The 275,321-nt window shown below is 40.1% G+C and overlaps 10 protein-coding genes across 13 annotated transcripts; 5 read left to right on the top strand and 5 right to left on the bottom strand.

Moving 5' to 3' along the window:
• Nucleotides 1–93,027: 93,027 nt before the first annotated feature.
• On the bottom strand, nt 93,028–94,994 carry phax (phosphorylated adaptor for RNA export). Of its 2 annotated transcripts, none has more exons than XM_053344148.1 (2): nt 94,904–94,994; nt 93,028–94,672 (listed from the first exon to the last, which is right to left on the bottom strand). In XM_053344148.1, exon 2 carries the CDS (start codon nt 94,661–94,663, stop codon nt 93,446–93,448), a length of 1,218 nt encoding a protein of 405 aa, XP_053200123.1. In that variant the 5' UTR covers nt 94,664–94,672; nt 94,904–94,994; the 3' UTR covers nt 93,028–93,445. The 2 variants fall into 2 exon arrangements, with proteins under 2 accessions (XP_053200123.1, XP_053200124.1); XM_053344149.1 differs by having other exon boundaries at nt 93,028–94,700; nt 94,904–94,980.
• An 832-nt stretch (nt 94,995–95,826) lies between these two features.
• pmpcb (peptidase, mitochondrial processing subunit beta) lies at nt 95,827–101,453 on the top strand. The gene is made up of 13 exons (XM_053344145.1): nt 95,827–95,927; nt 96,434–96,571; nt 97,219–97,305; nt 97,587–97,716; nt 98,221–98,419; nt 98,540–98,619; nt 98,804–98,916; nt 99,013–99,156; nt 99,273–99,433; nt 99,521–99,606; nt 99,710–99,798; nt 100,343–100,418; nt 101,244–101,453. The coding sequence occupies exons 1-13, from the start codon at nt 95,841–95,843 to the stop codon at nt 101,306–101,308; spliced, it is 1,455 nt and encodes a 484-aa protein (XP_053200120.1). The 5' UTR covers nt 95,827–95,840; the 3' UTR covers nt 101,309–101,453.
• On the bottom strand, nt 101,401–108,199 carry dnajc2 (DnaJ (Hsp40) homolog, subfamily C, member 2). The gene is made up of 16 exons (XM_053344140.1): nt 108,033–108,199; nt 106,825–107,015; nt 106,636–106,711; nt 106,454–106,552; nt 106,141–106,363; nt 104,027–104,092; nt 103,844–103,935; nt 103,629–103,750; nt 103,354–103,503; nt 103,167–103,255; nt 103,023–103,092; nt 102,750–102,931; nt 102,508–102,608; nt 102,052–102,162; nt 101,782–101,942; nt 101,401–101,552 (listed from the first exon to the last, which is right to left on the bottom strand). Exons 1-16 carry the CDS (start codon nt 108,085–108,087, stop codon nt 101,490–101,492), a joined length of 1,851 nt encoding a protein of 616 aa, XP_053200115.1. The 5' UTR covers nt 108,088–108,199; the 3' UTR covers nt 101,401–101,489.
• Nucleotides 108,200–108,684: 485 nt separating this feature from the next.
• Nucleotides 108,685–113,210, top strand: psmc2 (proteasome 26S subunit, ATPase 2). The gene is made up of 12 exons (XM_053344147.1): nt 108,685–108,824; nt 109,126–109,163; nt 109,278–109,359; nt 109,458–109,557; nt 110,496–110,627; nt 110,726–110,798; nt 110,942–111,037; nt 111,132–111,296; nt 111,385–111,472; nt 111,859–112,061; nt 112,147–112,243; nt 112,910–113,210. Exons 1-12 carry the CDS (start codon nt 108,755–108,757, stop codon nt 113,065–113,067), a joined length of 1,302 nt encoding a protein of 433 aa, XP_053200122.1. The 5' UTR covers nt 108,685–108,754; the 3' UTR covers nt 113,068–113,210.
• Nucleotides 113,211–114,507: 1,297 nt separating this feature from the next.
• slc26a5 (solute carrier family 26 member 5) lies at nt 114,508–130,458 on the bottom strand. Its single transcript, XM_053344158.1, has 17 exons — nt 130,201–130,458; nt 127,483–127,613; nt 127,108–127,218; nt 122,621–122,799; nt 122,232–122,396; nt 121,900–122,135; nt 121,534–121,681; nt 120,012–120,125; nt 119,783–119,860; nt 119,551–119,646; nt 117,679–117,785; nt 117,498–117,567; nt 117,303–117,395; nt 116,466–116,570; nt 115,751–115,948; nt 115,578–115,632; nt 114,508–114,666 (listed from the first exon to the last, which is right to left on the bottom strand). Exons 1-17 carry the CDS (start codon nt 130,395–130,397, stop codon nt 114,533–114,535), a joined length of 2,217 nt encoding a protein of 738 aa, XP_053200133.1. The 5' UTR covers nt 130,398–130,458; the 3' UTR covers nt 114,508–114,532.
• Nucleotides 130,459–145,900: 15,442 nt separating this feature from the next.
• LOC128385279 (chloride anion exchanger-like) lies at nt 145,901–164,394 on the top strand. The gene is made up of 21 exons (XM_053344138.1): nt 145,901–146,150; nt 152,445–152,621; nt 153,311–153,450; nt 154,765–154,875; nt 154,975–155,135; nt 156,425–156,589; nt 156,694–156,846; nt 157,159–157,241; nt 158,662–158,809; nt 158,903–159,016; nt 159,422–159,499; nt 159,586–159,681; nt 159,795–159,901; nt 160,542–160,611; nt 160,923–161,015; nt 161,260–161,355; nt 162,145–162,372; nt 162,456–162,510; nt 163,124–163,269; nt 163,428–163,487; nt 164,061–164,394. Exons 2-21 carry the CDS (start codon nt 152,491–152,493, stop codon nt 164,085–164,087), a joined length of 2,262 nt encoding a protein of 753 aa, XP_053200113.1. The 5' UTR covers nt 145,901–146,150; nt 152,445–152,490; the 3' UTR covers nt 164,088–164,394.
• A 793-nt stretch (nt 164,395–165,187) lies between these two features.
• Nucleotides 165,188–172,783, top strand: LOC128385281 (chloride anion exchanger-like). The gene is made up of 20 exons (XM_053344139.1): nt 165,188–165,315; nt 165,398–165,537; nt 166,660–166,770; nt 167,188–167,348; nt 167,437–167,601; nt 167,859–168,011; nt 168,131–168,213; nt 168,301–168,448; nt 168,693–168,806; nt 168,978–169,055; nt 169,308–169,403; nt 169,516–169,622; nt 170,953–171,022; nt 171,182–171,274; nt 171,377–171,472; nt 171,556–171,615; nt 171,673–171,777; nt 172,114–172,168; nt 172,334–172,470; nt 172,726–172,783. Exons 1-20 carry the CDS (start codon nt 165,188–165,190, stop codon nt 172,744–172,746), a joined length of 2,121 nt encoding a protein of 706 aa, XP_053200114.1. The 3' UTR covers nt 172,747–172,783.
• Nucleotides 172,784–173,546: 763 nt separating this feature from the next.
• Nucleotides 173,547–180,648, bottom strand: cbll1 (Cbl proto-oncogene-like 1, E3 ubiquitin protein ligase). 3 transcript variants are annotated; one of them, XM_053344142.1, is made up of 7 exons: nt 180,529–180,546; nt 178,720–178,819; nt 178,413–178,577; nt 176,314–176,420; nt 176,054–176,137; nt 175,891–175,964; nt 173,547–175,179 (listed from the first exon to the last, which is right to left on the bottom strand). In XM_053344142.1, exons 2-7 carry the CDS (start codon nt 178,745–178,747, stop codon nt 174,168–174,170), a joined length of 1,470 nt encoding a protein of 489 aa, XP_053200117.1. In that variant the 5' UTR covers nt 178,748–178,819; nt 180,529–180,546; the 3' UTR covers nt 173,547–174,167. The 3 variants fall into 3 exon arrangements, with proteins under 3 accessions (XP_053200117.1, XP_053200118.1, XP_053200119.1); XM_053344143.1 differs by lacking the exon at nt 178,720–178,819 and having other exon boundaries at nt 180,529–180,648; XM_053344144.1 differs by lacking the exon at nt 180,529–180,546 and having other exon boundaries at nt 178,431–178,577; nt 178,720–178,856.
• A 1,687-nt stretch (nt 180,649–182,335) lies between these two features.
• ppp6r2a (protein phosphatase 6, regulatory subunit 2a) lies at nt 182,336–199,527 on the top strand. Its single transcript, XM_053344137.1, has 24 exons — nt 182,336–182,786; nt 186,277–186,447; nt 186,993–187,247; nt 188,017–188,203; nt 188,305–188,442; nt 188,530–188,595; nt 188,693–188,805; nt 189,543–189,656; nt 189,865–189,991; nt 190,317–190,469; nt 190,991–191,221; nt 191,329–191,393; nt 191,533–191,648; nt 191,767–191,852; nt 193,417–193,497; nt 193,625–193,722; nt 193,940–193,997; nt 194,212–194,339; nt 194,437–194,561; nt 194,647–194,791; nt 195,177–195,265; nt 195,356–195,548; nt 196,451–196,558; nt 197,775–199,527. Exons 3-24 carry the CDS (start codon nt 187,021–187,023, stop codon nt 197,821–197,823), a joined length of 2,697 nt encoding a protein of 898 aa, XP_053200112.1. The 5' UTR covers nt 182,336–182,786; nt 186,277–186,447; nt 186,993–187,020; the 3' UTR covers nt 197,824–199,527.
• Nucleotides 199,528–202,220: 2,693 nt separating this feature from the next.
• Nucleotides 202,221–264,322, bottom strand: sbf1 (SET binding factor 1). The gene is made up of 43 exons (XM_053344136.1): nt 264,138–264,322; nt 241,937–242,022; nt 239,658–239,795; nt 238,810–238,938; nt 238,512–238,622; nt 237,051–237,128; nt 234,283–234,312; nt 231,939–232,044; nt 230,487–230,619; nt 229,985–230,093; nt 227,633–227,746; nt 222,330–222,407; nt 221,661–221,774; nt 220,775–220,903; nt 220,024–220,122; nt 219,699–219,906; nt 219,277–219,389; nt 219,046–219,195; nt 218,365–218,433; nt 218,081–218,236; nt 217,741–217,994; nt 217,478–217,650; nt 217,297–217,370; nt 215,400–215,592; nt 215,150–215,277; nt 214,885–215,060; nt 212,095–212,231; nt 211,086–211,293; nt 210,776–210,972; nt 210,463–210,600; nt 210,260–210,358; nt 209,941–210,015; nt 209,173–209,345; nt 208,879–209,055; nt 208,682–208,783; nt 208,388–208,573; nt 207,712–207,838; nt 207,469–207,599; nt 207,032–207,376; nt 206,385–206,590; nt 206,205–206,292; nt 205,900–206,031; nt 202,221–204,927 (listed from the first exon to the last, which is right to left on the bottom strand). Exons 1-43 carry the CDS (start codon nt 264,190–264,192, stop codon nt 204,829–204,831), a joined length of 5,823 nt encoding a protein of 1,940 aa, XP_053200111.1. The 5' UTR covers nt 264,193–264,322; the 3' UTR covers nt 202,221–204,828.
• Nucleotides 264,323–275,321: the final 10,999 nt, after the last annotated feature.

The raw sequence follows: 275,321 nt of genomic DNA, 5'->3' as shown, positions 1-275,321 counted from the left end.
GAAGTAGCAGCCATAACATTTAATAAAGGACATATTAATAATCAGGGATATTAGATGTTGCTATATTTAGATACCTTGAAAAAAAAGATGTGCTTCCAAAAAAAAAAAAGAGAGATGTCACTTCATTTTAACCTCATACAACTGTGACTTTGTCTTTGTTTAGTTGATTTGCTGTTTATTTTGGGGATGGAGATGGGAGTGATGGCTGTCGGGATGAAGGATTTCTCTTTCAGGATGGTTTTTTGACTCACACAAGCACACGTACAGTCTGTCACTCTTCACCTGCTGCTGGGCCTGCTCATGTTTTTGCATGGATCATCCTGTAACCATCGTCTGCAAGCAATGTTGCCAGGGAAGAAGGGACGAGAGGCAGACAGTGAAAACAGCTCGAGGAGGAGATATATGTAGTGTAGTAGTATACGCATACATTTATGAAGGAGCATTTTATTTTATTATGTTGGGGTTTAGAGGGGATACACTCAACTTGTGTCATGTCTCATTTTGCCATTGGCTTCACCAACAATCCACCGAGGAGACTAAAAACACAGAATGCCAGCTGGGTGTTCGTTTCTCTCTGCATGTAGGTTTCTGTTTTCTTTTTTGCTCATCTGCTGCTATTTCCAATTAACTTTCTCCTCCCTCCTTTTATGATTTATTCTTTTCTTTGACTGAGTGCCACCAAAGCTGTTGTGTTTCTGGTTGTTTACTCACAGATAACTGCAAAGAGGTTGTCTTTACTGGTTTCACACAAGCAGAGAGCAGCGTTCTATCTTAATGGCTTGGGGGAAGGAACCGCCATGGCGGAAAGGTAACCTTCTGATTGGCTGTGTGTGTCAGATTGCAGTGCACAACCCCTCTCACCTGCTTGGTCATGAATTAAGATTTGTGGTTTTGTGTGTATTCACTTAAAAAAATGGGGGTAATTCAATAATCAATAAGAAGAGATACATGTGGTTGCAGCACAGATGGCAACATTAAAGGTGCTGCCTGAAGCATTTTAGTCAGTAGATCTTCACTACATTAAAATAGTAATATAATCAGTGTGAAAAAAATGAGACCATCACTGAGGAGAAAAACAGTATTTTGCATCATGTGCCACCAGGATTGGCACCAAATTTGCATAATTTATACCCCGAAATCAGATTCCCTTATTGTAAAAAATCCTCTTTTCCACTTCAGCTTTTTTAACTGCACATCACCAAAGGCTATTAACTGCAAATCCCCAAACCAGATAGACACACCTCACTACCTTTAAAACATTTAGGACTATCATTAAATCTCATATGAAACTAAAGCAGCTTTTTTGTTTCACTGAAAGGCTGCGTCATTTATTATTGAGGAGACTTTTCTTCATGTCGGGCATAAATTGCCTCTGTGCACCAACAGGTGTTGGAGGCCAGACATAACCATGCAGCGATGTGCCTCACCCATCCCTACAGTATGTCTATACCAGAAGCAGAAGGTTGCTTAGCAACTGGCTCACAGCTAGATGCATCTTACACATAGCTCGGCAAAAAGTCAAACAATTAAAAAGAAGAGCTCTTGCAAACATTTCTCTTCATCTGTGAACCAAATTATTGAATCGCCCCCACCCAGACCACTGCAATATACACAGCAGCTTTTATATTTCTGTATATATGCATAAAGAGCACCATAGATTTGTACTATGTTGTCATTTTTGTGCATATATTTAAAATAGCAAGTGTGCATGACAAGGTATTCTGAAATGATGCTCAACAAAGACAGACAATGCATTTCTGATATTTAGAGATGTGACCTGTTTATATTTTATTTAGACAATTAATTTCCTATTTGAATGACAGTGGGATGAGACTGTCATCAGTATGAGGACGTATTGCAGTGGGAGGACCCCATTTGGAGCTATAAGGCCACTCCTACAGGACAATATGGATGGGAACGCACGGAAACGCTGACAGTTGCCCAGCCCTTTGCTCAGCGAGCAGTAAAGGAACCTAAAGATCTGGGAGGACTTTGATAAGCATTTACCTTTTCCTCTTTTTATTTTGTTTGTTTCTTTTCCTCTTTTGGGACTCTGGAGAAAAAAAAATAAAGGAGAGCAAAGCAAACAGGACACGTCCTTAAAAGAGACTATCTACTGTATAGATATTCCTCATGTATATAAGACAGCATATCTGGGCCGAGCGGCTCTGTCCACACATCTGTCTTTTGATGGCGAGTCAGGTAACAAGGTGATTGGTCGCTAAGTTGCGCCACGACACTCGACGTCAATCACTTTTCTTGCTGTGGTATCCCTCCTCGCAATAAGTGTATTAAGATGTATCAGTTGAGGCACTTTGTGTTCTAAAAATGGAGTGTATTCATATATGAAAATTCTACATAGTATATACAGTTTAGAGAGACAAATGTGCTAAGTTGAATAAATGTGACATTATGGTCATCTCTGCTTTTGTTTCTCTTAGTAATTTTCAGTAGGTTAAATTGCTCTGCTGTGTGTTAATGTGTGTGTGTATCCTAAAACTCCAGGGTAAGATCTGCAGTTTTGAAAGGCCAGGTCAGCAGAGACCAATGAGTGGACTTGATGCTGCACTCTTCCAGTTAGTTTTAGCACAAACATGAATGAGACAAAGTCCCCCTGTGATGCAGCTGCCATTGTAGAAGTCCCCCTGCTGTGCATTGAACATGCAACTGCCCTGCGTTAGTGCTGCAGATGTTTGTCTCTTCACAAACCAAATTATTATTACCTGAATATTCCTCATAACATAACTGGTGGCTAAAAAAAAACTGCATAACTTGTTTCTTCCAAACTTTTTCCCCTTTGTGGGGGTGGAGCAAAAGTGTAGCAGAAGTTTACCAAGTTTAAGAAAAAAAGTGTGGGGGGGGGGCTTCTAGAATGGCTACATCTGCACAGTAGCAATCCCGTGAACCCAAACAATCAGATCGGATTTGCAATAAGCACCCGAAAACTAAAAAGCACCGATCCACACTGTGATTTCAGCAGCCCGTAAAAAACAAGAAGGCAGAAGGGGAAAGCAGAATGAAAAACGCAGCTCTTAAAAAAAAAAAAAAAAAAAAAAAAAAAGAAGCTGATTGAGAGGACTGGCAGGTGGCACGGCTCGTGTGTCATTTCGGTTTGCGACCTGCTCAGTTTTTGTCTCGCTGTTCCAAGTGTCACCCTGTAACCCAAAATCCTCCTCGTGTAGTACACACGCTGCTTTACTCTTTGAATTGACAGAGGGGTAACCGTTCTTTGTGTATTTTTAGGATGACGTTGTAACTTGAAGAAAAAAAGAAAAAAGGTGTTTATTTTTTTTAAATCCAGAACATGTATTTTTGTGTCTTACTGTTGAGTACATTGCTCTTACCTGTAAAAGTCATGGTAGTCTGATGCTGTGCTTCTCCATCGTGTCCTCAAACTGTCAGGCTTTTGATCCGAGTTCATGTTTTGTATGTTTTACTGTGAGGAAAAATTCTAGTTTGAAGTCTGTATTTGTGGAGCCTTTTGTTGGCATTCTAAAGTGCATGCTGAAAAGAACCATTATGTCAAATTGTAAAAAATAAAAAAAATAAAAAATAAGATGACATACTGTATATCATGTTCAAAACGATGTGTATAGAGTTAAGGTAAATGCTATGTGAGAGATTCACATAAACTATTTATCTTTTAATTGATGCTCTCTTTCTTTGCTTCATATTCCTGTGTGTGTCCCGTTTTCCTCCTGAGATTTAAGGTTGATATAAAAAAAATACTTCACTCAAATGTTGGTGTCCAAACAACATGCACCTGACTTAAACTCACAGAGCTTTAAATTGCATCTCAAAGTCATTGTTTTCATCCACTGTAAAAAATGTGTAAGTAGATCTTGTGTTAAAAAGTTTTTGGTCAAAACTATTATTTCAAGGTTAAAGGAGCAGCGTGTAGATTTTAGTGTCATCTAGTGGAATGAACTTGGCAGAAATTAAATATGAACTTCGACGCCGAATCTCCAGTCTCATCTCTGAGATTTAAAGGGCAGTGAAATCTATCTAGTCTATCGTAGATATCATTTTATGTTATGCGCCCATTATTTGCTAATAATTCTGGAACGAAAGCAAAAGCAAGACAGTTGTAAGTAACTTGATTTTGAGAGATACAGCTCTATTAAAATGATCTTTTATCCTCTATTAAAAAGTATCTAGAGCATGCAAAAAAAACTCATAGTTAAAGATTTGCATCAGATGATTCAACCTCAAAATACCAACTCATTTATATTTCATTGATTATACATTATGAATTGAATGCTTGCATGCTGTTGTCTGCTTACTAAATGAAAAAAACAGGCCTAAATAGTAAGTAATGAAGTGGAAGTGTACCAACTGAACAGTATGTCCATTTTACCATAACGTGTTATGCCATTATACTGAAATACAAGAAACTATTAAATGATGTGTCACCTGATTATGTTATTTAAACCAGCTGATCTGGGAAGTGTCATATCTTAGTCACCTTCCTGGAATAAGACAATATATATTTTTCATTCCTGCAGGATCTGATCATTAACAAATGTTCCAATAGAGATTCTGATCACATCACTTCTTGTTTTTCTTTTCTTTTCTTTTTTTAATACTTTCTGTCCATCATGCAGGAAAAATAAGACGTGTCTAGCTGTTTAAATGATATGCAAATGCAGGTACTGATTCAGCTGCACAGTTATGGGTGGTGTCGTTACCCATGGCAACAGATGCAAACCAGATGCTGGAACATCAGGCTTCAAAGATTTGGATTGGTGATGATAAACTGCAATGTTACATGTAAATGTAATATTTATATATGACATGAATGAGAATGACATACAGTAAAATGTGTAGCATCTCAGTTAATGGAGAGTAGATTGTTGTAGCTGCACTTTATCATTAAGTCTGGTGTGTTTGAACCCTAAAATCATGCCTAGTGCATCTGTAAATGTTATTTCCCCATTGAGGGAATAAAAGACAAAACAAAGCAGCCACGTGCCCAAAATCAGTCACTGCATTCGTCTGGCGTTGATTTCTCCAACAGGTTCAGGCTGAGATAATAGTGAGCCAGCGCCCTCCTCTACCCACTTCCTGTGTTCCCTGTTCATTCTTCAACTCACGTCCAGCAATCAGCAGCAGTTGGCTCACTGTATCCCTGAGACATCCCAACTATCTTTACTCCAGTCACCATGGAAACAGCCACAGACTTGCCAAAGAGATGTAAACATACAGAGCTGGGAGTGTGTTTTTCAGGACAGGAACCCCCCACCCCTTCCCCCTCCCTCTCCATCCTCCACACATCCACCCACCCATCCACCCTCCACCTCCCCGCCTGGGGAGGGGGTGGGGTGTACGGTGCCAGCTGCTGAAAATCCAAAATACCAAATTCGTGACATGAATATTGCATCAGAGGCTGTTTTACACTTACTGGTTCTGTCCCAGTGAAACATAAAGACACACACATTTTACCCAACAGGTGTGTGGGTGAATAGTGGATACATAAAAAATATAGATTGTATATTTATAATAAAACGACACCCAACAATGTAAAAATATCAGAACATACTGATTATTTAGAGTCTTTCCACTAGTGGTGCTCAATATGTAACGTTTGACCTTAAAAATGGATTATAAAGGTTGTGGTCATTAAAATCAAACGCTTTCAGTCCTCTGGGAGTATGAATGTGCTCGGTGAATTTCATGAAAATGTATTTGATTATAATATTCCTTCCATACAAATGGAAATTTTGGCCCAATGGTAGCTCTCAAGGAAAAGGTCAGGAGGTCACCAAGGACACTACAGCTAATGCCATACTTCACTACTGCTAAACAGGTTTTGGGAATGTAAAGTGTTCAAACTGTAGTACGCAGAGTAAAGAATATTTTAAATTTGAGTGTACACTATTGCTCCATAATGCATTACCCAAAGGAAACGGAGGTACTTCTCACACCTCCAAAATATTAACATACATTGTTAAAGGTGATAAAACTGCTCCAGAATCTATACTCTATACAGTTAGTATGCAATGCAGAATCAGGGCATCATTTGTTATTCCATCAATGGGGGCCATGTAGCTTTTCAGATATCTTGCTTTTGTGTCATCACCATCAGCTGTAGAGTAAAATGTGGAGCATTGCATTGTAGGATTGTTAGCAGAAATGCTATGGACACTACTATTTTCATTCCATGGCTGTCCATAGAACATTTACACACTCAGAATTCAGACACTGTAATAAAAAGTAGGAGGGTAAATGCAAAACACTATATAGTAAATAGGGAGTGATTTCAGACACAGTGTTTTTCCCTGCCTGCATTTGTGTCTAGTCACCTGTTCCCCATTCCCTCGTTGGTTCTGTTCGTATTGAAGTCTTGGTTTTCTGTTCAGTCACTGTTTGATCCTTTGTTCAGTTTTATAAAGTTTGTTCCACTTCTGCTCCACATTTTCTTTGTTCTGGTTTGCATAAGAATAAAGACCATTTCCTTCAGCGCTGAATTCGGTTTTGGATTTGGTTCCACCTGCTCTGCTCTCCTTTGTGACACTCTGTACTCATAGTTATGGTGGCCAACTCATCAATCAACTTCACTTTGGGTATTTCTAGTGCAGGTAGAATACAAATACCTTAAGTTGCAGTTGAAATTAGGTGAAAGGTTGATGTTGTAACAAGGATACCGCTCTGATTGTTCAATGAGACTCCCTTCTGTTGCAGTTGTGTCAAGATAAGAAAACAGGTGACACCTTCTGTCTCTGGGATGTTTTAATCTGTGCTTTGAGTAGAATGATTGATCTGTTCATTGTCTTGACATTTGACAGATGTGTGATACTAGACTATATAAGCAGTAGCTAAACTGAGAGGATTCACTCTGTCATAGACTCCCTAGTGTGTGACTGATTACCCACTTGCAAGTGTATGAAAGATCCAGAAAGACATCCTCTTACAGAAATTTTGGGTCACAGTACATCCCAAGTCTCTCAAAGTGCTTCTATGTTTCCCTTACTTGTGTCTTTTCCTTGTATCTTAGTCCCTGCTACTGTGGATGCATGGAGGGATGCAAGGAAACCACTCGAGGAGCGAGGAAACGTCATTAAGAGAATTGAGATGTACCCTATATTTAGCTCCCAGTAGTACACTAATAATAGTCCATGTATGTTATTTAGAAAAATGGTAGAAACTGAAACACTGAAATGGTAGAAATTAATGCATCCATTATAGTTTTAATGTTTCCAAAAACACTAAAACTACCTAAAATTACAATCTAAATGGCGGTCAATGGGTTATTGGGCATTTTACAAAAAACAACAACAAAAGGTTATTAATCAATCAAACTTTATTTGTATAGCAGCTTTCATACAGGTTAATGTAGTTCAAAGTGCTTCACAGCTGATTGAAAAACTGATAAGACAGAACAGGTGACAACATAAAAAATGGAATAAAAACGATGAGAGAACAAACAAAATTTAAAAAAAATTAAAAAAGAATGAGACCAATGCCCACAAGAGAAAATAAGTGATTAAAATAAGAGGAAATAAGAAGGAGGAAGAAGTTCATTAAAAGTTAGAGTAAAATCTAGGTTAAAATAGATTAAAAAGACAAGTAGAAATGAAATAACAGAGAGTTTAATAAAAGCTGAACTTAAACTAGGTAAAAAAAGAAAAGATTAAAAAGACAAAAGAAACACAATTTAAAATATGAAACTGATGGGATGAAAGCACTTACAATAAAAAGTAACTAAGGCAATGAGTTCCCTTGACATGACATTTTGTATATTTATACACACTGTACCGTATAAATGAAAGCAAGATGCTGTCATACCACAGCATGGCATTTAAATCCTGATAAGTGCCGTGTAATGAGACTGCTGTAGTCGACGAGGGCAGAGTGAGTCAGGCGCTAGAGTGGGGGCTCCGTTTACAGGCTTTGTTCCAGGTGCGTACTCAAAAAGCCACGGGAACGCTCTAAATTACTCACAAGCTGACATGGAGCCCCTTATTGACAACGGCGAGGGCAGCGTGTAGTGGCGTGCGCTAAGTGCCGGGACACACCAGCTCTGTAAATACCAGCATCAGCTCTGCGAGACAACAAAAAAATAATAATTAGAAAACAAAACAGCGGAGATTGAGATGATGATTATACTGTAAAGACGCTCCGACTAGCAGCAGGAAGTGAGTCCACGTGTTGGCTGCACAGGAAACCTGCTCTTCAGTCATCCTGTTCACCACTTCACTCCTGTAAGTATGTGGGATACTGATGTGTACTCCTCCATACCTCTGCATTTTCATCCTTTATTTAGCTGCAGGAAGAGGGATGGAGGCACTGCTATGCAAATGTTCTCTTCAGCTACATTAAAGATGGACATGTTCCATAATATTTGCTTATATCCTGCTACACTATGTTCAATTTTAATGATTCCTGATGACTGAGGAAAGGAGATTAGAAGTAGAGTATTGTGAGTGGTAGGATGGGAACTACACAGCTGATCCTGTGGAAGATAATTTGTTTTTTTGTCTGTTTTTTTTTTATCAGCTCACACATGGAGGTTAAAGGTCAAGAACAGAGCAGAACAATTACTCAAGGACACATCAGACAATAGGCGGATTGCAATTACCATCAGGTGTGATAGCCTTGATGCAAACATGGAACTAAAACTGTACCTGTGTTTCAAAATCACCACATCCACACTAGAGGAAGTACTGAAATCATGTTCTGTTCCTTATTTGGGTCCAAGGACGACCGCTGTGCCCTGCTGTGAAAAGACTAGAGCTTAAATGTATTCTCAAGGTGTGATAGTCTTGATGTAAACATGCCATCAAAACTGTACCTGTGTTTCAAAATCACCATATACATTAGAGTAAATTAAAATACCAATTGTTCTATTATGTTGCTGTTTCGTGTCCAAGGAGGACCTTGCTGTGAAAAGACTAGAGTCCCTTAAATGTACTATACACAAGAACGAAGGCAAGAACCAAGAAAGGTAGATAAGACACATGTGTAAGTCATAGATGTAGGACATATACATTCATTCTTTTTGGTGTGACAGTAAATCTGTAAGAATGTATTTGGATTATTACTATTTGAGTCTTAATATGGTTTGTAGTTTGAGTAGGTTTCAGTTTAGTGTTTCACTGAACTGAAGCATGCTGAAGATGGAGCTCCCAGGCAAGAAGAAAAGAGGAAGGCCAAGATGAGGTTTATGGATATGATGAGGGAAGACATGTACTGTAAGTGGTTGGTTTAACAGAGGATGATGGAAATGAACAGGGCCAGAGCAATACTGGATTTTTGGGATCAATGCTGATACCGATACTAGGTGGTACGAAAAATCCAGCTGATATTCTTATCCATAAACTTATGATCCCTCAAATGTGGTTATCAAACACTTTACATTACCAATGTGTAAGATTAAGTGGTATCTAGCAGTAAGGTTGGAGATTGCAACTAACCAAACACCCCTCCCCCTCCCCCTCCCCTTCCAAGCATGAAGGAGAACCAAAAAATATGAAAGTCCCTCCAGAGAGTCAGCGTTTGGTTTGTCTGTTCTGGGCTAGTGTAGAAACATATAGCAGTGCAACATGGTGGGCTCCTTGGAAGAGGATATACTAACCCTATGTAGATAAAGAACTCAATCTAAGGTAACAGAATATGTATGTATTGAACTTGAATTAAGAAAAAGGGTCACCTATATTACTTTAAAAAATAAAAACAATATCTTGGCACATATCAGAAGACATATATGTTATGTATGAGTAAAACACTATTCTGGTTTACGACGTTTTACGTCAGGGTTGAGGAGTTTACGTGTGTGTGTGTTTGCGTTGTCAGAGAAAATGGCACAGTGAAGTAAACGGCAGCTACTTTTTCATACAAGACTGAAACCGAGTGAGACTCGTTATTCTTACACCACACAAGAATATAACAATATACACCAAAACTGATGTATCTGTGGTAGGTTAATATCAGCCTATAATATAATCCGACCGATTCATCAGTCAGGCTTTAGAAATAAATGATGCCTAACAGGAGAAGCCAGAAAGAAAGAGTTGGTTTGTTGTTTACACCACAACTCAACAGGGCCACAAATCAGAGCTTTTGTTTGATGGTAAAATGATTGTGTTTGTTAGACGATCTGCCTGCCTTAATTCATTTCCTGAGTCACACTTTAAAATATTAATATGACACTCACTTTCAAGGTTAATGTAACCGGCCTCTTTAGAAGAACAGCTGGCCCAGTCTGGCCCCTGAGGTTTAAACAGGCCAGAACCACCACTGACCATGTTGTGTAATGGTTAGTGCTGGGGGGTGGGGTGGGGGGGCTTTATGAACAAACTTTTGAGACTTTTTTGTGTGTTTGTCTTCTACACAAACACACAGAGGTTAATACTGTATCCATAGCAACTCATTGAAGAATATGTAGTTTGAAATATTTGATGTTAGGCCCACACACACTGTGGTATAATACCTGGAAAATAAGCAGTATGGATCAAAAAATTCTACGAACGCAGAGTTCTTTCATATTCCACAAAGCATTATATTACCTGTAGGTTTCTTTGCTTTCATTGTGGCAGCAGAGTCTGGCAGCAGCTGACCGAGGCGTCACTGTATAAATAGACAGAGACAGAATGAGACCATTATGATCAGGGAGATGCCTGTTTAATGAAGATGGGTGTGTCAGCTGTCAGATGATTACCTAGCTCTGTAATTCAAACGTGAATCTTCTAAGCTTCTCTCACTTTCATAGCATTAGCGTACTGTACCGCTGCCAAGATCCTTCTTTAAATGCTTCTAGTGACCAAAGGGTGAAAGATTTACAACTTATTGAGAAACAAGAGACACTTTCCAACATAATGAGATACCCGGACTTTTAGAGTGAAGCACCTCGTATGCTGAGCCATGAAGTCATGATGTTAAGAACGGGGGGGAGAGGGGAGTATTAAATATTTTACGTCAGACATTCCCATTGATCAGCTGAAGCCTCTTATCCAGCTCAGCTGCCTCCATGTCATTACACAGGGAGAGATCATAGGCTGCCTGCACCCAGCAGCGTGTTAATGAGCCAATGGAGCTAAGGTAAGCCTGTGGACGACGTTGCATCAGGCGTTTGTGAGCGGCACTCGCATCGGCAAACTAAATTTAGCACGGTGGATTTGTGATCTCGCAGAGGTTGACAAGCCCCCAAACCCCACTCCCCCCCCACCCCGTCTTCACAGTTAAACTCCTCTTCTGCTGCTGGCAAATCTATGAACTCTCCAAGGCGTTTTTACAGTCTGATATTTTAATAACACTCTGAATGGCTGTGGGAGTCTTAAATTTGAATGTAGTCATTTGAGCCAAAAGAGCGTGAAAATCTGGATCCTGGTATTCAAATTGGTGCTCAATCGTTCTCACGAGTCAGGTTCCCAAACTGGAGGTCAGGGGTCGACGTGATAAGAAAGAAGATTTAAATAAAATTATTCACTTTAGTGAATAATTTGCACTTAGTCATATTTTCCACTTCAACCACGCATGAAAACATGTTGTGATATGTCACAACATGCCACATAAAGTCATGTTTTCTTATTTTCAGTATTGATTTATGTTTCCTATTTTATTTCGGTCATTTACCTTTTGTCTCATTTCAGCTCCACTTCCCACCTGTGTGATTACCTGCCCTGTCCTAATGTGTTGATGAAATGTGTGACTCATAAAATCATAACTGATTAGTCTACATCTAAGTAAGGCTATAGCCTTACTACAGCCCCTATATCTAATTAAGGCTATAGCCTTGCCTTGATGAGATCAATGTGTGGATGATTCATAAAATGACAACTACTGATTAGTCTTCATCTATGTAGGGCTACAGCCTTGCTACAGCCCCTACATCTAAGTGAGGCTACAGCCTTACTACAGCCCCTACATCTAAGTAAGGCTATAGCCTTACTTTGATAGAGTCAATGTGTGGATGACTCATAAAATCACAACAACTGATTTGTTTACATCTAGTGAGGCTGTAGCCTTACTACAGCCCCTATATCTAAGTAAGACTATAGCCTTGCCATGATGAGATCAATGTGTGGATGACTCATGAAATCACAACAACTTATTAGTCTACATCTAAGTAAGGCTTAGATGTAGGGCCTTACTACAGCCCCTATATCTAAGTAAGACTATAGCCTTACCTTGATGAGATCAATGTCTGGATCAGGGTTTACGTTAGCCGGTATATGCCGGCTTTTGGCCGGTATAACGTGTAATTGGCTGGCAGATAAAATTTCAACTGCCAAAATGTCCACCAGGAAAACTGTCAAATAAATAAATACATGTATAAATTCATTAATAACATATTAAATACTAATATTATCACATAATATTATGTGATATAACCTATAAGATATGTTGCCATGACAATTACAACAACAAAGTTGTGCAAAAGTTTTGTTTCCTTCCGTTTCATTGAGAACTTCACTGAGTGTTTGATCATGTCACTGACTGCAGCACTTATAAATCGCACTACAAATAAATGTGAATTATATGTGGAATTCGGACCGGACAAACATCTACTGTAGAATAATGTCTGTATTTAATACTGAGGAGTGATTTTCACAGTTATATCCGCAGCACAATACCAGAGCCCAGAACTGTCAAAACTCAATAGGATGTCGACATTATTAATGCTATAAATTGCATTTATGCTTCTCCTTCCGTGACATATCAAGATATCTACAATAAAATGGTCTATTTATGTGCCATACACTATAAATATACTTGGTAGTTAGAAATAAAACACTGTATTACTTGTTAAGTGGGCAAACATTACCTGTCTCAATTCTATGCATGAGCTTGCAGTAAGCATGCAAGCTTTATTTTACTTCACTGTTTTGTAGAAGGAGTGATATAAGGCATGCTCACATTTGTTTTTTTCCAGCTGAGCTCAGTTATTTCACAATAGTATCAACACCTCTCTCATAAATCAATACATTTGAGTATCAGTGCTGGTTTGTTTAGTGTACAATATACCACACACTTGGTTTAAAATGCTCTTTTATGCATTGAAACAAAGGCAGTGATCACTACTGTAGTCAAAAAATGTAAATCACATTCAATTGAGCTAATAATTACTAGAAACTCTATAGCCTGCAGTACATTACACCCACTAATTTGCTGTGGTATTGAACATATTGTTGTTCCTGTGCTCTACTAGCAGATTTGTTCATTAACATGCCCTACGCATACCTCTCTCTCTCTCTCTCTCTCTCTCTCTCTCTCTCTCTCTCTCTCTCTCTCTCTCTCTGTGAGAGCCAGTATTTGTATATTTCAGAGGAGACATGCAGTATGTATCAACTGTAATTATTGCATGATATTGTGGATTGTTGGTGATTTACATGCCTGGCTGGAGTCGCCTGGTGCATCTTTTTACATCTCTATCTTAATTTACAGCACATATATTTGCATATTTTACACAAAACAGATAATTGATCTTCATCATCATATTCTCATTATGTTTTACTGTAGCAACTGATTTGTTTCTCTATAAACTTATTTGTTTTAAATCATTTCTAGGTACTGATATATAAATGATCACTTTTAATATTGAGATTTTTAAAAATTAGACTACAGCCCTATAGACGCCCCTTAATATGTATTTATTGTTTAATGTTTATTTGCAATATTTATTTATACATATGCTAATTAATAAAACTGACATTAAAATGTACTTCATCACAATTACTCTTAGTTGTTTTATTATTTTACTTCCTTATATTATATCTTTTTTCCTTTTATTAACCCTCCTAACGTTTCTGGTTTTACCCACTTGATTATATAGTGACTTTATTTTATTATTAATTTATTATATTTCTTTAATCTTTTATTTATTTGGGTATTCTGAATTTTTACATGTTTATCCTCCCTTAGAAAATTGAAATGGCTCAAACCCAATACAATTTTACTCTCTATCCTATAAAAGCAAAAAGAAAATCCTTTGCATGACTCAGCTGTGAAAAGCCTCTGTGTTTGGATACTACTGTAGTGCAGCTTAGGTAATGTCCTAACATAGACCGCCATCCCCTTTAATGGATTTGGACTTAAACACAGAACACCACAAGAGTCTCTGGATCTTTGTTGTTTATTTGTGCTGTGGTGCATTCAGGCGCCAAATTACTGAGAGAACACTGATAGCGTCTATTCTCGGCTTATCTCCTTGAAGTCACTGGCTCTTCGCTGACATGTAATTAACAGGAAACATTAAAAAAAATCCATCGCATACAAAATAAATGAGAAGGTAAATAACTAGAATGGCCTCTGCTACATTCGAAATGATTTAGTAAAATGGCTGCAGGAGGGTCCTCATTTGTATGCGCAGGTGTGCGTATGTGTGTGTGAATGAGGCTGCTATGAATGGTTGGCTTCATTAAAAAATAAATAAGGAAATAAATAGAATTGAGGCAATTTTCTGCCGCGCAGGAGGACTGAATGAATTGAATTATTAAGTCCACTCATTTCACTGTTTTGTCTTTTTACCTTCACAATCCCAGCAGTTTTTATAGAGTAAGTGGAGTAGCAGGCAATTAAGCTGTCAGGTGTCACAGGGGCTCGTGTAATGGACCACACGTGAATGCTAATTCAAGCCAGCATTGGCGTCCCCCCCCCCCATCCGTGCCAAAGATCGAGATCTGTAATGGAGTGTGTGATGAAATTTGTGAAATTAGTGGTATGTGGCTCATGTTCATTGACTCCTGACAGTGTCATTTATTGAATCCTGTATGTCGTTCATGTCTGCTGGCCTTTCAGAAAGAAAAGCAAAGATTTTCTCTGCATGACTTGGATGCACACAACACAACACAACACAACACAACACAACACAACACAACACAACACGTGTGACGAAGGAGCATCAGAGTCTGAGCAGAGGCACACATTTTGGATTCAGAGGTTACTGGTACAAGTTTGATTAAAGTAGGTGTCCTGTGGTCTAATGGGTGAGGTGCATATTAAATGGACTTTTGTTGAATGTCGTACCCCTCTTTCTGTTTTTCTCTCTGCACTGCAAAAAATATCCTTAGATCCATCCATCCATCCATCCTCTTCCGCTTATCCGGGGTCGGGTTGCGGGGGCAGCAGCCTAAGCAGGGAAGCCCAGACTTCCCTCTCCCCAGCCACTTCGTCCAACTCTTCCCGGGGGATTCCGAGGCGTTCCCAGGCCAGCCGAGAGACATAGTCTCTCCAGCGTGTCCTGGGTCTTCCTCGGGGTCTCCTACCGGTAGGATGTGCCCTGAACACCTCACCAGGGAGGCGTCCGGGAGGCATCCTAATTAGATGCCCGAGCCACCTCATCTGGCTCCTCTCGACGCGGAGGAGCAGCGGGTCTACTCCGAGCTCCCTCCGGATAACTGAGCTTCTCACCCTATCTCTAAGGGAGAGCCCAGCCACCCTACTGAGGAAGCTCATTTCGGCCGCTTGTACCCGCGATCTTGTTCTTTCGGTCACTACCCAAAGCTCATGACCATAGGTGAGGGTAGGAACGAAGATCGACTGGTAAATCGAGAGTTGAGCCGAAACGGATCTGTGCAGAGTCGGCATTACTGCAGACGCCGCACCGATCCGCCTGTCAATCTCACTCTCCATCCTTCCCTCACTCGTGAACAAGACCCCGAGGTACTTGAACTCCTCTACTTGGGGCAGGATCTCATCCCCGACTCGAAGAGTGCACTCCACCCTTTTCCGGTTGAGGACCATGGCCTCGGATTTGGAGGTGCTGATTCTCATCCCGGCCGCTTCACACTCGGCTGCGAACCGATCCAGTGAGAGCTGGAGGTCACGGTCTGATGAAGCCAACAGGACCACATCATCTGCAAAAAGCAGTGACCCAATCCTGAGGTCACCAAACCGGACCCCCTCCACACCCTGGCTGCGCCTAGAAATCCTGTCCATAAAAATTATGAACAGGATCGGTGACAAAAGGGCAGCCCTGGCGGAGTCCAACCCTCACTAGAAACAAGTCTGACTTATTGCCGGCATTGCGGATCAAGCTCTGACACCGTTCATACAGGGAACGGACCGCCCTTATCAGGGGGTCCGATACTCCGTATTCCCGGAGAACCCCCCACAGGATTCCCCGAGGGACATGGTCGAATGCCTTCTCCAAGTCCACAAAACACATGTGGACTGGTTGGGCAAACTCCCATGCACCCTCAAGGATCCTGGAGAGGGTGTAGAGCTGGTCCACTGGTCCACTGTTCCACGGCCTGGACGAAAACCACACTGCTCCTCCTGAATCCGAGATCCGACGGACCCTCCTCTCCAGCACCCCCGAATATCCTTAGATAAAATAAAGAAATGATAAAGTGATATCTCCATCACTGACAAAGAATCATTCCCAGAGTTCATTCTCAGTGTTTGTGCACTGCGGTTTGAGTTGCATACTTGACCATGATTGGCTCCAAACTAGTTGTGATGTCAAAAATCAGGCTTATACTGTAGGTCAGATACACATACATCATCCTACACAGTTCTACAATTCCAACATCCAACTGAAGGAATGATAAGAAACTTAATGTTTTTTGAGTGAAGGGGGATTTTGAAGTATGACAACTGGGATACTGAGAAGTTAAGATACTTTCTACACTGTAGAAGTTCCCATGAGCAAGATGTTTAACCTCTGCTCTAACTCTTCCACCGGCCTTCAACAGCAGCTGCCAGTAGTATTTGGCAGTTTGAGAAATCGCTGGAGTAAATTTCTACAATCACTGACATGACAAACATGGCCGGCAGTTACCCCCGGCCATGAGTAATGACATTCATGTTTCTTGACACACTCCACTTCTTTACACACTCCACTTTAACAACAAGTGACCAGAATCACAGTTTGGGGGCTCTTAGCTCAGCAGCATCCATTAGAATAGAATTAAAGGTGTGGGAGCTGTAATTCATAGAATCCTTTTTTTTTTTTTTTTTTTTACTGCTCTTAATTATCTGCTGGATTACTGCCAGACGCGATCTCAGAGATAAATTCTAATGTACTCGATAGCGGTTGGAGCCTTATGCTGGGTTAAAGAACAGCGCTAATTACAGCAGAGAAGCCTCCCACATCCCCTCCTCCTCCCTCCTCCCTCCCCCCGGAACAGTGAATAATTCAGATGGCTGTGATTTAAATGCAGCCAAACAGCCATAAACTAACTGGAAGCCTGCTCATGTGCCCAAGTTACAGTACACATGCTGTGTTTTTTCCATTTTAATTGTTTCACTTAAGCACTTTTTTTCCTCCAACTCATATCTACAATGTGGAATCATGCTTTAACAGGAAGTCGTTTATGTTAATCTCATAACTGGAAAAGATTGTTGCATTTAATGTTGGTGAAAATCAAATGACTTATGCTAAATACTAAAACCCATGTCATGTATGTTCTTATGCATGTGTGTGTTATCCACTATGGGAGTTTATACAGGTATCACATACAGCTCACTACACACATACTCAACAAACCTTGAGTCACTGTGACCGGCAGTTCAGAGCAGCTTACATCCACATATACGAAACACATTCATGCTCCTCATGACAAGACAACAGATACACTGGAGTCCATGAGTAATGCATGCAAAAAGAGATGTCAAATAGATAAATAGCAGAATATTAAAAGCAATAATTCAGCATTTTCATCAACGGTCTATCACACAGCAGGTGTGTGTGTGTGTGTGTGTGTGTGTGTGTGTGTGTGTGCGTGTGCGTGTGCGTGTGTGTGAGATCTTCAGGCGCCAGGAAACCTTGTTCTCCCATTTCCACTGTAATGAAACATAATCGCTTTGAGAGTGGCAACTTTGCCTCACAGAAAGCTTTGAGATGATCTGGGCCTTTTCCAGTTGGCACTGAGTCAGACCTTGTAAGTATGTGTGTGTGTGTGTGTGTGTGTGTGTGTGTGTGTGTGTGTGTGTGTGTGTGTGTGTGTGTGTGTGTGTGTGTGTGTGTGTGTGTGTGTGTGTGTGTACAGTATGTGTGTGGGGTGTGTATGAAGATGAAAAAGGGGAACAAAGAGAGGAATACAAGAGGTAGAGAGTACAGTAATAAATATGCAAGGAAGAACCAAGCTGTGTTTGTTTACTAGAGAACTCCAGAGAGCACCTTTACACTTAAAAAAAAATAAGGAATATAATATATAAAGCTTCCAAATGTTAAATGTTGTCTAAATACAAACATCCATAAAAGAACTTCTCTAAAATTGGCAGAGTATGATTGGACTATCTGCTCAAATAATAAGCCAATAAATACATTTGAGCAAACATTTAATACTAGTTGTTGGTACTTGACAGTAGGACCAAAACAATTAGTCAATTAGTCCATTCATAGAAAATTCATTGCCAACTATTTTGATAAATGATCAGCTGTTTCAATCATTTTTCAAGCAGATGTGCTGAACAGTTATGTTTCCAGTGTCTCTGATGTGAGGATTTACTGTGTTTCACTTCTTATAAATGGAATATCATTTATTGATTAATTGAGAAAATAACCATCAGATTGATTTTCTATTCAAGTTGCAGCCTTACTTACAGATTTGATTTATTTATCTGTTTGACCCTTTATTTATACATGTCATTTCATTCAGAGTCTATTGTTAATTATTAGGATTTTATCAGGCAGTTGATTGCACTTTATTTTAATATAGCACTGGTCTGTGCTCCCTTGCTGTCTCTAATTGTTTCTTATCAATGTTTCTTTTGTACTCTGATCCTGAGAAACACAATTTCATTCCGCTGTATGTATTTAGTAGATATGGTTGGAATGGCAAATCAAATTGAACTCATTTTCAAAAGAGACTTGTCCTGCAGAGAGATAAGTTATTCATTCCAGAACACACAACGTTAGTGAATGTGCAAAGTGCCTGATGATGAACAGATTCAAATACTAAGAACAAGAGGAAGTTCCCAAAGATGCTCTCTCCACTGCCTCTACTAAACCATGTACTGAGGTTCCATATTCAGCTTTCCCCAAAACTTTGTGAATGCCTAATTGTTTATTTTCCAAAACTTTTAATCCTCCACTTTTATAATCCCCCCCTTTGGGTATAAATCTTAGACAGCCATGGTCCAAAGGAACCTGAATATGTTGACAGAGGAGGAGAAAGACGCAAACAAAGACACAAAGACATAGAGAAAGACCTTTTAACATATTAGCCCAACTGGCATTTACTCTGCCTGTCAGCTGCCGTCTGAGCAAACAGGAAAACAGGAAGGAGGAAGAGGGGAAAAAAGCCATTCGGAGCCTGAGGAGCGACCACAGCTGTCAGGTAGAGCTGTGTGTCACTGAAGACTTACACCCCATTTATGGAAAAGGACAGAGGAGCGAAAAAGCAATCAGCGGGCAATTTAGCAGTGTTTTAGCCATCTATTGTTGCTGGTGGGAGAGCAGAGCACAGCCAGGGACGCACTGCTGGGTTCTTATCTGATGTGATAGATACAGAGCAGCTATTCCTCTGCTTTCACTGCTTTTTTACTCCTTATTAGAGGCGAGGGAGTTGGCCTTTCTGTTTCCCCGGTAATGAAAAATGAATTCATAGACATCATTTAGAGGCACGGTCTCATTTACGGATAATGCCGCGCTCTGATTGGAGGGTTTATTTCCTGCCCGAGCACAAAGCAAAACTGTGAGCGTCATTACAAACAGTGAGCTCAAAGGCTGCGAAGAGCCCCGCATCACTGTTGTTGCTATGCAACGCAAACTTCAACAACAACTTGTAGGTTACATCTAATTAGTGTTGAGCTGGATAACAAGTGAAAAAGGAGACAATGCTGTAGAGAAGTAAAAATGGAGGAGATGAAGATAGCAAGTGTGCTTTTTAAAAGGGTGTGTTAAAGGTGCAGTTGACCAAAAACAGAAAACATCTTTATACCTTACTTTTGGAGTGCAGTCCATCCATCCAGATAGCTTCTGTGATTTATACATTGTGACATGAACTCATCTCGTTATACTGGAGCTGAGTGGCATTTAGTTTAGTGCTCAAAATGCCCAAACATGACATTTAAAAAAACCAAACAGCACACAGCAGTTTCCAAAATAATGTAATCCAGTTACTCATCAAAGCCGACAGTGACCTGTTTGGATGTAGAAGGTTTGCAGGCGTACTGCGTTTACAAGCATGGTGGATTATCATATTGTGAATAACATGCTGCTTTCATGTTTTTTAAATGTAATGTTGAATCAACATTTTGAGCATCACAGACCAAATTAGAGCTGAAACAACTCAGTTTATTAATCTATTATTCTTTTTAAGTCATTTTCCCAGTAAAAATGCTAAATATTACCATTACATGGTTTCAACTTTCCAGCTGTGAGGATTTATAGTTCATTTTTGTGATATATTGTACATCAAATAACTTTGGGTTTTGGAGAAATGAAGAATGATTTTAAACCTTGGATCAATTTTGACCCAGGAGGACAACAGGCATTAAGGCAAGGCAGTTTTATTTATATAGCGCATTTCATACACAATGGCAACTCAAAAATGAGGTCTAATTTCATTTAGATGAGGCCTATTGATCATAATTTCCAACAATATGTGTAAAATCTGTGGTAATAAGTTGGAATGAAGTTAGTTAAAAAGGTCTGTAAATTATACCTTATGCTTTATAAACCAATATAATGTAACTGTGTGCACAAAACTATCACAGGAAGTTTTACCCTTCTCATCCAGATAAGTTCCAAATGAACTCAGCTGACCTGAGGGTTTGTTTATATGTCTGTTCAAAAAAAAGCCAGACAGGGTGAGAAACAGATAATCAATGTTGCCACAGTAACAATGTTATTAAGAATGGGAAAGATGGCAACGAAAACAAAACTACAAAAACAAGACACTGTCATGGCCTCATGACTTTTTGACTTGTTGTGTCTCTTGGTGTTTGCTCCTGTTCAGTGCTTTTGATCATTTTCTTCTTCTTTATTTTAAGGTTGTGTGAGTGTGTTTTCTGGGTTTTGATTTTCAGTTTGCTTCTTGTGTTCCTGCACTCCTCCACACCTGCACCAGGTTCATTAGCCCTGCCTTGCCCTCCATACCCCCCCCCCCCCCCCCCCCCCCCCGCCTTCACACCTGTCCTGCATCAGTCTTATCACCTGTTCCCCATCATTAAATGTGCCTCAGTCCTGTTGGATCATGTCTTGTTCTGTTTCTTCCTGCACTTTTGGTTCTATGCACGTTCCAGGAATTAAAACCTTTTTGTTTTGGTCTTTGCAATTGGGTCCACCTGCTCCGCTCTCCATTGTGACAGACCCAAATTGTAATAAAATGAAATCTTGCTTTAGGCTCGTAACTTCATTCTGTACAATAGATTTGTCATAGTTCAGCAGTGAACATTAAAAAAATGTATTTCCATTAACATCACATGTGAACACAGCCTGGATATAACTGTATGGAACAACTGCTACGTGTACTATTATGTGTCGCCAGTCTACTTTCCACACAGTAGTATTGAGTCTCCAACTTAAAAAATGAGTGTATTTCCCGGACAGTTGGATAAGGCCATAATATTACAGAATGTTGGACTTTGCAGGTACTTGAGGAGGAACAATTTGATTAAAAAATGAGATACCCACAAATGGGGAAAAAAAACACTCCATCAGAGATCCAGAGAAAGCTCATTTGTGGTTTGAAAACAGTGACGGATTAAAGCCAGGGGTCAATATTTTACCTCCTAAAATCGGATACGAAGGATTTTGTAATTGAACTCTGCTTGGCTGCTTTGCCGAGAAATGTATTTTGCCAGGTTACAGCTTGAGTAAGCAGCTCCATTCACCTGCACCAAAGGTTATTAATACATTTTTCTTTTCAGACTCTAATAAACAGAGCTGAACAGTGAATAAGAAAAGGAGGCCATGTTCTCCAAAAGCGTGTTTGTCCTCCAGCAGTGGCGAAACTGTTGTCATCTATCAAAAAAACGACACACCAGCAGGTTGTTCTCACTTGTAATTTCCAGGATATGGGATATACCTAACCTTACTAAAATGTGTTTGTTTTAATGACTCCTGGCAACTATATGATGATGATGGATGATGACCCGTGTCATGTCCTACATTATGAGTTAACACACCTCAGTAGCTTTAAGGATTTTCCTGTAAAGCATATTCATCTGACTTTAATTCCTCTCCAGCCGCTCGGACGTGTCGACACGGGCAGTTAGCTGAAAATCAAGTGCGCTTTTAACGCCAAAGAGTAATCAATCTGCCCGTTCATCAACCTCCAGGCTCGCCGTTCATTCCCCCTGCCAGCGGCTACATTTGGCCCTCCATCCATAACATTCGGCCGCCGTTAGAAGGACGCTCCATCAGCTTTTGTTTCACGAGTGAGTGTGAAGCAGTTGGCATGGTTAATGATGCTCTTCAGCTTGTTTGGGCCTCCGCTGACAAAGTTATAGTCATATTAAGTTATAAAATCACTCAAGGAAGGTATTTGATCAAATTAAACTAACAAACTGGATTTTAAATTTGTATTTTTTTTTTACATTTTCAGCCCCGTATTTGGAGTTTGATATGAAGTGTGTGGATAGAAGCCACAGTTAATGTGAGAGGATTACAATGTCAGGCTTCAGGCTTAAAAATCAAATCAAAAAATTATTATTTTGTTCATTATTATTATTATTATTATTAGGGCTTCTGCTTAAAATTATTTTCTTACATAGCTGCTTATTTTTAGATTATTTGATGAACTGTTAGTGTCAGAGAATAATGAAAAATGCTCATAACAATGTCCCAAAGCATTACATTTACCATACATAAGACAAGGATGCTTGAAAAAAGTGTTAAACTATGAAAACAATAGACCAATGTTATTCTGTCGATTTGATATTCCTTTTAGTCCCACAGTGGGGAAAGTTACATTATTGCAGCAGCAAGTGGATAGCAAAATAGAAGAGCATCAATAGAGAAAATAAAGAACAATAAATAATGAGGAGTATAACAAATAATAGTGGTAAAAGAATATAGTAACATGAATGAATGAATCAGCAAATCATTTCAGCTCTAAACGTAATGTTAAACTGAGTTTGTGCTTGGATGCATTTCTAGTATTCCTCTTTTATGAATAATGTATCCAGAAACTGAAGCTTTCAGTTTGTTCAGGGACTAAAATGCCTTTTCATTTAGTTCAACCATCCACTGCTCGTGTCAAAGGTGTTAAGCCGTCACCCACTCACATCTTTCAAATATCAGTCGATCGCTGAAGGTAAACGCGCAGTCCCTCGAGTCCTTCTGTTAGCGCTCTGCTGAGCTGCACCGCCATGTGTTTCAATTACAGTCAGACTGAAGGGCAGTGAAGGACATGATTCCTGAAGGAAAGTGGATTCAGAGTTGAATTGTACAGGGACAGCCCACACACACATTCATAGAGTAGACTTTTGTTGTGAGTGACACGCTGAGTTAACCAACCGTGCTATCCAATTAAACCGCCCGTATAGAGGATGGCTATTGATCCAAAGTGAACGCCAGTCACACTCAGATAGGTCAAATAAATATTGGTGAACCAATCAGTCAATGCTTTATCTAAAGTGTGTGTGTGTGTGTGTGTGTGTGTGTGTGTGTGTGTGTGTGTGTGTGTGTGTGTGTGTGTGTGTGTGTGTGTGTGTGTGTGTGTGTGATCTTTACCTTTTGCTTAGAGTCATGGTAAAGCTTGGGTCAGCAAAAAAAAAAAAAAGGGAACAACTTGACCCTTGTTGTCCTCAATGTCAAATTGCTCGTTCACATACAGCGCTTCATAAACCGCTCACCTAGCCGTGCAGCTAATGTGTCCATGCGGATAATGTTTTACAAGTGACAAATTTCATTTCCATTTCTCACGGTGTGTTTTATCCCCTTGGTTTATCGTCAGAATTAGGACCAGCTTGCCCTCCAACGGACAGATCAGGCAAGGTAATTACTTCCATTAGCCCCTTTTCACCTGCTCTGATAGTCAGGATTCATTAAGCTTATCAGTTTATTAATCCACATGTAATTAAGCACTGGGGACCTCCAGGGTCCTCCTTAACAAAAGGAATATCACCTGTCCCGTTATCAGCCTGTGACACTCGTTGAACACGACCCTACATTCTGGCTTACTTCAAAGTACATTCAGACAGGGTCGCCACCCTCACACACTCAAATTAGCCTCCAGTCAAAGAAAAGTTTCTTTGGCGTAACCAAACTTAATTAAGATAACTTACAAGTTTGGTTTTAATTTTTCAAAAAGAAAGAAAATACAAGATTTTTACATTCTGCATTTGTCAAAGTGGGCAGGAGGAAAGATTACCACTGTTCTTCTTCTATCGCTGTGGAGGGAATATAAATGAAAAGGAACACATTTTATGTCAATGAAACTACTGCTGTGTCTCATATCTTGTACTTCTGTACTTACTCTTAATGTTCTAAGTGTTTAAGTGCGTTTACACTGAGAAGTATGGAAAAATGCTGTGAACTATAGGTACATGGAGGGTTTCACACAAAACAGTCGAAAAGTTGAGTGTGGAACTATGAGCACTACTCACCCTCAACGGTACCACAACCATGAATGCTAACACTAGCTTGCTAACTAGCTAACCGTCATTTCTGGTAAGTGCGCAATGGCCGTGTTTGATTTGAGACAACACTAACCTTTCCAAATGTGCACACTACACCAATAAGTACAGAGTGTATACAGTGTGCTACACAAAAGTGTACAGAAGTATGTAATTTAAGACACAGCATACATGCCCTTAGAAACAAAACAAACTTTAGGTTGTCATTTTGTTTGGCTTTTTGTGACAACTATGTATGCACACTTCATAATGTAAAAGTGGAGAACACATCCATATTTTTACATGCACAACAATAGACTGACTAGCTCTATGATGGCAGATGTTAACCATCCAAACCATCCAGGATGATAAACATCAAACTCTATAAAGTACATAGAAAAAAGTAATAAAAAAAGTCACATCAAATATGATCATCCCATTTGTCAGAATTTACATCATCTACATTAAAAACTCACATGGAATGCATATAATTATTCTCCTTCAACTATGTATGCACACCATGAAATTTGGAACTGACATTTATTAAGTAACTGTCTACTGTTTGGCATGCTCCAGTGAATGAACGATGATAATAATTTATATTGTATTAGAGTAAATTTGCTGGAAAATCAGTTGATAAAATAATCAAACACTGCGTTTGGCTAATCCAGAAAATGTAGTTAGTAAGTAACTTAAGTAATTGATGCAAAAAATTAAAAATATTTATATATTATAGAGATATTAAAGGAGCACGCCACCATTTTTGATTGCATGAAGATCAGTTACATTATCATGAGGAGTACCACTCAGCCTGTTGTATAAAGTCCTCTGTGGCTCTACTGTCTTCAATCACAGCACCCGCTGAAATGCTCTCTCCACTGCTCCAATCGATATCTCAAGTTGCAGCTATTGAGCTTATCGTTTTTCCTTTTGTTGAGAGCCAAAAACAGCCCAGATTTTTTTGTTTATTTGTTTGCTGTATCCATTCATAATTAACACTTTAGAAATATTAGAACAAGTGCCTTCTTCTCCTCTTTATCCAAGTGTTGATTTAAGCAACCTCTAAGTTAAAGCTTGCTTTTTTGTAATACCATTTTTTTTACAGTAACACCAGACATTGGATATACACTTTCATCCCAAACACCTCACAGTAGCATAACAGCATGTGTGTCCATGGTGGAAACTGAAGCCCTGACCCTCACAGCATCAGCCCTTTACTCTACATTCGGCTACATAGGCCCTCCAACATCCTGTATGTGAGGTTGAGGCGGCTGCCAGGTCTAGCACCCGCAGTTTAACACATTTTGGGGCTGTCGGCTGGTAATAATCCGGTTAACGTTTCTGCTGTTGATGCTTTTCAGCTTCCATTCTCCTGCTGGATTTGTCACATGGGTTTCAGAGAAGAGCTAGAGGTGTTTGAGACAGCGCCTCTGCTCCGTACCTACAGAATGCGCAGCATGACTCACACATACAGTATACTCACAGCTTACAATGTCCTTGTTATTCTAACTCTATTCATGCTATTATTTACTATGTGGTCTCAAGAGCCATTCTAATATAATAATTATAATGTCATGACACTTGTCAAAATGCAATAACAAAGCAGTTTTGTAAGCAACAAATATACATAACTTATACTTGAAATACATAAATTGACACCAAAAGTACTCAATTAAAAGTAGGTTATCTTTCTTTCTTATAAGAAATATAACACCCCTTTGCAATCAGGTGTTTCACTTGATCTGGTGGCAGGTGGCTAATTTTTAAGTAGATATTGCTCTAAAATAACTATCCATTGTGTGACTCTTCTTATGCTGTTAAATCAAAATGTATCTCATATAAACATTTAAATTATCATCAAAAGGTAAAAACATTGTACTTGACCAGTAGACATATGTGTTATTTATTCCTGTGCTCCCATCCACTGTCTGTCAGGTTGCATAATGATAACATCTTTAAAGCAGGGGTGATTCGATCTCGGAAAATAAAGGGAAATTTAATACGCCATCATCGCGTAATTGCTACGTGTGGTCACAGGAGCAGCTGTACAGCAGGAGTTATTTAGTCACTCAAATGGAAAACCACTTATGTTAAGGTCATTAAACAAAAGAAAGTCTTGCAAACATGTCAGGAGGGCTCACATGCATGAAATGCAAAGAAACTCTTTCTGCTATAGATTTTGCCAAGTGATGCTGCCTGTAGGCTCCAGGCGCTGATACAGCTTTTTTCGTACATTTTGGATATTAAAAAAACATTCAACATTACAACCAAAAACACATTCATTAAAGAAATAACAGCAAATGTGGCTGATAACAATGTAGATACATAGTGCTCTTGGGGGTAAATTGGATGCAGAGCCAGTTGTGTTCCTTCATACTACAGCTGTCAGAGCACTTGTTCTCTCTGGATAATAATCAGCTGAAAAGCAGTGGCAGCCAGCGTAATGAGATCACTCGAAAGGATGATTCATGGCTTCATCTGGTTTTACGTTTAGCTAATTACCTGTACAAATGTCCACTAATATGATAAAAAAGGAATATAACCAGTGCAGACAAGTCTTAAGCTTTGTGCTTAAGGCCTTATTATCAGATAGTTTAATTCCAAATCTTTGCCAAGGCTACTGGTTGCCCTGCTCATGGCTGCTGGGCTTCTCCCTGCTCAAGCTGCCATGAAATGATTGGTTGTGTTATCAGCTGAAGCGGGTCGACGCAAGGCCTGAGGCGCTGCAGGCTTCTTTGTTTCATTAGCATCATTTGATTACCAGCGTCTGAGAGCCGAGTGTCTTTGGCATCAAGCTTGCAGCTGAAAGCGTCCGTCTGGGTGTGAGTGGGATGATAGTGGTAGGAATGTGACTCAGAAATATCTCGGGTATGCATCACATCCTGCCGGTGTCAAGGGGAAAGCTCCTATCTCCAAAATGTCAGCTTTTAAGGCGCTAAGAGAAACTGTACTTTGTGGTTTTTTTTCAGTTTATCCACAGAGAAGCTGAGAGGGCTACTCGAATGCAGAGGTCATCAGTTTTTCAAGAGGAGATTGTAACAGTTCAGCTGCAATGAAAACATGGCAATCACCCAAATTGTAGTCACAGGGATGTGACTCATCCATGACATAATACAATAGTAGAAAACAATCAAATTCAAGCCTGCAAGAATGTGCTCTTACTACAAAATCACACACTAGAAGAGAGTGAGCACCACTAAGTCTGAGGCCATGGTACTCTTCTGGAAAACAATTTATTGGGAGAGCGTTGCTGCCCCAAGTGAAGGAGTTCATGTAACCTGGGGTCTTCTCCACAAGTGAGGGTAAGATGGAACGAAAGATTGACAGGCTGGTCAGCTGAAACACAGCCATTATACCTGACAGATGTGGTGGAAAGGAACCTAAGCCTGAAGGTGAAGCTCATTATTTTGCTAAAGGGTCGTCACCTACATCCGGGAGCTCAAGGTACTGACTAAAGAAACAAGATTGCAGATAGAAGCAGCCAAAATGAGTTTCTGTCACATCATCCTTCAAGTCTGGGATCACTCTTAGAGACCGGGTGAGGAGCCATCTGAAGGGAGCTCAATGAGTCACTTGAGGTGGTTTGGGCATCTGATGAGTAAGCCTCCAAGATGTCACCCTTTAGAGGTATTCCGGATCCAAGTAGGAGAACCAAGAACACTTTAGAGTGATTTACATCAACCATCTGGCATGTCATGATTGTGGGATCCTCCAGGAGGAGCTGGGGGGCACTGAAAGGATGCTTTCCTTAAACTAGGCAGACTCTATATGGCTCAAACCAGATTTTAATCCTGAATTGGTTGCTTCTGACTCAGTTTATACCACATCATTCGTTTGAGCACATTCATAATCCGATTTCCCACATGGAGCTTGTTTTACTGTGAGGAACTGTGAGTGTGTGGCTGAAACTGTAGTTTTGACTGAGGCTGATGTGATATAACACAGAGCTTCACTGCAGAACAGCTAGATCACACTGTGCATCTTCCAGCAATCTGGTCCTCCATATTTACCTTTTTTTTCTTACTTTGGTGCCTGTCTTTCTTTTTGTCAGCAAACATTGGACAGTCATCTTATTTCAATACAATGAATTGGTAATATCAGTGAGTAAAACAACAACTCTTTGAAATCAAACAACCAAATACGTTGTTTGACCATGTGACTCCAGAATGACACAGGAGCATTTTATAAGCGATCACAATATTTTTTTGTCTGACTTTTTTGTTACTATGTCCTAAAAGTTAGGTCACCTTCATGGTCATGACTACACTATTAACCATGAGGTTAAGGTTAACCAACAACTGTAGTTACTGTTCTTAAAAAACTATCCCATCTGAAGCCAGCTGTACACAGGAGCAACTTCTGATTGGTAGGGTAGAAGCCTACAGCCCGCCTCCAATGTTCTTCCAATGTCTCTGTTACGGAGCATACGCGAAGGCCAGCTTTTACCTTTTGCAGTCACACAGACAAACACAGAGTCATTATGAAGCAGACTTCATGGCAACCAAGGCACCTATCAAGTCTAAATCTTTCTAGGTGAAAACTGGTAAGTAAGGGGAGTGTTTGTTTAGAAGGTTGACCAATAACTTCTTCCCATTTAGGGTGCAGAGAAGAAGGGAGTAAAATATGCCCTTCTTCTAGGACAGCCTCAGATTCTGGAGTGCCACTGCACCTCAGTTGAGCCTGAATAAATACTACTGCTGACATCTTTAATCTCCAGAGAAATCTCTTTCCTTCAGCTCAACAAATACCACGACATTTGCCACAGTGTCTTGCATGAGTATAAACCAAGCTTTAGTCTGCTGGCAGTACAACCCAGACCCAGAGCTATATCTCATTTTAACCCTAACCTAAATCTAAATCTTAATCCTAAAACCACACTCTAACCAACGCCAAAGTAAGAAGCAGCATGAAATTCCACCTTTTTGAAGATTTTTCTTATCTTTAACACAGTCAGCAGTTCTTTCCTAATACCAGATGTGGTTGCTCTGAGTTTTCTGATGTAACAGCAAAGCTTTTACACTAAATAACAGTAAATATTCCTCATTTTCTGATGAGACTTTTTGAAAAAGAGGGGTGACAGAAATGGCACCTAAAACAGTTTATAAGTTTAGGGAGTCAGGAGACTGGTCAGCTGGGGCTCAAATCTTCTCAAAGAATGTGTTGACCCTACACTTTATGTTGACCCCACTAGCAATGTTTTCAACAAAAATCATTTAATACTACATCTAATAATTTCTGCTCTGCATGCTTGAATATTACAGTGAGACCGACAGTTCTCCTTGTTACCTTCAGGGTCAGACAGGTCTCGTTTGTGCATTGAAATCCCAAATTCAATATGTCAGCTTTGCCTTCACCTCCGACTCAAAGATGTTCCTGAGGGCTGAGACCTTTTCAGAGGTATTTCTGTCTGACTGATACTGAGGGAAAGTGACTCCGTACATTAGTAAATGTAAATGAATTCTCTCCTACAAGTTTAACATTTTGACAGTGTCATGCTTTCCTGCTAAGGTTTTTATTAGGGATGCTCGATACTGGCTTTTCTGCCGATATCCGATATTCCGATATTGTCCAACTACAATTTATGATTCTGATATCACCTGATACCAATATATGCAGGCTTTTTACATCAAAACTGTTAGATAACATCATATCTCCTATTGTGGAATTAACACATTATGCCTAATTTTATTGTGATGCCCCACTGGATGCAAACATAAATTCAACATGGCTTTCCAAATGTAAACACTGTAAAATAAGAAAATAAGAGAACAACTTCAGACTCTATCTTTACAATTCAGTACTGCAAAGTTATCAGCCTTTTCACATATTTTCTGTAACCATTTTCCAACATGTAAAATGTGTTTAGAAGTAAATCAATGAAATGACTTTACAAGGACTTTTAAGGGATTCTTTTGTCAAGAGTTATTTCAATAACGTTCTCATGTCTGTAAATATGGAACTAGAGGAGGGAGACGGTTAGCTTAGCATAACGAGATGAAGCAGAGGTAAACAGCTAGTCTGGCTCGGTCCAACGGTAAATCTGCTTACGTTTTAATCCTATGAGAAAAGGGGAGACTGCCAAACCCATTTGCATTTGCCAATGTTGTTGTCATAACATCAAGTATGATTAATGATAATGTGAGTTTGAGAGGCTCCTAAACGATTTCCGAGAGAACACAACAAACATTTCACATATTGTCCATATGTGGAAAAGGTTTTTCAGTATGCAATCCCCAAAAATAATTGTGCTCTTTAATTCATCATAGACCCTGCATGAGATTAAGGTTTCTAAAACAAGTAATTTAATTATAAATTCTTCCATAGTGCAGCTTTATGTCAAAGACAGAACCACACTGGTGTTGGAGAAATTGAAAGAAAAAACGAGACAGTCAGGGAACAGTGTGTGTGTATATGAACCTGACTAAAACATGGTATACAAGAATCCCTCCTCCACCTTAGGCACACTGTATGTTCATCCTTTCCAGCAGAATTCCCAAGCAGACGTAGTTGAAGTATTTAAAGTGGCAGCAGGTCCATGCTACCTGTACATCTGTCAAGCTGCCAGAAAGGGTAGATACTCTAGATACTCGTAGGCAGCCGTGTTTTACAGAGTGAAGCTGTGCCAGGCCAAATGGTGACTCCTGAGTGTGGAACACTCCCGCAGAGGGAGAAAGAGAGAGCAAGAGAGACATGAAGAACAAAGAATGATAGAAAATAAATTGCGCAAATCATTGTTAAGTAGATAACAAAATATTTCAAACTTTCATTATTATGAAGCTTAGGCATTGTGTTGCAAGAGGTGAGCAAAGCTCCTGCTGTTCAGGAAATCTTTTGAATAACTCAAAGAATGAGTACCTTGAAATTTATAAGGAATAAAATACCCAAATTAAATAATGACTTTACTTTAACAGCTTTCATACAAAAAAAGCTACTTAAAGTGCTTTACAACAAAAGAAATTACATGCATCAAGTGCTTCACAACAAAACAAGACATATAATTGACCTAAAAAAAGTAAATGTACATAACATGGAAAATAAAACCTGCTTGATATGACTGATATGTACACAGTCTGTAAATTGGAGCCAGGGTCTCTGAAGCCAAAAGCAAACAGATCAAACAGATCCCTTTTCCCAACAGATACAGACTCATCACAAGATCAAAATAAGCCTCTTTCAGCTTACCCCAGAACATCTACCCATAGGTTAAACCTCACTCTGGGTCTTATCTGTCCAAGGTCCAACCAAACACTGCCCCGGAATCTAAAACACCCTGAGTGGAGCGGTGGGGGTTAAAAACAGTCTGCAGTCTTTTTTTCTCAAACCTACCAACCACTAGCCTCAGGTCACAAAATATTGAAAATAAAACCCACTTGATGATGATGATGATGATGATAAAAATAAGATTAAATAAAGTGAAACTACAAAACATGTAATGTACTGTTGCATTACATAGAATGCAATGGCTAATAGCCAAGCTGCAGAATTTGGAATGAGCTGAAGTCTGTCTGTTTTTTTTGGGGGGAGGCCAGTAAAAATATATTTCAGTAAACAAGTTAGCTTGAAATGAAGGCATGAATTTTGCAGCATCTAAAATGCCTCTCACTTTGTCTGGGACCCAACACTCAATATTTAAAGAAAACAGCTGTGACAGGAACACTGAAGTCTCCAATAAAAATGAATAGATGGGGTTTGGGGTTTGATAGCATCAAATCCACTTGTCAAATCCAAATCCATTCAGATCACTTAACAAATCAATGTACTGTTAAACATTTGCAAGCCACTAAAATTGAAAATAGCTTAGATGGTAGCAAGACAAAACATTTTTGGATGTAATCTACTTTTGCAGACATTATTTTTCACAAGCTAATTGCTCCAAATACTGGAGACCCCAATTTAGAGCTATCAAGTTCACAAACTTAAGTAATATGTTATGAATAAAAGTTTCACTGGAAGACAAAATTAGCAAAATTGTTTTAGTAGAGAAAACTCAACAAGGACTGGGCCAAAAACATTATGATGCATATTAAAAAATATACATGGTATCCCACACAGGTACCAGATGTTTCACCTAAATAGAGCATTGACATCCAGTTTAATGATCAGTTTGACCACAGACAGAACAGAAACGGAAACTTCGATCATTAACACAGCTGCTCCTGCTGTTTGTGCTTCTTGGCAAGACATCAACCGGTTCAGTGGACTCCCTTGGCGTCACCTCTTGTAACCAGAAAGGATGCCTCATTAACAAACACAACACCTGGAGGCTTATACTGGTGTGCTGACTTTATTTTAGTGTATTTCACTCTTAGATCCAATTATTTGCAACAAGGAGCAGCTAGCAAGCGTGAGTCACAACAATCCTGGAAACTGATACTGGAAACTGCTACTGGAATGCATGAGTCTAACTATTTAAACATGGCTAATGTAGCCAGAAAATGGTCTTTTTTTGTCTGTTGTAATATTAAGACATTTTACACACCAAGCAAAAACAGAAGTTTGAATTGATTTAATATATTTCCCAACCATAGTGTTACCACTCTTATGGCGTTGAGTTGAGTCCATAGACTGTAAAATATATAAAGATGGGTGTAATTTGCATTGTAGCTGGTTTGAAGCTCAGAGTTGCTACTTATGGTGGGGGCCATCTTTTCCATTTGGAGCCAGAACTTTCCAAATAATGCAGGGTGTTGTCTTTCATGGTCTAGAAACACAGCCTACTACTGAAGGGAACGCTAGCTTTTTAGGAACACTAAGTGGCGCACACTTGGGCTAACGTTAGCTGCATTAGCTAATTTCTGCTAACAGACCACAGTTTCACAGTAACCACAAATACAGTCGAATTGTGTTTCTAGAGAGAAGCAGGTGAGCCAACTGTCAATCACATCGGTTAATAAACACTCACACGGAGGACATTAAAGCTTCTATAAGTCTTTAAATCTTATTAACAGAGCAATACTTTCCTAAAACAGCACACATATTAAAAGGGATTGAATCTAGTCATTGACACCATAATGACAGCATAGTTGGAAAAAAAGTGTAATGATAATGTGGGCTCAGACTTTTGGACCCCACTGTATTTCTTGGTTAAGTCCAAATGTGATTGTTGAGTGATGTTACTTCTTTCTCAGACAGCTTTGGCTGGCCAACAGCCATATTTTATTTTTGGACTTTGGGCAAGCAACTTTCAAACTACTTACGAATTAGCGAAAGTTGAAAGAATTTAGGTAAAGTTGGGTAATGCTGTCTGACTTTATGCATTTATTGTATGTTTATATCACTGACCTTGATAGTTTCTCCCAAAACGGGACTAAAAGTCTGTTCATTTGCTGCATCATCTCCTCAATCCATACTCAAGCAGGCCCAGCTCCAATTGCTCTGTTTTCTAGAAACTGCAACCAAACAGGAGATATTCATTTCTAAAGGCTGAGCATGTCTGAGTCTGTCTGGATGACATTAAAAACCTAAAGGTACACAATACAAAACAATGTGGAAATACCACAGCAGCTCCTGCATTCACGTCGCATCCCTAAAGTGTCAGGAGTTGCTTGGCAACAGGCACAGAGGTGAATCGCAGTGCTAAAATGGTGGCATCTCAATAGCAGAAAAGGCAACCTCTCTATATGCAATGATGACTCGGCTCTGAAGGATATATTGGGGGGGGGGGGGGGGGGGGACTGAAAAAAATGAAATATTAAGTAGCTGCCAACTGTTGAGGAAGTTTTAGTCTAAATGGTGTAACAGTTGCTCCCACTTTTGAGGGCAAATGAAAAATGAATGAAGGATGTTTTTATTTTTAAATCTGAGTGTGGGAACATGTGTCACTGGTGTGGAGTGTGACTTTAAAAAAAATCCAATAATTTCTACTGGGCCGTTGTGCCCCAAACAGCATGCAGATAGAAATAGATGTTAACAACAAATTAATTTATCATGAGCTAAAATAAATAAATAATCTAAATAAAATGCAACCAAAATAAAGCAATTCAGTGTATAGCTTCTATGAATTTCTTTCTCATGTTCAACAGTTCAAAAGCAAATATAAAAGCGTGACTTAGCGGCTTTGCGGGAAAGCTGAATATCTCCTTCCCTCTGCCTCACGTGCAGGGTGTCTGCTACTTTCCTGGATTTTATGCTCTCCTTATTATGACCAGGCCAAAGGCTGGCACCCTCCCTTTGTTCTTAAATTGTGTTCTGTGCATACCAAGTCTGTTTTACACTGCACTGTCACGGCATGCATGAGCTCAGCTTCTCTGCGCACCTGCCCTGCACCTGTTAATTAGCTGTCATGAGACAGGTGGAAAACACCCCTACAGAGCCCAGTGCACCAATCACAGCACGCTGAACTCAAAGGTCAAGAACAATGACTCTCTTTTGTTCATCCAGAATCCAAAAAGAGTCCGAAAGTATGTATTCTATTTAAAAAAGTGTTTTTCCAGAAACAGGTCTATTTTCTCTAGGTCTCTTTTCGTGCCAGTATGGTTTGGTATAACCAATAAAAAGTGCTGTGGCCATTGTCTACACGGTGGTAAACAGCAAGATTGTTTTCGCCCAATTCCTGACTGGTGCGTTCCAACACTTGACCAGAACTGTGCTGGTTTATGCTGGTTGGGCTATTCAGCACACAAAACAGCTCTTACAACTTATGCAGAAGTTCTTTTGTTTTTTTCATAATAGGAAAAGCACAGGTATAGTTAATACTATTAACAATGACTATTCTATTTAAGGGTATCAGTAAGCCATGTCAGTCAAAATGCCACATTTTGTCAAAATGTCAGCTATGCCAAGGGCCTCTTCATGTCTCTGTGTAGCAGATGGAGAAAACACCATTTGCAGCAACAGGCTGCTAAACACATTCTTCACATGGCTCATCATCCTAAATGGAAAATGTCCTTCCAGCATTTAAAAGCTTTGAAAAGATGAAATCAAAGTTTAATACAGAAATTTCACCACCTGCTACTTTTTGATTAACTGATAGAGATTTGATGTCATATGTGCTGCCTCATACGTTGCCTTTATTTACATCAAAACATCACACGTTTCTATCATCCATCAGTATTTGTTCCCTTACTCTAACTGAATTCAAGCAGTATCATAAAAAACAGCAAATGAAAGGTTTCTGAATTATTCTCTACTCATACTGAAAGTTTGCCAGGATTAAAAGGTATTTCAAAAAATGTGCTGTAGTCAAAGTGAAGGTTCTTGGATTTAAAAAAGAGAAAAAAGTCTTTATCTTGCTTCCATGGAGACCATGACATATCGAATTTGAGTTGTGAACCTTTAGTTGAAGGTGCACAGTATTCTCTCACAGCACAAAGATTTGTCCTTGGAGCGTTCTGCAGAACTTCAGTCATAGAAAAAGCTGTCTTTTCATCTCCACAGAGCCACTGAATGGAAGTCCTTCCAGCCATCCTCCCATGCAAACACACTCGCTAACAGTACAAATCGGACATTTTGATGGCAAATAACTGCTGGCAGATTTGGTGCAGGGCACTGGTGGGGCGTGGGGGACTTGGTAGAGATCGAGATAAGACATCGGACAAATGACTGTCCTCCTCTGCCGCTTGAAATGACAAATGAGACACTCAAACATTTGACCTGAGCTGATCAATCAGTTTAAAGGACACCATCATTTCTCATAATTTGTCATTCAAAAGGAAGAAATATCACTCATCACCTCATATGCCAACCTGTAGGTTCATGGTTTTCATGTATTTCTATATGTTGTATCGTTCTTCATGAGCAATTTAAGCACTGATTGTTTCAGTGTTTGTTTTTATGATGGACTTTTTTTTTAAAAACAACAAATAATGCACATCATAATTATCCAAATGTGTCACATCAATCTTCAGTAGTGCCTGAGATCAGAATTCTTCTGCAGGGAGATTTGTGAAGGGTGAAACCCATAACTGAATGTGTAACCTTTTTCCCTTCTGCTAACCTGACGGGAGTCATTACTGTGGATTGGCATATGGGTAAGCTATGCTTCAGGAGGAAGCCATCTGGCATAATGTTTGCTGGCAGGCCTTCACATTTACAGTCCACAAGATGATCTTTTTATATTCAGGGAAACATTGTGTTTAGACAGATATTCATCACACTCCCTGTACCTATGCATGCTTGGTGTATATCATGTATATATCAGGTACAATACTGCTCACCACTTCCCAAACCGTACTACTTGTAGCTTTTTAAGATCTTTAAATGTGTTTTCTGTCTTCCAGGTAGCAGCAGCATCAGTTTTCATTCATCTTTATACAATATGAGTATTAACCCTTACATACTTACATACATTTTTACATTTCATGGCTGTAAAAATACCCTATACGCATTTCTTTTTTTCTTTTAGCTGGACTTCTAATGTGACCTCGAATATACAGACATGGAAATTAATTTAATCTTATTTTCATTTTCTGTGCAGCTCATACATATGTTTATGTATATGCAAATCTACACATTTGACCTAAAAATCAAAGATCAGAATGTTGTTGTATTCTTCATATTCTATCAAATGTTCTCCTGGACCATAAATGAATAGATACACCGTTTGCTGTCTGAGGTCCGAGCTTCATTAAGGATTAACCAAACATTTATTCATGACTGATCAGGAATTTATGAAGGTGAATTGGTGTAGAGACTAATTATGAGTTAGAATATGAACAGTCAAAATTAATTTGCAGAGCATTAAAACTTGATTCTGATTTATAACAACACAAATCGTATTTTCACAGTTTTATTTGGATGGTGTATGATAACATTATACTAATGAAAGTAATTGCTGAGATCTGGTAATATGATGAACTTTGGGGTTAGGCAGTACAACAGGTTGTATCAAAGCCAACAGTTAAGAAAGATTGTCAAAACCACTTAATTTGTGGGTGAAACTGAAAGTGAGCACACCCAAAATGTTGAAAGTTGACCTACAAACTAATTGGGATATTTTTTGAATTCGCTCTCAGTTTCTCTTTCAAATAAGTTTGGTTAAAAGTTGTGTGATGGTTTGACTTTTTGTTTGTGTCTTTATACTTCTCTTTAATGATTAGGCTCAGAAATTAACTCAAAAGAATATAACCATAATAATAATGAGACACTTTATTCATATAGTCTAAATCAAGTTACTCAAAGATACTTTGAACGAGTTAAAAGGAACCTATGCTACAAAAGAACACACTAGCTACCACAGAAGCTGAGTTTGAACAAGACAAATTGATGCAGTCACAGATGTGTTTCAGAGGGAGGGCGTTGCTGTGGAGAAAACCCTGTCACTCCAGGATCTGGTGCTTGGGCCTGAATGATGGAGACAGGAGGTTGGTGTCAGAGGAGTGGAGGCTGGGGGAATGAGTGTGGCAGTGGAACAGGAGGGGGCTTGGTTATGGAGGGCTTTATGAGTGAAGAGAGGGACTCTGAATTGGATCAGTTTTGGGACAGGGAGCCGGTATATGATCATAAAACATACGTTTTATGATTTTGCACTTCCCGGCTACTATACACCAGAGTAACTATCATGAAGTTAACAAACCAGCTGCACCAATAAAGATGACACTCTGTCCTGTCTCTTTTTTACACTCCACTAGAAATACTAAAAATAAAAATGTACATGTCAACGTAAAAATTACAGCTTGACTTTATATGCTTAGAGGTTTAATAATCACAAATCTTTGGGTTTCTTCACCAAGCAGAATGGACCATATATAGAGGTCCACATAATTAAAAAACTGTACTTAAAGAGCATTGTGAATGTGAGACAAAAGCCATATGGTCATCATCTGGGTAAAAACAATTCTGCCAAGTTCTGCTGTAAATCCTTATATTAACAATGATTTCCACGTTTGTTGTATTGTTTATTACATAGCAGATATATGAAGAGGATTGTATAGAAATGCACTTGTCTATACCCTGGGATACACTTGCATACACACAGACACACACTCCCCTCTATCGTCTCAGTCGTCTCTTCTCCCCTCTAATAAACGCCTTAATCTCGACTCAGTGTTCCTGGCCATGTTTTGGCAGAACACAAAGGTTCGGAGGTGATGTTTGTATGAGTTCATAACATAAAATAACACTCCATTCCTAATACAGAAGTGTGTACTGTTTTTTACTTCAAACACACACATATACACACCTCCATATATAACCTCAGAAACACACAGAGCGTGCCAAAATGCATTTTTCTATTTGAAGAATGGCGAGCAGAGGTTATGCTATCCTTCATGCTGTACTCATTCCATTCAGCTGGATGCACTTCTTTAATGCCTCTATTACATACATGGTTGACCATGCCTGACATACACTTCTGAGTGTAGACCTGGAACAAATAAGCCATTAACTAAACAGGGAGAGAAGGAGTTTATATTGGGGGGGAATAGTCAGATAATCAGTATTTACTGTGACTATGTGATGTACTGTAGTATGGAATATATGTTGCCTTTTAAAGGTTTTCGCAAATTAATGCAACAAAGTTTAGTTTATTGTTTGATGGAAACATAAGGAAGAGAATAATAGTGAGCACCAGCTTAGCAGTTGGTGTTTATGACTGCTGAGTAAACAGTGTGCTCACTGAGTAGAGCCCACACACCTGGTCAGTATGTAAAAAAATACAACCTACCAGATGGTTCGCGATGGCCGCTTGTGTTCTGTTCGCCTCCCAACACGGAACTTTGAGAGGCTCTGTTTAAATAAATCTACTTCTGTTTGTGTGTATTCATGATCACAGATGTTCAGTAAAGACAAGTGGTTACATTTAAAGTAACTACACAAAAACATTTGTATATTCAGGCAGTAACAGACAATTAAATGCATAAAACTTTTACACAATTAACTTCTGTATACAGCATTTGATCCTAAGTAGAGCATTTTCTATTGTCTGCTGTGGTTTGACAGTAATATGTTAAATAACGTGGCAGTAGCAGCATGTTGGCTCCAAGGTTTCCACATTTAAACTTGGTTCACCTTGAAACCTGAGGCTGAAAAGCTGTGCTCATCAATGACATTTTTCAGTGTAACCTGGCAACAGTTAAGCCTTTTTATTCTTTTCTTGTTTTACCTAAAATGTCAGAATTTAATTGGCTGGAACTTCTGGAGGCTGGAGGCGCAAACAAAGCTGGATTAGCAGCTGAGCCAGGTTGATAAGTCCCAGGGTCTCCAACAGATCATGACAATGGCAGGTTAAGTGTAGCTCATTTGTGGTCATTTAATTGATTTATTTTTTAGGATTATACACAACTGTTGCACAGTATCATCTGAAATAGCAGGGGCCTTAATGCAGACCCAGTATCATTACCTAATCCAGATGTTAAGGTTTATAGCAGGTCCCAATTTTTATAACCTAAAGATTTGTTTCCACATACCTGAGAATGGGATCCAGCATATCAAATTAATATGCATAATGTGAAAGGGACTGCTGTGATGAACCTATAGAGAATCATCACTTGACTCTACAGTTTTCCTCAGCTCAACAAAACATTTAAGCATCTTTCAGCTCGTTCTTTTAACTGCCGTTGCACAACTTCGCTGTCTGGTTCAGTCTCATCACTCTCTTTAACTGCTTTGTAAGGCCACAACAGAGCACTGTATTCAACCTGTGCAGCACCAAATGACAAGCCAACACAGTTTGTGACAAGCTGTTGCCAAGCATTTAGCTGCCAATGAGTAAAATATTTCCCTTGGAAACTGGTGGAGACCAAAACAGAGCTAAAAGGAGAGTGAATATTTGACTTATATTTGCAAAGTGACCAGAATCTCAACTTCAGATGAATGATAGTCTTGCTCCATCTCTGCTCAATGTGTAATACAGTGTGCCTTGTTGACTTAATAAGGTGATAAGTCAATAGTTTCAAACATTGTACCATCTGTCATAGTGAACATTACCATTCAGGTAATTTTTGTTAAGCTCCATAGAAATACGACACAAGGCATAATTATTGTTGCTTGTTTGAAACCTAGTCTGTCCAAAATGAAATATGGAGTTATAAGGTTTCCCCCTGACAGCAATGCAATTATCCAATTGGATTAAAAAATTAAGTCTCATGATTGACTCTTTTACTTGTCAATTTGATGGCAGTGCCACTGTGATTAGGTTGTATCAACGAGTGCATGGGAGAAATTATGAACTAGTGGAAATTGGACAGGGCCGGCAGTAAAAAGTCAAGCAGTGCACGAGGTCCCGAGGCGTACCAATCCAGCCTTGATAGTACACATTTTTGAATTACCACCTGTTTATCTGTTTCCTGGATGTATAAATGTACAACTGTTTGCTAACAGATTTGCCATATCAATTTAATGATGATGATAATCATGCTCCATAATGGCTAGTGTCCATGTGCAGTGCTGCCATTCACTGAGTTCTAAAAGCTGGGGGGAAAAAACTAATTACCACTAGAACATAAACAACATATTGTAGACTCTGATGTCTCTAATTAAATGCTTTTGATAGCTGAAGTGTCTCAGCACTAGTAGCAGAATATTATTCGAAACAATTCCTAATTATTCCATTAAATCAGGTGAAGTGAGTGATGTTTGCTGCAGTTTATTTACTCCAAAGGTCATGAACGAATGACTTCACCCGTTTTAACATGTAATGATGAAATGTCAGGGAATCAGATGCCAGTCAATGCAGGACTTCATGTTTGTCCAATAAAAAAACCACACTAAATATAAAAGGTTAAAAAAAAAACACAGCCTCAGTCATGTAACGTATAATTGGAAGGGGAAACCTTCATAATAAAAATAAAGACGACCTAGAAAAGTTTTTGCAGTTTAAGTGTGGCTCTTCAGCCTCAGTTGACTTGGGGGGGCAGGGGAGGGGAGGGATGACCGGGCTTACCTTGTCCCAATCTTGCCTGGCCTCCTTTTTCTCCACACACTGAGGCAATCCGTCTTCGGTGAACACCTGCTTTCTTTTTTTAAATGTCTCCATCCCCTCAAGTAGGTGTCTCTATTTTCGTACCATGAAGGTGTAGTTTTGGACGACTCTGTGCATGTGTGTGTGTAATAGACAGAGAGCGAGAGGAAGGGGAGAACAGAAGGAGAGCTCCAGGCTTGATCTCTACAGGGATACAGTCAGCTGTGTTCCTAATTCAGGCCCTTTTTTGCTGGGCCTTTCCCCCCATTTGCCCTTCAAACAGCATCCATCCCCCTCATGGATCACCATGGCAACAGGGCACACTCTCAGGACAAAAGCGGCAGCGGATATGAAAAAGGATTATGTAAGAGAAATTTAGATGAAAGAGGGGTTTTGGTATTAAAATTCACTACTGACAAACATAATTGCGGGTCTCCGATCAAGTACAACAGGGAATGATAAATGATTAAACAGCAGCGCCACAGATGCTGAAACACAAGCATGAACCTGAGAGACTGTGCAGCTCGCTCCCTCAGTGTGGCCGTGCATTAGTACTTAACATGTTGACAGCCCTTACAGCACTTAGTCATGATGATGATGTTGACATTCATAACATTCACACAGGTACACTCAAGAGACATGACTGTATTTGTGTGTGTAAATGTGTGTGTGTGCAGAAATAGATGTCAGTTTTTATCTCAGATTGGATGCCTTTTGACAAAAAAACATTTCAGTTAAACATAAAAAGCACTGGTTCTTTTTAAAGGCGTTTTACTGGATGTACAAATGTCATTTCCTGGAATTCATTTCTCATTTATTCTCCACACACACTTGTTTTTTTTACCTTCACAGCTCAACTGTGATTAGTCTCAGCCATCAGAGAGAAACCAGCCTTACATATTTTCTTTTTTTCACTATAAAAGCCAATCTTAGATTTTTCTACATTTATTATTTATGCTTCCAAATGTCAGAAAATAGTGGAAAATGTTCATTGCAGCTTTCCAGAGTTTGAGGTGACGTCCTTAAATGTCTTGTTTTGTCTGAGCAACAGTTCAAAACCTAAACCATTCATCCATTTTCTGCAACTTATATCCAGGGCTCTGAGTCACAATGGCAATGAAACCCAGACATCCTACTTCCCAGCAACGCTCATCAGCTCCTCCTGTTGGATCCCAAGGCGTTCCCAAGCCAGGAGAGATATATAATCCCTCCAGCATGTTCTGGGTCTGCCCTAGGGTCTCCTCCCAGTTTGATGAGCCTGGAAAGATTTTCAATTGACGATGGTAATTCACTTACCAAGACGACGCCTACAAGAATATGGATTTGAAAATACTTTAATTGAGAATAATGAACAAGCTGGGATATTGAATGATAGATGGATTGAGGGGAACAGAGGAAGGGATTAAGAACAGAGGGATGAAAGAAGGAAGGAATAGGTCAGGGTCGAGGGTCAAGGGTCAAGGTACGTGGGACGGAGGGTTGAGGGTCAAGGGATATTTAACGATGGACAGAGCGAAGCAGCAAATCCTCACATTGGAGAAGCAGCAACCAAATAATTGGTTGTGTCATATTTCCTTTTTTTGTGATTGATTAATTGATTGTCAAAGTAGCTGTGGATTAATTTTCTGCTATTGACTCATAGTTTTAAGCTCTACTTTCTGGGAATCACTTTTTTGACTCTCAGTGTTATTCTGCATGTACTCAGATCTTTTGTAATAACGATCTTGAACTAGACGACTTCTCCTCAATCCTTCATTTTAACATAAACTAAGAATCTAGAAGACATAGCCGATAATTCATGATAAAATGGTGTTTGTCATTTTGTACATTACTTCTTCAAAGTACTCTGTTTATTAATATGTCTGTGTGATAATATATGAGCTCAAACATCTTGATAGGACTGATTGATAATTACTGCATGCTGTCTGAAAGGTGCAGCATGTAGAATTTAGTGGCGTCCAGCAGACGTGTCCGAAATGGAATATACCACCTTTAAAAGAAAGAATTTTGGCAGTTCCTGTTCGTGGTCACCACAGCAGATAATCAGATTCCATCTCCTCCTGTTCATCTGTCATACCAACCACCTTCATGTCTTTCCTCACCATATCCATAAATCTCTTTGGCCTTCCTTTTTTCCTCAGCACCATCTCCAGCATTCTTCGTCACACATGTCCAAACCTTTGACACTTTGTCTCCAAGCCGTCCAACCTGAGCTGTCCCTCTAATAAACTCAACCGTGTCCTTCCTCGTCATTCCCAATGAAAATCTAAGCATCTTCAGCCCCACCCCCTGTCTTTTTGTCAGTGCCATGATCTCCAATCTGCTGGTCTCACTACCTTCCCTTTCACTCATGCTTGTACCCTTCCAATCGCAAATCACTCTGACACTCTTCTCCACCCACTCCACCCTGCCTGCACTCTCTTCCACGTAGTTACTTCAAACAGTTGACCCCATGTATTTAAACTCATCCACCTTTCGCCACCTCCACTCCTTACATCCTCACCATTCCCTTGTCCTCCCTCTTCTCTTCAGTCCATATCTCAAACTGATCTCATTACAGTTCGCAATGTCATCACAGTTATCGGAGACTCCAGCCTGATCTCATCTGTTAACCTGTCCATCACCAATGCAAACAAGAAAATGGCTCAGACCTGATCTTTGATGTAATCCCACCTCCACCTTGAACCCATCCATCACTCCAACCGCACCACAACACCTCACGGCTGTCATAGTCTTCATACATACATATCCTGCACCACTCTTACACACATTAATTAGCATACATTATTGTTGTTTTCCCGGCTTGAGGCACAGGAGTGCTGTTCTTGGCAATTGGTCGCACGTCAAGGTTATCTCCCACACTCAATACTCCACCTGTTGAATGCAGTTCTGCACTCTACGCTGATTTGGGAAAATGAGGTGTGCTTGTGTGATAAAGCCACTTACTGAAGCTGCAAGCTTTAGTTTTAGATATGATAATTGTGTGTAGAAGGTCTGGAGAAAATGTCCTTGTCGATATGTCAATGTGGGAACTCATAGGCGTACACAAAAATACATGTAGACACACATTTACCAGAGGGTTCTTTCCTTTGAATATAGGGAATAGATTTTAAAGTCCCTCTCCACTCAAAAATGTGTTTTTCTTCTTGTTCCTTCCTTCCTATGGTTGAGCTTCACTGTGCAGTTAGTTTTCAGATTCATTGCTGAAAGTGAACAATTTGTGCTCACTGGAAATCCAATTGTAAGGACACAAGCATGGCCCATGACACCAAAATTAGCCTGGAAGCCAATTATGATCCTGTATTGCGCAAGTGTGATGTGGAAACTTGAAGCCTCCTGTGAACAAACATAGAACAGATATAGAATGAACTTGACAGTGAAGTAGGAGACCAATTTTAATCTTTCATTTGCACTGTATATTCTTTAAATAATTTTAAAGCAAATCATTATTTTATGCTGCACTCTCATATTTTATGCTCTATTTTAGTCTAGCTTTTTGTTTTCTTTCTCTTTCTATTATTCTGTTTTCTTTTTATTATAATTGGGGTTTCTTGTTTTTAATTGTATGTTTTAATGTTTCCAATTTTTACAGTTTAAAATGTTTGTTTTTATGTAAAGCAATTTTGTTTGTATGTAAAGCACATTGAGTTGCCCCTGTGTATGAAATGCGCTATATAAATAAAACTGCCTTGCCTTGCCTAGTCCATTATTGATAGTTAGAGATATCCTTGAGCAAGACACTAAACCCCAATAGGCTTACCATGTGTCTGTGTATGTGGGGGAATAAATGTACAGGCCTGGACAAAAGCATCTCTCAAATGATGTAATGTAATGCCTTAATTTGAAGATTCACAGTGTTGTTTTGTCCTACACCTTGTTTCCTGCCAATCACATGACACACAGTGGAAGAAGAGGAAATGATCCCTTCAAAATGACACATTACAAACATTAACACATTATCATTCATGTGAGTTGTGTTTATTATCCAGCATAGCAGCATATTCCAGGCTAGGTCTGACACTATTATATTATTTGTAAAAATCCCACATGTTTATATTGAATATTTTAGTATGTGCACGTCAAAATGGGTGAAAATGTAAACTAAGACATCCACTGTGTTTTTGCAGAGGTTTTGTGTCTGTTTCTCATGTATCTGAGTGGATAAAACAGAGACATCAGCTTGGGCTTCTCTGCTTTCACTTTGACATGTGTCTGAGATGCAGCAGGACAGAGGATGACACGGCACATCACCATCACTTACACTCAGCGACTTATCCGCAGCTCTGTTCTTGTCTAGTCTGGAGCGAAAAAGAAAATAAAAGCCTGTGTGCCTTTTTTCTGTGTTGATTTTTGAAAAGTCAAACTTTTTACTGGCTGTTTGCCAAAGAAGTATTGCACTTTTTTTTCCTCTTGCAGTTGGGAGGAACAGACTAGAGATTTGTGGTGTTTAGTACCACTGTGTACGTTGGAAACTGTTTCTCTCTGTAGTCAAAACACAGACCTCTCTTTACGTCCCTGACAAATAAATTGGGTCTCGGTGAGTTTCGGGGGCACAGAAACACACTTCTTTAAAATGTAATGAATTGGTTTTGGCAGAACAAGACACACAGTGAGTAACTCTTTATGTAATATACACTAGATCAATGATGACAGTGATGAAATTAATAATCTATGCAGCTGATACTTGTTTTATTTACACAGTGCTCATTAGATTACTGAATGACAAAACAGCTGGTAAACAGCAGTCTCACACTGGGCCAACACGTTCTGTTATTGCATGAACAACAGCTGTTTTGGTGCTGATCACACACACACACACACACACACACACACACACACACTGACAACTGTATTCATGTATATATTACGTGGATATACATGCACCATAGCATGACATACATGCTCGAGGGTGAGATGTCAGATTGTTGTGTGATATATATACTTGTGCGTGTCTGTATATGTATGTGTGTGTGTGTGTGTGTGTGTGTGAGGTGAATAAGACCATCTATCACTTCCCCTCAGCGCCTGTTGACAGCTCCTCCTGGACTCTCACTTTCACTGTCAAGGCCATTCAATGACACGGATGGGTGTCTCCCTCATTTCACGCTTTCCGTGTTTCTTCCTGTACTATGAAATCACATAGTTAATTGAGTTTTTTAATATATTCCACTGATCAAAGACAGTACAGTATATGAAGATATTTTTATGGCCACTAAAAGGCAGAACAAGCTAACACAGCTGTGACACGTTATCGCCTTATAAAGTTGTTGTAAGCAGTCGGTGTTCACATCCAGCAGACATGAAGCGACATCATCAAACCACTGGAGTCCATTATTCACTCTGCTTTTTGCTCCGGTTTGGTCAGGGGTAGGTTTAGTAATTTTGGGACCCTCCACACCCCTTGTTCTCCACCTTTTCCATCCCTATTCATCTGAGAAATACCTACTTGTATCTTCTTCTCTTCACCAGTCTTCACACAGTAATTACGTTCAGACATCTGAAAGTACATCTATAAAAATACTGTTGAAAGTATTTTTATACTTACTCTGCTGAAGGGAATCTCCAGCTGTTGTTGTATTGTTGCATCTACAGAAGGAGTGTGGTGATATACTGGTATTGACAATAACTGTGATATTTAAAAAATAAAAGCAGCTGTTGGTTTATTAGACCTTTTGTGCTGAAAAAAGCAGTCTGCAGCTGTTGATGAGAGCCTGAAGACTCAATCAAACAATATAGGTGCTGTAAAACCAAAATATTGATGTCAAAAGATGCTTTTAAAAAGCTCTGCAGAGCTGTAGTATTGATTTGATAATTCTCCATGGCTGTCACCACAAACAACTGCTTCTTTCTTCTGTTTTAGTTTAGTTAGTGTGACCCCCATGGATTTTAGGTCTAAAACCCATATATGTGATTTAAAGGGTGTAATTACATGTTGTTCCCCCAAGGGGCGCTTATACACTGTTGCACCTGTTGTATTGAGGGGGCTACTATATATGTGCTCTCTTTCTTTTTCACTGCAGCTGCTCACCCAACACAGCAGATGTGTGAGCATGCAAACATCAAATCTTTGATTGACACTGAGGACGCTACATTAGCATTTCCTTGGACTCAACAAGAGGCCAGTAAAATAACAACATTCAGCTGTAATTTAAGTATGAAAGTGCTTGAATTGAAACAAAAAAAAAATAGAGAGTATAAAATCAGGCATTAATATCAGCTTTGAAATGCCTCATTGGTTGAATTCCATCAAAGATTTATGTTACATGAGTATATTTCAATATTTGTCCAGTTCATAATCTGCAACACATTTTACTGAGATCTGTGGTTCCCAAACTATTAATCAAGGCAAACCATTTTATAGTGATTTACCCCCATGGTTCCCCTATTGAGCCCCTTCCAGAAACAACAAACAATAATTGGCCTGCTCTCAATTAGTCCAGAAGTAAAAAAGTATTGAACTTTGACTAAACAATGAAAATGAAATGAAAATGATGTATGCTAATGGTTTGAATGTATTTTCTTTGTTGTGTGCAAAAATACAATCAACTTGCACTTTTAGGTTTTCAAGGACAAAAAAAACATCATGCATTGATTCTGTTTTTCATTTGTCGCTTGAGTTAATTATGTTTCCTGGCTAAATAGGAATTCTGTGTTGATATGCCTTGAATTATTGTTTTGCATTTAGTGTGGAACAGCTGGATTTCTCTGTCATTGAAAGTTGTCTTTAACATACAATACGATATATGATTCAATACGATTCAATACGATGCACTACAATACGTTAAGTTACGCTACGATACAACACGGTATACTTCATTGCGTCTGTAGGGAAATTTGTCTGAGACTCAAAGGCTGCACACATAAATACCACAACAGTTATGGTAAACAAACTACATATGAACATAGTCTAATTTCACTTCTTTTGGTCGTCTTGAAGGCTGAAATGTATCAGAATTAACTAAGGAACTAATGTAAATCTTGCCTAGTATTTTATGTGTACACAGCAAAATCAGAAGTGTTAGTTCAACTCCTAGGGAGTTAAAATCAACACTTTTAAAGTGTCTATATTGGTCCACACTACACAGAGTTAAAATAACACTTTTAATAGTGTTAAGGCTTCAGTGTTAAATTTACACTGTGACAGAGATGAAACAACACTCTCAGTAGTTGAAATTTAACACTCTTTGTGTTGAATTTATGCAACACTAGTGTGTAGTGTAAAAAGTTAACACTGAGAGTGTATTTTTTAACACTACATAAAGTTCAAATTATATCAACACTATGGAGAGTGTTAAAAACGTAACTAAAAGAAATCTTTTATAATTGTAATTCGTTTTAAGAAATACTACTTGGAGTTGATTAATAATCAAAGAACAATACATGCTTCTGGAATTTACAAAGAAAACCACAGTTGTACTGGTAGTTTGAATCAACAACCTGTATTGGCACACTTGTGTGTATTTGTATTATATTAAAACTGCACATTAAGAAAAGGAAATTAATCTCGTAGGACCCTAAATTATTGGTGATGGGACACAGTGTAAAAATGTCAATATTTTATCATCTACTTGTGTTTGATACTTTCTGTTCTGTCAGAATGAATTCAAATTAATTTTAAGTAACCTGTTGTTTTGAGTGGGTGCTGCTTTTTTTTTTTTTTTTTTAATTGCTGTATTTCTCTAGTGGAGAGTTGGTCTCACTCACTGAAGCAGAGTGGTAAGCAGTATCCCCAATCACGACCCACACACACCTCACACACTGCATCAGTGTCTCCATCATCTGAGTCATCAAAAAACGACAATTATACGGCCTATCTTTCTCAATCACATGCCATTATTTGGCACAATACCCCTCACGCTGCATACAGTGCGGACCCATTGTTCAGATGCTGCGCTCCCTCCCACTCGTTTACCTCTCCGTTTCATCTCCTGTCTCTGCTCATTCTCTATTTCGCCCGCCGAATCCAATTCGTCACAGCTCTCTCAGTCATTCATCCAGCGCCCTTCCCATCTCCTCCTCCTTTATACCTCCATCACCATCTGCACTGATGCCTTTTCTTCCGCTCTTCCTTCAGGTGTTGCAGATTTGACCTTGATAGAAATCAGTATTCATCACAGGTAGGTACCTATCAAAATGTAAATGATGACAGGTAGAGGCAGAAAAGTGGAGGCGGCCGCATCGTGCGCCCAATGAGCCATGCCCCCGGGGGCCAACCAAATCGATCTGTCGTGATGGCTGCAGGGGCTTCCCAGAAGGCAAATGGTCGATGGGGGTCTGGTGATGTCACAGCTATCTCCTCTTTTGGCTGTGGCTGGCATGGTTACCAGCGCACACAGCAGAGGGTCACACAGGGAGGATTTAATGGAGATAATGGCTGGTTATGCCGCAGTGATACAGTTATCAGTGCTGCACTTTTTTCCCCATCCGTGCTGAAACCGGCATTTCCTCATTACTCCAGATGCCTCTGTGACCTTTTTCTCCAGACCTATTTTAGCCATCTGTGTCTTAGAGGTTTGATCTGGCCAAAAATACTGAACATGACTCAAGCTGATCTGAATCCGGTCATAACCCCACCAGAGCCGACTACAGCATTTAATGAGCTAAACCCAAAATCTGACTTTTCCCATGGTGTCACGACCATCTGTGAATGGGAGATTCGTGATTAAGAGAACTTATGATAGACAGGAATCAATACCAATGAAAGATTTTTATTTATATCAATGTTATAGGCAGATGGCCACCCATCTAGAGCCCTATTCTGGTTGGGGTTTCTTTCCGTTAAAGCAGAGTTTTCCTAGCTGCTGTCGCCAAGTGCTGCTCATGTGGGAATGTTGGGTCACTTTAGATTTAATTAAAGAGTACAATCTAGCAGACTTGGAGCAACAATTGCAATCATGTAGAAACTTGTTTGTTGGTGAATGTATAAGTCTAATATTCATACTCCTTTTAGCTCAAGCTACTGAGAAAAGTCCTGTACACGAACTAGTTTGCTATTTGGTGTTGGACAGGTAGCATGTAGTAGATTTATTAAAGCTTTCCCAGCCAGCATGTCCATGTGGGCCTCACATGGATTAAATGCAGACTACGAAGGTACTGAATGGGCATGGGCTTGAACTGGGCAAATTTTGCGGGTCCCACATGGTTTCAGTAACATGGGCCCCACATGTGAAGCCCATGTGGGTTGACTGTATGAGCCCCATAAGGGATGTAAGTGGGCTAAGCAGGCATGGGCATAAACAGGGCAAATTGTATGGGCCCCATATTGTTTCAGTAACATGAGCCCATATGTGAAACCCATGTGGGCTGGATAAATGAACACCATTTAAGGTCCATTCTGATCTCACTTAGACCCTATATGGGCAAACATATGGGGCCTAGATGGGTCTTGTGTAACTCACCCAGTTTGGCCCTGGCCAGAACCCATTTGAAGCCCATTAGGGCAAACACAGGGGGGGCCACCATGGAAACTGCAGACAAACCCACTTGGGACCCATATTTGTAGCCCAAATATAACTCTTATGGGGCCCACATGGACATGCTGTGGACTGAAAAACCAAAACAGTGAGCTGGAAGACACTAAAGTCACAGGGCTGAGAGGAACTGTAGAGTTGGTGATAAATATATGTTGGTTGTTACTATAAACAACAACTTTAACGTAACACATAGTCATGCAATCCTGTGTTATTTCAATTCAATCAGGAGAGAAAAATGAATGAATATTAGTAAAAATGTGATGGTCATAAGTCATTGGCACATGAAATCCATGACAACATTATCCCAGAACAGCAACATAGAATCCCTCATGAAGTCCAGACACTGGTGGGGGTGAGGCTGATGAAGTTGGATGTGATGGAGGCTGATGAAAAGATGGAACTGTTAACCCTGCGGATACTGGGCAGTGATGGGGAGGTGGTGGGTTGCACATAACAGCTGCATGTCAGGTTAGAGCAGAGAGAAAGAGAGGGATATTTTAAGACCACAACTAGATGAAAGTGTGTCGTGCTACTGGATAGACGTGAATGAACTTTCACTAAGCTTCATAAACACACTGATTAATGCTGTTGTAAGAAATGTTATAGTTTTCAATTGCTATTAGATAAAATGTTGCTAGGTTGAAATTATTACTATTCCTCTCAATTATTAAGTTCATAAAATAACAAAATGGACTTATGCACACTACATGGTTTCGTGGTCTAATTTTGAGAAATAACCTGCTGAATAAAATTAATGTAATCATGTCTGGTTTGATTAAATTCCAGAGAACTGAAGAAGATTAAACTGGACCGAGCCAGTTATTTCAAATCATGCCGTGTCAGATTCGACACAAAAATTCAGATTCATGACATTTTTATTCTGTAAGCACCTTATCTGTCTGACCTCTGTTGACCTCTATCAGCAAATAGATTGAATCAGAGGGGGTCACTTGTGATGGAGGAGACCGGCAGAGAAATAATCATATGAGAAATCTTCATGTCAAAGGAATAAAAAAAGGCTTGGAGGCTTTAAATGAGCTTTCTTGCATTCTGACACTCAAATTATAATATCTGTGTCCTCTGTCCATATTTACTGCGGTCACTTTCTAAATAGTTAAACCAGAACTGAAGATATTTCATCAGTGTATCTTTGCTTGAAAAGATAAATGTGTAAGTAAAGAGTACCCAGGCAAATAATCTTGGTTGTACCACCAACTTGTTGTAATACCAGTTATTAAATGGTAAATGGAGTGTACTTACATAGTGCTTTTCTAGTCATTACGACCACTCAAAGCGCTTTAACACTACGCTACATTCACCCATTCACACACATTCATACTCAGACAGGGGTTGGAATGCAGGGTATACCCTGGTACCTGGTATACCAACCAACAATTTGGGGTTAAGTATCTTGCCCAAGGACACATCAACACGTGGACTGGAGGAGCCGGGAATAGAACCGCCCATCTTGCAATTGGTGGACGACCGCTCTACCTCCTGAGCCACCAAAAACAGAAACTAAGAGTCCGAACACAATCATATAAAATCCTGGCAGAATATTATGACACTCTAATAACACAAAAATGTACAATGCCTGTAACTGACACTTTGAAATCTCAGCACATATGACTAAACAGTCTAAGAAAATGTACCTAATTGAGATTTTTATGATAAATAATACCATTGAGATTAGTTGAAATAAGTCAAATCCAGATTTGTAATGATGGTCTACTTTGTTCCTACATGATTGCTTCTACACATTGAATCAGATCAAATAATACAATTGATTGAGATCAATAATTGCTGACAACTAAATTAAATTTCCTACAGTTAAAGACACTCGTGATTTGATTTTTTGTGAAAGGTTAAAAGGTTAAGAATAACCCTGTAAGGTAATGGCAATTCGGATAGTGTTGTTTATATTGTGACTGTAAGTGTAGTAGCTGTTATTACCCTGAGGAACAATCAACCAACACACACATATTTGACTACACACACACTCTGCAAATGCCATCATGCTCCCCCCTATTGCACAAGCTTTTGTTTTATGACTCAATCTAGCTCCATTAAAGCGTGTCTCCTGCTGTGGAAGTCATCTGAAGGTCTTCTTTAAATCTCTTTACTTCATTACCTGAAGCCTCCATGTGACGACGGAGTCCAATAGATCATTATTATCCCTAACAGTTCGTTTCACAACATTTACCAGTCGCTCCGTTCCGCTGGCTGCTTTGACTATTACTCTCGCTCGCTCGTTCTCACATTACAGCTGGAGTGTGGTGACATGGACCGAAGCCTACGATTCCATTCAACAGTGATGCGAGGAGAACTGCGGGGGGTATATAGGTTAATACCAACATTCAGATTATCATTATTCATTCTTCACGCAATAAATCTGATATGTTAAATTTCAAACACAGAAAAGGAGAGATCATATCATCACAAGACAATCCAACTAAAGGCTGATAAAAGTCCTGTACAATCTGAATATGCAGCATATGACACCCTCTATCCTTAGACCCTCGCTGTTTATGAATGTACTGTCATTTTTGTGATTTTGACCTCCTTTTTAATGTGGACACAGAAATTACAAAAAATTCACGAAAAGTGATTGAAAGCCATGGAAACTCTTGGAAAAGTCAAGGAAATCCATTGGACAAAATGTGCATGAATCCTGCTCGAAAGATGCAACCAACCAGGACTCTCTGAGAGTCTGCCTTTGAGTTTAGTTGAGTTTAGTTGAGTTGAGTTGAGTTTAGTTTGCACAAGTTCAAATTTACACAAAAAATGACAAAGAGAAGATAATATAGAGTGCAGGGAGAGGCAGAAAACCTGAATGGGCTTATTTAAAAAATAATATGACCATATACAAGTGAGAGCAAACCAAATACGAAATGTTTACGAGTGTACAAATGTCATGTTTGGGGTCTATGAGAGGATATGATACATTGTTGGAAGGTGTGGAGGGAAGGACACATGAGCACAAGAGAGAGATACAGATGGGGGACAAATTAAAGACTTAATGTGTAGCGGAAGACTGTTCCACAATATGACACTGGTACTAAAAAAAGGAACTTCAGTCCACATAATGCACTCTTATAAGCACTTTATAAGAAAGCACACAGGCCCTAGTAATATAGTTATGCTGAGTAACTACAGATCTTGAACTGTACATAGTTCTAGTAACCGTAGATTAGATTTAGATCACGTGCCACATATAAAACAGGGAATGTTTCTTTTCTTTCTTTATTGCTTTTTTTTTTGCTTTTATTGAACATATTAGAAATAAGAAACACATTCTTAAAGAAAAGAAACATTGATATCTTGCCATTTTGGTTTGTAACATTTCAATAAATGACATTCTTTCTTCTACATCTCCAAAGTATAGGTTCAGTATATAAGAAGGCACTCATAGTTCCAGTGGTGAATTCATCAATGACAGCATTTAAAGGCCTGCGTGTTTGCCGGCTGTAGCTCAAGGCTATGAAGTCATACATCATGCAAAGATAATAGATCTGCCACTTCCGTGACTCAGTGTCATGTTGTGATATTACACTTGGGAGTGATGTTAACCATGATTATGGACACGACTCACGCAAAGCCCAGAGGTGGATCCAACTGTACATCTCACACCTACAGCACAAGGTCATGTGTGAAATCAAACAAATGATCTCACTGAAGGTTCTGTCAGATTGAAGAAGAGGCTGTTTTCCTTAATGCAATTTAAAAACACAAGAGTTTACAAAGGCAGGTTCAAATGGAATATGCTACAAAGTCGAGGCGTTACCGAGGAGCCGTGTCATTTGCATCATGCTTCTTTATCACGCTGAAATGTGAACACTTCGAGCTGGCATTCATCAGTCATGCAACGGCAACCCTGGAGCGAAATATGAAATGAAAAGAAAAAAAAAGAGATTACAACTGACTTTTTGCGAGGCATTGATGGGAAGTAAACAATCCGGAGAGAAGAGAGAGAGAGGACTGAGGAGGAGGGAAGGGGAAGCAAGGGCACCGTCCTGACATGTGCTCATGTTTGTAGGTGGAAGTGTTGCTGTGTTGGATTTTTAGTAAAGATACACAGTAAATAAGATTATAGAAAGTTAGACATGTTATATATGGTGGATGGAGATGCCTACTTCTTTTACCTTTTTATATTTTACATAACACCCAAATGAATACAAGCAGGGTGTAAACATAGTAACAAGAGCAAAGGCTATATATATATGGACTAGATAGTGTACATTTATACTCAAATCTAACAACATTTTGAGGTTGTGCACACTAGTCATGATTGAAATATAAATATTTGTGTGTGTTCCAAAGACGAAACACAAAGAAAAAATAATGTGTAGTTTGGGGGTTGCCATGGTTAGTTCAGATGTCATATGTGCAATTTGGGTCCAGGGGCCCTTGAGTAGGAAAGGGCCCTTAATGATTAGAGAAAAAAATGTTTTTGTGTTTTTACTATCAAGTCTTGACCCTTTCTCTTGATGTTGATAATTATGGTTGCTGTTAGAAACCTAATATGTTGAAATGAAATATGGAGTTACAACCTGACAGCAACGTCATCCAATCAGAATAAATGCATTAGCAGTGCCCAGGGGCCCCTGACGTTATTAATCCTAACCATAACCCTAACCCTGGGTGTAAACCGGACAGTGACGTCAGTGGCCAAAATATCCACAGAGGGTTGCTGCATATGGAGAGCAACATGACCAGCAATGGGAGGAATCAGCACAGAAGGTGACACAGGACAGTCATGTTAACTGTGTTTACCTGCTCATGTGTGTCAAAAGTGAAAAGTTTGGTGTCAGGTTTAGGCAGCCTAAAACATTAAAATATCAGACACAGGGAGACAAGACACACAGCGTTAGAGTTTTTACTTGCAAGGAGACACGGAGAGATATGCTCAGTACACATCTCAATTCCGTTCTGAGCATATCTGCCGATAACCTCTGTATTTATTTCATTTAGAGGACGTCCCTAGTTACATTGTCGTTGCTGCTCTAAAGGGTGGGGGTCAAACAGCAGCAATGTAATCGAAACTTAACATCTATGCATAAAAATATATCAGCTTCTTGCTCGTCAGACAGCCCTTCATATCGCTGGTTCCTTTTTCCCTTAGAAATGGTAGCTGAAACTAGCCTGTCTAGTTTCAGCTGCCTCTGCCTTTCGATTCGGTTCCTATTCTTCGTCGGGAGCTCAGCAGGGTCACAAGCCGGTCACACTCTCACTTCGAAGGCTTCCTGAAAAACAACTTTAACACAGCAAGCTTGCATACTATGACCATAAATGGTAATAATTATAGAAAGGAGTAAATATGAGATAACTTTATGTACAATAATTCCAACATTTCCCTCCTGTTTATCACATATTTGCTCATCTTCTCATATCACTTATATCAACCACTTCAAAAGATTTTCAGTTGTAAGATCATTTTTATGAGGACAAATAGGTTTACAGAGTTATTTGTTTTCTTTTTACTGTTTACCAATCAGGATCAACATCAGACGGAATTGGAAACAGATCAGGTAGATTATCCTCAGGATCATCATCATCATCATTATCATCATGTCCAAGCAAAGGATACATTTGAGCAAATCAAGTCTCCACGGGTGTAATTGCAGTGGTAATCAATCTATTAATTAGGGAACGCAGACAAGGGATGCAACAACATCCACACAAGGTTAAGATCGCTGCAAAAACTGCAATTGAGACTAGGACAGAAGATACAGAGCTCTATACTTCCCAAAGGCATCCATCCATGAATCCCACAAGGTGGTGTCAACACCGGAATGGTCTTTCATTTTACCATTCAGTGCCCGTAGGCCCTCAATGGCCTTGGTCAGACTGCCATCAGCAGCCGTATTGTTGGGGATAAAAGTACAACACTTTTCCCCAAACATGGCACACACAACACCTTTTTCTGCCAACAGCATATCCAATGCTATTCTATTCTGAAAAGCCATAAGGGAAGTAGCTGCCAGTTGTCCGTGCACAGCTTCAAACCCACTCTGAGTCCAGTTTCCCAGTTTTTGAACATTGTAATGGATGTAGTTAATCCTGTCTACGTTTTTGTTCACTGTACACCACCAACAGAGGGTGGACTCAAATCCTGATGCAACTTGATCAACCAATTTGTATTCACTAGGTACACCACGTGGAACACCGATAGCATCAATGTAAGACACAGTCAGTCTTAGAGTCATTTTAGCTGAGAGACCTCCTCTACTAGGTTCGGTGGCTTTTAAGATCTTCACTGATTTTCAGGTGTACCTGGACTCTAAACGTCCAGATCCACCCCATTATCAGTCTTTGGCTCACCTCCCCTGTCGGAGTCCTCAGTCGAAATGATCTTTTTTTATATATAACTTTACCAGGTCTAAACATTGTGTCCACGATCTTCCTGTTTCCTCCATACATTTCTTTTAATCTGTTTTTAATTTTCCCATTCATTCTTTCCATTAATCCTGCACTTTGAGGATGATATGCACAATGGTTCTTTAAATCTAGGTGAAACATTATACCAATCTTTTTAATCACTTGGTTAACAAAATGGGTTCCATTATCACAATATATCTTTGCAGGAATTCCATACCTGGGAATAATATCATTACACAATTCCTTTGCTACTGTTAAAGCATCTGGATGTTTTGTTGGACAGATTTCAATCCACTTTCAAAATGCATCTATTATGACTAGACAATACTTTTTTTCCTTCACTTTGGTCTAATTCTATAAAGTCCATGTGGATAATTTGAAACGGGTACTGAGGTGTAGGAAAACATCCTCTACACGGTCTCAGATTTCCTTGTGGATTATGTTTAGCACAGGTCAAACATGCTCTACAAAAATTTTTTTGAATAAGAATTGAATCCATAAGTGGTATAGTATTGATGTATCTGTCCCAATATCCCTCCTGTTGAGACATGTGTTGTTACACCATGGCTCAATATTGCTGCCCATTTATAAAGATTTTTGGTAGGACAGGTTTATTTTCTGGTCATACATAGTACTTTAGGAATGCATCCTTCATTAATTTACATGCTTCAGTTAGAGCTATAAGTTCAGCTGCTTGTGCTGAATAGTGAGAGGGTAGCTGTTCTGCTTTTAACACTGTATTTTGAGTCACTACCGTATCCTGAGTTTTGCCTCGTCTTTTTTTTAGAGGAACTATCTACAAACAAAACTTCCCCTGTTTCTAATGGTTGTTCTTTTAAATCAGTGCTACTTTTTGCCATTTGCTCTGCTAATTCTTGACAATCATACTTCAGGGTAGACATACAAGACAAGTGTCTTGCAGGTGACAAGAATGTGATATTTGTTTGTAACAACAGTGCCGAGACTGCATGTGGCACTTTCAAAATCAAAGGATGAAACAATACTATTGCACTTGTTTCAGTTGTTGTTCACAGCCATAGAGGCTGCAATAACAGCTCTAACGCAATGAGGTAATGCGCAGGCTACACTATCTAGTTTAGATGAAAAATAAACTATAGGTTTCATCTTATCTCCATGTTGTTGCGCTAAGACAGAGGTCATAAAGTGACCTTTACAGTCAACCATCTGAACAAATGGTTTGTTATAGTCTGGTAATGCTAGTGCTGTACTGGACACTAACACTTGCTTTATTTCACAGAAAGCTTTTTCAGCTTCTTCAGTCCATTTTAGCTGAAATGTCATTTTAAGGTCTTCTTCATACATCAATTTATTTATCCATTATTTCAGCATAGTTTGGCACCCAATTTCTGCACTAATTTGTCAACCTCAGGAATGACATCATCTGCTTTTTTGTTAAAGGTTTTGGAGCTTGGAGGATTGCAGTTTTTCTGTCTTCCACTATTGTTCTTCCTCCCGCGCTCAGATTATGTCCTAAGTATTTTACTTGCGTCTTACACATTTGGAGTTTATTTTTGCTCACTTTATGGCCTTCTTCGGCTAAATGCTCTAGCAAGGATAAAGTGTCTTTTTTTTTTTTTTTTACATGTTTCTAAATCAGGAGAGACTAATAGCACGTCATCTACATATATTAAAATTTGACTTCCCCCTGGGGGTTGAAATTTTCATACATGCACTCATTACTTGAGAGTAAATAGTTGGACTTTCACAATAACCTTGAGGTAACCTGGTATATGTGTATCTCTGGCCTCCAAAGGTAAAAGCAAACCAAAATTGACTATCCTTATCTACAGGCACAGAGAAAAATGCATTACTAATATCCACTACAGTAAATACTTTAGCATCTGGTCTTAAAGAGTTTAGCAGTGTATAAAGATCTGGAACACATGGAGCTCTTTGAATTACAGCATTATTTACAGTTTGCAAGTCTTGCACCATGCGCCATCCTACAGATGATGCTTGCTTTTTAACTGGAAATATAGGTGTATTGCAAGGTGAATCGTTACATTTAATTATCACACCTGCTGAAATCAAATCTTCAATTACTGGTTTGATTCCTTCAAGTGCGTCTTGTTTCAGTGGATATTGTCTTACACAGGGTCTATGTTCTGTCTTAGGTCTAATTTGGACGGGCAAGGCTCCTTTCACCAGTCCAACATCAGTTGGTCCTTTAGACCATAGTTCTTCAGGAATATTCTTTAACGAATCTTCCTCTGCTTCTGTTAACATTACTTGTCACTGTTTTTTAGAGGGGAACACATGCAAATGTATTCCTTCTTTCACTTGTATCTTCCAAAACAGAGCCTTTTTAGTCAGGCCTGTTGATGGACTAGCCCGTGTACTAACTGATGTGGCTACCCAGTCAGTGGCATTCTCCCCTTGCTGGACTATCTTTCCCAAATCTTTCCAGTCTTTATCTGGATCTTTGTATAGAGATATGTGGGGCGGACACCACGACTTGTGCATGCTCATTTCAGAGGCTCTTAAAGATACCGCTGCAACTGCTGTACTTTTCCCATCTCCATACACATATGTCACTGTTACTTTTGTAGGAGTTATTTTAGCCAATTTAGCTTCATACTCTTTATCTGGGCCTGGAGTTGTTTTGTACCAAAGGGTGATATGCAAATCATCTTTACTCATTTGGTCTTGGGGTTTTACTATGGCATTTCTTCCTTCAGTTAAGAGTGCATCTGCGGTCTTATGGGGTGGTTTATTAGGAACATCGAGGGAATAGAAAAAATATGGTCTTCCTATCCCTTGGAGAACGAAAAAGTCTCCCATCTGTAGTTCTGCTTTTCTTTTAACTACAATCCGCCCTTCTGGCGTAGGCACCAATGCCAATCCTAATAACAACAAACCATCTCTCCCAAGGAGGTTAACTGGACATTCTGAAAACATCAGAATGGATAGACGGCAAGACGAGCCATCTGGATCTCTTAGCCACACTGGCTCAGATTCTTCAACTTCAGTTAACTTCCCACTCGCAGATCTCACTACTACAACATTGCCATTAAATTTAGCTTGTGGCACTTCTTCCCTACAGGTTGTCCTGCAAGCTCCTGTGTCACACAAAAACACAACGGGTTTTCCATTTACCAATAATCTTACTTCAGGTTTCATATCATCCATTGAGAGTATATCTTGTAAATTTAAAAAGGTCTCCATTTGTTTTATCTTGTTCACTCTCCTGAAAACACTTTGCCTGCCATTCCTGGCCTAGTCAGGCTGAATCAGGCTTTTTTTTTTTTTTTTTTTTTTTTTCTGGACAATCTCTTGCTATGTGGCCTTCTTTGCCACAACTCCAACAACAGAAAGGGTCCCTGTTCTGTCTATAATCTCCCCTTCCTGCTTCTCCTCTAGCATTTCCTCGACTCCATGTTCCTCTCACATAGTGCCAATCTGGCCCCAAAACAGTCATCCAAATCTGCACCTTTTCACCATTCAGATAATAGGAGCGTCTAAGACGTTCCATATCAGCACAGAACTGAGCAACATCTTCATCAACTGTCTGTTTCTTCAATGGACATTTTCTAGCTAAGTGTCCTTCTGTACCACAACGCCAGCATCCTAATGTCTTCCGTTCAGAACATTTCTTGTCTTTCTCTGGACAGCGTCGAGCCACATGTCCGTTTTTACTGCAACACCAACAACACAGCTTTTCTTCGGGCATCTTTGTATATACGTCTACTTTGCCCTTACTCTACTTTACACTTCCTTCATTCTTACTTTTTCATTGTAGCTTCCTATTTGTACTTTTCTTGACAGGCTTATTTCTTAAAAATTATATATATATATATATATATATATATCTCATTACTGAGTCTTAACAATTTCCAACTAGTTTATTTCATTATTATATTATTCTCCTTCCTTATGTATACTCATTACTTTGTACAAGGGTTATACTTCTATTACTCTATTTTCTATGTTCTAGGGACGTCTCCCCAAGTTTTTATATTTATTATATTTTAGTACCTTTTAGTTGCTTCTCTTAGTATCTCTATCCGTACGTTCTTAATTTTTACCAGGATCCTGGGTTTCAACATATTTCCAATCTTTGGAGTATATTCTTTACTTTAATTTTTTAGTTTACTCGCTTCTTTTCCCCATTTTAGGAAATTTGGTCCAGTTATTCAACACCTAGGGTGTTCTAAAAACTGTTTTTTTTCGTCAGTAGGACAGCAATAAAATTCCCTTTTGTGGTAACTCTCACTTCAACTCTTTCGAGTGGAGAATTCTTGCCTTTGCATCCACAAGAGGTTTGCTGTTTACAATCCTACTATTTTAGTATGAAATGAAGATACCTAATGGTATTTCATTTCCACTCACACTCACATTCACTCACGTACGTTTCACTGAGTCTTACAGGACACCGTTGTCCACTAGGCCTATTTTACTTTACACGGATATTGTCGGACTCCGTCGTCCCTCGGTACCTGATAGTGACTAGTATTCTCAGGGTTTCAAAACAACGCGCAATGACCCTCAGTCAATCGCTTGTTTTAAACAAACTCTAACTCACCACTGTTGTCTTTCTTCCCTCTCGGACTACCGTCAACCTTTGGATTCCAGCAGGTGAGTCGAAAACCAGTCCTGGAAAAGGATCTTAAGAACTCACACTACGGAGCCCTGCTGTGGCCACAGTCTTTTCTGGAATTCGTCCACGCCCGCTGGAATCCTTTAGGTGTGTTGGCATCCGGCTCGAAGGACCAAGTTAAATGTCAGGTTTAGGCAGCCTAAAACATTAAAATATCAGACACAGGGAGACAAGACACACAGCGTTAGAGTTTTTACTTGCAAGGAGACACGGAGAGATATGCTCAGTACACATCTCAATTCCGTTCTGAGCATATCTGCCGATAACCTCTGTATTTATTTCATTTAGAGGACGTCCCTAGTTACATTGTCGTTGCTGCTCTAAAGGGTGGGGGTCAAACAGCAGCAATGTAATCGAAACTTAACATCTATGCATAAAAATATATCAGCTTCTTGCTCGTCAGACAGCCCTTCATATCGCTGGTTCCTTTTTCCCTTAGAAATGGTAGCTGAAACTAGCCTGTCTAGTTTCAGCTGCCTCTGCCTTTCGATTCGGTTCCTATTCTTCGTCGGGAGCTCAGCAGGGTCACAAGCCGGTCACACTCTCACTTCGAAGGCTTCCTGAAAAACAACTTTAACACAGCAAGCTTGCATACTATGACCATAAATGGTAATAATTATAGAAAGGAGTAAATATGAGATAACTTTATGTACAATAATTCCAACATTTGGACACACTAGTACTAGTACTAGTTTCAGTATGCGACTGGCACAGGTGTGATATGGAAACTTGAAGCTTCCAGTCCAAATACACTGTGAATAGACTTAACAGAGAAGTATGAGACATCCTGCATACAGCAATTAAACACATATTTTTATGGAGAGAGCAGATGTAGGATAAATCTAAGAATTTTATTAAACCACATCAGTGACCAATTTTTATTCAAAGTGGAGTATTTTTTATATATTTTAGCTGTCTAGAGGGGATCTTTAATTATTTTCCTAGAACCCTGCATGTACTCTTATCATGGAAGAGTGTGGCCCAAGGTTTGCATGTATATTATTCAAACATACTATCAAATGACATAGTCAACTAAATTTTCTCTGTTACTATATTCCTTTTGCTGATAATGCAGGACCTCTATGAAGACACTTTCAGGTCATACTATGTTTTAAAGCTGCATATTTCCACTTAATCAAATCATCACAACCTCACTAACATGCAGTAGGTCTGGGCAGCGGGGGCAGTTGGTAACTCAGCACTGATAAGAACACAGCATGTATCACTGAGACAGGAAATATTCAATGCAGAAGCTGACAGACAAATCCAAATAAGCAGCACTCTGTGATGTACAGGGTCAAAAATCTATTTAGATGTTTCCTAGCAACAAGATGGCTGTATGAAAATCTCTGCAGGCATTGATAGAGTTGCTCATAAGTTAAGCTTAATGATTACTTTTGTAAAGAAAGTTATACATTCTCCAACCCTGACCTTTGACTTTCCAGTGAAAATCATTTCTTCTTCTAGTTTAAAAAAATAAAGTCTCCAGATTGGCATCGGCGCTGATGAGAATCGAAGCCGAAATGTTCTTCTCTCTCTCTCTTCAGAATGAGCAGACTCTGAAAGGGAGCGAGCGGCTTGTCAACACGCTTCGTTTCTGCCTTTGATGCCTCACAGATGATCCGAGTGTGTCTCTGCTAACCTCCAGATGACTGCTGATCACCGCTGTCATCGCTACACACACACACACCAAAAAGAGATACTACAAAGATACTATAAAAATATTCGCTTCACTCCTACACAGTTTAGTGTCCCCAAAATCACCTCTCACATCAATGGGCTCCTGCTGCTTATACTACCACACTTAGTATGGAAGAATGTGCTTTTGCATAATTTTGGCTCATGAAGTGTAGTGAGATTGTAAAGTTTATATGTGACTAATTGTACCATTAAATTATTCTCTTATTTGTATTTATTTTTATGTATTAATTTATTCTAACAATAATGGTAAGATTATCAGTGAACATATACTTCTCTGGTTTATTTGTGATCATTATTTTTTATTAATAACATAATAATAATTTAGAAATATGTAATAATAATGAGTAACATAATATTTATTTATTCATTCATTTACAGTTAGTTTTTTTCTCATTATTTATTTTTTATTTATATATTTATATGTATTCATTTGTTTTAACAGTAATAGTAATATTATCAGCAAAAATATAATTCTGTGGTTTATTTCCTTAGCATTATTCTTTCTTAATATAATAATATCCATCATATTTAATAATAATAAACAATATCATTATAACTATTTATTTATTTATTTATTTATTCAGTTATTATTTTATTAGGGGTTTTCCTGCATTTTCTATAGTGTAATATACACAGTTATTGTATATTACATTATAGGCTGGTTGTCTTATCTGTAAAGAAGATTGCACTTCAAAATATTTGTGTGATTTTTTTTTTTTTTTTTTGGGGGGGGGGGGGGGGGGGGGGTTATTTTGTTTGGTTGTTTTTGTATTTTGTTTCGGGGGGTTGCGGTGGGATGGGCATAAAGCAATTATGTTCAGGTCACCCAAATGGCCAGCAGCAACCCTGACAGCAGCTATTATAGAACTCTATTCAACCAGCTTCCGCCGCTGTGTCTGCGTCTGTGCAGCAACACTTTTCAAAAGTGACATGATGTGTGTTTCAAATGTCTTTTCAGACACATTTGAAAAGGTAATAATAAAAAGGAAAAGGAAGGTCCATGATTTGACAGCTTGAGGAGTGTGACATTTACTGCTACAACATGATTGAAGCTCAAAATCAAAACATGCTATATTTAAAAAATCAAAGAGCCTTGAAGTGGCCTTGAGCACGCAAGCACTGACTTTGCATATATAGAACTTCTCATGTATGAATTGTAATGTAAATGAGTTTTTTTGATGTCCCAATAAATATAATTAGGGATTTTTAATTAAATATTGAAATGTGATAAGTAAAAGGTGGCTCCTAAAGCTTTACAGCTACCAAAATATAAATATATCATTACCTATTGATGAGCCATTTCACAAACAAATGCATGACTCACTGTTCTGTGATCTTGATTAAAACTCTTAATCTTCATTGTCTTACATATTGTAAAATGAAGCTGTGTCATTATTAAAGTTGTTAAAGTTTTCTGTGCAGCAGTAATAAATGTATGCAGAGTTGCTGCCTGACAGAATTATTAAAGCGACAGTAAGGGTTTTGACAGCATCATTTGTGTGAGATTGTCAGGTACATTATGTACATGATGCAAGGTCCTTGTCACCTGTGTCTGGAACTGTGCGTGAGTGTCGGAACTCTTTAGAATTTGCTCCACTCAAGTCCTCAAACTAGAAAAAGAAACACCAATTGAACAAATGATGAATAAACAAAAAAAATACCCAATGTTCCCATTTCAAATGTATGTGAACCTCTAGAATTATGGATTCATTTGAAGAGGAAATCAGAGTTGGGTGCCTCAATTAATGGGATGACAATCAAATGTGAGTCTTGGAGAGCCCTGATTTATTCACAGAAGAAAAATCAGGGTTTTCAGTATCAAAGTCTGAGTTTCACAATCCAGGTTTGTGGAAATGTGTCATGGCTCCAACAAAGGAGATATCTGAGGACCTTAGAAGAACAGTTGCTGATACTTTCCAGGTTAGAAAGGGTTATGAAACCATTTCTAAAGAGTTTGGACTCCTAGTTGACTGCTAGGCAAATCGTGTACAAATAGAAAACATCCAACACCATAGTTACCGTCTCAAGGAGTAGTTGAACAACAAAGATCACACCAAGAGCAGGTGTGTAATAGTCTGGGAGGCCACAAGGGACTAAACTAAAGGCCTTTATTGCAATATCTACAATCAATCCTGAGTCCACCATCAGCAGAACATGGCAGAGTTTAAAGGAAAAAAGCTCTTCTCTTCAAAAAGAACATTGCAGCTGTCTACTGTTTGCTCAAGACCATGTGGACTATCCAGAAGGCTGCTGGAAAAATGTTCTTTGGACAGTGAGACCAAAAAACGACTTCTCTGCTTGAATGAGAAGCATTTCGTTCGGTGATGAGCAAACACTGGATTGAAACATGAGTACCTCATCTCATCTGTGAAACATGATGGTGGCAGTATCATTGTTTGGGTCTGGTTTACAATCATAGATGGACCTATGAGTTCTGAGTTGTAGCAGCAAAATGTCCAGGTTTCCATATGTGAACTAAAGTTCAACACAAAGTGAGCCACGAAATAAGACAATGACTATAAACCAACCTCATTGTACCAAAGAATGATTATAGAATAAAAGAAAATAAATGTTTTGGAATGGCCGATTCAAAGTCCTGACTGTTGAAGAAGCCCAACAAGATCCCCGAGTTGAGACTGTTCTCTAATGAGAAACAGGCTAAAACTTCTGCAAGCCGATGTGCAGGGCTGATAAATAGTTACAAGAGATGTTTTGTTGAAGTTATTGCTGTGAAAATTGCTAGTTTTAGTACTTTAGCACTGACCATATTTTCAGTCATATTTATAAAGAAATAGAAAGAAATTCTAAAGGGTTCACAAACTTTCAAGCAGCACTGTATGAGACATTTAAGACAGTCTTTGTCCGCTTTGTTTAAATGAAGGTTAGACTCCAACACATGACGCTGGAAGGAGAATAAGTTTGAATAAAGCTGTGTTCACACCTCATTCATAACTGTTCCTTGTTCTAACCCATATCTGGTAATAACACCACCTGACGGCAGTGTTATAAAAGTAAACGACACATTCACATTCCAGTTTGAGATGTTCCTGAGCTGATGTGTCTCCCCAAATACCAGTCAAGTCTCTATTTGTCTTTGTTTTCATTTTTGTGTCTCATCGTCCTCCATGGTAACACTTACCATGGAGTCAAAACTACGACACATGTCTCAGGTGAATATAGATTTACTCATCGTCATGGCAACATGGATGAATTGCAGTCTGTGCGTGTTAAAAATACATATTGTCGCGTGTGGGTCGCATGCTTCGACATGAGGTTTTCAATGTGGCCCAAACTGACAAAGCTGCAAAATAAAAGAGACTCTGTGAGAAAATATCACCTCTGTGTCACATGTGAAGACAAAAAGATTAAATTTGGGACACTCTGAGCGTTTGTGCTGCTCTGATGAGAAATAAAAACATGTCACAAAGAGATAAGATAGCATCTACCCAGGCAGTTTACAGCTGATGCCATGGGACCACTCTGAAGCTGCATGAATACAGCAGAGTGTGAGGGACCACACCCACTGCTGCTCATAGAAAGGATAGAGACGCACTGCAGTTATCAATGAGTAGGTGAATGAAATGTGTGTGTGTTGATTAGCCTAAGTCAAATTTCTTCACCTCTGTCACAACCTCGATCATCCACATTGCAGGAGAAGGAAGGCAGGAATGCCTCGATTCACACCACTAGAAATGGAGGGCCAATTATGGTGACCGGTTACCATGCCGACAAAGAGGCGGTCCCTTTCTATAAAAAGCTGATAGTGTGTTACTTTACATAATTCCAGTCACTTTCGATTTTCCACTCTGCTCTTCGGGACTAAGGGCGCTACATTACTGAAGGAGAAGCAGCTCCACACCATCACTTTACACCTGCAGATCTACACGATGCACGCATATCATCTCCAGATGGTTCTTCTATTTTCAATCTATAGGCAAAGAGTGTAGACACGCCCTCCTTAACTAAAACCCTAAGTGTCTTTGAGCTGCAGCTCTTGAATTACACATCAATAAAGTTCCATGTTGTGCTGATTTCTTATCCATATAGTAATCAGATATGTCCACATTTCCTATTATGCAGCATTCACAATTGTTTAAGCCTGTCCTATAACAATAGTTGAACAGATTTTACATCATTTCTTCTGTCCATGCTAGCCTGGAAGAGATGCCTTGCTTATGTGCTTCCAATAGAAGTGATAGGGGCAAAGATTACAATCCTCATTCTGAGCTACAGTCTGAGTATGTCAAATCAAGTGGATATTTTCTGAAATTATAGTCTTTTTGTGCTTCCCCAGACAGTGTTTCCCTGTTGAGCTGCAGTGGAGGGATTGTAACCAAAAGAGAGAATTTCATGCTATAAAAGACTTAACTTCAGTTTTAAATACATATTTTCAGAATAGGTATAGGTATAGGGTATAGGTATAGGGTATAGGGTATAGGGTATAGGGTATACGTATAAATATATATAGGTACAGGGTACAGGTATAGGGTATAAGTATAGGGTATAGGTACAGGGTATAGGTATAGGGTATAGGGTATAAGTATAGGGTATAGGTATAGGGTATAGGTATAGGTATAGGGTAACTTTATTGATCCCCTAGGGGGATTTTGGCCCACATTACTTCCATTGGAAGGTCATAGTTAGGTGTCTCTTCAGAGCCAGTACGAACAAGGGGAATGATTAGAGCATGCAAAATCTGTCTTAGTGCACATGTGGGCACCCAACATGAGCTTGGCACGAGTCCAATTGGCATAAAAGACATAGGGTTTAAACTTCAAAAAAAAAGGTAGTCAAAAGCAGGAAATAGACACCATAAATACAACTGGGCTCTGAATGACGAAAAAAGCAGAAAGGATTTTTCATTTTAGCTAAATACCCAAAATGACCTGAAATTTCAACCATAATTCAATCATGTTTAAGTCATTAAACCCATATGAATGATTACTGTGGTAAATGAATCAGTGACATTATAAGCGTTTACAGTTGAATGGGCATTAGAAATGTCATATTTTGAAAGGTATTGATGGGAAACAACTTCTTAGCACTGACAGCATGGTGATTTTTAAGTTACTCTGGAAAACTTATTTAAAACACCCAACCCAACCAAGTCATTGTCAATTATCAATTAGCATCATTTCACTTATCCAATTTGCTTGGAAATTCCCTCACGACCCCATACTTTTCTTGGGTGATCACAGTGATCCACTTGCAATGATGATGATATAACAATATGATTAACATTGGGGATTTAAGGTCAGTTACAAATGTGATGTAAACATGGCAAAACATCTCAAATTTGCACTTGCCTACTTGAATTAACCTCAAATAAACTGCAAATTGACAAAAATGCCCCTACATTTGGTCCTCTCCATTCTTTTTAATGGTGTTTTTGTCCCTCTTGTCAACATCATATATAAAGGTAGAAGCACTGAAAGGAAATTAATTTCTAATGTAGATCAAAAGTGTTGATATTTTCACTGTGTTTCATTCATTTTGTCATAATAGGGGTCTTACTTTTTAAGTTTAAAGGATGATGTTCTGTTTTCAATAAAAAAAACCCTTTAGAGGAAAATAAAGTCTGTTTTCATGAGTTTTAAACTAAGTCTGTACAATATCACGCTTGTTTGACACAGAGAACTGGCAGTCGCACTGTCTGGCTTTCAAACTTTCCCAAGCTTGCCTCAGGATGTGTATTTTGATGGTAATTTATGCATTATGAGCATACTGATATAAAACACACTGTGATATGCACAGTGGAATACTGAAAATATGTGAAGCGTGCCATACAACCATACCAGAGAAAGAGGATTTTAAAAACACCCGAATGAGACTAGAGGGACATTATTTCAGTCTGAATATTCTCATGGAAAAAACTGTATATTGATTCATTGTAAATTAGAAATACAGATGAGTGCAGGAGTTATCATCATGTTTTGGTGCAGTGCTTTAGTTAGTGGATGGTCTTGTTTTTGTAAAACAGCCTCCATTATGCAAATATGCAAATGTAATCACAGTAAACTGATTGGTTATGAGCACAACAGTAATTATGTGATGGTTCTAACAGCGTGATTCCACTCCTAAACAGAAACACTTCATGTCAGACCAAATACAATGTGTTCTACTTTGGCGCTGCTGATGTATTATGGTGTTCTAGTCTTTATTGGGGGGGGGGGGGGGGGAGATTTATATTTTAATATCCTGCAAGGTTCTAATGTGCTCTAATGTTTAGGGGTTTCCTCCACAGACTTTAGTTTTAGACACAGACTGAACAACCTAACCTGTGCTGGTGTAAAGAAATAACAGGTGGTATTTCCCTTTAAGTGTACTGTTGCTTCATGTTCATCATCAATAACAATATTCTCTTAATGTTTATGAATTCTGATTCTGACACTAGAAGTATACTATAAAACATAATGTGTCAACTGTTTTAAAAACTCATTTGTGCCTACCGCTATCAAACTTTTAGACAATACTGCTTGAGGTTATAAGGACTGTGCAATGGTCTCATAGTGTTTTATTATGAGGTGTGTGCAATATGAGTTACGTGCAATTTGCATTGTGTTTTACGATGGGGTGAGTGCAATATTTTGTTATGTGCAATTTGGTGTTGTGATTGAAACAGCTGGTGATGATTTGTTCATGTAGTTTGTTTTACTGTAACTGTGGAGACAATTATATGCACAGGCTTTGAGTCCAAGACAAATTTCCCCATGGAGACAATAAAGTATATCGTATCATATCGTGTGTATTATAATATAATACATTTGTGTACTTTAAAAGATACTCCAGCAATTTAGTGTTGCACTTTTATAAGGTTGGGAGAGATCGTTTTTCAAAAAGGAATTCTCACAATCAAAGCAGCAGGATAAAAATTAAAATCCTGACTTTTAGTCTCTAGTCAATCAATCAATTCATCAATCAAATCATCTTTATTTATATAGCACCAAATCACAGCAAAAGTTATCTCAAGGTACTTTTTGCAAAGAGCAGGTCTAGAACGTACTCTTTATTTAATTCAAATAGACCCAGCATTTATACATGAACAAGCACTTGGCTACAGCAGCAAAGGAAAAACTCCTCTTTTAACCTCTCTGACCCATCTACTGTGGGTCAAGCTCCAAAAGAATGCGTTCTACATTTTCCAAAATGCAACCAATATCATATTACATTAGAGCTCTGCTAATCTCTATTAAAAGAAATCTGCATATGAATACAAAAGCATCCTGGTTTCCATTTGTAGACCTAATAGCATTGACCGATGACATTTGAGCAGGCTTTGATTGCTTGCAGGTAAACAGTTACTGTGGAGAGTAAACAACAGGTAGAACACGTTGACCAAAATGCAATCTCAGGACCCAGTGTCTATCGTCTGACAATGATTTAGCCTTTTATTAACTTTTTTCACTTATCTGCATTCACATATACAGATATATTCACATGCATATATCTGTTTATCGTGATTAGCTGAATTGTCGTCTGGACTGTCTCAAGATGCTAATCGGACTATAAACAAACACAAACAAAGATATGTGTATCTGTTATCTGGATAACCGCTGGCTACACCAGAAGCCCAGAAACATTGGCTGTTGCCCCGAGAAGCTAAATCGCTGTCAAAGAGATGATCAGCCAGTGGGTTCCTAGGTTAGTACTCTGTTGCCTCATAAACAGCCTCATCAGTCTCGATCTCAATCCAAAATGAACACAGAAGACATCATTAGGGTTGTATTCTCAGACGTCAGAAAGCTCCTCCAGAGTCACATTAACTGTTTTCACAGTCTGAGCAGAACTCCTCAAGACAAGTAAACTAATCTTCATTTGAAAGAATGAGTGACATGCCCTTTAAAACAGTAATGAGGTAATTTATTTTAAAAAACTATTAGTAGGGTTCCAAAATGAAAATAAAACATTGAGCCAGTCCTTCTAATGTCATTTAAAATTTAACTCCCAGTCTAGTTTGCCAGATTTATACAAATGGGAGCTGAAATAATAATATTTTATCCTCTGCATGCAAAGAGTGAGAGATTAAGTGAGATACTAAAGCATTGCTCTCTCTCAACCTCTAACTTGTGTTCTACAGACCTGTAAAGTAATACAGTGTTCCTACTCAGTGTTATGGGCTTTTTGTAATTTTCCGGGGGAGGCAACAAAAGCAATCAGAGGTACTTGTGTGACTGTAGTGGAGAACTAGTGACTAATATAGCAGCTAATCTGGCTTCCTTGTAGACAGATGTGCTTGCTCTACTTAGCACAGAGCAATGATTCATCTAAGGAAAAAAACAATATCTCTCTGACCTCACAGTTCCAGTGCTTCTACCTCAGATTAATTGAAGATGAGTGTGCTTAAGTTTAAGTTTAATTTAGAGGCGTTCTCACCTCCATTCCTCATCTATTTTTACGACCCTCCGCGACACCCAGACTGCAGCTCCACTGAACCTGCCAGGATTTCTACACATCACGGAGATGGAGCTTATTAATCTCATACTGGTGTCAGCCTACTGGCAGTGATTTAATGAGCCAATTAATGTTAAACAGAGTAGTCACACAGATTAGGAGCAATTCATATGAAAAATGATTCCTTAATCGTGTTGAACATGTAGATGTACTGAAAACACTCTTTTCTCTCACTGATGAATCCTACTGATTTTGCCTCATCTTTCCCTCCAGCATCACCATCAGCAGGTCGATACTTTCACTTATCCTGTGAAATATCTCAACATCTACACTGGAATTAATAGTTAGCGGTTACTTTGGATGACTGCCACCGGACTGTTTGTCCATCAATAAAGGAAAGACACATCTTGTCATTGGTTGGCCAAAAGGTTACCTGTTGGGTATAGAAATCTTCTTCTACAGTGAAGATGGCTGATAATATCGGAGCAATCAAAAAAGACTAGTGCACAGATTTTTGTACGTGGAAGGATTATGTGAGTCTTCCCTTATCTGAGTTTCATCAACTGAATTGATTGAGGTTTCGTTATGGCCTACATAACTGTCTTCATTAAGGTTTTAGAAGACAACAGTAACAGCTGTCACATTATTCATGGGTTTCCCATAGCAATGATGTCAGTGTCTGAGTGAGTTTTCAATTCTATTAGTCTACAAATTTTAGTATCTAATCATTGGGTGAAAAACTACGTAGTTTTAGGGTTCATACGATTCAGACTTGGAGTCAATGTGCTTCCCTTTGCTTTATAAGTCCTCAATATCAATATTCCCACATAGGCTGTGGCTATGAGTCCTTCACCAGACCTTGAAAGTCTTATTATATACCATAGGTTAGGGTTCAACTAGTTGGTACATTCTTTGTTTTTTGGGCCATTCACAGGAGGTTTTGGGGTCCTCAGGATGAACAAAAGGCACTTCAATGCCTTTCCAACCCCTTCAGATTGTCAATTGTCATTGAATCATGACACACATGCTTAAACTGTGCACTCAATTAATGTAAAGGAATCTACATGTAATAAAGCCAACATGTTGATTGTGTCCCTCAGTGTCCGCGCAAATGGCTGAAACATCACAGACTTCAGACATGCAGGACAAGATTCTTCTTCCATTATTTTTCTTCTCTCAGACTTGGTTCTCTAAATCTGTCCCAAATGAATCAGGACACAGCACATTTCTCCTGGTCTAATGCTGCAAAGACACCTATAATTTAATGAAGGGGTACTTTAGTTTGACATTCACACTCTGTGATTAGAGATGAAAACTTATTAGTGGTTATGTGAGTCACAGCCCAGCTCTTTGACGTAACATCTGCCATTTCGGTGGATGTTTCTTCTTCAGTGTGACTGAACATATTAAATATCATGATGTATGTGGAGATAAAATTCAACTGACAGTACATGCAAAAGGAGCTATTTCAGTTGTTATTTAAAATCATTTTTCTATAACAATCCAGAATGCTGCCTGCAGAAGAAAGAAAAAGACAAGACTCTAGCTCAGCAGTTTTATTTTCTCTTTTTTGTCAGGATTGTCCACTGTAATGTCTTTATCAGACCAACTCATCTCATCAGACAGGGCAGCGGACTGACTCAGACTTTACCACCGATAATCAAAACAAACCATTTCTCTGCTTTGACGAGCAACTTAGCTCTGTTCAACCAGCTGATGGATGTTAGACTCAGTGGAGACTGGAGTTAAGTGTGTGCTGGAATTTAGGATCCTGGCATTGCCTTATCATAGTTAAATCCTTTATTAACAATGGATAAAATGGTTATGTGAAATGTGTAACTCTCAACTTTACACATCAAAGTCTGCTTACAAGTCTTACAGAGTACACGGGCATATGTGATGAAAGTTGTATGAAGCCTTTTGTGGATCCAGAGGGAGATGTGTGAGCATTTCACACCAGAGCTAGCTTTGCACTTTGTTGATTTCATGCCCATGTAACCCCTAACATTAACAACACAATAATCTCACTTTTCAAGGTAATCAGGTAATCACAGAGTCATAAATTCTTGCCATGTCTTGGTCAGGAGACATCATCGACTACGATGGACCTCAACAATCATGCATTGTGTTAAGTACGGTAAGGTGATTAGAAAGAAGTTGCTTTTCAGGGACTAACTTCATAGTTCCACCTGACAACACCAACAATATCATCCTTCTTTCACTTTACTACATTTACAGTTGTGCAGAGAAGAGTGCTTGGTGATTTGATGAGGTACAATAATGTCAAATAATATGTTATAGAAGTAGTCTAGGGCCCTATGATTTCCGCGATCACGGAATTGCGGACGGAATCGTGAAATTGGCCGATTAAAACTGAATTTATTTTTAACGCACAATATCGCGGAATTTGACATAATTTGACTGAAATGCTGTTTTCGTGGAAGAGGAACATATGTCTGGGGAAAACTGCACAGAGGGAAGCAAATCTGGGTGGCACAACAAGCCCCCTCCACACACTGAGCCCATCCACCTTCAAAACAATGTAACCATGGTGAAGCGGTTGGCCACGGCTCTTCAGCGGCGAAAAAACTTCAAAAACTCGACACTAACCCCTCAGTACAGAGCCGAGCAGTTCCCGAAGGACTTCTATGTGTCAGGTAAACTGTTGTTTTGCAAAAACACACTGTTTTGTTAGTAAAATAACAGTAAAAGGAAAAAAAAACAAAAACAGGATACACAAAAATTAAAAACAGAATTCACAACAATTAAAACGGAAAAAACGGAATTTGGGAAAAATAAAAAGGAATTCGGGAAAAACTGATTTTTTAGGACCGTACTAGTCAAACTTGGTGAGAGGGCGCAAGAAAAGGAACAATGCACAATATTGAAAACACAACTGTATCCCCACTAAATCCACTCTTTTATAGGTCACAGTCAACTCCAGACATATTGGAAACCAAGAACTTTTCTTTTCCATGCCATCTCACAGCATGCATTACTAGCAACCTATATTCTCTCTGACGTGGGAGACAAATGTGAGACATGTGCAGTGCCCAGAGCATTACAGGCCCATGGTGGGACCAAAACGGTCCTATCGGTCTATGAGTCTGGATGATTACACACTGGTCGACATAATAGAAGCCCATTATCTGAGGGGCAGAGAGGAATGACGGGGTTGGCAAAGTCACCCAGCAGATTAATGAGATCTTCATCCAATTCGGGGACACTGCTGTGTGGTCCAAGCTAAAACATTTAGCAGAGAGCGACCTCAAAAGAGAGATGTCAGTAGACTGGACCAATATGAGCAGTAGATCTCAGACCACTATGATGATATTGACTTGAGGATAACATCTTGATACTATTAGGATCTGATGACACTTTTATCACAAAAATAGATATAAATGTGGGCATGTGTTCTGGATTCTGGGTTCTAGACTTTTTAAAGCTTCATACTGTGTTTTTATCCAGTTTATTATACCTCAGATGTACTTGCTTCCCACAGCTTTTCATATTGATTTCCTACATTTCAGACGGCTTCCATGCTTAGATAAAAATCAACTTGCAGGGACTTAAAAAATACTTCAGGTGAATAATCTATCAGAGTGAGCAGCTGGGACAATGCAGTTGAGGAGGCAGATTGATTTGAAAAGCCTCTCAGGTTGGTGCGTTGAAGTGAAGGTGGGAAGATCCTACGTCTAAGATGACATGAGAAGCCCTGAAAAGCTAACCTTGAAGACAAACAACAAGTGAACATGGACAGCATGAAGAAGGCATAAAAGACTGCTGTTCTATTGGTTTACCGGTGTGGTCCATTTTCCACTAGCTAATCATTTTTCCCACACGTTCATTGATACAACCTACTTACAGTGCATTGTGGCCTGCTAACCAATCATCATTTGCCCAGCGGTCAAATTGACAAATGAAACAGTCATGACATTTAACTTTATTGGAAACAACTTTTATTTCATTCCAATTGGATAACGCTGCTGTTGGGTGGAAACCTTGCAACTCAATACAGTATTTCCTTTTGGATATGCTAGGTTTAGCAAGCCTTGAGTTATATTCCTGTGGAACCTGATAAAAAAAGTGCATGCATTTTTCCCCCCACATCATTTAAGGCCCCTTTCTGGTCCAGGGCCCCTGGGCACTTGCCCACATTTCCCATATGGTAGATCCTATATGGGTATGATATGGGTATAATCCTCAAAGAGTAAGACGTGAGGAGCAGCATCAGGCCCTGTCACATGAGAAAAATCTTGCTTTTTGAGAGTACAACACTGGTTAGTTCAGTTCAGAACTTTATTGTCCCTCAAGGAGAAATTTGGTTTGCAGTGACAGTAACAAAAAACAACTAACACAACGACCATAAATAGATAAATAAACAGTGACATACAACACAACATGAGTTAACTTTGACACATGAAATTATACCATCGACCAATTACAAATGATCTTAACAGGGATAATCTTTGAGAGGACAGAGACCTGCTTCTTACTTTAATAATTATACATTTTGATTATTAAAGTATATTCTGTCTACCGCTCTTTTTCATTTCACTTCTCAGCTACTTGAGAATTTATACCATCACTTTTGTGAGCCACTCTCCTCTAAAACTTGATGGTTCTGCCTCACTTCTAAGTCACTTTTGATAAAAGCTTCTACCAAATGGCAAAATGTCCCAAAATGAAGATTTAGAACAGCACAGCACAGTCATTTGCAGGTGAAAAGATCTCTTTTTGACTTCAAGCGGGATTTGTCTATAGTGAAAAGCCACAAATTTTACTAAGCCAGGTTGGAAATGAACAACAAATGAAATAATTTCTGCCTCAGAGAAATATTTGTATCAGTCTGCCATCTCTTTCAGAATTTCCTTCATGTGACTCCCCTGAGACTGTGTTCTTCAATTTGATATAAAAAAGGTAGAAACAGTGACAGAGTCTATATTGGTGTCCTCATCCATCATTGATTCATATAGACACACCATTTGTATGCAAATGATCCCTCACTCAGCTCTGAATTGGGCAGTTAATGGTGTTCTCAGGGCAATCTGTCATTCTGTGTACTTGACAAGGCTTTCTCATTCATTGGCATGTCTCTCCTGAGCTGTCGCATCCGCATGGCTCGCATTTCACGGAGAAGTGCTTATATGTGTGATATAGCACTGATCACGGTGAGTAGTCTTTAGATAACTGCGAGAGGCACACTCACATATGCATACCCATTCACACACACACTCTCCACCAACTCTACACACACATATCACAAGAGCAGAGAAAAAAGCAAATTACCTGATACAACCAACCTGCTACAGAATGACTGACTGAGGGCGAAATATTAGAAACACATCTAATCCAAACTACAAATTTAGAAAATAGAACCAACATCTCTCTGACAATCTCAAGAAAATTGATGCTTTTATTTACACTTCACTGTTAATTTAACCCTAAAAAGACATGCAAAAAGGCACAACTTTCCACTGCCTCCCAAACTCCTGAGCAGATTGATTAGACACCACATTTGCCTACTGCTGTGTTAGACTGACAGTGACCATGGTGGCCATGTTTGGCCCATGTTCTTGCTGCTGAACTCAAACAGCTGCAAGCACGCTGAGGTCAAAGCTGATCCGAGATGGGTCACCAAGTTTAGAGCTCCATTAAAACAGAGGCAGAAGCCTGCTGAGGAGAAGTCAAAGACAGAACAGCTGCAAGAGGGATAACTGTCACCTGATAAATCTGAGCATATCACTACCAAGCTGCCTCCTGAAAACTTTTGATTATTGACTATTCATCAATTATTTATGAATTATATTTTAGACAAGGCTGCAAGTCTACACCCATGCTAGCAGATGTACTTTGGCACAGGAGCTGAAGATGATGGGAAAGTCATTAGTGTAGGACAAAGTGAAGTTTTGACCTGCTGGTGCTAGATGCTAAGGGGTCATTAGAGTTATTACAGTTAAATCTGAGTGGGACATTAAAGTCTGTACCGATATATCATGGCAATCCAACCAATAGTTGTTGAGACATTTCACTCAAAACCACAAATGTCAAATTCTTTGGAGCACTACTTGAAAGTTAGTAGGATACATCATTGGGTAACCATGAATATGTGTATGAAAATGATGGCAATTTCACTGTATAAATAAAAAACTGGTCATCGGTGCTATATTAGGCAACAGATGATCACCAAGGTCTGGACACGTTATCTTCCATTGTACCAGATTTTAAGGCAATCCATCCAATAGCTGAGATATTTCCGTCTGTCAATGTTTATGAGATTTCATCTAGTAATTGAAGGTGACGTTAATGTAAACAGTTTATATTTCCATCTGACATTTTCTCAGTATGGAGACATCCAAATGAGACCCCTGTGGCAACGTGTTCTTTTAAGTAAGTCTGAGGAATAGCTAGTTGGTACCAGTGAGAATCAAACCCTTAACCTTTGTAAATGCCTCGTTCTACCCACTGGGCTACACATACCAATAACCACCCACTCACATCTGGTTTGATATATTTTAAGAGATCCCTTTTCTATGTAATTCTAATTAAGGTCATCCCACGTCACAGCAAAAGTGTTCACCCACAGTGTGTCTGGGGGAGCTTTTGATTGGTGTTACGTCATGCGCTCTTGAAGCTTTGTGAGAAAATAGTCATAAATAGTGCTGGCATAGTTGGCTGCTTAACCGCGACTATAAAAAGGCCACCCACATCAAGGCATGAGGAACATCACTGAAAAGGGAAAGCTTCAAAAGATGCCAGTTATAGTTCATCAAGGGCTGCATGAAAGGAAGCCAGTGATATCGGAGGCACATTCGGAGAAAAAGGATCCGTACCCACTCACAATTTAACTTGAAATTCTTAGGTTGAATTTTAAATTTGAATTTTCTTTATTGGCTCCTACTTACACTTACATTAAATCTCAATAACCCTGCACTACTTAATCACTATCAATAAAACCCATTCCCCTCCTTTATGGCCAGATCATTCAACTCTTATCTTAATGTAATTTTGTTGGCTGTATGGTTCATCAACATAAGACCAAGAAGTGTAGTTAGAGGAAGATTACTCTGACAAAGAAACAAGCTGCAGGAAAATGACTTCAAGGACAAAAAAAGGAGATGAAGACTGGCTCCTGCATCTAAGTATGGAGTTAGATTTGTTTCATAATGTTGTGTGTGTGCAGATCGACAATCTGTGTGTAAATGTGTAATCTGTAAATATAAACACCTTCCACAAATACAAAAAAAAGATTTGTATACTCACAAAAATATTTTGCAAATATAAAACGGATCTGCAAATACACAAACAAATTCCACAAATATAAAAAATGCATTAAATTCATTTTGTGAACTCAGTTTTTATTTGTGAATCGAAAAAACATTTGTGGATCTCAGTTCTACGCCTGTGGATTTGCTTTTTACACACACGGAGTTTTGAAACAAACTTTCCACCGGTCCGAACGAAAATCCACTCGTATCACTCGGCCATTTTCGGATAGCAAGTGATCGCCTACTGGTGACGTCATTTCCGCATATCAAAGTAAGAGCACGCAGTCTTTCTATGAGCTTTTTAAAATTTTTATCAGCGATAAGTGACGTGGTGCATTCATGGTTTCATGTTAATGCCATACAGTGATTATTAGTGTGTTTATTTGTTCTATGTATATTATCTAGCACACACTTTCATATACATTTCTGTGTGAGTATGAAAGGCACCAGGATGCTTGTGGGCAATGTTCAGACAATTTTTATAGTTAAACAATAATAAAAAATAAATAAATAAATAAACACAGCTATTCATAAAACAGAATGAATACAAATGCAAAATATATTATCATTGTTATTATTATTTTCATTATTGTTTAACGATAAAAATTGTCTTTTAAATGCTGTGCTGAAAATGTCTAAATCTTAAACCCTATAATTTTCTACTGATTACACTAGTATTGAAAGGTTGTGAAGAGATGTCTGGATGTCAGTCACCAGCATTTCCTACAGGGGCCCTCTTTACAGGTTGGATTGTTATGACTTCTGGTCTATTTACAATGCATCTTAATCATATTTGCAATGTATAAAATCCTGCACCCTGTTCGTTCTCCCAGCCCGCAACATGAATGCTTACACATAGACATTAAAACTACATTAGTAAGAGTACACTACTAATAAGATGAAGTGCGTTGTGACTTTTACCCATCTGAAAGAATAAATGAAATATATAAAGGATGAGGTGGCTGATAACTGCTTACTGAAGAAGCAGCCAAGCCACCGCTTTAGAGAGCTGAACGTTGCCCACAGGCATCCTGGTGCCTTTCATACTCACACAGAAATGTATATGAAGTGTGTGCTAGATAATATACATAGAACAAATAAACACACACTAATAATCACTGTATGGCATTAACATGAAACCATGAATGCACCACGTCACTTATCGCTGATAAAATTTTTAAAAAGCTCATAGAAAGACTGCGTGCTCTTACTTTGATATGCGGAAATGACGTCACCAGTAGGCGATCACTTGCTATCCGAAAATGGCCGAGTGATACGAGTGGATTTTCGTTCGGACCGGCGGAAAGTTTGTTTCAAAACTCTGTGTGTGTAAAAAGCAAATCCACAAGCGTAGAACTGAGATCCACAAATGTTTTTTCGATTCACAAATAAAAACTGAGTTCACAAAATGAATTTAATGCATTTTTTATATTTGTGGAATTTGTTTGTGTATTTGCAGATCCGTTTTATATTTGCAAAATATTGTTGTGAGTATACAAATCTTTTTTTTGTATTTGTGGAAGGTGTTTATATTTATAGATTACACATTTACACACAGATTGTCGATCTGCACACACACAACATTATGAAACAAATCTAACTCCATATCTAAGCAACCACCAACATTTGATTTGTCTATTTTATAGTTAGATCTCAAGCTTTTTGGCTAGCTTGCAGGGCAGTGTAAAACTGTGAAATTAGGTTCACCAGACAATAAACATACTGATATACATTAGAGGCCTCATGTAAGAGTAAAGTACAAGAAAAATATTATTCTTATTACTTGAAATTGCATTAATTGATGTTTTGCCACTAGGGGGAAGTGCAGCCAGAAGGTTAGTGAGAGCAAATGAGAGTGAACCAAAACAGTTGCAGATCAACCAAACTATGAAAGTGACTAAAATGCTCCACAGAGTTGAAGAGATATAATGTCTGAATAAGAAAGAGGTGGACTAATAATCAGCCTTGTGTAATAAATTCTGCTTTTGCCAAAAAGGGAAATCATCCATTTTACATTATTTCCATATTCCATTTATATAATTTCTGGCCACTATGATTTATTTCATGCTTGATTTGAAAGGTTGAATTTATTATTTATTTATTATTTGAACTGACTGTTTGAATTTTATGTCAGACTATGATCAATTTCATGCTTCGTTTGACTAGATTGCCACACCATTTGGGCTGCTGCATCACTGCAATGTAAAGCAAGATGATGATTTTTAAGATTTTTAAAGAGCTTTGCATTCGTCTTGTATTTACACGGATGAACAACACTCACAATAATGGTAGCTACTGAATGTGAGATTTCAGCAGTCTTATAAGTTTATTGCAAGCCTTGGATCATATAAGCTTAGATACAGTTTGATGTATGTAGAGTGTACGACCATAACACAAACTGCATTGTAGACTACGATGCAATTCAATATACAAGAAAACATCAGCATCATCCATCTGCACCGCTATAGTGGTAAACAATGACACTAAGCAAGAATCGAACCCTTGCAATAGTGATATTTATGCTAATAGAAATAAAGGAGGTGAAGGAGAATGTGGAGCCCATCGTGACGTGAGGTAAGAAATTCACACTAGTTGTTTTTTGTCACTTTACCTCCATAATTGGGTTCAATGTCAGTGTCAAGTTAATCATTGCATCATTTCATGCCCCCATTCCTTTTGGTTGGTTAATAGACATAGGTCTTAGCAGTGCGCAGCAACAATGGCCATTTTTGAACCTCTCTCACAGTGCGACATAGGACCACCGTTATGGAGCCATAACCAAAGACAACACCATGTTTCTTTCATGATGGTCATAATTTGTCTGGGACAACTCAAAATCACACAGTCTATACTGTTTTTCTGTTGTTCTGTAAGTCCAACACACAGAGACTGAAATATCTCAACTCAACCATTGGATGAATAGTCACAATTTGGTTGTCATCAGATAATGAATCATCCCTGATAGAGCAGCTCTTGAACTAATGGTCAAATTCTTGTTAGCGTCAAAAACCTGTCAATAGTGATAAGTGAGTAGTGGTAAGAATAACAATAGTCTCCATTTTTCATTTTTTCTGCTTCATTTTCTGGTGTAAAATACAGACCCATTAGATCTAGAATACCTATACACATCATTTTGTTTGTTACTCTGATATAACAAGTTCCTTTAAAGGTATAGTAAGCGATGTGAGGAGAAAAGTGGATATTTGAGTGAAAACCAAAACAACCCTCCTCCCCCTCCCTCTCCCCTCGTGCTCCCTCTAGGGCTCCACCCCCGAACTTCATGGACGCGGATAGTCATGGCAACGGACGTAACCACTGCGCAAACATCAACATTGTGACTGTAATGAAACTTTTTCAATAAAGTTTTTGAAAAAAAAGAAGCGTCTGCTGCGGGACAGTAAAGGCTGATTTATGCTTCTCCTTTTCAAAGTTCTGCGTCGAGAGAACGTGTTGCTGGGGGGTGTGTGTACGTGGTTTCAGAGGAGTCTCTATCTGTATCCTCGTTTATCTTCCGGTCACAGTAGCATGTAGCATTGCACTATGTGCGCTAATAACTGAAAACATATATCTTATGTTCATTATTAATAAATAAAGCAACTGCCGGAGGAACTGACGCTTTGACCAGACCAATCACAGCCCTTGCGGCCCGCGTTGCCGTGACGCGTAGTAAGGATTTTTTGGAGGTGCACGTGAGGCTATGGCGTAGGGGTCCGCGCAGACACAGAAGACTACACGTAGCTACGCCATCGGTCCAACGCAGAAGCATAAATCAGCCTTAAATTAGCAGCATTTATTTCTCTGATAGTACAGGTGGCTAGCCTGGCTAACACCAGACCGCAGCTCAATCTCATGTGAGATTGTTGCGATAGCAAACCTGGGTTTAAATGTCTTCATGACTGTAAACACTTTGAAAGCAGTGAACAAACACCAGATACACAGCGAGCAACTACACAGCAGCTACATTGTAGGTTACATTAGCACGCTGCTAATGTTAGCTGCGAAGCTAACATGCAGAGCGACACAACAACAACATATCTGGACTAAGTAGACAGTGAGCTGAATGTCAGCAGGTAACGTTACAGTTTATGTGAAGCAGTGCTGATGTTACTCACCTGTCCGGCAGATCAGCATCCGCCTTCACTCTCCAGTCCTCTGCCGGGTCTCTGTCTGCCCCTCCGCCGTTATAAAACCACACTGATGTGTCCGCGGGTCCTTGTCTGGTCAAAGTTCTTCTTTTATATTAAATGTTCTTCTAACTTTGTCCTCTCTGGATGTTTCTTGGTCACCTCTCCTTTTCCACTATGTTTGTACCAGGCGTTTCCCACTCGAGGAGCATGTGTCTGCAGACCTGGAGACCTGCAGATTCAGACCCGCACTTTTGGACCCACACATTCAAACCCCTTGGTTTTTTGCTACAGCGCCCCCTGGTTTGTGTTATGCTAATGTTACCTACTCGGAATATGCGAATATGCAGGCCCGTGGCAAGAGAACAGGCAAAACAAGCAATTGCCTTGGGCCTCGAGCTGGCTGGGGGCCCCCAGACAACGACTGGTTATGAATTGAATGCAACGACAAACTGTGTGCGCGTCCCTTTAAATGCTGTGATGGTCAATGCAGGAAAGTGCAGCGACACTGTTATCGGAATCCCCCTCAAGGGGCCCCCCCCACAGTTGCTAGCTCAGCGGCTAGCTCCGTTGTTAGCTCGGCGGCTAACTCATCTGCTAACTCGGCTGCTAACTCGGCTTCCCAGACCATGTAGCCACCTGCCCATTTGACATGCTGAACTACAGGCCCGTCGCAACAGGACAGGCAAACCAAGCAATTGACCTATGGCTAAGCCCCGCCCCCTCCACTCACTCGGACAACTGTCAACATTCGGTGACCCGGCGCTATGGCAGCTGTCACAGTAGGAGACATTTCACAGGAGGCAATTGATGATTTTTGGAGACAGAAAGATCACATATCATCTCGGAGTCACCAAAAGGGCCTGAATTATGCGTTGGAGGATTACATTAATAATTTTATTATTGAGAGGGTTGATGAAAAGCTTCAGCTCCAGGCAAAAATTTACAGGTCACAGTGTAAACGGGATAAACCGCATCTTGTTGTCATCACCATATCAGACAACAAGATAGAGGATCAGCATTGTTCATGCACTGCAGGGTAAGAAGTGTGATTTACTTTCAATTTATTCATTTATTATTACTTTCAATTTATTAATCTACTACTAAACTGCTACTATCTTATTTTTCATCTAAACCTAGCTTAAAGCTCCGTATTAGCATACCGGTATAGCTAGATTTTTCTTCAGCGTTTTATATATAGGCTTTGTTAAACATCTGTTAATATACACTAACACACTAAAAGTAACAAGTTCCATGTCATTGATCTGACATATGATTGGGATTGAATCCATAGGGAACCGGGTTACTGCTCCCATATCATCGGTTTAGTCCACTACGTTGACCGGCTGCGGGGGAGAGATCAGCTGTCCTAAGCTCCAAAAGTTAACGTGTTAGTACAACTAGAGCCCTTTGGACAACAGCTAACAATGATGTACGATTGCCAAAGTACAAAAACTAGCACATAACTCCCAGCAAACACGGTGACATGATGTAAGTTACAACGCAGCTAGAAGCTAACGTTAGCTAACGTTAGCCTAACGTTAGAAAGGGTTAGGCTAACGTTAGAGATGTAAAGATAACTTTAACATCTCTAACATCTAAACATCTCTAGCAGAGTGACAATATGTTACGTTGTTGACTTACCTTAGAACATATGTAGACATCCTTGTTAATCTTATCCACGTTTAGTTGGTGTTGTGGTCTACCGCACAACTTTATCCAGAGCAGACACTTCTCTCGGTTGAGATGTGGCTTGGGAAAGGGTAAAAAAAACACCCCGTCGCCCAGCCTCTCGGGATACCTAGTGTCAGAGTTGCATGTACCCCATGAACACCGTTTGACCATTTTAAACTTAAAATGTCAAGAAAAAACACATAAAAACGAACGAAAACTGACTAACTGCAATGCATTTCAATGGACGTGGAAGCAGAGAATGTCCGAGTGTATGGGCTAGCTATGCGCACTGTGATTGGCTCATCGCGTTTGGGGGCGTGGCTTAGCCATAGGTCAATTGCCTTGGGCCCCGAGCAGGCCGGCTAATTCGGCAGCTAACTCGGTTGCTAGCTCGGCGGCTAACACGGCGGCTAACTCAGCTAACTGGCTAACTGTAGACGGGATCGCGTGTGTGTGTGTGTGTGTGTGTGTTCCCCGGTCACATACAAAGCGGGGAACATAGGACCCGGGGGAACATAGGGATGATCCCTGTTTATGTTAGCCACCTGCCCATTTGACATGCTGAACTACATATACAGTGAAAAGTTACTGGATCTTTACAGTAATTTAAGCATTGCCTTGCGGCTACTCCTGACTCTCCCTGTGACTGTGGCCTCAGGTAGGAGGAGCTTTTCAGCTTTGAAGCTGATAAAGACATACATGAGGTCCACCATGAGCCAAGAGAGACTCACAGGACTGGCCGTTATGTCAATTGAGCGTGATGTTCGCCGGTCTTTGGACATGGAGCAGATGTAAGTATTTTGCATATTTTTTAAAGGTTAATCTTATATGCGTGTGTGTTCTTTTATCTATGTTGGATTTTATATTTAATACAGAATTTTCACTTTGTGTATATGTTGATTGCAAATGTTCAAATAAAATAAGTAAATATACTATGTGTGCAGTAGCCTATATGCAACATTTGTAAGCAGTATTTGCAATGTTAAGAAATATTTTATTGATATAATGTGTGGTTGAACTTCAACAGTGTGTCTTTGCTGTGGTTCCTGTAGGCTTTGGGCGGGCGGGGTGGGATGGTGAGGCGTAGTTTTTTTTGCTGTGGTCCAGGGGTGTCGGCATCGGCAGGCGGTGGTGGGGGGGGGGCCTCCAAGTCCATTTTGCTTGGGGCCCCCAAATTCCTTGAAACGGCCCTGGGAATATGGAGGATGTGTCTGCAGAACCGGACAAAAAGGTATTGAGCGTTAATCACATCGTTCGTTTCATGTTAGTTGAACATCTGACTGAAATCACAGACCGGTAGTTGCCTCTTTAATTGTGGCTTAGGAGGATCAAAATAAATGACTAGATCAGTAAAATATCAATTATGACATGTCTATGTATGGCTGCCTCAAACAGGAATATTTATACATGTCAGTTGTGCACCAATTATTTAACTTTTCCAAATGTCATAATTTGGATTAATGTTTTGCTTGTTTTTAAGTCATGGGCAGCGGTTTGCATTCTGGACAACTGAGGCCAAAAAAGGGAGACCTGCCACCCGTGTTCAGAGTGCCTAGACAGAGTGGCCTCACTACTCAAGTTCCACCCCACATTCAAGCAGTCATTGGCCGCACTGAGGCTGAAAAGGCACTGGTTCTCATTACTAGTGCTAAAATTAAAAAAAAGGCACGTTGCCACAACAACCTCTTTGTTAGGATTATTCTCAGAAATAGTATCACTCACCACTGTATCACTCTAACTAGCTCTTTTTTAGCTTTAGGATATGCATGTATTTGTATGCAATGTAATATAAATGTATGCCATTATGTATTTAATTCAACTGCCATTTATAGTCAGTATTTCAGGCAGTTCTTGCCACACAGCACACTAAATCAATAATTTCCCAACCCTTGCCTTTGAGTATACTTGGTGGCAAGCCATCCAAGTGAGCAGTGGTGAAGCAGGTCCCTGTTTACCTGGACAGTGAAGAGGAACAGAAGACCCTCTTCACCCATCTTAAGTCACTCCTAGACAGAACTCAAGCAACAGTGAAATACACTGATGAAGTTCAGTTTATTTGTGAGGTTCTCTTTCCAGAGGTGAGCATAACCTTGTGTGTGCTACAGAATTTTAAAAGCCAGAATGAATGGCAGATATTTGTGAAGTTTGTGCTTTTGTATTGATTTTAAATCAATTTAATTGCTTAAAATTCTGTTTAGGCCATCATATATGGCATCTCGGCAGTGAATGCCATTTCATGGGAGGAGGCAGAGCAGGTCTTCCTGGCAAGGCCTCTTGTCCATCAAAGTTAAGAGGAGAGAAGTAGGAATTTCTGAGTACATTGATGGTTCTTCTATTCCAGTATTTATAATTTTTGTCTGTTTTCAGTGAAGTGGACGAGTTCTGCAGGAGGCTGGAAAGGCAGATGAGGAAGGAAGGAGCACTGCCATAATATAAAGGCTATTTGTGAAAGCCCGTGCAATACAACATTTGAAATCATTTCATTTACAGTCAACCAGTAGGTGGCACTGTCAAAAAACCACAAGGGGTCTGAACGTGCGGGGGTCTGACTATGCAGGTCTCCGGGTCTGCAGCGACATACTATTGTCTCGCTCCCACTACGTAACCCCCCCTCCCCCCATCTGTCCGACCCAGTCTAACCATGAACACACATGAGCATTGTTGTGTTGGCTCGCTCCGAGCCAAATGTTTATCTGCTGAATCTCAGAGCCAAGGCTGTGTACTGAAACCAGACTTTTTTTTCAGCGCGCACGTAGAAGGGACAGCTAGCGGATAGTGGGGAGAGATTCTGTGATTTTGACAAAAAATTTATTGGATTATTATCGTTTACTACACCTTTAATGGACACCTATAACATAACATGTCTGAAAGTGAGATTATGTAACTCTTGAAAGAAGAAATAACACTTTGTTCCACTTACAAGTGAAACGTTTAGCAATAAAACACCATTTTTTATTCACTACATAGAGAGGTTTTGCTATAGATCTGGTATGCAGAAGCTTATAGTAGTGTATATTATAGTATACTGGGTGTTACTGGTGCGATTCACTGACTTGACTCTTCTCCAGGTGTGCCACTGTGTTCTAGCATTTATTATCTCTTATTTGTCACTTGTGGCCACAGTGGCCTCTGTTCAGCAAATGTTACACAATCTTGCTTTAAACAGGCAGGTTAAAGAAGCGCTGGACCTTTATAAGATCTTTATAGAAAAATCACATCTACATCAGTCTCCAATTAACTCCAATTAAGTGAGACTCACAAGCCCAGCCTTTTTGTCCAGAATAAACTGTTGATGGTTGAAGTTAGAACTCATAACTCAAAGTGTGAGCTCAAAAATCTCTCTCAAACAGCACAGACTGGTAAACATGCAATCAGTTTACTAAAATCACAAAACAGATCTCTGGGCTTTTTTGGATCCTAAATGTAACATCCTGTTATTTATAGTTTATGAGTCAAATTCCTTCAATCAGAAATCATCAGAATTGCCTCAAGAAATGATAGAATATACCAACTCAGGCTCACTGCACCAGCAGTTGAGTGTTTATTATTGATTTTCCCATCCAGCAGTTGGAGACTCAACATAAAAAATGCAGACCTCGAATCTTCCTTTACAACCAGCTATGTTAAAGAAAAGGTTTATGACCATGTGCCATCAAGGCCTAAAATCCTGGTGGCTTCCTCTATAGCCAAACTTAAATAAATGATCAGTTCTTCCTCATCCATGGTGAGGTAAGCATTTTAGGTATGGTATAAGTGTCCCTTTTGGTCGATGGGCAGTTGAGCCAACATTGCTGCTGATGGAAAACTTTAATAAGGAGTTTAATTATGCATCAGCCTTGAGCAAAATGTTCCTCAATAACAATGAGAGGAACATGAGAGTGTCTCTGGTCTATATTGACACAGTCATCCCCAGAGCCAAAACCGCCTCATGAACGTGATCCATCGTCTCTTTTCTCCTCCCAACTGGGTCACCTTTGTTTCAGTGAAAATGATGAGTCACCGCCTATTCTTAAAGGATAATTACCGTTTTTTACAACCTGGACCTGATTTCTAGCATAAAATACGACCATTTACTCACACAGATAACTTTGGTGTCATTTGGAGTTGTTCGGATAAAATTAGCTCCAGTGGAGCGCCGCGTATATCTGTATAATCCGAGTACACGGGGCACCGAAGCACAGCCTCTATATAACACATTATCTGCCGCAAAACTATAACATTTTGTTATGATACGTTAGTGCTATTCCCCTCTGAGCCCGTGGTGGCATGTGAGGCCAGGAGATACACATCTGGATGTGAACGACTCCAAATGACACCAAAGTTGTCTGGGTGAGTAAATGGTCGTATTTTATGCTAGAAATAAGGTCCAGGTTGCAAAAAATGGTAATTATCCTTTAATAGTTCTCTGATTATGTTATCCAACTCACCTTTACTGCTATCCTCCTGACCATTTGCACCAGCTCAGACTGCACATGTGACTAGGCCACAAAGATACATCGAAAATGGCAACTTGTCCCTGCCCGAGCTCGTATCCGTCGCCTAATTGTGGTGGCGTTCTTGCCTCTTGCCTCTCTGTCAACGTCTCCAAGATTAGCTCTGATGGTTCAGCAGGGGTGCACCGATAAACTTAGATTGCATTTCCCTTCTGCTTGTGTGATCATTAGAGGGAGGGGAAAAAAGTCTTTGAACAGCTCTCTCTGATGAGCCATGACACAGCTTGATGATCATGGATAGATCTCGGACAGACAGATGCTCAAAGAGATGTGGTGTCTGTCAAAATAATGACACACTAAAAGACCACATGGTCATTTTATTTGCAGTGGTGATATTTGTTGACAACCTCTCTGAATGCTGACATCATTCAAGCACCTCTCCCCCCTCTTCCCCCTGTCCAAAGATACAAGTCTTTCAACCCTGGTCCTGTTTGATCCAATGGAAATAAGAAACAGCGTGTTGTATCCAGGCAACAAGTTCGTTGCCAGGTGACAGATACAGAGGTCCTGAGACCAGAGACTGCATGTAACAATTCCACATGAATAAGACAAGGCAGAACATCAGTAACCTCCTGCAACTCAAACATGTCTTTGATGATCCTGCATTTATCACCTTGACCATTAACCAAATAATACAAGTCTGTTTGCCATTTTATGAACGGTGAACTCCCTTCTTCTTTAATGGTAACACGTGCATTAAACCCTGCACATGAGTGGATGAACAGACAGTAAAACTCAACCCTTAAAACTGATTCCCGCACCTTTTGCGAACCTAAATCAGCTTGCCTAATTGCCGCATGGAATCACGATGTGCACAGTGACAGCTTATCAGAGGGGACGTAACCGCCAGCAAATATGAAAACAGCCATAAGTGGTGGGATTATCAAACGTATTTCTGCCAGAACGCTGGGCCTTTCATGTGGCAGCCATAAGCAGAGATAATGATCATTTACAAGGCGCTTCAGCTGACAAATCCACTGCCACCATTAAAGGCTTTCACTCTTCCCCGGAGCTGTGTGGGGCGACTGTATACTTTCGCTTTGATTTACATGTGACTGCTTTAGCAGGGGGCCATTTGTTTACTGAGGTCTATTTAGCTCAAGTAAAAAAATATCGATTTGTAAGGCAATTATGACTTATTAGACGCTATCTTTTAAGTTGTACATGGAACATTACATTTGCACTAATCAATGTGTTCATATTAAAGGATCAGGGCTATGTGATGTGAAAGGTTCCAGGCACATTATCATAAAAACACTATTGTCCTTTTTGGTCTCATTTAGCTCATTGTTTCAGTTTTTCAGCTCACTAACCACTCTTATCAACCCTGCTTTTAGAAACAGCAGGCAGTTGTTTTCAGCAAAAACTTAAATTTCATCCTAACGTCACGTTTCACGAAAAAATTACCTACGAGCTGTTCTCTCAGGGGTTGGTTGAGACCAAAACAGAGCTAGAAATAGATTATTGGGTTTACATTCATCGAGATACCAGATCATTTGCATTAGAATGCTAATGTTTCTATCTGCAGGAGGTGTTAATAAGCAATTGTTTGTTTGGAACTTTAAAATGTGATAATGCCAGTGTTGCTAAGATTTAGTAATGTTTTATTTTATTGTATAAATTTGTTATCATTTTCTAGATAATTACCTTTAATAACAATGTAATTTGGAGCTAATTACAGGTAAAATAGAGACAGCAGGTGGCTGGTTGGCTACACTTACCATAACCAATTCCAGTAAATTGCTAAACTTGTGTTATCTTTTAGCCAATGTACAGTAGGTCAGTTGAACTTTTTTTTTTTTAAGTGTAGTTTGTCTACAGTCAAGTGTACAACTCAACAAGTATGAAGAATAAACTTTATAATAGAAATAAAATAATGAAAAATAAAACATTTCAAGAAAATTGCCTCTGGATATCTGCTTTTTAACTCAACCTGCTAAAATAAGAAACTGTGTCTTACAAAATGACATATAACACATATAAAAAATATATTGGGAAAGCGCAAACCTGTAAAATAGCGTTACCAAAATGTCTTGCTTATAAAAACATGGCTCATTAAGCTTTTTCATGTTTTTGTGTTTCTACGCTGTGATTGAAGTGACATTAATGAATATTTCAGAGAAAACACTCATTTTCCAACTTCAGACCTTTCTAGATGAACACTGAACACTGGTCCCATGTTTCAGAATTCCCTCAAGGAAAATACATTCAACCCATATTTGTGTCTCTGCCTCATGAAAGGATGCCACTGTTGCTACCATAATCAGGCCTTTGCTGCCATCCTCTTGTGGTGTATGGAAAAAACAGAATTTGAAAAAGATGGAGAAGAAGCAGACTGTGATGCCTCCGTCTGCTATCTAGGAGGGCATCTTTCTTGAACAAGACACTGCTGCTTCAGGTTTGACTGATTAGTGTAACTGGGGTTGTAATAGTAACCAAATCCCATTAGGAATTGATGCGTTTGATCAATGTAGGTGTGTCTGGGTAGTAGACACACTGTATAATGCTGAAAGAAGCCTCATGAGTTAGTTTGTGCACTTGATGTCTCACACATCAGTTTGGCTTTAGTCTTTTCTGTCCAATGTTTGAAAGTTGGTTCACCAAAATTACACAAACTATTCTTAATATTCTCACTTACCTCAAGTTTTATCTCTGTAGGCATACATTTTGGTTTCATTTGTCTAGATTGTGAGGCCTTGAAGTTGGATGGAATTTAAAAAGTTAAATGTAAATAAATAAAAAGATTGTTTGCAACTTTCTTTTCAGTATCCATGTCCCAGTCTTAATGGGGACCATTTGTTTGGTCCATGGATTATGCAGAGAAACCAGGACACTGTGTCTGTTATCATCTCATCACCAGTACATTATCTGCTGCCAACAATGATATATTATGCTGCTTTCTATTTTAAGATCAGTTGGCAATTATGACTTATTAGATGCTATCTTTTAAGTTGTACATGGAACATTAAAGACACATCTTTTAGCTCATGGTATTAGTTTTTCAGCTCACTAAACACTTATCAACCCTGCTTTTAGAAGCAGCAGGCAGTTGTTTTCAGCAAAAAACTTAAATTTCATCCTAACGTCTTACCTACGAGCTATTCTCTCAGAGGTTGGTTGAGACCAAAACAGAGCTAGAAAGAGAATAAGTTGAAGTTCACAGCATTCTCATTCAAATGTATTTCTCATGTCATACTGCTATCTATAAACTTAATTTAACTTTTTTCTTTTTTAACAGCTATAACTTATGTAAGGTTATGATTAGGACAGTCTATGTTTGATATTACAACGCACATTTGTATATTAGGTTTGCACATGCTTCTTCTGGAATACAGTATTTATTTCTAATATATTATTCAACTACTCATACTAAGTGTATCATTGTATTTAAGTGCATGGGATAAAGTTGATCACATAGTAAACTCTGTCCTAGTGGGAAAGTGTTTGCCTGCCATCTAGTGGACAAACTGCAACATAAAGGTTACCCAAACTACTGTATTTTCAGGTTTTCTGCTGGTACCTTTTTTATACCTTTTTTCGTAATGGGGAACATTGAAAAACCAGTGTGACAACCACTTATCTTTTTATTATTTATTTTTTTATATTTTTTTTTACCTGAAACACCTTAATTAATATCCCAGATACAGTTACACACATTTATTTCACAAATCAAGCCTGCATGATCTCATTATGAAAAGTATAACAAAGAAACTGAAAATCAAGAGTGCTTCATTTTTACCTTATCGTGCAGCAACATTTGCAAACAGATCAGAATTTGACTTCAAGGCAAACACCATTTATATCACAACAGAAACTAACTCTCAGTAAGTCTTAGTGTGTTTACATGTGCTAAAACCTACAAAACCAGGCTGTATGAACCAAAAACAATATTTTTGTTAACACAATTATTGTTTTATCATTAGGGTAAAGAAAACAACAACAAAAAAGGCGTGATTCTGTATTCAGCAGAGACATTACTTAGACAGTGCTTTCAATGTTTGATTTCTATTTTTCCATTGTTCAGAGAGCAGTCAGCCCTCAAAAGACCTCCAGGTCTGCAGAGTTGTAGACCACCGCTGTCTCCTCTATGCCCACAGCAGACTCCTCCTGGCCCTCTTCTGCAGCCTCCTCCAGTGACTCCAAGGCCTCGTTGGTGTCGCTAGCAAAGGTCTCCCTAGAAACATCGTCATGCTCCTGCAGGTTCAGTGTACCTATGGCCTGCTTCATCTTCTTAGCCACGACGTGCCGCCTCCTCTTCTGGGCGGCCTTCTTGTTCTTGCACTCTTTTTGCGTTTCGTCAAAGAAAATCTCCCTGATCTGAGCCTTGGTGATGCTGGGCGTGTTCTTCAGCAGGTTGAGATACACTCCACCGGGTGTCCGTCGCCTGCTGCCGTCCATGGTGTACACACCGCCGCTTTCCTCCAGTGTGGCAGTCTCTCCCAGCAGTTCTATGGCTTTTTTCTTCCCGACAACATTAACGACACGCTGTATCAGGTCTACCTTAGGCTCTTGCAGTCTGTGTGCAATTTCATCCACCACCTTTTCATCAGGGTCATCCTCTGTGATCTCGTATCGACCCTTGATGTCCATCTCAGCTCGGGGGCCCAGTCTCTCTTTAGCTGACCTCTTCCTCTTAGCATTGTCATCCGCCCTGTCCTCTGACCCCCGCCCCTTCATGTACTCCTCTAGCTGGGTGTCCAGCATGTTCACTTCTCCATCATCCTTCGACAGCTTCTCCAGCTCCCTCTCTTTTTCCATTATCTTACGGGCCAAGACGTAGTTATAAGTCTCCACATTTCTGCTGGACGTGCTGACTTCACCCTCCATGCCAAATATGCCCAGCTCTGCAGTTATAGCATCCTGGCACTGCTCCTGCACCACAGAGCCCCAGATGTTGTTTACCTTGCGGTTTGCCAGCACCCCAGGGTCCTGCATGCGGGTCGGCCCTGGCCGTGCAATGCATGCAGGCACCTGAGGAGCGTTGGTGACTTTCTGACGCTTTCGGCGCCAAACAGAAGACTCCTCGTCTGAAGAGGCCGCGTCGCTGCCACTGGAGTCCGCCGTCATGCTGCGGTAGGCGGCTGCAGAGGGCTGTGCGGCGGCTCTGTTCTGGAAGGAGTGGCCGCTGAACGCTGGAGGAGCCTGGGGTCGAGCTTGTGCCGCTGCGCCGGTGGTCCTCATCTCTGAATCAGACCCAGAGCCGGAGATCTCTCCATCTTCCAGATCACTATCCATGACTCCTCCGCCACCCGCCATTTTTCTCGCCTGGAAGCCACACCAAAGAGAATAGTTGCTGTTTTAATACATAAGCTAACGTAAAGTTTAGGCCACTAATTTGCTGCAGTTACTAACTTTAACGTTACACTATTAGCTAGCTGCTAACGACAACACAGAACTTATACACTTATAATACAGCAGCTGCCTCACGGCTAACACACACAGACTCTCAGCTCTGCATTACATTAGAATTTAGCTTTGTTTTGCTCTTACACTCACAGTGAGTTGCCGCGTTGAGGTTGACAATCAGCAGTCTTAAATTGGGACCGAATGAAGAAAAATTCGCGCTAGGCTAGAGCCACACTTCCGCCACAACTGTCAGACCCTGTCAAAATAAAAGCATAACTGTGTCAAGAAACTGGAACACGTCCTTCATGTGAAATGATTACAGCGCAATTATTATATCAAGATGTAGATCATTATGCTGCACACTTGCTTTTAAAGAATCAAATAAGTTCATTTCTAAATTAAGCTAAATGTTTTCTTATGTGAGTATCTTGTATTGAAGTATTTTGTGAAGAATATGTAACACAGTGCGCTGAGTAATATGTAAAATGTAAATATACCTTTTAGGTTTCCACATCCATTATTATTTCAGCCTTTTCCTTTTCCATAATAACTTCTGTTTATATTTCCATGACTACTTTTAATCTCCATGTCTTTTGAACGGTTTTAAGGAGTCTTCTGACAAGCTAGAAGACTGTGCATTGTAAGGCATTTAAGAGTTAAAATAAAATATTCTTCCTTTAAATACTGAAAATCTTCATAGCTTTTTTGTCCTTCACATCTTTGATTAAGTAGCCATACATTTGAGTTCAGCAATAGACCAATGAAAACAGGTTTGGAGCCAAACCATTAGATTTTCGATGTGACTTTACCGAGTATGGTCAGCAGCTTATATATTGTTATCCAAACCATTGAATACAAAATACACCAGTCTGTACATTAGTAGGCCTACACATTTGCATTTTCATATGTTTAATGTTTTTCACATACAACACATTTGAATGGAAAAAAGCAAATTGTTTCTCAATCTGAATTGCAAGAAGACAATCAACATTACTTTGAAAACCATCGACATCCGCTTTCCCCGGCGGATGTTACGTATTCATTGCGTAAGTGAAACACTGCACTTGCGCAGGGTGACATAAACAATATGGCTGCTGGGTCGTTACAGCGCCTCACATCTGCTGGGAGATATCTCCTACAGAGACAGTTACTGAAGACTAACTCTTTTAGCAGGGTAAGAAAAACGTGTTTACTCACATTTATCCGACATAACGCGTCGTCAGCGGCTGTCAGTGTGTTGTATGACCGGGAGAAACCTGTCGGCATGGCTGTGTGTGTTTGCTATGTCACCGTGACTGTGACTGTGTGTGTGTGTGTGTGTGTGTGTGTGTGTGTGTGTGTGTGTGTGTGTGTGTGTGTGTGTGTGTGTGTGTGTGTGTGTGTGTGTGTGTGTGTGTGTGTGTGTGTGTAATGTAGTGGGGATGTAAGGCTACACGGTCATGTTGTGGGGACTCGTCTACTTTATGGGGACTCGTCTACTTTATGGGGACATATAGCAAATCCTTGACGTAAATAATTCATTTTAAGGTGAAGACTTGGTCTTAAGTTAAGGTAACAGTAAGTGTTAAGGGTTAAGGTTAGGCATGTGGTGGTTATAGATGGGATAAGTCTCCAGGAAATTAATGTAAGTCAATTAAGTGATGGTGACTTGACTCTCTCTGTGTCTCTCTCCTCCTGCAGCTTACAGCCGGACAGCACAGACTCTGGGCAACTCAGGCTGCTCACCAGGTGGCCATAAACGTTCCTGAAACCAAATTGACCTCCTTAGAAAATGGGCTCCGTGTGGCCTCTGAGGACTCCGGGCTCCCCACATGCACTGTAAGTTAAAGTGTAGTTTGTATAGTCCAGCTACTTTTGTATGGACTATAAAAATCTAAATCATACAGGCAAAACGATATACATGCATAATTAGGGCCCCACTGATACTGGATTTTGGGAGTTAAAAAAATCCCATATTGATCTATATATACAGAATATTTACATAAAACGCAAATTTTTGTGGTTATCAAATACTTGAGAAATGGTGGCTGGATAATTTACTACTCGGTAGCAGCTGGGAATTTAATCATTATACATTTATATAAATAAAACACATACAACAAAAAAATACATGTACGCATATGTTAAACTTGAATTAAGTCAACTGATTAATCAAATATACATAAAATGCTGCCTATAAAACTTTAAAAAAAAATATTGGTGCATATCGGAAAACATATGCTATACTGATTATATTTGTATTATTGACTGATAATATCGGCTGACTGATATATTGGTCTGAATACAGCCAATTTTAGGTGTTTATATTGAAATTGTAGCCATTTTGTCTTATTGCTGCTGTATCAGAGTTAAAAGTGTAGAACAGAAATACCAAACTAGGTTGTGTCAAGTGCTGTCACAGCTGCAGCAGAGTGTGTGTGTGAACCTGTGGTATCCTGTTGATATTCATGACTGACTTGTTCCAGGTGGGCCTCTGGATAGACGCCGGCAGTCGCTATGAGAACCAGAGAAATAATGGCACAGCACATTTTCTGGAACATATGGCATTTAAGGTGAGATGACAACAGCAGTTTTTAATGTTACTTATTTGCACATATGCATTAAATTAATTAAAACGTATTTGTAAAACCTGCTAGAAGCACATGGGAACAGTGTACATCTGTAGGGCGACATGATTAAAGTAATAAATATAACATACATGATCAGGGAAACAAATAACAACAGTGTGTGTATTGTTGTTCTTACATTATAAAGCATATTCAGAGGTTTGTTGTCTGTGTGTGTGTGTGTGTGTGTGTGTGTGTGTGTGTGTGTGTGTGTGTGTGTGTGACAGGGTACCAGGAAGCGCTCCCAGCTGGACCTGGAGTTGGAGATTGAGAACATGGGGGCTCACCTGAACGCCTACACATCCCGGGAGCAGACTGTGTACTACGCCAAAGCTTTCTCTAAGGATCTTCCACGAGGTACGACCTGGTCAGAGGAGCTGAACAAGCCCATACTGAGACTTAGGGAAGACCATAGTGACGGGTCTGTTAATAGACCAGGATGCAGTGCAGTAGAGGTCAACTATGAGATCAGTGTAGATCTGAGGAGGGGGGAAAAAAAAGGCTGGCTAGGGAGTTGGGTGATAGATACCATTCGTTCTCTATCTCATTTGTGGATTTTTATCGTGAAAAAAAAAGAAGTGCATCAGTGATGTCATTTAAACTTTGTTAATATATTTTATTGATATTACTTCTCATATACGTATTTAAATGCTCTTCAAGGGTTTAAAGATTTAAATTGGTCAATCTTGAAGGCTTTCACTCACCACTAACATTGTCATTGTCAAATGGCATTCTGGGAAATGTAGGCAGTCACTCACTGAAGTAGATGTAAGTTGAGGGAAAGTAAGAACAGAAAGTAACACTGCACACATCAGAGGCAGATATAATTAATTCAAAAATACACACATTCGTCCCTCCTAGCCGTGGAGATCCTGGCCGACATCATCCAGAACAGCATGCTGGGCGAGGCCGAGATCGAGAGGGAGCGAGGGGTGATCCTCAGAGAGATGCAGGAAGTGGAGACCAACCTGCAGGAAGTGGTGTTCGACTACCTGCACGCTACCGCGTACCAGTCCACAGCGCTGGGCAGGACCATCCTGGGCCCGACCGAAAACATCAAGTAAGACACACAAAAGTCTGGCCTTCTGTTCTCTTTTCTGCTGAGTCCAAAAAGACCAGACTACCAGATGTTTAAGAAATGTTCCAGGTGTGAGTCGGCTGTGTGTTTGGTTGATTGCAGGACCATTAACAGAGGAGACCTGGTGGAGTACATCACCACTCACTACAAAGGACCCAGGATAGTGTTGGCTGCTGCTGGAGGTCAGAGCTCTTCATCTACTCACTAGTTTGTTTTATATGGGTTAATATGTTGCTCACTTTAATATGAACCTGTAAAATGATGGACAATAGGCACCATGGTCAAACTGACATCATTATTGTTAGTTTAGAACCAGTTTCAGGTAGTTCTAACGTTCAGGATATTCTGTGATCTGTTTAAAATCAGGAGTTTCTCAAGATGAGCTCATCGATTTGGCCAAGTATCACTTCGGAAAGCTTCCCGGTAGATACGAGGGCGAGGCCCCCGCACTTCCCCCATGCCACTTCACAGGAAGTGAGGTAAGAAGGTTGTTTTCAGTCTAGCTACATCACATAAAGCCACACAATAAATACACAAAAAGAAGCACTGACACTGTTGTACCTGCCTCTCGTCAGATCCGTGTGCGTGATGACAAGATGCCCCTGGCTCACATCGCCATCGCAGTGGAAGCGGTAGGGTGGTCGCACCCGGACACCATCCCTCTCATGGTGGCAAACACGCTGATTGGAAACTGGGACCGCTCGTTTGGCGGAGGAGTGGTGAGCATTCAAGAACTTACACATTTTAATTGGTACCTTTGCACACCATGACTTTAAGAGCTTCTATTGAGTTTTCTTATGTCTCTGCTGTGTTCGTGTCCTTTTGTAAAACCCAGAATCTGTCCAGTAAGCTGGCTCAGATGGCCTGTCAGGGGAACCTGTGCCACAGCTTTCAGTCCTTCAACACCTGTTACACAGACACGGGCCTGTGGGGGCTCTACATGGTGTGTGAGCCTGGCACCATCAATGAAATGATGCACTTCACTCAGATGGAATGGTGAGCTCACAGACACACACATGCTGACATGAAAATGAGATTCAGTAGAGACATTTCTAAGTTTAAACCTCATTTGCTTTTTGTCAGGATGTCTCTTTGCACGAGCGTGACGGAGAGCGAGGTGGCCCGTGCCAAAAATCTGCTCAAGACCAACATGCTCCTGCATCTTGATGGTAAAGGCGACGTCACATCACATCAGACAGCAAGCGATGATCATAGAGGCGGAGAAGCTCCTAACATCATCCTGTTTTATTTCTCTCCTAACCCTCTCTCTAGGATCCACCCCTATCTGCGAGGACATCGGCAGACAGATGTTGTGCTACAGCCGCAGGATCCCTCTGCATGAGCTGGAGTCCAGAATAGACGTGAGTGGACACAGTCAAATTTCAGCCACTATACAGGCTCGTTGAAAAGGCTAGAAAGGAGACTATTCATTTTGCCAAAAGTATAGGTTTATAATATTAAGAGTCTGTTTTAAATAAATCCTCACATGTACATCATAAACACTTCTTAATACAATTACAATGTAACAGATTTCATGTCATGTCCATCTGATGTGTTCAACACTTCATATCAGCTTTGACTGAACATCAGAATGCATTTCCTCCATTGGAATAGAAAAAAGGTGGCATTAGCCTTTAATGGTGGTGAACTTGCTGCACCGTTACACACAAATAACCTAAAATTACCACCCATGTTCAAGTAATTCATTAGTAATTATCCTCACTGTTTTCTTTCAATGGGAAATATCACACAAGTTGTAAATGTGCTGTTTTATTCAACCCTAACCCTTAAGTTTGACTTTGCTCGCTACAATTAAATAGAAACTCAAGACTCTGACTGTGGGAGATGTTACAAACAGTTTTTTGTGTCTAATGTTTTCTAAATGTTGTATCTGCCCTCCGATAGGCCATAGATGCTGCCACCATTAAGGATGTGTGCGCCAAATATATCTACAACAAAGCTCCTGCCATCGCTGCTGTTGGTATGTTAACATGTTTGTAATGGATTTAGAGTATTTTGTGTTCTACCTCATATGTAGTGTTTGTCTCTGAACTCATGAAAGCTCAAGCTACACTGTAAATGCGACATGTGAGCAGCAAGAAGAAACCTTTTTGTTGAGTCAGTATTTAGGAATTTTAAAAGGTGATCGATTCAGTTAACTACACAGAGGAAGACAGGAAATATTGTTTTAAGACAGTTTAGGGGACAAAATCCTCGGCTTCCATTTTTTATGCTGCATTTTTCTCAAAGTGTAGCTTTAATGTGTCCTCCTGGCTATATAATGTCAAAATAATTTTTGGGTTAGGGTTTTCTTTCCTTCTCATATATCTTATAGCCTAATTCAGCAAGTATTCAGATACCATATGTAAGGTACTAATTGGTAGCAGTTGCTCTGAATGGATTTAAATCAAACTACAGTTTGTTACAAATCCATCAGTTATGATTAAATTACCAATCACCAATATACTTAAGATTCAGAATATAGTTCCAAAAACAGGATCAACAGAGCAACAAACAAGCACTGAGACAGTTTGATGGGTTGAACACTGTAAGCTGATAGTTTAGCCAGGAAGTCTGTAGAATGACGTTTCATAATGGTTCTCCTTTGTTTTCTCGTTCCAAATAAGTTTGTCCAGTCTGAGTTTGTTTAAAACTAACTGTTCATGTTTGTTGCCTTGTTGGAACTATTTTTGGCGAGAACACTGTGTTCCCCAGCAGTTATTTTAAGTCCAGTGTTATATCTGATAGAACCAGTGGCCTAAAAGAAAGTTTCAGCGGCATTAAAACACTTTGTTTTGTGTCTCAGGTCCAATTGAACAGCTGCCAGACTACAACCAGATCCGCAGCGGAATGTTCTGGATGAGAACCTGAGCTGAACCCCTTAACCCTGTGAAGACACGTCACCCATCAACTGTACAGCACACAAACACAAAGTCACTATTTAACTATTGTCTGTAGTATTTTTTCCTCCTTTAATTTTTTTTATTATAAAATAAAGACCAACACAATAATGTTAAAATAACACGGATACTATTGTCTTTTGTGGTTCTTGTCATTTTTTACTCTTGGTTGCCTCCTGTGCTGCTTTCTTGGCTTTAACCATCTCCACCAGTTCCTGTCAGAGAAACACAAGAAGACATGTTAGACACTGCTTTATACTAGATTTTATTTACCCTCACTGATATAAATGGGGTGGACAAAATATAAGAAACACTTCAGTATCAAGATAAGAAATGTCAACAGTAACCCAACCTACAAAATGATCATAAAGTTGACTCAATGTGGACCTAATATAGTGTAAACACTACTGTTACCTGGTTTAACAGACCACTGTATTTTCTTACCTTGTACCTCTTCATACAGTCTTTTTTGTTTCGTCCGGGCACAGCGGAAGCAATCTTCTCCCACCGCTCAGGTGTGCTGACTGGATAGGTCTTGAGGGCTTGTTCCAGAAGTTTCTGTTCCTCTGTGGTCCAGGGGGCAGCGTTACTTTCACCACCAGCGCCTGAGATATGACACACAGTGGGTCATGGTTACATTGTGGATACTGATTAGCCTGGTTTCTGACAAAGTTCTCTAGTAGTAGTCTTTCACACAGTTAAATAGACACTCACCGTCAAACCTCTCAGAGGGCACAGCGTTGTCTATGGTTGGTGCTACTGAAGAGTGTTCCTTCTTGAACTTCTCAAAGGCTTTTCTGTTAATCTCATCTTTCTGTACAGGATCTGAGGAGACGACAGTAGGACAATCAATGATGGTACATACACCTATATTCAATTTAAATGCTTATACTGTTAGAGCAGCTTGAAATTTACTTTATAATACAGTCAAATGTTTACATCCTCCATCTTTGGTCAGTTTGTTCTTACACTATGTATTCAGTATGACTCAAAGGTTTGGACAGTCTTTTCCTTTCCCTTGAATTAGAAAGTGCGTCCAAACCTTTGACTGGTACTGTATACTATATGGAAGTATTCCCAATATAACTCAAGAGAAGATATTTCTATGACATTTAAAAGTCTGAAATCAACTCTTCTATTTCATCTTATTTCTCTCGTATGTGAGCGTACCTAGCCGTTGTAGATTCTTGGCTTTGTTGATGACGTCTTTGGCAGTCCTCTTCATGCCGCTGGTGGAGTGCAAGTTCATATAGTTGGCGATAACTTCCCATCTGGATGAAAAAAAAAAACAATGAGCATCATCAGTTTAAATGATACTGCACTATAAAACCTCTGCTCTTACAAAGATGATCACAAGCTATATTTGGCCCATAAAACCACCTACAAATAACCCAACGTATCTGATCCTCTACCTGGCGTTGGTTCCGGCGGGGAACAGGTTGACAGCTTTGATGAGCAGCTGCAGGTCTTCCTCGTTCCAGCCCTTACCCGTGCCCCCTCCTCCTCCGCTGGCCTGCTCGCCGCTGCGGGCCGCCTGCCGGGCCTGAACCTCGGCGTCTCGCTCCCTCTGCAGCTGGGCGTTCACCTCCTGCACCTGAACACAGGGACAGATGTTTGTACACGTGAGGACTTAAGAGATATTTGAGGATTATCACAAGAAAACAAAGTGTTATGCTCTTTCTTACCTGCTTCTCCACTGCTACCTTGCTGTCCTCTTTTGAGCCTGAGGCCAGGATTTCATTCAGTGACTGCAGGCTGGAAAACACACACCAATTAATCTCCAACATCTGGCCCCAAATTGAATGTGGTCTAAATGTGATCTGCTGTACCTTGTAAGCTCCAGCCTATCGCAGAGCTTCTCTACTTCCTCCATCATTTTCACGCTGTCCGTTTCGTCGTCAGCAAAGTAATTCCAGTTCTGTGAAATGATGCAAGATGATATGAAATGAAGCAGCGTGGTTGGTATAGATCTCAGGTGTGTGTGTACAGGTGTGAGACCAGCAGAGTGTGTTTCACCTTGCAGGTAGTCCTGAGTTTCTGCCTCTCCTTCTTGATGGCCTTCTTCTGGATCTCCTTCTCCTTCTTGGCCTGCTGTGCCGCCTGCCTGGCCTCCTCATCCTCCTTCTCTTTCAGCAGACGAGCCGCGTCCAGCTCAGCCTGCCGGGCCTGGAACCAACACACACACACACACACATATGACTGAGTGATCAACATTTGCATACTCAAAATTACAGAAAAAAAGTCTTATTCTGTTTCAATATGTAGAAATTGAGTGATTGTGACAGACTTACTCTCTCCTTCTCCTCCTGCTCTCTCTTCTTAGCTTCAGCTTTCGCCTTCTTCTCAGACTCCTTCCTCGCCTTCTCTTCTTCTTTAAACTTCTTTATTCTGGGGTCGCAGCTGTAGGCCGTATCTGCAACCAAACAACATGATCCGTCAATCGCGTGTGTAATGTGCACCGTATATCGCTTAAGGGTTTTTGTGAAATATCTCATAGCTTCTGTACCAACTAGTGTTCGTATTCTGTTCATCTCCTCCTTCTTCCTCTGAGCTCTGGAGGCTCGGTTCTGCTTTTCGATCCATCTCCTCTCGTCTCGACTGTGGCGGGACAGTTACAAAACGAGTCAGTCATGCTTCAAAAAACATAACACAAAAGCCTAAAAAAAAAGAGTGTGGATCAGAAGCTCACCATTCAGCTTTTTCCTTCTCCTCTTCGTCCAAGTATGAGAACTCCCTCCATGAATCAAAGTTGTACCTTTAACGGGAGAAATAACAGTTTAACTTCTACTTCTGACTGATTTTCGACACAGAAATATTCTTATTCTGTTGTGACACCAACCATTTTTATACTCTTCAAGACCTTCCACTAAAACAAAAAGAGATCAAGGTCTGATCTCTTTAAAAATGGACCTAAAGTGACTGTAAGATGGTGATTACATTGGAATATGCTTGAATCTAACAGTCAACTCAATGGTGTATTCTAAGAGCTTCTCATGGTAACTTTAAACCTTTTACAGACTAATTTAGCAACTTTAGAAATGCATAATTGGATTATAAAGTCCTGCAGGAGGATTTGCATAAAACCACAAAAAGACAGCAAAATTGCTTTGTTGCTGAGATTAGCAATAATTCTTCCCTTCAGCCTTTCCCAACTGCCTATTAAAATTAGTGTTCCCATTACCCCATGTAATAACTCGATAGAATATCTGGCACTATGAGATGATTAATATTACATCTTGGCATTGAAAGACTTATTTTAGATTTCTAATTACGCCACAAAAAGACGAGAACAACTATTTGAACTCCTTGAATCAACTTGATGGACGTTGTATGGCTGATATGAGATATGATATCTTGGGTAGAATATTAATATTAAGCACCTCTTCCACCTCTTCATGTCACCTCTTACCTTCCTCAATAAACCCAGGGCATTGGGCTCACAGATTTTGGAAATAGGGGCTTTGATTAGAATACCAAAGTATTAAATCCCATTAGGTTTCCACATGAATGCTGCATTACCGAAGTCAGTAGAAAAGGCCCCACATTTAGTCCTGTTGGTTTTGTACCCAGAAAAAGGTGCTGAAAGTATTGATAAGCTTTAGCACTGATAGAACAGACTGTATAGGTTTACTTCATAATACTATGACGTCATCTGCATATCATATGATTTTAAGTCTCCTATTTTGGTTTGGTGGTTACATTTGGTTCATGTAAAGAGGTTCTGAGGCTAAAACTAAGAGTAACAGTGAGACTGGACAACACTGGCAGGTAGAGCGAGTAAGACAAATACCATTACCACCAAAATACCAAGACATGGGTCTTTATATATAATGATCTGACCCATTTTATAATATTTGGACCAAAGCCTAACTTAGACCGTGCAGAGAATAGATACAGCTGTTCTACTCTATCCCTAGCTTTCATCCAATGACAAAGCTACAGCTGAGCCACAGAGAGAGAGCTTTATACATAATGTGGTACAGTCTCCAGTTACTGGATGATAAGTCTGGTCTAGATGGATCAGAGAGGGAACAACCATGGGTAACCTTTAAGCCAAACGTTTTCTAATCATTATTGAGGACACCAATTATTAACTTACAAGAGATAGTGAAATATGAGCAAATCCTGGTGTTCTCCTACATCATCATATACTTTAGATCAGGCATGCCCAAACTATTCCATTAAGGGCCGTGTGCCTGCAGGTTCTTGTTCCAACCAATTAAGAGCACACGATTCAACCAATCAACGGTCTGAAGACTGAGATCAGTTGATTACATGAATCAAGTCTGGTGAGCTCCTGCTTGTTTGGAATGAAAACCTGCAGCCACATGATGAACCCTTTATGGAATAGTTGGACATCCCTGGTTTAGAGAGAAGAGGACATAGTGCAGTATGAAAACACTAAAACCATCTTCATCAGGTGATGTTTCCTGTAGATGATTCCTTTAAGGCTTGATGTATCTCACTTACTGAAATGGGACCTTCTAAAACTGTTATTTCATGCTCCTTTATAGCTTTAAATCAATGAAGATCTCTTCTATTTCTGAACTATTCGACTCACATTCGAAAGTAAACCATTAAGAATCATATTCCCTGAACACCTCATCTATACCCTTTGTGTCCCTGGTGACCTCTCCATTGTTTTTCTCACCATTAGATGTGTTACTAGGGTGCGGCCTACATAACATACCAGTGCCTGTGTCCTATTACTGTTGATCTCCAGGAAAGTCGAAATATCATCTATATAAAAGAATGATGCATAAGGAGCCAGAGTGTGGTTTTCCTCTTTCCAAGACAGCTTACCAAAAAGAGTAAAAATTATCCACGTCCTCGAAAGAGGACTCCATGGTTCCCAGTTTGGGAACGTGCTTTTTGGAAGACCATCTGGCATTCCTGTCAAAAGCGGGAGAAAACGCCTCAAAAAAGTTTTCTTTGCCCTCGCTCTTAGAAGGCACGTAGTTGTCGAAGGTGGGATCCACACTGTCGAACGCTCTCCTCTTCACGGGGTCTGACAGCATTTCTATAGCTGCGGTTCAAAAGATGTAAAGCAGAGAAACGTGAGGCTCCAGCAGTGATAATACTAGCATTAATACCAACCAGCAGCGGTGTAATGTACCTTTAGTTATACAGGTGAAGTAGTCATTGTCTCCTTCTACGATCTGTTCTCCAGCAGCTTTCCTCTTGTCAGGATGGTGCTTCAACACAATGGCTTTGTCTGGTGAGAGACGGCAGAAGAATTTGAGTGAACTGACTGTAAAGAAAGTGTTCACTGATGGCAGGAAGAGGAAACATACTTACGGGCAGCTTTGATCTGTTTCTGAGTGGCTTTGTACCTCAAGTGGGGGAGACCGAGGACAGAGTAATGATCTTGATTCTGACAAAGAGTAACAACACAGAGAGGTGAAATTAAGATGACACACAATTGAAATACTAGACAGGATGTAAGAGTGTTCATGTGGAATCTTTCTTTGATTTTGAGTCACATACCTTCCAGTCTTTCGGGTCGAGAGTCCGGAGCATGGCGTATTCCTCCACCTGGAACTCCTCATCTTCCGACTCCTCGGAGGACACCTGCTCCTCCTCCAGCTCCTGGAAGGAGGCTGATGCATTCCTGTTCCTTCTCCTCACAAAGGCCTCAAACCAACGTCCTACTGGTTCCACCTGAACCTGCACAGAGGCTGAGGAGAGAAACAGAAAACTGATGACCATATATCAGCCAATACGTGTTCTTATTTTAACACAAACATATAAACATTTGTTAAGGATCCCTTATATTTCCGCTCTATGCTAAACACTAAGAAGTTAAAAGGAAAGGTTCACCCAAATTACATGATTTACATGTTTATGCAAATCTATTATATTTCCTGTATGATTTGCTATCATAGAACATACACTCACTGGCTTCTTTGTTAGGTACACCTGTGCAACCTAATTCAATCCAATACAACAGCTCTGCTATAATTTTACTTTTATGAAGCCTATACATCATCAGTTTTTTGACAATATTAACAAATACTGACATGTGTAAACTTGAAAAAAGTAGAATTAAAAGCAAAGCTGTTGTATTGGATTGAATTAGATTGCACAGGTGTACCTAATAAAGTGGCCAGTCACTGTATGTGTATGTGTATATATATATATGCTAGTGTTTTTACCTGCTTGATATAACACCAAATCTCACCTCTGTTAAATTAAGAGTATGCATGTTATAGTTTAAGGTGAACTTTCCCTTTAACAGAACAGAGGATTACAACTGTGTTCTAGTGTTGAGTGAGAGCCGTGACAGGCCTGACTATATTAGCTGGTACAACAGGTGTTTGTTACATTATATAACAGCTAAATAATGAGTGTCTGATATTAAAGATTGACATGTCACACAAGTGAAAGTGTTAACTCTCATTTATCTGCCAACAAGCCGGTGCTGAGCTAATAAATCAGTGCAGCAAGTGAAGCCATGAGTGGGCAGCAGCTTTAACATATTATGCAACACATTAAAAAAAAAAAAAAAAGCCGTAGCGTTACAACTACACAGCACACTCATAATGGAAAATAAAGACAGTCTCCTAGCATTTAAGTGAGCTGCTAATATTAGCTCACTCCTTGCTGTCTGCTTTGGAGCAGAGAGCTAGTCTGAACATGAAACCCTGTGCTGTAGCTGAGCTAGCTGCTTCCCTCCGGCCTCCTCCTGCTCTTACCGGCAACGGCTTTAAACACCGCCGTCTCCTCTCCGTCCCGCGCTTCCAGTAGCATCTTATCAAAACGGGCTACGCGAACATCCAGGTGCCGAAACAACCAAGTGAAAGCTTTTCAAAAGTGCTTAAGTAAGAGTCCCGCACATTCACACACCACATGGGCCTTAGTGCTCTCTCTCTCTTTACAAGTGCCAGACCGGGAACAGAATTTTTTTCTTTCCCTAGGACGGCGAAGTCTTGACCCTCCCTCTTCTGCTTCTGATTGGTTAAGTATTCGCCCCCTTCATTGGGTCCGGTTGGTTAGTTTAAGGCATGAGGAGTGCGATTGGTTAGAATATCTAGATAAGCCAATCAGAAGCAGAGTAGGGCGTGTCAACATTTTACCGTCCTAGGAAATGAAATATCGCGATGGAGAACACTAACCACTCCGTGTTGCAATGGCTTCTCAATACTTTAGTTCCGACTTAAACATATATTTTAATGCGTGCCTCTAAGCATAAAACACGCCTATATCAATTTTAAAAATACAACATTCAATTTGGATTTCTTTTTGGGAATTCTAATAAATGTATTCATCTAAAGAGAAATATTTTTTATCGGTGGTACATCCTGAATTAAATTCCGACGGTTATTTCCAGTTACGCAGCGCACAGCGGCGGAAACTCAAAGCTGCTGTGTAATTGTGCTGTTTAGACTTCGTGAGGAGCATTTTACACAGCTTCAATATGCCGGATTATTTAGGAGACGACCAAAGAAAGACAAAGGAGGAGGAAAAGGATGACGGACCTATCAGAGGTACGTCGAAAAAACGATTCCTTTTTTAAAAAACACTCTAAATGTCCTTTACTAAACAGGAGAGTCATTATTAGCAGCTGAGCTAACGTTAGCTCGGCTCGGTAAAAATAAATGCTGTGATTGTATAATGTCCAATTAAACTTATAATTCGAATAAAGCATACCAAGTCATGTCGTTGTTTGTCGCTCTAAAACTTGACATTAAAGAAGCAGCCGTGTTTAGAATGCACATGAATGAAATGGTAGCTAGCGGCCCGCTGATAGACTGCTAACTCACTGACGTGTTTTCATGTTGAACACAGCTCTGGATGAAGGAGACATCGCTCTGCTGAAAACTTATGTGAGTATAATGTTAGAAAAACTGTACTTTAATGATATGCGTGTGTTAAAACTGTGATATTGAATTAGGATTATCATTATTCCTCGTTAACGCCTCGTTAATGTGTGTAATCAGGGTCAGAGCACCTACTCCAGACAAATCAAACAGGTCGAAGATGACATCCAGCAGCTGCTCAAGAAGATCAATGAGTTGACAGGTGAGTGATTTTTGGTATTACCACGTTTCCTCAGTAAGTTACACAGCTGTTTGTAGAGGATGTGACTGAGTGTTGTTTGTGTTGTGTGGCTCTGATAGGCATTAAGGAGTCAGACACTGGCCTGGCCCCACCAGCTCTCTGGGATCTGGCTGCTGACAAACAGACTCTGCAGAGTGAACAGCCTCTGCAGGTGGCAAGGTGAGGCAAACACGATGATAGTGACACAATGAAACACTGAGCTGTTGTTGCTTAAATATTAATGATGTTTTCTTAAACTACAATCAAAGTGGTAGAGCTTCTGAGAAAACACAAGTCATTTTTAATGTGAACATGATAGACAGTGAGGCTGACACAGTGGACATTTCACTCACCACCCAGAAAAAGACTAAACTGAAATCTACTTTACCTTGTTACATAAATCTCAGGAACATTCACATGTGTATAGTCTCATGATCTTCTGCACATTGCACATTTATATATTGCAGATTTATTTACACAGAGATCCAGTTTTCTGTATGTAGTAGTCTATTTATTTTATTTATTGTTGATTCTATTTAATATACTTTCATTAAAACTGTACTACTTTTTCCCATTGTACTGCTGTGTTGATTTGAATTTTGCCCAAGGGGGATTAATAAAGATACATTTTATTTTATCTAATCCTAAAACATCAGACTATTTTCATTATCAATTTAATCTGTTGATTGTTTTCTTGATTAATTGATTAATCATGAACAATCTTAATCACCATCCCCCAAAGCCTGAGATACAACTTAAAATATCTTGATCAACAGTCCACAACCTAAAGATATTCAGTTTACTATTATACTACTATAGTGGATTAAGAAAACCAGAAAGTATTCACTTTTAAGAAGCTGGTTTCAGATAATAGTTTTTTTCTTTTAAAAAGGGTCTCTGAATGACTAATTGATCAATTATTATATTATACACTGTCTTCCTTTCCAAAACTTTCTAATTCTCCTTGCAGCTACTGATTATTTGCACTAGAATAATAATTCAAAATGAACTTTATTACCCTTCCTACAGTATTGTAGGAATTATTATAATGATTATTTCTGGTGGAGTTGTGAATGTTTTTCCACATATTTAAGCAGTTTATTGATTCCTCTCAACAGATGCACAAAGATCATCAATGCAGACTCCGAGGACCCCAAATACATCATCAACGTCAAACAGTTCGCCAAGTTTGTGGTGGACCTGAGCGACCAGGTGGCCCCCACTGACATCGAGGAGGGCATGAGAGTCGGGTGAGGCACAATTACGATTTAAATGTTTTTAAAAGAGATAAGGTACTGAGATAAATATTGGCTTTAAAACTCTACATATGTCTCTTCTGTTGTTCCAGCGTGGACAGAAACAAGTACCAGATCCACATTCCTCTGCCTCCCAAAATTGATCCAACTGTCACCATGATGCAGGTATGAACACACCAGGAGAGTCTCTCGATTTCTGAACTAATCATCCATATTATAATAGTAATAATAAAATGGGCAAATGGGGGATATAGTTTATAGGACTTTCACAAATACATGAAAAATTGATGACTGTTCTTGTGTTGTAGGTGGAGGAGAAGCCTGATGTGACCTACAGTGATGTCGGTGGATGTAAAGAGCAGATTGAGAAGCTGAGAGAAGTGGTGGAGACCCCTCTGCTCCATGTGAGTCCTCATCACTTTTCTAGTCACATCAGCTCAGCCGTCACACTCCCGTTCTTTAGCATCAATCACACTCTCCTCCAATTTCTCTCACCAGCCCGAGAGATTCGTCAATCTGGGTATCGAGCCTCCGAAAGGTGTGCTGCTGTTCGGGCCCCCCGGCACCGGAAAGACTCTGTGCGCCCGAGCCGTAGCCAACCGCACAGACGCCTGCTTCATCAGAGTCATCGGATCTGAGCTGGTGCAGAAATACGTGGGAGAGGTGAGTGTCGAGAAAAGAGAAACGGTTTAAAACCTGAATACTGATGAATGTCAACACACTGACTTTCCCTTCCTGTACGCGTCTCCAGGGAGCCAGGATGGTGCGTGAGCTGTTTGAGATGGCCAGGACTAAGAAGGCCTGTCTCATCTTCTTTGATGAAATCGACGCCATCGGAGGTAAAAACTCATCTCATGGTCCCACTCTGTTATCATTTACAGTCATCTACATCAAACGGTTTTAATTCAGATATTTCTTTAGATAAATTGTGATTTCAGCACCAGATTGATCATTTAACATACAACTCATTATCTATTTAACCACAATCAGCCAGATTTTTACCGGTTTGTATAATTTCAGCCAGTTTTTGATGCTCCATTTCTTGTCTGTGTACAGTTTTTGTGCTATCTTCAAATACTGAATGTTACCTTTAAAATGCTGAGTCACAGCACTAAACAGCATGGTGGTAAATCCTTGTAACACGTCCCATGAGACTAGATGATCGGTTTCCGACAATGTGGCCTGCCCATAACTCGTCCCTTTTTTTGTTTCTTGAACCTACCAGGCGCTCGTTTTGATGATGGCGCTGGCGGAGACAATGAGGTCCAGAGAACCATGCTGGAGCTCATCAACCAGCTGGACGGCTTCGATCCTCGAGGCAACATCAAAGTGCTGATGGCCACCAACAGACCGGACACGCTGGACCCGGCCCTGATGAGACCCGGGCGTCTGGACAGGAAGATCGAGTTCAGCCTGCCCGACCTAGAGGTAAGCGCCTCGTGTCGTCGTTTGAGCTCAAGCTTGCTTGTAATCACGTCTTCTTTCCTCACACGCGTTTGTTCATGCGTTTCAGGGTCGCACACACATCTTCAAGATTCACGCCCGCTCTATGAGTGTGGAGAGAGACATTCGCTTCGAGCTGCTGGCTCGTCTTTGTCCCAACAGCACCGGTAAGACTCACAACAGCATTCATGTCACCTGAATTCTAAAGACACTTTCTCTTTGTTGTTTTTGACCTCTCCCACATCTGCCACCTCATGTTTTTTGGAGGTTTTTTTTAACTTAAAATGGCCTCTTTATACATCAGTTATACATCAGTTTACCTCTCTTCTAGGAGGAACATTTATAAGCTTTTAATGAAGTTTATGATACTTCTTCAGTTTCTTTCTAATGCTGCTGTTAAGGGATTCCCAGTTAGTCTGTTCACATTGACCTTCAGTGTTTTTCACTGCTGTAATACTGATGTTTGGCCATATGGGGGCAGTGTAACATTGTATCACTGCCCAGTTAAAAATCGTGTCTCCAAATTTTTTTCTCCCAATTTTGTTTAACCTTTTATTAAAGAAGGATTAAGTGTTCCCTTTATTGGTTGAGAAAGTTACCATATAAACTATTTTAAAACTTGTTGGATTATTTGAAAACTGACCTGTTTTTAATAAGTCATGAATCGTTGATGTCTTGGAAACAGAATGCACAATGATTGTTTAAATTCAGTAGAGCCTGTTTGGTTGTAGCATTAAATGGTGAATAAGGAGCATCCCATTCACGAGATTTTAGCTCATGACCTTCTACCCGAGAGCCGTTTTTTGACCAGAATCATGCGTTTCCCCCATCAGGTGCCGAGATCCGCAGTGTGTGCACGGAGGCGGGCATGTTCGCCATCAGAGCTCGCAGGAAGATCGCCACAGAGAAAGACTTCCTGGAGGCCGTCAACAAGGTCATCAAGTCCTACGCCAAGTTCAGCGCCACCCCCAGATACATGACCTACAACTAAAAGCGTGTGTGTGTGAGAGTGTGTGTGTCTCCTCTTTGGCTTTTACTTTACAAAGAAGCGAGGAGTCAAAAAAAAAACAACCATATTGTCCTTTTTTTGCTGTCACCTGTTCACTTAAAAATAAAGTTTATTCCAGATTGGAAGTCTCAGTCCATATATGAATATGTTTTTAAAGGCATCCTGTGTTATTCAGTAACAGCACAACTAAAGTTTTTCCAAAAAAAAAAAAAGAAACACCAAGCACACTAACAATGTCTTCTGACAGATTGTACAATAATACATTAGTGTAGCACTCAGACAGCAGTGCAAATGTAGCCACTATGGTAACAACACACACACACAACACTGCAGCTTGACCAGTGATTGTGTTTTTTTGCAAGTTTAAATACATAATTCCACAATAAAATACATCTGAAAATGTGACACTCAACCATCAGAACATCTCAGTACCCACAAACAATAAAGAACAATATCTCAGTATGTGTAATAATAAAGGAGAACATCTCAGTAACCGTAATAATCTCAGTAACCAGCATGATTAAACAGAGGCAGCTTCAAATAAGTCTCCACCACTAACTGAACTCTTCCAGAAATCACTGTAATGTAGAGGTAAGATCGGGCCTAAAAAATCCAGCCCGACCCGACCCAGGCCCGCGGGTATTGAAGCCCGACCCGGCCCGAGCCCGATCAATTAACTTGATTTGCAGGCCCGAGCCCGAAAAAACCCGAAATTTTATATTTTATTTGTGAGGACTCAGGAGGAGGAGGAAAGGGAGGGGATGCGTCAGTCAGAGCCGGACAGAGCACTGCTCTGGGAAAAGGGACTGGTTGCGATTTGTGTGATCCCATTTATGACGAAAAAAGTTAGCGAGAGAGAAGCCTGGCCCGACCCGACCCGAACGTAATAATTGACATTTTATTCGAGCTCGGGCTTAAGACTCGGGCTTAAGATCTTACCTCTACTGTAATGTGATTGATTGGAGAAGAGCAGCAGCGGTGGTTCACTTTAAAACCGTCTTCTCCTGACTACAACAGTGGAAACACTTTAAAAAGAACTACAAAAATACATTGAAAGTGCAACTCTACAACAGTTCCCTCCTAGTGTATGTACTGCCTCAGACGATGCACACTTAGAATAAGGCTGTAGGAATGTCAGCTGGAAACTCAATCCTGAATTTCTTATAGGATAAAAAGACTCTTCTGTTACTACTTTGGGCACTTAAATTTTAACTAACTTAGCTTCTGGAGTGTTTTATGAGAGGGAAAAACATCCAGCGCAGCTATAAACACTCCTCTATTCAATATGAATGATTGCTCAGTTCATCTCCACTTGTGCTGGTGGATCGCTCGTGGAGACGGGATCGCCGCTCCTCCGGTTCCGGTGCAGCCTCTTCCACCCCCCAAAACCTCCGGCGTAGGTCAGGACGCTGCGACCCGTTGTCCCCCCTGCCACTGTCAGTTGGTTTCATTGGTTGTGGCATTTGGTGGGTGGGGAGTGTTGGCAGTACAGCATGGCGTCGTGGACGGTGGGGAACATCATCTCTGGGGTCATGATCCCCGTGAAGAACTGTAAGGTGTCCAGCTCAGTCACAAGGGTTCCTGGTGGATCAAAGCCGAGACGCAAGACCAGTCAGAGCGGAAACAAACTGCTTATTTTACACCAGTATTCCCACTAAGTACATTCCTGTTCATATTTGTAATACAATCAATTCAAACAGTATGAAACTGCTGTGGAGAAGCTGAAAAGCCTTGCTAATAGTAATAAAGACAACTTATCAATATTAATAGTAACATCATATCCATTTGAATACATTAACCAATCAATTCATGTAGAAATTACATGCAACAGAGGCTTATTAGGGACTAATACAGTCCAATACAAAAGCCCTGCTATAAATCCCACCTACTTGCTTTTAAGGGTTGTTGAATAGTAACATTCAATATATTGTAAGTAACTAGATATGTTTCATGTACATAATCACCCACACTGGTAGAAATGGGGTGGATTTTTTAAAAATTAGAAATACTTTTCTTACACAGTTTGGACAAAAACTAAATATTTAAAACCTTTATAAATATATTTATTGCAAGTTTAGCTAGGTTTGTCTAACACACTGGCAACTAAATGTGTATTTGGACAATCAAAGAAACTAACAAAACCTTTCTTGATCGCCCATGTAATATTCACCACTTTGCTTTTATGATGCCATTAAGCAAATTTAAGCTTGTGCATGAAGAAATGAAGTAAACGTGAAAGAAACTAAGTGTTCCCACATTACAGTAACCGGTTTTATCTATCCAGGCAAGCAGGGTAAACCTGCTTTAACTGTCCACAAACACACTGACTGTAGTTTGTTCTGAAGTAATCCCACATACACTAAAGCAAGGTGTACTTAACTTTGGGTGTCAATATTTGTGACCAGTTTTTTACATTTCTATATTATGTTAGAACAGGAAGTTTGGAGCTGAGTGAAGCACAAATAGAGCGACGAGTAATCATAATTACTTACTGCTGCAGCCGGCTATGACCACTCGAACATCCACTGCAGCGTACTCCTTTATGACCTGCAGGGACAAACACTGACTTACTGACTGCTAACAATCACATGAAGTTCTACAATATATTTTACGTTGTTACGTTAATGGTGACAAAAAAAAACTCCACTTAAAAAAAGGAAAGAACCTGTTTGATGGCTTTGGCTCCGACAGAGTCGATGAAGGTGGCGGACGTCCAGTCCAGGATGATGGAGTGAACGGAGGCAAGAGGTTCGAAGAAGACCACCTCCATTGAGTCGGTCTCATCTGTGTCTGCCAGCTGGCCGTTCCTCTGCTCCTCCTCCGCATAGGACAAAACGTCATGAGTCACACCCTCCGTCATGCCCTGAAACCAATCAAACATGGGGAATTTATTGAACCGCACATTACTTCAGACATTACTTGCCACATGATGTGGCAATTATGGTGTATTTCTTTATACTACCATTGGGGGGCGCCTTAATCAAAGCAAATTCAACACATTGAGGCTTTAAATAAGTGTAAGCTTTTGGCATTTATATTTAGCAAACATCTACAAAATTAAAATGATTTTTTCACTTCACAAAAACACATGAAGAATAGTTATCATGGATTTGAGTCTTGTGAACTTCTCTAATGCATAAACCAATTCTCTCAATCAGTGACCTCTCATTGATTGAGTTGCACAATTTAGTCTGAGTGACGTCGACCTACTCAGTAACATTTCTCTATCGCGCTAGCTTTTACACAATCCTCTACATGAGTGACGCACACATGGAGCATGCTGTATGTTTACACTGTCAACAAAAGCTGACAAACGTGCAACAAGCCACCAGGAGGAGGATAAGGTGAGAATAGGCAATACAGGGTGATAGCACACTTACATCAATACGGATTTTCGGTGGAGACTTCTGACTGCCGTTTTCCTTCTGCTTCTGTTTTTTCCGGGCTTTGCGGGAAGCCTGTAAGCGTTCAGGGTTTACACCCGTCTGTAAATAAGTGGACACATCAGAGGAAGCTCCTAAAATACAGCTAAAAAACACCAGATCTACACTTCCTTTCTCTCTCATTTACAGGTTTTGCTGTGGATAGTTATTATGTTACGTGTGACTGGGTGACTGTGGATGTAGCTGCTGTAACCATGTAACTTCCTGTGAAGGATCAATAAAGTATCGATCTATCTAGGCTTCCAAATTTGAATCTAATCTGTCTTTCTATTGCAACATTTTTTGCACTTTTTTAAAAAGGAGAACATCTCAAAACAAGGTTTGCTGTATTTCAATCTAAACTTATTCATGAAAAGACTCTGTAATCTAGTTTTAGGGTCAATCAAGTGACTGTTATCATTTACAAATGATTAAAACTCATAATGTTAACAGATAACTGTATGTATCGGTGCAAAGGTTTTAGGCACTACAAATGTTTAGAAAGCTTTCACACTTCACTAGTAGTTCCTAAAATCTCTACACAGTAATGTATAATCATTGTAATTCTTCTGTCAAGTGTGTGCATGGGTTATCCTCAATTTTAAATCTGTGTAACAGTTACGATGTTTGTTAATTCTCAACTAACCTATGTAAATCGTCTGCATGTCAGTATTTTACCTTATGTACAGTACACATGGATATATAAATCAAATTTTAACCACATTCGCACACATGCGTGCACGCACGCGCACACACACACACACACACACACACACACACAGTACGCAGGATTACCTTCTCCTTGAGGGCATTCACATAGAGGTCACTGTTAGCAAAGTAGATTGAAGAGTTGGAGTGGAAAATCTTAATCCTCTCACATTCAACCACCTGGGAACAAAACAAATCACAGACATTCAGGCCGACAGTTCTCGGTGGGAAATATATACCCTCGAGTTTAGCCTCCAGTGTTTTCTCTCCTCTCAGACTCACCTCTTCGTACTCGTCCACGTCGCAGTACATACCCGTGCCGGGAACATAGCCCAGGACGGAGCTTTTAGGGCTGCGAGACAGAGAGAAAAGATCATAAACATGGTCTCCACATTCAGAATGAGTCAAAAGTTTTTTACTTTTATTATGGTAAATAAAACACACACTCAGGCTGGAAACCAACCTTTGTGTTCTGTAGATGACTGTCAGTATGGCGAATGTGACGGCCACCAGCAGGCCGTAATCCAGCCCCAACAGCACCGACGCTATGAAGGCCACCAGCCAGATGGCCTGAGGGAGAAAAGAGAAGAAACACAAATATGTTGATACGGACGACTGCATGCAATGGAGAACACACACAGCTTCATCCTCTTTTTTCATCTGATAGGGAATAAACATACACACACTGACAATATCATTAGCATGTGGCAGAAGCTGTCTCTCATAACCTTCAGTAAAAACACATTTTTTTAAGTATGTATAAATTTTTTGTTCTCAATCCAAGGTTAGCTGTATTGTTGGGTCTAAATGGAGCGATGGGGAACAGAACAATGATTAGATTAAATGTACCATCAGATTCCTTCTAAATATTTGCTTTGCGTCACAATTGAACTGTTTCAAAAAGAGTTCAAGTACAACACAACAGATGCAAATAGAGGTTTAAGACACGCAGCCTAAGTCAGATTTTCCTGTTTGTGTTGTAAAGTTACTCAACACAAAATAAACCTGTGACTATTTCTGCCTATCCTGAAGTAGACCGGAGTTGTTGGAACATAATAGGATCTATCAATGGGCCTCTTACAAGAAGCGCTCCTTCAAACAGACTAAGCTGCACATTACGAGTGATTTAAGAGAATTTGTGGCATTCATCAAATTTCTAATTATTAGAATTTTCTATGAGGTACAAATGAAATTCATGTGTATTTGACACAAGTCATGAAAATAGTTTCTCAGGGCAAAAAAACATGAATCTGAGCAGAAATCATGCTGCATAAACACCTACTAGAATTTGACATTTAAATACCGAATTAAGAATTAAATAAAAGTTTGTAACTAAAGCAGCTCTTACATGTCAGTATTAATTGTACACAGTTGTGCCTGAGAACCTTTTACAGTTCTCTATCGAGTATGTTGTGTTGCAGCTGACAGTGTAACATCACCTACTATAGGCTGTGATCTACAACTCTCCTCTAATGTCACATCTTGACCACTTCAAAGATGTCTTTTTTAGCGTCAAACTTCCCGTCAAAGCGTTCACTCTTTATTTCTGTCACAGCGCAGCTTTGACCACACATCGTTAACAGCTGGATTTCTTTTAGTTTCAGTTCCTCTAATACGACTACTGATGCTGTTAAATGTGCCTGCTGATTTCCAGAAGCTTCCACTCTTCTTTATCGCTCTTTGGTAATATTGTTTGTGAATGAAAACTTGCGCAGAAGCACATATCACACCAACCTACCAGTGTCACAGAGACTTGACTTGTTAAATATTGTTACTTATCTGTATAGCAGTTAAAGAGCAGCTTTCACTTATTATGTTACTTACATGTTACAGTTGAAATACAGAATACTTACAGAAGAATCTTAGATGTGCTCAAACTCTGGCTACTTTTGAAAATAGTCTTAAGACTTCTATGTTTACCTCTACTTTTACTTGCTCCTAATAATTCTGCATTCTGACACACTGTGACTTTCTATAGCTTTTATTGTGTTTATTTTGTTCATGCACTTATTTTTAGCTCTATTCTTTCATCTATTTTTATGTTAAGAGCTTTGAATTGTTGAATATGTACATGGTCATTTTAGGGCTATGGATTATATTAAAGATGAAACCTGCACCTCCTCGTGACAAGGTGCCATTCATCAAGCTGAAACAAGCAATTTAAGACAAGTTTGTTGAGTTAAGAGAGTTTGAAGAATACGAAGTAATAAAAATGTAAGTAAATAAAAATGGTGTTGAGCTGTTGTGTCGTTATCTTATTTAGCTCGTCTAATGTTATCAGGCTGTTGTTGAAGACAAAAAGTCAAAAATGTGGTGTTTGATATGACAGACTGACCAGTTCAATCTTGCTGGTCCTCCACAGAGTAGGTATGTCTCTGAACTGTTTAAACATCCCCAGCAGGTTGACCATGATGATGGCTGCCAGCGCAGTCTGAGAAACAGAAGAAGGAGGGACAATAAAGATACAACGATACGCTGCCTCATTGGGTGTATAACGTGACGCATTAAGTAATAAAACAGTGAAGTGATTAGTGTGTCCAAGAGATGATAAATGTGCATGTACCCACCTGAGGGAGCGGCTGGAAGACAAAACCGATGGCCACCACCACCAGCAGCACCACCAGAGACGCCAGCAGTCCTGCAATCTGAACACACACACACACACACAAACACACACAGAGAGAGAGAACAATTACTGTATCATTATCTTTATGGTTTTACAACATCGATTTAATCAAGTCAGATAGTGTGGGTGTAGCTGTAGTGGAAACATATATATGTGTGTGTGTGTATTACCTGTGTTTTCCCTCCAGTGCTCTCTTGCACCAGGCTCCTCGACATGGAGCAGGTGATGGCGAACGTTTGGAAGAAAGAGCTGATGAAGTTGCACAGGCCGAGGGCGATCAGCTCCTGAAAGCCAATCGACACAAAGGGAGTTAGATCTCGACAAGTTTCAAATCGACTTTGAGGAATAAAAATGTGAATCTGAGCTCGTTCGACGGCAAAAAATGGGTCTTAAACAACTACAGGAAATGAACCCAAAACCTGAGAGTTTGTGGGTGAAAGCAGACGCGTGTGGGCTGACCAGTGTGTCAGACGTCAACATGTGATTTTCTATGACCCGTGTTTACATGCTCCAGTTTGCTTCTCGTCGCACGCCGTGAACCAAAACAAACCCAGTGCCGAGATACGTTGAGGTCAGCTGCTTCCACTGTAGCCCAGATCAAACAACAACACACACTGCAGCAACCAGATTACTACAGGGGCTAACCGGAGAACTCCCTTTACAATGGCGGTAACCCGGTTACTGTAAATCAGGCATGCCCAAACTATTCCATAAAGGGCCGTGTGCATGAAGACTGAAGACTGAGATCAGTTGATTAAATGAGTCGAGCCTTGTGTGCTCCTGCAACCACATGACCCTTTATGGAATAGTTTGGACACCCCTGCTGTAAATCTACTTACATGTGCAGCAGGTCAGATTACTCATGTACTCCTGACCTTTATTTTGAAAGCATTACTTACTTATTTTGACTGTTTTAGTGATAAAAGATCTGCTGTATCTTTATCAGGGCAGATGGAAGCTACTCAAATAGACATAATAATACGGCACAGTGTTTTCCTCACACCGCAAATGTTTATATTTGGGCTTTTTTTTGCCTGTATTTGTCAGTACATGGCATAGAGGCTAACAGGAAACGACAGAGAAATGACATGCAGCAAAGCATAGAACAGGTTCTTCAGTAAATGTGTGCGTTGTTACCCTATAAATGTTCTGTGCTACGTCAAACTCTGAGAAGCAGAAACACCACACTTATAAATAGAAAGCCTGATAAACCAAACTATTTCATTTCATATTGTGGGGAAATTAAAGGTGCTGAAAAATGTTGTATTAATGCTTACTTACTTATTACAATGTGAATGTCATTGAGCCACAGGTGCTTCTGGTGTATTACTAAAAAAATATAAACCAAATAGTGGCATTAATGGAAGGCTTTCACTCTGCCTTTTCACTAAGATTAGTTAATAATCAATCCATTATTATTACATGGTTGATAATGGAGTTGGTTTGTGTGTAGTATAGAATCACATTATCATGATAACACCAGTCTACGTTAGATTTGAAGTGTAGAAATGAGTGTGCATCGATAAATGTATCAACAGGAGTAATCAAGCAGAGGAAAATCATGTTTGTCTAATCCTCCAGTTCGATTACAGAAAATAAAAGAATCATCTTACTGGAAAATCTGACACCAATAAGCTGAGTTCAACGTTCTCAAGTTTCCGCTCTGCTACTCCTCCAGATATCCTGACTCACCTGGTTGCCGTCCACGCTGTAGTTGTGCTTCAGGGCAAACGTCTTGGCCAGAGACATGCCCATCGAGAATCCTACGATGGCTACAGTGAAGGAGTCCGTGATCAAATTTGGTAATAAAGAGAACTCTGGCACAGAAGGAGGGAGAAGCCTGAGAACACAGTAAAAAAAAATAAGAAAAACATTCAAACTGGAGCGTCAATATTTTTCAGCTCAGAGTTGATCTAAGTTGTTACTGATGTCGGGGGAAAAAAGCCTGGAACCGTTAAACTAATACAGTAAAAAAAAGTTGCAAAGTACATCAGTGCTTCCTATTTGTAAAACCCTTCTTGTAACCTTTTTATACTCCTCCTAGAAATCCCAACGTACCCAGTTGGTATCTTCCCCACCACGTCCACGCTGTAGCTGTCCGATAGCGACAAGCCGTACGAAACGCCCGTCGAAACGATGACCACGATGATCTCTCCGGGAATCGGGATGGGCAGTTTCTTCTTGAAGCGCTCGTTGAGGTCTTTGATGATGTACAGAAAGACGAGACACACCAGGCCCAGGATGAGGGTGGTGATGTTGGTGCTGGTGATGTCACTGAATACCGCCTTGACGCTCTTGAGACGAGAGAGATTGGACAGTGTTTGTATGCTTAAAAAACCCTAGGACTAGAACTCGATACTGAACTGCAAACACACACAAAAAAACCTCACGTATATAGCGGAGAGAGGGCCGCTGAAACGCTGGGTTTTAACACCCAGCAGGTATTTTAGCTGAGAGACGACGACGTGCACGGCCGCTGCTGTGGTGAAGCCTCGCACCAGGGGCTCTGTGAGGTAGATCGCCACGAAGCCAAACCTGAGAAGACCGAATACGATCTAAAAGGGAAAAGCGAGAAATAAGAAGAGGTCAGGATACATCAACAGAGATTGAAGTCCTGCTGCTCTGGGTAAACAGATGTTCTCTGAGCATGAGAAAAACACTGGAACGAGGCCCGAAGGTGGATCACTTTACTGTGATGATCTTCTCTGTGGGACTTTTTGGAGCTCAACAGCTACATCCGAGCTAGTGTGTGGTTGGTTTGGTGTTGCTGGAGGCTCACCTGGATGATTCCCACCAGGGTTGTGAGCACCACGGCCACCTGGACCCTCCTAGCGTCACGTGCCTCCACGTCCAGGATGGTGGACACGTTAGAGCCGTTGGCGGGGAGCAAGAACATCGAGTCCGGGGCTTCCCTCACTGCGACGCCCCCTATCATCAGACTTATTACTGCGAAGGTGCCTGCAGATAACACGCACATAAACGGTTAAACATCACTGTTCATAGTGGTTTCATATTAGTATCATGACTAGCTAGAAACCACAATAGCTGTCTTGCTTAAATGTGTCACTTCCTGATGCTGCATTCTATAGTGACTACACCCTAAAATGTGATATCAAGCATCCCTTTAAGGCAACCTTGCCCAATCTTGAAACCTCCCAGTTATTCCCTCTCGCTTTCTGCCAGAAGTTCAGGGATCTCCGTGGCAACATACGATCAGACAATATATTGGTTAAATGGACTCCTTCCTGTTGTTCAAATGGGATCAACTCTTTTGTTTAAAAAGATTGAGCAGTTTTGGTTGATCGTACTCCTTTGTCAGACGGACTCAAAGGTTGCAGCTGACATATGCAATTATTTGGAGCCTCTTCTTGAAAAGGAAGGAGTCGGATGGGTAAGATGGGAGGGGAGGGGAGGGGAGGGGAGGGGAGGGGAGGGGAGGGGAGGTCATTTAAGTTGAACAGTCCTGCTGTTGAAAAACATCTCTTAATCTGGATCACTGTGTAACTTCTTGAGATTGTTAATCAAGTGGAGTTGGGCAGATGGCTGGCAGTTTGAGATCATTGTAGCATTCTTGGTGCTGACCATGGAGAGCTAAAAGGACACAGAGTCACTTAAAGACCGTACAGTATAAATATTAACAAAGTGAATAACATGAGGAATAACTTTCCTTGAAATATTGTCAACGGTTGATTGACACCGCTACAAAAAGATTGAACCAAACTATATCCCATCATGTGAGAGAGAAAGAACAGAAACTAAGTTACTGTCGACTTTCTTTTTAGCATGAGTGTCATTGCAGACCATAAGGTTTTATAGGATGGGAAGGGTTCGCTCATACATCCTAAAATCTATTAAATATGCCCCAAACAGCAAAATACTGCTTTTGAAAACTTTTGTCCTAACATTTATGGAAAGATGGATGAAGTCATAATCATTATATTTCAGCAATTAAAACTTCCCTGATGAAGACATTATATTATTACAACTGTGTTTTACTATAGTGACAATCATTATCATCAGTTACGCAGATGACACGCAGATGTACATTTCACTCGAGCCTAATTATCCCTGAATTATCCCAAAATGGATGAGTAATAACTTCCTGAAACTAAATGAGGACAAAATGGAAATACTATATTTAATCTGGCTTTTATATTTTATATAGTGTCATTTGAATTCATTTTTTTACCAAATGTCTACTTTTATGTGATTATTTGCTGTTGTTTTATTGTATTGTATTTCTTTTCACAGTAAAACACTTTGAGCTACATCCATTGTTTTAAAGGTGCTCTATACATAACGCTTATTATTAGTAGTATTATTAGTAGTAGTAGCAGTAGTAGTAGTAGTAGTAGTAGTAGTAGTAGTAGTAGTAGTAGTAGTAGTATGGAGGCTCACAGGAGGGTTACAGTTAGGGATTTGTAGTTCTAACACTTAAGTTTGCTTTTACTACATTAAAGTGTATTATTAACTATATATTAAAAGTTTATATACTGATTATTAATGGTAAATAGGGTGACTTGATTACAAACACATATATTACTATTCTGAAGAATATACACATGAAGTTGGGTCTGTAAAGTTAAGTGTAAATAGGAATACACTGAAATTTACAACCAAATTTAGTAAAATTCCTGTATTTAATATTTAAAACTGTGCTCAGTATTTCAGTTCGCAAACTCATTACTAGTGATACCCAATAAAATGATATCTGCATTGGGAGCAGCAGTGTGCATATCTTTTCTGCATTTTGCAACTCATAACATCAGATTGATTCTTTTCACCAAATATATTTTACACATTAACAAAAATTCTGTTAAATATCACTTTTTGCTCTTCAACTTATATATTTTAAACCTATTTTTAAGTCTTCTAACAAACCTAACACACCTTGTAATTAAAGCACAGCTAGATTTCAATACATAGGATATACAGGGCGGGTTGATGAAGCTTGGCTTTGCATTGAAACATTATTCCAGATGTCTAATCTTGATCAGTCACACAGACACACACTCTCTTATCAGTGCTGTCCTTCACTACAGAAAAATGCAACGGAGCAACACCAAACCAAACACCACCATCCTTCTTCAAACACCATTATGTCTGAATCATGGAGGAACTTCACTTCAGCCCAACTGATTTTCAGCTGAATGGGATGGTGATGTCCGGTGTAACTGTGGAATCGTGCACTTTAGAGTGTGCGTGAGTGTGTGTGTGTGTGTGTGTGCGCACCATTAAAGTGAAAAGGTCAATCTTGCCCAATCTTGAACAGCAGCCCAGTTACTCCCCCTTTGCTCTCTGCCAGAAGTTAAAGGATCATCATTCTCACACTAACTTACAATCAAGCTCATTTTTTGGCAAAGGAGGGGAAGCCAACTCCTTCCTGTTGTTCACTTCACATCAACTCTTTTGTTTTAAAAAGGTTAAGCAGTTTTGGTTTATTGTACACGTTACCCTCAAAAGGTTACCACTGATATATGAGTTGACTTGGAGCCGGTTCAAGGAAAGCAAGTAGCCGGAGGGGCGAGGAGAGGGGGGGTGTGACTGGGGTGGTCGCTGCTGACGTCACCTGATATCAGCAGTTATCACATGAGAGTAAACATTTCCTGCACGTGCTATCTAAAATCTTACATCTTTCATCTCACTATCTGATTTGGGAGGCATTAGAAAGTTAATTGAGAGGACAGTGAGACTATGTGTGTGTGTGTGCATGTGTGTGTGTGAGTGACAGAGACAGTTGGCAATTTGAACTCGTCGCAGTGTGCTTGGCGCTGACTGTGGGGAGCATCCTGGCTGTGTGAAAAGGTCAGTGCTGACTTAGAGAGAAGTAGTCTTCATACATTAATTACCAACAAACGTGTGATCAGGGAACTACAAAGTATTCTGCTCGTGTGTATCTTTGTCTAAATGCCTGCTGGATTTTAGGAACCCCTTTCTTGAAACATTGCAGGTCAATTTGCTGCTGGTTTAAGGCCCAATGATAAGTTTTAATTTTTTTCCAGCTTCTGTTTACTTTTTCCCAGATTCTGTTTTCCTTTTTCTTTTTTTCTGACTTCTGTGTTTTCTGATTTAAGCACATTTTTGTCATCAGAAAGAGTGTGTCATCATGTGGTGGATGACTAACATTTCAACAATTCAATACGAAAGTATTTAAAATGTAATCATACATAGAATGAAATGAATGAATATAACTTAATTTGTAAATGGAAATAAAGAAAGCGCTTCAAAAGAGTACAGTCAGACATCAGCTTGAAGATGTCAAACTTTTTTCTTTTTTTTTCAAAGTTCTTAAAATGCCCATTTGCTGCTGGTTTAAGGACCAATGATAAGTTTGATTTTTTCCCAGCTTCCGTTTACTTTTTCCCAGATTCCGTTTTCCATTGACTTTTTTCTGAATTCTGTGTTTTCTGATTCAAACACATTTTTGTCATCAGAAAGAGTAATCATGTGGTGGATGACTAACATTTAAGACCCAATGAAACATGTTTTGATTTTTCCCAGATTCTGTTTTCCATTTACTTTTTTCTGAATTCTGATTTACAGTTCCGGTTTTTGACGAGTCATTTTTTGTTTGTGCGTAGATCGTGGTGAGGGTGGGGGATGGGGAGGGGAGGGGGTGTCATGTTTTGTTTTGTTTCTTAGTATGTAAAGGACTTTGTGTTACATTACTATACAAATACACTAGACTATGCATTACTACAGTCTTATCAATCCAGGTCTTTATCAGTACCCTCACTGGTTCTTATTTATTATTAAAGAATTGCTTTTGGGGTTTTTTTAAAAATCATTTTAAAAAAAGAATTCAGAACAGGACTACAGTTGATTTATATTTTCAATATAACTGAATATTGTTTCCAGAGCAGCAACAGTAAAGTCACTATATGAACAAAGAATGAAGAACACAGACATCAGTCACTGTCAGTCCTTTTCTGTCCTCTGTCCTCTCTCTCTGCTGCTGCTCTGGGAGTTCACTGCTGTCTCTGCCAACAGAGAAGTCCACAGGAATTTGCCACTGTGGAGACTTTCACCCTAGTTTCCTTCTCTTCATTTAGTTCAGGCTTTGCATTTAAGTTTTATAACAATCAGGAAAACCCAGATTTTTATAAACTGCATCAACATTTTGTCTAACTGCACATCTTACAGCGTTTTACAGTTGATTCCATTTTTATTATTAAATTCTGCAATTCCATTCTTATTTTCCACAATGAGAAAAAGACTAAAAGTTGAGCGGGCCTCTAACAAGAAGCTCAAAGTTTATTCTCTCACCTACGGATATGTGTCTGGATGTGCCAAAGAAGGTGTAGAGCAGGACGGGGTAGAATGAGGAGTACAGACCATAAACTGGAGGCACGGCAGCCAGCATGGCGTAGGCTAGACCTGCAGGCCAGAAGGGAGGGAGAGAAGGGAGAGGTGCAAATAAACCAAACAGTCAGAGAAGCCAAGTGATTGCATCAGAGCTTATAGAGATACCAAAACAAAGACAGTGTGAAGTGGAAAGCAGCCCCACGGGAGCTGGCAGCTGGCTATTCACACTGTTTAACCCTTATGTCACTCCAGATGAACAGCTTAGCTTGTGGCTACTGTATAAACCCCACGGCACTGCTGCTGCTGGGACAGTGGGGGGGGGGGGGGGGTGCTGACCTTGAGGGAGCTGCACGACTCCTGTGCTGAGACCTGAGACCACATCTTGAAACAGGTACTGCTTGACCGGATACGCCGGCAACCACGTGAGAATAGGCAGGAAGCTCAGAACCGCCGCCTTGGCTGAACACCTAAGAAAACGAAACAAAGAAAGGATTCATCAGTTTGTCATATTAAAGATGGAAGTCATTGAATCTGTTTCAAACATTTTCCTAGTATGTGGTTCCGTTTTGGCTTTCAGCTATAATCCCTGGACACAAAAGAGATGCTTCTGATCAGATGAACTCTGATATGACACACCTGACTCCTTATCGCCTGTAAACACATAAAGTTAGCACATCTTTACGGGTAAGCACTGATAAGACTTCTTCATTCTAACATCCTTCCAAAAATCCTTCCATCATTCTAAGAAGGAAGATTTTAAAAAATATAACTATAAAATGGATTAATCACGTCAACGTTGGACATGCAGGTTGTTTTTTACTATCATTTACTATCATTATACGACTCAATGACAGTGACTCAGTCTGAAGTCACACGTCTTGGTCTTTTCATAGATTCAGATTTAAGCTTCAGGTCGAATGTAAGAATTCTTATACCACAACACTGATTCATGCCTTTATCTCAAACCCACTCGATTACCGTAATACACTTTTTACTGGCCTCCTGAAAAAAAAAGTCTTTAAAGGTCTTCCTCCTTACGTACAAATCCCTTAATCAAAGTCATGTAACTTATTACATTTAATGACTTTTGATGACTTTTCTCATTTTCTAACAAATGTTTTACTACTGTTTAAAAACAGGCAGAGAACATTTCATTACTTGGAAGTAGTCTTCATGTTATAGAGCAGTGGTCACCAACCCTGTACCTGGAGAGCTACTACCCTGCAGGTTTTTAGGGTATCTCTCCACTCTAACACACCTGAGTCTAATTATTAACTCATTATCAAGCCGTAACTAGCTTCTGCTGCTTGGTAACAAGTTAATTATTAGAATGGGGAGATACCTAAAACATGTAGGACAGTAGCTTTCCAGGAACAGAGGTGGTGACTACTGCATTAGATCATTTTCACATCATGTACACAGGGAGACTACTTGAGATCATTTTTATCTGTTTGTATATTGGGAAGGAAATATGAATTAATTATCTGCACACACATGCAATAAAGGCAGACTGTCTGTGTGTGTGTGTGTGTGTGTGTGTGTGTGTGTGTGTGTGTGTGTGTGTGTAAGGATAATATAATACCTTTGATGTACAGAAGTGTGTGCTTGGCCAATTGAAGTAGACCAAATTCATATAATTTAATTTCTAGAAGGAATTCTAACAATATTGAAAGGTTATATATGTATTGTGTGCAGACTTACTGTCTACACTGTAATCTCATTAGTCATGGTGTTATTTTACATATGAACACAGAGCCAGCTTTCTCACCAGCTGTTCAAATTCACATGAGAGCCAGAGGATGGAAAAATACAAGTTATCTTATCTTATGAAAAGCTATTAGAGGGTTGAATGTGGAAAACAGGTTTATTCAAAGCAGCTTCAATCAGAAGAAGGAGTTTCACCTTCATTGTTAATAGTTAATATTAGTGTTAGTCAACAAGTGGAGGTTTCTGCACAACAGTTTATGGTCTTTTTTCTACTTTATATTGTTATTTTATTGTTTTTTTTTTTTTTTAATCATTCTATAAGTTTTATCTTCTTGTCAATTTCATTCATGTTTCTTCTGTCTTTTAATCTCTTTTTAACCTAGCTTTAGTTTAACTGTTATGAAACTTTAGCACTTTTATTTCATTTCACTTTTTGGTCTTTTTGATCAATTTTTAACCCAGTTTCTTTACTCTAAATTTTAATTAACTTTCTCCTATATATTTCTCTTATTTTATTTCATTCTTCTAAACATTCTTATCATCCTTATTTTCTCTTGTGTGCATTGCTTTTTCTTTTAAAATGTTGGTCTTTGATTCTATTCCTTTTCTTTATGTTGTCACTTGTTCTGTTTCATTATCAACTTGTCAATCAACTGTGAAACACCTTGAACTACATTAACCTGTATGAAATCTACTATATAAATAAAGTTTAATTGATTGATTGATTGATTGGACACAACTGCCACACTTTCTCTCCTTCCAGCTTCTGCATTTCACACATTTTACTGACTAAAAAATGATCTGATTTGGTTGTTTTTTAAATGGATACCTGACTATATTTGGACTGCACTTCATGAACCAGTTCAGATGTTTTGGATTTAACTAGATTGTCTTTGTCATTCCTTACACACTTGCATACATAAAGAAAAGTAAATTACATTTCCCCTAATAGCACATCCAAGGACAAAACAACTAAATAGATTAATATAGATTAACATAGCCGGAGACAGCCATGATTTGTGATGATGAGTTTTTCGTGCATGCATTAGGACTGCAGCTACTCTGTAGTAACTGTGTCCATTAATTTATCCTTCCTTTTATTAATTAATAGTGTATAAAATGTCAAAAAGTAGTCATGAATATCTAGGACTATTTCCCTGAAGACAAGCTAGAATTATAAACTCATTAACTGAGCAATAGTGTACCTCAAATGTGTCGGCATGTGCAAAAAGTCTGCAACTACTGTTCTCATTCCTGTATTTATTATTACCATTTTCATATTCTCTCTTATGATGAACCCTTTATGGAATAGTCTGGACAGGAGCTGCTTCTCTCCTCTTCTCTCACCTGAATTTCTGTGCCATCCTCTGTCTGAAGGTGATGGAGCTCTCCTTGCGGTGGAGCAGCTGCGATCTGATAAAGGCTTCATCATAAACCGGACGCTCTATCTTGTACATCAGCTGCGTGTGTGCCTCCTCCATTGCCGCCGCAGCTGCTCCTTCTTCCTCTTCTTGCCTCGCACCAGAGGCAGGCAGAGCGGACATGTTGAGTCAGACGTTTTGATTATCTCACTGTCTGTGTCGTCTGTGTCATTCTTCAGTCCAATGAATCTCCACTCCTTTCAAAAACAGCTCCGACTTCTAATCTGTCTGCGCTTCCTCTTTCTGCTCAGGAAGACAAGAGGAGACAAGATGCATATTATTCAAACTGTCAAACTGGTTTTTTGGCAAGAGGGAATGATGATGGATGGCAGGCGTGTGTGTGTTTGTTCATTTTTCTGCAGATAAGAAGCTCCGCTGCTACCTTCTGAATACATGTAATATTAGATCTTTGCCACATTGTTGGGCTTTGGCCAGTTTATACAGCTCCATAAGTTCCACTAAATGTACTCCAGCGCTGGGAGAAAGTATGCTGTAAAAGATTACATGGTGAAAAGGTTTGTTTGTACAGCCAGCAGAGGACACAGGCTTTCTATTACATGAGGACCTTTCTCTCAAAAGTCCTGCGAATACCTGCCTTTATGTTTCAATATCTAGGGAATCAAAAACAAATACATATGCAAATGTTTTTTCTTAATTGCAGTCACTGTGATGTGCATTTTGCCTCATTAACTCAATAAATCTGACAGTTTTATTATATTTAGCTGAGACTCAGAAACCCACTACAGCTCTGATATTGGAATATTATTAGTGGTAGCTTTATTAAACATAACTTTTATTAGGGTCACAGGATTGTGTAATAACGCTGCACCCAGCTGCTTTTATCTTTTAATTATGCAAATCTCCATACAAATGTGTAACTAGTCAAATGGCCAACAAGAACCGGATGCTGTTGACCTTTTAAAGCTATTGTGCGTGTTTTATGTTATATTTAATTATGTTTTTTTTGTGGGGAGGGTTTCTAGATGTTTACATTGTATCTTTTTGATATGGACTCTTGGCGTAAACTTGAACTGACCAATAAGAAGCTGACTATGTTCACCTTTTAAGCCTCTTGTGTGTGTTTGACGTTATCTTTAATTATGTTTTGGGGTTTTTTTCTTGATGTTTAAATTGTATCTTTTTTATACAGTCCCTTGGTGTAAACTTCAATTGACCAATTGACCAATAAGAAGCTGACAATGTTAGGGTTAGGGCTAACCCTAACCCTAACCTTTTAAGTCTCCTGCGTGTGTTTTATGTTATATTTACTTATGTTTGGGGGTTTTTTTTAGTTTAAATTGAATGTTTTTTATGCGGACCCTTGGTGTAAACTTGACTAATTTGAATATTAACTGTCACCAGAGATGATGTAACAGACTCAGGCGCCTTTTAACAAACAGCTTTAGCTTCTTTACAGAACTTAAATAAGGATGTTTTATTGCTGTTACTCACACTCGACTCATCCCTGTTGAAGCTCCTCTCTGACGCACAGACACTACAGAGCTTCCCGTTTCCTCCTTAAGTGTTAGCTAGCTAACACCATAATAACAGAGGACTTACAGTGACTTAAATATGGTTGAAATATGGTTTAAACAGTGATTTTCAGTTCGGGTTACATAGCAGGTACTAGCCAGTATCAGAGGAAACCCACCTCGCTGTGACAGTAGAGGTTACACTTCAGGATGTAAGCTAACATAAAGATGCTATTAAATACAGACTCTTACCTTCCTGTGAGGATGCTGCAGGCTGAAGGCAGCATGAAAGTGATGAATATGACCTCTTCAGTTGAAGTTTAACAAGGAGAACGTCCTCCGCCGATAGTAGACAGCAGCCACTCCAGAGCTGCTCTGTACGGGACAGATGGGTTACTCTGTAGTCAAAATTTTGCTCCACCTTCCGGTGTGAAGAGGGGCGTTGATCGTCGCGCATGCGCATTACGGCATTTTTGTAGTCAGCGTTCACTCCTCTGAATTCATAGCTTCATGTGTTTATATGATTTTCAGCTAACCATAGAATAATACACTGACACTTTTAGAGACATACACATCCATGAATCAAGAGCAACCAACACATCAGATACTGTGGAGCTGTCCTGTAGTCCAGTGCTGCATTCCATTTCACTAATAATGAATTGGGACTAGTGTGGAAATGTGTTTCAGCATTGTGTATTTGCATTGAGTATTGAGTAGACCTATGTGAGATTATATTAAAGTCTTGTTTTTCCCCCTGTACAGGTCAAGTAATCAGTTGTGAGGAATTGTACTGTGTACCCCGCTTTTTCCTGTGGTTGTATATAATTATCATCATTAAAGGGCGTGGTCCTTATACAGTCTTAAAATCTGTAATTATGTGGCTCTTCTTGCAAGATTCACAGGTTTTATTCCCAAAGGAGTGTTTAAAAAAGATCACATTTCTTTTATAATTGCATCCACTGATGTCTTAATATGATGTTAGCTTATGATATAATTTATAAACTTTAATATAGTTATTTTTCTTTAACAACTTACTAAAAAGTGCTGAACACACATCATTTCCTACACAAGCTACAAGAAGACATCAGTGGTGTTTAGAATAAGATTTTAATAGTGGAGACAGTATTTTTTCATATGAATGAATATACATATTACTGTTTTCTCTCCACACTGTTGATACAGGTGGGAACCAGTGGTCAGAAACTTCTTATTCACTTCTCATTTATAGTGAGTCTCAATGTGTTAATAACAGAACACACAACATAAATACAATAAAGTTAATAATTAGTTAAGATAGTTAATTAGTTAAGAGAAAGGGGAACCATTTATTTTCACTATAATTCCATCCATTCATAACATAGTGGGTTAGGGTGAGCATACCAGATGGGGGTCTGTAGTCCAATTTGTATCAGTTTTGGGTTCCTTGACATGAAAAAGTTAGAGGACTACAGATATATGGTGCACTGGTGCATGAAAAGAAGGTTTGGCTGGGCCACTGAGAGTAAAGCAGCTATAGATGTAGGTGTTTGATGAGAGTAGAGTCTGATTAAGTTTCTACAGTGTAATTTAAAGTCGCAGTGAGATCTCTTTGCGTCTTGTGTCTCTCTGACTGTTGATGACGTTGCTCTGACGCGTAGTAGTCACGCGGCTCCGCGAGGCTCCTGTACCATGTTGTCTCCGCACGTGCCAAAACGACTCAAACCATAATTTCTCAAATGTCCACGCGGTGTTGTTTTTGAACATATAAAGAAGTAACAGCTAAAAATAACTCTCAACCTCTTCTATTTATGTTACGTTTAAATCAAATGCCTCGAAACATACATTATCAAGCACGTGGTGATGACGAAACATTTCACGCCTTTTTTCTTATTCACAAGGAAATGTTTTTATATTTAATACCTGCTGGAAATAAAGCGTGTTCTGTTTCTGACTAAATATCTGTAATTAAATATTGATACATGTCACCACACTAAACACCTGTTACAATTCTGTCATGATATTAATATTGATTTGTTTTCATGTGGTCTCTGTCACAGTAATATAAAACAACACATATAAGAATATATGTATATATATATATTATATATACTATGCAAAAAGGGGAATAAAGAGCATACATTTTGACGTATTAAATGTTATTTAGTGTGATATGGCCCGTGTACAGTAGGCTATTTCTGAATGTATTTCTGTATTAACATTTGTATCCAGTAGGGGGCAGCAGCAATCAAAGAGATGAGGTTTTAGAGTTAAATTTTATACTAATAGATATGTTTGGGATGCTTTTCAAACTAATGTGGTTACACAAACAATATATAAGATAAAGACACTGGGTACAACATGGTTTCTTAAATGTAATTCATTGATAATAATTCATAACACAGCTAAAACTTCTCATCAGACTGTAGGATAGATTACATTAAATTATTCAGTATGATTCAGGTAGATTTGTTTTTCAGAATAGATTAAACTCAATCCCGGATGTGTGACATATCATTGAAAATGGCATTTAAAATACATGTTTCTCCTTCCATAGTTTATACTGTAGTATGTTACAAAGCAAACCTATAAAGATGAAATAACATGGCAGGTTCAATTTTAGTTATAGTCTCATTACAGGAGACACAATATTGCGATAATATTTGTTTAGATTATGTGTCTCACGGTGTTATGTCATTGGTTAAGTTCTAATGCTTTACATGAGGGATAAAAATGCAATAAAACATTTAAAAGACACTGAGAAATCATTAAAACCACAACAAAGTAAATTGCAGAAAGACATAACTTCATGTTTAAGTAATAACATAAAGGGTTTTGTGAAAAATAAATACATTGTCAGTTAATTTAGATTAAAAAGTTGCTGACATTGGGCACATTTAAATTGACCACTGCCTACCATGTTCCTGCAAACTAAATGACCCTTTAGACGAGGTCAGCTGATCCATTAGAGAGCAATCTGACCCTTCTTGGTGATGTTTTTATTGTGTTTGAATGCAAAAAAAAGTGATATAGTAAAAATTTAGCTGCAGCTGTACTTGTTCTCATGGTCAGTAGGTGAAAGGGAAATCAGTGCAGACTGTTTGCTGTCAGTGACCTCAGCATCAGTGATAAGCCTCTGACAGTCCTGTTAAACTTTGCTAAAGGCTTCAGCAAACTGTGCTGGGCTTTGCAGAAGCTCATACATTACACTCATTGTGTGTGTGTGTGTGTGTGTGTGTGTGTGTGTGTGTGTGTGTGTGTGTGTGTGAGAGAGAGAGAGAGAGAGAGAGAGAGAGAGAGAGAGAGAGAGAGGAGGAGGAGGAAGAGGAGGAGGAAAACAAACAGTGACGCATACTGTACTTCTATCAAAAAGTAGCATCACACTGAAGAGGTGTTTCAATGAGAGCTTCAGTCAGTAAGTTAGCTTCATCAGCCTCCTGCTGGTGACTTGTAGAAACTGCAACAACATTTCTGTTTAAAATCTGATTGCTACTGTAATTGGTTATTTATTAATGGTTCATAAATTGTGTGAATTACTACTGCTTCATAGACTAGTTGTAATTCCACAAGCAAGTTTGGGGCTGCCAGATTGTGGGAAATCCTCCTCCAGCATGATACCCCAATGGACATCAAGTCCACAATATACATGTTGGTAGGGTTTGATACTTTCTAATAAGTCATCAGCAAAAGTTAACTTAAATGTTAATAATAAAGTAATCTTACAATAACCCATCGAGTATGTAGTTGTTAATGTTAATAAACTGTTAAACAGATTTTAGTCCATATGGTCTGCAGCCCTTTTTAGGAGGGAAGTAGGATCTTCCTAATAAGTTACGGCTACAAAGTCAAGGCAAGTGTGCTGATGGAGGAGGATTGTACAAAATCTGGCAACGAAAAAAAGGCTCTTATTAATGGCTCATAACTTATAGGCTAACTTTTTATTGATTGATTGATTTATTAACGATTAATAAAGTCAAATAATTACAGTTAAGAAAGTGGTATCATCTCATTCCGATTTCTGGTATTGTTGTGTGTGGGAGATAGATGGTTTATTGGTATTGTGGGTGTCTGGAAACTTTCATGAACACTCAGTACAAACCAAGCTACAGGTTAAAGAGTTCACAACATGTGATGAGGTAATTATTAAGTCACTGATGATCTCCTGTAGATATTTTACAGTGTTGTTGTTTTGTGGGGCAGTAAAACATTTTTTTATTGCTCCTTCGGTTGTTAATGTCTTGGTCCTTCCACCCTCTGACTGATCAAATTGTCACCACAACAAACACATACATCTTCTTAGTCATGCTTGCTCATTCTTTCATTCCTAATTTCTCATTGTTTCATATATCCTTACATTATAGTATGTCAGCTGCTCTTGTTTTTACACATCCTGGGCTGTTTCCATTTACTTTTCACAAGTTGTGTCTTGTCTCTTTAATATGCATGAATTTCTCCAGGGATATGTTCCTCATATACACCACGGACATTATGTCCCGCTGCAATAACTGCATTGTCCATGGCATCCCAGAGGGGGGAGGACTCTTCCTGTTTCTTGTTCTCCCTGTTTGTCTTTTTTTATTGACCTGACTACATTGTCATTCCTGCTAAGTGATAGAGCAGACATACTCAAAAGTGCACAAGAGAAATACTAATAATAATAATGATAGCCAAGGTGCATTAACTGAACTGCTTAGTTCACAGCTCCAGCATCAGAACAGTGTCTGTACAGAGTTGTGGAGTCAGCATTAAAGTTATCTTAACATATATCAATATTTGTTTGATCTGAAATTATAATTAAAGACTACAGGTGTTTCAGAAAAGGTGCTGCATGCTTCTGAAATATTCTAACAATATGTCTGCTTCTCAGAAATGACAAAAATATCTTTATTCTACCTTTTTTAAATTGTAAATTTTTGCATCAGTTCCATTTATCTGATGGAGACAATAAATGTGACATTGACCTTGAGTGACCCAAACAAAAGCATGTATACAGTATGTCCTTATGTTAGGGTTTGTATGTTATCTAAATTGTGTGTGTGTGTGTGTGTGTGTGTGTGTGTGTGTGTGTGTGTGTGTGTGTGTGTGTGTGTGTGTGTGTGTGTGTGTGTGTGTGTGTGTGTGTGTGTGTGTGTGTGTGATACATTTAATCTCATTCACTAGCTGTCTGTGTGGAATTCTTACAGTGTTCAAGCTTCATGCATGGTTGGTGTTAGTGTCAAGATTAAGTTGTCAGACACGGGAATGAATATAAGTCTCCAGACTGTCTGAAAGAACTCCACCTAAAGTATAAAAACACACACGTGCGACTGTGTTTGTGTGTGTTTGCCCATGCTTTGTTTGCATATATGTGTGTTCAAGAAATTTCCATCCAATCAGTGGCACTTCCTTTTACAGCAGCCCTGTGACACAGGAAACCCCAGCTATCAAAAGAATCTACCAAGGTTACCAAATGAACACATTTTACCATTAAATATTTATGTTAATGACAAAAGACTGTTTTGATTCCACTAAATTCCTGTACGATGTTTTACAGTGTACTCTCAACACTCGCACTTGTAAAATGAAATATATATATATATATATTTATATGTAGATTGAGATCAGCTGTGAATAAAAAAATGATCATGCTTTTCTCCCATCAGTTTTTCATTCATAACCAGGAAATTACCAATCTCAGAACCCATCGGCTATCGTCTGACGACAATTTAGCCTCAGGGGGCAGTGGCCAGTGTTTCTGGGCTTTCAGTGTAGCAAGCAGATATCCGGGCCAAGACTTCCTTTTCCGTGTGCCGGCCATTGTTTACAGTCCGATTAGCAACTTGAGACGCAAGAATGGAGTTGGAGTTGAGAAACTACGTTTATGACCAGATTGTTTCACAAGTAGCCAGTTTACACTCAGTTAACTGTGTAAAAACCAAAAAACATCAACTTGTTAAAGGTGTTCTAGCCCCAGAAGGCATTTCGGTTAATGTGTTCAGTCTATTCCACTCCCCACACGGGCTGTTTACCTCCATGCAACCAAAGCATATTCCTGTAGAAATCGCCGGAACGGAAATTGAAACCGGAGCGCTTTTGATCCCAAAATCTTTCCCCTTGCCAACAGATTCGGCTTTCATATATAGATACCTGTTTATAGAGGTTAAATTACAGCAACACATGTCAACAACTGAAACATTCCAATTTAAAGGCACATTAAAAGAAACTAAAATGTTTTCCCAGTTCTAGTCATGTGAACCTGTGTTAATTGTTCAGTAATCTATTGTTAGTATATGCCAGATATATGTCAAAAACTCATTTTTAAGGGAGATGTGTGTGGAGCCCAACAGTTCTTTACAGCTCCATATCGGACCACCCACCTTTTTAATGTTCCAAACAAATTTGGAGGATCTGTAATTGTACAATATCCGGATATTCAAGATCAGGTCACATGGAACTATATCACAATACAGATGATGATGGTTTCCTTCCTCATAAAACATTTGTAAAATGAAGTATTTAAGCCCATTAGTTGAAACTGCTCCATGGAGCTACTAGAGGACAGAAACTCCACATGGTACCACCCTTCAAACACAGCATTTCAAATTTGCATTCTCATGTTACATGCAGAGCCATTACTTCAACATAGCCACCCTTCAGTCACTGCAAATCGCTACAATCACAGGCATAGTGACTATACAATGTCCCGAGGTTGATAATAATTATTTCATTATATGATTATATGGTTCGGTATCATCAACTACTGTCACAAGATAATAGCCCTCAGTCTATAAAATGTGACTGCCTCAGTATGACTCACATGTCTCAAAGCACATTGTAAAATAAAGTGGTTGAGGGCCTTTGGTAGTGTTATCTAAATATGAGGCACAATCAACCTTGAAGGTTATAGATTGGAAATTTCCATTATGCAAACATGTTCCATCCTAAAATTTTTGAATCAGTTGATGTGTGTTAAGGATTATCCTAGATACAACTTTGATCTCTTCATCTACCCAAGTGACCCAAGAGCTTTATAAATGCACTTATAAGAGGGATTTCTACACTCAGTTTTCCTAATTTTGTGCAGCAGGAAGTAAACCAGAACACAAATACCAGGTAGCATTTTTGAGTAAAAGACATGACAAAAAACTCTCAGATTACCAGCAATATGTCAAATTTGCAGCTAAATGCAGCAACTGCAACTTCATGTCTGTTCTCTGGGTGCCCCCAAAATGAACTTTAGAAAAAGTACACAAAGAAAAAAAAAGGTAAGTAAAACAGATTACAGGAAGGTGAGAAGATTATTGATTCGGCAGGAATAACCTGACCTCAGCATGTTAACATGAAGGAGGAATTAGAGGCTTAACTTTCCTGGTTTTGTGGTCAGGCTGCTTTGTAATGACAGTATCCTTTGTCACGTGTCACACCTCTGTTTTTCCCCCCTTCTACCTCTCCTTAAATCAAATAAAAGTCAGAATGCCTTAAAATATCCTCTCCAGACATGTTTTAAGATCAATAAAATAGTCTTCATCAAATTAAATCTCCTCTTTGGTCTGGACACAAGATCTTAAAGGTTCAGGTCATGCAAGCTAAGTCATCTTATTTCTACTAAATCACCAATCTTCTCACCTTCTTGTAATATGTTTACCTACCTTTTTTTTTCTTTTCTTTTTTTTCTTTTGAGCTTTGAGCACCACAAGCCGAGTGCCATCCAGATTCATTCTATTTGAGAGAATAGTAAACATCTCAAGGGTACAAAATTCGGCAACGCACACCAATATTATCTAGGTGGATAAATAGCACTACAGGAGTGTATTTAAGTATGGATTTTGGATTTTGGGATGAACTGTCCCTTTAAGACACAAGTGAGAAATGAAAGTCCTATTAACTCATTCTCAATATACTGTATGTACACCCGAGGTATCAGATCTTCATGTCACAGTATCAACAGTCTATTGATGCATCTGTTCAGCCACCAGCTGACTAAAAGCATCCAGTTATATTCATACAAGTATTTGTGGCAGATAATATAAACAGTCAGCTCACTATTACTCTGCTGATTGTCTACAACTGCTGTAATTTCCTCCACCACACCCAACGCTTATTCCATTGACGAATTTGGTATTGTTCTCTTGCTGCAGCTCGGCATTCACGTATATTCATGTGTGTCTGATGCTTTATACTTAAGTGTTCAGATCCTCCTTGTTGCTCAGCATTTGCCAGAGTTCCCCCTTTTACACCAAATCTAACTGTATAACCATTTGCTATAAATGGCCAGTTCTTTATCTGAGGTAGATCACGTCAGCAATTTGAATCCTGTCTCTCTATTAAGAGCTTTATTGCTTTATTGTAATTTTACCTTCATGACAAAATCATGTAATATCTCATTTTTACCTCATATGATTGTTTCATCAAAATTAAGTAAATGAAGACGTTTACACTTTATTCAGACTGCAATTTAGGATTGAAGAAATGCTTTAAAATGTACATATGCTTTTATGATGATAAGTATTGGTAATGTAGTTTTTTAAATTCCTGGACATCTGAGCACAAGACAAACACCATGATAGACATTTTGAGTTGGACATGTGACATCACTATTGTATTGATCAAAAGTTGAAAACAATATTAAACCTTGAGTGAAAGATCTTATTCATAACACCAGTTGCAACCAATCACTATTGATTGGACATCCCAAAAGTGAAATTTAAAAGGTTGCTTTTAATGACACATGCCATCACACCATATAAATACCATCTATCATTTATCAAGACACTTATAAGCACCATAAAAATGAACTCATGATCAAGACAATCAGTGGCATGTACTTCAAACTGATGATATGCTTAGTTTCAGTGTTTGAATACACCAATAACCCTTCTGACTTGCTTTCACTGTACTCATTTTCATTCATCAGTCTTTCTGCATCAAAGGATTTGAGCTCTATTTGGGGTGGTTGAGGTGTGATCTCTTAAAAATGGCTATTAACAATTACGTACATTATAGTGATTTATTGAAAACCTTTAATCAAGCAGCAATGAAAATCTGTACAACATTATTTTTAACACCAATCCATCTCTATTACGTCAAACCCTACCTTCTGGCACAAAACCAATATTTATTTCCTTCAGCAAATGTAGACCAACACTTGTTAGAGTTTACTTAGTGGGCTTGGAGAGGAACAGAAGCATAAACATACAACAAAATTCATCTCCGGCTGAGGACTGTTCAGTGCTCACCATGTGGCTGTGGTTAATGGGAAGCGTAAACACTTTGTTTCCTCCTCCTGACGCGACACCGGACGTCTGAAAACACCACTGTCCACGAGGAGGGAGACAAAAAGTCACTGCAGCTATGCTTTGGTTTGGTTTATCTTCAACTATTAGCAAAGGAAGCCAAAACTAACTAGATAAAAGTCTGAAAATCACTTCGTAGGTGCCAGGGTGGGAAAAAACATAACCATAGCCTTTAAATTACTCTTAATTTGGACAAAGTTTTAAACACAATAGTTCATAGCAAAATTAAAGACATGTTTGAATCCAGGGAAACTACATGTGTCTGAACTTATTTTGTGAACCAAGGTGGGGGGTTTTCTTACTTTTGAACTGTTTCCCCATGTTTTCCAGTCTTTATGCTAAGCTTGTCACAATCCTGTGTATCTGTAACCTGTTGTTTCCATGGCCTCTCTCCATCTTTCTTCCTGTGTGACAGGTGTGCTGGAGTCAGACCAGAGCCATACCAGCTGCACCTCATCTCACTAATCAAGACCTCTACGAATAAGCCCTGTCACTTCCACTCTGCCAGATCGTAGCTTCTGCACCAGTCAGTCCACGTTTCGATGCCATTTTTTATGCATTAACAGTTTCCTATTGTTGCCTGTTTTTTCTCTCCAGCCCAACCCTGTCTCCTGTTTCCTCGTAGTCCTATCTGTTGTGGTTCCAGCCCGTCCCCAGCCTATTGTCGTCTTGTCAGCCCTGCTTCCCTAACCCTAACCCTACCCTGGATTCCTGCTCGTCCCAGTTTCCAGCCCAAGCATCAGCCTCCACGTTCCCATTCTCCAGCTCAAGCATCAGCCTCCAGGTTCCCAGTTTCCAGCCCAAGCCTCAGCCTCCAGGTTCCCATTCTCCAGCTCAAGCCTCAGTTTCCAGGTTCCCAGTTTCCAGCCTAAACCACAGCCTCCAGGTTCCCAACTTCCAGCTCAAACCCCAACCCCTGTTTCCCAGTTACCATACCAAGCTTTCCCAGGCCTGCATTCTCTTTCCCCCAGCCTTCTAAATAAATACTTTGCTTCTATCATACCCATTTCCTCGCCTTGAGTGTATGCACTTAAAGTTCGCCTGCTCCGCCCCACACAACAAAGCTAAGCTAATTGTCTCTAGGCTCCGGTTTCATATTTAGCACACAGACATGAGTGTTATTAATACTCTCCTCTAATTCTTCATAATAAAGGAGAATATCCTTTCTGTGTGCATTCATTGGTGATATGTGTGTGTGTGCACGTATCAGAGATGGTCTGGACTGCTGGCCAAGGCTGACACAACTGGCTTGGGAGGTAACCTCTCACCAGGTGTACCAGGGACTCTGCCACTAGCTTGCTTTTAGGCAATTTAGAAACAAATGTACATCTGTAATAAGAAAGGCGAGATCTATTTATTATTATTTGTATTTAATTCCCAAGGCATATTTAAAGTCAGCAAAATTCTGGATGGCAGTAAATTCTCTTGAGTACAAGTCTTCCCCTTTATTCCTTACTCTTACCACAGATGATGGGTGTTTAGTTTGCAATCATAAAGAGATGTGTACATTATTTTTAATAAACGTTTGCTGCTATATTGCTGCATCTGCTGCTGACTTATTTAATGAAACATACAGTACACAGGACCTCTCTTTCTGCTATTAATCCTGAGGATTAATTAGGCAATGTCAAGGCAGTCAATGTCATTCTACGGTACAGTCGTTTTCTCCTGGTGACGTAGTGTAAATATGGTGAGGATAAACCTGACCAATACTTTTTAAAGCTTGCTGCTCCAATAGTAGTCAGCTACATGTTTCTTAACCAGTTTATTCAGTTTTCCTATGGCCAAGGCTGCTTATGTAACACCTTTTACAAAAAGGTAATGGAACTGCAAATCTTAATAATTATAGGCCTCTATCTAAACTATTTTGCTGTGGCAAATAATCAGCCAAAATCATCATCTTAAGCATACACCAGTCAGCTTTTAGGGAAAAGCACAGCACTGTTACTGCTGCCACTCTCGTTTTAAATGACACTATCTTGGCTTTGGATAGAAACACTGTGCAGCACTTTTTATTGATCTTTCAAAGGCATTTGTTACAGTTGATCATGTACTGTTTTAAAAATGCTTCATAGTATTGAATTTGATGAAATTGCTTGTAAATGGTTTCAGAGTTACCTCATGGACAGACAGCAATGTGTGGTTATTGGAACCGACTGGAACTGATAAATCTGAATGTGTGCATATTGCTAAAGGTGTACCTCAAGGCTCAACCCTGGGACCTGTTCTGTTCACTCCATATATACGTAGATGATACTGTTTCTTCTGTTACTGGGTGTAATATTCATTTTTATGCTGATACTATTTTTACTGTGATGCTGATATTGTAAAATCTGCTGTAAAATCCCTTCAGCTCTGCTTTACTGATTTACAAGTTACACTTAGTAAATCAGTAACCATGAAAAGAAAGAAAGAAGATTAAACTGATTTTGATAATCTCATCATCTCCACCAATAATGGTATAATGAAAATGTCACAGAGTACAAGTATCTTGGAATTTGGATTGACGAGAAGATAACGTTAAAATATCATTTGACTAATTTGGTGATACAATTAAGGAAAAAGTAGGTGTCTTTTAGGCCACGTTCACACTGCAAACCAAAATCCGATTTTTAGCCCATCTAGATTGGAACTGGATGGCTCTTATGAACTCTGAACAGTCATAAATCACATGTCAAACACATCTCAATTTTTGCAAGCCAGATTGAAACCACCTTTGGGATGTAGTTTGAAATCTCATTTGGACAGATGTGTCTGACTCTGAACAGCTCCAAACACTCATATCGGATTTGACTGTCCGTGACGTCTCTCTACGTCTCTACGCTACGTCACTCTATGCGACACCAGACCTGCGCTTATTCCAGTTGTTGTTGCTAGCTGATATCACTGGAGGAAACGGAGGACGTCGAAAACATCAGTCCATGGACAGAGGACCAAACCATATTCTTAATCTTTGGGGAGACGGCTCGGTTCAAGCGAAGCTCGAGGGTTTGTTGTCGCTGTCGTGATTATATGACATCAAATCCGATTTGGACACTTGCTAAAAACAGTGTGGACAGTCAGGCCTAAAAATCAGATTTGAGAAGGAATCAGATTTGAATCAGATTTGCCTGCAGCGTGAACGCAGCTTTATACAGTAGGAATAAAACATGTTTTCCAATGCATTGTAAAAGGGTGCTAATTGAGGTGCTTTCTATCAGTATTGATTTATGGTTACATTTTATATATATGCATGCTTCAGCTGCAACTTTGAACACCTTGGACATTGTTTATCACTCTGCACCAAGATTTATTACCAGTGATAATAATAATACTTATGTTAAGGTTAGGTGGCCCTCTCTCTCTCTGTCAGGTTTGATTAGAACCGGTTTTATTAATTTATAAGGCCCTCACTGTTTTTTTTCCAGCCCCTTACATTACTCTGTTGTTTTCTTTTAAGACAGGCCTTCATCAGGCACGCTGTGCTACAGGTGCTGGCTGTTTTTACTGACCTTGGAAAATCGCACCTACAACGTGTAATAATAAACAGAACATTCTAAAACTTACCTTATTTTTATCCATAGGCCAAGGATAAAAACCCATTTGCTGTAATTTCTAATAACGTTATTAATTCATGAAGTTGTAAATATGTTAGTATTTTTATTAATTAGATTTTCTTATGACTTTTAGTTTTCTATATTATTATGTTTATTATGTTTAAATTATTATATTTTTATCTTATTTGTCTTTCTTGGCACCTAGGATATTTCCAAATCTAAATGAAGGTTGAAAGAATGAATGAATGAATGAATGAATGAATGAATGAATGAAGTGTAACACCAAAAATGTCAAAATTTTACATTTACATTTTAATTGTATGCTTACATTTTGGCATACAGCATATCAAACTATTTCGACTGACTACATTGCAAGGAGCTCACATTTTCTCATTATCAGGATTAAATCTTACTATGATAACTTATCACCTGTGCATTTATGTTCAGGCAATGGACAGAACTAGATACAATATTACAATAAAGCCTGTTTTTACAACTGCATGGCCCACTTAATGAAACTCATCATGGTTGAATAAATATGACTTTTATGCACAATAGAATCCGCAGTGAATTCATCAGGTATGGGGAAGTTTCATACCAAGGTGTCTCAAAGACTGAACTGTCAGTCATGTATTGTGCAGGCTACTAAAAGGAACTGACTCATCTGTGTTGTTGCCAGACATTAAACACACCGTAAACCATGGAATGGAACTGCTGTAAAGCTGCATCTAGAATATGATGTGTGTAATTAAAAGCCACCAAAGCCATATGAAGATGATACACTTTTTTATTCACACATTTTTGTGCCATCAAGGATGGCTGAATTCCATTTATCTGTTTCAGTTTCAGGGTCCATTTATATTGTGCATGTAGATTCAGGATGTAGAGACAAAAAAAACCTTTCATGTACTGCATTGAGCAAGTCATTTAACTTTCATTTCTAAGAGAAGCATGTATTGTATAACATTTTATTCTGTGTTCTCGTCTTATGCTTTTTCACTGGATTAAACATTCACATTCAAGTTGTTTTTCAGCAAGTTGCCTTCATTAAAAGGACAATTCCAGAATTCCAAATTTTGGACTTTCAATTTGTAATAAATATCAATGGTTTTTACTTTGTCTCCACAACATGAGCTTTCAATGATAAACTTGGGTCAGTAAAGAGTTGTTGTTAGCTATTACTATTGATTTTTTTTTTTTTTTTTGCTCACCTCTAAACTTTGTACCCCCTCACTGGCATTCATTCCTGGTTGGAAATCACTGAAGATCTAGCTGTCAACATTGTTCCACTAATAGAAGAACAATGTTTACTCTGTCCTGAAGCATGCTTGCTACAGTCACTGTACAAGAACACTGCACGGTTGCTAGCATTAGTCACAGAAGCAAACATGCTCGCATACGCAGCTTTCGTCCCCACAAACCGACCCTAAGAAAACACTAACTGTACACCACAGCATTTTGCAATAGTTTTGTGAATGTTAATTTTGGTGTAAACACTTTTGCTGTGTCCAGTGTGTCTGCAAGGATATAAAGACTAGGAGAGGAGAGACATTAGACTTTAATAACCACTTTAAAGACACATGGAGGCATGATCATGAGCTGACTGACCTTCCTGCATCAGTAAGTGACATTCTAACTGTTCCCTATTTACACTTTGTCTGCTGACTCAGAATTAGCTGGAAAACATAATGAATTGCCAACTTCAATTTTATTTACTGAGCAATTGCAGTAAGGTTCTCCAGAATTGGAAGTGTTGAGCCAAAATTTTGGTGTTAATCTGTGATTGCATCGGTTATCTTTGTTAGCAGAATGTCAGATCTGACTTCGCTGAATAGTTCTGTTGTCTTCTGGTATTATCTACACCAGTGGTTGCTGCTATTTATTGCCTATATGATGGGTGTAAAGTCTGTGCCATAAAGGTACCTTTCATGTGTCGAGCCTCAGTTGCCGAGCGTGTCCAGTGTACACAAGCCTTTTATTGGAGACTTGAACGAACATTAGTTTTGATAGATAGTAAAATCTGTTAATTATACGTTGGATTACTAACATTGGTGGTTTCAAAAGGTGTTGATAGAGGTTCCAACTCTCTAAATTTCTCTGCTGGGTCTCTCTCAACTTTTCTATCAATAGAAGTAAAGCTATCTTGTGCATGTGAGCTTCCTACCATGCTATCTGATTGGGTTGTTCAGATAAGATAACAGTAAAGCATTGGGCAATACAGAGTTAAAACTGATATATCAAAAGTGTATCAAAATGGATTACATTTTATAGTGTACATAATCATATTCCCACATGATCTCTATCTTCTCTATTGTTCTTATTGTCACCTACTGCATTGTACTATCAGATACGATGTGGTAATAATCCAAAACTGCCAATTTTAAGAGAACAAATCCTTTGAAATTCAAACTTGTTCTTAATGTTTTGCCCATTGTGGTAATACTGAAGAATTCCAAAATGACACATCATCCCAAAAACTGAATAGGTTCTTAAAAACTACAGCAGGTGATTCAATGCACATGTGTTTATTTATGTAGTCACACAAAATGCAATTTTGAAACATGGTTTTTATTTGCTTTGTTATCTGCCTTGTTATCTATCATGTTATCTATCATGTCACTGACATAGCACTCCCTTCTTTTTGTCTTACTCCTTTAAAGTTGCCGCAATTTTGTAGCATTTGTATAACAATGGATCAGACGATGATCTTTAATGTGAAAAGGGTTGCTTGTAGAGATGAGTTGTCTGAGTATTTTAGTGTCTTTCAGCTAGTTGTTTTGGGGGGGGGGGGTTGTCGCACACAACTTTTCTGTTTTGGTTCACTCTCATCGCTCTCATCACTCTCATAGTGTTCACTCTTAAAACAAATGTGTTGGAAATCAACACATTTTTTGTGCAATGATGATTTCAACAAATGTTGTGTTAAATTTCAGTATTTCCCTGAGGGGAAGTTCTACACAGAGTTCAAAGTTCTACACAAAATGTAAAATTAACGCAAGTTGTGTTGTCCTTATCTGGACATAGAGATGTGTTAAAAACCAACAAAAAATTGTGTTATTTTCAACACATTGGTTTTAAGAGTGTTGTTTATTGACTGCAACAGGCAAACCTGTAAAAATCTCACTGTATGCAACCTGCTCAGCACCTAAACAGCAGGCAAGTAAAATGAGCAACTATAGTAGTTGAGGGACATAATAAACATTTAGCAGGTAAGAGTAAAAACAAGTGTGAATATTTGACTTACGTTCATCAAAAGGACAGATATACATGATGGTCCATGCTGGATGTGTAATAGGCGACTGTCTGAAGAAATGTCTTATCAACTTGGCTTAGGGAACTTGTTGTGTCCCTAAGCCAAACAAATCTAACTGTTATTACCGGTTTGACTAGGTTGGGTTGTCTATTATAAGAACACTCTAATACAGTGACTCATTACTTTAACAATACTAGCACCACAAAGCAAAAAAGCACCAATAAAGATTTTTTTTAAAGGTGAAACATTTTCTAACAGTCACATTTTCAGCGTACTTTTTTCATGAGGTTGCAGAAAGCTTTTCATAGAACTCAAACCTCAAGTAGAGTGTAGAGTGTTATCTACAATCTTTGGTTAGAATAAATTATCCTTACATGATATAGTACACATATTTTCTGTATACATAAAATGCAATTGAATTAAATAACATAAATTAAAATGTTGAGTACCTGATGTTGGCTCTTTTTTGGTATATGGAGAGAAACAGAAGGAGCTAAATGTTATAGTACAGGCAATCAAGATTACACAGTAAGATCATAAAATAGGAAAACCATCAACAGACAAAACCATGAAACAGAGATAAAATATAAAATATATAAAAAAAGAAGCGCTATAGATGGGGTGGGGATGAGGATTACCATTAGTAAAAACTATAAGAATTAAATAACGATGAGTCTTAAGAAGTTATTTAAAAGATGAAACTGATACTCAAGTTTCAAGTTTCACAGCTGAGGGGCCCGGAGTGAAGAGGCCCCTGTCCCCCAAAAGTGTTACAATGACTCAATGAACAATGCACAGTCCATGTTAATCCAAGATATTCCCAATGAAAATAAATACATAATGCAACACTGCTGTGAATCACGGGGTGGGTATGGCTACTTTTTTTTACTAATAAATTCATGTATAATTTTTATACCACACATATTGATTGTATTAATTATCATTGGCAGATTTGTGGTCTTTCTTTCTGTCTTTTTTAAACATCCAAGTTGGACTACAATCCCTAAATGCCATTTCACACTACACTCTTCAGTTGCTTATCTCTTTCTCCCTTTGCGACATGATGAAGGTGTTGCACCCTTCTGTCCTTCAATTGTAAACTTTCCTTTTTTTTCTCAAGAAAATAGGACAGTCATGATCATCTGATCAGAGACAATGTTGCAACATTGCAAGGCAGATTACTACAAACGTACTACTTTGCCCCCGCCTTCACATCCCCTCTATCTGTGTCTCACCACATCCTGTTCATACCAACGGAACAGTTCAGGACACTCTGTATGCTGTAGTTGCAATTTCTTGCTGTGTGCCGTGTGAAGTTTTCTTTTGAAGTTGTCTTGGGAGGGGAAAAAAAAACAGGCAACACTTTAATTATGTTCCTGTTGTTTCTTTCCAGTTTGAAGTTGTAACAAAGAGAGTTGGACTGGCTGACATGACATTTGCATGTAGACCTATGCTCATAGTGTACGTGGAATTGCATGAACATCACTTTACATCATGCACTGAAACTGCATGCCATCCATAAACACACATCATCACGTCTATTCCTTCCTTGATAACAGATTGCTGTAATAAAAAAAGACAGATAACACATATATGGGCTTATTTCTGTTGTGTGGATGTTTTGGGGGGTTTTTTGCATATTGGAAATTCTAAAAATCTAAATCTAAAAATCTCTAAACTTTTCATACACTAATGCAACATTTACACACATTCTTCTTCTTCTTCTTCTTTTTTATCATTGGAAATAATTGCATTCCAAGTGGAAAAAGAAAGCTGACCTTGGTGCCATCGAGTGAAGATCACCGTTCAAGCATTTATCAGATACCAATTATTATGCTGTCATTTATTACACAGCACGGTGTGAAAGAACAAATGCTGGCCCTAATAACATATATGACCTCAGCCACCCAGACAGGTTACACTGGGTTATTATTGTATATTACAAACTGTACTGGGTTGCATTATTTGGAGTTCCAAATATTATGTCTCCTTCATGTATGTTAATAGCATGGGCAAAATATTGGGAACAGCATTCAATATCATGCACTAGCACCCTTCACAACCTCAATAATAAACATAAAGTAGAACTACTGTATCACCTTTATGCCAATATCAACTTATATTATATATAACTATAAAAGTTTTATGAATTTAGAATTTATGGCAGAGCTGTTGTATTGGATTGCATTAGATTACACAGGTGTACCTAATGAAGTGGCATGTGAGGTAAGTGTATATTTCAGTTGGAGTAACTGGTACACTGAACATATGAAGCCAAGAACACATTTACACTTACATATGCGTCATCAGTCAATAAACACATCCAGGCCGCAACAGGACAGGCAAACCAAGCAATTGCCTTGGGCCCCGAGCTGGCCGGGGGCCCCCAGACAACGACTGGTTATGAATTGAATGCAACGACAAACTGTGTGCGCGTCCCTTTAAATGCTGTGATGGTCAATGCAGGAAAGTGCAGCGACACTGTTACCAGAATCCCCCTCAAGGGGGCCCCCCACAGTAGGGGCTGCTAGCTCGGCGGCTAGCTCGGTTGCTAACTCGGCGGCTAACTCGGCTGCTAACTCCGCTAACTGGCTAACTGTAGACGGGATAATCCCTATGTTCCCCGGTCACATACAAAGCAGGGAACATAGGACCTGGGGGAACATAGGGATGATCCCTGTTTTGATCCCCATTTTGCTTGGGGCCCTCAAATTCCTTGAAACGGCCCTGTACACATCTACGCCAACAATACCCAATTATTTATCTCAACCGAGCCAACAAACCCTGACAGCGTTCACTTCATGACCGCCTTTCTAGTCTCCATAAATCGGTGAATGAGCAACAATTGAGGACAAATACTTTTATTATTGGAACCAAAATCAAAAAGAAACAGCTTTTTTAGTCATCTCAGCACGGCTCATCAGACCAAATCTAATGTATATAGTCTTGGTGTCATTTTATATTCGGACATGGAACACCTTACCCATCATGTACATCAAACTTTTTTTTTTAAGAGCATAAACATAACTTATACCACAATGCTTTTAGGTTATCTGTGTTTTATATTGTATTTTAGCCTTATTTCACTTAGTTTCATCTTTTAAATCTAATCTTTTATTAGTTTGTTCTGGGTTATTTTTTTAACCTATGCTATTTATTTGAACTTGCTTTACTTGTTTGCTCTTGTTTTATTGCTTTAAATGTAAAGCACTTTGAGCTGCATGAAAGATGCTATATAAATACAGTTATTACTATTATTATTATACACACGTTTAGATTCTCTCTCTCACACACACACACACACACATTTCCCATGAATCAGGTATGACTGCTTGAACAGTGGAGGCAGGCAATACTTCCACTTAATTCTGAGCAGACATTTCGGTAAGGTCATTCCCACATTTTCCCGTAATGTTTGCATTCCAACTCAGTGGACTGAAACCAGTGAACGACCCTCCCCCTCCAACCCCACACACACACACACATACACACACACACACACACACCTCACACTCTTACAGTTTCTGCTCTTCATCAGTTTGGGTAGCATAACTCTAAATTTGAAGAAAGTTTACTTTTGTCTACTTTGTAGATGGAAAAACAAAAAGTTAGATTTAAGATGACTCATGAATTTTATCTTGTTATGTGTTTAACTGGCCATGCTGGGGGTCTGCTTATCATAGTATCAGTGTGTCTTATCATCACACGCTGGATAAATAAATTTGGGACTTTTCATTCGACAACCTGCGTTCCTGTAGACTATTTTTATTCTTGAGTGCTGCAGCCGACCTTTGCCAGGGCTTCCTCTCCTGAAAAGCTACTTGATTTCCACTTCATAACAATAACCTGTCCTGTTCTGTCCTGTCTGTCCCCCGTCCACATCCTCCCTATCCTGCCCATTGGTACAATAACTTCCAAATGCTCTACGGGGGCGGAAAGCTTCTACTGAAAGTTGCGCCTTGCAGATATCAGTAAAGAACAATGGTCAAGGATAAGGCAGGCGTCCAGCAGTTGTGCGAAACAGGGACTTCATCATAATTGCTGTTAATAATTACAGTCGTGATAAGTGGCAGAGGTGGCATTTATTGATGGCAAAACTGTCAGAGGTCCCAGTTGTACTCCAAGAGCTGGAGGAGACAGAAGGGAGACTGGAAACCTTGGATTTAAGACAGATTAGGACACTGTCAGGTACGTGGTATAAGCTGCTGTATATTACACAAGGATATGAAGGTTTACTGGAAAACAAGTTTATTTTTTAAAGCTTTTCAGGGTGATTTTTTTGTACATTGGAGGATTTTTATAAGTAGCCTGAACTAGAAAGGTGTTGAGGACTCTAGATAAAGAAATAGAATTTTCGGGAATGATTCAAATATTGAGAAAAAGAAAGTTAGAAAAGTCAAGGAGCTGAGACATTTCAGTGCTAAAATTCAAAACAAGCGTCTCTGGTGTGAATCTGGTTCTAGAGCTCATATAGAGCCTGACAAATACACCCCCCCCCCCCCCCCCCCGCCTCAGGGCAGTGCGTGGTGTGCAGCAGTGCTCTGCCTCTATTTGGGGGGGTTCTGGACCTTTGTTGTTTGCCGTTAATGTTCTTTGATAAGTGATGTTCAAAGACAAGACAGGACCTTCTTCCTAACCCTAATGTGATTAATGGACCTCAGAGACACATAGAGAGGAAGCAGCAGTCCTCCAGGCAGCAGAGGCGAGATGATGCGACCGGGAGCTAAGCAGTATGTGGTGGCCAGGCCGCTGTACTCGGAGGAGTCCTTCACCGAGGAGCATGAGAAGGTCTACAGGCACCATAAGACCATGCTGGACCATGTCAAGCAATACTTCACGTAAGGAAGGCTTTTGGTTTTTGAGTTTCTTGTGTGGCTTTTGACTTGTGATCAATGCATCAACCCTTAAAGTCTGTCCCTTATGGATGGTGAGATGATTTTTCAACTTAATGTATAACATTTGTTCATAGCAATGAATACAAGTTTGAATAGAAGCAATGTCTGCAAGTTTAAATATAATAACCTACATTTTATTTACATTTGGGCAAAGTTTTTATAGTTTAGATTGAGGTCCAATTATGTTGAAAAAGAACAAATTTTGTAAATTTAAACATTCTTTGATATGAAAAATAACCCTCTGACTCAATGCACAAGGTTCAGTCTTTTATACAACTTTTTTTTTAAAATGTACACACACTATGTAAGTATTAATTCACTGCCTGTTAGTTGTATAATAATGATAACCATTTTAAATACATACACATAATTTAAACATGTGCTGAGTGGTTTATTTGAACCCACTTCTTACCTTCCTGCCTCCAAATTCAACAATATACAGCCTCTTATGTGTGTTTCTTAAGGATTTGGTAGTGTCACCTGTCTTTGTAAATCAGCTTTTTATACTTTTATAGTATTTTTATTCTCATTTCCACTGTCAATATCTGTACTAGTGAATATCATCCATCTACAACTTTGTTTTTCTATTTAACATGTATGACTCATATTTCTATATTTATTTCTCATTGTAGATGTGATACCAAACGAGCCAAGAATGCAGCTCTGTCTCTCCTGCCGATCATCGGCTGGTTGAAAATCTATCGAATCAAGGAGTGGCTGCTCAGTGACATTGTGTCCGGTGTTAGCACTGGACTTGTAGCTGTCCTGCAAGGTAAATAATGAGTGAATGATTAACTTCCTATACTTTAAATCACACTCTAAATGTATAGCAACCACATAAAAAGCAAGTCTTTGACACCCTCTGTCATTCTCTGCGCTGCACTGGCAACTCGTAGTATTATTGTGGAGGATAACAGGTGAAATTCCCACATCTCTGGTTGGTGAAAACAAGCTGTTGGCAACTTCTGTGTGTCATATTGGACTGACTGCAGCCCTCCACAGACCAACAGTAGTGTTAGCATAGACATGGACTGCAATTTCAGTGAAAGCAGTTATTCCAAATTGGTAGAAAATAAGACAAATGACCAGATTTTAATAAAACTTCTTGATGCATTTGACACTAATTTGCCATGTACAAATATTTTATCTGGCCTTGAAATGAAGATGAAACTTTCAGAGTTATCTGTAGCCGAATTCACAGGGCATGAGTCAGTAAAGGGAGGAAATTACGGTAAATAAACGACTCTCCAGTCACATGGTACTGCCATCCAAAGGAAAACATCTGCATTTGAACATTGTTAACAGAGAAGATGTATCCTGTTTATGATTTATGTGAGGTGTTCCTCCATTATTCGTTCGTGTTGATGTGTTGATTTATATTGGAAAAATGGGTGCTATAAATATCATCTGCACCTCTGAAAACAAGGAGGAACAATAGGAGTAAAGGGACATTTTTTTCCAAAAAAAATCCCCAAATCTCATCCATTTCAAAATTGTTGCTTGGTTATTTTGTTTACAGCTGGTGTAGTATTGCTTTCGCTTGTTTCCTCTTCTTAATGCCACTGTTTAATGACTAACAGTTGTGCAACTTGTGTCTAATCTGATAATATACGATAACCTCATAGTCAACCTCTGTTTCTTTGTCTAAATTGTTCAGTAATAATGTGGCTGTCTTCAGCCCATGCTTATAAACAATCCCAGTTTATTATTGTTATAGATTTTATCATTGATCAATATTAAATGTTCCATTACATTACAGTTTGAGTTCTCATTGGGAATTTAATTCAGGCTAATTTTATTTTACTTTTCTTTTTTTTTTACTTTATAGTGGCAGTGGAAATAGTTAAAGTTCAGAATAGGTGTTTTATTTATATTTACAAAATCTGTTATTACTAAAGAAATACCAAATCATGAATTATTTTGTAAATGTTATGTTTTTTTCCCTTTTCAGCATGCACATAAAAGCCAAAAACATTAAATATGATACTTTGTTTTGGGATTTTGGAATACATTTATGTTTTAACTGCAGTATCTGATCAACAAAGTGAAGTTTGTGTGTGTGTGTGTGTGTGTGTGTGTGTTCCAGGTCTGGCCTACTGTCTGTTGGCCTCTCTGCCACCCTGGTATGGACTCTTCTCAGCCTTCTTCCCTGTCGTCGTCTACTTTTTTCTTGGCACCTCCAGACACATCTCAGTCGGTAAAATCAGTTTACATAGGTGTGTTTGTGGTGAGATTATTCATTAGTAGTAAGTGTGTTGTCTCATTCAATGTCCCCATTTTCTCTCTCTCTCTGCAGGTCCGTTCCCAGTCTTGTGTCTGATGATTGGCTCAGTGGTGACCAGACTTGTCCCAGACGAGGGTCCTCCCGCCAACATCACAGGGTTTGAAGGCCTGACGAGAGACGAGCAGAGAGTGTTGGTGGCGTCCTCTGTGACCTTCCTTGCCGGGCTCATGCAGGTTAAACGCACTCACTGCAGCCATTCAGTTCATCCCTTCAACAGCTGTTTATCTTGTCAACAGAGCAATATAAACTGTCATTAGTGAGGTGAAATGTCAGAGTGATACGGTAGGTTTAGAACCTCGAGCAACAGTGAGCCTTACTGAGGTGTCCCTAAGCAACCCTCATTTGAAGTCTAGTAAGATTAAAGGTGCAATAACAGTGATTCTTTGCTAATATTTGACGTACTTGATTCAACCCGCTTAAAGAAATAGTTTGATTTGCAAGGTAACAAAATACAGCTAACATGTGACATCTCACGAGATGACATCACTCAAGCCGAGACTGCGTCCAGCCAAAAAATAGTCCAGCACATAACACAGACCGTTGTTTTAACGCTTAGGGTTTTGTACAGATAAAACAAACTATATCAAAAATGCTAATTAGTGCGCTTTACAGGACCTTCAGACAGAGCTAGGCTAGCTTTTTTTATGCTAGCTGTTTCCCCGTGCTCACTGTGTTTATGCTAAGCTAACCATCTCCTAATTTCAGCGAATATTTAACAGGCGGATATGAATTTTATCTACCTCTTGGCTAGAAAGTGAATGAAGGATTGCATTATAATTACGTTGCGTTTGCTAATGTGGATTATATTAACAGACAATGTTTTTTCCAATTAATGAAGTTCTACATTTAGCTACAGTATGCTATACTCTGAAGTTGAAGGGAGTTTGTCAGGGTGGGTGCTGAAAGTAGTAAACATAACTATACTTTTAATGATGTTCTTCTTACTGTCATTTGATATTGTTACTGGAAGATTGAATATTTATCAGAATTTTTAAAAATGTAATACGTTGTCACTGAACATTTTACTAATATGTACACAGTATTAGCATATCTGTGACTTGCCTTACAACTTTTTCCCATTATGTTGAAAGAAAACAGAATATTGGCAACATTATATTCCATCTAAACATACTTGCCGTTGCTGTTCAGTAGCATATGAATGTAATTTCTAGGAGACAGAGTTGCACAGTGACTAACTTGTGCTTTTCTTTGGTCTTTTGTTACCATAAATGGGACAAACACTTGCCACGCCACAGAGCATTGCAACAGTTTGATGTATGTGATGTATTAGTAGCCAGGATGCACTGATTCAGAGAGTGATACAGATATGAGCAGAGTTTGTATGCTCTTCCCTGCACCTTTAGTGTATCTAGGGGTGAATCCCCTCCAGATTCAGATGTAATAGAAAACTTTATGTTCCTATACTACCTCATCATCAACATGGCCTCTCTGTTTTTTCCAGTTGGCGATGGGTGTCCTGCAGGTGGGCTTTGTCGTCATGTACCTGTCGGACACCCTGGTGTCTGGCTTCACCACAGCTGCTGCCATCCACATCCTGGTATCACAGCTGAAGTTCATACTGGGGTTGACTGTTCCGGGCATCAGTGGACCACTCGCTATCATATATGTAAGTGAAAAAGTATTAAAGCTTTCTGGCTGTTGATCATAATCAGATAAGTGGATCATCTACCTCTTAGACACAGGTTCATCTGGATTTTTTTTCTTTAACAGACCCTGGAGATCATCTTCAACAAGATAACCTCCACCAACATCTGTGATGTGGTGATCTCCTTGGTGATCATGGTGGTGGTGTTCATTGTGAAGGAGCTAAATGACAGATTTAAATCCAAGCTGCCTGTGCCCATACCCATAGAAGTTATAATGGTGAGCAAGATTGTGCAACATGATCCTTAAAAATGTTTCCATAGCCTGAGGCAGTAAAGGTGTGTTAGTCATATAAACAGTAGTGATGATAACATTGTTTTGATTACAACTTTTTCGGTGTGTACTAGATTAGAGTATCATACAATCATTAATCTAATTTATGGTATCATTTAAGGTACTTAAAAGAAAACATTCACATCAGTTCAAGGAAACAGCTCACTTATTCTAAATCATAAGTTAATAAATATCTCTCATCATGAAACTAAGTATATTTTTCAGCTGTCATTTAGTGATGTGTCATTTCCTCCTCAGACTGTCATTGCTTGTGGAGTTTCTTATGCATTTGACTTCAAGACAACGTATGGCATCGATGTGGTTGGCTATATTCCAAAGGGGTAAGATACTTTACAGAATAACTAAAACAAAGAAATGTTTGGTGTTATTTGGGTCTCAATATTTACAGTGATATTTAAACTCTGAAGCTTAGTTACCAGACAAGTCCCAGTCTAATACCACATGTATTTTCACAATCTGATCTTATCTACCCATGGTGGCATAGGGTCAGCACATCCCCATGTTTCTATTCTTGTCATTGATCTTCTATTGTGCTCTCCCTGTGTAAGTGATAGAAATATGTAGATGCTCATCTAAACATTAGGCTGAGTTTCATGAAGGGACCAACAGTACTTTGATGATGAATATTAGCATCTGATTTTAAAGGGTTGGTTCACTCAAAAAACAAGAAGTCAACAACCTTCAATGGAACTACCTCTTTCATAGGGGGTAGTTTCAAGGAACACAGGAAGGTGTGTGTGACAGTGAGGCATGTGGACCATCCTGAGTAACTGGAACAGAAATGTTAGCATTGAGTCTTGTAAATGTAAATCTGTGAGCACCACCAATACAATTCACCTTCATTGTATTGGGGTGGAGACAGATATATTAAAACCTGGACAAATAAACTACTAAAACTAAAGACCCTTTAAGAACATTTTTAGTTGCAATCTTTTTTTTATTATAACAAAGGGTAAGATGAGTATGTGTATTGAAAAAGGTTAACCCATATGGAATTATTGCTAAGACTGCGTCTTTCAGCTCATTGTTTCAGTTTTAAGGGCATTTTAGTGTTTTGCTTAATGCTTAAAGCTACTGGGCAAGTAGCTTAATGCCCATCACAACAAGACTAGTGATTAGCTAGTGAACCTTCTACATTTATCAGCTAATGATATGAATGCCAGATATGAATGAACGAACACTAATGGTGTTTGCTATCTGCTGGATGTGTTAATAGACAATTTTTTGCTGATAAGTTTGACTTAAAAGATGGTGATATGTCAGTGTTGCTTGTTTTCACTGCCACGGAGTAGCTAAACAATCTCTTGATACAAGTTTAATTTGTGTTATCCTAAGCTTCACAGTTTTCTAAGACTTTCATTTGAAATACAAAATGAATGAATATCTTACAAAAATGCTGCCTGAAGGACAGCTGTATCATTTGCTCGTGTCAATCAAGCACCTTCACTATTTGTTAGAACACAGTAATTAATGTCATGTCATTCACGGTCAAAAGATAACAAGGCCGGAAAAAAGTGCAGTATTAATTAATAAACAGTTGTGGATAAAGTCATTAAAGAACAAAATAACTTAATCTGTGATGTATAAGTATAGGTAGTATGAATGCCATGTCACCCTGTTCTTTATAATGACTGTTATCAGCCATAACCACAATAAAAAATGTCATCTGAAGGAGTTCAGATTGAATTTGCAGTGTTAAACATTAGAGAAATATTTCAATTAACAGACAATACTCTTTAGGTACGAGCCTCCTGTGGCCCCGAACCTGCACATCTTCCAGGACACAGCAGTCGAAGCCTTTCCAATGGCTATAGTGGGTTTTGCTGTGGCTTTCTCTGTGGCAAAGGTCTATTCTGTGAAACACGATTACACAATAGATGGAAACCAGGTACAGGATGACACTGTGACATTTACAACATTAAGATAAAAGCCTGAGGTGATTTTGATAATAAGGTGTGTCATGTTTCTGATGTGCCTCTAGGAGCTGATCGCTTTTGGAGTCAGTAACATCTTTGGAGCCTCCTTCAAGTCCTTTGCAGCCAGTACAGCTCTTTCCAGGAGTGCAGTACAGGAGAGTACTGGGGGCAAGACTCAGGTAAACTAAAATATTGGACCCTTCCCCAGAAGTGTAATTCTGGTTGAATCTAAGAAAGATCCAGTTTGAGTTTGAGCTTGAGCCAAGTTTGAAGACTGTCAAGGCCAATTCAAGAGAAAAACATAAAGTAATAGCATATTTTATTATGTTACCAGTGGTGAGTATATTGCTAAGTAATACATTTACCAAAGTACTGTACTTGGGTCAATTTTGAGCTTCAACTATCAAAGGCAGACCATTTGAGATGCAGCGTTGATTGGACAATAGGTGGCTTGTTTCAAAGCATACCTTTGTTCTTTATCAGTCTACAGTTTTCATGTACCTGAACTTGCATTGGCTGTGGTTCCAAGGCAATCTTCCTCATCTCTGCAGTATAACTGACTGTGCCTCAAATGCCTTTTTCAGATAGCTGGTTTACTGTCAGCCATCATTGTGATGATTGTCACCTTGGCAATTGGATTCCTACTGGAGCCCCTCCCGAAGGTAAACTAGACTCAATCTCTAGATTCTGATGTACAGGGGTTTTTCTTAACGGATCGCATCTGACCTTTGACCCATTGTTTTAACAGTCTGTGCTGGGAGCTGTGGTCATTGTCAACCTGAAGGGCATGCTGATGCAATTCAGAGAAGTCCCCTACCTGTGGAGGAGGGACAAACCAGACTGTGTAAGCCTGGATTTTGTTTTAAAAAATGTTTAAAAGTCAGGAATCTCTGCATTTGAAAGACAATCACGGTCATTGTTTTTTAACTTGTGTATTTTACCTTCATCCATGCACAGGTGGTGTGGTTATGTACCTGTTTTGCTTCCATCTTACTGGGACTGGATCTCGGACTGGCTGTAGGTCTTGGTGTGGAACTAGTCAGTGTCGTCCTCAGGACTCAATTGTGAGTATCTTACCATTGACTCACCAAGCAATATTTGATAATTACATTTCTTTGTGTCATAGCTTGTAATATGTAAATCTTGTAAATCTGGCCAGTCATTATTAATTGAAAGTATGAATGGTTTGTTGAATGTGTAAGTCCTTAATGTTCCAATTTATAGCTGTACTAGCTCCGAGGTTCTAGGGCTGACAATGTTAGTCTATCAGGTGGCCCACTACTTTGGTCCAGACTGAAAAATCTTAACAACTATTGGGTCAATTACCATAACATTTTTTACAGACAGACTGTATCCTCTACTAGTACCACCATGAGGTTGACATTTGTGATTTTTAGTGAAATATCTAAACAACTACAGATACATTGCCATGACATATGGTACAAATGTTCATGTTCCCCTCAATTGTATTGTAACAACTGTGGTTTATGACCAAACACCTGCAAAAGTAATAATGTTTCCATTACTGTTACTTTACTAAACTAAGATGGTAAATATGATTACAGCATTGTATCTGCTAAACATCAGCATGCCAGCATCGTCATTGTGAATATGTTGCATTTACCTCAAAGCACCACAGTGCCTAAACACAGCCTCCCAGAGCTGCAACAATGGTTGATAAAGTTTTTGTTTCTTTTTTCTCAGCCCCCGCTGCAGTGTACTAGCCAACATCAAGGGAACTGATATCTACAAAGATAGAAAGGATTTCATCAGTGTAAGTGGGCTTTAATGTGCAGGTGTCTTTTTGAAACTTATATTGCAACATTAACTGTATTTTTGACCAGTGATTCCAACACTTGGATTAAGTGGAGCTCTGAGCTCCTAATTTTCCATTTCCATCAAAAATAGGTTGCAGATGTGCAGATAAAGCAAAGCTATCTTTTTAGTGCCCTTATGTGAACCAAAGAGGTGATAAGAATCATTCCAGTTATCTTCTTTCTGGTTTATGTTGCATCCCACTTAGACTATTTATTACTTTTCTGTGATTTTGACAATTGCCTATAATGAGTTTATGATTCTCTCCAGATATACGAGCCAGAAGGGGTGAAAATCTTCAGGATTCCATCACCAATCTTCTTTGCCAACATTGAGTTCTTCAGGAGCAAGCTGGTGGAAGCTGTAAGTATCACGGTGCACTGCACATTATGCAGTATTTTTAAGTATTAAAGTCATATCCTTTTAGAAAAATAGTAATTCATATACAAACCCCTCAACTAAGCTCATTTAGTTTTCAACACAACATCTGATTCAGTGGCAAATGCCATAAAATATACCATAAACATAATAAAATCAACTTTAAACTATCATTCCATAACAGGCCGATTGCTATCTAATCTTTGACTTGATTCCATCTGTCACACAGCTTGGATTTAACCCACTGAGAATATTAAGAAAGAGAAATAAAGCACTGAGGATGATCCGCAAACTTCTGAAGAAAGGTGATCTACAATGGACATCAGTAAGTATTAACTTTGACCCGGTGCAGTGATAACAACAACACACTTTGTTTTGTACTCTAAAAAGACGTTGACAAAGCCATAAAAGTGTAAGTTGCTCAATTTTTATGCTGGCATTATCTCTTCCTGTTTGATATGGTGAACTCTATTCAGGTTAGCAGCGTAGAAGGGCATGTGTACTACATGATCAATAATAAGTACATCATTAAAACAATAATATAAACATTACTATCATTATTATGCCATTGGCCCAGTTTCAAATTACTTTTTGTAACAAACATCTGGATTGTGATGACATTAGCTCAGTAGATGGTACAAGGTACTTCACTTATCTCAAGTAATTATTTAAGGATGATAAGCCATGCCTGTGACCATTTTATATTTACTTTCTTAATATATACACACAATTGTTGTACTCGTACCATTTTCACTTTTAAGGTAGAACTTCAGGGTATATCTGAAGTGACCAGTATTTCAATTAAAGAAAGGCAGACCTACCAGTAGGGGTCAGTTTAGTCCTCAAAAAAAGGAACAAAGCAAATTTGCAGAACTTAAACCAGTTTATGCCAGAGACCAACCAACAAAAAGTCCACAGTTTATTACTGATAATGTTTCAACAGTTTGATGCCAGCCATGCATTGCAGTACAGATGGAGTCACTGAACTAACCCAGGCGACTAATATCACAATCAATCACATTGTTTAGAATCGTTACATATCCCAAATTTTGTGCAGTTTTTTAATAAATGAGCTGAACAGTGAAAGTGAATAAACAATATTTTGCCATTACAGAAAGGCCTAATGAATACTTCATGTAGACCCATCACTGAATCAGAGGATGAGAGCAACATGGAGGAGCTGGACCTGCCCACAGACTTCAGGGACCTGCCCACCCGCATTGACTGGAATGCTGAGCTTCCGGCCAACATCGCTGTTCCCAGAGTGGACATTCACACTGTGATCCTGGACTTCGCCGCTGTCTCCTTCCTGGACATCTCTGCTCTGAAGGGACTGAAAACAGTGAGTTGGTCATTCACAGCAGCGACTGCAGTGGTTCATTTGCTGAGGCTACTGTTCTACAGCCATCTCTGTTTTTGTTGCAGGCACTGAAAGAGTTGATTCGGATTGAAGTTGAGGTCTACATTGTGGCTTGTGATCGTAAGTATGAAACATCAAACTGCTGGGTTTACCTTTTTCTAACCAGTAGCCCTACGTAGCACACACAATTAGGCTACTATTCAAAAGTTACATGAGTATTAACATTTAATTTTAATAAATGTATTATATTCAATTACTCTATTTTTTCATATCATGACATTAATATGTATAATATATATATCTCTATATATATATATACATATATATATATATATATATATATATATATATATATATATATATATATATATATATAATATGTTAATACATCATTCAACCATCACTGGTGTGGTGTATTTTCCAGATTTAAACAATTCATTGCCAAATGCATCATTTTAATGTCATTGCCTGTTCATATCACTTACATCAGACCCAAAAAATATAGCTTGGGGGCTTTTGCTTATCTATTACTTCTCACAGTATTGTATGTACTTAATCTAGAATATATGTTAATCTTTGTGATTGTGAGTTGTAAATAACTTTAAATAAATACGATATAAGTATATTGATGTACATCTTAAAACATAATGCTTATCATCATGACACAATGAGCAACTGATGCTGTTGACAGCTAGTTGTACATTATAACCTACCATCTATTTCTTGCCTGCAGCTTATATCCTGGAGAAACTGCATAACTGTAGCTTCTTTGATGATGAAGTTAAGCCATCCATGTTCTTCTTGACACTGCACGACGCAATGTTGCACACCCTCGAGAACCATCCAGAGTCCACAGAAAAGAAATGCAACTTTGAAAAGGTAGAGAAGAAAAAGTTGTTTTATTTTGTGAAAATTAACCTGACATATACTGTATGTGTGTACTGTATATATATATATATATATATATATATATATATATATATATATTAGTGCTGTAAACATTTAAAGCATGCTTAACTGTTCATGTTGATCTGCAGGTTATAACAACAGTCACAGTTCATCACCCTGGAGGCAGTCTCAGGAGCAGAGATAGAAATGTAGGTATCCATTTTTGCTGTTTTCTTCTTTTTTGACTTAAGCAATAGCCTTGCTTGATCATTATCATGATTCATGTGTTTTTTTTTTAGAAAAAACATATCCTGTTTATTTGTTTCATTTCACATATTGGTTTATCTTATTGGGACAAAGTCCATTGTTCAACATAATATATTAAATGCACTGTCTATCTTTATTCACAGCCTGAAATGTTCATTATTGAAAAGGTTTCTAGTGTATATAGTGTGTATATCTTGTTTGGGTATCAAAGTAATATCATAGAAAATTATCACATTGAGGTCAAAAACAAAAATCACCCTTAAATGAAGTTTTAAATTGCTATAATATCTATGTCCTTTAATAGACTTAAAGGTTATCTAAAGCAATCAAAAGTGAATTTATAGCATGTTTATCACAGTAAATAAATATCTATAATATAAATACAATGCTAGAGTAACCTAATATGGTTCCATAATTCTTTATTTTATTTTATTTTGTAAAAGCAGCATTTTTATAACTCCACCTTCTCCAAAAATGAAACCTACTGAAACAAAAAACCCCTCTTTCACCCACAGGCACCAGATCCAGAAACCAAGTTCTAACTTCAGAATAAGAAGATGATTATTTCTACTTAAAGAAAAATTAAGGCAAAAAGAGTGAATATTTTACTGATCATGCTGTCATTGATATAATGAACAACGAGATACTGTTTTTGACTTTGTAAATCTGACAATCTAAGTTTACATACAGTATTCACTGTAATGTAAGAAATCTAATTTCATGGTATTGCTGTTTTTTTTATATTGTACATAGTGAATTTGTAGAAAATGTTAGGTGTAATACATTTGACATGTTGTATAGTTACTGTATATTTTCACAACAATGACAATAAATTAACTTTTTTTGGCACACTGTTCTCAGATTAATGTTGTGTTTGGACCAAAAACAATGAAATGAATGAGAATGAATGTGCAGTGGCTGAAATATTGAAATAAATGTTTTGCAAAACTGAATAATTACATTCACTGTTTCAATTTTTTGGTATCTTGGAAAGACTAGTGCTGGCACAAAATTCAGTCTATTAATAGAAAATTAGTAAAGTTATTGACACTATTATCAGGTATTGTGCACACATCCAGAGGTCAAACTGATATTCAACATTCATTCTGATTGACACGTTGTTTTAATTGATACATTCGTTAATTGATATTGATACATACATATGTGGTTCTTTAGAAAGCAATCGGCCCATTCCAATAAGGCACGTTTTGAACAGGCACTGTAATAGTCTTTCTAATATAACACTGTAACAAAACTGCAAAGATGAGGTTGATAGATTTTCCCTGCTTTCATTCTCACCCTACAGTAAGTCTCACAGGTGCATTCACTGCTTCTATTTTATCATATCCTTTTATTGTACCATTAAAATGGAGTCACGTGTTTTGTACAGACACAACAGAAAAAATGCTTCTTCCTTGTTAAACTGCACTTTCTTCTATAGCAATGGATTATAAATCTACCTGCGTGTGTTAATGATTGGTCAGAGTGAAGACAAAATAGAAACTGTGATGAGATTGATTTCAGATCACAGATTAGACACACACAGATTCATGTAGCGGTCTGGTCAAACAAAGGCAAAGGTTCTTTTAAGGATCTATTCTCCAGAACCTTTCACATTATACTGATTCCCGGAGGTGTGAGGATGGTGATTTTGAGGAAGAAGTATGTGGTGGACAGACCTGTGTACTCTGAGGATAGCTTTGCAGAAGATCATGAGAAGATCTACAGGCTGCACAAAACCACCCTGGACCATGTTAAACAGTACCTGACGTAAGTTCTTTTTAAAATCCTCTAGTTATAAACTTTACAGACAGACATCGCTGTACAGAAGCTTTATCTGTGTTTCATACAGCTGTGACTCAAAGCGTGCCAAGAATGCGGTACTCTCTTTTCTCCCCATCATTGGCTGGATGAGGATCTACAGGGTCAAAGAGTGGCTGCTGGGTGATGTGGTATCTGGAGTCAGCACTGGACTGGTGGCCATCATGCAAGGTGAGGAGCAGGACAGGAAGAGCTTGATCCTGTGTCTCCGAAATTCCCAAAATTATAAATGCATTCCAGTCAACTAACACCATTCAGTCAAGTTTAGAGAAGATTTTGGTTAATCTCAACTCTCACTATTAGTATAAAGTGATGTTTTCCTTCCACCATATGACTGTTCCTGCACTGTACAATCTTCACATCCTTATTGCTTTATATCTTACTGGAAAATCAATGTTGCCATTGAATGCAATTCGTTGCATATTAACCTCATTAACAGGTGACTGGACTGTGTGTAAGGAACGCTATGTTACAACAAGGGCTTGGTATCATATCGCAATATTTTTTCAGTATCAAGTGGATAGTGCCCATGTGTCCATATGGGTATTTACGCTTCCTGTATCCTCTGTATGATCAAGTACTTGTAAATACTTGTATTAACCCTCCTCCTGGGTCAAAACCAACAAAGACAACAGGTGTTAACTCTTTAGGTATAGTTTCATTTAAATAAGGCCTGCTGACCATAATTTCCAAAAAATATGTGTTAAACCTTTGGTAATTAGTTGGAATGAAGTTGGTAATAAAGGTCTGACACAGAATTGAGTGATAATATATACCGTATACCAAAATTGGCCAGGTTTTGGAGGACATAAGGTGCACTGTCAACAGGAAGACAACAGGAGGGTTAAGAGAGCATTAAAGACAATGCCATTTACAATGCGAATGAAAATCACAGCTTGTTTTTAAGCTTTCCAAAGAAAAAGGCGGTTTATGGTACGAGAGAGTTAAGAGTATTCCATTTTCAACTGATACCAGGTTCTAGTCGAAACCATCATGGTTTTACTAATATTTGGGCCAATACTGGTGTTTATCAGCTGTTAATACATGATGTATATAATGCCCCCACCCACCCACCCCCCACCCCAGAATTAGCTTTTTCTTGTAACTTAGCAGCCATCATCTAAAGCTTGTTTTGACCTTATATGCAGCCTTATTAGAAATGTACCTAAATTTAGACTTTTCATTATTAGCTAATGTTTTATTTTTTTCTATTGATACCCTTTAAATCTTCACCCTGAAAGCATGACAGGACATGTTTTTCAGTAGCGTTATTTTTGCTGTGGTCACACTCAGGACTTGCCTTCTCTCTGCTGGCCTCGCTGCCTCCGAGCTACGGCCTCTACACAGCTTTCTTCCCCATGCTCACCTACTTCTTCCTCGGAACGTCAAGACACATATCTGTAGGTACGTCATGCAAAAAGGGTTTTTTCTGCATAACAAGTAAAGCGACTTAGTCATTTGACTTCCTAAAACAAACTGGAAAATCTTGGAAAAGTAATGTTCATTTTATAGTATATCTGCCAAAGTGTTTTGAAATTACAGTAAAGTAAATTGATATAATTGATATAAATTCAATTCAATTCAATTTACAACTCCTTTAATTAACGATGATTTCCCCCCCAAAAAATGAATCATGCTATGGGACAAAAGTCTTAATTTCTTCTTTTTACCATTCAGTATGTGCCCGACTGTCCCCAAGTAAAACAAGCCTTCTGCCATGGAGCATAAATACAATACTTAAAGAGTAGGAGGAGATAGGATGGGGTGCAATTTGGTCAAACAGTGTCTTCACCCCTCCACACCACACCCACCTTCCTCCAGGCTCCTTCCCAGTCCTGAGCCTGATGGTGGGAGCTGTGGTGACCCGCCTGGTGCCAGATGAAGGACCACCAGCCAACATCACAGAGTTTGAGGGTCTGACCCATGACCAGCAGAGGGTTTTGGTGGCCTCCTCTGTCACCTTTCTCATGGGGATTTTCCAGGTAGATTTGACTCCATATGATTGGGAAGAGCATTTTAAACTTTCCTTGCTTTACCGAGCTAATCTCTTCACTTTCCTATCCCGTGCAGCTTGCCATGGGTGTCCTGCAGGTGGGCTTTATAGTTGTGTACCTGTCTGACACTCTGGTGTCTGGCTTCACTACAGCAGCTGCCATCCACATCCTGGTGTCCCAGCTCAAGTTTGTGTTGGGGTTGACTGTTCCAGGCATCAGTGGTCCACTTTCTATTATATATGTAAGGCCAGGATATATCAGGTTGTACTAGATATATTTATAGTACACATTAAAAGAATGCACTATTTTATAGTTTGAAATAGGTGATGCTCATACAGACATACAGTTCCATGTATTCAAACACTTCTTAGAGGCATAGCTGCTCTAAATGCTAATATATAACCACCAGGTTCATGGTAGATACAACTAACTATACCAACTTTTAATATTGTGTCATGTTCACAATGTTTGAGTGAAGTGCCTGCTCTTTCTATGCAGACGCTGGAGAAGATCTTTGTCCAAATCACCTCCACCAATGTCTGTGACCTGGTGATGTCGGTGGTGATCATGTTGGTGGTGTTCATAGTGAAGGAGTTGAATGACAAATACAAAGCCAAGCTGCCAGTGCCCATCCCTATAGAAGTTATTGTGGTGAGTAATGACTTTTCATTACCTCAGTTCTTCCAAGTATAACATATCCAGCAGGTGTCAGTGGTCAAAGTCGTTTTCAATGTTGCTTAAAGACCTGAAGGTGTCTTTTCTGTTCTCAGACTATTATAGCTTGTGGGGTGTCTTATGGCTTCAACTTTGAGAAGATATATGACGTTGAGGTTATTGGCAAAATGGTTAGTGGGTAAGTTTCAAGCTCTCCACATCAATAAATGACACACTAAAGACAAGTTGGGTTTGTCAGGTATTCAGATCCTTGTGCTGTCTTCAGGTATGAGACTCCCGTTGCGCCCAGTGTGGAGGTTTTCCAGGAAAGTGCTGTGGAGGCCTTTCCTGTAGCCATAGTGGGGTTTGCCGTCGCCTACTCTGTGGCCAAAGTCTACTCCATCAAACATGATTACACCATTGATGGCAACCAGGTGAGTTTCATGCAATAACACCGTCTGGCTCTGATAGGAGAAATAGAGTTAATTGGTTACTGATACTAAGTGAATATGAGAGTAAGACTGGGGCTATGAAGATATAAAGTTAGACTGAATATTGCTTTTATCTCAAGGTTGGGTGTGAGCTTTTTTGCAGCACAGGTCAAAAACAAGTAGCATCTAAACAAAGATAAACTCTTTATTGTTAAGTTCACTTTTCATCATTCCGTCCTTCATGTAGGAGCTCATTGCATTTGGGGTTAGCAACATATTTGGCGCAAGCTTCAAGTCGTTCGCAGCCAGCACAGCGCTCTCCAGGACGGCCGTGCAGGAAAGCTCAGGAGGCAAAACACAGGTCCGAAAAACCGACCTAGCCATTGACAATATGGATCTACATCCTCAAACTCTTACCAGGAACAATACACTACTGATGTATATTGTCTCATTTTACAATCCTGTTTATATTACACTCATTGCTTTCAGTGGCATCTTAAAATGAAACATTAACCTTTTTTTACAAATGCAGATTGCAGGGTTGATATCAGCCATGATGGCGATGATTGTAACCGTGGCACTTGGGTTCCTGCTAGAGCCGCTTCCTAGGGTGAGAGTGTGTTATCTGATGTTCAAGTTCAACATAAAGTGGCACATTTCCAATCAAAAATTTGGACACTCCTTCCATTTCCCTTGAATGAGAGAGTGTGTCCAAACCATTGACTGGTACTGTATGGATATATATGAAATTTGGTGTCATGATGATTCATATTCTGTATACGTGATAGCAACAGATACATTGTATGTCTATAAGTCTAATGGTATATTTTTCCTTAAACCTAATTATTTGTTTTGATTGCAGTCTGTGCTGGGTGCCTTGGTCATTGTCAACCTGAAGGGCATGTTGATGCAGTTTAGAGAAATCCTGTACCTGTGGAGGAGGGACAAAACAGAATGTGTAAATGTCCTACTGTCAAAACTACTATGTATTCAAAAAATTAAACTACTCTGGTCTTTGGTTATGTATTTGGCCTGGTCTGTATTGTCTTTCAGAGTTTGTTTGTCTGCAGGTGGTGTGGGTGGGAACGTGTCTGGGTTCCATCCTGCTGGGACTGGATCTTGGTCTGGCGGTGGGTTTAGGGGTGGAGCTACTAACAGTTGTCTTCAGGACTCAATTGTAAGTATGCCAGCCTCTGTCACCTGATGTAATTTGTATAAGTGCAAAGGTGATCTACTGTATTGGTCACAACATTGATAGAGCTAATGCGCCGGTTTTCAGTCATGTTGACGTGTCATAGTAGTAGGAAAAGCAAAAGTCTAAATATTGAAATGAACGATGACTGAATTCCATATAGCTGCTTCAGTTTCAGAGTCCCACTGTCACACTGATTCAGAAGGTTATCAGTAACAGTTGTGCTTTCTGACTCCTGTTTAAATAGGCAAAATGTCTGCTGTGAGACCTCTACACAGTGTACCACTACACTGGTATCTAGAAAGTCATTTATCTTTTTGGTTTTTGGGGAGTTTTTTGTTCCAATAAAGACTCAAGCTACAAACTGAACCTTAGCACATGATGAGTTAACCAGTGACCTCTCCAAATATAGTGTAATTGTAAAACCATGAAATAATAAAAATCAGATTTATTTTCCCTTAAGTTGACACTTTTGTCCCAATGTGGTTGTATGGGTGACTGTACAACGACAATAAAGGCTATCTTATCTTATCTTATCTTGAAAGTGTGAATGAACAAGTAAAAGTGTGCTGTTTTGCTCACATGCCCTTTGGACATATAAAGGTGTAAAGTGACTATAATAAATATTTTTCAGAAATAGGTGTCCTTTGTAGTGATGTAGAGAACTATCAGCGACTCTGTAGCTCCTTTCAGCTTTGCAGAGTTTTCTAGCAAGTTTCTGCTCATTATTCAGTTGTCCAACCTGAAATTTTACTGTTTTGGTTCACTCTCAACACTGTTTTCTTCAGCAGATGCCAGCCATTCACTGACACTTGTGTAGTTCTAATAAATGGGAGATCTCATCACTGACAGAAATACTAAGTACAACTTAAAATGACCACTAGGAGGCTGATGTGAACAGTTATTTTCATTGAGTCTTTATGATTTGACTTGAGTGCAGCATTAGAATTGCCTTACAGGATGTCTTTGGTACTGAACTTCATCATTTTAAATTACATCATATTACCATTTAGTCAAAAATGTGCAAAGTTGCAAAATCTATCTTGTGTGTCAAAACTCTGTCACATATCAATAAACAGCTTATGTGGTTATAACAATGGCAAAGCTCCCATGGAGTGAACAATCCAACCAAAGTGACTGCATATAGTTTATCCAGTGATAAAGTCAAATTGTGCTCAAGCAACATGGATTAAATGTGCATCTTAAAAGTGGAAAATCATGAAGGATGATAACTTTATATCAGCTTAGAGCAAAAACTAGCTGTAACTGGCTCAGGATGTCTAGAAGCTGACCTGTTCTGTTCGTGTCTCTTTAGCCCCCGCTGTTCTATCCTGGCTAACATTCAAGGGACCGACCTCTATAAAGATTGTAAAGATTACCTCAATGTAAGTATCGTTAAGTTACATAATCTACTGTTGTAACCAAAGTTTCTTTTATGCCCTTCTTGATTGATGCTTTTCATCTTTTGTTATACTAACTCACAAAAAAGTGTCACAACAGTCCACTGAATCCTGTTTGTTTTAATGCGATTGCTTCCATTTCAGATATTTGAACCAAAGGGAGTAAAAATCTTCAGAATACCCTCGCCTATTTTCTTCGCAAACATTGAGTTCTTCAGGGACAAACTTATAGAAGCTGTATGTATATGACACATCTCTCTCATCTCATCCCTCAGTTAGCCTTTCTCTTGGAATAAATTAGACGTTAGTTAACATAATCTCAATGCATTGTTGTTCCAGGTTGGATTTAACCCTCTGAGGGTTTTGAGGAAGAGGAACAAGGCTATCAGGAAAATTAAGAAACTGTTAAAGGAACAGGGTGGTGACACTACAGAGGTAAGACTACTACAAACTACAACAAGCTGAAGAAGAAGAAGGAGCTTTTCTAAAAGTCTTCTTTCCCTACATAATTCATACAGAAAGGCATGATGGATTTCTTCAGCCAAACAACCGATGGATCTTACATGAACAAAGAGGAGGTGGACCAGCCCACTGACCTCAAGGACCTTCCTTTCAGGATGAACTGGAATGCTGAGCTTCCCGATAACGTCAGTGTTCCCAGAGTGGATCTCCACAGCTTGATCCTGGACTTCTCTGCTGTCTCCTTCCTGGACATCTCTGCTATGAAGGGGCTTAAAATGGTAAAAAGACTTTCAGACTTAATCTAAGGTCACACATCACCAGTGGGTTAACATCACACAAGGTTTTAGCAAGGGGTTTAGTTCTGGGATATCCACACAGTTTTCCCCGAAGTAGCATACATGGTCAATGGAGTTTCTTACCTTGATGCCATGTTAGAAGTTTGGAATTGATATTCTTTTATTATCATTTCCTAACAAATAAGCTCTGAGTTAGTTTCTGAAAGCTGGACATTTTAAAACAATGAATAAGAAACTCCAGATCTTTGTTCTGTATTATTGGTTCTATAACGTCCATATAATTAGATACTTACTGTTTACTGCTGGTTATCTCCACAGACACTCAAAGAGTTCGTCCGCATTGATGTGGACGTTTACATCGTGTCATGTGATGGTGAGTTTCATCAGCATTACTTCAAAGCACCAGATCCAAGAATGAGTAATGACCACATGAGGTGAACATGACCTCCGCGTGCATGGTTGCTGCTCTGCTCATGCAGGTTGTCAAGCACGTATATACAGTAAATACAGTCCTTTAACCATTCACACTGGTTCACAGCCTACATCCTGGAGAAGCTACACAGCTGTATGTTCTTTGATGATGAGATTCTGACCTCCATGTTCTTCCCAACCCTTCATGACGCTATGCTGCATGTGTTGGAAAAACACAAGGGCGACAAAAGTGAAGACTGTGCGGTAAGTAAAAGTTAGAGTACTTGTAGGTATATACGTTATTATGGCTTATCAGGGTTGGTATGACGGAACACGAAAGAAATTACATCAGGAACACGATTCTGTCAATTGAGGATGAGAATCAAAAGTGGGTTACTGCATATCTGAACTGGGTTTACAGGCAATCAATTCTTGACGGAGTAAATCTATGAAAGTCATCTTCAGCAGTATTGATGCTTTACTTTTTTTACTTTACTGCTCACGTTTTTCTTTTTGCAGTTGGAAAATACCAAAATGTAGAGGAACGGTCTACAAAAAGAACCATTATTCACCTGCAGACCATACAACTGACCAAACAACTTTACAGTTTCATAAATCCAGGAAGAGCTTTTCTGCTAAAAATACATTGGTTTTGGGATGCTGTTTCTTTAACTCTGTTCATTTCATGCGATTTCAATGTTGATGAACCAGTCTTTGTTGTCATGACACTACTGTACCCCTTCTTTTTTTAAATAAAAGCATATTTTAAGCTGAATTTAAGTGTGACAGCATTTTGTGTAGCAAAAGCATCTGCAGGATTTTTGAAGTTTTAAGACATTTTAAATGGTACCAGGCTATACACAAGCAACAAAAAAAAAGTAAATGTCCTTCCATGGCTGACAGGGTAAAGTTTTCTGACATGAGTGAGGTCGGTTACTGGACTCCCAACATGGAAACAGACCGAGGTTTGAAAAGACAATAACCATTTTCTAACCAGACTTTCAAAGTGTTGTGAATAATAAAATGACCTGAAGAAGACAAATGTATTAGATAATCCCTCATAAACAAGAAACTAGCTCCCATAGCGTTTCTTACACCAGACAGAATGTAATGTATTTTTTAGTACGACACACGTTGTGCATTAATGTCTGAAATTCAGTGAAAAGCAAACTGACAGACACACAAGAAGAAATACTACAGATGTAACTGTGGCAGTACTGACTTCCCATCAGCTGGAAGCAGCACATTAAAAAAAAGTTTAGGTGGAGAAACAACCTCACAATGAAAAAATGTCTCCTTAATAACAATGAACAATATTTATTATAATGAGATCTACATTAAGTCAAGGAAGGTTCAGAATGACCTCTTAAACCCCCAGAAAAAGGGCATCTCATCATCCAATGAACCCAGAGTGATTCAAACATTCAGCTACAACAAATTCATAAAAGAGAAATGACAGTCAGTTCCAAGAAAAGGTTACTGCTACACAGCCACACTTAATTACTGCCACTTGTCTCCTTTCATAAAACCTGTTTTAATTACCAAAATAAACTCAAGTCCTTTAAATCCTCCTGTGAGGTGATCCTTCATCAGTCTTTATAGCAAACAAAGATGAGATGCAAACTTGTTGTTAAAAATTTATTTAGACATAGTTAACGTCTTTCAATGTACAGTAATATGCGTGAAGTCAGCTGACATATATACAGAAATATTTACCATAAGCTATTAAAAAAAAAAAGGACATTCCTGCTCTTCTCCAAGTCTATCGTATGTCCTGTGGGAAGTTCAGTACAGTTAACTAAAATGTGCACCACATACACATTTGCTTTGGGGCAGTTTGTTTTTTTTAATCAAAATCAAAAATCCTACATCCTGTTACCCTGAGGCTCACCATCACATTATGCAGACAAGTGGTATGAACAGAATGTGGCAGACTGGTTCTCCTCCGTTCAGTTGGCAGTTTACTGATAATATGGCCGGTAGCGGCCCTGATCTGGGTGGTGTGGCCCCGGCATCTGGCCCTGTGGTGGGGGTCCCTGCATCCGTGGGGGTGGCGGCCCTCTTGGAGCGGGCCACATCCCGGGACTGAGCCCTCCTGGCTGGCTGAACGGAGGGCTAAGGGTGCCCTGGTCTTCGGAGAACTGCTGCATGGAATTGGGGTTGTAGTGATGGGGAGGTGGGGCGTTGACAGGGGGTCCGCTGTGTTGTGGTGGAGGTCCTGGTGGCGGGTGGTTCATGTAAGGGGGCATCTGACCCATGATGTGTCCAGGCGGTGGAGTGATTGGTGGGGGGGCTGTGGACATAGGGGGAGGAGGGGCTTGGTTGTACACCATGTGAGGTGTCCCAGAGGCCTGGGGAGGATGCTGCATGGGGTGGCTGATGGGTGGGGGTGGGGGAGGTGGGGGTCCAAAGTGCTGCTGGGGTGGCGCCATCATGTGGTGAGAGTGGGACACCACAGGTGGCTGGCCAGGATAGTCCCCAGGGTGATGGTGGGGGGGCTGAGAGGGTCCGCCAGAGAGGGGTTCTCGGGAGGAAGCGGAGGAGTCGTCCTGGATGGGCACCGTGATGAGGTTGCTGTGCTTGCGGGTCGTCAGCGTGATGCGGAATGGGTCTGGCCCATGCGCTGAGTTCGGGGGCGGGGCGTCGTGGGCACTCGGCGGCGGCGGCTGGCTGTAGGGGTCGTGGCTGCCATGCTGGAGCGGGTTGGGCAGGTGGACGTGGTTCTTGGCTAAGTGAGGCGGAGGCACGCGGAACCGGTCGGGGACCTCGGACGAGGGGGGCAGGTGCACGGGCTCCTGGCGCCCGGCGGAGGACTTGGCTGCCCTCATGTGGCGGTGGTTGACGTGGGCCTGCAGGTCACGCTGGGACAGGTAGGTGCGCTTGCATCCCGGCACCACGCTGCACATGTAGAGGGAGCCGCGCTGGCACTGCTCGATACGCTGCACCGGGTCTGTGCAGTTGTACAGGGTCAGACTGAACACACAAGACACACAACATCAGTCACACACAAACACCACAAATCAGGCTATACACTGACTTGTTGCTACTTATACAGCCTGAGGTCGAATTGAATTGATCTTGTTTATTTTTTATTCTTATGTTAAATTTTACATCTTGCTTTTTTATTGCTTACACTCAAATTTCCTCTTACTGAATCAGTAATGGTTTTTCTCATGTTATTGCTTAAAGCTAAATGCAACCTTTAGCAAAATACTGCTAAACCAAGTTCAGGAAATACATTAAAACACAAAAAAAACTTGTGATACTAACTACTAGATGACAAGATGTGACAATATACAGTATAAAAACACACTTTTATCGACAAGCCTTTACTTGGACCACTGATTTGATGAGCCTTACTGATTCATTGCCTATTTGCACTTTTCTCAGTCTAAATATAACTGTTTTATGATTAGCTTGTTTTTAATTCTGCTGCTTTGTATGACCAGCTGGTTTTAATTTAATTCCCTGTGTGTAGCAATTTGTAACGTGAGTTTATAAAAGTACTATTATTATAAAGTGAGAGGTTAAATTTCACTATGATGATAGAAACTACTAATAGCATGCCACTCATCCTGTTCAATCATCGTATTTTCAGAGTAGGCATGCATGGCCTCTCCAATGGCGTCTTATCATAAAACTGCCTGAAAGCTACAAAACATTTAAATAGTTCGGAAGTCTCACCCGGGGCACATCTTCTCTCCTTTCTTCTCGTGGAGCAAAGCGCAGTCGTAGCAGAAAACGTGTTTGCAGGGAATCTGAGAGGTGAGGAGTTAAAGCAGGAGTTAGTCATTGATGTTTTTCTCGGGATGTCTGCGGAGAGAAGTCGGGGGGGCAGAGTACCTACCATCCGTCCGTACAGCTGGATAGGGAGACCGCATTTGTCGCAGAAGTGAATCGGTACTTCATCCCGCTCTCCGATCAAATTCAGCTGTTGTGGAAGGGACGAGACATGAGAATCACAGGTAACAAACTGAGCATGCAATTCTTCACACCGCAGGACAAAAATGTAAGACTAATTAATTTACGGTATATCTGATTGTATGCATGAACCTGGTATTAGTCTGAAAATGTGACAGCTGTTCGATTCTCCACAGCTGATGTTACCTTATAATCCCAAAACAGCGCCTGGGGGAATCTCCTCTGAGTCGCAAAGACGTCTCCGGCTTTAGCACCGCAGTCGAACCTCTCCTCCTGCTTGAAGCCAAAATTATCTGTGGCGCACAAGAGATAAGTATTAATGATGCACACAAACCCCTTAAACACTATTGAGCTCTAATTCAAATGTACAATGAGTGATGGACCAGGTCTCCCACACTAGAAATTAATTAAGTCAAAATCGCAAATTAATAACTAAAAAAGTCTACATTAAGCTTTCCTCCAACTTCAAGTTTTCCGTATAAATAAATAAAAATGTTAAGTTTGTCCTCACATGCATTTACATATTTCTTTCTCTAAGATTAGGTATCAAAGAGTTTCATATCTGTCTGGTTTCTCAGCAGCAGCCTAAATGACATGTCAAGTAATACTTCAACATGGACAATCCATAAGCGCCCTCCAGTGGTGAGAAAGATGTAAAGAGGATGATGTTGCACTTCTAATTGAAATATTCTACAATATTTTATTTTTTATTTTATTAACAACACATTCTATATTGTCTAAATCATAGTTTTTAGTATATTTCCAGGCAACAATGATGCCAAGTTAAAAAATAAGTATCAAAAGGTTTATTAGTGGCTCAATTGCTACTACATTTAACAACAATTTTGTAATACTGCAATAGAAAAGTTTTGTCAAGTTATGTCAATGGCACAACAGAAAGAGTGCCTCAGTGAAAGCAGTGAGATTAATGACCCTGGCAGACACTGACATTGAATGACTCCTAACAGGATATTTGTTTAACACTAGAAACAGGTTGCCACGGTAGCTTGATGGTAAAAGCTCATAAGGGCTCGGCTGTTTAATCAAATTTTATTTTTTAATTAGGATTTTGAATGGATTAAGAAAACAAGAGAATTAGGGAAAAAAACTATTATTGTGCTGCATTCCATTTTCGCTCTCTGCTTTCGTCTTGTGTTATATATGCAGTGAGAGATAGACAGAGAGACAGGCAGCTCTTTCTCACAGCATGAATGGGCCTGAATTTAACAGTCAAATGTTGAGCGGTGCTAATGGACTTATTTAGACATGTACGGACTACTTTGTTCTAGTTTCAGTCATGCTTTTATTGCTATTATTTTAGACATAGGGACACTTTACTTATTGTCTGTGGCCTTTTTGTAAATATCCTGTGGGTTTTATTTTGCTTTATACTGTTTGTTTTTGTGTTGTTATATGTTTTAATATTGACTTACTGAAAGGGCTGCAGATGAAAACTAACTGTAAGATGACTGTATATGGTAGTTGTAAATTAATACACTAATTACAACTACTTTTCTGTCTGCACTCTGCAGTGTGTTATTTTGAAAACGCTTTTTGTAAGAAGCTGATTAGAAATCTGCTAATATATATATATATATATATATTTTTTTTTTTATATATATTATAGTTTATTATATTATTATACCATTTCACTAAATTCATTATATTACAAAGTCTGTCACCCTGTGAGTTTGTCAGCATCTATTTACTATTATTCAAACTTAGCTCCTTATTTAATCAAACTCTCACTTTTACACACTGAAACTGTGAACTGAACTTCTGCTATGCACCTTATGTTTCTCTGTTGTTGTTTTTATTGTATTTTACTGTTGTTGTTTTTATTGTGCTGTACTACACCTGGCTGCTATGACTTAACCTCCCTCCGGGTTTTAATAAAGTCATCTATTTCTATACATCTATCTATCTTTGTCAGAGAAACTGGTGTTCTCTAGGAAGTAAAATCCACCTGTGGAAACCAGGTTTAATAGAAAAACTGACTGTAAGCTGGTTAGCTCAAGTGCATGTAAACACTGCTTGCTAATACGAGTGAATGATTTATGTTAAACCTCGTTTCTCAGAGTACCCTGACCTTTGCTGCGTGTCATTACACCTCTTACTCCTGCTGTTTTCTGCACCTACACTGTGACTGTCAAAATAAAAGAAACAGCCTCTGTGATTAATCTCTCAACTATCTCAACAAAAACAAACGCTATAATCCTGTTTTTTTCTTTTGACTGCATGACCTAACGCTTAGGGGCACGCTATACTGTGAGAGACAAACCCACCATCATCTCCAGCCTCACTTTTAGATGGCCTGCTGCTGGGTCTCTGCGCGCGGGGCTGAGGTTTGCTTCTTATCGGCTGCTTGGATATGAGCTTGATGGGGATTCGTCTGCGAACGTCCGGGCCGCCCAGACTCCCAGAGCCGTCGCTTCCTTGAAGATCATTATCTGTTGGGAGGGGGGGTTTGGCAGAGGTAAACTCATGGTGCTGCTCGGGGGTCACAGTGTGGTTAGACAGGAATCTCTACATAACTTTCAAATGTACGACACTGACTCAAAAGGATACAGCAATATTTTATCGCAACCACACCTCTGTCTGTAGATGATGAGTACAGCATTCTGGAAAGGGCAAAATCTGGCTGAGTAATGCGGTTTTCTTCTGGTTCCTACAGTTGGATGTTTGAGCTTCACTGTGCAGAATGATATATGTACAGTTTGTTTTCACACTCATCTGCTGAAAGTGGAGAGTTTCACTGTGCTCATTGAAAACCTGATTTTTTTGGGGGGGGGGGGCCTGACATGTGAAACTGGTTTGGAAGCCAATCCTGGTCCAGTATTCCAACTTACACAGGTGTGATGTGGAAACTTGAAGCCTCCAGTCCACAAACATGGAGAATGGACTTCACATTGAAGTAGGAGACATTAAGGAAAATGTTTGGAATTAACAATATTTGCACATTTATTAGGGATGCACCGATCTATCAGCCAAATATTAGTATTGGCTGATATTCCCCTTGTTGACTAACATCGGCCTATTGGTAAATAAGATACAATTCGCTGATGTCAGTGGCCGATGTTCTGGTTATTGGCTGTTGACGGTAAAACTGTAGTAACAGTAGCAGTACCTATGGAAGAACAGAACATTCTTCAGTTGGTAATTGTTGCTAAAAGGATATTGAAGCAAGAAAAAACAATTTCTTGTGAACGTTATTAGAGATGCTCATTCAAAGATATTGTAATAATGGGCTGAATAACTTCAAAACAATTCAACAAAAGTAAAAAAAACAATAAAATCAGTATCACTATGTATCGGTTATCGGTCAAATTCTTATTATAAAAATCTGTATGGGTCCATAATTTCACATTTGGTGCATCCCTAATATTTATAGATTTTGGACTTTTTAAATGAGGCAGGGAGAGTAAATGTCTTTTGAAGGATTTTAACAAGTTAATTTCACTTATTTTTTTGGGAAAACAGAGACAAATCACAATAAAAGTAGGGTTTTTTTTCTTAAAAGATGTCTTAAGAGGATGTTTAAGAATTAGACTTACAGAAAAGATGCGAGGCAAACGCACTGTGGTGAAAACAACATCACATCAGGATTAAGCCGTTTGGCTGGGAAGGTTTGTGGAGGGGCGTTTCGGAGGCTAAGCACAGCACCATATCACTCACGGTTGGGTTTGAGGGGGTCATAATACCATAATAACCTACATAAACTATATATAAGCTAATATACATACATAGAGACTGTATACAGACTTGATATGGTCTATGTTAAGTTAACCTCTAATAGCGTCTTAACTTTGGGTATCAAGCTAAGCTATGCTATCAAATAGAAACCCATATAATATCTCATTTACAGTTTGGCTTTAGAGCTTAAAGCTAAGAAAAGCTAAGCACCGTAAAACAACTCAATTCATACATTTCAGTAAACATATTGAAGAAATTCCATTAGTTATTAGTTAGCCTTTAGTTAGCATCCAGGTAGCATTCGCGCCCCAACTCAGTCGCAGTTTGCGGTTAGCTAACATTACGCTAATAAACATGGATGTAATAAGGCACCGCTATCGTTCCCCATTCATTATCATACCTCTATTAACTCCGTTGCAACGCTGCTTTCTGCCCTGTGTGTTATATCAATTTAGCACTTAGCTTCCTGACAACTTTTAGTGCACACAAGTGATCGCTAGCGAGTCTTAGCTAACAGTTAACCCGCACCACGCTAGCTTCAACGCTGCTCTACAGGATAACAGGACACCGCAGCGAAACCACGAACTGCAGGCGAGATGTGTTGCTCTATCATCAACTCTTATAACGATACAAGTGAGTCCTAGTGCAATATAGAAATAATATAATAAGAGGTTTGCTAACGTCGGCCCGAGTGAGCTTTTTGCTTACCGCTTTGGTCCATGATCCAGCGAGTGAACACAATGCATTGTGGGATACGACGGGCAAGGAAAGGAGGCGAAGGAAGAGGAAGGAGGAAAGAAGAGAGGAAGGAGGAAAGAGGAGAGGAGGAGGAAGTGGAAGTGGAAGGGAGGAAAGGAGAAAGGAAGGAGGGAAGAGGAGAGGAGGAGGAAGTAGGAGATGAGGGAGTTGAAGGAGGAAAGAAGAGAGGAGGAAGGAGGAGAGGAGAGAGTTGAAGGAGGAAATAAGAGGAGGAAGGAGGAGAGGACGAAGTGGAAGGAAGAAAGAAGAGAGGAGGAAGTGGAAGGGAGAAAAGAAGAGAGGGAGGAAGGGAGAAAAGAGAGACGGAAGAAAGACAAGGAGGGGAATGAGGAGGGGGAAACCAAAAATGGTGCGAAATGAAAAGATGAGTGAAGAAAATAAGTTATGAAAAAATACATTTGGGACATATAGTGTGACACAGAGGTGACCTTTAAGACTTCTACAGACATAATGATAATGTTTATCAGTGCTGAGATAAATAATAAAAGTGCTTAATTGATGAGTCACTACCAATGCTACTGCTGCTATTACTCTACCAAATATAGTTAAGTCCACTGTGAGTACTGCAACTACTTGGTTTTCTACATATTGATATAGCCTATACTGGTAGTATGATTTTCTTTAAAGGACAGAGTACAAAACAATGTACGTCACTACTTCATCTGTATAAAAAATGTCTAATTAAATGCAAAGCCATTTTTCCAGCTTCTTACATCTGCATAAGAAATGCTGATATAGCCTACATGTTCCTGTTGCTATACAATGTAACACATTGTACAATTCATTTCAGCATTTTGTTTGTCATTTCAAATTCATTTTTGTGGCATTCTGTACACGATTATATGGGAAAGGAATATATAAATGTTCTATAAATGTACTTTAGGATTGGTTGAAATTTCAATATTGATGAATAGGCTAGTGGATAGAAAGAAAAACAGTTTCATTGTGATTTTGGAGGAAACTTCCTTAATTAAACTGAACTATTTGTGTAATGAAACTGTTTTCATTAACATAAGAGGTAGGTCAATGTGCACATAACTTAAAATTGTGTCAACAAATGTTTTTACAGCATATCTTGTATGGGTCATAGACTGGGGGAAAGCTACAGTTTTTTTTGCCAGGATAAAAAAGACTGCAAAAGACTGTGGAGAAAAGATAGTGTATTTTTATTTACATAGTATGTCAATTGTTTTTGTATTTAAAAAAAACTAAAAACAACACATTTATTCAAAAACACGTGATCATTTCCTACTCCAAAGATCTTTAATATCAGTTGTGCCAGTTTGCACAAAATTGGCACAAATTGATATCCGCCTGACACAACCTTACACAAAACAAGAGCTCATTTTTACAGCCATTATCAACAGCTTTGATATGGAAGTGGTTCAAACTTGGGTATGGCTCCAAAAGGTACTACTACAGGTTTTATATTCACATGTGTATGGCCAAAAACAAACAAACAAGAAACGAGGCAAAAAACAAAGAAAAATACTTTTCTACCATCGTTGTGCTTCTCTAACTTTTGTTCAGAATCACTTTTACTCTCTCTGATTTTTTTTGGTTGCAAAAGAGTGACCTTTAACATGAGACCTTACACTAGTAATCTTTTTATTTAGGGGACATTTTTTCTGGCATATGCACAAAAATGGGGGTGCTAAAGTGCATTGTACGAATGTTAAGAGTCTCACAATTACAGGTAGTGCAGAAACAACAGTGCCGCATCATTCACCAAGTGTTTTGTGTAGAGTTGTCTAAAGTCAATGCTCGTCCTCGTGTGGCTCTACTGCGCGCTCTCGTAACCATGTCGCCATTTTGATTCGAAAAATATGACTGAGTTTTTCCTGCTTTGCATGCTAAACTTAGCTTCGCGTTTGAATTACTTTGTGCGTGAGTACGAACCATACCCTTTCTCTCTCTGAAATACGAGGCATTGCTATTAACGTGAAGTCGCCGTTAATGTCGGGGCGCTGTTCAATTGACAGACTTCTGAGCTACATTTTGGACTAACGTTAGCTAAGTTGAGCTAACGTTAGCTAACAGCAGCCTGTGCTGTCGCAGACTGACCCCTTCTTCAAAACAAATCACTCACGGGCTGATGTGTGCTAGCGGATAGTTAGCTGGATAGCTGGCTGCTTGACGAAAAAAAACTCCCAACAACAACCTAGCACAGACAGAAAAGGAACAGCGGAGGACTTTAAAAATCTAAGGTAAGTTTTAAAGACGGCGGTGAGTTTGAGCTCTTAGCTAGCTAACGTTAACTCCGACGCTGCAGAGACAAAGTTGATTCTAAGTTGGAGAGATATTGAAGTGAACTCGGCTCAGTACACGGTAACTGCTGCTTGGCTAATTAGCTTGCGTGCTATGCAGAGGAAAGGAGGAACTAACTTTAGCTAAATTGTTTGCTAAACAGACAATTCGGAGCTACAAAACTCACCAAAGCTGACAAACTATCATTGCCTAATGAGCTAACTTTGAGAAATGTTAAGCTGTTAAATGACTACGTTAGTTAACCTAACAGACGCTTTCCTTAAAGGTTATAGCTGGCTGCCATTGAGATTAACGCTAATGAATTTTCCGCTTTTATGTGCCTCATAATATTTAACAATGATAGTTTTTATGTTGAACCGAGTCAAATGTTGGGTGCAAAATAAAGTGACCGGATTCATATGTGCGTTACCAGAGGCTAAAAAGAAGAAGAAAAAAAAGCTAGTGTTTAACATGACTTATGAGAAATGTCATTAAACGTGACGGCTGTAATTGTTATTATTTTTAATCTGGCATTATTTGGTTGTCGTGCCTCCTCTGGAGTTGAAGTAAACAGAAATCTGAGCTCCTACCACAAGTCAGTTGATGTGCAACTCATGCCAAGGCTACAGCAGATCAGTTTACATTTCTTTAGCTGCACACACACTGTCTTTCTCTCATTGTTGGACCTTCTTCCGCAACCAAAATATTACAGAGGGGATGCAGAGTCATGTTTTTTCCCCTTCTTTTTAAGCTGATGGAGTCATCCTTTTTAACATGACTTTGTACATCATCAGCTACCACCTGTAATGCCAAGTGAGAAGATTTAATGATGGCTAATAATATTTGGAAACCTACTAAACCATAAGGGCAATCATTGTCTAATAATATGAATAAAAGTAACGTTATTATCATGCATTCCCTACCATCTGTGTTTAAAATACATAAACAGGTCTGTTCACTTCATTTTTACAGTGGCAGTGCATCTAAGTGTGAGTAAGGAGCAACAGGCTGGGTGAGATTGTACTTTTTGTTTGCCCTCTGAAGTGCCCCACTGCAGGGTGGTTGATCACTTTGCTGCTGCATCCACGAGGTATCCAAAGCATGATGATAAACATTCACCCTCCACCGATTGCGTCTTTTAATTAGAATTTGAAAATAAAAAAGGAGAGCCCGTGTAAAACCGTAGGTGGTATTCTGTTGTTTTTTTTCCACATTATATCATAGCTTAATTACAGACTATTGTTAGCTGAAACATTGCACATGTATGCCCTTTATGTGCGCCATTGTTCCTCTTTTCATCAGACTTCATATGTGCCAGTAGACTGTTTTTGTCGAGGTCGCCTCTGGTGGGTTCTATTTTGGATGTAAAGTCAAGCATTTGCTTTCCTGCTCAGTGTCCACAGGGAGCGTTTGGCGGGGTTATTATTGCACTTGTGTACTCTGTAAATGTATGCCAGATGGACGCCACCGACACCACCGCTGCCGCTGCTGCGGCTGGCGGTGGTGCATGTGCAAGGGGAAGGGTCCTCGGGAAGAGAAAAAAGGAGGAAGCACTTTGATTTCCTCCTTCAGTTTTGACTTCCACGATCAACAGCTGATAACATGTTTCTCAAAGAGAGAGACACGCTAGCTTCCATAAAAACCAGCAGATGCAGTAGTGTTTTGGCACCGCCGGTGTGTTAGGGTTGTCTAGATTTCGCTGCCACGGCAACCGCACCAGGAAAAAAAACAACAAACTTGAACGTACTCGCTTAGTCACAAAAAACATTAAATACTGGATTCTCCAGCTTTCTCCATTAACCGTCTTCAGATAGCGGGCGTTTTAAAAGCCTCTGCCGCAGCGCTGATGAGACACGGAGGAGGAGACGTCCACCGAATCTTGTTCAGCAGTTGTCTAAGTATAGAGTGATGAGCACGCACATGCAGCAGCGGCCGGGTGCGCTTTCAGGGTTGTTTAACCAACAGTAACCAGCCCCCGATTCAAGTGTCAGCCAGGGGAAGCAGCCACATAAACTCTCACAGTCATCTCCAAGCCTGAACAACAATGTACCAAAGCCTTATAAGTATGACAAATACAGGCTCATAAAGCAGTTAGTATAAAAGCTGAAGGATGCACTCAGCAGTTTAGTCTTGTGGGGCATTTTTTAGCATTACAGGCTTCTTACTTCCTAGTGAATATTGCCATTGTGTAGAATTAATACTTATTGATGCAGGCATGCTGCTCATTATTACATTTGTTGGGTTGAGTACTTCAGTTTGTTGTTACAACCTAAAAAAAACAACAACCCCAAAACAACACAGTATTTTAAAGCTAGTGTCTTTTCAATCCTTACTTGTATGTTTTACTTAACTACAGCTTGTAGAAGTGTGCTGGTTCCACATTTCCCATCAAGTAACTTTTCTGCATTTAATTGAAGCAAATATCACACATGGATATGACACTTTTTTGTGTGATCTGCCATTCCAACCATAGAGAAATTCTATATGTGCCATCAGCCTTGTTATTCATATTCTTTTGTGAATGAGATGAATAAAACCACCAAAAAGTCTGTTGCAGTTGAAGAAGTTAATATTCAGGATGTCCAAGTCATATTTGGTGACCCTGAACTTGATACACAGTCCTACATAATACTTTTTAAGTCTAATTATTTTCAGTTACATTTATGTATGTGTTTTTCCTTTCTGTAATACAGCTGATAAAAGTCAAATAATTTAAGCAGCTACATTAAAAGAAATACATCACAGCTTCTTTTTCATGTGTCCTATAGTGTTTAGTGTCTGTGTAGAGAGGGCTGTCATTATGAATTTGTACTGACATGAAGCTCGAGATAGATTTTGACAGCTTCTCTTTTAATATGAGCAAAATACAGTTTGTACAACAACGACAACAAATAGAAGTGCCACGCTTGCAAAATGCTGCCAAACAAAAAGGATGAAATAACACACACAGCAGCAGCATCATGTCACCTTCTTCATTCATTCAGCTGAAACCTACATTGTGCAAACGTTGATTTAATTGGAGTTTGACGACGAGGAGAGGCGAGGTTATTTCAGTCTGCTCTAACATCACAGTCATTAGCCGACATTTGGACAGACACCAGCCGAGCCTCGTGACTGATAGTGAGTCCGTTTACCTACAGATACATGTATGTGAACAGTAAGATTATACCACAATTATTTATAGATGCATCTACATTCTACTTCACATGAGATCCCTTTACATCCAAGTTAGTTTACATTAGGTTTAAGATATCAAGTTTGGAAAGTGCAACAAACTTGAATTACATTACATTACATACATTTTAAATCCTCATTCACACACAGTATTTGTCTAAATGTAAAATGATATCTGAGCGGTTTGCCAACACTCATTTCTCTTCAAATCTCGGCACACAGTCGAATAATTTCCCCCCTTTTTTCTTTCTCTCCCTCTCTCTCCCCGCTGCGCAGGTTATGGTGAGCCTCTCAGCGTCTCATCTCCTAAAGAGGCCTGCGTTTTAAAGAGGAGACCCATGCTGATAAATGCCAGGCCTCGCCACACACTCTGTCGTCTGCACAAATACAAATGCCTGCCTGCCCGTGGGGGAGGTCTGATTAAAGATATCCACATTTCATCCACTGGTATGTGTGAGCAGTTTACTGCCCGGCATTTCCGTCTATTTGTAATTATATAAACTATGACTGCATTTACTTTGACCGCTTTAATCCAACTGCTGTCCTTATTGTAAATGACATTGTATTTTGAATTTGCTATTTAAATAAGTTGCCTTTGTGTCTATTCAAAATCAAATGTCTGTTTACATTTTATAGACCAGATGGCATACATGCTATTTTATTCTATACATACAGTTTTTTAAGGGGGTTTATATTAAAGATACAAACAGTATGTTGTTTCTGTTGGAAAATCTTATCAGTCTTAGACCTATTAGAAACAGTTAACAACACAGTTCTTGCAGTGGACAGTAGTACTATGTTGTTGTTGTTGTTTCAGCTATTAGTTTAATGTCCTGGCTGACATCTCTGTTTACATCAATTTCCCGCCCACACTTCCTCTTCTACCTTCCTTCCCCTGAACACTTTACTTTCTTACCCCTTTTCTTTTATTGTTTCTGGCCACCCGCCGGGCCTCCACGTGCTCCTCTTCCCACCTCCCGCCACCCTCTCAGGGCTGTGTCCCCCGTCCCAGCGGCCACCATGTTTTGGAAGTTCGACCTACACACCACCTCCCACATCGACCAGCTGCTGGACAGGGAGGACGTGACGCTGAGGGAGCTGATGGAGGAGGACGACGTGCTGCAGGAGTGCAAGGCCCAGAACCGCCGGCTACTGCTCTTCCTCTCCCAGGACCACTGCATGCAGGAGCTGGTCAGCCTCATCACCACGGAGCCGCCTGCGGACCTGGAGGAGAGGAGCCGCTTTAAGTGAGAGCTCAGGGACTAGTGACTGGTGTGAATGGAGAAAAATAGACAAACACATTATACAGGATATGTTTAGAATCAGTACAGCTGTTTACAGTTTAGTAGTGTAATGTTATCCAATTTATCACACAGAGATCACACAGCTGGAAAATATCCCCACACAAAAAAACAAGAACTGTACATCTGGTAAAAAAAAAAGTAAACAAATGTTTTGGCTACATGCTACTAAGTTACGTCCTAATTGAAGATGCTTTTCAATAATCTGATCTTTCAGTTTAAATTTTGTCCACAAGTCTTATAATGTGAAGATATTAAAGTATTATTTGATTAAATTAGTCCTTTTTAAAGAACAGATACATAAAAGAAGTAATGGGGTTGTATTTAATTATGGATTTTTGATTCAGGTTTTCAGTACTGTTTGTGTCTCTGTGATACTACCACACCTAGTATATTCCATTGGATTTACATGCATGCATTATTAATATAGTTTTAGTTTAGTTTTTAGTTTAGTTTCAGTCACATGCTCTCATCAAAAGAAAATATATAGTCATAATGCAACTGTTGGTTGTGTTCAGCTTCCTCTTAAGCTCTACTTTTATTTTACTTTGTTACATCCTGTTTTTTTAATAAACGTTAAACTGTGATTTAACCCTTTTGATTATAATGACTTATTTTAGACACAAGTAGCTTCAAATAATCAGGAATTCATTTACACATTAAAATCACTAATCACACCAAACCTCACTCTCATTGTCCTGCGTTTCCTCCTAAGGTTTCCCAACATTGCGTGCGAGCTCCTGACATCAGACGTGTCCATTATAAACGATAAACTGGGCGCGGAAGAGTCTCTCCTCGAGATGCTGTACCACTTTCTTGAGCAGGACCCGCCCCTCAACCCTCTACTGGCCAGTTTCTTCAGCAAAACCATCGGCAATCTCATCGCCAGGAAGACTGAACAGGTACAACAACTTCTAGGCTTGGGTTGCTGAGGAGAGCATATTAACAAATACTGTACAGCAAACTATTTGGATAAATGATCACATGTTCCTCCCCCTCTCAGGTGATCACCTTCCTAAAGAAAAAGGAAGGTTTCATTGGTCTGGTGCTGAAACATATAGATGCCTCTGCCATGATGGACCTGCTGCTTCGCCTCATCAGTTGTGTGGAGCCTGCCCCCTTGAGGCAGGAGGTCCTCCATGTAAGCTCTAGAGATATTTGTTACCTTCCTTTTTAAGTAAATACTTGCCTTTGAGTATCTAATGCTATTAATGTTGTTTTCCCTAAGTGGCTGAATGAGGAGAAGCTGGTTCAGAGACTCACAGAGCTCATCCATACCGGCAAAGATGAGGAGGTGAGTGTGAAGCATGCTGGGAGTTGACTTGTCTCAGATCATTTGGAGCCAGTCAGACGTTGATTTTGCTTTTCTGACCCCCTCATTTCCCTTTCAGAGACAATCAAACGCGTCCCAAACGCTTTGTGACATCATCCGCCTTAGTCGAGACCAGGCCAATCAGATGCAGGAGAATGCGGAGGTCGACCCACTATTGGCTGTGCTAGAGTCGTAAGTTCACAATCCCTGACTAAAAGTAACATCCAGCGGGTTTTTTTTCTTTTTTTAGCAACACAGAATTGAACAATAGCTTGTGGCATTCAGAGTGAGTACATAAAGTATTGTGTAGCTTGTGATTAAAAACCTTGCTTTTGTGTTATAGTTCAGTTCAGTTCACAAAACTTTCTTCGTCCCTCAGTGGGGGAACGGAGAGAAGTTTGCGGACGTACAAACACATAAAACACAAAATCTGATAGTGCTGAAATTTAAAAAAGTATGTGACTAGAGTTAATCACTGCTGTGTCTGCACATTTGATGGTAAACCCACGCTGTTGGGTTAAATTAGATTTTTGGTATAATTAGTTTTTCTCCTTTTAAAGCCAGTTTGAGTTCAGACTGAAGTTGCGATCAGACGTGTGCTCATACATGTCCACAGCAGTGAGGATTGTAAACAGTCAGGTTTCCTCCTTCCTATGTCATTGTCAACTCCAGATTTGCAAATTCCTTATCTGGCATTAAGATTTTAAAAAGCTGAGCTCAGCTTGTAGTGTGTAAACAAACATTTGCTGGCAGAGCCTGTTTAGCCACAGGTAGTATTGTTGTGCAGGTGTGAGTTTTGTTTGCCGTTTCCACACTTTAATATTTATATTAATATAAGAAAGTTTGACTAAAAATGATACACCTGGCTTCAACAGCAGAATACTTTATTAGGAGATCATCATTAAATTGTTTCTATCTCAATTGTTCAGGCAGGAGAGTGTAGCAGGACTCCTCAAGAACATGTTTGAGGGGGAGAGAAGCGAGGCCTCCATCGTTAACGGAACTCAAGTGCTACTTACCTTACTGGAGACCAGGAGGTCTGGGTGAGTCAACAAGCTGAGTGCTTCCTGTCACGTTTTTATTCTAAATAAAACAGTGAGATAGTAGTTTCTCTTGCTCTGGCTCTTCTGCGCAATCACATGGAGACTTTTTTATTTTACTCCCCTTTTTTGTAGGAAGGAAAATGAAACGGTTTGTTTTCTTCATTTTAAGTGTAGTGAATCAATGTTTTCGTGTGCTTGTGTCTTCCAGGTTGGAAGGGCTGATGGATCTGTATTCTCAGGGTTATGAAAGGTCTTACACTGTCAGCAGCAGTATTTTAAATGCCATTGAGCCCCATTTAAAGGACTTCCAGCAGCTTCTTCTGGATCCCCCCAAGGTAAAGCTGCAATGCACACATGAATCTAAAAATACACAAAAATAAGCACAAGAACATAGAAAGTGTTTATTAAATGTAGGGCTGAGCTAAATGATGATTTATATTGTATGATAATGGAAAAATATTTGTGTTTTGGGTATGAAGAGGGTTAGGGTTAGGGTTAGGACATGGACCAGAAATGATTTATTCATTAAATGTACAGAAAATGTCTCACAGCCCTGTTGGATTAATAGTCAGCTCTACAATACTTGTTGTTGTTGGTTATTATAATATAAAATGCAGTGACAACACTAGTTAATGTACTTTCTTTTCATTCCCTCTACAGAAAAGTGCAATATTGACGACCGTCGGCGTTCTCGAGCAGCCACTGGGGAACGCCCGCCTTCACGTGGCCCGGCTGGTGGCCGCCCTGCTGCAGACCAATGCCCCCACAATCTGCCAGGAGCTCTGCAATCTTGCCACCATGGACCTACTACTGGTACACTAAACCTGACTTATCCAGACCACGTTGACTCCAAACCTTTGCTGTTTGTCATTCAGTCAGTGTTTGTGTTACATCTCTCAACATGAGAAACAGATTTACACAAGGTTGGGTAATCCAAGGTTGGTCATCATGAGTCAGGGAAGCACTGGTTATCTTTATCACTCCACCTGGTCAAAGAGCAGAGGGCGTGGCTTCTTTAGAGCAGTTCAACACAGGATTCAAACTCTCCACTGCCCTCATTAAACAATATGAGGGTACTTAAGAGGTCATCTCCAGGTTAAACACCCTCATCTGATTTTAATAAACTTTGTTTGTTGTTAGAGAAGCACAGAACCAATTGAACAGTTGCTGAAATGCTTAAAATTGTTCAGGTCATGTGTATCTCTTGCAGTTAGTGGGGATTGCCACTCTTATCTAATACTGTCCTGACTTCTTCCCTCTTAACATTTGCTCTTGCAGCATTTCACTGACTTTTCTCTACACTCTTCTCTCTCTCTCTCTCTTTCCCTGCACAGGATCTGTTCTTCAAATACTCCTGGAATAACTTTTTGCACTTCCAAGTGGAGCTGTGCGTGGCGGCTATCCTGAACCACCCTTCCTCAGAGGAGCGGCCCAGCCCAGGCCTCCAGAACCACGACGGGAAGCCTGCAGCAACATCGGCCGCCGAGGCACAGGGGGGGGAGGCAGTGGAGACAGGCGGGACCAGTGAACCACAGACCTCCATTCATAATGCCCTTGTGGCACATGTAGGTGGCTTACACTCAGTACCTCTGACGTCCCAGACTACACCCAGAACTCTCTCTGCTCTGTTGTTTGTAAGGTTTTGATGACCTTTCTGATTTCATCTTCACAGCTCTTCCAGAAGTGTCGATTGGTACAAAAGATCCTTGATGCCTGGGAGGAAAATGATAAAATACAGTAGGAGCCTCTTTACATGCTATTTATTATATTGTTCTTCATGCTTAGCGTGTGATTTAAATATAGACAAATACATCTAGAAGTGTAAGAGTGTAGTTACTCTTCCTGTTGAAAGTAAGCATGTATGACTGGATTTCAGGGCTGAGGGCGGCACCAGAAGAGGCAACATGGGTCATCTGACCAGAATTTCCAACATGGTGGTCCAGAACCTGGAGAAAGGACCAGTACAGGCTCAGATCACTGATCTCATCAAAGGTAATTACATGTTACATCTGGCGTAACAACCAGATGAGACACAATCTAACTGAAAAACAGGTCAAAAAAGAATATCCTCAGTGATCAGTGATGACGTTGTGGTTTACTGTTAATGCAGAGCTGCCAGAGGACTGCAGAGGCCGCTGGGAGAGCTTCGTGGACGAGACCCTGAGAGAGACTAACAGGAGGAACACGGTAGAGCTGGTGAGATGTAGTTTCAGTACAATTCAGCGCTCCAGCATGAATTTCTCTTTGTTAACATCCTCTCATCTGCTCTTCTTCTTCTCCCAATTTAAGCCCACTGTGTTCAGTGCAGCGAGGTAGTCAGGACAGGAGCGAGCAGCCCAGCACAGTGTCAGAGCAGCTTCTCAGCCGTTACCAGCCTCTCAGCATAGATTCTATAGAGAGGAGGACGACATGAGCAGCACGCTAAATAAATATTTCTTAAAGATGGTTTCTGTCATTTAACATAGTTCTTATCACGCAGATGTTTGTTCAAGTGCTCTTTTTTTTTTTTAATCAGTAATTTGACTATATGTAAAAGGAGGTGTGACAACATGATTGACAGCCACCCTCAAACCCTCAGACAAGCTGAGCGACCGCAACAGTGTTGGCTGGTTCACCTCTCTGTGGCAGGGCAGCTGTCAGTCAGGATGAGGCAGTGGAATCATGTGATCCATAGAGCAGACCTGCCAGAGACCCCCAGGAAGTGCACAGGACTTTAAAAGCCAATTTGCCAGAGGGCCAAACTGTGTACAACATGACTTGATGCCATTGGGCCCAAATATCCCCATTACACATCTGTAAATGAGAGGAAATGTTTTTCAGAGCGTCACAAATGATAAGATGGTTTTATTCTCATTTACGTTAGCTGGAGGGCTAAACCGGAAGTAACCAGCTCGGCCAGCTTTAGTCACTAGTGTGCTGCTCTATGGGCCCAACGATGCAGAAGCTATGTGAAAGAGGAAGAACTTTTTTTGGCTTCATGCTCCACTGAGCAGCTTTCATAGGAATGAACGGGGCTCCAACACTGCATCGAGTTCTCTTTATACATCCACGAGCTGAGTTGGCTAACTTCTGTTTCAGCCCTCTGTTAATTTAAATGGGGTTAATATAATTCAATCATGTGGCTCTAAACGTTCCAAATGTTATTGGATCAAATTCTGATAGTGAAACAATAATTTTTTGGTGGTTGTGACGCTCTCAAAAAATGTATCCACTGATTTACAGATGTCTCTTTCACAATGTAAGTCTATGGGGGAAAAAGTCATTTTGGGCCATCGTGGCATCACATGACGGAAGTTGTAATTACACGATTTAACCACGATGTCAGATTGGCTTCAAAGCCCGGCACTTATCCTGGGGGCTCGTCGCTAACACATGCTGAAGCGGAGTGCACATGTGCGACAGTTTGACAAATCTAGGGTTACCATCTAAGACACAACCCTTCACTTTTGAATAGAGGCAGGAAGCGGTTACGTGACATCCATCTTTGCTTCTCCACACATTTTTCTCTTCAAATTTGTAATTTAACAAATCAGAAATAATGTGAGCAACACAAGTCAGACGTATTTATATTGTTTGGCTTCATTCCTGTAAGGAGTGATACAGCATTGATATCTGCTCAGTATTTGCAGGAAGAGGATTGGTAACAAATTGTCGGTAGGCCTTTGCACTGAAAGAAAATCAGTGTAATAGGATCACAGGGCCTCTGTAACGTGGGAAACATCAGCACACCAAACCCAAACCTCTCCTCTGTGTCCTGCAGGTCAGCACCCACAACATGCACTCATCCAGCGAGGACGACGATATGGAGAGCCCCTTCCCCAACGATCTGTCGCTCCAACAGGTGAGACGCACTCCAAGAAAACAAAAAGACAACCAAAGTATTGTCGCCACTGTTTTTTCAACACTGTCTATTATGACATCACCCTTAAAAAGCGTCTTCTTGACACCCCCCCCCCCCCCCCTCCCAGGCCTTCTCTGACTATCAGATCCAACAGATGACCGCCAACTTTGTGGATCAGTTTGGGTTCAACGACGAGGAGTTCAGCGAGCATGATGAAAATATCAAGTAAGGAGGAACAGCGCTTCACAGCTTGTTGCCCTTTTAAGGAAAATGTTTCTCTGCATCCCAACCAGAGTAAAAAAAATCCTCCAAACCAGAGCTTAAAACTGTTTTTGATTAATTCTCTGCACACACAATATGATTCATTTTAATACATCAGTCTATGTGTATGTTTTTCCACTTTTTTCACTGTTTTAACATTGTTCTTATTCTCTCTCCTCAGTGCCACATTTGACAGAATTGCCGAAATAAACTTCAATCTAGATGCTGATGATAATAGTGTAAGTGTTTTAATATTCCCTTCACTGAAAGAAAGTATAATGATCACTTGTTTTACTTTTATTAATATCACATCTAGTTCTGTTAATGTTGCTACAGCTGTGTAGAGTTTAATGCTGTTAATGGAATCATAAGTAACCTATTAACCTATTAACCTATTATTATTCACTGGCACACAAAAAGATCAACTTCATTCAAGTGTGTGTTTGTCCAAAGGCCAACGCGGCTGCTTTTGAAGCCTGCTGTAAAGAGAGGATACGCCAGTTTGACGATGCTGAAGAAGAAGAGGACATTTGGGAGGACAAAGAGATAAACTATGCAACACAAGCTAAATCCAGAACAAGGTAGAACTGATGATGAGGTTCAGTTTTTTTCTGTCTTCTGCTTGTCCTCCCTTTTTTATCTTCTAAACATCTCTCCCATCCATTCCTTCTCGGCCAGGTTTGGGGTGTCTCAAACCTCCGAGGGAAGCTCCAGGAGCAGCATGGAGAACGGAGGCAGGGAGCGAGACCGCGGATCTGAGTCTGATGAGGATGAGGACTCTGAGCAGAACACGTCAGAATCAGGTAGACTCACAGAACACAGCTAAACACAACGTTCAAAAGAGGAACAAACCTTTTCAAATAACGAGCTGCTCTGCCATGTTCACAGGTCCTGGCTGGACAGCGAATTTCAGGGACTCTGGAGGGAACGCAGCATCCCAAACCCCGGCATCATGGGACACCTCATCTGGAGGAGGAACAGGCACACAGGAAACAGGCTGGGCCAACTTCACTGAGTTCCAGCCTTTCTCTGGGTGAGAGAATAACACAGAAAACAACTTTATTATGAAGCACATTGAACCTGCTTAAACCTCTTGACCCAGTTTAACAGGTCTTGGAGATTCATTTTATTATTTTATGGGTACCAGCCAACTATTTTACCAGTCAGGTGACCATCTCTGTAGAAGGAGATCATGTTCCTTATAGAACGAAGGTCTGCTGTGGCTGCTTTCAATGGTTTGAGTTGCAGTATAAAGAGGGAAACGGATGTTTTGAAAATGTAAAGGCCATCAGAATGAAGGAATTTCAGATAAAGCACAATTTCTGAAGTATTAAACAATAACTTGAGGGTTTGTAGGAACAGCTGTCATTCTTTACAGTGTTGAGACCGTTGTTCTGTTTCCTCGTGGTTTCCTACAGTACAGAGACTGAACCCAGGTGCAGCTCTCCTGTGGACTCGGGCAGCAGCGACACAGAAAAACAAGCCAAACAAAACCACGAGAAGAGCGGTGAGTGTTCGCCCGCATCCTCAACACCTCAGCAGACTGGCTGAATCCCTCCTAACCGCTCCTGAACGCACCGTTTGGTTTCTGTTTCAGATGTTAGTGCCTCCCCCGATGCTCCTCCGGCAGGAGATGGGAGGAAAGCTCCTCTCGTGGCCTCAGACAGCAGCTCCTCCGGGGGATCCGACAGCGAGGAGGACGACAAAAACGCCGGGAAGGCTCCTCCCGCCGCAGCCGTCACCTCGGAAACGGCCGGTGCCCCCGGCAACAAGACAGCTGACCTCAATAGGTTCGACATCGCTTCGTCTCTGTTAGATGCTAAGCGATGAAAACCTCCCCTGCTGACCAGTCCACTCTGCACTCATACACAAAAAAGCTGCTGTGTGTAAACATCTATATTTGAAACATAATTACCACATAGAGGAAATTATAGCCTGGACTGGGATTTGAAATTACTGGATTCATTCAGTTTTTTCTTTTTTAAGTAAAAAAAAAAATAACACAGGAGCTCCTCTGGTTCACAAAGTGGAGCTTAAACTGAGCTTCAGAAGAACTTTGTAACATTACTGAGCTGAGTTACTTTGCCTAGTCATGTGAAAAATGACCATTTTAGATGATTTAAAGCAATTCATTTCTAACACAAGTAATGTAGGTCATCAATTATTTTATACATCCCACATACTTAAATATTAAAGTCAAATACATCATGTCCCAGTTCAGTTGTTGTCCTCTGTCGTAGTGAGGACACTAAAGCTGTTCTACTCTGTGAAACAAAGGCTAACAGTATTAGTAGTAACACAATTTGCTTCACACAGTAACACACTGTTATCCAGATTATCCTGAATAAATCCAAGGCGTGGTGTGGACTAATTTCATTATATTTTAGCTCTTAATTCTTTCAGGATGTGTTGAGGGAGTGTTTTCAACCACAATAATCACATCCCTCATTACACACACTGTTACGCAATGTGTTCATACACGTCTGAAATGCTTAATAAGGCACTTTGAGTTTCCTGAGCCCAAAATAGAAGGTGTGTTCTTTTTGCGGAGAGGTCAAAGGTCAGGTACACTTAAACAGGGAGGAGGAGGAGGAGGAGGAGGAGGAGGACATTGCTGACACAAACTTTTTTAAACTGCTGAATCTGTGGCGGTGTGGACTAATGATTAACTGTTTGCATTTGTGTCCTGCAGCGAGGAGAGTCCGGTGTCTCTGGAGAAACTCACTCTGTCAGATCCTCCTCAAGCGTCAGAACAGCAGCCATCCGAGGACTCACCAGTAACCACACAGACTGACAGGAAGTAAGTACTCTACGCCTGTGGACACGCAGAGTGCTGAAATAATGACCGAGCTACGGAAATGTCATCACCCTCGAAGTAATTCTGCACAGTATATATCTCATAAAAGCACTGTCACAAGTCACAGTTGTGTGTTTGGTATCCAGTGACGACCATTTGTCATTTTCTGCTCCTTCGCATGGAGAGATGTGCTCAGGAGGAAATGACAGCAGTGTTGGAGGGTGAAGTGAGGACAGACCCGTTTTGTGAAAGTGCTTTCAGTACAGAAAGCGGTTCCTGCTGTTCAGCTGGAGGAAATCCTGCCCAAAACATGTCACTGATTGACAGGCTGAAACAGGACGTTTGGAGGAATTGTTCCTATTGAACAGCCGTGTTGATCATTTTTGTTTCTTCTTTTTTTTCTTTTTTTTTGGAAATGTTAAAAAGAAAAGTCAAAATTCCAGATCAGAGTTCAGATGAAGTGAAAACAGAGAACTGAAATATTTAGCATGTTTGACTCTCCCTCAAGACGTCTGGAGGCTGCAGGCTTTGTGTAGTTTGTTCTGAATACTGTGCTAAAGCTTTATATTATAGTTGATCCATGGTTGGCAAATAGTGGTTCGTGGGCCTAATGTGGCCCTCTAACACAAACTTTCCCTTTTTATACTTTACATCGAATCTTATACATGACTCTTCTTTAATCTACAGTAGATAACAATGTAAAGACAAGACTCATGTGAATCCTAATAGATATGACCTCATAACATATTGTTACTTACCAGATGAATAACACAGCTACATAGTCATTATAATTTAGCTGATCAGATTAGTCTCAACAGATGAATTTCAGTGGTTTATTTATTGGTTTATTGATTTATTTGCGCATTTGTCAAATAAGTCAGAGAAAAATAGTCAATTGAAAATAAAACCGGTGCAGCTGAGGTAGAAACCCACTATTGGCTTATCTCAAAACCTCACCTATAAGAGATAAAACACAATAACGATGCAAAGTAGAATATCATAATATAATATTAAATAAACATAAATATAATTTACCTAAATAATATTAGATACAAACATTTCAAAACAGCAAAAAAATAGTATTTAGCTTCAAGTATAAATAAACAGGTCACTATTTATTCCATGTGGATAACTTATCAGTTATATTTCTGTTCTCAGTGTAACACAGAGGATGTGTGTGTGTGTGTGTATCTGAGTGTTTCCTCTGTCACCCTCACAGAGAGCAAACGCCCCCGCCACAGGAAGTGTCCGTCAACGGGCCGGTCTGAGCGCGAGCCGCCGGCGAAACCCAACCAGTTGGACGGCGAGGGGCGGGACTGTCAGCCTCCTCCCAGAGTGACTCTCCCTTAAACAACCTCACTGCGACTATACGGTGTTTTTATTGAATCACTCTGCCATGTTATTGGACCCCGGACACTGCCAATCAACACCAATAATGAGGTGACGGAACATGTAATAAAAACAACAACAACAACAAAAACAAAAACACACACAGAAATATGGGGAAAAAGAAAAAAAACCAACAGACAGGATGGAGTGTAGAGGAATCATCTTCAAAGCCCCCCTCCCCACCCCCACCCAATGTTGCACATAATTAACGTGCGGTTTTAAATGTAGCAGCGATCTTTTTGAAAAACGACAGAATCCGAGGGGTAACATCATCATCATGGTTTTTTGTTTTGTTTTGTTTTTTTAAATGTCCTGAAAGATTTTTTCTCTCCTACTCGTCGAAAAAGCTGTTGGAACCCGATTGTTAGGGATTTTACACCGTCACCCCTGAACGGATAGCACAGGCTAATTTTTAAACGATGCCTCAACAATGATTTTTTTTTTTTTTTAATCCGTTTTTTTTTTTTTTTTTTTTTTTTTTTTTTCAAGCTTAAGAAAAAGCACTTATGCAGCCATTTACTGTACATTATAGCACAATGTAAGTGTTCTACCCTCATCTCTGCTGGCTGTCTTATCTGTCCTCTCATCACCCAGATCAAGGTTTTTATCATTATTCCCGTTCTTTTTTTTTTTCTCCTCCGTTTTTTTGTTTTGTTTTCCGTTGTTTTTTTTTTTGTTTTGGTTGCTGTTGCTGAAACATCTCTTGTTGTCCAACATCACCAGGTTTGTCTTGAATGTTTTGAAGTGCTTCAGGAGGGTCTGTCGAGGAGGAGGAGGAGGCGGGTCGATGAACAGAGCTCTAATAGTATTACTGTCTTTTGCTCATGTGCAATAATGTCAATTAGCCATTTTATTTAAAATGAAATTCAACATATTTCTTTTTAAAAAGAATCAATCTAGTGTCAGAGACTCATTGGGTGTAGTTTTGGGCAAACAAATTTGGATATAATCTCAATTTGAGATTTCAGATTTTTTAAAATCTATTGTCTTTTTTTTTTTCCTTCTTTTTAGTGCATGTATAACCGGTTCTCTGTTGACCTAGCTAGTGAGCTAAGACCTTCTGATTGTATTGACCTTTAAGTTCTTATTGCTATCCCCCTTGAATCAACCAAACATTATCTACCTATATACAAATATTATCTACATTTAAAAGTAATTTTACAAGCAATCTTGAGATTACTATTGTTGTCTGTTCCTCTTTTTTTTCTCTCTCTCTCATTCTTTCTTTCCACCAAGCACTTACTCACAAGGCGAGAGTGGCATCTGGTAAGAGTGACGCTGTATTATAATTTTTTTTTGTTAGGTTTTTTTTTTTTTTTAAGTTTTAATTTTATTTCTCTCTCTGAGCAGCAGGATTGGAAAGAGGGCAGGTTCTGGGTTCTGCAGAAATCCAGGCCGTCTTTTTTTTTTTTTTTGGTGTACTTACTTAAATCATTTTGACAGCGATCAGGTTCTACGATCATTGTTCAAAAAAGGAAAAAAAAGAAAAAAAAAAGAAAAAAATTGAAATTAAAAGTGTCTGGTTGACCACATTAATACCAAAAGCTTTGCTGTGCCCGTCTGGTTGTTGTCTTTCCAACTCTGCAAAGGTGTGTGTGTGTGTGTGTGTGAGAGAGAGAGAGAGAAACTTTTCTGTTTCTCTCATCAACATCCTTTTAATGACACATGTATGTCTGGTTTGTCTGCAGGGAGGTCAGAGAGGTCAGAGGTCAGAGTACAGCGCAGCAGCCCAGAAGCTGGTAGGCAGCCACTAAACAGTATGACACTGATTGTGAGGTATTATACAACAAAACTGATGCAAGTAGAGTTTATTATAAAGACAGTCACACAGATGGTAAGTGTAGTTAACACAGCAGGGGAGCTGTAATATTTAGCTCATGGGTCATTTTACATGTTTATAGAAATATAGTCAGGTGTCCAGTTAATGTTTTCAGATTATTTACAGTTTAACCTGAAGAGTCTTAGTCAGTCAATGAAATACATTTTTGGGGGTTTTAGATGAAAAATAAATTGATTTTTAAATCATTTATGTACTTTGATACATAATCTGGTGGCAGCTTTTCATCTTTTAGTCTATGAACTATACTAATGTGTGTGCTGTATGTTACTGTCACCTGTTTCCCAAAGCACATGAGCTACTCTGCAGGCAGCTGTTAGTTTGGGTGGCTTCAGTACACAGTGAAAGTCAAACTGAAGATTCATCACACACTGAGATAATGAAAGCATGGTTGATAACATCTGTGGCATTTTTCTGCTATATTAGATTGTTGTGAGTAGATAATAATAAGAAGCTTTATTCAGGGGAAATCTTTAGGTTTGAGAGATGGCTGCTGAATATTTTTTAATACGAGAAAAGAATAAAGTCATATGACCTTTTCACTAAGTCCATGTTTGCTCAGTGTGAAAAAACAGAAGAAGCTGCTCTTATTAATACTATTATACGAATGAAATGACTGTAAGCAGAGAGGCTGGTTGTAGTGGTTTAATATCACTGCTCTCATCAGTGTTTTCAATGCACTACCTGCTCAACACCAAACACACACTTTAACACAAGCTGGTGATCATAGCGGGACATGTGGAGCAGTTGGGGGAGACTAAAACTGAGCTTAAAGAGTGACTGTTGGTCATGTATAAACACATTATCATTAACTGTTTAAAGGTGACAATATCAGTGTTTTGTTTCTGCTGTCCTCAAGTGGCCAAAACAGAATTTAAAGAAAGAAGGTTCAAGTTTCAAGTATTTAAAAGCAAGAAGAAAGTAAAGAGGGGAAAGATGGAACCTGAATGATGGTGAAAAGTTCCAGTATAATTGTAACAGAGGTTGGGTTAAACTACTTACCATGAGTAATCACTGAATGTTTGTGTTTGATTTAAAGAAAATGTCTCAATATAAACCAGCTAGAAAAGAAAAATTCTAATATTCTTCTGAAAAGCAGATATTGTATAACCGTTTAGAAAAGTTTAAATGAAAGTGAGTCAGTGCACACAGAATGACACAGATCAACATTTAAACCCACAGTTTTTATTTTGATTCTAAAAACTATATTGACATGATTGACAACATAACCCGGCTCAGAAGGTCAATTTCTAATAAAAAAAAAAAAGAAAAGAAACAAAATAAATAAAAAAGGATTATGTCATGTTGTTCTGGTTAACGTAGCTGTTTGTTGTAGAGCGTTACCATGGAGAGATGAGTAAACTAGAGTGAAAAGACGAGCTGGGTCTAAACTTGAACGTGGACTGAAGTCACAACACGGCGGGACGCAGCGAGTCTTCTCACAGGAGGGTTCTGACTGCTGCTGATCACACCAGCTACTAGTCTAGTATTAGGAGCATGATTACCAGCAATACCACACAGACTTGAGTTTGATATAGTTGATATTTGAACAGCAGCTACCATTAGGATTGTTAACCGCTCATAATTCTATCAGATACAGCTCCTGTTGTTAAAGTGGTTAGCATTAAATATTCAGTGAGATGAGAGAGTACTTGACTAGTTTCCTGCTGACACCATGAGTCCTAAAACTGGATTCCTCATCATACATGATAGTAAGTGAAATAAATGAAGGACTCTGTGACGTAGCCCACATAGCTGTTATAGTAGAACCGCTGTGTATGTGGTGGGAGTCATTTGAACTGTTGGAACAGCTACATGTGTATAAGTTATGGGAACATTTTGTTAGCTCTTAGCTCACAAACAAAACCTGGTGCTGGTCTGATTGGTGTAATACCTCCTCGAGGAAGTGATGTAGGCAGCAACAACACTGGAGACAGGTAAGGATGTATACAGGTGGTCAGCTCCAGACGCATACATACAAGAAAATTAATGACGTCATCTTGAAATTTGGGACACTATTATGCCTAATTATCACCTTTGGGACATTTTAAAGACCTAATGATTGGTCAAGAGGATACTGAGCCGATTAAGTGATAATAAATAATGTTAAGTTGCTGCAGTGATATATAAGTGTACATCAGGGTGTGTTGGTACACTATGACATCATGAATCAATGAAATGCTGCACATCAACCTGGTTTGTTCTTTAAGGATGTGAACGCACCATTATCCCTAAAATGTCCTTAATCTTCTAGTTTTGGCATCTTTGAGTAACATCATCTTACGTTCAACTGCACTGTATTTAAATTGAAACCATTATATTTTTGTCAGGTATGTGTGGAAGCTAAAGGCCCTGTGTCTCGTCACTGACTATTTAACGGCCACCAGAAGGAGTCAGCGAAGCTATCGGCAGGTCAAGTCAGCAGAACCCAGCATCAAGTTAAGACTCGACGTATCCCGTTTATTTCCACAGTAATCTACATCCACAACATCGCAGCACTGTGGGTGAGCAACACAGTAAAATCCAACCAGCCTTTTAAAAAAAACAAAAAAAAAAAAGCTCAGAGGCTTCCTCTTTCACAAACACACCATTTCCACTCTTGCATACGGTTGGTGTTGAGTAAGGACAACCGTATTAACCAAAAAAAAAAAAAAAGACATTGAGGGTTTACTTGTACATTTTCCAAAAAAAAAAAAAAAAAGCATTAGTCACATTAATACAGAAAATAAACAAAATGGCACATTGAATTCCTAATTTAAAAATAAAGTGGTGCTTGAGGAACTTTCTTTACTGAGGAGACAAGTTAAATAAATTACTACCATAAACGTTACATACAAATCTGGAGTAGTATATACAAAGGAGTTATTAGACACAAAAAAAAAATCTACAATTTCAAATTTTTTATCTTCAACAAAGACAGCAGTATAACCATATTTTACAGAGTAGGGTGTGTGTGTTAAACGTGTGTGGGTCAGAGTGGTTTTCTGTGGGGTGGGGGGGTGGGGGGTGAGGGAGGGGGCAAACCTTAAAATAACAAAAAAAAACCTAAAAAAGTGACTTGATGTTTGAAACCTTCCAGTTGAACGTACTGAATCTCTAGAACTCTCTATAACAGTCTGGTCTATGTACAACAGGCGCTAACGTTTAAACACTGGTGTCGACACAGGTCTGAAAACAGGTGCGGTGAGTCTCAACATCCCTCACAATGAGTGTGGTAATGTAATGATTATGAGTGTTAACCTGATCGGTGCTCGCAGACGTTTTTGAAAGACTTTCCTCTGTCTCGACATCATTAAAGGGTTAATTCCACTACTTTTCAATCTTCCATAGACCTGTTTTCATAACTGTATCCATTCAGACTGACTTTACACTCGCCACATTTAATTGTAGAGGTTCAAGAAACTTGGAAGAAGCAAAAATAATATAAGAAACTGGTGTAAATGAGTGGTGAACAAAACCAATACTATCAGCTCTCCATACAGTAACAACTACAAGTAGATTCATGCTTTGTATGCTTCCATTTGATAAACTGTTTAATACTGCAGATGAATAGGTAGTTTGAAATAGGTAGCGTTCAAAATAACTTAATGTGAAATGTAACTTTTAAAGAGGCTTGTGTTGCTAGCTAGAAGTTATTTATGCTGACTCATGTTTCTTCACACCTCCACAATAAGGTGGCGATGGCAAAGTCAGCAACACCCACAGGACACATTTATGACATCAAGACCCCCCCAGAGTGAAAAAAATACACACATTTATCCTGTCCATCTCTCTCAAACAAACTGTAGTCTCTCCCATGAATACCCCCTCGATTCATTAGTCTCCTAACTTCCGGATCTCCTTCTATAGATTTGTTTTTTGTAAGACATCACGACAAAATATATCCCTCCTTTTTCCTTCAGCATCCCTTCAAAAAAAAAAAAAAAAAAAAACTGAATGTGAATAGTGGTTGTGTTGAGAAGAGGCAGGTGAGGAGCAGAGTTTAGCTTAGTGAGGGGCAAGTTTTTTTATCTGCTTTGTAAACACTCGACGCACGCTGACTGTAATCTCCAACTGGCGCTCTGTTTGATCTCTGCGACTGATTCGTGGCTTTCACAGTAATATATATATATATGTGTATAATATATATATATATGTATATATAAATCCTCATCGCCTGGCGCTCTCTGATGACGTTGATCTCTTTCTCGTGCTAGTTTGAGATTTTTTATGTGTGTGGGGGAAAAAAAAAAAAAGGAAATCCTTCATGAACCGTTAAGGAGCACCGCCCCCCCTCCTACCTCCCTCCCCCCTCTTTTGTTGCACGTGCTGCAACGCGCTCCACTTCCCCTAAAACTTCCTCTAAATATACTGCAAACGGGGCTACATCAGGCAGTGAGAGGCAAAAAAGAGCCGAGACCTCTTGAGACCGGAAGGATGAGCGCTCGCTGCTGGGTTGCTTTGGTCCGTCAACCCGCCAAATTAAAAGTTGTTTGTTTTTGTTTTTTATTTAAAGATCCGTTTCTTCCGGCTAAAGACTGCAGCTCCTCCGTCATTCCTCCCCCGGAGTGTTTTGAACGTGGCGAGCAGGGTTAAGCAGAGAAGGGAGAGCGGGGTTGTGGTGGAGGGTCTGGAATAGATCTTCATGCTGTGTCTTGAGCTGCAGGACCGCTCACAAATGCAACAACATGCATTGTATTTTATTTTGAAAGTGGTCAGACTGTCGGGGAGGTGGGAGGCTGCAGCTACATGATGAGACAACAGCGAGTGGTTCTTCAGGGACATCTGTCTGTTTGTTTGTTTGTTGTTGTTTTTTTGTCTTTTTCTTACTTTTTTTTATAACAAAAACACTGAAACGTCGTGACACATGAAGTATTAGTTCAACACTAGCGCACAGAACAGAGCTTTAAGTGGTGAAAGGCCCCTTCCCCCCTCCCTCCCCCACCCTCCTCCTTTCTCCCTGTTCCGCTTGAGGATTGGCTGGCAGAGATGTCCGTCACTGCTCATCCGTTCCTGGGTTGCATCGCTCCTTTTATTTAATTTTTGTAAAGAGTCCCGCATCCATGTTTTAGGCGTCTGACAGGCAGCTCTGAACACTGTCCATCCACAGCTGTGCGTTGGCGCTGTCCTGTGCACAGAAGTTGTACACTCGTTTGGTCGTCTTGAGCTGAAAGATTAAAGGAGAGAAGAGACGTTAGACATAAACGACCAAAAATCACCAAAAATCGTCTTTCAGAATAAAATGCAACTTTAGCTAAATTTGAGGCACTAAGACCAAACTGTGTTTTCACAAGTTTGAAAGTGTTGAGGTATGTTTGTTGTCTTTACACATTTGAGTCAAACTGAAGCTGACACTCCCTCCACAAACTAGGCTGGTCTGAGGCTTCACTGTGGGAACGTAACACAATGCATGCTGGTACATGTAGTTAATTACAGTAGTGACATTTTGACCTGGAGTACGACAATACATCAAAAACCTGAAGCCTACAATGACTCATTCATCAAATGTCAGAAAAATTAAGCATGTGAAGCATTTTGATAATCCAGTAAATGTGGAAGTTGTGTAGAAAGTCAAACTATCAAACATTCACCTCTAGTGTTTCAAATGTCAGGACTGGATGATTTCCTCAGTTTTATATCAATACAAATATTTAGTTTTAAATAGACTAAACCAATAAATCAAAAACTAGCTAAATAATTATGTTCACATTATTTTGTACAAGCTACAAGCAGCCTGGAAGGTAAACACAGTCCTGCCAGCCTCTTTGCTGTAAGCAAGAACCACATATAAGAGATTTCATGCAGCTGTAATATCTTCCACTCACTGAAAGAACGACCCAAGTGTTAACAAACCGTTGGATGCAGCTGGCAGATACAGCGAGTCTAAATGAAATCCAGTATCAACATTAATACAGCTGCTTTCACTTGATAACAGATTGCTACAAATATATTACACAGTTAAACGGATCCAACTGAGGCTTAGTTCCCATTTATCTGGTGTAACTTAAAGTCTGGCAGTGAGTGCTAGAACCATGTTGGAATAACGCGTGTAAAAAATTCCCCCAAGTGGGAACAGCGGGAGGTTTTCCTATTCTTCCAGTTTTGCTGATGTGGCGTGAACGCGACCAGAGAGACTCACATCAAAGAAGGCTTTCTCATCAACGTTTTTGGGAGCTCCCATGGCAGGCGCTCCTGGAATGACAGACTCCACGTCGGCCAGCTCGATCATGCCTTTACAGTCCTTGTCCTGCCTGGTCTCGTAGTATCTCAGCTGAGGAGATAGAGGAGCTTTTGTTAGATGCAGAGACAAAAACAAACACTCACATCCTGAGAATATGTTTAAAAAGTACATTTTGCTTCATTAAGTAATTATTCTGTTGAATTTTCTGGGTTATGGTTGTTGAGCTTTGCAACAGCTTCATTTTCTGCATACGTCATTCTCACCTGATGTTTGGTCTTGTCCAGCACGAACCACCGCGGTCTCCATGGTTTCAACAATGCCCCTTTCTTGTACAAGATGCCTTCAAAACTCCTGTGAGACAATAACAGAAACAAAGTGATCAAACTGTTTAAATCTGAGGTCTGAGTCAACAATCTGCTCTTCTCTGAGGGGTTTGTACAGACCTGTTCTCGCTCTCGGTGCTCTGGAACTGGCTGTACAGCGTGCTGGTGCTCGGCCGGCCTCCGACGGGCGTGGAGGTGGCGCTGGCCTCGAAGTCCTGAGCCAGGTTGATGGAGGATCCGACACCACTCTCCTGCAGGTAGACACCCTGAGAGCGCCGCTGGTGGCTCAGGTTGGATGACATGAGAAGGGAGCTGGAGAACGACGGCTGCAGGGGGGGAAAGAAGAGACGAATCATCAGTGAGAGTTTCCCAAAAATGCCTGAGGAACAATCTCTACCATGGGGAATACTTTGTGGGAATACAAATGTAGAAATCTAAAATCTTTGGTAACATTTGAATAATGGTCAGTGGTAGTTAAAATGTGAATAAATTTAATCTGAAACACTCAATTTAACAGTATGAACCTCTAAACTTTGTACCTGCAATCTACTTTTTCACCACAAGATGGCAACGGAACACTTTATTTCAATTTACTATCTCATGTTACTTCAGTGTCAGTCAATCATTACCAGTCTAAATGATTTGTTTCTTAGTGATGGAGACTTGTTGTGAACAGGTGGACGTGTTCATGGTCATCAGAGCCTCACAAGACAAACTAATAATGCTTATAGTTGTCATAAATGTTCAAATCTTGGTCTTGGTCTCACCTTGCTCTCCAGTTTGGTCTCAGTCCGCTGCGCCGTCTTCATCTTGTCCCACTTGTCCTTCCACTTCTCCGATGTCTGTCCCAGCTCGGCCTCCAGGCTCTGCAGGTCCTGCATCAGCTTGGTGATGGAGTCGGGCACCACCTTGCTCAGGCTGTCGTAGCAGGGCCACACGATGCGCCGCTGCGACTTTGGCCCGCTGGTGTCGGGTTTGTCAGACGCCTCCTCCGCCACGCGGTCCGGCCGGCCCCTCAGCTCCCAGTCGTAGGACGGCCCCTCCGACAGCGTCTCCTCCATGTAGAAGTCCCACACCTTCAGGTTGGAGACGAAGGTGTACGGCCGCAGCACCTAAGACGCACAAGAGCTTGCTTTAAAATCTTTGATCTCCATTAAATACAATGAGTGCAGTGTATTGTGTGCGTGTGTGTGCGTGTGCTCACCTCATCATCTTCAGGAGAGAACATGTAGTTGTAGAAAATGGGTGTTTTCTTGTTCAGTCTGTCGATGTAGTCCCACACTGACTTGCACACCTGAGGGCTTTTCCTCTCTCCTTTCTCCTCATACAGAACTCCTGCACACACACACACACACACACAAACACACAGAGTCAAACAAACACTGCAACATCATCTGCAAATTAACATGTTCTTTGAGACGATGTAGAGTTGTAGAAATGTTCTCACCCAGCTCGATGCGCTCGTAGTCCGAGTCGAGCAGGAAGGTGCGGAAACGGTTGGACACGTAGTGGTAGGCCAAGAACTTCAGGTAGTACTGACTGAACTCAAACTCCATGGGGAACTGGAGGTGGATCTGAGGTTGGAGGGATAGAGCAGCAGTTTTAGATGTAGATCTCTGAGTGATATCATTAAAACATTTATTTTAGTGTGTAAACCACTACGAGCTGAGGACAGTGTTGACACTGCCCTTGTTAACAAGTGTCACTGATTCAGAAATAGTCTGAACACAGAGAGGAAACATCTGTAAATAAAAGCTCTGATACGTCACACAACTGGGTCATGAGTCTGGGGGCTGCAGAGGCTAAATGAAACAACACATCCTGCATGTGATAAGGCCGGCACTATGCACGTCACTGATCAGCAAAACAGGAAGTCAGGTCAGACTTAAAGATACACGCACAGAGACAATTATATAATGTAGTAAGAGGAAAGAGATCAATCTGCTGTTATTAATGGTTTATTCTGACCGTAGTTGGTTCATAGATGATAAAAATGCATCTTAGCAAGCGAGGTTTTTATATTTATAGACTTTCTCATGTCCTCCCTGCCACTGTGTCCTTCTACTGACCTCCACTTCAGGATCAAACAAACAGCGTTCCTGCTGAAAACAAAGCAGACCCACCTGGTGCACACAGTCGAGGAACTGCAGGAAGACGGGGGTGAAGCCGCTGCTCTGGCTTGCGAGCGTCTGAGCTCCACGGTGGCTGAATCGGTGTCCGAACGACAGCCACTCCTTCTCCACCAGCAGCCGGAACCCGTCAAAGGTTCGGTAGTAGGGGTCTGACAGCAGCTGAACCAAGGACACCACCTGTGGACACGGGGGGAACATCACGCACGTCATACAGTGTCAGGTGACGGAAGGACAGCTGCTGCACATTACACTTTAAATCCTCTTTTAACTGAGTGATTGACAAACCTGTGTGGTGACGTCCCAGCCGTCCTCCAGGCTCACCATGACCGAAGAGCCTGTATCCAGCAGCTCCACCACCAGGGCCGACACCTGCAGGACCCTGTGTAGCTGCACACACACACACACACACACACGCAGTTAGGATGAACACATATCTGGAACGACTTAAAAAACAACACTGCCTTCACATTTTGAGCACTAACCAGGGTCATCCACTCGGACTCCTCCAGGCAGCGCAGGAAGCTCATGTTGGGGTCAGTGGTGGTGGTGCTCGGCACACAAGCCTTCATCAGCTTCTTGAAGCTGTTCTTTACCTGCCGTACGTCACACACCTCGATGGGGACCACCTCCCACTGCTGGAACGAGTCCTGCTTCCCTCCCTGAACACAGTCACAACCACATCACTTAAACACCCTTTTACTACATTTGTTTAATCATCAGCTCTCATTTTATTTGTTCATGGTCATGTGAGACTGAGCGTGACGTTGATTGGTCACCTTGAGCTGAGCCTTGTCTCCGATGATGTAGAGGTAGGCCTTCTGCTGGCGGAAGAACAGCGCCTCGCTCGGCCCTCCATTGGGCTGTGGAGACTCTTTCCCTGCCAGACGCGTCCCCACGTCTGGGTTGTAGGCACTTAGACGCCCGCTGCCCCGGATACTACCCCATTTACCTGCCACGCGCACACACACACACACACACACACACACACACACACACACACACAGACAAACATATTATCATCATTATCTTCAACTGGAATCATGAATCATCAAACTTTTCCTGGAAACCTTCTCTGTTATCAGTCACGGAAGGATCATTCCGGTTTATCATGACAGTTGTAAAGAGGTAAAAATTCTCCTTTAATACGTGTGTGTGTGTGTGTGTGTGTGTGTGTGTGTGTGTGTAGTGTCCACAGAAGCCGAAATAGTAGCCATGCTGGAGAACAAGGCACAGATGGAAGCTACCCACCCCTGTTTACTATGTGTAAGTCAATGACAGCTACGTGATGATGCAACTCTGTAGACATTCCACAGACAGAAGAATCAAACAGGAAACAACAAACGAGAGCTGAGACATGCGCGCGCACACGCACGCACACGCAGACAAGCAGCAACAGTAACATCAGACCATTAGTCCTCAGAGACAGCAGCACACTACCAGGGATGACGCCAAACACACTGTTAAAGAGATTTGATTGGTTAGACAGGAGTGGAGGGAGGAAGGGAGGAAGGGGGGGAAGGGGAGCAGGACGTGGCCTACTGTACCTCTATTAGGGGTCCTGGCCTTGCCAGACACTTTGGGCTGAGAGAGGGAGATGACTTTCGCCCTTTGACCCAGAGCTGAGGTCAAATGACAGAGACGGCCCGTTAAACCAACAACGGAACACAATGGAGGATGGTTTCACACACACACACACACACACACACACTGTCACATACACTTTCTTACACACATGCTGATCCTAAACATCAGCTACAACTAAGGGATGCATTAACTCATTCAACATCCTCTTGGTCCAGTCCCAGTTTCACTAACATATTAAAAACTTAAAAGAATGGACACACAGATGCAGGCGTGTCTCACCTCCTCTGCTGAAGGTTCCAGGAACGTCCTCCTTGTTACCCATCATCACCTGCTTCATCAGAGCGCCGATCTTTGGCTGCCTCAGCTTATCTGACGAGTCTGTGGGCACGAACGAAAACAAACTCTCAGGTTCCTCTAACAACATCACACACCCGTTTTTTTTCTAAGTGTGTGTGTGTTTGTGTGTGTATTAGTCTGCCAACCTGAGGTGCTCATATGTGTGGAGGTGAAGCCGCTCAGTGTGTTCCTGCCGCTGCTCTCGCTGTAGGAGGGCATGGAGCTGATGATGGCCTGCAGGTATTTCTCTTGCTCCAGACTGGTGGAGTCTGCTTGGGAGGGAACTGCACACAAACACATCATTTATGTTTCACTTAAATACACACACACATATTACAAGTGCTACTCCTCTGCTGTAGCTCTGAGTGAACAATCCTGGTTACTAACATATGAGTAATGGTGAGGAAAGAAGGACACGCCTAATGCCAATATACAGCGTGTAGTTTTATTTTATTTTACCTGAACTGGAAGCGTTGGGGGATTTGAAGAAGCCCACCACCCCCTTAGCGTGGAGGCCTGCAGAGCGCAGCAGGACTGCCTTGGTTCTTGAATTCCTCCAGCAAACAACGGGGAAGCGGTTCTGCCGGTAGCAGCGGCAGATTCTCTGGAGGGTGCTGTCTGGGATGCTCTGTGGGACGATCAGCAGGCCAGGGTAGCTGTCACACACACACACACACACACACAAACACACACACACACACACACAGTATTAAATACTGGCCACATACTATCCACACACTATCCCTCTCTCTGTGCGTGTGTGTCTCACCTCCTGCAGACCGTGTACATGCGGTTAACAGTAGAAATCCTGAAGGGCTCGTTCTTGGAGCGGGTCAGGCTGTTACTGAGCGTGCCCAGGCCCAGACGCTGGTAGTCGCGGCAACAGGCTCGCTCTACCACATTGCTCATGGTCTGTCTGTCCGAGGAGCGTATGGTGGAGGAGAGGGTGAGGGAGCTCTGGTCAATCTCCTCTGAGACTGTGGAGACACACAGAAAGAAACAACGATGGTTGTCAACTGATACAGCTGTTTGTTTACACTTTGTCAGGTACTTTATTATTTAAACAGATGTTTCCCAGTTGACTCATTACATTTCTGAAGTTGAGGAATAAAGAGCCACTCTACTAATTTTACACACTCAGTCAGTTCACTAGTCATGGAGGGTTCACCTCATCCTGTGATCAGACAAACCTGATGATGTCATCCTTTTGAAAAGAAAGCCTGCGTTACCAGGGAGGAAAAGGGCTAATAAAACATGCTATTTGTTGCAATATGGGAAATGTAGGATCAATGTTTTTGGGTCATGATGGTCCATTCATTTTTAAATGGTCTCAACACCCTTATGGAAGTTTAATACTGCTTCATTTCAATGTAATTGTTCATTTTAGCTTGAATTAAACACCAAAATCCATTCCTGTGTGTGTATGTCTATGTGAGGAGTGCCTTATCAGTGTTTGTTTATGCGAGTCGTTTTTGTCATAAAACTAGAAAATAAAGAAAAAAAAAAATCTTAATTCAGAAATACATTACCCAGAATGCACCACTGCAATAGTTTCCTTGTCTGTTTACTTCGTAATGCTGTAATATTGATCATCTGTTGGTGTATTGTAACTTCTGATTTGCGGTTTCCATACCAACCAATAGTAAACCATTTGTTAACTGACACTAAAAGTCAGCATCTAAATGAATAAGAAGACTCCACTGGGCTTATCAATGAAACCACTGACCATGTTTCAAACTGAAAGGACATTAAACTAAAAAACAATTCCTTCTCAGTACCTGAGATTTCGTCCTCGTCCAGCTCAGACTGGAAGCTGCTGCGGTTCTCCCAGGTAGGAGGAGAATACTTCTTCTTGGTCACGTACTGCCGGCCGATGGTCTTCTTGGCGCTCTTCACCAGGTTTTTGGAAAGTGTCCTGAAAGAAACAAGAAGGAAGGAGGTTAAACTTTTATTTAAAGACATCACTTGAACATCCTATTCAAAGAGTCTGGACATCCACTTCCTGTTGGAGCTTCTTAGTTCTTGAAGCAGCAACAATGAGCTGATTTGACTCAATGTTCAACAGCCATGAATTCACTGGTGTACTGCTGGGTCAGCGTGCCACTGGGCCAGAGTCACAATTAATAGCTGTCTCACACACACGCGCACACACACACACACACACACACACACACACACACACACACACACACACACACTGAGCAGAGATGGAAACTACAGGAATGATAAAAGGGTTGCCACATTTTCCAATGATGAATTATTCAAAGCCTTCTCTCTCTCTCTCTCTCTCTCTCGTTCTTTCTCTCTCTCATGCTCCTTTCATTCCCAGAAAAGAAAGAGGGGAGAAGTGTGAGTGTGTGTGTTTGGTGTGTGAGTGGGGTCATGGGGTTTGGGAGGGGACAAAGAGTTGGTTGCTAAGACTTTAAATAAAGACAAATGAAAAAGGAAACAGGAAACAAATGTAAAGCAGCGATATAAACATATCTAGAGGTGTGAAAACCTAAACACTCATTCTAACTACACCAGAGTAGAAGTGGAGAAGAGAATAGAGTGATTTTAAACATGATAAGGAAGAAGACAATACAACACATTCATCAACTCTTGCTTTAAAAGGCTTTAAGCTGCTCCAACAGACTCTCTTCCAGACCTGACACACAGCATACAACACTCCTGATGCTCATCTGTTACTTGGGGTTAATATGAAGCTGGTTTGCTTAGCTTAGCATAAAGACTGGAAACAGAGGGAAACTGTTAGCCTGGCATTATTTAATATTTTTAATTTAATGCTTATAAAACCCAAAGTGTAAAAATGACATGTTGTGGTTTTACAGCAGCTGGAGTCTCTGGTGGTTGCTTGGCAACCTCAATGTGACAACAAGAGTCCAACAAGTTATTGAAGCAAAAGGATTCCTTTAAGGCAGTAAAACAGCTGATAGACAGTTAGTATTGGTAGGTCTGTATGATAACTACATTTATTGGACGATATATTGCTCCAGAAATATTGGCGATAAACGATATTATCATCAATTTAAGACCATTGTATGTCACTGTTGCAGCTGCCATAGTAACACCAGTTCAAATATTATACTTAGCTATTTGGGAGGTGCCAGGACCCCTAGCGTCACCTCATTCACTTAAAACCTACACTACCTGCAGTCCACACCTCCAGCATATGTTCACTAGTGGGAGTGAAGTTTGTGTTTCTAGAAATGTCCGGAGCTATTTTTATTTGTTGGGAAGTTAAATAGTTCATATACACAGAAGTACTTTTCTGACCACTACATTAGTATTGTCCAGGTCGTACGTTTTATGTGTTGTTTTGCTCTTCTTCTGTCAGTAGGTGGTAGTATTTAGCAGGGATATGTCTGGAGAGGATACAGTCTATTTACAGGTGTTGTTCTAACTCATAGAGCAAACTATTGTTAAAAAGGAAACACGCCACATTCACTCACTGCTGTTTACAACCTTTACCAGGATACTGTTGATGCCAAGTGTCTCAAAATCAACATGAAACAACTTTGATATATTCCCTATAGTTGTATAATGAAGTCTTGCTCAATGATATTAAGACTGAGCGGTATATCGCCCATTTAATGTACACTAAGGTGCCATCTATGTACTGGATTTATCCTTAAAACTGGATATGATTTGCCTCAAATAGATCAAACCACACACAATAAGTTAATCTGTTTATTCTGACATCATGTTGGACTATGTAAACAAACATCCATGCAAACACAATGGACGATATCGAGGTCATGTCTATAATTATATTGTACGATAAGTTGATAATGGAATGATGACACACACCTGGGTTGTGCCGCGCGCACACACACACACAGAGACACACAAACAAACAAACAAAGCATTTAATGACACGCTGGATGTAAACAGGAACTTTGTTTGTTTCCAGGAAAGCACCAAGGGGTTACCTTTAAACTGGCCTCGCTGGTCTGTCATTTTTTCTGTTTTCCTGCTCATCCAGCTAAATCACAGCTGATCTTTGATCCAGTAAACACTCAGAGATCACGCTATATGACTACATCTTTGTGTGTCCTGCCCACAATAATGCAAACAAAAGCCTACATCAATCTAAGGACCCTCATGCCCCTTGCATCATTTTGTCCTGGTTGGTCTATTTCATTTTATCACTCATTTCTAATATCTGCTACTATCACAGTTTAAGAGCTTCACACAGACTGCTAGTGAATGCAGCAGCCAGGTTAGGTAACACACTGGCCCTTCAGCTCCTGTTCTTGTTGAAATATGAGGTGAACATTCTTGAGCTGGAGGTGTAAATGAATGACTTTGGTAAGTAGGGCAAACATAAATTCAAGCTGATGTTACAGATGTTACACCCATTACTGTTCTGGTTAACAGACGGCCTGGACTAGACCCACAGGATGTGAAGGGAAGGTGGAGGAGGAGGAGGAGGGGGAGGAGGAGGAGGGGGGGGGGGTGGGGTCAAAGGTCAGGCGTGATTAACAGCCTGTCTGTGACTGTGCTCGTTTTGGTGATGGATGCTTTCCTCGGGAGGAGAAAGTAGACCGCTGGTTTTGTTTCCTTACTTGAGCGACTGGTTCTTGTCCTTGGTCTTGTGCTCCACCGCCAGCTTGCCGCACTGACCCACGGTGAAGGCGAACGTTCCCTGTACGTGCTGAGGGTAACGCAGCTTGTGCATGTGCTTCCTGAAGACCTCGGCCAGGTCTGACGCCACCTCCTCGTCAAATGCGATCTTCATCAGCTAAAAAGGGGAAAACGGACGAGATCGTGAGATATGAGGCGGAGCTGCGGAGCGGAACGCGTTTTGAGAGTTTGGGAATGTTACGGTACCTGGAAGGTGCAGGATCGTAGCTGCAGCCCCTCCTGGACAAACTGATCCATGGGTAAAGTGACGGAGATCCTCTTCTCCTTGGTCAGAGAGGCGATGGGGAAGGAGCGAGTCACCACCTGCTCACCCACTGCAGGAACACACAGATACAGAGACACTTATAGAGACCACACCTCTTTTATTACTGTGATGGACAAGCTGATCGTGTGTGTGTGTGTGTGTGTGTGTGTGTGTGTTTGTGTCGTCTCTCACCCAGCGGGTCGGTGGGCGTGCCCTTGAATATGAGTCGGTAGTTGGTGAGGAAGATGGCTCCCTCGGCAGGAAGCAGAGGCGGACCTCCCATCAGCCCCGTGGCCTCCTCGCGCCCGTCTGAGATCAGGTGCACCCGCATGGCGTCCATCACCAGCTCCTCTCCCGGCAACAGGGTCGGCCTCAGCAGCTTGGGCTGGACGGAGAGAGAAGCAGAGAGACAGAGAGAGAGAGAGAGAGAGAGAGAGAAGGGAAGATGAATGACGCAGCCGTGGAAAGAATGTGAATTAAATTGATATGGAGAATTGTAAATGTCACGACTGTCTGTAACAGATTTAGATTTTAAGATTCCAGACTGGTTCTATTTATTTGAATCTTCTGCATAACAACAAAAATAATAATAATAAAAACGTTGCTGCTACAGATTCAAGTTTTTCCTACAACAATGTGAGTTTAAAAAAAGAGAAAAATATAAAGATGTCAAGTCAGGAGAATTCTCCATAATCATTTTAAACTTTAATGGATTGTTTTAAAAGCCATAAAAAACAGATTTTTCCTCACAGTCTGATTTCAAAACTATAAATGTGAAAACAAGTTGTAGAATGATTTCTGTCAAACTGTAAATATGTAAAAATAAAAACTTTGGCAAAAAAGTTTAAACCCAATCTCCATTGCTGATCTTGAGATGAATCTAAAGGATCTAATATTTAACAAAACTCTGCTTTTATTTTTTAAACTTTTCTCTGAGATTTGTCCTTTCCTCATTATATAGTGTAATACTCTCTAATACATCTGTAATTAAAATGAGCTGCAGTAAATGATGTTGCTACACCTGAATGAAATGCAAACATGCTGCAATAATGAAACGTGACAGTTTTTTACTGCCATATATGGACAAGCAGCAAACACTCCACTCATCACAATCTCATGCTGTTACCACCATGCTGAATATCTGACAAATTTAGACTGATGTTAAAAATCACAACACGCACGTCAGTGGAGCTGGACTGGTGGGATCTTGGCAGAGATGATGTGGAATATAAATACACAGAAAGAAACATAGAATAATATTCGTCCGTGTGTGTTTACACGATGTGACGTTGGTTTCAAATTCCTTCACAAAAATACAACATGTTTTAAAGCGTCCCTGAGGATCCAAAAGCTTGATTACAGGACTTCTTTTTTCTAACTTGAGCTTTTTTTTTTAGTAAATATGAGCAGTGTGAAATATGAAGCTGTCTTTGTCCTCGGGACTCTTACATCACTTCCTTCCCCCCCTCAGTGTGGCCTGCACAGCTTCCTAAGGAACTCTGCTGCTGGTAGGAAATGAATTACAAGTTTGGTGACTTGTTTCATAATGTGTTGCGTAACACCTGAAAGCCACACATGTCTGCATTCCAGCTGCAGCCACACACAGACACACACAGTCTCCTCCCCAACAGCTATAAATTATATTACTGATGCTCATTGACACTACACTGATCTTTAAACACAGTGGATGAGTGTGTGTGTTATCAAAGAAAAATGCTGCTAAACCTGCTCACAGGTAATAATAATAATATTTGGGGGGGTGGAGCAGCTTCATGCAGTCTTTAGCGAAATGACACAACATGTCTCATCAAGCTCAGTTTGGCCACCATCCCTCTCCAACACACTGCACCCTTCACACTGAAGGCACTCGCTCCTAAATGGAGAGAGAGCGATGAGCCGGCATGCGCTCGCTCTCGAGGCGTGCTTGTGAGTCACACCGTTGTTAAGTCTCTGGCGGGGGGACAGAGGCGTACCTGCCGTGACATTGTGACCCTGAGCTGTAGGGATTGGTGGAGAGGGGAGTGGGCATGGCCGGCGGGGGTTCTGCAAGGCCTTTCTCCAGCCGAACGTAAAAATAGGAATTGGTTACCTTTTGGATCGGGGGCAGTCGCTTACTCTCCCTGTGGACTGCGTCTAACGTCTCGATGTGCATCTGAACGATATCTGAGGAGGAGAACCGACAGTTTTTTGAGTTTGAGCACGGAGAATAAAAGCGGCTGATTATTACATGGAGTTTGGTGTGAGAGGCTCAGAGGGAGATGAGCGAGTACCTGGTATCATAGCGTGGAGAGCCTTTAGGTGCTCGTTAGTCACGCCGCTCTCGTTGCACACTTTGTCTACGAAGCGGTTGATGAAGCGCACCACGGAGTTGGCCACGTCTGAGCTCTCTGCGTCCTCGAAGCCGCTCTCCGTGTCGTAGCTCTCCGCCATGCTGCCTGCGATGCTACGGGACAGAGAGAAAAGCTTTGAATTGTCAAACCCGGCCGATTTTACACTTTGTACCTCCGCGTATCCTCGGACAGATGTTTCCTACCTGTTGGTGACGTAGCTGTTGGTGACGCTCTCCACGTCTCCCAGGCCCGTGTTCCTGAGCAGCCGGTTCTTGCTGGTGTCCAGCGGCAGCAGCAGGTAGCTCATCCTGTTGGCGTAGTGGATGGCCTGGCTGAACACCGTGCTCTCCTCCTTCTGCACGCGCTCCGTCTGCAATTCCTTGCTGAGCGTCGGCCACATGCGGTTCTGCTCCGACGCCAGCTCCAGGGCGCCGATCTGCGAGCCGTCCTGCTGCTCCTGAGGACCGATCGGATTAGAATTAATGATCTAACGGACAAAGGTGACACCGGGCAGTTTATCATTGCTTCTGTGCGCGAGCTCACCGAGTTGTTCTGCTGGTCTTCTGTCTCCAGGTACAGAGCCTTGATGTGGTTCTGGACGTCGCTGTAGAACATGGCCTCCCAGAACTGCATGGTGGTCCAGACCGTGTGCTCCTGTACGCAGCTGTAGGCAAACTGAGTGATGCCTGCTCCCAATTTCTGTCAGAAAAACCCAGACGCACTTTTATTAGAGATCACAGCAACTTTAAATATAGAAAGATTGAGAGCAGCTTCTGAGGATTTGTTAAAAGAGGATGCAGCTGGATGATTCTTGGTTGTGAACTTACTCTGCAGAAGGCTGTGACCAATGGGAGGAGGGCAGCAGCAATCCCGTGTTCATCAATATGTGAGCAGTCCTGAACACAAACAGAGTGATGAGTCAGCTTACAACACAACCACATCCAAAATACAATATCTGATGCTTATATTGGACTATTGATTGGATATCATCTGTCTGTATATATTTCTATTTGCACAAGCCAATGGAAACAGACCATGATGCAAATGAATAAATACTTTATCCTGCAAGTCTTTAAACAGGTATTACATATAATACAAGATCTTAATTACTTATTTAGTTCATCAGTCCAGAAGTACAGTCTGAAATTATGGAAGCTATAACTATTTACCATCACAAAACAAACCTGTCATTTGTGTGATGCAATTCAACAGCATTTTCTTCTAAACACCCCTATCTGATAAATGCACACTTCTTCCAATGTTAACATCACTCAGTTTGTATCGCAGTCTTTGTTATAAATTTGTCTCTGAACCTAAACTGAAACAACCCCGATGACATCATCAGACTCTCCAGAAACCTAATGAAGACATTCTCCAGCTGTCCTCACAGGCTGGTTGGTGTTACTGAAGAAGAGGAAACTGATCTTCATGTGTCAAATCTGACGAGTTCCCCCTTTAACACTTTTCTCTTTAGCTGTTTTAAAGTGTAGCAGTGTTAGCGGGCTGACCTGTAAGGTGCAGTTCATCATGCGGACGATGTAGTCGAACTGCTGGTCGTCCAGCACCGCCCGGTTCTGTAAGACGTGCTGATTGAGCTCCTGCGTCAGGCAAACCCGAGCCGCCCGACCCTTCAGCGCCCGCAGCACGGCCGGCATCAGCTGGAGACGGGAGACAAATAACTCGGTGATTGATGGCACAAACACGACACATTTTCAGAGTCAGAGATGTGCTGTTCTTACCTTCTTGGCCTCCAGCATCTTGTTCTCAAAGATGTATGTGATGCAGTTCCGGACCACCTCCAGCCTTCGGGCGCTGTTGGCCATCACGTGGCCGTTCCTGTCCACAAAGTCTCCTGTAGAGATGAGAAGGAGCTCGTTTATCACTGTGGCACTGAGCTCGACCTCATTACACACACGCTGCGAAGCTGATACGAGTGAAAAAAAGTTCTCACAGGAAGTTTGGTGCGCAAGTGTAGATGCTGAACTTGTGACGTGATAAGTTTCTACCAACTGTGAAACCCAAAAAACCACTGAATGACACTTTCTGTAGTGTGAAAGTGTTTGCCACCCATCGTTTTCGTTGTGCTTTTTCTCTTCTCATTCTTAGTCTGATCTTTTTTAAACTTCCTGACGTCAGCAGGTTATTAGGAGTCTTTGCTCACCCAGCGGGGGCCCGGACGGCACCATGTCCTTGACCTCCGCCTTGACCACGGGCGGAGCGGTCTTTAGCTTGGCGGCCGCGTGGTCGATGAACAGCTGCACCGCCACCTCGTCCAGAACGGGGAAGGCCGACCGACTCTGTGCTGAGTTCTGGCTGCTCTCTGACGGCCGCTGGACTTTGTGCATGGACACAGACGGGTAAGGGTTCTCCTGCAGGGAGGGGAGGGGGGGGGGGGGGAGAAAAAGAAGTGATGATGAGGGAAAATGATGAGACAGGAAGAGGAAACGGCTAAGATGTTCTTTAAGAAACTGCTTTTGAGATCGTACGTTTTTGAAGAGCAACTCAGCCAGCTCTTTGACGTGGTTCATGACTTTGTGCGGACACGTCTCCTCTTGTCGTATCCGCTCCACCTGATTGGCTACCAGCTGTGGAAACATGAAAAAAAGACATAAGCTTATCTCACATTTCAGCTTCTTTCTTTCATATCTGAGCCATGTATGTTTGATTAGCACCAGATGATGGTTCACCAAATAATAAAACTTTTCAAATGTAAACATAATAATTATTTATGGGTCTATAATTTCTAAATAATTTCCTGGAAACAAAGTGTGATACCTAAATGGGAATTGAGGTACCGCATTTGTACAATTTGTTCAATTTGTACATTTAAAATTCATTTGTATTTAAATGAACAAAAAATGATTATGAATTCAAAACAACAAATTGAGTCCTAGCTAAAACATCATTCTCAGTCCCAATTATCTCTTTAACACAAAATACTAAACCTTGTTAAGCTAACCTTGTACCTTTCAAGAAGCTATTAAGAAATAGCTTAATAAAAACATAGAGTTCAGTTATATGATTAAAAAATGATTGAATATTATGAAGATTACAGCAGAATGCACCTTATTCCATTCACCAAAAAAAGCATTTTTAATGGAAAATCAAAACATTGATTCCTCTCCTGTTCTTGGTGAATGAATCATCATCTTTCTTTTTTAAATGTAAGTGAAGAGGTAATTCATCACCACAGTCTGTCTAAAAATAGTCTAGAGCTCGTGGTGCTGCCAGACTCACGTCATCAAACAGATCCGTGGCTCTGTACGGAGGCCCTCTCTCTGACACGAAGCCTGCGAACGCCATGCCGTCCAGCACCTTCACCAGGAAGTCATCCTCCGTCAGCGCCCTGTGGCCCAGGAAGGCAGCCTGCACACACACACACACACACACACACACACACACACACACACACACACACACACACACACACACACACACACACACACACACACACACACACACACACACACACACACACATTAACACTCTTTGAACATTCTTTAACCCTCACATACTGTTCATAATCTGATTTATAATTAGTCATAAACTCACCATTAGTCATTAATAAATGTTTGATTAATGAAATTCACAATCACTATTTTATGGTGCAGGAGAACCTTTTATAGAATGTGATGAATACTATAACAAAATTTAATGCTGATTTTTGAATTTTGTTCAATAAACAGGTCAAATTTGTACATTTGAATATATAAAAGAACATCATTCTTTCACAAAAATGTGAAAGAATGATGCATTTTATTTCCATGTGTGTATTCTGTGGGTCACATTAGGAAAAGACCAGCTAAATGAAATGTGTGTAGGGTGTTTTTCAGCTCCCACATGTGAAAAACTGAACAGAATGTAAGAGTTGAGTCCAGTAAGTTGACTTTAAACCACTGGCAGAAAAAACTGGGTATCACTTAATATTGCAAATTTTCCTCTGATACTGGATTAGACTCATTTTAACAACTAACACAAACCAATGATCTGAATAAATAAGATTTCTTCAGATATCTCCAACTGAGACATTAGTTTGTAAAAAAAACATTCAAACCACTGGAGAGGATGGGATGAACTTGATAGGGGTAAGATAAAGGAATATTCTTGAAGTCAGTGTGTGTACCTTATGGAAGCGGATGACTGGTTCGGGGTGAATGCGGATGATGTGTAAACACCAACGGTAGCCCTGGAAGAGCCGAGCAAACAGCCACAAGAAGACTCCCCGGATCTCCTTATCCTGAAACACACACACACACACACACACACACATTTACACACCAAAACTACTAGGAATAATGAATGGAATAAGGAACTGAAATGAACTGAGTCAGGAAAACTTCCAAGAATCCCTGCAGCTGCTGTTTTCTTTTTGGGTGTCGAAAGATTGATTCTGGTCAAATGTTTGACCTTTAGCACCGTTTTCATACCAGCAGGAATAAAATACCATGTCTGTTTTGCAATCGCCGGTGATGGAAACTCACGTGCAGTCGCTGAGTTTGTTTATCTAAGATGTCAACTGTTGAAGATAATGCTGTGCTGACTTTTCTGTACACAGAGAGCTACAGAAAACACTCACTTGGATCATTTCTCGTCGTACATATAGAAAAAAAGAGCCTGGTAGTCGAGGGGTTAAAGTGCCAATCACGACCCGCCAAACGTCCCCAGCTGACATCAGGCTAAGGATGTCAGCTGGGGACAATGTTTCCTCATCTCACTCTCCTCTCATTTCCTGTCAAATCTGTGCTTTTACTGTCCACCGGAAACATTGAACACATCACAGCTTCTTTCTTACCTGGATCTTGAGTTTGGAGGGTTGCGTGGACAGCGGGGGGAAGGCATGATCAGCAATTTCCAGCTCTGGATCCAAAACCTTCAAAAAAAAAAAAAAAAAAAACAACAAACAAAAAAACCCATCAGTCACAGTTAACTACTTCATCTCTCATCTTTACCTCGCTCTGCTGCATCAGCGGAATCCTGGGAAAGTGGGTCAAATGATAAAACACAAGTTCTGCTTTGTATTTAGGGGTTGTTTGCACCGGCACTCTTTTCTTTACATATATACATCTAATCACACATTAAGAGTTTGATATAATAGGGTGAGCTTCATTTTCAGAGTGTGATAAGCCAGGTTTATATTCAAATGTGGGGCAAATTTGAACTGAATTTTCCAGAAAACCAGTAAAAGAGAAATGACGGTTTGTTTCCATCCGTTACTGTTGGGTGAATATTTGGCTGTTTTTGAGCGAGCAGTGATGGAAAATCATGTGGAATACATAATGGGAATATGATATATGTGTTTGTTTCACGCACTCCTCATTGCTCCACACGGATCGGATCTTATCGTCTCTTCGGCAGACGCTTGAGGATTTTGTGTTCATCATGATATGACTGCACTCGTAAAAGTAGTCTGTGCTGTTTGGTCTCATCACAGTCGCATATTAAACATGATCTTTTACTTTATTTGATTATAGTATGTTTGAGTTTAGAGAACAGTTTTTCTTCTTCTGTTTTCTGGACTTAGTGGAGTTGTAATGTCACTGAGGTCGAGGTCAGGATGTTGTTTATTTAAGAAAGGCCTGAGGCTGCCGTTCGCCGCTCTGTCTCAACTCAGTAATGCAAAGTGTGTGTTTGGGTTCCTTTCGAGGAGCCCGAATTTTGGAGTAGGACATGTTCTTCCCACGGGACTCTGGCTGTATTTAGGAGTATTTGAAATGTAAGAAACGCATTGTTATGTTCACTTCAGTAAAAACCAAAGCTCTTTCTACAGACCTCAAATAAGAAAGCAACAACAAGTCAGTTTGTTTGTGCTGAATTTTGTCACACAGTGTTCCACTTCAGCCAAGCATTATACATTTAGCAATATTTTGACTTTTTTTTCCCCCCCAAATTTCCATCGTTTCCACTTTAACTTCATTGTGCACCCTGAAAACACATTTAATACAGGCGACCATTAAACTTACATATAAACACACACACACACACACACACACACACACACACACACACACACACACACACACACACACACACACACACACACAAGTTAGAGGATAAATATGAGAATAAAATGTACTAATCTGTCATTTACTTCTGTTTCTCGTAAAAAAAATCGAGTGATTTCTTCGAATAAGTGAAATTCAACTGATTTTTTTTGTCTTGCTTTGAAGAACATATTTCAAGAGTAAGTCCAAGTGTAAAAAATATGTTTTATACTGAGCAGACGCAGCAGCAGCGCCAGGAGATGAACATCCATTCAGCTGCCTGTAAGGAGAGCAGAACAGCTAAGCCCTGATTCACGGTTACTGCTGCTGATAATCTACAGCGTCATCGTTCCTGCAGGCTTCACCCCAAACCTGCTCCTGCCTCTTCCTGGGAACGCTTTCAAGGCAATTTAGGAAATTAAAGCCCTGCTGTAGGAGCCGGCAGATCAGTTTCTCCAGCTTTGCAATTATCTCTTCCTTGTGTTTCGTTTCAGTGAAGGAGGTTAGTCTGGGCTGTGTGAGCCGTTAGTCGTATTAAGCAGGTCGAACCCTGAGCACTTGGGCAAAAATGTGTGTTGGTTAAAGCTGTTGTTGGCTGAGGGAACAGACCTATAACCCAGTGAACCGCTCGCTCTCTGGCTACTATCCAGCTCTGCTCTCTCTCTCTGTCTCTCTCTGTCTCTCTGTCTCTCTCTCTGTCTCTTGTTCCACCAAAACAGAGCACAAGAGTCTCCAGGTTAGAAGCCGTTAACCAGAAGCGGCCCTAAACTAATAAACACTGAGGAATGCTTCCTTTATTTCACAATAAAAGCATCCTAATGTTTTTATTAGACGGTCAGATGTATTTTGAGCAGTGATATTAAGTGGGTGCTTTGGTCAGTGGGTTAGGGTTCAAGTGCTGAGGACTGTCTCTCACTCACACACACTCTCACACACTCTCTCACACACACACTCTCTCTCTCTCTCTCTCTCTCTCTCACACACACACACACACACACACACACACACACACACACACACACACACACACACACACACACACACACACACACACACACACACACACACACACACACACACACACACACACACACACACACACACACACAGCTGCTTATAGGAGCAGAAGCTGCTGTCAGGATTTAACACATTAACACTTTTTGCTTCCTTTTTTCTTTAAATACTGCTGTAGTCACTCGTTTTTGAGGTCATTCAGATTAGAATGAAATATGCCTCAATGTCTTAATTTATAGGTTCATGTATCAATACCTTTAAAGTACCTTTAAATAACCTAATAAGAGGTAGTATTGACATTTCTCCAATCAAATGATATCTGCCTTTGATTCTTTTTGTACCCAGATCTAGAAAAAATGACGATTTGTATGGTTTCACTTGTAGCATGTGTTATTTGATTCAATGTGATTGGCCCACTACTGAAACAGCTATAGCCTACTGTATATAGCCTGTGGTGATTCAAATTCACATTCAAAAACTTAACTGTCTATCGTGACAGAAAATCATCTTAGATGTGGCTCAGCATTCAAAACTCACAATAAAATATACAGCATAAATAACTTAGGGCAGAATATAATAGGTGGAATGAGAGCATATAAAGTGGCATAATGGGTATGGAGGAGTTCATTGTTTCATTTGATGTTTAAATTCCATAACAGTGGGAGTGAAGGAGTTCCAGTATGTGTTTTATTTTGCCAAAGGAGACTTTATAATGGCAGCCTGATGCTAGTAACTGATGATACTTGACTTATTTAATAAACACTTTCAAAATGTATTCATGTAAGTCATTTGGATGGGGGAGGAGTGGAGGTGTTTTACATGATTAGTGTGTTTAAAAAAGGGTCTGTTTTTTAATTTAGCAGTATTGAATCTTCCATGCTCCTAAAAGATGACTCAGTGTGGATGGAGAGCCAAATCTGGGAAGATGAGAACTTTTCAAACCTTTTCAAAGTGTGATTTTAATACTGCAATGCCTTTGCATGAGAAAGTCATTTTCTATGCAGATGATACAGCGACTGCAGAGAGAAACCGTATCTCCAGCTTCTATTCTGTCCAAGTAAACGGAACTATTCATTTCTTACATTTATAATAATCCAAAATACAGGCTGAGTCCGTGGGAAGAACGTGTCCTCCTCCAAAATGTTGGACTCTCTGCAGCATCCAAACACACACTTTGCATGTCTGAGTTGAGACGGAGGGGCGGATGCCAACTCCAAGCCTCTCCCAAAATAAACACATCCTGACCTCCGTCCTCACTGACTTTTTACAACTGTAGAAACTCCAACCCTACACAACCAGCAGAGGGGAAACTGTCCTTTGGCTGGAGTCTTTGACGGGAAACTCATTAGTATTTTTTTATTAAGATACAATAATCAAATGAAATGAATAATGTGATGTGTAATAAACACAGCAGATTAAACAGGAGTGGCGACTTTTATGGGTTAAGCGTGCAGCCGCTGTCATAAACATGGTCTGTATCTTTCTACTAATAAAAAATGATGAACAAACAAGCAGATTAAATACCTTATATCACTGTAACAAAAACAAAAAACACAGAAGTTATCTCTGCATCACACTAGATTACATCCTAGTCTTGTTTTGCTTTACACGTGACTGCAAGCATAACAATGTCTCTGTATCTCAATCCAGTAAGTTATGAAACTGAACATCTGATCGTAAACTGATGGACGACTGACAAAACATAAAACTATAAAACATAATGAGCACCACCAGAGGGAAGCAGGAGATAAATGAGTGCCGTACTGTCGTATAGACGGGAGAATAAGGAAGCTGAGAAATCATTTGTTTACACAGCTAAAAGAGATTTTTAAAAAAAAGCATTTCTCAGAACGGGTTGGTACTGTAATACTGGGATGGGGCTGAAGCTGTGGGAGGAGTTGGAGGGCTTGATATGAGCTGGTGTTGTTTGAAGCATTCGAAGCATTCGAAGCATTTGATAGGATGCACTTTACTGTGAGTGTGAAGGTGATGTGGTTGTTAATGAGCCCAAAATAAACCTTAAATCCAAACGTTAAAAGACTAAAATGAAACTAAAACTGATCCATTTGTGAAAAGTATGCAAGGTAGAAGAAAAAAATCCTTGAAAAATGTGTAGCATGTCATCCTCAGTCAGTGAGACATGAACCATACTCCATGCACAAACTGATGAATGAAGCACACTGGTTTCTTACATTATAATCAGATGAAAAACACACATATATATTGAATTAAAAAAAAAATCTAAGCGTGAAAAGTGGAATTTTGCCCAGGAAAGTAACAGAGCTACAAGCTGAAGTCTGTTCTCACTATGAGCAGCGTTTCTCTCTTCGGTTGAAGCTTTTTTATTGAAATTACAACCTTTATTTTAACAGCATTCCACAACTGTATTTTTAAAATGTGACAGGCACTAAAAGGCTACTCCTGGACACATTTCTCTGTAAAAGCAGCTCTTTTACATCTACATTACAATGTTTACAACTCAATAAGTTAGTGCTTTGGTCTATAAAATGTCGAAACGTTGAAAAATGTGAATCCCTGGTTCCCAAAAGCCTAAGATGCCTCCTAAAATGTGCTAAACCCAAACATATTCACTTTATTTTCATAGCAGACTGAAGAAACCAGAAAATCTCTATATATATTATACATATAATATAGCTGAAACCGAAGAACTTAGAATTTTTAACTACTCAAAAACAAAAATCAGTTATCAAAATAATTGGTGATTACTTTTTCTTGATCAACTAACTGATTAACTGACTAATCATTGCAGCTCTACACAATTTCTGCTATTTTTGTTACATAATAATAATGAATAAATAAATACCAGTCCAAACTTAATCTCACCAAAAAGATCTACCACATACAAAATGAAACAGACATAAAAATGAATAACACTGAAACCAGGAAAAAGAATTGCAATAAATAAGAAGGAAAAAAATTCCTCAAAGAGCTTCCTGGCATCTCAACCCATAAAGCACTACTGAGGAATTTACTGCTTGATAGAAACCACCCACAGGATGCTAATGAGATTTCCCAGTGCTCACTACACTGTGTTGTGTGTGTGTGTGTGTTTGGTGTTTTTATATAGTGCAGCTCTTACCATGGAGAGCACAGTCTGGGTCTGCTGGAGGACCGGTTCAGGCAGCAGGGAGATGTGGACGCACTCTGGGATGGTTACTGTGCCACCGTCCAGGTCTGCTATGATCACGTCCAACTGAAAACACACACACACACACACACACACACACACACACACACACACACACACACACACACACACACACACACACACACACACACACACACACACACACACACACACACACACACACACACCTCATCAGTCACTATTAAATACTAAAGCCTGACCGATATATCATTAAGTCGATATATCATCCATTATTATTGGCTGATATTAGCCTATCACAGGTGTATTGGAATACGCATATATTTTGTATCAAGGCAGGTTTTTATATGTTTGATCCTTTTTCTTAATTCAATTCTTTAATTCAATATTGTGTTACGGGTTTTATTAAATATAGTTTATAGTTTAAAATGATTAAATTGCCAGTAAAGTTTACTATTATAATAAATATATATATATAAATAATAAATTTATAGCTAACTGTAAATATAGCTAATTTATAGCTAACTGTAAATAATCATGCCTCCATTACATCTTTCTCATAAGTGTTTGATAATCACATTTAAAAATGTGTGTTTTATGTACATATTCTGTATATATATATGATTATCAGCTGATCTATCGATATCAGATTTTTTTTTACTCCCTAATATCTGTATCAACCCCAAAAATCCAGTATGAGTCATTCACTATTAAACACACTGCTGATAACAGAACAACAGTGTGACAAACAAGCTGATTACAGCAAGTGAAAGATGAGAGAGACACAAAGACAAGTCATGTCTGTCAGCAGCTGCTCATTACAGGACGTTTTGCTATCAAACAACATAATAGATGTTCACATTTCACCGCCGACAGCAGGAAAGGCTGCCCACAAAACAACGTGTGACCTCTGACCCCCGACCGCCACTCATACATCTAGAGCCTGCTGTACAAAAAACACAGCGCGTCGTTGTTATGTGACACAATGGCTCCATCAGGGCGGTGCGCTGAGCGGCCTGCAGCGGTCAGATGTCCCCTAACTCACTGCTCATTACACTCTCATCAGGCTTTAATAAGATAACTGAAAATTCTTCTTCTTTGGTGGTGAGACGTAGACGCTGATGATCCTTATGTATGGTGGTGTAACTGATCTTGCCTGGTAGAAAATGACCAGGTGGCAGATTATTAAAAAAGATAAGATGAACTGTTGCTTAATGGATCAGTGAGTTTACATGAAATATACTCCTCATTGGAATTAAGTAGAGAGAACATACGCAGCATATAATAGTGTCTTCTAGAGCCCGACCGATATATTGGTCAGCTGATATTGACCTATCACAGATATACAGGTATGGGTGAATATGTCGCCCAATGTGTGCTATTGTATATTTTTTATTTTTAAGGTTATATAGGCAGCATTTTATGTACATTTGACCCTTTTTCTTAATTCAAGTTTAATATACTGTATGCAGATGTTGTTTTTTTGTTTGTTCCACATGTTTTACAGCTAATTCTAATTATTACATTCCCAGAGAAGTTTACTGTTGTAGTGCACTGATGTCATTTTATATAATCAAGTTTATTGTTAAACTGTAAAATATCATACCTTCATACATCATACATATAATATTATGGGCCAATATATCCATATAGGAAATATCCTTAATATTGGTATTGGTATTGGCCCTGAAAAATCCATTACTGGCTCTAATATTCAACCTTTAACACTAAGTAGGATTCTATTACATCACATTAACACATTTCTTTCCTACTTTATCTTTCAGACAGTGTTACTACTTGTTTGTTTATTATTGATATAATGGATTGTGTGGAGCTGGTATATTTCCTCCCAGCACTTTCTGCTGCTCCAGGCTGCATCACCGCCTGCTGTCTGATTCATTTTCTCATTGGGAATAAACCACACATCTTCCCATCATACTCTGCTATTAACAATTCCTGGCTGTTTCCTTGACTGTGGTGAGGTGATTGCACTGAGCTGACCCCTGAATAACCCTCTACCACCCAAGTTTTGCTGGCAATGTGGGAGTGTTTTTTTCCACAGCACGGCAACGTTAAAAAATAAAATAAAATACAGAAGTTAATGGAGGAGTGGAAGAGCCTGTCATCTTCATTTAACACGTCATTGTGGCTGTTACTGCTTGTTCTGGAATGTTTAAAACTGATCCAAACAACACCAAATAAGTCCTTATTGTCTTGTGTTAACCTGTTCTTAGTGGAGAATAATAAAACACTGCATTTCCTGTGACTGCTTCACAATAAAAGCCTCTATCTGGATCAGTTCTTGCTGTAATTGACGACACCCACCAGTTCTTGCGTCTCGGAGCGGAAGAACGAGTTGACGCCGATGATGAAGGGAGTGGGGGTGCTCAGGACCTCCAGGAGTTTCCCCGGCAGGATGGGGACATATGTGAAGCTGAGGAGACGTAAACAGGAAGAGATGGAGTACATCAGATAAGTGGCAGCCATGCTGGATCCGTTTTCCTGTTCTGTAAACCTTATTCATACATCAATGTATATTTGCAGAGTGTTTTTTGGTTTTTGAATACAGTTTTCTGTCTGTGTGAAACATTAGGGTTTTATTTTCTTAGAAACAGTCACGTAGGATTATGTAATGCATCACCACCAATTACAGAGCTCAACTTTTTCCTGGATCTCTTTACTCAGACAATAAAACACTAAATAAAATGCAAAAAAAAAAAAAAAAATGAAATTAAAAACTGCACATTTCCCAGACCAGGCTGCACGTCAACATTCATCAATTCAACATAGCTCCTACAGGCGTGAGGAGTGAGGAGTGGGAACACACCTGTATTTGAGGGGGAACATGATGGCCAGCAGCCCCCGGCAGGCGTCCGTTAGTCGCTGGTAGCTGCTGGACAGGAACAGGATCTTGTGTTCAGTCAGAGCGGCGCAGAACAGATACAGCACGTTGATTATACCTGAGGAGAGAGAGAGCACAGACACGTCATCACCATGGATACAACACAGAGACATTCATATATCATACTCTACTGCCTGTCATCCTGTTACAATTATAATCCCTGGTTAAACACTCAAATGACAGTGCTAGATGTCTTACTTCATCTTTTACTGGTTAGTAACTCTAAAACCATATGAAACAAACCTTCAATAAACTTTTTCTCTTATTCTCTTTATTTTCCCTTATTTATTTTCTTTTAGATTTTAATTATAGATCCTAAATCATCTTTCTTTTCTCTCATGTGCATTAGTCTCAAATTATTCCTTATTTTGTTCCTTTTCTTTAAGTTGTTCTCAGCTTGTCAATCATCCGTGAAGCACTTTGAACTATATTAACCTGAATGAAAGGTGAGTTATAAATGCAGTGTGATTGATTGAAACAGGAGGGCAGTTCTTTACAATCTGTAATCTACAATCTATACAAGCCTGTTTTTGTAAAACTGGGCTGTGTCCAAAATGCCTCCCTCGTTCACTCATTAACCCCCCTAACCCCCCCTCCCCCCACGGTCACCATGAGGTACCATCTGGCCCACTGGATAACTTTGCAAAGTATGAAAATTGCCAATGTTTCTCATGATTCAAAGGTTTTGTCACACCCTGACCAGAATACAATTCTCTAATAAAACAATAAATACATATAAGTGTTCATATATAAACCATTCATATATTGATCACTGTGCAAAATGTTGTCAATCAGCAGCTTCTGTGCAAAATAATCTGAAAAAACATGAGACATAATATTGTTGAAATTGCACTCATTTTTAACTTTATTAAAGTAATTTATTATAGTAATGTTATAATATATATATTATATTATTGTAGGTTATTGTGCAATGGTTTTAATAGTCAGGCCCACTGGAGATCAAACTGAATTAAAATGAGTTTGACACCCCTGCCCTACACCACATATATATATTTAACTGTATTTATTCATGGTTTTATTTTATATGTAGTTTTTTATCTATTTCTTTTCATTTACTTAATATTGTTATGTGTGTTGTTGTGTTGTTAATGTTTCTCAACACAATTGTAATTGAGGATTCCTCCTTAATGGTCTTTCGAGGTAAAATAAAGGTTAAAAATATAATAGACAATCGATTTTAAAAAAAAGATCACATAAGATCACTTATTTATCATCTTTTTCTCCATAGTTAAATGAGCAGTAGATACAGAGTCATTTTAGATGCAGCTTGGACAAAAATCCCCAAGCTCTGAAACATCTGGAAAATGTAGAAACAGGACAGGTGTTAGATTAATCCCATTTTCCAGCCGTGCGTACCGAGCTGTCTGAAGAGCTGAGCCACACTGCTGCCGCTGACAGGTAGGGAGTCATTCATGGGAGTCTGGATGACCTGACGATCACCTGCGCCTAATGTTATCGTCCGCTACGGATAAAAGAAAGAGAGAGAGAGAGAAAGAGAGAGAGAGAGAGAGGAGAGGGAGGTGAGGAAAAAATACAAAGAACAACAACAAATGTGGTTTCTCAGAAAGACCGAGAAGTGGGGGGGGGGGGGGGGGGGATTGGTTTGAGTGTGGTTTAATCACAGCTGTGCGTGTCCGGAGTCAGCGGCGTGAGTCAGCAGCAGCGGAGAGAGAGAGAGAGACGGACATATGGAAAAAACAATCCCCAGAAGCTTAGCAGGTACATGACAGAAGAAGACACAAGCCATTCCAGCTGATCGGAAGGGGGTGGGGGGGGATAATGGAGCTTTTTGGGGCGGGGGGCGGGGGCAGGGCTCCATGCCAACGGCCTCACTGCAAAAAACAACACGGCGTTGCCACACACCCGTATCAATGAGAGAAATCCCAGCGACATGGCAGGTGTCATGCGCGGGCCGTTTGTTCCGCTGCAGCCTGATGATGTGAGCGAGAGTGGAATCGAGGCTGAATCTGTACGGATGATTGGTTTATTAAGGGGCCGTGAAGCGTGTCCTGGGGGGGGTCAAGTTAACACAGCAGGAACTCTTATCTGATAAGTTAAAAGAGTCAAACTTGGACAGAGATAATCTTCATTATGATGTCCCTGATTACAGATAAGCAAACTGACTTTGTAGAACTGGGCCGATAAATATTGATTTGTGTGCGGTTTGGATAACGAGCGTATCTGGGAGTGGAGACAGAGAGGCTTTTTGCAGCTTTACACTGCAAAAATATATATAAATCAATCCTGCACACGCACAATAATACAATACCACTAAGCATTCTAGCATGAGATGGACCTTGGGGGTTTGATTTCTGATTTTAGGCTTATTTAACAATCCAGATGTGCAATTTTTATGTCCAGATGATTAGAAAGAAGGAAACAAATTTGTATGATCTTAGTAGTTATGTAATGTTGCGTGTATGTTATGTTAACCAGTGTGATTAGATCTGTGATGTGTGGAAGTAAAGTGTGTGTGAGTGTGTTATCTCATGCTTTCTACAGTAGCAGCAGCATTAAGCGTCAGCAGACATACAAACGCTAAGACATGTTAAGGATTCGATGCTGTGATGCAACAACTGTTCAATTCAGTCTGTTATTTCCAGTATGATAATAAAAAAAGCTGAGTGCGTTATTGTATTGATAACTGCGTGGCTCTCACGGAGCAGACTAGCCTGTTTATTTATTGAGTGTTGTGGACACATTAGCACCAGCAACAGAGTCAATACTGATGTTGTGATCACGGGCGAGAAGCCATGCTGTAATTGGAGTAATCAGTGTGCTAAACACACGCAAACAAACCAACCAGAGGACTAGCTGAACAATATGATGCTCTGTTTTACTGCTGTGTTTCTAGCACAAACTGGCTTTTCATGAGGCAGAGGTATAATTACTCATTTAGGATAAAAAAAGTCAGCGTGGGCTCCAAACTTTGTGCTTTTCCTAATGTTTAAAAACTGAAATTTTAAAGTGTTACTTGAATCTATGTGTGTGTACTATGAGCACGCTGCTTAAAGCCACACAAATATATTGGTCTGCCGATATTAACCTATCAGATATATTGGTATCGGCATATATGATCTCCGATATGTGTCAATATTTTAAGATACAGGCAGCATTTTATAAATATTAGATTTTTTCTTAAATCAAGCTTGATATGTACCTTTACTCTTTTTGTTTACTGATGTCACTTTATATAATAAGTTTTATTCCTAAACTGTACAACATGTCTCGAATACATAACTTAGTCAAAAATGATAACCACACTTGGTGGATCATTGTAAAAAATGTGTATTCATGTATATACTCTGTAAGTATATATCAGCTGATACATCGATATTGGAATTGTTTTACCATAATAAATATCGGTATCAGCCCCAATAATCCAGTATTGGTCAGACTCTAATGCTGCTCACACTACACTGATCTGTATTCTATGGAATCGGTATTTTATTTTGACGTTTCTATTTCACTTCCTCTATAGAACCACAGCGGTTACATGAAAGGAAATAAACTTCATTATGTTACTTTTAATCTTGTGACATGAATGATCAGTTGTTGGTCACGTATTGACTGCATCAAAGTGTTCTGATTGGTTCTCCTCTGGCTGAGAGGAGGGGGGAGGGTGGGTGGAGATAGAGGAAAGCTGAAGCTGAGCGCTGATTGGTGGTGAAGGGGGGAGAATGAAGTCAGGTAGGCGTACCAAACTCTCCTCTCTCTCCTCCTGGCCCGGCTGTACACAAGCATCGGCAAACACACACACGCACACGCACACACACACACACACACACACATCCCGCAGGATAAGACACAGGTTAGAAACAACAGGTGCGTGTGTGGGCACGAAATGCCCAAACTTGACAACAATATGACATCAATGTATCGGCATAGCAACACAAGGAAGCTGCACAAACGATAAACATGAGGAACATGAGCTGCGAGATGAAGGCTGAGTAAAAACATGACAAATAAACGTGCAAATCAAAGTAGAGCCATCATTAGGCGGCATTAAATGATCCATTATGTCATCGTACTCCAAAATAAAACAAACGTGACAAATACTGATAAGTTCATCTTTCGTTATGACATGATTCAAACTGTTTCACGCATTTGTTAAAGTAATGCATTTGGAGTCCTTTAACTTCACTTTTTTTCTAGTGAGGTCTCACACACACACACATACACACACACACACACATCTTACAGAGGAACAGACTCAGGAGTGTGTGTGTGCGATCTTTGCTTCTGTCTTGCATAGTTTTGAAATGACACTGCAGCAGATTCTGGTCAGATGAGGGGAACTTTTCATCCTAAATACCTCATGACCAATCAGAACAGGTACTGAAACCAAAACCCTGAAATCACCTTCTGACCTCAAACCTTCTGACACAATCCCACTGATAAGAGGTGAGGTGAAGGGAAGAGGCACCTGTTCTACCCGGACCCATCTCTCCCTCTCCCCTGTGTTTCCCGTCAAAATAAAAGGCACGCTGCCAAAATAATGACGGTGGAGGGAAAAACCTGCACGGACTACGTGACCCGTACTGAACTTAAGTGGGTTTTTTCTCAAGATTACCTAATGTGTGACTTTTCGATGAGATCTTGGCAGCGAGAGACAAATTGTTACCATAACAACCATCTTCACATATATTCCTGTAACGGCTCCATCACTAATGGATGGAAACATGACCTTTTTTGACTTACATATGAAAAGTAATAGTGGGGAAATCTGTCATTGCTTCATGCACACACACACACACACACACACACACACACAAGTCAGGGGTTAGGGTTGTGTACAGATTGTGGGAATTCACTGTGTTGGGTTTTAAAGCAGAGAAGATGCTCCTCTGTGTTAAACGAAAGGCCACCATTCTGTTTTCTCACATTGGGCCAACAGCCTGCAGTTCACTTCACATTAAGAGTTGAGTAAATAAGTGAAGTGTTGTAACTTCCTAATGTTTGAGAGCTGAAACTATGACTGCTCAGTTTCTTACATACATACACATAGTTTGTTTGATATGAAGAAAGGGATGCTGAGGTCTGGACTCACTGGTGGAATCGTGTGCTCTTAATTGGTTGGAACAAGAACATGCAGGTATATGATCCTTTATGGAGATTGCTGGTATGGATGGATTTTTATAGTGAGACATTTTTTATTGGCTTTAATTTGATCTTTGTGGTCTCTCTCACAGCTAATAAATGCCTGTTGGGTCATTTGAAAGACAGGATTCAAGTGTTTTAAAGTAAATGACATGTTTAAATATTTAAAATACAACTCACACACAGCTCCTTGGACACACTTTAAGTATCAAATGTGCCAAAATGTGGCTTAGCTGAGATGATTTCGGTGACACGCTGCTTGAGTTGATGGGAGTTGTGTGTTTTTTGAGGTTGCTGCAAACACACACTAGACTGCGTGATAATGACAGGCATTTTGTGAGGGTGATCTCAGTAAATGCGAGCCCCTGTGTGATTAAACGGTCGCAGGAATGTGTGTGTGTGAGTGTGTGTTACTCTTTTTTAAAGTGGCCTGTCCTCCTTAAACTAGACAGGATGGGACTGTTTGTGCCAGACTGAGGAAGTGAGTACAAATCATTTCTAAGGGGCTTAATGAGCTGTGTGGGTAAATACAGAGAGTTTAAGGAAGATAAATCGGGTGAGAAGTGTGTGTTTTAGGTTTATATTTGACACTACGGAACATTTTAGGTAATATGAAGCTCTGTAATGAAGCCACTGATAAGACTGGGTCAGAATCTATCAGTTTGATGGAGGGGAAAAAGGTGGAGGTTTTAGGTTACCTGAGCGATAAGTGTTTATTTTCATGTGTCTGTGAGTGTGTGAGTGTGTGAGTGTGTGTGTGTGTGTGTGTGTGTGTGTGTGTGTGTGTGTTAATACTGATTAGATCTGATTCTCCCATTCAGATGGCGCGTTCCTGGTAGGAAGCCATCTGCCATCCCATATGGTCAGCCGGGAACTGAACTACGACCTGCATAGCAACAGCCTCCATTGTGTGTGTGTGTGTGTGTGTGTGTGTGTGTGTGTGTGTGTGTGTGTGTGTGTGTGTGTGTGTGTGTGTGTGTGTGTGTGCTTTAAAAGACGAAATTACTGGGAAACAATAAACGCTATTGATTGATAGTTCAGATAAAATCAAATCATGACGAATGCAAGAGAAGGAAAAATGAATTGATTGATGAAATGATCCTGTGGAAACAGTTTGATCACAAAACACACACACACACACACACACACACACACACATAAAAAAGCAGGTTAAAAAATAGTTAAAGCTCCATTAATCACACATGATGTGAAAATGACATTCCTTTAAAAAAGAAAAAAAAGAAAAAAAGAAAAGAAAAACAACTCCGGCCTTTTTTTTTTTCTTTTTTTTTTTGGATTAACAGAATCAATAGAACAAATCGAGCGGGTTGTTGATTGGGTGAAGCTTACGGAAAACGAGGAAGTTACCTGGAGACAGGCCAGCAGCCAGTCACAGGCCAGCACCTGAGGAACCTTGTCTAAACTACAAACTGGGGACTCATTTATCTGTAACACAGAGGAACCAGTGTACAGTAGAGTGCACAGAAATGACACATGTGGGTTACAAAACATCTGGAAAACCACAGCGGGGAGGGGTTCAACTGAATTCAGAGAGAAGGGAAAATAGACACTTACATTAGTGTGTGTGCACCATGGGCGTGAGTATGTATCATTAGGATGTTTGGTTTAGATTATTTGCATTTTTAAAAACTGATTACAAAAGAGGATGTGGTTAAATTTTCTGAAAAACAAAAAACATGACTAAATAGTTTAAAAAATTAGAGAAAAATGTGAAAAATGGCTGAAAAAATTAGAAACAAACTGGTTAAAATGACCAAAGAAATGCTCTCAAGTAATACACAATGCTGCATGTGCATGTTCACGTGCACATGCATTTGTATAACTGCAACAAGATGCCAAAAACTGCCAAGAACAAGAACCTTTTTTTAAAAAAATCTAATTGAGTTTGCTGCATAATATTGAGGTTTTATCAATGTTTTATTATTATTTATTCAATTAATAATGTCTTCTAACTGCAGCATGAAGGGAAAAAACTGTGCTGTAACTCATTGAGTTATTTCAAAAAAATCCAAGGCGAGAACAAAGACGTGGACAGAAAAGCTTGGGCCTACATGCTGAGGCTGGAGTTTGCATCCTGAACATGTTACGTTCCGCTAAAAAAAGAAAAACACCAACATATTTGTTTGTGTTGTTTGGTTATAAAGGGGTAGACTGTTGTTTTTCTACCGTGACGAACACTGCTTGTAAAATGTAATGATTTAGTTTAGAAAGGTCAAGAATCCGTGCTTAGACGAGCTGCATTTCACAAAACTTTTCTCATTAGCTTCAACCAGTGAGTTCATAACAATGACAATGATCAGTGATGAATCAAATAATGCTGACATGTCAATGTTAAAGTGTGCAGTGAGTGTCAAAAGAGCTGTTCATGACACTGGCTGTGCAGTAAAAGCAGCTCCAAGCACATGACTGTCTGTACATAGTAATCCATAAATGATCAAATTATTCATGCACAGAGAGATGTGCGTGCAAGCGGCAGCCGCTTCTGTATTTGAATTATCATTAGAGTCTCTTTTACACACACGTACACGCATGAAGGGCTTCCATCACAGGTGATTCATGTCTGATGTATCAGGCTAACACAGAGGCAGGTCATGCTGATCCAAGGTGCTCTGCTAGCAGGCTGCGCCAAGCTCTGCTGCTCTAAGATGCTAACTCTTTGAACAAGCTGCGCTGCTGAGCAAAGGAGCTGCAACCACATAAAGAAACACACTCAAGAACCGTGTCACGCCTTTATCCTCCATTCCCCACAGCTCAAATCATGATGTTTGACTTTGGTGTGTGGGGGAGACGAGGGGGGTCAGCAGTTACCTGGGAGCCTCCAGCGATGGGGATGACGCATGTGAGGAGGTTTCCTATCACCGTTTCCAAGGGGACAGGCAGGCTATCTACATGGACGGTGTAGATCAAACCCAGACAGTTCTGTTCAATCAAGAGGGGGGGAGGGGGGTTAAACTGAGGTCAGAGGTCAACCAACAATATACTATTACAACAAAATACAGTCATTTAGAAAAGATGGATGGTGATATGATGATACAACATTGTTATTGCAAACTAGCCCAAGTACATGCTGCTGTCTTTTCACCACATTTGTTTTTGTGTGTCGTACCCTGAACGCCTCGGTGTAGTCCAGCTTGGACACCAGCACCAGGCTCTTGGGGGCAAAAACCTGAGCAGGTTGGACGACGGCCACCACCTCGTCGGCCTCATCCACCTCGCTGGCCTCCGCCTTCTGCAGCTGAGGACAAGGACAAAAATTACTGCAGGAATAGCGTCGGGGTTTAGATCAACTCTCCAAATTTAAAAGCCTGCTTTACGTACAGGATTCATAACTGAAGATGCACAGTCTTTTTTTATTCCTCGCATTCTAAATCCCTGTCAAAACTTAATGCCTACAGGACCCACAATGCATTTCAAAGGCCAGTAATTCAGTTGGAGATTCAGGTGTGTTATTCTAATAGCAGCTAATGCATCCTGCAGCTGTTAACCCTGCAGCAGAGATGAAGAGCAGACTACAGACGTCTGGTTACTGCACTTCTTTCTAACTCCACAAACACACACTTTTTTTGAAGTCTTCAGCCACATTCAACGCTGACGGATGACATCATCCCCAAACACATGTTGACAGTTAAATTGGTGGAGTTCCCCTTCAAGTGGGCTGAGTTTAACTGCTGCATGTATGAATCAGACAGAACAGCGTGTTGATTTGACTGTTAAAAGCAGTCTTACTCCACCTAAAATGATAAAAACTACAGTTTTATACTTGTTTCTTTTGAATTGTGTAAGCTAAAAAGGTATTTTAGGGCCCCTAGGTGTCACCGTTCAAAATGTTGCCAGTGTGCAAAACAAGCCACGCAGCTACACAGTCGTGCATCCGTTATGAGAAACCGGTGAGGGGATGATGTCATCGCTGCTGCTCCCGCCGACCGGGTGAACAGCTGATGGGGTTAACCTCACCTGCGAGTTGTCCAGACCCTCCCAGAAGGTGAAGCAGGCACTGTAGTGACGCTCCGAGTTGATGTCAGTCAAAACCGCTACGAAGAAGGAGGCGGGCTGTCGCTCGGGAACCAGCTGCCAACCATTGGGCTGGCAGAACTAGAGAGGGAGGGAGGAGGAGGAAGAGGCATCAGATGGTGATGGGAAAGAACAAAAACAAATAAAAGAGAGGAAAAAAATGAGGGTGCATACCAAGCTGGGTGACACACACACACACACACACACACACACACACACACACACACACACACACACACACACACACACACACACACACACACACACACACACACACACACACACACACACACACACACACACACACACACACAGTGACTCAGAAAGGGCTTGGCTGTCATTTACGCTATAAAACCTGTCTTGAAAACTTTCCATCTGATAATAACAATATGACAACAACACAGCTTTTACTCACTTATATGATTAGATGAGATATTATACACATTATAGCGGCTGAAACGTGGAGTGTTAACGTGCGTTTGATTCAGGTGAGCAAACGACACAGAGTCAATATTTGCACAGTTTTATTATGTTCCAGTCACAATTCATAAAGCTGCTTCGCTGACTAAATGGTCTGAAGTCGGTGTGTGACTGGTGTGTGTAAACATGTTACACATGCCGTTTACTGGCTGCTTTTATCTTAAGTCAATTTATACCGAAACTGTTTATGAAGCTATTTTAGTTGAGTGTGTTTCATGTCTTGTTCGGAGAGTCGATACGCTTTTTTTTTTTTCGGCCGATTAAAGATATATCATTTTATTCTCTTTAATTCACTCAACTGTCTGAGAACGCACCAGACCTTCCACTCTGGTTCTTCTAGAAACTTCACAGACAGCCTTGTGATTCACTCTGTTTCATATGAGGGTTAAATTGGGCCAGAAACCAAAAAAAACAAAGGTTTTCACAATGACTGGTTCAGTAAAAACATGTTTTCTTATATCTAAAAATAATTTAGGTCTGGAGGGTGTGAACAGAATCTACAACAAACACAGACGACCAAGTTTCACCACACAGAAAGCTGCCTTGAAATGAAATGAAAGGACTGCAGGATATCTGAGCTTTGACTGATAGACTTAGCTGTAACTTTATCTTATTAATACTCATTCTACTTCTTTTTCATTACTTGAGAATTGTTTTTTGTTTTTTTTATGACTAATCATTTTATAATAACATCAGTGTCTATCAGTCCCTCCCTCACTGACTGCAGGTATGGCTGCTAACAGAGAGGAGGGGGCTGCCGGCTCAGCAAATAGCTTCCAGTTTACAAGAATGTGCCACGGTTTATGATGTGTGGCAAAGTGAGATAAAGCCTACGTACACACACCTTTGTTCATTACAATACACTATTAGCTTCATCAGCTGGCTGTGGCTGTGTGACGGGGGGGGGGAAGGATGAAATATCACTTTTCTACTACGGTTGTTGATGAAGGTGTGGAAAATAGACTGCAGTAATTCACAAAAGTCACTAATTGATTTACTACATGTTAGTTATTAACTGTGAGGTAACTATATCATGTATATTGGTTATACTTATTTGAATGTGAAGACATTTATGTTTAACATTTTTATACTCTGAACTGATGCTGTTTTTAATATGTTTTATTAGCTAATCGTGTGTATTGGCTTTTAGGCATGATAACTGTTAATAACTTTGTTTTAAGCGTTGACTCATTTCATTCTGAATCTTGAATCTATGTTGAATGTTGAAATTTGGATTTTTAAAGCACTTTCTAAATAAAAAGAGGGAGTTCCTATTCATTAGTCATGCAGTAACTTTGTAATACTTTGACTTTGAATCCAATCAGATCGTTGACAGGTGAATGGGAAGCGAATCGAATCGTGAGGACGCCACCACTTGTGATCTGTCATCAAGTTGTCATCGTCTTGAGTAAAACTATACTTTCACTGTGTCCAGTGTGGTGTGTGTGTGTGTGTGTGTGTGTGTGTGTGTGTGTGTGTGTGTAGTAGTAGTAGCTGAGCCCCACCCACACTGTAACTCCAACACAGAGAGCAGCACCAACACAAATGACAGCCAATCACTCCAGACTCTCAGCTCAGCTCTGTTCTGTGTAAAAACCCCTTAAAGAGTTCTACTGGTCTGGGAAACCCTGCGTGTGACGGGGGTCAGGGGTCGGGGGACGGGAGGGGGGGTTTCTGTGTCCTGTCGTAGCCGCTGAGCCGAACAGGAACACGTCTTTTTTTTTTTTTAAGTTTTGACTTACCAGCTCTACGCCTTGTGGGAACGGGCTGTCCTCCCAGTCTTTCTCAGGAAACCGCTGGAGAATGCGACCCTGACCTTCGCCATCCACTGTAGAGACACACACACACACACACACACACACACACACACACACACACACACACACACACACACACACACACACACACAGAGGTCAGTCTGTTTGTTTCTAATAAATTTCTTAAAATCGAATCAGCACACATGACTAATTTCATTACTCTTATCACTTGTGGATTTGCACATAAATAAACTCTAAACTCAAATAATCACATTCAATTGAACACTAACTGTTTGCCTGCTGCTGATCTGACACACTGGTTTATAGACTCTTAGAACCTCCATTACATTTGAATATGATGTCATTTCAGTTTTATTTACTATGAATGGCAATGTGAACATGTGTCTTATAACCTAGGAAGAGAATACACTACTACACTAAATATAGTGCTGGAACATCTGTAGATATGACCGGATGATGACAAAGAAAAACTCATTTTCAGTGATGACAAAGTTCCTTTAAAAAGTTACTAGTAGTTCCTTTAAAAAAAAAAAAGCTAGAGCAGGTCATTTTCTTCCCAGTAAACAGTGAGATGTGTTAAAGCTAATTTGACACATTTGAATTTTTTCCAGACTGCATTTACTTTTTCCCCAAATTCTGTTTTCCCTTTTCTGTATTCTGTGTTTTCTGATTTAAGCACATTTTTGGTCATCAGAAAGTGTGTGTAAATGACAACAATTCAATGAGAAGGTATTCGGAATGTGATTGTACATTGAATTAAATGAATATCAATGAATTTGTAAATGGAAATAAAGAAAGTGCTTCAATAGAGAACAGTCAGACATCAGCTTGAAGAAGTTAAACATTAAAAAAAAGTGTCTTAAAATGCTAGTTTGCTGCTGGTTTAGAGCCCAATGACACATTTACATTTTTTCCGGATTACGTTTACTTTTTCCCAAATTCTGTTTTCCATTTACCTTTTTCTGAATTCAATTAGAAGGTATTAAAAACGTAATCATACATGAATATATATCAATGGATTTGTAAATGGAATTAAAGAAAGTGCTTCAATAGATACAGTCAGACATCAGCATGAAGAACTATAAATAAAAAGTCAAAAATAATGATCATCACAAAATAGCAGTGGTAAAATTACACTTATATTGAAGAGATTTAAATGAATCCAACAGCTGCACAGATTTATCTTGATCTTATCTAAACTTTTATCAATCCAGTTCATCAATACTCTTACTGCTTTCATGACTTTTTTCATTGGGCTGGTAAATGGAAAATATGCTATGGTGCTTCCCCTAAGTAAGGAAAACCCTGATTATCATAAATTGCATCCACATTTTGGCAAATTCCATAATACTCAGCGTACAGTTGATTCCACTTTTATTAACAAACACAACGATTCCATCTGTGTTTTCCACGACAGGGAAATCATAGAGCCCTGCTGCTTAATGAGGCCGTTTCCACTGTTGGCCGGGGCCTGGCTCATCACGGCGGCACAATGACACCAACAAAGGCCCGACTTATGTAACCACCAGAAGCCCTGTCTTTCACTTTAGTTCCAGGCAGGGGCCGCTTAATGGCAGCATTCATTCGCACAGAGAATACACTTTATCCTCCCTGATACAAAAGAATAAGCATAAAAAAAAACCCCAGCACAGAATGAAATATCATCCAGCAGTTAAATAAAGAAGGTTTATCACAGGCGTTTAAGACTTGAACCTGAATGTTTTGGGACTGGGGGTCTCGCTGAGGGAGGGAATCACAGAACACAATACACAAACAGAAAGTAGGCCAGCTCCCAAAACACACAGGGAAACGCTAAAGTCGTCCCCTCTCCCTTGCGAAAGTAACGATATGTGGATGCTCGTGGGACTGCTGTTCAAAGATGAGAGGTTCATTCTTTTTTTTTTTTTTTTTTTTGTTTGGAGATGAAATATGAGATGAGCAGCGGTCTAAAATGTGAGGTTCAACATGAGTCAGCGTCACATAAATCATAATTTAGAGTGTTTATTCTGCCTGCTTTTATGTCATGGGGAGATCCTCTGCATCAAAACAAACGCTCCCTCGACTTTTCCTTCAGCTGCTTCAAACAAACGGTGTGTGTACGTGGATCCGCGTGACTAAAGTAAATATGCACATGTAACCTGAAATCAAACATCCACAGAGCAAGCCTTAAAAAGACTAAAGACTTATTAACTAAATGAGCCAAACATGTGTCTGCTAACAGCTGTGAAATAAGGGATTAAAGCTGTGCTGCTGCTCTATGCTTTGCTCAAACTGTGTGCTCTAATGTTACACTGACACTAAGCTGCTTTTACCTGCTGCAGTTTAAAAGCAGAAGAAATGACTCTCATCATAACTGGATAAAGTACAGACTACATCAGTATCAGTGTGTGAGCTGTGTGTGGAAACGTTTGGTATAAAACCAGCATAAAACTTTATTTTATTTATCTATTCATTTGTCTTTTATTTTGTATTTTACCCTGTTTTATTTCCTTTTATACCTGTTTTTACTCCATCTCATTTCCTCTTTTTCTGTTTCATTGTTTTATTTTCTTCTTATCTTTATTAAGCTTTATATTATAGTGCCTTTATTTTCTTATCCATTTATTACATTTGACTAATCTTTTATTGTGTTTTACTTTACTTTACTACTTCTTTTATCTTAATTTTTATTCTACTTGGGGTGTTTCCTCATTGCAGATTCATGACAGTTCCCGTTTTTACTGAGTCATTATTTATTTTATGTGTGTGTGTGTGTGTGTTGAAATGGACCACCAATGTCAGAGAATAAAAGAAATGTCCACGTAGTTTCTGTCTGTTACACTCTGCACGTACCACAACTGTGTGTGTGTGTGTGTGTGTGTGTGTGTGTGTGTGTGTGTGTGTGTGTGTGTGTGGTTACAAAATGCGGACAGTCATAGATGTTCATTCATCAGTAGAGTCATATACATTACTAAGTTATGTTTTATAGTAATTCATACAGGAGGAAGTATGTAAACCCCCCTTTGTGCACCTTCATGAGTCATCAGGTACCGTACACTGGAGCTGATGCATGCTGGGACTTTGTGTCACTTCAGACACACTCTGATGCCTCGTGTTATGTTCTGTAACTGTGTGTGTGACGAGCTGTAGGTGTGTCAGATACACGCGAGCATGCACACGCACACACACACACACACACACACACACACACACACACACACACACACACACACACACACACACACACACACACACACAGATATCAGCCAATAGTTAAGCAGAGTGAGGATTAGTCAGCCAGTTAAAGCAGGACATCCTGTAGCTGAAGGAGGAGTGAATGAATGAGCCAGAAAATGAGTGTTTAGAGTGACACGCTGGCCTAAGAACCACACACACACCACACTCTCTCTCTCTCTCACACACACACACACACACAAACTTAGACTCTCACTGTGTCGTTTCTTTCCATCCACACAGACTAAACCCAGTTCTTTCCTGAGGTATGCTACACTCAAGACACGACCCATCATCACAAGACTCTCATTTTCAGCCTTATACGATGATGAAGGAGCATGTGCATGTATACAACAGGAATGTACGGAATGTAAACAAGACATAAAGGCTTCACAAAGCCACCAATTACTGTGAGAAATGAGAGGGCATGTAGCGAGACGGTGACTGACTGTGACACGGCCAAAAGAAATGGACATTTCAACTGCTGCAGCTTTCCGATATTTGATAAGAGAGAAATAGAAAGATCTTTCCATTTCTACTCCAGTTAGATTGGGCTGAAAATAATTAAACACTTCCAAGAACGTTCTGATTGACTCTTTTTTCATAGCACTAATGGACAGTCAAGAGTCTGACTCAATACACACACAATGAGTTTGTCAGCAAAGCAGCAACTGTACATCCGCCTCCATTAATGAACTGATAAGAATGAAGTCTTTTCTCAGCATTTTCCATTATATACAGACCGGCTTCTGTATGAATACACAGCACACCAGAGGCATGGAGCATCTCTAAGCCAAAGTTACACATAAATACCTTCTTGATATAGACTGTTACACTACAGTACATTATGATGGCGGTATCTTAATGCTAACTGAATCAGATTTGGCATAGAAGTTCAGGCAAAAGCAGCAAGAATCATTTCATTCAGGCAGATCAACACCGTCTCAACACATTCAACCTGTGACTGCTCATAAAAATAAAAACTTCTGCTTTACTTGCAGTTGCAGAGAGTGATATAATGTTGACTTCTTGTTTTTAAGGAGTCCTGACTGCTCCCACAAAGTCTCAAACGGTCGCTGAGCTGTCATAAATGACTTTAAAAGAGCGTGGCTTGACATCTTTACCAGCAGTGTGAGAATATTCCTCATGCTATTTTGGAGCCAGCTGCCAGTTTTAAACTAGCCGGTTCATAAAATGATCTAATTAAAAACCTGTAGGCCACAAAAAAGTGAAAGAAAGCTGACCTCATGACTCCGTACGACCTGCCTGCACCCAGACCGGCACGACCTCGGACATCCGGGGTGATGCAAAAATCAAACTACGCAACTATGATGCAAATGTTTACCTTGGACACGATCCAGCCTTTGAACAGCGTTTGTACAGGAGGTGCATTCAGAAGCTCATTTTTGAAATAAGGGAATTCTCTGAAACTCCAACTTGCATAATATCTCACATCTGGTGAGATAAGTTGCTCAGGTGATAAGAGCTGTGAACTTCAACTGAATTGCGTATTGAAAAGTGAAGAGGCTATCTCATATATACATCAGATAAAAACACAAGACAGATAAAATTCTTCAAATCCAATGCCATCCCTTGTGACGAAAGCTCCGATTCCAACAGACAGATAAGGTGAAACTATGTGAGCGGGGTTAACACAGGGGTCACTGCAGAGCTTCTGTCTTAAAGGGGGGACATATTATAGACATTTTAAAAAGAAAACACAGGTATAAGTTGTATAAGAATCCATATAGGAGGGAAAAAAAGCAGCTCTAACTAACTTTGTATTTAGATATGAACTGTCATGCTTGGTGGGTTTTATTAGCGTGGCTGGAATGTATCTTTGGCTATTCGCACTGTTTGGATCAAACTACCCGTTATTAAATCTAATTCTTTCCAGCTACCAGTAGAAACACTGTTGCGTGTGGCTTGACAGACCGGTAGTTTGCTAGTGAACGCTGGCGGGTCCCGCACCAAACACAGATGACGGTTATATAAATGTGACAAAACCTGTGAGAGGATAAATGTGCCGTATTGTCTGTCACATGGCTTTAGGTCAACTTCACTTACAATATTTCAATAAGTTCTTTCTGATAACACGCAGGTAAGTCTGAATGATGCTATGTCTATTTACTCATGATAAAACCTGTGAGGCTCCGAGAACACGACATTCATTCTGAATTTAGTAGTTATGTGCCTGGTACGGTCTGTGAATATAACAATCCCACCCATGCTGAGTAAAAGAAAAAGGAAAAGTACTGAATGTGCAGTTCATACACGACTGATGGGAATACAGTGATACAGCTTTTGTGAAACTGTTTAAACTAACACTTTAATTACTTGTAGGCGAATTCTGAAACATCACATTTAAAGAGATAAGCTGAATTTCCCGTGCAGCACCTGAACAGTTGCATAATTGCAGTGGACGATGAATGGAAATCCCACTGATATCTGTACCGCAAATGATACGCTATCGCATAATAACAATGTGATTGCACAAAAATGGGATTGCGAACTGTGTTTTTAATCAAGTCCTGTGTAATTACCTCTAAAGACAGGCCGATAAACACGCAATAGACGTGATACGGCTCTCATCCGTGTCAAGCCCCATGCTTTCAGCCAGATCCAGTTGAGTAACTGTAAGCAGACTGTGTGTATATCTGCATTACAAAGTAGTGACACAGATCACTATCTAGTCCACTCACACAGTACGACCGGAGCTCCACTTTAAACTATTATACCATTCCTGCTGTTTGTCTTTCACTCGCCCATGAGGCTGCACATAAATCACTATTAAACACTTTCGCTGCTGTTGAGCCCGCTCCTGATTTTGATCAAAAATGGCAAAAGTGCAAAACAAATTATACACCTCTTAGCTTTAAAATGAGTCAGGTAGTTATACTTTTAGCCACTGTCATGCAGGTCGGGTTAAATCTGCAAATAGACTAGGCAAAAATCCAAGTGGGTGTGTGTGTGTGTGGGTGTGTGTGTGTGTGTGTGTGTGTGCGTGAGTGTGTGTAGCAGGTGGGGAAAAAGTTTAGGCTCAGCAAACAGTGCAGCAGTTTTGAGGTAGTAGTGAGCGTGTCTGCATGCGTGACTGCGTAACAAAAGCGGCTGCTGATGTAAGACAGCTATTTCCAAAGACTGTAGCAGTCTGCGGTGTGAGAGTGATTTGGAACGAGGTGGAGTAGAGTGGAGTGAGGATGTGACTGCCTGATATCAGACGTGGGTGTTGTGTAAGGGCAACAGTAGGTTTACCACGTTCACACTGACTTCTGATCTCTCGATGTTCAGTCACATACGTGCAACTGTGCAGAGCTGGTAGATTTTGCAATGTGAATGCTCCATTTCTACTGTTTACACAGCTGATTGAACACCTTTGACCTCTGACCTCACCCACGTATTACTGGGAGACTTTCCTTTTGTGCAACATATAGATCATTATCTCTACATCTAGATCTTTCCATCATATACACCTCTGGTCTATATTGTCTTTGCATCCTCTTCCTGATTTGAATGACTTCCTCCTTCAACATAAAGCCTTGAATCTACATTCTCCTGGACAGCCTGTGTGAGCATGCTTAGGAACAAAAATGTATAGATAAACAATGAATGATAGAAACTCAATCAGACACTAAACATCTCACCCTGCCTCAGAAATCATAACAAACACCTGAAAAAAGGGAGTTATTTTCTCCACTTCATGGATTGATGGATTGGAAGAAGAGTAACAGCAGCTGTGTGTTCACACAATCAGCAGCTGACAGTCAGTGCATTCAGTTGGTACAGTGACTGTGTCAGTGTGCAGACTGTGAACAGGCTTTTCATCCACTCAACTCTGACTGTGCAGCAGTCAAATCAGGCCCCCACGCTTCCTGCTTTACCGACCAAACTCATTAACTTTGACTACAACTCAAACTGCTCTATGAGGGAAACAAAAGGTTATAGTTTGGGGTCAATGTAAATATGATGCTTTCCATTTACTTTTTAACTTCAGCTATATAAATATCAACCAATTCATCAAGCTTTATTTCTATAGCAGCTTTCATTCAAGGTTAATGTAGTTCAAAGTTGAATGACAGGCTGAATAAATGAAGAACAATTTAAGACGAATGCACGCAAGAGCAAATAAAACATTTATGAGATATGAGAAAGAGAATGAAAGCCTGACTAAAAACTTCATTAAGAAAATAAAAATATAGAATGACAGTAACAATAAACCATAACAGTAGTAATAGTAGTTGTAGTAGTAGTGGTGTGACAGTAGTAATAAAACTTTTATAGTAACAATAAAACATAAAACAAAGTTTTATTGACACAAGTTAAATAAAAATACAATTAAAAAATTATGGTTTTGAGTTTACTTTGAAAAGTTTGAACACTTCCTGCTGCCTGAAAATACTGAAACTGAATGCTTGTTTCATTACCACGCAGTTATTTTGACTCTTTTCTTATTATGCTCTTACTGTAATAAAAAACATCAATTTAGAGTGACAGAGCTGAATTGGGTGTAACTTTATTTTGTTGTTATGTGATGTGATTCATCGTAAGTAAAGTGACGGCTCTTTTTTATGAAAGTGATATTAACTTTGCCCCAACAACTGGTAGCATCTTACTGCCATAACCTGGTTTTCTCTCTATGGTGAGGTTGCGTTAGCCAGCAGACAGTTAGCATTGGTTAAATAACTTCAACAGAAAGCTGTTAGTTATTCTTTACACACTTGTTTGTTTAAGAATAATCTAATAAACAATTATACGCCATTAGTTCTCCTAATAAATGAATAGAATAACTGAAGCAAAGCCAAAGGTTTAAAGATAATGCTGTACACCCCTTGAGGTAAAGTTGTGATTCATGACATTAAGCTGTAAAAATAACACTGACTTGACTTGAACTATGAGTCCATTGTGTTACACAGAGGACTGCTCCAATTCCAATGTTTCTCGTGTTTGCTTACAAGAAATGAGTTCAAAGAAAGAAACTATTTATTCTATGTAGCCGTTCAATTTAGTCATTCTGATTTTATTCAGATTTTAGTTAAATAAGAAAACAGATCACATTAAAAGGAATCAATCATTCAATCATTCAATCATTCAATCAGAGCTTCATGCCACAACCAGTCAGACAGTCTGAATGTCTCTGAAACAACATCCTGACATAACCTGGTCAAATAAAGGTTACCAACACTTCAAACGGGAGGAAAAAAGAGAGAAGCAGGAAGAGAAGTGGGAGCAGGGGAGGAAGTGTGGTTCACACATAGTGCGGTTATGTGTGTGTCTGTCAAGCGCTGGCGATGACGTTTCACACACACATCACTACAAAACGGTGATGCTCACACAAGATGGAAGGAGAGCGACTGGTCATGTGATCGCTGAACGGTGGCAGTCAAGAGTTGAAACGAGTGTGTGGCTCGGTCTCATTCTGTATGTGTGTGTGTGTGTGTGTTGGTGTGTGTCATGCTCTCGGTGCTTAAACCCAGATTGCAGCTTCTCGTTTTGCAGCCTTCCAAAACCACGGTGACACGACATCGGGCGGTTTCCACGGCGACTGCAGCAGTCGGGACAAAAGAGCTTTGAGCCCTTCTGTGTGTGCATGTTTATTTGTGTGCGTGTGTGTGTGTGTGTGTTTTTATGAGTGAGTGTGTGTGTGTGTGTGTGTGTGTGTGTGTGTGTGAGCAAGACTGGTCTGGTCTAAAGCGAGCTCAGAATGTTGAGTCTGGAAGTTTAATCCACAAAGTTTACGACATTTTAATGATGAAAACTTCCATTGGTAACATAATACTGCAACAAAATGTGCTTATGTATATTGATCCTAATAATGTCTGTATATCATTACAAAATCAGCTGATTCAAGTGATTAGAGTGTGCATGAGGTGAACTAAGATAACATCTCTGAGGTCATTTACAAGTCTTGTGGGTAAAGAAAACATACGAAACTACATGATGACATCATCATATTTAGGCTCCACACCCTCTCATAGTATCCTCTGAAGACATCTCTCTGCTGTCCACCCAGTATGCTATTACAAACACACACACACACACACACACACACACACACACACACACACACACACACACATACACACACACATACACACATTTGTTTACACATGAATACACAGCCACTCATTCATGCACTTTCTTATTCACACATGTGTGGGTCAGTCTTGTCGAGTTATATGACTCAATCTGATTAAAAGCAGCGCAGAGGCAACAGGCAGAGGGCCGAGGGGCGAGGGCCACCCGTGGGGTCAAACCCAACGCGATATGGTTTTATGTCACCGAACAATAAATAACAGTTGACGTTTTCAGGCTGAATCTGGCGTGTCGCAGTTGATAATCCTACGTAATTAAATGAGCCAACGCATGTTCAAAAAGCGACAAGCTGAGCAAAGCTGCCATTTAGGAGCCAAATAGAGGCTGAGAAAAAAAACAACAAAAAAAAAAAAACACCCTCTCCATCTGGCAACCGCCGTTGCCCTGGAGACAATGTGGGACTTTTTTTTTCTCTTTTTTTTCTTTGTGCAAAAGCTCTTCAGCAAACTCACATCCTTCCTGCGAAAAACTAATGCTCCCTTCTTCTCCACCTCCCCGAACCCGAAACAAAAAAGCCTTCCAGGAGAGGAAACGGCCTCGGAGAAAGGACAGTCTCTAGACTAGACTAGACTACACTAGACTCTATTTAACGTGTTCGGCTGCTTCAGATCTAACTCCTATCAAAATGTCACAGACTGATGATTAATAACGCAAGTTTTACTTCTCCTCTTTTCCTCGTTCGGCCTCCACAGCTACAGGTGGCCGCCTGTAAAAGCGTTCTCTTGCTTTAGTCTGAGCCGCCAAACTGGTTGAATAGAGTGAGGAAGGGAACCTGCCAACGCTCACACAACACTGGCCATCTACTTTCCACTCACTGCGGGTTTTATACACTCGACAGTTCTACTTCCAGACAGAAAACAGACAGACCGTGGCCTGGTCATGAATAGCAAAATCAGTCATTTTCACTTGTGCTGGTGTGTGAAGGAAAACCACCAGCTCTAAACACAGGTGATCAAATCCAAAGATGGAGAGACAGTAAGGCTAAAAATCATCAGCAATAATTGTGGTGAGCATAGCAAAATAATAACCACATGAATTCAAATAACATTATCTGAGCAAGAATACCAGCATTTAAAAAGGTTACATTCACTTTTATTTATTTACTGTGTGAGCTTTCTTTCGACGGGCTAACAAGCTTGCTAACTGCCACTCAGCCAGTGTATTTTTGACATCAATTACATTATGTCAACCCCAGGAATAAATTGGCAGGAGGAAGTACTATACAATGCACAGGAAATGGAAAAACACTAGAGAACTACAGTGAGGTGTTCACACTTGGTTTATGTGTTAGTGTGTTACTGTTCGTCAGCCACAACAATTCATCAACAGTTCCAAGAATCCAGAACTAGTATCTAATGGTTTAAAGTCATTGATTTATATTAACAGAACACAATTAAAGAGCAGACAAGCAATTCTGCTCCCTGTGTCTCTCTCTCTCACACACACACACACACACGGGGAGCAGCAGAGAGGCCACAGTGGTTTTACTCCAGTTGACAAGTGCACTCGTGACTAGAAGTGTAATAAAACCTTCACGAGTAGAAAGCCAAACTGTATTTAATGAAACCAGCTGTTCAAATAAGCATAAATATATATATATATATATATATATATATATATACACAAACGCATTATATTGATTGGCTTTGTCAGCAGTCTCCTAGTATGTTTTACACAACCGCAGTGTGCTGGTAAGGCTAATAACAAATTGTTCCAAACAAGCTAAAATGAAAGTTGTCTGTATGTAGCATAGCTGTTTAGCTTATCTTGTAACTTGTATTAAAACTAACTTATTCTTGTACACTTTGTTACAGGCTGAGACAAACCAGCCCCTCTACAGTCCCTCTGACATCTTACTTTTGTTTCCAGTGAGATTATGAAGTTTATATAGTGACTTTGCTGTTATAAACTTTACTGTTGCTGCTCTGGAAACAATATTCAGTTAAATTTAAAATATGAATCGACTGTTATCCTGTTCTCATGGAGGATTAACTTCTGGACATGGTGCTGCTTACACCTTATCAGTGATCATTTGTTTCACTTTCTTTCTTTCTAATCTCTAAGTCCAAAAGTTCAAACTTGTGTGAAAATTCATAGTCAAATAACATCAACCTGTCTTGGGGGAGAACCCCTTAAATCCTTCATTGTGTCAAGTCGTTTCACTCTTTGGCATTTATTACACACCTATCTGCGCCTCCAGACTCCTTCTGGTGTCACAAGTTCAAAAGTATCACACACATGGCTTGATGAGCATGAATACACTTATGTAAAACATCTATAAAGAGTATGATCTTATGTTTGTATCTACCTAAATGACAGTTGCCCAGTATACACTCACTCCAGCTGCAACCTAAAAAAATCTGATATAACTTAATACAACAAAAATCTTTTTCTATTACTAAAGATGCTCAGTATACTTAGAAAAAGTAAATAAGGTAGTATTATAGGAATAAATTACACAGCTGAACTCTACTAAATCTGGCACACCTTATTTTTCCCATGCTACTTGATTCATATATTAAAGTCTTGGTCCAAAACTATGAAGGTGATAAACTGAAATTATTAACATTATCTAACTGAGAGATTGTAACTCCTGAAACTAACCTGACACAACATGGACAATACACAATAGAGACCAGTAAATGTGCCATTTAGGACTGGTGTTACATCGGTGAGTGACAGAAATGGTGGGCAGCATGTCAGACTTGTCAGAGGACAGTAATCACATGATGGGGAAGGCACATGGCCTGCGTACTGACACCATGCTGTCACAGATGATGCTGAGTCATGTGGTTCTAGAGGAGGAAAAAAACTGATGGTAAAACAGCTAAAGACAACGGATCATGTCACACTGTTGCTGACGGATATTAGCAGAGAAAGATTCAGATACTATTAGACTTTGTAATACACACAATGAAAGACAGGAAGTGTGGTCTTAAGACAAGTGGCTCCTTTAGACCGACACACAAACAAGGCTTCCGTGTGCTACCCCAGAATACTGCAACAGGAAACCTGATAGCGATGAGCTAATGCACTCAATCACTACTTATCTTCTGCAGCACAGGCCCTACTCTTCCTTCAGCAATACACTAAATCCCTCTAATCATTTCAACCAAACACTCTTCTTCTTTCCTTTATTATTGGCGCAACTATAGTCTAGTCTCAGATTGTTTTCAGCTGCAAATTAAACTCAAACTCTTTCTGCTGCCACACCATTAATCAACCTCAACGCATGGCCCGGAAATGACATTGTGTTACTTGGGCGACCAGTAGTCAAGAAACAGACATGTGCATGTCTCATCATAACCAAACAGGAACTAGACTGAACAACAGTAAAACTATTAAAGCACACAGCAGAGTTTAGGCTGAATCTGTGGTTGAATAACCTTTAAGGACCGATTCCTATCTATTCATGTTCTATTCATATAGCCCTGTTGAGATATGAAAGATACAACACATGCTGGCTACATGTATATGTTAAAGTGACAGCTCTTGTCCCTCACACACATCTCTCTGTTACGTACATTTTCGTAACAGCATCATTCAGAAATGGCAGGACCGTTTCGAAATTTATTTTGCCATTAAAGCTTTATTGACCAAGCGCACTTCCTCTGCTCACAGCACATATACGTCAATGTTCATTATTTACCGAGCGAACCTCATCTGCTTACAATAAATATACATAACGTAATAATTCGGAAATGCTTTATTTGGAAATGGCAGGACCGTTACGTGGTCTGTTTCGAAACTTATTTTGCCACTGAAGCCTTATTTATTAACCAAGCTCACAGTAAATATACGTTACAGCTTTATTTCAGAAAAAAAGCCAGAAACAAAAAGGAGGTGGTATGAAGCAGTTAACTTTGAAGGAGATGAAGGAAAGAGGTGAAAAATTTCCACCTAATAGTGTGCAGGCAACAGAAATCACAGAGAGGATACTGAACTTCATTGTTATGGATGGGCAACCGCTGCTAATTAGCCACCTGGATCCACGGTATGACACGGTAAGCCAGAAATATTTGTCCGAGACAGGCAGCTCTACCTGAACTGCATGGTAAAGTGTACAAACACATATTAGAGAAGATAAAAGCTCTGACGTTTCACAACAGATTTCCGGAGCTCTGACGTTTCCCCCGTGTCACTATTAAGTCTAACTGCACACTGGCTGGATGAGAGTTACGTGCCACACAGTGCAATGTTTCTGTATCGGCCGATACTAAACCTCAGATATCGGTATCGGAGGTGAAAAAAGCGGAACGAACGGTGCATCCATATTTTCGAACCTAGCTCACCTCGTCTGCTTACAGTAAATGTACGATGATGCTCGTTACAGCTTTATTCGGAGATGACAAGATCGTTATTTGATTTATTTGGAACAAGCCTTATTTACTGACCGAGCTCACTTCTTCTGCTCACAGTACAAACCCTAATGAAGCTTCTTATCATTTTTTAAGAGTTCAGGGTTAAATGTCCACGTTCAAAGAGGTGCAGTCAAGCAAAAAGCTACCAGCAGCATGATATCACATTTCGGTCATCTGTCCCTGCCTACGAGCCATCTAAATCCTGTGTTTACACAATAATCTCAATAACCTTTCAACAAGAAAGAGCTCTCTTTGGGGGAGGGGAGAGCAGCACCCATAAATACAATACAATATGTCAAACCAGGTCGGGACCCAATGGGCGTCTTTCCATCTGCATGTTTAAACCAATCGCAGGCTGCACGTGAGATTATCGAGAAAGCACAGTTGGTGTCTGGGAGGCAGATTTCCTTTTTCTTTGTGAAAAGGGGACAGCTTTGACCTGGTGGATATCTTAATAAAGATGAGTCTTAATCTTCCAAAACCAGTGTTGTTGATGCATTTATTTAACCGGAGCAGAGACGATTAGTGGAAAACGACCACAGACAACAAGAGCATGTTAAAATTACAATTAGACTGAAATGTCACGCTGATGGTAGAATTTAAAGAGAAAGTAGCAGCCAGTCGAGAGTGAAGACAACCTTACGACAACCTTGAGTAACACTAACAAGAACGTTACGCTGCAGAGCTTGTGTCACACCTCTATATGAATGAATGTGGGGGGAAAAAAAGAGACTGCACAGAACACAGACTTGGTGAAATAACACTATAAGTAACCTGACTGTAACTCCATTGTAGCAATATGATACAGCTGCTGTGGTATTGATTTCCTTACTGCACAAATAAACAAAGCCATTCAAGCAGTCGCAGTAACAACCATAAGAAACAATCGTTTAAACCTCAGATGTTATGTAATAATTGGTCCTTAAATACCATTGTTAATATAGCTTATATTATAGTATAGATACACACTCACACAAACTCTACCAGACTCTTAGAAGCAGTCCAAAAATGGTTTCCTCCAGCAGTTAGAATGTATATGACTCCTTGTTTGTCTTTTGGAGCTTCTTATCATCTGTTAAAGTGATATTTGGCAGCTTGACATATTCTGTTTCTGCAGCAGAGACATCAGAAGACTCTTTGGACTCATTAAGTTATTTCCTCTATGTCAGAAAAAAACATCAGACTTCAGAAAGTCCTGCAGGTTAAACTGGTCTAACTAAACACTTTTAGATCTGACTAGAGTCTAACACATTCACTATGAACTGACTTTAAGACGCTCGTTAGCTGAGCAACATTAAACCTACAAACAACCACGGATTTAGCAGACCGGTGCGGTAAACTTTTTCAAATGCATTTATTCCTGTCACAGTCTCTTATTTACAGCCAGTATTTATTCCAGCAGAAATATTGGCCGGCATTCGGCTCATTCTTCATGTCGAGTCTGAGAGAATAACTAACGTCCGTCACTTGAAGCGCTCACTCAGCCTTCAAGTGCTGATCAGCTGCGGTGGGCGTGACAGGACTTTATTACTGCAGTAATGCCGCTCTAGCTACAGGTATCCGACTGTTACTCCTGTTAAAAAAAGGAGATTTAATATCACATCTGCAGCTGTTCCTTTCCCATCTGTGCACAGTCTAAAGCTCCATAAAAACGGGTAGTAGGATGTAGCTATTGCGTGGCCAAGCAGCCTCATACAGCAGACTCCTACAACATAAAGCAGTTATCACATAGAAACCATCTTTCATGGGGCCAATCATGTTACAATGTAATCCAGGAATGTGCGGGTCACACATACCTCAAAGGCCACTGCAGCACTTTGCACAAGATGACGTGTTGCCATCTGGTCAAAGTTGAGTCAGGTTCAACTTTGTTGCAAGAAAATCCTGTCATTTTTTTTACTCAGTGCAGCCCTCTGCCCCCCCCCCCCCCACTCCCCCTGCTACATCGCTGGGCCGGTCTCACACAAATGAATGAGAGGGCTGCATTTTTTCACTCGGAGCTGGAGTGGTTCTGAATGCTCCTAACGACCCGCTATCTTCAAATCAAAACTGTTCCGGACACGCTGGAAATCACTCCATGGGGGGATTTCAACGATTGCTCCCTTGAGCCCCGGCGGGTACACTGGGAGCAGCACTGACTCAGCCTTTGTCCTGAAAGGGGACCGAGAAAATTCTCGGAATTCCAGGAAAACCATCAAAGGGCAGAGGAGGAGGAGGGCATCCCTGACACCCCCTCAAACACACACACACACACACACACACACACACACACACACACACACACACACACACACACACACACACACACACACACACACACACACACACACAAAAAGTGACCATCAAATCACTGTCATACAGGTGACTATATTTGATGTCTTAAACTTTAACAAAACAGCCTATAAGTGTTTAAAAATGAGTCTGAGCACTAAAGTGGATTCATGTTAGATCTTAGATTGTCGTCCCCCCCGGGGTGTAGATCACATTTACTTAGCAACACACACACAAACACACACACAAATAGTTGCCCACCCTTGGATTATGATTTGACTGTACAGCATCTGACAGGAGAATAAGTGTCTGTCAACAGGAGTTGCCGTGTGTATATGTAAAGATACATGAGGAAGCATGTATCTACATCCCTACCCCCAGCACACACACACACACACACACACACACACACACACACACACACACACACACACACACACACACTCCTCTGTATCTGTGTTGGGAATGAGGGAATGAGGGCAGCGTTGGGGCCCTGGGGCAACCGTCTCCCTCATGAATAACAAGCATTCAGTACAGCAGACAGACTGCTGTAATACATACACACACACACACACACACACACACACACACACACACACACAGAGGACAAGGGCAACATCACAACAATGATGTGATGGAGGTTTCCACACAGACTGACAGCTGTCCAGTGTGAAGCTCAAAATAAGTTCACTGTTCTTCTTCTTCTCATTGTATAATGATGATTAAGCTTTATTAGCCTTTATTAAGTTAAAGCTTAAAGTGGCAGTGGAGCGTTTGGGCATCCTAAGATGGTCTAAATGCTCACTTAATACATTTAAATAAAAATAATAATAATTAAATCTGGGGTAAATAAAGCTTTGTTTCAAATTTAAAGCTCCAACAATATTTGCATATTACTGCAGCTAACTTCATATTAGCATCGTTAACGCTTTGCAAAAAAACATCTGTGGCTGCTGGTCAGTATACGACAAGAGTTCATCATCTCAACCCGCAAGCCACAGGAAGGGGGTACACGTTGCCACGGTAACACAGCAAACACACAGAGGCGGCCGCAAACACGCAGCCGAGCCATCTGAGCGGCAGACGGGTCGAGCAGGCGCACGCCAACACACACACACGAGCAGTGAGTGAAGTGAATGAGTGTGCGCCACAGCCACCGCTGCGCCCCAGCGTCACTCTGTCCCCCCCCTATGAAAGGCAGATTGTGGGGGCTATTTCTGGAGGGCCTGAAAGGGCTGCAGGCCCAGCTCGGGAGCGATGGAGGAGGATGTGGCTGCCCACAGGCAGGCACTGCTGGCAGCATCACACACACACACACACACTCCTCCTCTCTCCTCCACTCACTCACCCGCTTCATCTTGCTTTCAGTCTGAGAGGTTTCTATTTCCCCCCTCTGAGCTTTTTGTAGCTTTATGCAGATTTTCGGTCACATTCAAACTCATGCTGCTGAACCCACCTGCGAGCTCCACATGAATTAGTCAAAGCTTTGACAGCCGAACACACATCCAGACCTCAATTCTAACTACAAAAGTCTGAATCAAATATATTTTGTTCATTGCAAAAGTCTCATCTCCAGTACAGATTACCTTACTGAGTCATACTGTACCAACACACTAAGGTTTTACTTCAGCATTACAGAGTGGAAGTGCTCCATCTCTACTGTAATAAAGATCACGGCCACTGATGTCAGACAACAATGAAACCAATACTTTAATGAAACATGAAGCTCACATAGCAACTGTTTGAATAGTCTTGTCTAGTCATCTTGAAACTACATAAACAATGACATGAGGCCTCATCAGCTCAGCAGGTCACTGGTTGATCACATTGTACATCCTGTAACTACTCAGAGTGGATCAAAATGTCAGGAAGTATCTTCACTCTATGTGTCGATACAGCTGCGTGAGAACAAGCGCCTAGCAACAAGAAGCATGCATTTTAAAACCCACAGAGTTAAAATTAGGTTAAAGGTCAACGAGCTGGAATTGGGGAAGTTGGATAAATGCCCAGCTCCATTTATACAAAGATGTTACCTAAAATAGAAGCAGCAGCAAAACTATAACTTGGGTAAAATACACTGAAATTGGCAAAAATTGTGACTTAAATAAAAAAAATCTGATCATGTGAGCTTTCAGCACCAGCACCAGAAAAAGCAGAGTTTGCTAAATGTCAAAAACAGCTGGAACACCTGCATCAGCGTCACTTCATGAACTCTAATCCCGGTCAGGCCGACAAAGCTGGCAGCAACAGCGGAGCCACAAAGACAGACAATAAAACCACCGATAAAATAAGTAGAAATGTGCTGTCACTTCAATCTGTTAGATCTATCTCGAGCGCAGTGCGTCACTGCGTCAGTCATCAGAAGGCCTGATTTATGGGTACAGTACGTGAGGTACTTGTTGCTGTCATCCAGGCAGTTGAAGCAAATCCCTGCGAGCTGTGTGGAGATTTATTATGGGAGTGCTGTTAGGGCCAATCATCAACCCCCCCCCCCCCCTCATCTCATCCACCGACAATGTCATCGAGGACAGTGTGTGAAAGGTGGCGATGCATTTATAAAAAGATGCACGTGCTCCAAGAACATGGCTGGACTGGAGGACGTCTCGTAGTGTTTAGTAGTGTGTGTCATGTTACCTCGGAGGAACAAGCACAGAGGTGAGTCTGTGGTTTTTTGGGGTGCTACAGCTATGAAAGAGGAGAACATCTTTGATCACAAGAGTTCAAAATGTCACAATTATTTCCATCAGTCACTAATCAGACTTCTCATAAACGTGCAAGTTTCTTGTTTAAGAGTTGAAACCACTGCACACTACTATTATATTGATTGAGAGTGTCATATGAGACCAAGATCGTGATAATAGCAAACTTCAATAGTAAAAGCAATTGATTATTTTTGGCTGGCACATTTTTGTCATCTGGCATTGTTAGTGATGTCACAATGCACGATAACACCGCAAGATAATAACAACAACTCCCGTCCTTGCTGGCCTCACAGTCAGTGTGTTAACGTGCTGCTTAGCGACCAGGTTGCTCAGGTGATTAGAGGATACATTACATTAAATACCAGAGAGCATTGCCACATGTAATTGTGTCACCTTTCCCTGCCTGCGGTCTGTGTTGTGCATGTATATGCTTGTGCCTTCTATACGTGGCTAAGAAACCAGCATTTCTACATGATTAATCCAGGTTGCTGTAACATCCTACCCTGAGTACAGAAGCCAGGTTACTCATCTACATTACATTTATCAGCTTATGACTGCAATTCGGTTACTTGTTATGAATGATCCTGGTGTGTGTGTGTGTGTGTCTGTGTGTGTGGGCGCAGGGTGTAGAAGAGGCTGCTCTTCAGTGGAGGATCTGCCTGCCAGAGTTGTCACCCCAGCCTGCCTGAAAATAACCATCCTGCATTCTGTTTAGGCCACCACAGAGATGACCAACACCCTCAAACTGCACCGCCGGAGGCACACACACAGAGCCACAATAGAGCCTGTATGCAAGCGTCTGCGTGTATGTGTGTCTCTTCACTGTCTTGAATGAGAAGCGCCTCTCACAGACGCACACACAAACACACATATACGCCCCTTTCCTGGTTTTCAGACGTGCGCACACACATACACACAAGAGGGGGGACAATCTGGATTCTCGCTCTAAACACATGTCTCCCTTGGGTCGCTCTCCCGTTTCCTGTTTGGGCCCCGGACTGCTTGTCCAATTGGTTGCTGGGTCCTCGGCGCAGTGGAGGAACTGCTGTCAAAACACAGTGACATGCTGTGCGTGGGGTTTCTCGAGAGACCCTTTGCGACGGGGACCACACCCCGGGCAAATGTGGACACTTCCAAAGCCCCACGGGCAGCCATCTTGGCTCTGCAGAAGTGAGCATCTAGGTTGAGCACAATGTGAGCAATCTGACACCTTAAGAGACAAACAGAGAGGATGAAAGGAAGATTCAAAGCTCCGCCTACAGGTTAGCATCCGTTAAGCGAGCCGAACCATCGCCTGAGTGACAGAGCTCAACCTACATATTATTTTTAATTTTTTTTAAAGGTGAAAGACTTTATGCCTCCAGGAAGTACAGTTTGAAACACCCCCCGAGGTTTCCTGCTGGCGATGGCCCTCGGAGAGAGGCAGACGAACTGCGATGATGTCACCCCTGACAACCTGTCAGTGCCCACGCTTGCAAAACATTCCACTGACTGAGTGACAACCAGAAACTGCTCGCTCACACACACATACAAACACGCACTAACACACACACTCACGTAGACAGGATGCATGAAATATTTAGACTCTAGAGGAAACTCCACTGTGCTGCAGAATTCCTGGTATTCTTATGATCGAGGACTGTTCATTCTTGATCGGGAGCCAAATGTTTTATTTACAGTCATTTGCTGCTGGTGGCAGCACAGCTGGAACATTTAAAATGCAACCAAAACTGTGGTGCACATGCACAAATGGTTCAATACACTTGGGGCAACCACACACACACACAACATATAGATACTCGGTTAGATATTGCTTATTGATTGGTGAGGAAGCTTTTAAAGAAGAATTAACTCAATACTACAAAATTCACATCTCACTCTGATTTGGTGATATGATGTGTGAGGAACCAGAAGAAACTAAAAGAGGATAAGACAGTTTCTGAAGCAAGGATTTGAAAGAAAGGCATTGATCACACTTCCAGTGGATGTACTTAGGGAGCTAATGAGTGCATCAAATACTAATGGAGATATTGATAAGGATGCAAGGAAACGCTAAGCTGATGCTGGAGATGCTTAGCACAACAAAACCTCAACCCAGAGCCTTCAGTATGGAGTAAAGTTACTGTAAACAGCATGGCAGCAGTAGCGGGGCGACGCCAACAATCATCATCACCCTTAAGTGTTTGGTTTTACAGGCATGGGAGCCTTGATCCATTAAAGCCACTGTGGCTCTGATGTCTGCTTCCCAGATGCTTTTTTTTTTTCCTTTTTTACAGGCCTGTTCTGTGCTGTGTTGCATTCAGACAGGGTAGAACAGGAAGGGGAGTTTCTGCAGTGTTTGCAGTGTCCACGTTATAACATCCTGTATTTACCCCCTTTAGAAGAGAGAGAAAATACAAGATGCAATGTGTGCATTCATGCAGTCAGAAAACTGATGTAGGTTCCTCCAGTCACCAAGTTAAAAGCCAGTTCTCTGCCTGCTTTTAGCCACAGAGGGCTTGTCATGTTACAATTTGCCTCTTCTGAATAAATCATAAGCAAAGAAAAAAAATCCACTCTGAATAAAAAGACTCCACGCTACAAGCTGCATGCTTCCATCGGATAGGCGGGTTGAATATTTCATGATTAAACGGGCCATTATACTGCACAGATCTAGGCCAAGGCTCAGGCTGAAAGGAGGGGGGTGGGGGGTGGTGGTGGTGGGGGCTCAGATAACGGTCCAAACCCCGTCCCAACAACACAAGGGAACAAGGCTCCGGTCCGAGGGGGCTCAGGGAGGGGCAAAGCCATTTCGGGTTAATCCACACAAAACACAGACAAAGAAAAAACAATCAGCAACTCTGAATAGGTAATAAATAAATAAATAAATCAATGCAAGGATCGACTTCCAGCTTAAGAATCACGTTCTAAATCAAGCCCGAGCGGAAATCAGCGACTGTCCCAAGTTAGTGCTCAGGACCCTGCAGCCACAACACTGACACCCCGCTACCCGGCACACTTCTCACTCAAGTTCTGCTTTACAAAAAGAAAAGAAAAAAAGACACCTTCAACGCCGACAGCTGCGTCCACAATGACCACCAATTCTTTGAGAGACAACTGGGGAAGATAACCTTAAAACGGGTGAATAAATCCGTCTTAGGGGCACAGCCGACCAACACAGCCCCGGCTAACGTTAGCTCCTAGCAAATAAAGTTTAGTGTCAACACAAGCAACAGAGCAACTGTGCTAAAAACATAGCTGGAGATAAACGTTGTAGCGGAGTTGAGCATTTCAACGTGTCCTTCCCCCCGCCCGGCACCAAAGATGCGGGACACCAGCTGACAGGCTAGCTTTTAAGTACACTAATCCCATGAGGCCTTCGCATCCCCGGCCTACAGTTAAGCCCACTCCCCAATGACAGCGGCTACAGTCGGCCAGCTATAAGCAGCGGTCCGGCCTGTCCCCGCCTCCCTCCCTGCCTCCTGTTTACCCGGAGCTAATAATACGCCGTTGCAGCTAGCAGAGCAGGCTAACTGAAGCACCCACCTCGCTTGTCGAGGTCGTAACCGACCACTACAAAGTAGTCGGCGAGCCTGGCCATCTTTGGAGCTCACGGCGACAGGCCTTTCTCGCTAATTCCTCTTCTCTTTTCGCCGTCAATAGTCCATTTACGTCCTGCCGGCGATAGATACATCACGGGCGACAGTAGCATCCTTCCAGCTGCACCCCGCCGCCATACTGTCAGTCTGCCTTGCCCTGACAGCGGAGAGCCGTGAGTCTGCGCAGTGAGAGACTTCCAGGGAGGGGCCGCTCGGCAGGAATGTCCCATGTGAGGAGCCAAACCAGCTCAGGGGCCAAACGTCTGACCAAAACCTATAATAAACCCGATGAAGTTGCAACAGTGAGTGGTGAAAGGTGGTGACGATTCTAGGGCTATGTTGGAGACTACCAGTGGGACTGCATGATTTTAAAATGGGGATTAAAGGGCAATATTCCCTCTGGGGGCCAATAATTGCTTTTTATGCATTAGACTATCATTAGAGAGTGTAGTGTAAATGTTTAAAGAATATGTATTATTATTCCACAGAGAAAACTGTTTTGCAGTAGTGCATTAGCAACTGACAGTCACTTCACCCAAGTGAAGTGTTGTGCCTTTTAAATCCATCAAAGATGCAAATTAAGTGTCAGAATTTAGTTAGCCTGACCAGTTTTTGTTTGCTTTCCAGCCTTTTTGGCTTGTAAACCTTTTAAAGTGAAGCAATGTCTGCTCACGACCTCGTGTCACAGATTGTGTGCAAGCAGTTCAAGCAAAGAGTGATGTTTCCTTATCATGTTTTATTGGACGTTTGTTGTTTAAATAACCAAAACTATCCAGTATTTCGCAAACAAATAAAAGCAACAATTTGAGATAATAATTCAATTGTGTTGCAGAAAAGTTTTTTTTTAAACAGTTCCTATCTTCCAAATTCCCCTTGTTTCTTGCAACCCCCTTGGCAACCACGAGACGGGGAACTGCTGGGTTAGACAATTAGTCCTTAACTTAAAGGGGGAACTTAGTGACTTTTGCTCTTTGTTGCGGGGCCATTTTAACCTTTTCTTTCTGTGGTGCACCCAGGGAGGGGCACCGTGGTCGGAATGTCCAGTGCATAGGGCCAAGCCATTGAAAGTCCTACCACAAACTACAACAGTCTCAATGGGCTCCCAATAGATTATCTCTGAAGGATGTTTCTTCTGCAGTGGCATGTAGAGCAAACACACACTCACATAAATATATAAAAAATAATAAATATATGACATGGACATACAACCCCTGACATGCAGAGGGGCGTCTTCGCTTAGGAAAATGATCCTAGATGGGATGAATGATCTGTTTGTCCATTGTGTTAAACCCACAGTTTGTATTGTTTGTTTTGTAGGCGGTTGAAGTCTTGTATGATTGTTTGGCATTTTGTGGTGGAAAGATATATTTTAGCACTTATACTTTTGTTCATTTTGTTGTAAACTATTTGTTTGTAGAGAGTGATGTAACACCCTCTGCTTCATGCACGGCAGCTACATGGAAAGCTAGGTAGCTAACATTAGCTCCACCCTGCTCCATTATTTAGGTTCATGTGTGGACTGCTAGTGGACAATGTAAAGCGACATAATGTGTAGTAAAAAGTATAATTTCAATTCATAGCACAGTAGATTACGAATGAAATGTGTTGTCTCTCTACCTTCCAAACAGTCTGCGAATCCAGTTTTCTAACGTTAGCTACTTTGCTTACCATCGAGCTTTGTAGCTACTGTATCTTCTCATCTTATATTTCCAAAAGTTCAAAAGTCTGAAAACCCCTATCTTTCACTATTATTTAACTTGGGAAAGTATACAAATGGAATATGGTATCTATCTACTTTCCAAGCAGTCTGGGAAACCAGTTATCTAAAGTTAGCTACTTAGCTTTCCATCTAGCTGTCTTGCTATCTTGTCGTCTTATATTTCCATGAGTTCAAAAGTATGCAGCCCATAACTTTCACTGTTATTCCACTTAAAAATGATTTAATTTCAATCCATGGCACAATGTACAAATAAAATATGTCATCTCTTTATCTTCCAAGCAGTCTGGGAATCTAGTTATGTCTTCAGATATCTTCTTACCTTATATTACCATTAGTTGAGAAGTTTGAAAGACCACAACTTTCACTATTATTCAAACAGGAAACTTTTTTTTTTACCAGTACGTGGAAAATGTCTGCATTTGTTATTTGTGTAGGTGTTTTAAATGCTATGACTCCAGTTAGTTTTAAGTATGTGAAAGTTCAATCATTCTATTTTTCTTTCTGTTTGTTCAGTGGCCAAGACTAAAGTTAAATATACAACTCTAATGTGTATCATGTAGCTCTGTTTAACTTCAACTTGGGAATAAGTCGACTGAATGATGTGCTGGAAACATGTAGTCATTTAAAAGGAATAGTTCAGGCCAAAATTAAAATTTAGCCATTAATTGAGTACTCAGTCCTGGGTTTTACAGACCATCCAAACACATAGCCACAGTTCAATCCTCTTGCCAAACCACTTTAGTTAATAAGAACAGCCCTTTACAGCTTCAAGAAACATAAAATGTCATTGAGATAGATTTCACTGAACTGCTTGTAGAGCATTAATCCATGTTTCTGTAGCCAAACCATCTCCCAAACTCCAACATTCATCTATTTTCTTCTCTGAGAATCCTCCTTCTTGTTGCACCCTTAAGTTGCAAGCATAGCAAAATAAATATAGAAGATAATCAGTAACATATTGAATTTTTTGGCTTCGGAACAACAAATAATGCTAAGTACTGGCTGCAGAAAACCTTGGCGTGATGTTGTAGTGTCACTTTTGAATAAGCAGATAACACATGGGATGCGAGGAAGGCCTGATGCTTCATATCCGTGTGGCCTGTCCTTGGCTGTCACCACTCAATTCCAACACTTCCTGTGTTTTGAACTTTGACCAATAGTCCTTATCACTCTATGGTTAAAAACAATCCTAAGCATGAGATGTCACATTTTTCTTTAAGAGCTTTGTTTTCCCAACAGTGACAACTTCTCCCTGTCTTTTCTCACACGGTTATCTGAGACTCAGGCCCAGCATGAGAGGACATCGCTGCTCTTTGATAAACATGGCTTCTGACAACCAAACTAATGTTAACAAGCGATAACATGCATCTCAAGTGACTGAGAGGTTTGTGAATAGTATTTTCAGGGAGTGAAACTGAGGTCACCACGGTTTTTGATTCTTCCAGTCGACAATAATTGTATCTCAACCTTGAGCCACTCTTGACAAGCTGCCAAAGAGACAGACAGACAGTGGGTGAGAAAGAGACAAGAGCAGCACAGTCTCTAGCAGACTTCTCCCCTCAGGACAAGGATACACACAGTAATGAAGTTGTCTTTCCTAGACAAACATGAACTCTGCAAATGCACTCATACACATGCTTAAATACCAACGTTGCCTTCAACTTACTGTGCACTGAATGTATTGTGCATTCATGTGGTTTTTAGCTAGAAATATGGCCTCTTGTTCCTCTTTTAACAACTGAGATGACGCACACAGATATGTTGCATTTCTGTAAGATGCTGAAGCTAAAATAAGTGAGTGAGATTAATGTAGCTCAATTTAAGATTAAACTACAGTTGGAAGGCTATAGTTACTCAAGTACTGAACTCGAGTAAAACTTTGAATGCAGGACTTTTATTTGTAATTCGCTATTTTTCACAAGGATTTATTGTTCAAAATCCTCACATCACTTGAGTTGTCAACTTTGTTTTTTAGATATCCTGCTGATGAACAAACAAACTACTGAAAACCTTCAACATGATTAAATGAAAAGGATAATTCAGTCATTTTCATGGAAGGCAGGACTATTTCTTAGCTGGGAGCAGTACATTTGAAGTTACTGCATCCGGCCACTAACAGTTCATTAATCAAGCTCTAAGCTTTCAAGGTGGTACTAGTTGTGTTAGTTGGCTAGATGTTTTGCCCACCTGCTCATTGTATCTTCATATTTACTGTACAGACATGAGAGGATCATGTCATCTAACTCAGAGGAGAACGTTTATTTCCTAAAATGTCTGACTACTCCTTTAATCTAAGCTTCTAATGTTTCTACTCATGGAAGTTGATTCTGTCATAATCATGGCCTGTAAAAGATCTGGAAGCATCATCATTTATTATCAAAATATAACAAATTACTACTTGCTCACACAGAATCCACTCTTGCGTCACACAGAGTTGAGTATTTATGTCAGTTGTGCACATGTTTTAATTCTGGGCAGCAACATAAGATGGGAAGAAGTGACATGATCTCTTTCATAGGTGATATGAGTAGGTGTTTGAACTTTGCCATCTTATTGTAGTATCAGCACCTCAGCTGGTGAGGTGTCTGTTCGATCACTGTTTCTGTGATATTCACTTATGCAGCCCAATCAGAGCTGAAAGCCATGCTCTGCACAATGCAGCAGCCACGTGACTTCCTGTAGACTAACCAACAGACAGGAAGTGGTTTGAAGGCCTCTTGCACACCATTGCTCTATACAGGGCTATTCCAGCAGTCAATTTCCCTTCAGCTCAGGTGAAGCATAGAGCATGAACACACTTCATTTAACATGGCATAGCACTCATTAGTTGAATTCCCTAGAGATCAGACCAGCAGATGCTTACAGAGACATAGAAAGGTTTGACAGTCTCTGTGCTGGCAGTCAGACTGTATTACGTGGTTGACTTTAAATCATAAGTAAACACACAGATTTCCTTGTCTCATGCATCTCACTGCTGTAATTGGAGCTCCCGTATTTCTGTATAAGCAGAGTTGCAATGTTGCACAACTTTGTGTACAGTAAACTACTGCAAATCCTGATTTGTAACTCAATCTGTTTTTACTCATAACATCGTGGAAAGATGTCAGAGATTGAAATGTGACAGTTGATTATTTGCTATGTTTTTAACAATCTACCACAGTCTTACACTTTTTATTTGGTGTCACACTTGAATGAAGATGGGGGCTTTCAAAAGGAAGACTAAAAAAAGACGAAGCAGCTTTTTTGAAGCAGCATAGACCAAGTCACCCTTCCAAAACAGTTGATCCTATAATACAACTCAATATAATTGCGCCTGCTTGCTTGGTAATTGCTCTCGTATTCCAAACAATGTAATAAATGTGTAATTCCATCCAAGATAACCATGATTACATAACTGTGATGTCATCAGGGTTCATTTCTCAGACTTGACAAAGCTCCTCCAGAGCCACAGAAGACATTATGCATCTGTGTTCTCATGCAGAGTAGAAATCCTAAAGAGTATTAAAGGATAGATTCACGTTTTTTTCTTCAAATCTGTCTTAAAACAACAGTCAGCTGCCCATATGAACATTGACGTTCCTCGTGCTCATACTGAACATCTAAAGAGCCCCTCATAATGCGCTCCCAGAAAGTTAATCTGTAGCTAACATGTGGTTTCAGCCATCCAAATTATGAAAATAATGTGGACGTCTTTCATAGATAAAGCCTCTCTTGTACAAAATTACCTACTTGTGCTGACTTGGACTGTGTTCTCCTGATGGAGCTGCAGAGAAGATATAAAAAGGGACATTTGTATTAAAAAGGCTGTAACGTTTTATTATTTCCGCTTTTTAAAATCTTTTTACACATTTGAATGGCTGAGTTTCATGCACAGTAAAACATTAAAGTAGAGAAGAGTCATAAAGTTAGAGATCTGACTCAGTACTGGCAGTTATTCAACAATATCTAGCTTAGATTTGGCAACATTCACAAACATTAACTACCACAAGCTACCTGTCATACCAAATCAATATGTACTGTATTGAAGTGTGTACTGATCTGAATAAGGGTGTGTTTATTGCATATTAACTTGTGTGTTTATTCTGCTCTATCACTAGTGTGTGGGTGTAGTTTGATCAGATTTGATTGACAGCACCGGTAGCAAGTGAACGACTGAAATCGCATCTCGATTTAAATGTTGCTCAACTCTGATTGGTGCACGAAAATATGTGCCATCACCTTTCTCCAGTTGAGACCCTCCCACCTCAAACCCCTGAGAAGACCACAGACAAAAACTTTTGGGGACTTTAAGCCTCCAGACATCAGGTGATAAAGTTAGTATGATCTTCTAACCACAACAATAAGGAAGCCATTCATTTCTATATGTCTGTCTGCAGAGTGCATGGGACAGATGTTAGAGGGGGAAGGGGTGTGACCTGAATGTTATTCTGGTTTAATTGCATGTACACTGCAGCATAGGGCGTAAGCAAGGTTGACACACACACACACACACACACATACACACACATGCTGCGATGTATACATGATGTACACATTAACCCTCTCATTTTGACTTGATAATGTAATCACATGTATGTTTATTCATTCAGCTGGGTGGTAGTGTGTCAACAAGCATCCACCCAAGCAGCTCCATGGATGCCGTTGCACCAGATTTTCCCCATTTTATGTACTATTTGACCGAAAAGTATGTGGACACTCTACACCCATGTATGCACAATGACCATTTAAATCCATGGGCATTAATCTGCTGCCATTACAGCTTCCACTTAATCCTGTTCACCAGATGTTAGAACCTGGCTGCAGACACAAGAGCATTAGTGTGGTTCAATATTGATGTTTGGTGATAAAGCCTGGCTCACAGCTGGCATTCTAGCTCATCCCAAAGGTGTTGGATGGGGTTGGAATCATGTTTCTGTGCAGGAAAGTCAAGCTCTTCCACAACAACCTGGGAAAGCCATTTCTTTACGGCCCTGGCTTTTTGCACAGGGGTATTGTCACGTCGAAACAGGAAAGGTTATTTCCCAAATTGTTCCCACAAACTCGGAAGCACTGTTTTCCTCATTAGACGCGGTGATTTCTAGGCGCTCGGCTGTTATCAGTCACCGCTGTCCTTCACTGTCATCTTTCCCACACTGAAATCCAATCCGTCATTCGTCCATCAAATCTGGCAGAGTGCTGTCCTGTTAACCCCCTCCTCCCACACACCCCTGTACTGGTAAGCAGCCATGGCAAACAAACTTGACTGAGAGGGCTCGGACAGAGACAACAAGCCATTTAAACAAACTTGGTTGTGCACCATCTCAAACAAGCAATGTAAATAAAGTGTCCTGAAAAAGCCAAAAGGACGCTACAAGCACATAAGACAGTGGGAAAATATCTCCACATTTTTTCTTCATGGGGATTTACTAGTGACTTGTGCTACAATTATTTTAAAACCCAAGACAACGCCCTGATAAAGTTTGTTTTTGTTGTTCATACTGATAAATGATGTTTGTTTTGTATTTAAGGGGGATAACTTAGGCTGATCCTCATGGGAAGCATCACAACAGATTCACAGTCAGTAGAAAATGCTGCACAGTGCATTCTGCTGATGTATGGTGAGGTTCACTAGGGGGCAGCAATCATTAGACTACCACATTGTGGTTGCTGATGGAATAAACTGGACTCAGTGAGAGACGGTTGGCTTAAATTCACTCCAAAATACCCATGAAACAAAGCACAACATACAAAAACACATCATAAAAGATGCCGTTTTATAGTGGTTATCTGTGACTGTGTCATTTATTTGTGGAAGGAGTCAGGAGGAGGTTGAAGGACGTGATAATGAGGTGTGGTCAGTTCAGCTGTAATCATAACCAAACAAGCATAAAAGAAAGCAAATCTTACTAAAATGTCAGAGATATTTATATAAAATGTTTACCAGAAAATCAGTGACAGTGCAGGACAGACAGATCCGCTCAGTCCTAGGCTAGATGCAAGAGATTCAGAATACCAGGAAAACATGACCTTTTCTACGCAAGGAAGGAAAAAACATGCACGTGTTGTTTAGATACTGCACGTACATGAGTTGGTACTCTCTTTCCTCAAAAACAGGAGAAAGCAGACTTTCTCCCAAAGGAGCTGTAAGTCCTCCTCAAAGCTGCAGGTGTCCTGTGTTTGTATATGAAGTCCTTCAGCTCAGCCACTTGAGATCTCATTGCACGTGCTGAGAAGTTGTTTGCAACATAAGTAACCTCAGTTCAGAGGCAGGACACTTCAGCATCAAGCTGCTGTTTATAGATATTATCACATTAACCCCTACTAACACATTACAACACAGATTCCCGCACATGCTGAAGATGTGCACTACACAAACTAAAGGGTTGGTTCACTCAAATGATGATTTTTCCCTAATTTTACCTTCATTGGTATATGGCCATGTATATCATTTGGTTTTATTTATTCAGGATTAGAGGCATTTCTCTGTGATTTATCCCCCGAACCCAATTAAATAGAGGTCAGTGGAATTTTGTTTGTGTTGCCCACAGCACTGAAAGATGACATTTAATTTTTTTTTTTACCACCAACTTCTCTTTCCAATATAGCTCAGGGCAACACTCTGTAAACAGTTCCCATCAGGACTATTTTTATTGGTAGCAAGTTACAAACATATTCAATGTGACCTATTAGACATGAACAGTGTTCTGTTTTGTTCCTTTTCCTCTGCCTAAAATTTAATTTTAAAAGATATTTGGGATTGAAATAACTATTTGACTTCAAGGTTCATTTAGTAGGTGTTTTGAAGCCTTTAATCATATTCTATGATCTTAATCGGTAGATGGAGTTTGACTAGGTGTCACAGAACATTAGATGTTTAAAGTTACATTTTTCTGAGCTCTTTGAAGCTGCTGACATCAATAGTTTTATATGAAATGAATCAAAAGACTTCCTGTAATGATGAATTATTACCCAGCTTTTAAATCTCTCATCACCTCTACTGACCGTTTTGGCATCTTTCAGCTCATTTTAAGATTTTTACGTTCCACAATCTTCAACCTTATGTTCATCCTTTGTTTCTGCTTCCCCTCAAATGACCAAAACACCTCTGGTCCCCATTGGAACGAAATTTGAGGTGTAAAGTCCAATCATTACCTTGAAAAGTCAATATGTGTAATATGATTGAATGCTGTGGAACAGGGGTTAGATTGTTTTGTTAATGACTGTTTCCAAAGACAGGAATGAACTTGAATGAACCACAACAATGTTAGGGATGTTGTATGGAATCTACTTGCCATTGGTGTGGCTGGCAGGTAGCTTGTTGTGGCTGCTGAGAACGCAAACCACCAACAGCAAATAAGGACAGAGGAAGGATATAGAACACACACATACTCAGCACCACCACTGACCACCTTGTGTCAAGGGTTAGGGTTACGGTTAGGGTTAAGTGATCAACCACACAGACAGCAAAAAGCAAAGTGAAAAGTTGCAATCTGTAATCATCTCATATTTGCTTGACTTAGGCGAGTATTTGCTGTGATCACATCCCGAACATCCCCACAACAGCTTATTTGCACTGTTTACGCAACCTTTAAAGCGGCTGTGTGCCAGTCTCAGCCAATCCAAAGATTCACATTAACAAAGACAAGACACACAATCAAGCAAAAGATCCCTCTTCCCTTTGATCGTTTGACAACGTTCTCCCCCAGCTTCTCCTTTCAAAGCCACAGATAGAAGCTCTTTAAAAAAAAAACAGGCCCCGTGGTCGGCTCCACAGAGTCCACGCTCATGTCCGCTAATTGCCGCCTAAAACAAAAGTAGAACCGTTGCACGACTGAGAGATCAAACCAGTTAGGAAGCCTGTGTTCAGAGTCCAGTGGGTACCAATTCAGCGGCGACTGTCACATGCCAAGAGAACTCTTACATAAACGGGTCAGAATCTGAAGAAGTGACCTGCTTCCATAGCCAAGTCGGAGTGATAAATGAGTTACTAGCAGTCTTGGGAAATATGTCATGAATCATTTTTGCCAAATCAGTAGGTACTAGTGTAGGCTTTGGGTGAAGGTCAGTGAAAGGTAAATATTCAATTTTCACCATGAATAAATCAACCCTAAGCCTAGGAAGAAGGTAAAAGTTCAGGACCACACAGCTGCGATTACAATGTTTGATTTTCACGTCGAGCAGGTAACGCAACTCAAATTGACTTTGAATAAGAAGCCAAATCAAAGACTTAGATCACTCCATTGCAGCCAAGTCTGGATTAGTGTGCCACCATAGGGTCACGATGTGGCACCGACTACTGAGAAGGTACACCAGGCGATCAAAGAAAGGCCTGAGCAAAGCTGAGCTGTAAGTTGATAGTGGCGAGGGTGAGAAGTTGGCAACTATGACTAACGAATCTGTCTGAGCGAATATCACTCACACAAGGCTTCACATTACACGCAAGGCAGGGATCACGTAGCACACATTAAGACTCAAATCCTGGTTTGGCAATAATTATACAGCGCGGCGCACATAATCATGAGGAATTCATGGTGTTTCATGTTACTTGTAACTTGTTCTCACTGTTGTTCATCATTGTTTTTTAATGCTTTTCGGTAATTAAACCCCCTTTGTTTTTAGCTCTACCTACCTCTGCTTTAATAGATTCATTCTACCTGAACAATAATGTTGCAGTTTGAGGACAGTATAACTGACAAAAAAGTGTTCACGTTGACAGTTTAAATCAGTGATTTTTTTCTCCTGCAGCTCCTATAAATATGCCCATGTTTCATGAAGTCATTAAGATTTTAGCAGTTATACGCAGGAAGAAGGAAAAAACATAAATAATAGATTTTTTTCCTTCAAGTCTTACAGTTGTAAGAATTTTCAGGCCACATGTGTAAAATGTTCTGTAAGTCTCCCAACCATCTAATCTTCTGAACCATGAAAATCATTTATAACCCGTTTCCCACATTGTGCATCTTTTCCAAATCCATACAAAGATGGCAGCCAAAAATGACATATTGTATCTCCTCGCTCAGTTTGTACATGAAACAAAATCAAGCATTTTTACTGTCAGTTATATTACATTGACTCTTGCATGCAAAGTTGTATTGCAATATTCTGTGTAAAAATTCAATATCTTGGACTGTAAGGACATGTATTTCATTTTTGGCTACCATTTTTGTTTGGATTCGGAAATCTGGGTCACAATCTGGAAAATGGATTACAATTTTTTTTCCTACAACACAACGATGGTTAGCAGAGTCTTTAAGGATCCTAATAATATCTTCAGTACAGTAGCAAGTGCATTTATTTTTCAGAAAATTGCTTGGCTCTTGAATGTCATACTGTACATGAAGCATAAGCTGTGGCTCTATCTGTCTATTCCAAATTGAACGTCATGCATTTGCATCAGTTACATGGCAGTACTATTGATGTTTATTTAAATGA

The sequence above is a fragment of the Scomber japonicus genome, chromosome 23 (assembly GCF_027409825.1).
Source record: "Scomber japonicus isolate fScoJap1 chromosome 23, fScoJap1.pri, whole genome shotgun sequence".
NCBI classification, from domain to species: domain Eukaryota; kingdom Metazoa; phylum Chordata; class Actinopteri; order Scombriformes; family Scombridae; genus Scomber; species Scomber japonicus.
This window is presented reverse-complemented; position numbering and strand designations above follow the sequence as displayed.

Bases quoted from the DNA above. Each gene is read 5' to 3' on its own strand.
- ppp6r2a (XM_053344137.1), top strand. From the start codon at position 187,021: ATGTTTTGGAAGTTCGACCTACACACCACCTCCCACATCGACCAGCTG. The intron at 195,266-195,355 runs GTGAGTGTTCGC...TTTCTGTTTCAG, and splicing joins ACAAAACCACGAGAAGAGCG to ATGTTAGTGCCTCCCCCGAT. The intron at 195,549-196,450 runs GTTCGACATCGC...TGTGTCCTGCAG, and splicing joins AAGACAGCTGACCTCAATAG to CGAGGAGAGTCCGGTGTCTC.
- cbll1 (XM_053344142.1), bottom strand. From the start codon at position 178,747: ATGCTGTACTCATCATCTACAGACAGAG. The intron at 176,138-176,313 runs GTAACATCAGCT...CTTCCACAACAG, and splicing joins CGCTGTTTTGGGATTATAAG to CTGAATTTGATCGGAGAGCG. The intron at 175,180-175,890 runs GTGAGACTTCCG...TTGTGTGTTCAG, and splicing joins GGAGAGAAGATGTGCCCCGG to TCTGACCCTGTACAACTGCA.
- LOC128385281 (XM_053344139.1), top strand. From the start codon at position 165,188: ATGGTGATTTTGAGGAAGAAGTATGTGGTGGACAGACCTGTGTACTCT. The intron at 166,771-167,187 runs GTACGTCATGCA...ACCTTCCTCCAG, and splicing joins GTCAAGACACATATCTGTAG to GCTCCTTCCCAGTCCTGAGC. The intron at 168,214-168,300 runs GTAAGTTTCAAG...TGCTGTCTTCAG, and splicing joins ATTGGCAAAATGGTTAGTGG to GTATGAGACTCCCGTTGCGC.
- psmc2 (XM_053344147.1), top strand. From the start codon at position 108,755: ATGCCGGATTATTTAGGAGACGACCAAAGAAAGACAAAGGAGGAGGAA. The intron at 111,038-111,131 runs GTGAGTCCTCAT...TTCTCTCACCAG, and splicing joins TGGAGACCCCTCTGCTCCAT to CCCGAGAGATTCGTCAATCT. The intron at 112,244-112,909 runs GTAAGACTCACA...TTCCCCCATCAG, and splicing joins TCTTTGTCCCAACAGCACCG to GTGCCGAGATCCGCAGTGTG.
- pmpcb (XM_053344145.1), top strand. From the start codon at position 95,841: ATGGCTGCTGGGTCGTTACAGCGCCTCACATCTGCTGGGAGATATCTC. The intron at 96,572-97,218 runs GTAAGTTAAAGT...GACTTGTTCCAG, and splicing joins CCGGGCTCCCCACATGCACT to GTGGGCCTCTGGATAGACGC. The intron at 100,419-101,243 runs GTATGTTAACAT...TTTGTGTCTCAG, and splicing joins TCCTGCCATCGCTGCTGTTG to GTCCAATTGAACAGCTGCCA.
- LOC128385279 (XM_053344138.1), top strand. From the start codon at position 152,491: ATGATGCGACCGGGAGCTAAGCAGTATGTGGTGGCCAGGCCGCTGTAC. The intron at 157,242-158,661 runs GTAAGATACTTT...AATACTCTTTAG, and splicing joins GTTGGCTATATTCCAAAGGG to GTACGAGCCTCCTGTGGCCC. The intron at 162,373-162,455 runs GTGAGTTGGTCA...TTTTTGTTGCAG, and splicing joins CTCTGAAGGGACTGAAAACA to GCACTGAAAGAGTTGATTCG.
- phax (XM_053344148.1), bottom strand. From the start codon at position 94,663: ATGGCGGGTGGCGGAGGAGTCATGGATAGTGATCTGGAAGATGGAGAG.
- dnajc2 (XM_053344140.1), bottom strand. From the start codon at position 108,087: ATGCTACTGGAAGCGCGGGACGGAGAGGAGACGGCGGTGTTTAAAGCC. The intron at 107,016-108,032 runs GTAAGAGCAGGA...TTCTCTCCTCAG, and splicing joins GGTGTTTAAAGCCGTTGCCG to CCTCTGTGCAGGTTCAGGTG. The intron at 102,609-102,749 runs GTAGAGGATCAG...TTTTTCATCCAG, and splicing joins CCCGCCGGAACCAACGCCAG to ATGGGAAGTTATCGCCAACT.
- sbf1 (XM_053344136.1), bottom strand. From the start codon at position 264,192: ATGGCCAGGCTCGCCGACTACTTTGTAGTGGTCGGTTACGACCTCGAC. The intron at 222,408-227,632 runs GTAAGAGCTGCA...TTTTTTTTGAAG, and splicing joins CCCAGACTGTGCTCTCCATG to GTTTTGGATCCAGAGCTGGA. The intron at 219,196-219,276 runs GTAAGAACAGCA...TCCCGTCTCCAG, and splicing joins AGATGCTGGAGGCCAAGAAG to CTGATGCCGGCCGTGCTGCG.
- slc26a5 (XM_053344158.1), bottom strand. From the start codon at position 130,397: ATGTCCGCTCTGCCTGCCTCTGGTGCGAGGCAAGAAGAGGAAGAAGGA. The intron at 122,136-122,231 runs GTGAGGTTTTTT...TCTCGTCTCAAG, and splicing joins GCCCTCTCTCCGCTATATAC to AGCGTCAAGGCGGTATTCAG. The intron at 117,568-117,678 runs GTTGGTTTCCAG...TCTGTCTCGCAG, and splicing joins GTCATCTACAGAACACAAAG to CCCTAAAAGCTCCGTCCTGG.